This window comes from Schistocerca piceifrons, chromosome 2 (genome assembly GCF_021461385.2).
Source record: "Schistocerca piceifrons isolate TAMUIC-IGC-003096 chromosome 2, iqSchPice1.1, whole genome shotgun sequence".
NCBI classification, from domain to species: Eukaryota; Metazoa; Arthropoda; class Insecta; order Orthoptera; family Acrididae; genus Schistocerca; species Schistocerca piceifrons.
This window is the reverse complement of record NC_060139.1, coordinates 446867690-447156047: the sequence shown is the minus strand read 5'-3', so window position 1 is coordinate 447156047 and position 288358 is coordinate 446867690. Positions and strand designations below refer to the sequence as shown.

Sequence of the window (288358 nt, the reverse complement as noted above, 5' to 3'; positions counted from 1 at the left end):
TATCCTGCTAGTCTCAAAAATGAGTATTACTGTTTAAGATTATGCGGTTCTGGACAATGCTTAATATCTTTTTTTCATTTTGGGTCTGGTAGATCTCCTGAATTTTTGCAGTGTCTTAGTTAATAAAGCTTAATGTTTCTCTCAAGTCTTGGATACTAGTAAAATATCGTCTACATAAATTAAAAGTTCTTGTAGCAATCCTCTTCCCAGAGGTTGATCAAGGGCTCTAACAAATACTGAAACAGAAATATTTAATCGAAACGTAATAGTTTAGATCAATAAAACTTCTAGTTACATAAAAATGCTGTATACTGTTCAGAATCTTAATGTAATCTTACCGGCCAGTATCCAGCCATCAAAACAACCAAACTAAAGTATTTTGTTTGTTCAAACTTCGTCAATAGCTCAATGATACTTATAGGTCTATCACACTCCGTTTCTATGCGTCTATTTAATGTATGTGTGGCCAAAATGAGTTGAACTACACCTGTAGCTTTCTTAACCTTTCGTAATTGATTACTTCAAACAATTCAACTACGTTCTAATACTTGGTTGTCCCTCATTTTGTTGATTTCTTTTTGTACTGCAACTTTTTAACTTATAGGTACTGGATAAGGTTAACAAAAAACAGTTCTCTGTTTTTTATCTTGAAACTACATATGTAGTCACCTATGTCCAAAATTAGTGCTTCATCAGTACATAGAATTCGATATAAATCCTTCTTTCTTTGATCTGTTAATAGGTCCAATTCATGTGCTTTTGATATATATTAGCACAAGATAGTTGATGTAAGGCTTTTTTATTTTCTTCATATAATACATTGACACCAACCACTAAATGTAGCTTAGTTACTAATAGGTTTTTGTAGCTTACTAATGGGCTAGATTTAAAAGGCTCTGAGACATTATAATTACGGTTCTAGGCGCTACAGTCTGGAATCGCGCGACCGCTACGGTCGCAGGTTCGAGTCCTGCCTCAGGCATGGATGTGTGTGATGTCCTTAGGTTAGTTAGGTTTAAGTAGTTCTAAGTTCTAGGGGACTGATGACAGAAGTTAAGTCCCATAGTGTTCAGAGCCATTTGAAGCCATTATAATTATCTAAATTACACTTTAAGGGTGTTGTACAAAAATCCAAAATGATTTTCTACTTAAGTAACCATTCTACACCCAATAGTATTAACATATTTATATTAGGCACTATAATAAAAGAAAATGGAATGTTAATGGTTGTACTGGTTTCCTGTTTGATTAATTTCCTTTTTGTACCTGTAATTCCTACTATATATACACCTCTTACTGGTAAAATAAGAAATAATTCCTTCTTTTTACAAGTTGTCACTAGTTCTTCTCAGATCGAGGAAATAATCTCGCAACTTGAATCAGCATAAATTGCTACTTTTCTATGTCCTGTTTCACTACTCACTATAGTTTTTGGTACAATTTCCTCTAATTCCTTATCTTCTCCAATAACCATTCTCTCATTGGTATCCTGCGATTGTAAGCAACAAATAAATCTATGTATCGCCAAATACCGATAAGTTACATCCTAGATTTTGGGCTGCAACCCAGGATGCTCTCCATTTTCCATAATTATACATGGATAATTGTTCTGAACTACATCCTTACTGGGCTTAGTTGTGTCCCCATTCCTGGAAACAGTGTTTGTGTTAGGTGCATTATGAGGTACAAAAACTTGTTAATGCACGTAGTTTTCATCATGGCTTCTTATCTTATTTCTATTGGTACTTACTCTACAGTAATTAGCTTTTACTTTCTTTACAAATGGGCTCGAGAAAGGTTTCTTAATTTTATTCTTGTTCACTCATTCACTGTCATGAAAACTCTTACTTCTCTCTGTGTTTATCATATCTAAGCCTTCTATGAAGGCGAGTGAATCATTAACATTAGTACATCCTCTATGTCGTATCTCTTTTTGTACATAGTGTGATAGCTGTTGTATTAGTACCTTAGCAAATTTGCTTCATCTAATGCATCATCTAAATACTTGGGCTTCGTAACATGGCACTCAATCTACATTTCTAAAAGGCAATGTTCTGAGTGACTGACTGACTCACTCAGTCACTCTTTTATGACCATCCAACCGAAATCTCTAAGGACAGAAACTTAAAATTTGGAAAGGGTGTTGTATTTATACTGTAGGTGACGTTTAAGAAAAACTTTTCGATATTTCACCCCTAAGGGGGCTAAGTGGTTGGTATATAGTTTCTAGGTCAGAAATAAAGAAATATGTGTTTCAGCAGTTTTGGAAATTTAACCCCTGTGAGGTGAAATAGTGGGTCAAAGCCTGTTTTGAAAGTAATTCATTATTAAAGAACTATTGAATCATTTTTATAGCTGCATTAGTAATTGACTTCTGAGTTACAATAAAAAATACGTGTTTCAGTGTGCTTGGAAATTCAGTCCATAAGGGGGTGAAATATATAGTGACAGGTTTTATGAAACCATTTTACTGGGAAAGCATTTTTAAAGTTAAATCTATAAAAACTGGTATCTACCATCTCCATTAGAAAGTGTCTGTTGTTTTTAGAAATTCGCCCCAAGAGGTGAAATTCTTTATGGAAATATTTCATTATGCAAGCATTTCTGAAGCTGCATATCATTGATTTTGGAAGTTCAAGCCCTAATGTGGTGAAATGTTATATGAAAATACTTCTTTGTGACAGTATTTTTAAAACTAAACCTATGAAAGCTGGTATTTGACTTCTCAATTTGAAATGAAAGAAATACGTGTTTCACTGCTTTCTGAAATTCATTCCTAAGAGAGTGAAATAGAGCCAGACTGATCCAGAGGCTCATCAGTGACCAGTTGAAACTGCTAAGAATAGAAACATGAAATTTGGAGAGGGTGTGGATTTTATACTGTAGGTATCGTTGAGGAAGGGATTGTTCGAAATTCCACTCATAAAGGGGATGAAATAGACGATGAAACGCTTTTTTGAAAATATGTCACTACTAAGACACAAGTAAAAAAATCGGTATTTGGGTATTTGGTTTCTCAGTCAGAAATAAAAAATACTGGTTTCAGCATTTTTGGAAATTCAAACGTTAAGGCTGTAAAATAGTGTGAGAACGTTTTTTGAAAATGATTCATTGTTAAACAACTATTAAAGTACCAGTATTTTTGAGACTGCATCAATAAAAATTGGTCTTTGACTTCTCAGTTAGGAATTTGTAAAAAATGTGTTTCAGTGTTTTTGAAAATTCTAACGCCTTAGGGAGTGAAATTAGGGATGAAAAGTTTTATGAAACTATTTCATTATGAACACATTTTTGAAACTAAATCTATGAAAATTTGTATGTGACTTCTCTATAAGAAACTTAAAAAATACGTGCTTCACTGTTTTGTGAAATTCAACACACAAGACAGTGAACTAGGGGGTGAAAATTGTTAATAAAGTACTTCATTATATTCAAAAATTTGAAAAACTGAATCTATAACAACTGGTATTTCACTTCTCATTTAGATCTAAAGAAGTATGTGACAGGCAATGAAAGTTCCTATGAAAAACGCATCACAAGAATGCAAAAAGTATGATTAACAAAAATCTTGGACTCCAGCTACCAGATTCACTTTCAGGCCAGAAGTATATTCGGTAAACATTCTGCTTCTATGGCCTTAATGAGTGTGAAAAATTTAGAAGGTGCCACAATTTGCTAGCAATATAAAATTTTGATTACAGCAAAACAAAAAACAAAAAAATATGCAGATCATACAAGCTACATGAGCAAAACAGCAGGACCTAAGCTAGTGTACCTATAAGTACTATGAGAACTACTGTAATTTTTAGATCAAAAATAGTTCAAGTTTTAACTTGTACTTTGTGCTTGAAGACCAGTACTTTCACTTTAAACTGACTTGCAAATCTTGCCAAGATTTAAAATCTTCAGAATGAGCATTACCCCATTCAGTTGCATCTCCAGTTAAATAATGAAATGCGAAATCCATTTTCTTGTGATAATCCCACCTGCTTGGTTACGATCATGAAAATGCCCTTAAAAAGTGTATAGGATAAATCTCACCCTCTGGCTTAAATTTGAGAAATTGATTTAACAATTTGTCTTACAATTACTTGGTTGAAATGCGTAATTTTTGTTCAAATATGCTTGTAACCTTACTCCTAAACTAGTTAATGTAGATTGTGGGCTTAAACCCTGTCTTGTTCTGATGACTCTACTCTTTTCTCCATGTTTGAAGTTTTGGTATGTATCAACATAAAGTTTTGAGTTATGTCTTTAAAATATTCTTTGAAATTATGAGAAACTAATGAATGTACTTCAAGTGTTACATTTTCTGTAATACATTAACTTTGCCTTGTACAGGTAATTTTGTTAGTTTACTTTCATGTAATGTGAACATTGACATGAATGTAGTTCTAATTGATTCTTCCAGTAGTCCATTATTCTAATCTAATTAATTATTAATAATATCCTCAATATTATTATTAATAATTTCAAGTTATATTTTATTTCTTTCTACACGTTTTTATTATTATTCTCCAACAGTCACTAATTCCCATCCATCCATTTTCTGTTACTATCTTCTAACATTTTCTTAGTTTCTTCTACAAATTTAGCAATGCATGTTTTTGTATCTACTTTTTTCCGCCTTGGTAGTCTCATAATCAATGACTGCATGACCATCACCCAAACGTTGTTTGCTGGCTGCTGTAATGTTGGGTATCTTGTTTGTGTACTCTCCCATAACATTGTATGCAGCCCAAATCTTCGTGTCTTGTACTTACAATGTAGGTATAGGCCATCGTAACTTGTTGTTAGGAGATTTCTATGCTCGCAAAAGATTATTCTTTTTTATGTGGAAATTGATTCTCATGCATCTAAATAATTTTTTTCGATTGAAATCGGTTAACAATACAGTCGAAAACTTGAGACAGTTTGTTCATTCAGCTGTAGGATCTCTGTTGCTGATGTTTAGTCGCCAAGGGCAACAAATATAATCTTCTGGATATTATGTCAAAATGTTTGAAATTTATCCAATAAATTGCGATCTCCTCAGCATCACTCCTTCGTTTCGCTGATTGGTTGCCACATACGACGAGAAAAAAGGTTTTTTTTGTCGTTTAATGTTATAAATCCAAATAGTGGCATACTTCTGCTGCTTGCGCTTGGTACCTTCCGCCATGTGAGATCTGCCACTCACCTTTATATTATTTTTGACTATGTATGGTCGCCTTTATGAACTGTTCTGGTGGTCCAGATACTCTGTCCCACCACCATGTACGAACATTCTCTTCCTCTGGACTTCGATCCTTTGCAGGGTTATGCTGAAATATGAGATGGCGACGACTACTTCAAGTTACGAAATAAAATTCTAACTCTTAAGTTTCACTTCTTTAAATTTTAATTTTTTTCTGTCTCACAACTACAGATCCACATAATTACAACTCGAAATAGTCTAAATCTTCAACACAACATTATACAGGTGAACCATGGGCCATACATCAAAGTTCCATCTTTTCATATCAAATAAGTGATTCATTTGTTTTGGGTTCCTGTTGACAGTGTCAGTGGCCCTCTTACTCCAAGCCATCCATGGCACTGCCTACTCAAAGTGTCAAGGTATATCTGTATATTTGTGCAGCAAGTAGGTGGCGGTCATCCCCTGACGACTCACTACTGCTCTCGTTGTTACTGCTCACATACCCTCTGTACAAACACAGACTGGGGTACAGTATCTGCTCCTTTTTTCTACACTACTTAACATATGTCAGCTACCACAGTCATCTTTAGCTGGTACGAATATTAATAGGGATATTTGATAAAACGCCCTGTTACACTACAGATGAGTACTCATACAAATAAAGATAAATACCTTAGATAATCGTATATCACAAATATGAGAGCAATCGGCGAACAAGAAATCAATCAGAATGAGATTTTCACTCTGCAGCGGAGTGTGCGCTGATATGAAACTTCCTGGCAGATTAAAACTGTGCGCCCGACCGAGACTCGAACTCGGGACCTTTGCCTTTCGCGGGCAAGTGGTAGAGCACTTGCCCGCGAAAGGCAAAGGTCCCGAGTTCGAGTCTCGGTCGGGCACACAGTTTTAATCTGCCAGGAAGTTTCAAGAAATCGATCGTTTCGCTCCCCCACTAATGGCGAGCATAAACCACCATCTGCAACAGAAAATCATAATCAAATTTTTTGGGCTATACAGTGAAAAGCGAGTGCATTGGAACATGCACAAAACGTTCGCGATATATACCGTCTTCAATGCAAGCTCACTTAACTCACTCTGCATCAGAGAATGATGAAGAAGGACACACTGACTGCGTTTGCCTTATGCGCAAAGTGGTTCTGCTGGCTGTCTGATTTCGATTGGCCTACAGCACCACATAGCGGCCTATTGATAGCGCGCTGGTGGGGGAAGACAGGGGACTAGCGTCTGATCACAGTGATACAGCCTTCCAACCACAGTACCTTCAACTGACCCCGAAATTGTTCAATATTATAAAAACTATTGTGCGGTACTAAGAAAAGTTATTAAAAAGTCCAGAAGCATGTGTATCATGTCTGAGATCAGAAACTCTGATAATAAAATTAAAGCAATTTGGAAGATTATTGAAAGGGAAACAGGGCAACCAAGAGCACAGGAAGACTTTAGTGCCATAAAACTGAATGACAAGTGTCCTAACAAACAATCAGAAATTGAAAATATTTTCAATAATCATTTTTTAAATGTTGTGGAGAAAATAGGATCTAGATCTTCACTAGAAGAGGCAAGGCTTCTAATAGAAGAGGCCATACCTGTGCAGTTTGAAACAACTGTATTTCCACCAACCTCTCCCTCTGAAATCAGTAAAATAATAAACTCACTGAAAAGTAAAAACTCTTACGGAATTGATGGCATTTCCAGCAAGATACTTAAAGCTTGTTCCCCACAGATAAGTAGGATTCTCAGCCACGTATGTAATAGCTCTTTGGAGCAGGGTGTTTTCCCCAATAGACTGAAATATGCCATTGTAAAACCAATGCACAAAAAGGGGGATACGTCAGATGTCAACAACTATCGCCCAATCTCTCTTCTGACAGCTCTATCAAAATTTTTTGAGAAAGTAATGTATTCAAGAGTGGCCTCCCATATTTGTAAAAATAAAGTACTAAAAATGTCAATTTGGTTTTCAGAAAGGCTTTTCAACAGAAAATGCTATATACGCTTTCACTGATCAAATATTAAATGCTCTGAATAACCGGACATCACCCATTGGTATTTTTTGTGATCTCTCAAAAGCCTTTGATTGTGTAAATCATGGAATTCTTTTAGATAAGCTAAATCATTATGGTCTGAGGGGGGCAGTGCACAAATGGTTTAATTCATACTTAACTGGAAGAATGCAGAAAGTTGAAATAAGTGGTTCATGTAATGTTAAAAGAACAGCTGATTCCTAATACTGGGGGGCTATCAAGTACAGGGTCCCACAGGGTTCGGTCTTAGGTCCTTTACTGTTCTTGATATATATTAATGACTTACCATTCCACATTGATGAAGATGCAAAGTTAGTTCTTTTTGCTGATGATACAGGTGTAGTAATAAGATCCAAAAACCAAGAAATAAGTGATTTAATTGTAAATGATGTTTTTCACAAAATTATTAAGTGGTTCTCAGCAAACAGACTCTCTTTAAATTTTGATAAAACACAGTATATGCGGTTCCATACAGTAAATGGCACAGCTCCAGTAATAAATATAGATTTTGAACAGAAGTCTGTAGCTAAGGTAGAATTTTCAAAATTTTTAGGTGTGTCCATTGATGAGAGGCTAAACTGGAAGCAACACATTGATGGTCTGCTGAAACGTCTGAGTTCAGCTACGTATGCTATTAGGGTTATTGCAAATTTTGGTAATAAGAATCTCAGTAAATTAGGTTACTATGCCTACTTTCATTCACTGCTTTCGTATGGTATCATATTCTGGGGTAATTCATCGTTGAATAGAAAAGTATTCATTGCTCAAAAACGTGTAATCAGAATAATTGCTGGAGCCCACCCACAGTCATCCTGCAGACATCTATTTGAGGATCTAGGGATCCTCACAGTAACCTCACAGTATATATATTCACTTATGAAATTTGTTGTTAATAATCCAACCCTGTTCAAAAGTAATAGCAGTGTGCATAGCTATAACACCAGGAGAAAGGATGATCTTCACTACACAGGGTTAAATCTGACTTTGGCACAGAAAGGGGTAAATTATGCTGCCCAAAAGTCTTTGGTCACCTACCAAACAGCATCAAAAGCCTGACAGATAGTCAACCAACATTTAAAAATAAATTAAAAGAATTTCTAGATGACAACTCCTTCTACTCATTGGCTGAATTTTTAGATATAAATTAAGGGGAAAAAAACCACCCAACTTAAACATTTATGTCATGCAATATTTTGTGTAATGTAATATCTTGTACAGACATCTTTTATTAACTTGACACATTCCACATCATTACGAAGTGTCGTATTCATGATCTATGGAACAAGTATTAATCTAATCTAATCTAATCTAATCAGAGACGAGAAACCTGCCGCCGCATTTTCCCCCCACCAATCAGAACACCCTCATCCAGAACAGCATGACACCTGCGTCACAGACAAGCTGGTGTGTGAATATATCTGATGCAGTATGTAAGCCAAACCACCGACTTGACTGGACCTGTTGTCCCGACGAGACTCAAGAGATGACGCAATATACAGTTTCATATAGCAGTTACTGATACGACTCCAGCATGGTTCTGGATGATGTAATTAATTTCTGTACTAGACAAACACTGTCTGTAAGAGCTGATGTAGCAGACCCAGTCACAGTGGACGGACGCTGTTCCACAGTGAAGCCTTGTGCATAATATCATGAATTTTTACAGCAAAATAGTACAGCAGAATTCTGTGTGAAGTTCTGTGCGACATATAGTAAACATTAACGTTTGTTGGAGTGGATGCTGCTGTATATAATAAACATTGACCTGAGTATAGCACCGCAATAAATTTCTGTACCATCTGCTGATATAGAGTCTGGCAAATAAGACAGTGCTCTACAGTTCTGACCACAGGACAGCGTTAGTATTGAGGCAGGCTGAGAAGCACTCTCACTGTCTGAACTCGCTGCATCTTTAGACAAGTACACATCTAGGCCATAAAGAAGCTCTTCACAATTCATGTGATTGTAACAAGTGCACTTGGTACATACTAAGCCCTGCTGTGAGTTTTAAGTCTCTCTCCATCTCTTTAAAGACACGCAGGTGCATCACATCATACAGATAGTAGTATCCAGTACTTCTCTCCAACGTCTTGAAATACATGACACACCACAAACAGATGGTGGACTTCCAGGCCAACCAGCCAGCTGTAGTGTGAGCGCTCTCTAAACCAACACTGCAGTGCCGCTCTACCAGCGCCTGTAGTGACCGCCAGCCACTGTGTAGAGACCACACACAATACCGTGGCTGATGGAGGTGCAGTCGGCAGGGCACGCATGGGGAGAGGACAGTGGTGGGGGCTATAGGCAGATGCTGTGGGGGAAATGCCAAGCACTGGAAGTGAAGTGCCATTCTAAATTGATGCCTACACTCACATTTTTTGTAAACATTAAATGGAGCCCCAAGTTGTGCAGACACAACTGAGAGAGAATTCTGAAACAGTGGTTTATTAAGTTTATTTAGTGAGGAATTGGGGAAAAGTAATCACAGTAGTTTATGAAAAAGCACATTCTCAGTACAAAATAAACATGTAATCTCTTCATTTACGTTGTTTGTTAAAATTTTGGTTATTTGTAAAATGAGAAAACTCATTTTAGAGTGGGAGTATGTTTGGACTCTGCTACTCACTCCAACTGCCATCTAGTGGCAGCTTCAAACTGGGCAGGTGAGACTGTCCAGTATAGTCTGCTCCCTGTTGGAAGAATTTGCAACCTACGTGCGGAAGTGGACGTCCCAGGTCCTTTGTGCGCGCAGGTAGTATTAGCCGTTGTAACGGCCGAGCAGGTAGCTGCGAGACCCCGTAGCGGACGGGCGTGTATGTCTTTCAGCTAAGCCAGGAGCCGCAGTTGGCGCGCTGCCTGTGCAAGTTGTAACCTTTAATGTAATAAACAATTATACCAGACAACTTGTTCCGTCTAGTTATTGTGAGTGGAAACAAGGAGAGGACAGTAAGTTCTCTCGCACTATACATTCACATTCCAATGTGCCACCACAGGAAGAAGAGCCCGCGCGCACATTTTTTGGTCCTCCAGGCCGGATACAGTGACCACGCGGAATTTACGTTCGCGCGGATTTATTTTCCGTTATTTGTGAACTTCTAAAAAACCACGTGTGAGCTGCGCACGTTATCGGTTTCGTTGTTGACTGCTATCGAGTCCCAAGGCCTGTTCGGGACTTCGACAATAACAGCCTTAACAACGGCGATCGGGGACATATTTGTGAACATTTAATGTGTCTCTAATTCAAACGCGAGAGGCGCAGAAACGTGTCGGTGCCAGCATCATCACCTGCTCCCGCCGAAACTTCGCGCCGCCGGAGACTGCAGCGCCTGCCACGCCAGCTGCCAGTGCCCGTGACGCCGCTGCTGTTCCAGTCCGTACTGCCTCCTATTGCCGCTGTAGCCTGGTAAGTGCAACTGTTGGGTTCCTGCTGTCATCTTCCTGGTCTTAAAATGGAGCCCTCAGAGAAAACAAAATTAGTCAAGCAGAGAGGCGTAGCAAAGGCCGCTCTCGCGCGCTTAGCGAGCTTTGTGCAGTCTGCAGACAGTTGGAATAAAAATTAAATCGATTGACTCGGATTCGGACTGATTTTGAGTCGTCTCAAACACGGCTGGAAATTGAAGACGAATCAGCAGATCACAGTAAGGACAGGGCAGAATTCGAGGATTCGTGGGACTTTGTTGAATCTCTCTCAAGGGTTCAATGAAGAGGTGCACCAAGCTTCTGCAGCCTTTGGGCTCGAATGCACCAGGCAGTGTCAGTTCTTTGAAACTACCCGCTATTAACTTGCCAAATTTTGAAGGTGACTACCTTAAGTGGTCATCATACAGGGATATGTTTTTGAGTCTCATCATGAATAACAATTCAATTGATGACGTTCAAAAACTTCACTACCTTAATTCGTCTTTGTGAGGTGAAGCTAAAGACCTTTTGAAACATATACCTGTCACAGCAGGAAATCTAGCGATAGCCTGGGGACTTACTACGCAGAGGTATAATAACCCAAAAATAATTGCAGCCAGACTTTGTTGGCCTTGCCTGCAGTCGGCCATGGCGCAGCGAGCAATTATAGGCAACTAATTAATCACGTATGCAGCCATTTGAAGGCCTTAGAAGCTCTCAAACCTGATGTTCCACTTCATGAAGTTATTCTTTCGGAAGAGATTCTGTCCAGTATGCGACCCACAGATCGTCATGAGTGGGAGGTAAAGATGTCTGGGTCAACATTCACCACATTAAATCAACTAATAGATTTTTTGGAAACAAAATGTCAGGCCCTTGAGTTGATCAGGTTCAGGGATAACACCACAAGGGATTCGCAAGGAAATGCCAACAATTTAAATCAAACAAGACATGTGAGGAGGGCTCATCTCGCTAATGCTGATGCTGAGGAATCATGTAATTTTTGTAGTGAATCTCATACTATCACTAAATGCAAAAGGTTTCAGGCACTAAATGTCGATGAGCGGCGGGCATATGTGACAAAAAATAAGCTTTGTTTTTTGTGCATCCGCTCTGGTCATTTCTCGACTAAATGCAGGATTTCTCCTTGTAAGACCTGTAAAGGAAGGCACAACATACTACTCCACAAGCCTGCTGAACCGAGGAATGGGCAGAAAAGTGAACCAGGAGGCCATTCCTTGGCCCATCAAGCTACGAACGGGAAGGCAAACATCCACTGTAATGTTTTGTTAGCAACAGCTGTTGTCAACATTAAAGACAGCATGGGTAGACAGCAGGTTTGCAGAGTTCTGCTAGATAGTGCGAGTCAGCTATCCTTTATGTCTAAGGGCATGGCAGAGAAATTAAAACTGAAACGAAGTAAACATTCGTTTCCTGTGAAGGGTATAAACAATGCCTTTGCAGCCTCAATGTCTTACACTTGTGATGTTGAACTGTCGTCTAGGCTCAACGACTTTCATATCAGAACCACTTGTGCTATCGTAGATCATGTCACCAGTGACCTACCGACGAGCAAGATAGACACAAGGTCCTGGAGTGTCTCACGTAATCTTCCGCTCGCTGATCCAGAATTCAACAAGCCTGCAACAGTAGATTTAATTCTTGGTGCTGAGGTTTTCTTTGACGTTGTTTGTAAGGAAAGGCTGGTGAAACCAAGTCATCCTTCACTGGTAGAAACAAGATTTGGCTGGATTTTGTCTGGTAGGATGCCTTCAGCAGCATGCAACATGCCTCGTTCTACAGTGACCTCGTGCTTTGTTAGAGGTGACAATTTAGATGCCAAACTGCAAAGGTTTTGGGAGTTAATGTCTACGAAAACGGCGAGTAGGCAGGATAAAATATGTAAGGCTCACTTTCAGCGCCACAGCGCACGAGATGAAGAAGGGAGATTTCTGGTTCGACTACCAGTGAAACCTGACTCTAAATCATTAGGCGAATCACGACAACAAGCATCTCAGAGACTGGCACATCTTGAGAGGAGGTTTAAAAGGCAACCGAATCTGCAGAAGGGATATGCTGCGTTCATGCATGAATATGGTAATGAGATCGCTTTGTTGATGGCCAGTTCCTCTATTCCACATAATAGCAAATTAAGGGATTTGCACCCGTTTGTTGATGCCGAAGGTATTCTACGAGTGGGAGGGAGATTAATGAATGCTAGTGTACCATATAATGAGCGCCATCCTATTATCGTACCACCTATGCATCATTTGACAAAACTCTCATAATAGATGAACATGAAAATCTGTTGCACACTGGGTCACAACTTTTGTTGGCTATGTTGCGTAGGAGGTTTTGGATCCCCAATGGGCGTAACACAGTCAAGGGAGTTATCAGAAAATGTTTAAAATGCTTTAGGCTTAAGTCCAAGACAGCAGTTCATCTCATGGGTCAGCTACCTGCAGCTAGAGTAAACCAGTCTCATCCATTCCAGCACTGTGGAGTAGATTATGCAGGCCCTATTGCTGTAAAGCATGGTGGAAGACGAAGTAAGGTTACCACCAAGGCTTATACTGCTTTATTCATTTGCATGGCAACCAAGGCCATCCACTTAGAATTAGTTAGTGACTTGGTAAGAAGTTCATTTTTGGCCGCCCTCAGGATATTCATTGCAAGAAGAGGGAAACCTTCTCACATGTACAGTGACAATGGCACCACATTTGTAGGTGCAGACAATGAGCTTTAACGTATTCTCTCCAAAGATGTTACTGTTGAAGGTGTGGTGAATTATTCGACCTCAGAGGGAATCAGTTGGAGGTTCACTCCACCTCATGCCCCTCACTTTGGTGGACTCTGGGAGGCAGGAATCAAATGCATGAAGTCGCATCTCAAATGTGTCATCGGCAATGCAGTGCTGACATTTGAAGAACTGACTACTGTGTTAATTCAGATAGAAGCATGCTTGAATTCAAGGCCGTTGTGTTCTCTGATGACCTAGATTCTCCTGCTGCTCTCACTCCTGGTCATTTCCTAATCGGACAGCCCCTTTGTGCTCAACCTGAACCCTCTGTCCTTGAGGTTCCCGCCAACAGGTTGCACAGATGGCAACTTGTGCAGCAGTTGCATCAGTCCTTTTGGAAGAGATGGTCCACAGAATATGTACATGATCTGCAGCAACGCAAAAAATGGACATCGGAAGGAGCATGGCAACCACAGATCGGTGATCATGTGCTGGTCAAGGAGGATAATTTGCCTCCCTTGGTGTGGAGGCTGGGTGTCATTGATCAGCTGTTTCCTGGTCCTGATAAGTGTGTGCGTGTGGTAATGGTAAAAACTGCTAATGGGCATATTAAGAGGCCTGTAGCAAAATTGTGTCCCCTACCTAAGCAGTGAATCGGTTATGTGTTCCCTCAGATCTGTGTAGTGGTATATGATACAGAGCCACTGCCAAATTGCCATTTACTGGAATAACCTCATAATTCATAAAATCAGCTTGGGAGGCTGTGGATGTTTCTTGTGGACTAACTGCTGTTAGTATTTATTTCATGTTTTTATGCAGCATAATATTTATACTTTATTGTTTTGTGTCCTGCATGTTAGTACCCATCGTGTTTCACATGCAGCATGACAGTGGTGTTTGATGATGTGGGGATCCCAAATGTTAGTATATTCATGTTTTATGTGCATTGATATTGTGTCTAGTTATATTTTTATTGTTTACTTGTTTTTGTGTTGTTGTTTGTTAAAATGTTGGTTATTTGTAAAAAATGTTAGTGTATTCATGTTTTATGTGCATTGATCTTGTACCTAGTTATATTTTTTTATTGTTTACTTGTTTTGGTTTTGTTGTTTCTTAAAATTTTGTTATTTGTAAAATGAGAAAACTCATTTTAGAGTGGGAGTATGTTTGGACTCTGCTACTCACTCCAACTGCCATCTAGTGGCAGCTTCAAACTGGGCAGGTCAGACTGTCCAGTATAGTCTGCTCCCTGTTGGAAGAATTTGCAACCTGCATGCGGAAGAGGACCTCCCACGTCCTTTGTGCATGCAGGTAGGATGAGCCGTTGTAACGGCCGAGCAGGTAGCTGCGAGACCCCGTAGCGGACGGGCGTGTATGTCTTCCAGCTAAGCCAGGAGCCGCAGTTGGCGCGCTGCCTGTGCAAGTTGTAACGTTTAATGTAATAAACAATTATACCAGACTACTTGTTCCGTCTAGTTATTGTGTGTGGAAACAAGGGGAGGACAGTAAGTTCTCTCGCACTATACATTCACACTCCAATGTGCCACCACAGGAAGAAGAGCCCGCACACATAGGCGCTAATTCCTTAAACTTCTTTGGCTCAGTATGCATCTAGAGCCATCATCTGACTCATAATGGGATCGACTAAGCTATTAATACATGTCATGTAATAGGCTGTACACTGTATTATTCCAGCTCAGCTGTAAGTTGTCGTATGGGTAGGATTCGCCATTTAGAAAGACCTTCGCAGTTGTCGAATACACTCGAATCATTCTTTAAGTTCACTTTCTGTTTGGTCTGAAACGCCAGTATAATGAAGCACGTATTCCCCACATGAATATTAGTTTTAACTGCTCAAGACTGATACTGAGTGGTTGGAAGAGCTGGGTACTCAAATAATTCCCATGAATAGAAAGATAATGGCAGCACAGCAGTGGAACTCAATACCTCCAGAAATCGCAGATGCTCTTCTTCCGATACTGTAATGTGCTGTATTTTACAGATGATATTCTACAACACTGATTTATTTCCTCCAGATTTGGCTTCCTCTGAACATAACAGACTGCATATTTTTCATTGGGCTTAAGTGAACCGACACACACATGTGGCAAATCGACAAAAACTGCTTAAATCTTGAAATAACTACTTTTAGACATAGTTTTTCACTTTTTTGTGTAATATTCGTGTGTGATTCTTTACAAAAGACTGGATTTCTAATGTAATATAAAAGTAAAGTAATTAATTGTTAAAAGTGGAAAACTGATGCATTTAAAAAAAACACGAAAAAATTCTGAAACCATATGCTCAGTTTTATTCATAGTATCGTTACCTTTAAAGCAAAAAATATAAAATCTACAGTTCCACATTTTGCAATAGCTACACATAATTCTACAAAAACAAAACGACATTTCACAGTCCATTTACTCGTTGTCTTCTTTGTTATTCGTTACAAGCCACTTTAGAATTTTATCATAGAAAGGTGTGTGTTCGTTAGGAGGATACCTTCGCAGTTTTTCCAAGCCTTTTATTGTACTGGACTTAATTGGAACCTTTCCTGATGGGTAAGCTAGTTTATCTGGCGCAGTCAGTGGACCATAATGGAATCCTAGAAGAAAAGTGTGACTAATAACTCCGTTGACCGTTGAAGAAGCTCAAACACAACCCAATCCAGTATGGTGAAAAATAAAATATGGAAAAGTTCTGGTAGAGTAACTTACCTTTCCTTGTCTTCCACTCTTTTGAGTTTTCTTTAGAAATTCTGCTCTTCCTGTAATAAGGCGGCGACCATGACTTGAAGTCTAATACCTCAGTAGCACCAGTTTCTTTAGCAAGATATTTACCTTTCTCCGAACTTGTAAGAATCACCTCTATAACATCACGCACAGTAGACAATCTGTAATGATTTCTTGGTTTCTTTTTTACAACGCCAAAATCCCTGTCACAGGGTAGAAAACTGTGCCCCCTCACTGGAAAGTATTTCTGAATTTCCCAGTATCGATTAGGTACAACAGAAATCTGTTGAAGGTGTGATTCTTATTTTGAGCTGAGCAGTTTTCTGAAAAGAGATCAAGTTCGGTGTATTTTTGTGGTACATCCTTTATTATTTATAAATGATCACACTTCATTTAGACTTTTCTTATCTTCGTCTTCTTGGAGGACATATACTGTGCTCTTGTCAATATTTATATTGTGTATGCAAAACATATTAACAGTAATTTGTCTGAAATGAAATGCATCTTGCACTAGAAGTTTTGGTAGGAAGACATCCTGCATGAAATCAAAAGACAAAGAAAGAACGTGGTCTTCCAATATTCCTGCATCCGATTTCTCATGTTGAAGAGCGGTGGAAAATTTTCTGCTTCTATGCTTATGAAGAAGCAGCTGAATCACAGCTCTGCACTTTGCTGTATCTTTTAGTCGAGGAGATTTCAGTTGAACATTTAGCTCCTCGCACGTGCAACAAGTGTCTATTTGTGGTCTTCCAAATTTATAATTAAAATTGTCCCTGAAGGATGTCCAGTAAAAGCAACAACTTACTTTTTCTTGAGGGTGTTTCTCAATGAATAATTTCCACATCCGTTTGATGCTGAGATCAGCACTTGGGTAATATCATGTTGGCCCCCTACATAATGGCATTCTTTTTGCAGAAAGATTTATATATGATGTCACAATAAATCATGCACTACTTTTGGTAGGCTGTGGGAAATAGGCCTTTCTTTCTCGTTTTCAAGTGTTCTGCGAGCAATTTTCAGTGTACATAGACTTCTTATCCTCTTCACGCTGACGCTGAAAACTCCCGTATGTGTATTGAAACATACTCTCTTTCCTATTGTTCCATTAAGTACGTGTTACTTAAAGCTGGCAGAATTAGTCCTTGGAGTATTGTTCCTTGAGAGTCTCTGTTTCACATCATACACTTCAACTGGCCCTTGAAGATAGATATCTTGATCATTTTTTGATGTAATATCGTGAAATTGTGTAAATATATCCAGGCAGCTTACTTCTTCATTTTTTCCCTGGCAATTTTGTGCACATCTGTAATAAGACAAGTACTTTTATTAATATGAACTTCAGATAGTGTAATATGTACATAATAATACAAATTGTACACCTATTCATATATAAAATGAACGCATTTTATTATCTGAAGGTGTTGTATATTCCTGTGATACAATATTACTGAGATATGTTGGAGTAAATGCTACTGGTTTAAGAATGGTCTGAATTAACAATAGCTCAGAACCAGCACAGAAGCATGGAACTTCAAAATGTATTGTACATTAAACATTCATGTCTTCTAAATAAAAGCTTGGCACACACAAAAATAAAGGAGACATGCTGATAACAAAGAAACATCAAATTATTCACCTTCTCTATACACTGACACTGTTTCAGTGAGCAAACAATCATCACATAATGCTGCTACCTTGTGATTTGGTTACAAAATAAGATTATAGGAAAGCTAGAAGTCATGTCTAGGATCTAGGTGGCATAATATATTATTCATTTACTAAGACAATTAAAAAGTTGCTACTTACTTGCAAGTGAGTGCAGGCTTTTTGCTGCAACACCTTTCCCTCGGTGATCAACATAGACTTCATCTCATATCCAAGTCACACACCGGCATATTTTATTGGACTTATAACATTCCAGATGATTAATTTTTTCGCTTTTTCTAGTTATAGCCTTGCTCTCCAAGAGTAATATCACTATCGTTGTATGATAAAATACTCGCTAGACACTAATGGCAGCGTATACTGCAACTCAAGTTTAACAGCATGGAAAACAAGGACATCAATCAACAGCAGTCCAAACAGTTGCAGCATACTGTTTAATTGTCAACACTGCCAGTAACGACATCTATTGGTGCGATTACAAAGCATTTCAGATATGCCACATCAGTTTGTGCTGTCACCTAAGTTTCATTTTCAAAGGGGCATATGTCAAAACTCGTGGTTGATCTTTTTAAAAGGGCAGGGGTCATCGACTGATGCCATTATAAAAACAATACTGTTTTTCAGTATCTTATAAAATACACACTAACTGTGGACTACAGACTTTTTAATGTCAGTTGGTGCAGCTATATACGAAGTATTTGAAGCAATAGTAAACTGAAAATCACCAAATTGTGACTGATGCCCATTTAAACTTATAAGATTCCCAGTGGTTATCTGTCGCGCTTCTCACTAAAATCAGTTCTCGTTTCGGGTGTAAAATAACACATTTCATACCTTCAAAGAATCCAATAAGCATCTTAAGCAGTAAGCATACACTAAAGCGGTCATATTCGCTTATTGATCTGTCTATTAACCATCCTGCATTCTGCAGACAATTCTCATCAAAACTTGATGCAGAAACGTATATCTTAAGGGTTGATGTGATACCCACATTGCAAGTGCGGCCGATTTCGATTCTGTTCAGTTCATATCTCATTTCCTGAAATAGAAAGGCGAATGTGTTATGCGTGAGTCACGAAGCCGAAGTGAGCTCTCCATCATTCCTTAAATCCGCCCTTTTAGATAAAGGAAACTGCTCCTTGGAAGTGTCAACGAATTCTGGTGTTGAATCAAAATTTTTATTTCGTCGTTACTGTTAAACGTAGCTGAAGCAAACAGTTTATGGGAAAGATAATCCTGACAGGTGATTCGTTCGCCATACTGAAGTGGGGCTGTTGTATCAAACGATATCACTGTGCGGTTTCAAACCTATGGCTTTGAGAAACTTTAAATTATCCTATGTTATCACGCCGTGTTTCTGTTGCAAAGTGATTTACCGGCGACTGTGAGAGTTATGTTTACATCTGATAGCCACATTACTTTAGAAGCAGGTGTACAACTATCTCTTCGCAATGAAAATAAACTAAATTTCTGTCTTGATCTGGAATATTGACTTTGAGGTGGTCTAACGCTGGAAAGCCACAGGAAAACATATCAGGTGGTGTTGGGCCTGTGCAGTCATGTATCCTGGGACTACTTTTGAGTAGAATCCGTGGATACTATGTTTAGCCGGTCATTCAACTATGAATTCGTCGCAATATTACCATTGGCATGGATTGTGTTACCAGTAACATATTCACAAGTTCTATTGAATCGTAAAATTTAATGGAGTTCAACTGTTAAACTTGCCTCCTTCAGAATCCAAGTACTGGCACTATTGAACCTTTCTGGGTAAAATTTGCTGTCTGCTTCGATGTTTTTATTTCTGTTTTAAACGTGCTAATGTTTGTGCATAGCTCGGACTATTTTACAAATCGTTTTATATACGCATTAAGACCGTCAATATCGTATGAACCAGGGGGTATTTTCATATGTTCGCCACCTGCTAAATGAAGCATATTGTTCACCCCTGTGATGTTTGGAATGCTATTGGATGTTTCAAGACTGACCAACCCAGTACCCCATTCTCCCTTGCTAAGCTCAAATGGCGGAAAGTAATTTGTTTTTATTACCGAGGGTCGTTCTTTCAAAGTTAATGTGTATGACATGACATCTGGATATCGACTGACTTACTGATGTAAGTGTAGTTTGTATTTAGGCATTTGTCAGAAGAAACATTAGACAAATGTCCACGAAGCTGGTAGTGTTAGAAATTGTAGAACACATGGTTGCTGTCGGTAAACAGCACAATTCTTCTCGTGGGCGTAAATCACTCTACAAATGAAGCTAATACACATTATTCCTGTTCTCCTTAACATATGCAATCCAGTGAGTTCCAGAACCTCCTGCACACTGAGGCTCACTATGTCGCATTCTCTACTTTTCTATATCTTCTTCTTGAGTCCACCTCTCATAAACACCCCACGAAATCATACATGTGAGATTTTTTGACAAATTCAAGCAGATCTGTATTGTTAAGCAGGCTGTCAGGTAGTATGGCTATGAGCAGTTGGTCTAAGAGACTTCTGGTAAAGTTTGCATTGTTGCCAGATGAATTCAAGATGGCGTATCCAAGATGGCGCCTGTAGATGTGGCAGTATCATACTGACATCATGGTGGAAATTTAAATTTTGAGAGGAAATTAGAGCAACTGGGCTACCTCCACTAACCTAACCCCCCCCCCCCTACACCTCCCCCCACTGCTATGACGTGACCCCTTTCCAGCCCCCTACACCCCTGGAAATGTTGGGGAACTGTCACTCTCTCTCCAGCTGCAGGAGAGGAAGGTTAGGTTAGTGTATTTGTTTATTTTTAGGGGGAATCTGAAGTAAAGATTGGTCCCAATTACGTAATTCATCATAAAGATCGGTCTTAATTACTCATCTACATGCATAGTGCTACACAACATGAGCCTAAAATCGGAACACAGCTCAAAGTTGAGGATGTTATATGTAATTAGTATTATTGCACTGGAAAAAATTCGCAGAACCACACTAAACTAGTAGCAGGCGGACACAAAATAAATAGCAACTCTACATAGAGCCCCCTTCATCTACAACTCGAAATAAATAAATACATATTTCTGTATTTATAAATAGGATGCTCACTTCACCTATTAGTCGAAATAAATGAAGTGCTCAGTGGGCTTAATTTATACTTCCTACTGGAGACAGGGCTGTTAAGGCAGTAATTTTTTATTTTCCTCGCTTTTTGGGAAGCACTGTTCTACAATGGGAAACCCAAACTGGTGTCTAAGTGCAGGTGGGGAAATCAGAACAATTACATATCTAAAAGTTCATGACATATTTCAAAACCCACAACAGATTGCGGATAAAACATAGACACACAGCAGATCGGATGTCTAAAATATTCTCCTAGAATTCAAAGTCGAGAAAATTGGCTGGAATATTCGGTGTATTTTCGATGTTCTACAACTGTTGGTCTGCAGATATCCACAATGGTGATTTGGGGATAGCATCACATCTGTCTGAACCAAAGGATGCTTGCCACCCTGGACTCCTCTCTGGACACTCGAACAAGGAAGACATCACATGACTCTCTGACGTTGTGGAACTTTCTGTAGATGCCTTGTTCTGCCCCCAGTCTTGTTCAAACCAGTTTGTAGAGATACTGTGGTACCCTGTGCCACAGTAGCCTCCCATGTGGAATCTATAAAGGCACGCACGCATATACAGGAAAGTAGCGCCGTTGCGCTAGGTGTTGCAACTGTACTAGATTTACAAATAATTATAGAATACATGGCGAGAAGTAATGTCATGATCACATGAGCAGAAGTGAGATAAAATAGGTTGTTGTTGTTGTGGTCTTCAGTCCTGAGACTGGTTTGATGCAGCTCTCCATGCTACTCTATCCTGTGCAAGCTTCTTCATCTCCCAGTACCTACTGCAACCTACATCCTTCTGAATTTGTTTAGTGTTTTCATCTCTTGGTCTCTATCTACGATTTTTACCCTCCACGCTGCCCTCCAATACTAAACTAGTGATCCCTTGATGCCTCAAAACATGTCCTACCAACTGATCCCTTCTTCTAGTCAAGTTGTGCCACAAACTTCTCTTCTCCCCAATTCTATTCAATACCTCCTCATTAGTTATGTGATCTACCCACCTCATCTTCAGCATTCTTCTGTAGCACCACATTTCGAAAGCTTCTATTCTCTTCTTGTCCAAACTATTTATCGTCCATGTTTCACTTCCATACATGGCTACACTCCATACAAATACTTTCAGAAACGACTTCCTGACACTTGTTAACAACTTTCTCTTCTTCAGAAACGCTTTCCTTGCCATTGCCAGTCTACATTTTATATCCTCTCTACTTCGAGCATCATCAGTTATTTTGCTCCCCAAATAGCAAAACTCCTTTACTACTTTAAGTGTCTCATTTCCTAATCTAACACCCTCAGCATCACCCGACTTAATTCGACTACATTCCATTATCCTCATTTTGCTTTTGTTGATGTTCATCTTATATCCTCCTTTCAAGACACTATCCATTCCGTTCAACTGCACTTCCAAGTCCTTTGCTGTCTCTGATAGAATTACAATGTCATCGGCGAACCTCAAAGTTTTTATTTCTTCTCCATGGATTTTAATACCTACTCCGAATTTTTCTTTTGTTTCCTTCGCTGCTTGCTCAATATACAGATTGAATAACATTGGGGAGAGGATACAACCCTGTCTCACTCCCTTCCCAACCACTGCTTCCCTTTCACACCCCTCGACTCTTATAACTGCCATTTGGTTTCTATACAAATTGTAAATAGCCTTTCGCTCCCGATATTTTACCCCTGCCACCTTCAGAATTTGAAAGAGAGTATTCCAGTCAACATTGTCAAACGCTTTCTCTAAGTCTACAAATGCTAGAAACGTAGGTTTGCCTTTCCTTAATCTAGCTTCTAAGAGAAGTCGTAGGGTCAGTATTGCCTCACGTGTTCCAATATTTCTATGGAATCCAAACTGATCTTCCCCTAGGTCAGCTTCTACTAGTTTTTCTATTCGTCTGTAAAGAATTCGCGTTAGTATTTTGCAGCTGTGACTTATTAAACTGATAGTTCGATAATTTTCACATCTGTCAACACCTGCTTTCTTTGGGATTGGAATTATTATATTCTTCTTGAAGTGAGGGTATTTCGCCTGTCTCATACATCTTGCTCACCAGATGATAAAATAGGTAAAATTACAAAAATTTGGGGGGGGGGGGGGGGAATTGAGGGAGAATGAAGGAGTATTTATATGTCTGCATGGTGCAGGAAAATTCTTGTACATGGAAACGAGTATGCAAAAGGAATACGAGAAAAAGTTGACATGGAAGTATCAGAAACCAGGGAAACAGTTATTTTTCGTGGGAGTGATAAGACAGCTGGAATGTATTGTTTAACATTGATGACAACAAAGTATGGAGTAATAAATAATATATATTGGATCACAAGCTTGGGTGTGATCTCAAAGTTATCAGCAACCATCTTACAGATTTTTGTAAAATTTCCTTAGCTAAAGAGCATTGTATTACCAGCTCGGGAGCTGCAGTATACAACTACAGAATGGATCACATGTTTGACCCTGCTCAAGACTTGTTACGTGTTTTAAACTATAACAAACAGTATTTACAATGTGCACCCAATCACAACCAAGCGATGTCAGCTAACAAATACCTTACATAACAGCTGGTGCATGGATTTTAACATGCTGCTGTATGTCTACTGAGGTAATAGGCAGCTGACTGCAATCTTTGATGCTTTCCTGGAGAAAAGAAGCACTTGCCTCTAAACTGACATGGATCTGTATTAAAGGACGATAGAAAGTAGAGTAATCGGTTGAGAGGGATTGTAGCAAGGTATGATTTGATGGAAGACTGATGACGCATTCTAGAGAGAAGGAGATGTTGCAGTACGTTATTTATCACACATTTAAACATTTTTTCTATTGTTCTCTCAGGGTGAATCAGTTGTGTGGTATATCCTGCATCCGACTTAGAGCGCTATCTACCTGCAATAGTTAACCTCTCCATGCACAGTCAGCAGAGGACTTTGTGTTGAACCACGTCCAGCAAACCTATGGAAAACCTATTTCAGCACCCTCCTCCAGATGAATGAAGAAATATGTAAAATACTCCATTCCCCTGCCACATTTTGAACATAAATCGAGTCCTCAGTTTCATAACTTCAGTGATTCTAAGTTAGTGAGATAGGTTTATGAGGTACTGCAATCTATGTGTACATGTCTGCTTGACAGATGTTATGCATGGAAGAGACCAGGTTCTGTTCACAGAATCTGAGCAGCAAGGTGTGTAATTTCGCGCTTCTGTTTCACCATGAGATGTCGTTGCTTCATCTATTTTCCGTTGCTAACGATAATTTACAGGACTGATGCAAGCATAGTATAATTTATGATCTGGAATCTAGAATTGACATCACAAGTGATTTACGTAAAACTTTTCAAACACCTCCCCTCTGGAGCTTCATTATGCATAAGTCATACGTTTCTTCTTCATCTTAGTCGTCTGTCATAGCACTACAATACTCTTAAATGTGTCAGGCTCGTATCTGCTTTACACCAATAAGCAGTGCTAATCTGTCGGCATGGTAGTATACTATGTGATCAAAAGTATCCGGACACCCCCAAAAACATACGTTTTTCATATTAGGTGCATTGTGCTGCCACCTACTGGCAGGTACTCCATATCAGCGACCTCAGACAGTATGTGATCAAAAGTATCCGGACACCCCCCCAAAAAAACTTTTTCATATTAAGTGCATTGTGCTGCCACCTACTACCAGGTAAACCAGCGACCTCAGTAGTCATTAGACATCGTGGGAGAGCAGCATAGGGCGCTCCATGGAACCCATGGACTTTGAACGTGATCAGGTTATTGGGTGTCACTTGTGTCATACGTCTGTATGTGAGATTTCCACACTTCTAAACATCCCTAGGTCCACTGTTTCCGATGTAATAGTGAACTGGAAACGTGAAGGGACATGTACAGCACAAAAGCATACAGGCCGATCTTGTCTATTGACTGACAGAGACGCCGATTGTTGAAGAGGGTCGTAATGTAAGTAGACGTCTATACAGACCATCACACAGGAATTCCAGTCTGCATCAGGATCCACTGCAAGTACTATGACAGTTAAGCGGGAGATGAGAAAACTTTGATTTCATGGTCGAGCGTCTGCTCATAAGCCACACATCATGCCAGTAAACGCCAAACGACGCCTCGCTTGGTGTAAGGAGCGTAAACATTGGACGATTGAACAGTGTAAAAACGTTTTGAGGAGTGACGAATCACGGTACACAATGTGTCGATCCGATGGCAGGGTGTAGGTATGGCGAATGCCCGGTGAACGTCGCCTGCCAGCGTGTGTAGTGCGAACAGTAAAATTTGGATGTGGTGGTCGTGTTTCTCGCGGAGGGGGCTTGCACTCCTTGTTGTTTTGCGTGGCACTTTCACAGCACAGGCCTACATTGCTGCTTTAAGCTTCCCACTGTTGAAGAGCAATTCAGGGAAGGCGATTGCATCTTTCAACACGATCGAGCACCTGTTCATAATGCACGGCCTGTGGCGGAGTGGTTACATGTAATGGACTGGTCTGCACAGAGTCCTGGCCTGAATCCTATAGAACACCTTTAGGATGTTTTGGAACGCCGACTTCGTGCCAGGTTTCACCAGCTGACATCAATACCTCTCCATGAAGAACAGTCTGCCATGTCCCAAAAAACCTTCCAGCACCTGATTGAACGTATGCCTGCGAGAGTGGAAGCTGTCATCAAGGTTAAGGGTGGGCCAACACCATATTGAATTCCAGCATTACCGATGGAGAGCGCCATGAAATTGTAAGCCATTTTCAACCAGATGTCCGGATACTTTTGATCACTTAGTGTATCCAGAGAGATCGTGTTTCATTGGACTGGTGAAGTGAGTAAGATTTTTCTGGAACAATCTTCGCAGAATGGCAGTTATAGTGTTGGAATGAGAATACTGGTCTATATCACCAGTACCGGTCAGTACAAGTTTGCAGGACATGCTATACTCCTTGTAGAAGCAAAATATCCAAGTGTATTGATTTACATGGAACTCAGCTCGTTCTGTTTCTTCATAAGATATCGAATGTAGTGTGTGTAGTACCCTCCCACTTCCAGTCAGTTCCAAACTAAACTGGAAACAATGTGGCAGGGGTGGTTGGTTAAAGACAGAGGTAGGCCGTCTGAAGTTTTGTTCAGGGTGCACAAATGCAAGAATACTTTGTGACCCCTATCCACACTGGAGGGTGGGGGTGGAGGGGAGGATTACAAATCATAACAAAATCTTACCGAATTTATAAAGTGTTTCAGCTAAGGAATGTACACTCATGCTCATAAATTAAGAATATTGCTGATACATGGTGAAACAACGCTCTGGTGGGCGGTTTGCAGGTCACCCCAGTGTATGACCATCCAGTGCATCTGAGCTGCGATCGTCGCACGGTGGTGCTGGCCTCAGTCCACATACGCAGAGGTGTGCTGGTGCAGCTCAGAGTACAGTGCAGCGAGTAAGAGTGCATACGTTTTCAGACATGCTAATGGTGATTGTGTGTTTAAAATGGCTCAAAGAACACATATTGATGACGTCATGAGGGGCGACTGGAGACTGGTCAAACAAAGCAGGTCGTAGCACGGGCCCTCCGTGTGCCACAGAACGTGATCTCAAGATTATGACAACGATTCCAGCAGACACGAAACGTGTCCTCGCGCTACAGTACAGGACGTCCACAGTGAACAACACGACAAGAAGACAGATATCTCACCATCAGTGCTCGCAGACGGCCATGGAGTACTGCAGATAGCCTTGCTTGGGACCTTACTGCAGCCGTTGGAACGAATGTCTCCAGACACACAGTCTCACCATCAGTGCCCGCAGACGGCCACGGAGTACTGCAGGTAACCTTGCTTGGAACCTTACTGCAGCCACTGGAACAAATGTCTCCAGACACACAGTCTACAGATGACTGAACAGACATGGTTTATTCGCCTGGAGACCTGTAAGGTTCATTCCACTGACCCCTGGTCACAGGAGAGCCCGTAAAGCCTGGTTTCAAAAACACAGTACAGGGTCATTGGAACAGTGGTCCCAGGTTATGTTCATGGACAAGTCCAGGTATAGTCTGCACAGTGACTCTCGCCGGGTTTTTATCTGATGTGAACCAGGAACCAGATAACAAACTCTTAATGTCCTTAAAAGGAACCTGTATGGAGATTGTGGTTTGGTGGTGTGGGGCAGCATTATGATTGCTGCACGTACACCCCTGCATGTCTTTGACAGAGGTACTGTAACAGGTCAGGTGTATCGGGACGATATTTTGCACCAGTATGTCTGCCTTTTCAGGGGTGCAGTGGGTCCCACCGTCCTCCTGATGGATGATAACGCATGGCCCCACTGAGCTGCCATCATGGAGGAGTACCTTGAAACAGAAGATATCAGGTGAATGGTGTGGCCTGCCTGTTCGCCAGACCTAAACCCCATCGAGCATGTCAGGGATGCTTTCGGTCGATGTATTGCTACATGTCTTAAAACCCCTATGACACTTCAGGAGCTCTGACAGGCACAGGTGCAAGAATGGGAACCTATACCCCAGTAGCTGCTCGACCACCTGATCCAGAGTATGCCAACCCATTGTGCAGCCTGTGTACGTCTGCATGGTGATCATATCCCATATTGATGTTGGGGTACATGCGAAGGAAACAGTGGCGTTTTGTAGCACATGTGTTTCGGGACAGTTTTCTCAACTTATCACCAATACCATGGACTTATAGATCTGTGTCGTGTGTGTTCCCTATGTGCCTATGCTATTAGCGCCAGTTTTGTGTAGTGCCACGTTGTGTGGCACCACATTCTGTAATTATCCTTAATTTATTGAGCGTGAGTGTAGTTTTTGTACGATGGCTATTTCCTACACTAAGAAACAATATTTTTGTCATGTGATGTAACAGGGTTCGTGATACATCTTGGAGCAGACAGTGGTTTAGCAGTGATACAGAAATTGAAAATCATGCTGCAGTGTCATTGGCTGAGAGCATGACGAGATATACACGATGAGACTTTTGTTAAAATCGTCGAGAGTGGTGGTTTAGAGCTCGAGTAATTGGCTAAAAACTCATTTTAGTTATAGGGAAACCTGGTAAAATCAAGAAAATTGATGAAAAATTCCTAAAACTGAGGTAAGCACGACAAAAATGTTAATGAATGGGGGTCATAATGACTACCATTTAGGACATCTAAACAGTGATCATATACCTGTTTATTATATGCAAGTAATCAATGCTTTTGGTCTCTTCGGAAATGGAACACTGAGACATCTGTTGACCCATCACTGTGAAACATGAATTTCAATGTAGAGGTCATCACCTTCGGAGAGCTGTTTTGAAATGCTCCACAATGCTGCAAACTCTTCCACTTTATGTTGCGATGTCTTCCACATGTTTGTCAATATGGAAAAACTGCCTCTGTCCTCTATTTCAACCATTTTGTGTTGTGGCAGCAGCTTAATTTACACCATGCAATGTCCAGATTTCTGTGAGAGCTAATAGATCGAAATGTGTTAATCCCAGTTTAGCACTTGACACAGACCTTAAAGTCGTGGTAGAAAAACAAAGTTATGGCGGTGTACAAAGCTGTAGTCATTACAGCTTCGATGTGTTACAGGAGAAAACCAATGTATCAAACTGCTTATGAAAGAACAACACAGGAACCCTCTCTTGTGACGGACAGTCTGTGGGATATGGCTCTCCTACAGTACAGGCGAAAAAACTTTACACAGGTCTGTGCATGTGACTTCAATCGCTGGTCACCTTCTCTGATGGACCAATGTGGGTAGATTTAATAGTATCACCACATATGCTTGACGTCAACACGCAGACAGTATTTGTTTTCGGCATATCAGAAGAGAGAGAGACGTGGTAATATCTTGTCGAGTTCTCTACCAGGTGACGTTAGCAAAGTTTTTATAGTTCAGATAGTTTTACTCCGTTAGATGTTATAAAAATGACGAAGAGAGAGAGAGAGAGAGAACGAGTGCATGCTGTCAACAAAGTCTCTGACACCATTAGTCTGTCATATTTCTAATTTAATAATCATAGGAATACGATAAAGGAGATCGGGACATGTAGATGGTGATATTTGTATACCATCATTCAGTATTGATGAATTTTATGTGTTATGCTTCTAAATTACACTATCATATTTCTAATGTAGTAATCATAGGAATATAGTAAAGGAGATCAGGATATATAGAGGGTTATATTTATATACCATCAGTCAGTAATGATGAATTGTGCGTGTTATGCTTCCAAATTTCTTTGTGCAATTTGTGTATACTCTGCATGGCTGTGAATTTCCTCCTGCAAGTTAGTCTGCTATTTTTCCCTTTGTGATAGCTCTCTACCTAGTAAGTGATGGATGGAGGGCTGGACAGCATTCTAACTATGGAACAGTGGTGTCAGAACGTGATGAGATTTCACGAGAATTGTCAGAGGTCTGTGACTTGGCTGAGTGTATCAGCTCTTCCTGCTCCGGCAAACGCCGGCTATCATGTAAGAACGTGCATAACATAAATAAAAGACGTGAGGGCTTTTTAATTGTAATTACATCCTTTGTTCTTGACAGATATGTGACAAGCGCAATGTAGTGCGAGGGTTTTGCTACTGGGAACTACGAGGGTTGGAACTTAAATAGTGGCAACTATTTATTAACAACTGATACAAAAGAGTTACATGTTTGTACCTGTTACTGTCCTTCAAAGTAGTCACCAGCGTTGTGTAGAACCCGTTGCCAGGGATGTGGAAGCCGTAGTATACCGTTAGCAGAGCTTGTTCTTGTGATTGTGCGAATGGAGCGGTCTAAAGTTATAGTGATTCTCGTGAACGAGTGTGATGGTGTTATCCTAGCGGATTATGTTCCTCCACGGCAGACCGTCAATGTGCAGTATTACTGTTCGTTTTTGGAGCATCACCTGCGACCAGCTTTGCGAAAGAAAGGGCATCACTTTCTGCGCAACCCACCCATCATCTTGCGTGACATTGGTAGGACGCATACAGCACAAGCTGTGGCTGCTCTGTTCGGTTGATGGGCCTGGGAAGTACTGTACCACCCACCATACTCCCCGGACTTAAGTCCTTGTGACTTTTATTTGATTCCAAAGATGAAGGAACCACTTCGTGATATTCGCTTCAGAACTGTTCTAGAAATTCGACAGGCAGTGGACCGCTCTATTCGCACCATCAACAGAACAGGCTCTGCTAATGGTATACTACGCCTTCCACATCGCTGGCAACGGGTTCTACGCAACGCTGGTGACTACCCTGAAGGACAGAACTAGTGCAAACATTTAACTCTTTTGTATCGGTTTTGAATAAATAGTTACCATTATTTAAGTTCCAACCCTCATATGATAGGCTATGCAAAACGACACTCAGCGGGTGTGAGTGTGGACATACCATAATTTTTCGGATGCTGTACCTGTAAATGATAATAACTTGTAAATGATAACTACATATCAGGAATGCTATGCTGGCAGAACATAACCCTACTGTGGTCAGTGTTCAGAAATGTGCAAAGAAAATGGCTATGCCTGGTCGTAGGAGAGGTATGGATTTAACATGGAAAATTGCGATTTCATTGGATAGATAGCCTTAAGAATGATGAGAGATTTTACATGGAAAATTATGTCCAGTAATACGAAGGAACTAGATTTACGTGGCAAATTGATATTTCCTGGGCCACAGTCGTCAGGAGAAGGTGTTTCTGATACTTCACTCATTGTCGAATGTCACCAGATTGGCGCTACGATCGTAATATTTAATTGTAATTACACTGATAAATATGTGACTGGTTTCTTAGGACGACTGTGCCTGGTGTACAAGCGAGTGGCAGAGGTAGCTGGTGATCGGAATTAATAGACATTTCCAGATTAAGCCAGGAGCAGCCACTAGCTCCCAAACTGGACAGGCAGGGTACGAGTGTGCACCTGACTTAATTGTCACACTCTGCTTGGGCGAACAGCGAACTATTAATCAGTATGTGTTGGACAGCCTATGCTGTCGCGTGTGTTGCGAGTATTCCCCGATTATTTTTGTGGAAATTTGAGAATATTCCATATGGCGAGTTTTTGTGCTGGGTAATTATTCCCCCGTCCCACGTGAATTGACTGGTTGATTGCTTGTACTGCCATTATACACATTTATCCGTCTTTATTTGGTTCAGATAATATCGATTATGATGTGTTGTTTGGATTTAAATTTTGAAAAACAGGTGGAAGGGACATTTGCTGGCTCTCTCGATATGAGAAGCACATACGATTATGAGTATTAAGAGCTTAGTTGACTTTGTAAAGTACGAGGATGACTTGGAATCTGTTATATCATTGACATAAGTCTTCATTAAAAAATACAAGTGGAAGTACCAGTCTCCTCTATTTTCGAGTTTTCACGTAAAAATCCTCACAGATGAGATAAGTTTCTAGTTACTCAGCGGTTTGCAACACATCACACATAATAACGTCGCTAAAGTTTCGATTCTCGAGAGGTATAATTTCCGCTCTTTATCTTCAGAATTATGCTGTGCAAGCGAACAGTAGCATATTGCTATGTGGTTGATATCGAGAACAATTGCGTAAATGGTATGACATGCTGGCAAACCACGTGAAAGTACAAGAAATTCTGAAAATTTTCATGTGCTGCTCGACGATTTCTGCATAAAAGTGTAATAAATATCTTTGTCTTTTGGCGTGTAAAATTGGATATGCAGCTGATTCTGGTAAATTAATTCGCGATTGACCAAGTGTTTCTCACCAACAGAGGTTAGAGAGTAAATATTCTCGCAATCCCAGAGTCTGGTGATGGTCGCAGCTCGTTGCAAAAACCACGGTAGCAAGCAGATCCGGCTGAAAATAATACCGTTAGCGGACGCCTTTGTGTCGGAGGAACCAGCCCAGCCTTTGTACACCAGTTCAGAGAGTGGCTGCAGTGGACAACAGATCTTGCAGGGCTATCTACTGCTGCAATTATATGCAGTCCATGCGCTTCTGTTTTTGAGATCTGTGTGTCCTCATGGCATATGTATGAGTGTCTGGTGGTCGATAACTATATTCAGAGTGCAGAAGTGATGATTTCTGTTTGTTGCAAGATATGAATTGTGTGTTTACTATAACGATATGGTAGGGTAGTAGAACTGTTAGTAGTGATATAGTCTGGTTGGAGAATTGTTTCACGCCGAAAAATTCAAGCCTTCCTCAACAGTAGCAGAGCAGTATAATTGACTAAGTGTCCTGGGCGATAGTTTCCAGCTGAGTCTTTTCCCACCATTTCCAGGGGTGGTGCGGTGGTGGGGGTGGATGACGTCATAGGAGTGTGGAAGGGGTGTGGGGAGTTAGGATAGTGGAGGTAGCCCGATTGCCTGTCAAAATCTGATCTTAGTGCCATGACGTCAGTGCACTGTTGCCACATTTATGGCCACCATCTTGGATCCGCTGTCTTGGATACATTTGGCAAAAACGCAAGCTGCGCCATAAGTCTCTTAGCTCCACTACTGCTATGAACGTTTTTTTTCCCATCATGGCTTTAAGCAGAGTCTTTCCCAATAGCAACAGATTCCCATAAGCTTGATTCATCTTTGCAATTCATGAAGTTGTTGTTCTGCACTTTATGCATTCTTCGCTGTCTGTAGTATGGCTGCAGCGCCACCATCCAGAGACCCAGCAGTTGACAAGGCAGAAGGGCTGGAACTGAAAATCGAATGATTCCACCTCTGCCTTAGGTAATGGTAGAATCAGAGGAGGAGATAACACGTCTTCTTCTTCTTATCCCTTTCCACTTCACAACACTTTTAGCCACCGACAGTGATGACTGAATGCAATTTTTTAGACATTGCTCAGGTCTCCTCATGTGAAGTGCCCAAGGAATAGCATTAATGACTTGTTTTAAATTTATCCCAGCATGCAATTTAAGTTTGGCAAGGACTGCATTACCAACTTCAAATGCTGCAATACATTGACCTATGCCTGAGCCCTTCTTCCACGTATTTGTTTAGCTTTAGTAGCTAAAATTCGATCTGCAATGTGACGTGCTGCTAAACCTATATTTGCAGAGTAGGCTAAATTATGTTCCTTACATGCTTTGTCTAGTGGATTAACCCCCTTATCAGAGCACATCAGACTCTTTTATAATTTTGTTCCTGATCCACAATATTGATATACCCTAGTATATATAGTTCAATTGGCAAACTGTCAAGAATTCTACTTTTACTGTGCACGATGTGCATCCTATGACATGCGTTATAATACTGTATTGTTTCATGCCAACCTTGTATAGGGCAGTAATATGCGTAAAATTTTCGAAGTCCCAGAGCGAAGCTGTCTCGCTACATTACAGCAATGTCAACACAAGGCAGTCACAGTGAAAGCATTTCGCCACCGAGACTGAATCATAGCAAAACACAACTCAGCTTTGCTGGCGAACCAGATGGCAGACCTGAGCAGAATGAAGTGGGTCAGAGCAGCCAAACAGGGTCATGTCACCTTCGTTATGTAACGAAAGAAAGGTTAAGGCGAATGCAACAGATGGTACCAAGAGCTTCTACAAACCAGCTCTATATTTTAATAAACTCTGCAGGAGAGAAACAGCTGATACCTTCGAAACAGCAGGCACTATATAGTCACGATGAATGACGTCAGGTAAATATTACCACTACTTCGCTCCGTATATACCCCAGCGATTTAGCTTGTAAGGAAGTCGGTCAGACAAATTCGTGGCATACGCAACATTCGCAATCGATTCCATGATTACAGTGAAGTGACATCTGGCACAAGTCTGTTGTAAATTCCCTGCATGCCACGGACAACAACAGCTGCTACTGGGAGAGATGGCTACGGCGCCATAATCACCAGTCGCAGAGATCAGCACCACAGTCTGCCGCGGTCGCAGATGAGAGGACCTGGAGGTCTTTCCGTCCCATCAGGATGAGGACATCAGCATTCCTGACATTCTGGAGGACTGAACAGGGCCTGCCTGGATGGTAGCCCAATATTGTCGAACGTCACAGCTAAACGGCAATCGTCATCATGGTACGACGAATGAAGAATAAGAGTGGTGTGCAGGAGGCATGTGCAATTTCAGTACATATGCCACCATCATCCACTGCCGTGACGTAACGGTACAGCCGCCGCAGCTGTAATAATTTTCCGAAGTATTTTTAATTATGTCAGAAATCTGATGTAGTGAAACTAAAAAAAAAAAAAAAAAAAAAAAAAAAACGAAACAGAAAATTAGGTTATGTAAACCTGTCCTTTTGGCTATAGTTTCAGTTGATACTATAGATGAACACATTACAGTCCCTAACTCAAGTTTCACAATGGTTATTACGTGTTTTGGGCAAAAATCTGTATCTCAGAGTATTGAAGATATTGATTTGAAAATTTAGCAGTATTATTGTGTCATCCATAGAATTTGATATAGTAAGTATGAAAAAGTTCAATGAATATCTAATAGTACTTCTCCAAGTTCACAGGGAGCATGTGAAACGTATTGCACGCAGCATTAGTCAAGTGTACCGCTCGCCCAGCCCAGTACTCAGCGTGAGAACCAAAATCTGCTCTCCTCCAGCTCCATTTCAAACTACGCTTTCAATGCAAGATGACAACTCGTAATAATTTGCTACGTTACAACAGAAAAAAACTGCACAAATGTGGCACAAATGCGAGCGGCTACGACAACAGACATGGTATCAGGTCTATCAGAACAGGCTAAATTATTAAAAGTACAGAAAGAGCAAATGACACAGTACTTACATAATCAAATGGAAGACACTTCACAATCAGATCTTGTGACGTAAAGCCAATGCTGCTAGTAACTTCCTCACCAGTGGATCCTGTAGCCGGTAACCTTATTGTCCTCTTTTCTGGCAAAACATAGGAGGATGTCACTATTTTGATTCAGGACGCGTTATCCGCAGTCAGCTTCTGCAACTGGTCAGATCAAACATCATTGTAGATGGCTAGATTGCGCTTGTCAGGTGAGGCTAAGATGTACATCATGTACCATGAGGTTTTGAGTTAAGGAACCACATTCACAGAGTTGGCAAATAATTTACAGCAAATAATGCTCGTTTCCGTCGAGAAAAGTTAAATAATTTGAGACAATTGCCAAATGAGACTGTCGAAGCACTCTGGGATAGGATACAAAAGTTTAACGCCCAAACTTATGAGTTGACTAACAAACGGAACATCGATGCTGTGTTATTAAAAGAGGCTGAGGATAGGGCGCTGGATGTGTTCCTCAGAGGAATTTTTCCAGAATTTTCTTGCAGAGGGAGAATGGAAAATTCAAAAGATGTAGTAACATTGCTGCAGGTAGCTAATTATCTGCAAGAGACAGATAGTGCTATCAAGTATCGGAATGAAGAGAAAATGTTTGTGTCGAACAAAGAATATTATCGCTTTGGAAGAAAGGGTCATTTTAAAGTACGGTGTCGTCAACTGGAAGTTTTAATTGTCAACGGATGAGGCATAAGGCACAGGAGTGTAGGTCAAAAAAACAGGATAAGTATTATGAGAGAAAAATAATCGTTAAATGACAATGGGAATCTTCCTTCCATCGAGAAGCATTACCATTAAACAGAAATGCATTCAATGCGCATGCATAGATATATTGTTTGTTGGTAGCTTCGTTGAAAGGGAAACAGTATGAATTTTTGGTAGATACATGGGTAATTGTATCAGTTGTCAGTCTGCGCCTCATGGATAAGAACATACTATAAGAGCCAAGATATAGGTTGCACACAATAAACGATATTGCGGTTGATTCAGTTGGGAAAATACAGGTCTGGTTTGAAATAGGAAACACCAAGTTTCATGAACAAATGGTTGCCAACTGTGGGACAAGGTGTCACTGTCATACTTAGTTCAGATTTTCTGCTTAGACATTGTGCTAGAATCAACTTTTGGCAATGAACAATTGAACTATATGGTAAGTTATTTTCATTGGGTACAAGAGTTGCAAATGTTTCTATATCTCAAGATGCACCCACGGAAAAGGTGGCATCGATTAAATTGTATATGAGTGCATTAAAAGTTGTTTTGCATGACAAGAGTATCAGTAGGTACAGGTAAACTAATCTAGGTACCAGTAGAGGGTAACTTTCCACAGAGTGCAGTGTGTTTGGATGAGCAACATTGTTTTCTACGTAAGAGTATAATGTGTACAAGGGATATTAATGGTCAGCTTATGGTGCCAATAAGTCTGGATAATTTATGGAGAGATGAAGTGAGTCTGTAAACAATATGCACTAACGAATAATGCATCTGGACTGTCTTCTCAAGCCCAGGTTGTTAAACAGACATTCTTGATGAAAAATATTATTTTAAAGGCAAGAAAACTTTGGCAAGATAAAGGCAAGAAAGCTTTGTAATTACACCCTGGATACGAAAAAAAACCACGTTTACTGAAAGAAAACACAGAAGTTACATACAAGCCAAGAATAAAGATATTGACAGCAGAGTCATGGAACAGCACATAAATATAGACGTCAAGGAATTTTTTCTTTTCTTTTAACACTTCCTCCAAAAGAAAAAAATCATGAAATTATTACTTTACTTTCTGCAACTGACCTGTCCATGACACTGCACCACCTGAATACTTAACAAGAATTCCAGTTGTTGAGGGCCTTGTCCAGTTATCACCTGCGAAATCTGCATCAGCATAAATCTTTAATTCTTCTTCGGTTTTGCAATACTTTGGCATTCTTCAGACGGTCAACCAGCACCCAGGTATTGTTTTTCTTTAGAGATTGAGGTTCTTCACTGGTAGCTTGCATCCATTCTTCCTTCCCGTTTGACTGCAATATTTCTGAAAAACAGTGATCAAGTGCATCAACTTTTGTTGCCATACAAAATTCACCACTTTCCATCCAGGTTGGTTGTCTTTTATTCTTCTGTTTCTCTTCATTAGAAGATTCAGCAGCTTCTGCTTTTAGAAATACTGTTAATTCTTTATTTTCATCAGATTCACTCGACTCTTGACTTTCTCTAGAATCGAGAGTGCCAATTTTTTCTTGAGTTTGGCTTCCTCCAGAAGTGTACAGCCTAGGAGATTTACATTGGTCATCTTTAGATGAATTCGGATCATTAAATTCTTCCTGAGGGACTTCAAATTCAACATGACCACTATATTCAACATGATCACTATGTAAATCACAAACAATTTCTTGCTTAAATTTCACATCGTGACTCAAAACCACTTTTCTTTTAGATGGAATCCAAACTCTAAACCCATCTTTGTCGTTAACATATCCAACAAGTCGTCCAAAAACTGCCTTATCATCAAACTTGGAACGGAATTGTTTGTTAATGTGAACATAGCAGCCTGTGCCAAAAATTCTGAGATGATCAAGTCGTCCCACTGGTCGATTAAACCATAGTTCATAAGGGGTTTTATTTTCAACTGAAGATTTTCCAGTACGATTTATTAGGTAGACTACTGTGTTACATGTCTCTGCCCACAACCCTTTAGGTAATTTACTCGGATTTAGCATTGACCGGGCAGCTTCAACAATGGTCCTATTTTCCCATTCAGCCACACCATTTTGCTCAGGAGTGTAAGGAGGAGGAATCAGTACCTCTATTCCCCTGTCTGCAAGCAGTTCACTGACATTCTTATTGTCAAATTCTTTGCCACCAGCACATCTAAATTGTTTGACAACATGTCCATTAGTTCGTGCTTCATTTAAAAACTGCTTAAGCATAGTCCACACTTCACTTTTGTGTCTTAAAAAGAAGATTCGACGAAATTTACTAAAATCGTCTTTGAAACATACATAATAATGCTTACCTCCAAAAGATTTCGTGCTCATTGGTACATTGACATCCGTGTGGATTAATTCACCATTACTAGTAGAGCGTATTGTTCGTGTTTTGAATGGCAGCCTGTGCATCTTTCCAACCGCACAGCTGTCACAAAATTCACTCTTTCGATTCATTTCTGCATTTCTAACAACACGCATGTTCAACACATAAAATCCATTTTTCACATAACCTGTCATAACAATATTGCCACTGACTTGTTCTCGAACACAGACATTATTATAACTAAAATTAGTACTGTAGCCTCTGCAGGCAATGGCTCTCACAGAGAACAGATTAGCACTTGCATCAGGCACGTACAAAACATTGTCCATTCTAGCATTGTACCATTTATTGTTTCGTCGAATTTGGATGTAAACTGTTCCTTGACCGTACGCACACATTTTGACATCTTGTTTTCCCAATGAAATTACTTGAGGAACATCAAATTCACTATACGAAACAAAATACTGTTTGTTGGGAGTAATATGATTTGTAGCGCCACTGTCGCAATACCATTTATTTGGGTCACTGTGATTACTGCTACACACACCCATAGCGTATGAAGTAAATGCAGCGTGTTCACTTTCTCACTTCTTCTCTTTTCTTTTATTGCTGTCACGAGTGTTCTGTGGACACTCTGCTGCCCAGTGACCTAATTGTTTGCATATATTACACGGAAACTTCTGTTTTAATTGTGACTTCGTCATCTTTACTTGCTGATTACTTGTTTGCCGTCTTCTTGCTTTAGAAACGACGAAAGCTTTACTTCCATTAATGTCTTGTTCACGCAGTTCAGTAGTACAGAGTTTTTCAATCAATAAATTCAAGCTTTGCTTTTTTGTTGGTATCGTATCCCAGAGATCCATAAAATTGTCGTAGTCTTTTCCCAGTGTGACAAAATTCGACCATTTAAGATTCTTTCAGATAGCGTATTTTCTTCATGTTTTGCTAATTCATCGTTCAGGTCCAAAAATAACTTTTGCAGTTTGGCCACATGTGCACTAATATCTTCCGTTTCATCACTTTTAACACGGAAAAATGTTTCAATCAACTTATTCAAATGCTGAGTACTGCTACGTTCAAATCGGGCGGGTAATTTGTCCCAGATTTCTTTAGCATTCTTGCACGTTAAGACGAGTTCTGTAACAGGTTTACTTAGCCCACTTGCTATAAGACTTGCTGCCTTTGCGTCGTCCTTGTGCCATTCCACATACGCTTCTTTTTGTTCACTTGTCGCATCTTGCGGCAACTCTACGCGTTCACGTGTACCGTTAACAATATCTTCTAGTCCACATGAACGCAGCACCTTAGAAATATGTCATTTCCATTTGGCCCAGTCCTCAGGTCCTTCAAGCTTATCAATGCTGACCTTATAATCGCCGCTAGCAGTCATGTTTCTTTACAGACATAGGCTCATTTCAAATATTGTTTTAATTGAACTATGTTGTTTGCCTTTACACGTGTACTGGGCCCATAATGATGAAAAATATTATTTTAAAGGCAAGAAAACATTTTATTAGCTTTGTAAGAACACCCTGGATACGAAAAAAAACCACATTTACTGAAAGAAAACACAGAAGTTACACACAAGCCAAGAATAAAGATATTGACAGCAGAGTCATGGGGCAGCACATAAATATAGACATCAAGGAATTTTTTCTTTTCTTTTAACATTCTAACAGACATTCTATATAAAAATGAATGTGGCCCTGTAAGGCAGCTAATATTAGGTATGGATCATAACAAATTAATTATAAATGCTACTGTCACATAACTAGAATGCATGAATTAATAAAAGTGAAAGTTGGGGATCTATTCTAGAAAGACAAAACAGCTGTTCTCTTTTTCATTCTAAGTATACTTTATCAACTGTGCTTTCAGGGGTCAAGTGATACACAACAATCGTGTTCAATTAATTTCAACACTCAATAACAAAACATTTAACTCTTGGACATATTGAACTGACAATTATTAAATCGATATCTCTACAAATGAAATGTCATCACAGGGAAGAATGATCGGAAATTTACATGCATTAAATTTACTTCTATGATATTGTAGCTGGCCGATGATCTAAGTTGGTGGAGAATAAATTTAGCTTTTAAACCAATGAAAAACCCTCATATACTCAATGTGAGGGTAGGTTAGTATCCTAGCTTTTCATATTCAATGGTCAAAGCGTATGCAGGTTGGAGTGAGCAAAATCTCGACTCAACATTTACTGTGGCCTTATGCACGATGGTACTTTATCAACCGGGATGTGCAATGGCGTTGTGTCCATACTGGATCTGAAATGCTAATTCCCTACTCTGGCCTTGACTGAATTCACTCAGTGTCAACTTTCCTGCGTTCTGTAGAACGTTGATGTTTCCCTAGTCGAAATAATGGCTGTTGAACACTTACTAAGGGTTGGAGCGATGTGCGCAATTTTATTGCCCACAAAAATTCTAGCAGGAATAATTAACTACTTCTTTGCCATCTGTTGCCATGATATGTCAAGCATATTGTCCAGACTTCGCAGATGCAAAGCTCTCAATGCCCTCGCTATTTTCCACACACTTGTGTGGTCCTCCATGAGATGAGAGAGATCTAGAAATTTTTAGTTCTCAAATGCTTTTATATAATGGAGATCTCCCTATCATGTCGCGTTTGCATCATCCAGTAAGGCTTCAGCCAACTGCTGTCCCGTTAGAGGTGAATTTTTATTTTTCTTGCCGAGTCGCCACTAGCCCTGTTAAAGCCAAGCAGCTACTTACCCTCAGTCCTCGCCTTATTTACACTAAAAGGAATAATGTAGTGTTCTGGCCTTGTCCCTTTCTGCGCTGAAGCTTAGCATTCTTTTGTTAAGTGTGGTTTTCCAATGCCATTAACCACCTTCTCGGTTTACCTCCAAAATGCGATTCACTTTAACTTATTTATGCATGCCCCTGTCCTTATAGTGGCAGCTATTGTTTCGTTAGTTTTCGGTATATGAGGTTACTGCAATTGCTTTTTGTTGGTAATATAGTTTTCTGAGGATCTCTTCTCATCGACTTTCCACTTAGATCATCAGCTTGTCTTTCTTCCCCAGACGATTGTAGTGGCGTGGCTATGTGTGTGTTCTCTACTCCACCTACCACTACTTACAAGTTTCTTTGTCTAAATTTACAATGAATTTTACATCAAGTAATTACATGAATAATACAATTAATATTTATATATGTGTGTCTCAGTACTTAACACAAAATTTATCATTTACAACTTAATATATTTTATTTTATAACGGTTCCTTTACTTTGTGAATGAGCATGGATTGATGATATATAAATTAGTTAGTACATACTTCATGCAATTAGTTTTCTTTTATTTTTTGACCCACTTTAACGATTTAAATGATTAGTATTAGTGTACTTATTTTTGAATAATTACGTTTTTGTCGCTCGTCCTGTCTGCCTCTAGAGATTTGGTGTTATCTGAAACATATCTACATTTTTTTGTATTATCTATGATCCATTTATATTTCTGTTTTCATGGCTAACTGCTGTATGACCACCGCAAGAATTATCATTCATTATAAGCCTGAAGGTGGCTGTCGTGATGTAGACCTATATTTTTTCCCGTTCTTCGGATCCCCAATTCTACTGCATTTGCTTGAACCACTTTACTATTTAATGTGGGTCCCTTATAAATGGGATAAAATTTATGACAAACCTATTTTACTTTATTAGATAACAAGTGAGTTCTAACAAGAACCAATTGTCCCTCTGTGAATACCTGTGTGGATGCATCTCTGTCTGCTCTGAGCTTCCTTTTCACAGATGCTCGTTTGATATTTTCAAGTGCTAATTTTATGATCTGCTGGTGTGATGGTCTTCTGGATGGGAGGGAACTGTACAACTACTCTTACTCTATCCACTGGTCTTTTCTTTTTAGCACTGTGACTGGCGGTAAGCGTTTCGTATTGTGCAGCATTTCGTTAATAATAGTCTGTAAATGATATAAATTGGCATCCCATGTGGTATGTCGTGAACTACAGTAGAGATGACACCATGTCCCAATATCCTTCATCGTTTGTTGTGCAAAAGTGGCGCTTGGTTTCTACCAGAATATGAAGATGGGTTTAATTTTATGTCTTTTTAAAGTTGCCAACCAAGGTTTAGATATATATTGGGGCCCATTATCTGAAATCAATCTTTCTACATGCCCTACTTGAGAAAATCACGTTGTACTGCCTGACTGATCATAATACCAGTTGCACGTTTCAAAGGGGTCAAAGTGATACACTTTGATGTTAACTCTAAAACTACAAAGATAAATGTGTTCCCATTCCTTGTCCTTGGTGATGGTCCCATCAAATCTGTTGCTGCTAGATGTTTTAGTTTTTTCGGTATTATAAGGGTGGTCTAGTCTGAAATGTAACACGTTTGGCTCGTTGGCAATTCTAACATTTTTTGAGTACTTCCCGAATACGTCTTCCCATGTTGGGGAAATATGCGATTTCTTTAAGTATCATAAAACATTTCGTCGCCCCAAAGTGCCCATGACTTAAGTTAGTGTACCATATACACTTGCTTTCAAGTTCATCAGGAACACAAATTGTCCATAAACTTGTACTTGGGTCTCGTCTGTAGAACAGCACACCATTCTTCAGCAAATAATACTGATGAATGTCAACCGAGTTCTTGTCCTTCCACTTATGTTTGACCCTTAACACTTCTGGAACTCTGTTCTGTTCATTTGAAATGTTTGAGAAAGCTGTTGTTATACAGTTTTCAAACAGAACTCCAGTTATTTAATATGTACCAATTTGGTATTCATCTGCTCTGAACTTTGTGTTGCTTGGGGAGTATTGGAACAAGGGGGTTTTGGCGCAAAGTACTGTTATCCAAGATGGCGGCGATGACGTTATCCAAGATGGCGGCCGTGACGTCATTCAAAATGGCGGATTTTGGTGGGAAGTTTGCATTTTGGCGATTAAGTGCCACTCCCCCTCACATGGAAAAATGGAGCGAATTTCAAATTCCAACATGATAATGCATCAGACTCCAGTTATCTCTACTAAGCAAAGAAAATGGCGGGAAAAAAGGACTTGTATTTATTATTGAACCAGTTTCAAGTATGTGTGTTTGCCATGGGGTCTGGACTCCAACTGGCTTAGTTCATGTCATCACCACCAGAGAGTGCCACTGCGATGTCATTCAAGATGGTGGATTTTGGAGGGAAGGTACGACACTTGGGCTACCACCACTAACCCAACCCACCTCCCCCCAGAAAATGGCGGAAAGTTCAAATTCCAAAAAGATAATGCGTCACAACTAGGAAAATGGCGGGAAAAAGGACTTGTCTTTATTATTTAACCAGTTGCAAGCATGTGCGTTATCCACTGGGTCTGGACTCCAACTGGCTTAGTTTGTATTGGTGCCACCAGAGGGCGCTTTCCTGACATAAGATCATGACGCAAGTACCGTTATTCTAGATGGCTGTACCCAATGTATCCACCACGAGCTCCAGAGCTCAAGTTGTGTAGTTCATATCGTCAACACCAGAGGATGCCACTACGACGTCGGGTGATGACGCAAGATCGTCTGTGTATGTTATAACCGGACACGTGCAGCGCCACTAGCCCACGGGCATTTGACTGCTTACGTCACACACCCCCAGTCGCCACCTCCACACACACGTCAGACATAGTCTGCTGTAAATATGCTAACTAAAGTAACACCCACATTGTGCATCTAACCTATCAATTACCTAAGTAATTAATACCATTTCAATTTTAATCATATTCAATAATTCAAATTACAGTTTCAATATTCAATGATCAAATGAGAAGTTCCACATTTGCCACTATCAGTGCAGTGTTCATTCATGACCTAGCACCCCCTACCCTTAGAATGCCGCACTTCTATTGCCTAACACATTAGTCACTTAATTCGACTTCATATAGGTATGAAAAGGTGTTCACTATACAGGGTTATTACAAATGATTGAAGCGATTTCACAGCTCTACAATAACTTTATTATTTGAGATATTTTCACAATGCTTTGCACACACATACAAAAACTCAAAAAGTTTTTTTAGGCATTCACAAATGTTCGATATGTGCCCCTTTAGTGATTCAGCAGACATCAATCCGATAATCAAGTTCCTCCCACACTCGGCACAGCATGTCCCCATCAATGAGTTCGAAAGCATCGTTGATGCGAGCTCGCAGTTCTGGCACGTTTCTTGGTACAGGAGATTTAAACACTGAATCTTTCACATAATCCCACAGAAAGAAATCGCATGGGGTTATGTCGGGAGAGCGTGGAGGGCATGACATGAATTGCTGATCATGATCTCCACCACGACCGATCCATCGGTTTTCCAATCTCCTGTTTAAGAAATGCTGAACATCATGATGGAAGTGCGGTGGAGCACCAGCCTGTTGAAAGATGAAGTCGGTGCTGTCGGTCTCCAGTTGTGGCATGAGCCAATTTTCCAGCATGTCCTGATACACGTGTCCTGTAACGTTTTTTTCACAGAAGAAAAAGGGGCCGTAAACTTTAAACCGTGAGATTGCACAAAACACGTTAACTTTTGGTGAATTGCGAATTTGCTGCACGAATGCGTGAGGATTCTCTACTGCCCAGATTCGCACATTGTGTCTGTTCACTTCACCATTAGGAAAAAATGTTGCTTCATCACTGAAAACAAGTTTCGCACTGAACGCATCCTCTTCCATGAGCTGTTGCAACCGCGCCGAAAATTCAAAGCGTTTGACTTTGTCATCGGGTGTCAGGGCTTGTAGCAATTGTAAACGGTAAGGCTTCTGCTTTAGCCTTTTCCGTAATATTTTACAAACCGTCGGCTGTGCTACGTTTAGCTCCCTGCTTGCTTTATTCGTCGACTTCCGCGGGCTACGCGTGAAACTTGCCCGCACGCGTTCAACCGTTTCTTCGCTCACTGCAGGCCGACCCGTTGATTTCCCCCTTACAGAGGCATTCAGAAGCTGTAAACTGCGCATACCATCGCCGAATGGAGTTAGCAGTTGGTGGATCTTTGTTGAACTTCGTCCTGAAGTGTCGTTGCACTGTTATGACTGACTGATGTGAGTGTATTTCAAGCACGACATCCGCTTTCTCGGCTCCTGTCGCCATTTTGTCTCACTGCGCTCTCGAGCGCTCTGGCGGCAGAAACCTGAAGTGCGGCTTCAGCTGAACAAAACTTTATGAGTTTTTCTACGTATCTGTAGTGTGTCGTGACCATATGTCAATGAATGGAGCTACAGTGAATTTATGAAATCGCTTCAATCATTTGTAATAGCCCTGTGCTTTGAACTATCTAGTTTCAACTAGTTTTCAAGGTCCAGACCACCACCTCCTCCTAGTTACCGGCGACGAGTTCGAATTCTGGCAGTAAGGAAAGGTCACTGGCGCTTTCGCTATCAACCTAAGAAAATTGGGGGAAGGAAAGGACACTTATACTAACCTCAGCCACCCCACCGCCACTTCCTCCTAGGAACCGGCGTCAAGTTTGAATTCTGTCAGTAAACAAAGCTCACTTGCGTTTTCGCTACCAACGTAAGAAAACTGCTGCAAATGAAGCTCATCACCACCACTAACCTAAGTCGCCAGACCGCCACCTCTTCCTAGGGGTGGGTGGTAAAAGGACTCAGCCCGCAGTACGCTGATGGAGAGAGGAAGCAGTGTACTTTATTTATTTGGGAGCAATTTATTTAGGAATAGAGTATATGTATCACAGAACACACACTCTGACATGCCCCACAGCATACAGACCTGCAAGCTACTCCTACATAACTCATGTTTAAGGTTCTACACACACTCTTGCTAATTGGTTCAAATGGCTCTGAGCACTATGGGACTTAACTTCTGAGGTCATCAGTCCCCTAGAACTTAGAACTACTTCAACCTAACTAACCTAAGGACATCACACACATCCATGCCCAAGGCAGGATTCGAACCTGCGACCGCAGCTGTCGCGCGGTTCCGACTGTAGCGCCTAGAACCGCTCGTCCACTCTGGTCGGCTACTCTTGCTAATTGTAAACCGTGAAAAATAACACATTGCACAACCTACAGACATGAGAACCACTCACAAATAATGCAATACATTTACGACCATAGAGCCAAACAACTCTTAAGCAACAGTAATAATAATAATCAATCCAAAAGACTCTGCTTGTCAATTGTCAACTGTCGAAATCACACAGCAGCCTTTATTTAAACAATTAGAGGCACCATCACTACCAAATGTATTCGTCACTGAGCCCATAGCCCAAATGACTTGGTTCATATCGATGCCACTAGAGGACGCTGTAGTGACGTCAGGTGATGATGCAAGTACCGTAATCTAAGATGGCGCCACCTAGTGCGTTCACTACGAGCTCCAGACCCAACTGTCTTAGTACATTTCGTCGCCCCCAGAGAACGCCTCCATGACACCAGCTGATGACGCAAGTACAGTTATCCCTGATGGCGTCAAACAGTGTGTTCTCCACGACGTCTAGTACTGTCCCACTAGCGGAGGACGCTGTCGTCCTTTTCGTGACGTAAACCAAGATGGTGAGGGAAAATGGTGGCAAAACGACTCAGCCTGCTCTGGGCTGCTGGGGAGAGTAAGGATCGACTGCACTCTATTTATTGTCTAACAACTTATTTAACTATAGAGTATATCTATCACACTGATGCTGTTCAAGTGAGATCGCGATCGTAACATTTAATGATTAATGATAAACATAAATGTGACCGGTTTTCCGGAATGAATCCGTGTATGGAAAGTCAGTGGTGGTAATGATTCATGTTCCCATGTTAATGGTAGCAATGTTCCGAATGCAGAGACCTGTTGGAGTGTAGGAATGTATCACAGTTAACTTTACCATCTCCTAGGCGACCGAATAGCGAACTAATACTTATTATGTGCTTGGCGGCTTTCGTGATCAAGTGTAACTTTGAGAAGATGGTACGTTTGCGGTGCAGCGATATTGCCTCCCATGTAAATTGTTTGGTCGTCTGCTACTGCACATTTGGTACCTTTATTTAGTTGAGGGAAGATCGATTCTTGTGTGTTGGACACACGTTTGCCTGCTCTCGAGACCTGGGAAAGACCCTAGTTGGTTTGTAAAGAATATTGATCATCTGTAATCTGTTACATCATCGACTTCGGTATTCTAGAGTGCAAGTATCAGTTCACTCTACTTGTTTCTAGTTAGTCAATGGTTCACAGAACTCTGCACTTCGCTAAAGTTTGATGTGTGTGGAGAAATAATTTACAGTCTATATCTTGTGCATTATGTTGCGTTATTGACCAGGAGGCTACTGCTGTGTACTTGATATGGAGATATACGACGAAAATTGTATAATATTGTGGCGAAAATACGGGTGTTCTTGTAATCGACGAGTCTGGAGATGTCTGTAGAAATGCGAGCAAGAAAGCGGAAACGGTAACGCATTTGTGCCAGGCTGAAACGAGCCTGTCATTGCACTTCAGTTCTGAAAGTGACTTCGGTTCGCTGACGTAAACGATGTGATTTGGAATGGTGGGGGATGTGAATTGCGTGTTTACTAGATCGAGAGGGTACTCGGTGACATATGCCCTGGTTGGAGATCGGTTTGACGCTCCAATATTCTTGCGAGTATCGTTTATATTTGATGACCTGTAGGCAACAATGCGACGTTTAGTTGTCGGTGCAAAAGGTGATCAGTGTAAAATAGTTTATTGCCACTGTGTGTAGCATCTGTAGAATGAAAGAACAGGTTGGGGGTGTATAGATTGAGGGAACTGTCGGTACAATTTAGCAATCTTTGCAAAATAACGACAAAAATCCGCAGAAAGAAAATGATCGGTGGATATAGGAGTGTTGAGAACATTTCCGTATGTTGAGAGCAGGAAGGCTATCACGTTTATCTGGGAGGAAGACTGGATTCGGCGATATTTTGGTGAACAGGTTTTGTTAGGGCAGGAATTTTGGTGCAAACAAGCTGAGACAACAAGAAAGCAGCCGTTAACTATTTCTGTGGCACTATAAAATTACGGAGAGCTGGACTTGGCTGATTTTTTTTTCCTTCACAAAGCCATGTGACGTAAGAATTGAGAGTGTTTTAGATGGTGATGCTTCAGTCCAGCTGGGGCGGGTATGTGTGGTTGAATGCGTGTGTCAATACGCTCTGTGCTATTCTGCCTTCAATGGTAAAGACAAGTGGCGCCTGGAGATGCCTCGAATTTGAGACTGGCGTGAACGCGCATTGGAATGCTATGACAGTATAAGGGTGACTGTATACAGGCATGCAACTTTCACCAGTATTCGACGACGCCAGCTCGGGATCTGTGACGGAGAGCGTGGGACCTGAGCTGCGGCTGCCTCACTTTGCGGGTAAATGGAGGTCTGTGAGTGCAATGACAGCTGACGGCCGCATCGACCGTACATGCGATCGCGTCATCATCGGCGTCTAGCGGATAGGAATTTCTCAGGTGTTACGTATGAATGCAGGTGCTGCCACCTCATGCTTGCAGATGCCAAGCAGGGGCCTGAGCGCGATTTGACATCAGACTGATCCATCAGTTATCGCTACCTCCTGTGTACTCTACTGGACAGGGGATAGTGGACTGTGCTTGCTTGCGTTGATTGCACTATTTCGTGTGCGGCTTTGTTGGCCCTGCTATGCGCTATTTGGACAGTTTACGAGTATTGACTGTGTCTACACATCAGTGTGAAGAATTATTTAGGAGCAGTATGCGTATATTGTGTAATGAAATTACGAGTTGGTTGCGTGTCTGCGGGCTGTGCAACATGGCCCCAAAAAAAATATTATATCGTACATACTTTGGGGTACCCGATGTCTATACGAATGTTATAATGGTATAAGGTAATTAAAAGTCTAATGCTAGCCCACAATATTTAAGACTACCCCAATCAAAATCATAAAATATAATTATAAAAATAAAAATATAATTATCCTGTGATAAAGTGCACACCCACACATACATCCATATACACTTATACCGTGATATCTGTCATCCCAAAAAGCATCAAATACGGTAGTCGACTCACGTGTATCACTGATACCTCAGTAGTGTACAGTATAATGCTGCCTCAATGGGAAAAAAATTGACTGCCTCCCTTATTCCCTTCGTTTCAATGTTTACGTTTTCCCGCATTTCTCCAGTTGACGCATACTTGGCCCCATACACAAATTGTACGGCGCGAACAGGAAGATAGCAAATTACTTCCTTAATTTCACCGCATTTGGGTCTATATTCGGTCAATTTTGCCTATTCCCTCATCATTTTTCGCAATTCTATCGATTTTAGTTAAGATGTATCCATGCGATCATGACATAACATCTCGTTCTGTGTTCTAAAGTTCATTGTAAATGTAGCATAGCTGCCAACACCTAGCCCAAATGCACTGATCCAGAGGTGCAGTATAGCACTGCGCTTGACTGTATCAAGTCACCTAAACATTCGGAGAGTGTTTACTCTTCTTTCTGTATGTCTGTGTACATGCACGTCACTGCCAAACTCTTCTAGTTTCCTTATGTTGTAAGTGTTTTTTAGTTAAAAATCATCCAATGTTATGCTATCCACTGTAAAAATATTATTTACACCCTGCTATGTCTAGTTCTCTGTGAGAGGTCGTGGATCAGAGCGTCTTAATGTCAGTTTAGAATCCGACACAGACCTCATAGTCGTGGCAGAAAACGAAATGTTTGACAATGTACAAAAGAGTGTTAGAAAACAGTGTTATAATCAGGACCACAGGGAGCGTTTCATACGATAATTTGCTTAGAGTATAGGTGATGAAAGTTTAAGTGGTCTCTGCAGTGTTTGTATATTTAAAATGATCGTGTACACGTAGGCAGCTACAGTTTGAGGTGTCGGACTTGGTGAACCGTAAGGGATGCCTGGATGGCTGCACGCTACACTATTACGGGGAAGTATTACGAAATCTCTTTCGTCGCGCTGGAGGCCCACTGTAGCTATACGTCACTGCACCTGCTGGGGCGGGTACGTGTGGTTGAATGCATGTGTCAACACGCTCTGTGCTATTCTGCCTTCAATGGTAAAGACAAGTGGCGCCTGGAGATGCCTCGAATTTGAGACTGGCGTGAACGCGCTTTGGAATGCTATGACAGTATAAGGATGACTGTATAGAGCCATGCAATTTTCACCAGTGATCGACGACGCCAGATTGGGGTCTGTGACGGAGCGCATGGGACCTGAGCTGCGGCTGCCTCACTTCACGGGTGTTGTGATGTGCAGCCCTAAATGGAGGTCTGTGAGTGCTATGACAGCTGATGGCCGCATCGACCGTACGAGCGATCACATCATCATTGGTGTATAGCGGATAGTAATTTCTCAGGTGATACATATAAATGGGGGTGTCGCCACCTCATGCTTGCGTAAGCTAAGCAGGGGCTGTGCGCTGTTTGACATCTAACGAATGCGTCACTTATTGCTACCTCCTGTGTACTCTACTGGACAGGGGGTGGTGGACTGTGCTTGCATGCGTTGATTGCACTATTTCGTGTGCGGCTTTGTTGGCCCTGCTGTGCGCTATTTGGTTAGTTTATGAGTACTGAGTGTGCCTACACATCAGTTTGAAGAATTATTTAGGAGCAGTATGCGATTGTGTACTGTAATTACGAGTTGGTTATTATTATTATTATTTAAGAGTTTTTTGGTTCTATGGTCTGAAATGTATTGCATTATTTATCAGTGGTTCACATGTCTGTAGGCTGTGCAGTGTGTTATTTTTGACGGTTTACAATTAGGAAGCATGTCTATGGACCTTATACATGAGTTATGTAGGAGTAGTTTGCGGGTCTGTATGCTGTGGGGCATGTCAGAGCGTGTGTTCTGTGATACATATACTCCACCCCTAAATAAATTGCTCCCAAATAAATAAAGCACACTCCTTCCTCTCTCCATCAGTCTAGTGCACGCTGAGTCATTTTACCACCCACCCCCAGCAAGAGGTGGCAGCCTGGTGACATAGGTTAGTGGTGGTGGTGAGCTTCATTTGCAACAATTTTCTCACATTGTTAGCGAAAGCCCAAGTGAGCCTTGTTTAATGGCAGAATCCAAACTTGGCGCTGGTTCTTAAACAGAAGTGGCAGTCGGGTGGCTGAGGGTAGTACAAGTGTCCTTTCTTTCCCCCAATTTTCTTAGGTTGATAGCGAAAGCACAAGTGACCATCTTCCCAAAATTTTCTTAGGTGTGACGCATTATCATGTTGGAATTTGAACTTTCCGCGATTTCTTGGGGGGGGGGGGGGGTGGGGGGTTCGGTTAGTGGAGATAGCCCAAGTGTCGTATCTTCTCACCAAAATCCACCATCTTGGATGACATCACGGTGGCGCTCTCTGATGGCGATGATATGAACTAAGCCAATTGGAGTCCAGATCCTGTGGCGAATACATGTGCTTGAAACTGGTTAAATAATAAAGACAAGTCCTTTTATCCTGCCATTTTCTTTGCTTAGTAGAGATAACTGAGATGTGATGCATTATCATGTTGGAATTTGAAATTCGCTCCATTTTTCTGGGCGAGGGGTGCGTGGCACTTTCCTGCCAAAATTCAAACTTCCCGCCAAAATTCGCCATCTTGAATGAAGTCACGGCCACCATCTTGGATGACGTCATCGCCGCCATCTTGGATAACGGTACTTTGCTCCAATATCTCCTTGTTCCAATACTTTGGGGTAGTACCATGTGGACACCAGTAAAGAAAATCTTCTAAGGTGTTTGCCAGTCCTGGGATATGTTTGAAATCTAACATATGTTTCAATGGCCAATATGCCAATATTCCTATTTCAAATTGTTCAATTAATGTGCGCGGATAGAGAATATTTGCTTCTTCCTTATAGTGCTGGTATTTCCACACTGTAAGAAAGTGGTTGTCATCAAAACCTCTTGCTTCTCTCTGTGATGTACCTTCTGGGTTTTGAAGACAGGAATTCTGTCCTAGGTTTGCATCTAAGCTACGCAAACGTGTGTAGCTTGGTTCATTTTGTGTCATTTGTGTCGTAGAATCACTTACAGATTGCGCAACATGCGTGCATACTGCATGCTACTGGCTCTATATCTTGAAGTGTAAGTAATTCTGGCTCGTTAGACGCCATACTGTAACCCGTCGATATTCGTCCTACAGGTTTTGGCATTGCGTAACGCGTCTCTATGGTTTGATCAGCGTATGTCACGCTTTGGCCTTGACGTATTCAACCTTGCTGCAAATCACACTCTTGTATTCCAGATTGACCTGTTATTTTTTCTTGAACAAGTGGTCGCAATCCACACTGTTCCCTACAGTTATCGTGATGTTCTGTCATACGCTGGTTTTGGACTGACATCTACATGTGCCTTTCCGTCTTACGTCACACATAATTTCGCGTACCCTTTCAGTAGAATTAACTACAACTGCTGATTCTGCAGTATTCACAGTAGTATCTACCGCCACTAAAGTGGATTCTGTCGTCGTCTGCGACTCCTCACTAACGCATTCTACGTCACCTCGACTTTCGATCGAACGTAAAACTTCTGATCTCAGCCACTGAAATTGATGTTCGTTTTTCTCCTGTATTTTTAAAATATGAGCATTTCTTCACTGCTGCTTCTGTCGTTATTTTGTGAGACGTCGTCTCAGCAATAACATGTTTCGCTTTCGTCGTCGCTTTGATGGCAAAAGCTTCGACCTGTTGTTTAAACTTTTTAACACTTTGTTGCGTAACATCACGTAACGTAATCATGTCTGTTTGGACAGTGTCAATGTCTGTTCTCAGTTGTTTGTGCCCTGCAACGAGCGTTTGAAGCGTGATTTGTGCTTCCTTAGCTTCAGTTCGTATTTGATCTAATTTGCCTTGAATATTTTCACGCGTTTTTTTTTGTATTTCCTTGTTAGTTTCATTCAGCCCCAATGTTATGCGCCTGTCTTAATCTTTTTGCCCTTGTGTTTGCGCCCTTCTAATTTTTTTGGCCTGTGTTATGCGCCCTTCGACACACCTTTCTGATTCCTGAGATTGTTGTAATAGACGCTGAAACAGTCCATATATGTTGGCGTTTTCATCTACACCATTTACCTCTGTTGCCATCTGATGTAACCGTTCCCTAACTCATTTTTTGTGAACAATTTCCTTCATTTCCGAGCATAGTGTGGGAGCACTAAAACTCGTTGTTTCATGCAACTGACTGATTCAATATGATTCCGTTTGGTTCAATATGCTGTGGTTCACTATCTATAGACTCAGCGACTGATTCATTAGCAATCCCGTTCTCATGACCATTCTTTCGACCATATTGAACATCATGTGTTGCTTTTTCGGCCTCATTCGGTATTTCTACGTATTCTGCCTCGTGTTGTTCACTCTGATCTACCAGTTGCATGTCCAACTCCATCCTATCAGGATTTTCCGTGACTTCTATTTATTTTAATCTATTATTTTCTGCCGTTTTTGAGCGTTCCTCTATGCGTTGCTGTTCGCGAATTTTTCGAGTCTGACTATGCGTTAACATCTGATCATAAGACTTAATTCTACCCCAAAATATCATCCACGGTCCTATATTCAATCTGTTTCATCGTCTTTTATAGCCTTTTGGTTACTGGAGTTGAGACAGAACTCAACACAACCAAATTCAACGATGTGATGCACGAGCAAATAAGAAATACATGAATACAATTCTATCTACGATTCCTACACAGTTGAGTCACATTTACATTTACATGTTTTTTCTCCAATTTGCGTCGGCCTATTATTTGGGAGGATTATGTATTTTGTACTTATCAAAAGCAAACTCTCAATCTATCACAATACTGTAATTCTGCATCCTGGCAGGGTCGCCATTTGCAAGCTATATGCGCTAATGGATAATGCATCTGGACTGTCTTCTCAAGCCCACGATGTTAAACAGATTTTCTAACAAACATTCTATATAAATATGAATCTGGCCCTGTAAGGGCATTAGAAATGCTGCTGTCATGTAACTAGAATGCATGAATTAATAAAAGTGAAAGTTTGGGATCTATTCTAGAAAGACAAAACAGCTGTTCCCTTTTTCATTCTAAGTATAATTTATCAACTGTGCTTTCAGGGGTCAAGTGATACACAACAATCATGTTCAGTTAATTTCAACACTCAATAACAAAATATTTAACTCTTAGACATATTGAATTGGCGATTATTAAATCGCTATCTCTACAAATGAAAATGTTATCATAGGTAAGAATGATCAAAAATCTTCATCTATGAAATTTACTTCTGCGATATTGTAGCTGCTCAATGAACTAAATTGGTGGAGAATAAATTTAGCTTTTAAACCAATCAAAAAACTCTCATGTACTCATTGTGAGGGTAGGTTAGAATCCTAGCTTTTCACATTCAATGGTCAAAGCGTGTGCAGGTTGTAGTGAGCAAAATCTTGACTCAACATTTACTGTGGCCTAATGCGCGTGGGGCTTTCCAATGCCATTAGCCACCTGCTCGGTTCGTCTCCAAAATGCATTTCACTTAAACTTATTTATGCATGCCCCTGTCCTTATATTGGTAGCTATTGTTTTGTTAGTTTTTGGTACATGAGATTACTGCAATTGCTTTTTGTTGATAATATATTTTTCAGAGGATCTCATACTGTATCATACTGTTGTTATGGACTGGATGTAAGGTCCATAAAATCAAGACACCTTACAAATCTTCGAAAGGGATTACTGATAGCCACTTTAGAGGTTCTCAAAGAGAAAGATATTGAGGATTCTAGAGTACAAGGCAGAACAGAGTGAACTGTTGACATACCTACATGGTGAGAAAAAGTTTCACACTTTCAGGGTGAAGATAGGTCGTTAATGGAATCAATGTTAATATGGTATAAGGATTTGTTCAGTTCACTAGGAGTGTTACCTGCAACACCAATCACACAATATAGAATACCAACAGGCAATCATCTGTCAGTATTCAGATAACAGTATCGACTACCTAAGCATTTACAGCGTTTAGTAGAGGAAATGGTTAATCAGCAGTTTTCATATGGGATTATAGTACATAGTGACAGTCCATGGTCAGCGAGTATCGTGATTGTGGGTAAGAAGTCATCAGCTGTAACAAAGAAAGATCAGTTTTGTTGCGACTACATGTTCTTAAATGAAAAAAAGTAACAGATGCATATCCGATCCCTAATATTACTCACACATTAGGTAATCTGGGTCAGTTCATGTTCTTTTCCAGGCTAGATTTAAGAAGTGGGTATCATCAGATTGAGGTACACCCTGAGGATACACCTAAAACAGCATTTTCCATGCTTTTGGTAACTACCAGTATTGTAGGTTGCCTTTTGAGCTCAAAAACGCACCAGCTACATTTCAACACTTATTACATGGAGTCCTCAGAGGTTTAAAACCAAACAAATGCTTGGAGTATCTCGATAATACAATTACATTCACAAAAAGCCTGTTAGACGACGTTCCATCATATGGAGATGGTATTTGTCAGGTTGGGAGAGGCTCGAGTTACACTTAACATAGATAAGTGTCTCTTTGCACAATCACAAGTAAACTATCTGGGGCATATAATCGGCCAAGATGGACTAAGGACAGATCCACACCTTACATCAGTAGTACATGACGTCCCAGTCTCTCAGATAATTAAGCAATTACAATCTTTCCTCGTATTAGCAAAGCACTATAGAAAATTCGTGAACAGGTTCACTTAAGTGGCACAACCACTAATAAAATTATTGCAAAAAGGTATTATGTTTAGCTGGACACCTCTGTGTAAGACAATATTTCAAAATTTCAAGGATATATTAATTTCAGATACAGTTTTAATTTTTCCATATTTCACAAAAGAATTCATATTATCATGTGATACAAGTGGTACCGCTTTAGGAGCGTATCTAGGCAGATCACTGAAGGCAGCGAACACCTAGTTCCCTATGCATCTTGTCAGCTTAAGGGGGATGTTGTTGATATTGGTCCAAAAAATCGATTTTTCAAAAATATTATCTTCTTGATCTACACAGTTTAATCTACAGTTGTGTATGAATTTTATCGTGATAGCAGCTTTAGAAATGCCTTTTATTGTTAAACTGTTTAACTCTGCACTGATGGCCACTCCCACCTTTTCCAACATTTTGGAAACTGCTTGCTTCAGCGGAATTTTTGTCAGTGTGAAGGCTATTTTCTTTCGATATCTTTGGCTGAGATCTATATCTTTGCCTGAAAACTTTTTTGCATGTGGTTTATTCGCGTTTTGACAATACTCACACATATTAGTAAGTGGAAGGCTGAATTCGCAGACCTTTATGTGGAAGTCAAAATTTATGTATAATGGGTGAAGGAAAACCTGTGTTTAGGAAACGGAGGTTACATGGAAATCGATCTACCAACAAAAAAGAGGAAGCAACTCGAAATGAAGAACAGAAGCTCTCAGCTTCAGCATCGAATCTTGGGACAGGAAAATTGTACAGGTGTGCGAATGATGTTGATATGGATTCCACTGGATTCAGGCTTATTGATTTAAAGCTTCTCTGCCAGGCTATAAAGTTTTCATGTCCATGTGTTAGCTGTAAAAATACAGAATTCATGATTGTTGTTGAAGGAATAGCTTGTGATTTTAAATTAATTTTTAATTCGTGTGGCTATGAATTTTCATTTTCCTCCTCCAAAAAAACTGACACTGGTACCTATGAAAGCAATTTTAGCTTAGGATATGCTCTGAGATGCCTTGGACAGGGCAGGGAAGGCGGTAATTTATTGTGTGGTTTTCTGAACATGCCTCCACCTTGTCCAACGTTTGAAAAAATAAATAAAGAAATGTCTGATGCTGTATGTGATAGTGACAAAGTTTCTATGAAGAAAGCAATGGAAGAATTGGTGGAAATAAACCAAAAAAATAAATCCTTGGGTAGATATTCATGACAGTGAATCTCCTGCAAATGTTACTGACCTGTGTGTATCTGTAGATGGGATCTGGATGAAAAGGGGTCACACATCTCTGTATGGAGTTGCATCTGTTATTGGTATTGACTCAGATAAAGTTTTAAATGTAGAAATTGTGTCTAAATACTGCCACCAGTGTGCAACAAGGAAAATGTCCAACAATGAAGACAGTGAGAAACTGTGGCAAGAAAAGCATGCGGTAACATGCTCTAAAAATTATAGTGGCTCAAGTGGGGGCATAGAGGCTGCTGCAATTGTGAGGATGTTCTCCATATCTGAAGACCAGTATGGTGTTAGATAATCTAAATACCTTGGTGTTGAGGACTCCTCTTCGTTCAAAGCTGTAATACATAAAAATTCATACAATACAACAACAGAAAATTTGGAATGTGTTGGTCACATCCAAAAGACGCTTGGTTGTAGTCTTCGTCACTTGCTGAAAGAGAAATAAGGTGTCGTACTTGAGGATGGAAAACGATTAGGAGGAAAAGGTAGACTTACTCTGAAAGAAATTGGTTTTCTTCAGTTATTTTATGGGAGAGCTATCAGGAAAAACACAAATTATTTAGAGGCAAAGAGGTGTGCTGTGTCGGCAATTTTTTTCCACAAACTATCCGCTGACTAAACGCCAATGCACAATCTGTGTCCGAAAGACGACTGGCGTAAGTTCAACAACAAAAATGAGACGAACTCACATAAACACTCATTACCAGGACCTGTTATGAATGCAATTAAGCCCACATTCAGGTTTCTTGCAAACCCTGATTTACTGAGGAAGTGTCTTCACGGAAAGACACAAAATGCAAACGAAAGTCTCAGTAATTTAATTTGGATAGGATGCTCAAAATGGACATTCTGTGGGCTTGAAGTACTCAAAATAGCTGTCTATGTTGCAGTTTTATGTTACAGTAACGGAAATAATGGCAGAATTGAAGTGCTGAAGAGAGTTGGTATAGATCCTGGTGTGTTTGCAACAAAAGCATTTTACACCATCGACGAGAGGAGGGTCAAGAAAGCTAACAGATCAGTGTCTTATCTGCAAATATAGGCCAGGCAGAGTCGAAGAGGAGAGAAGAGAATCCTTGAGGATGAGGAGTACCAGTATGACGGATTTTAAAATTGAGGTAAGCTTATAACATGTAGAAGTATGAGAAGAAAATCTTTGAACCTCATTGTCTCTGTTTTACATTTTTTATGTTATTAGAAGCCTTTTCTCAATAAGTGTATGCACAAATGCTATGAAATTATTAGGAACTGTTCGCAACTTGTTGATACCTTCCTTGAACTAAAAAATACGAAATCCTGTACTTACATTCTGATTTTTAAATGACTGTATACAGAAAAAAAGTTAATTTTGGATATACAACATTAAAACATCTGTTAATGTTACAATCTGTACCATAAATTCATAACTATAATTCAGTGGTCTTATAATCTTCTCAGGACACTACAATAAAATTTTCAGATTAATTGCATGATAAGAATGTGTGTTATTGCTTTTTATGAAAATGGCAATAAAAATTAAAAATTCAATTTTCTAGAAAAATATTAATCCTGCATATTTTGCTATATTTTTCCTTTAAAATAAAGATCTTTTGCTTTACACATGCAAAATATTAGATTTGTACATCAATAAATACGGTTTTAATGATTTTTTAAAAAAATGTTTACATTATCCATTACATCCCCCTTAATAAGGCCGAACAAAATTATTCAACGACTGAAAAGGAAATGTTAGCATTAATATACAATGTTTCTTATTTTAGATATTATCTGTATGGATGTAAGTTCGTGGTGATTACTGATTATGCAACTTTAAAATGGCTACTAGGGCTAAAAGATCCTTCACGTCATCTAACGAAGTGGACTTGGAAACTAAGTGAATTTCAGTATGATATGATTCACAAACCGGAAGTTAAACACGCAAATGCAGACACATTTAGTGGGAAGGTTGGGGAATTGCAAGTCTCTGGATTTGATCTAAAAGATCTGAATAAAATATGATCAAATTATAAAGAGTGTCAGGAGTATTGAAAACAGCCACAGTTTGTCACAGAAGATGGGGTTTAGTGTAGATCAAGCAAGTGTTTACTATGTTGTAGTTCCAGCAGCTTTTTGAACAGAAGTGCTACAGAAATTACATAATTATTTATTATTGGGTCTTCGAGATAAGAGAACACCAGGTAAAAGAGTAACAGAAATATTCTTGTAGAGAACAAGATATGCTGATGTCCTACAATATCTCAAGAACTGTACTCCATGTGAACAACATGCTGATTTATGCCATCAAAAGCTACAATTACAAAGACTACCATAGTCAATTGGGCAACAACCATGTATCAACCATCACCCATCACTTCTCAAGATGTTTAGTAATGGTAGCAACAACAGATCAACAAAGCAAGTACAGTAGCTCACACTATGGTAAATCATAGTATACTTAAATCTGGGAAACCGCAAATGATTATTGCACACCAAGGGATAAACTAAATTTCTGATCTCGTTAAGTAGTTGTCACTTATTGTAACTTAAGAAATTACATATGAGTTCATTTCGTACACAGGTCATATGGAAATAGTTCATGGGGTTATATCAAAGATGCTAATCCATTACGCGAATTCTCAACATCTAAACAGGGATGTATGTTTAGGTTTTGTAGTTAATGCCAATAATTTGAAAACTCATACAGGAACAGGGTTATCATCTTACAATGTTGCATATGGATGCAAAATTCCATCTCTGTTTGGTGTGTTTCAACCAAAGTTGGGAAAAGGTATTAGCAAAAACCTTAAAGGAAGTCTGAAAAGGCAAAACAGGCCAAAATGAATGCATGAGGTAATCAAGAGAATGTGGGGGTAAGAAAGAGAAATTTACCACAGTATCAGATAAGTAAATAGGTATTACTTGTGAGCACGTACGCTCCAAAAGGTAAGACAAAAAAGGTTTTTACGAAGTTCTAGGGTCCTTACCAAGTGTTTGATGTAAAGTCACCTGTAAACTTAAAGTTACAATTACCAGGAGAAACTTAAGCAGTTCATGTCAGTGGAATTGAACCTTTTCAGGAGCCATAGATTCCTTTCCCCAAGTACCAGTTGAATTGCCACAGAACAAGCCATGCAGGTTGAGAGCAATAATACATAGTCTGAGATTAGAATACATGAGTAATAGAACGATTCTTTTGTTTGTTTTTTATTTATTCGTGTAATGCATTTAGGAGTATGGATATTTTTTGTTTTATTCTCACTTTTGTCTAAGGAAGTAGGTAGCACATATAAATTATTTTCTCTAGGTGATAGCTAGGATGATGCTTAGATGAAGTTTAACGAGTGTTATGCTGTTGCTCTTTCTCCAGAGGGGAAGGAATAGTCAACCAGCCTTTGCGGAATGGGATTTTGTGCATTCAGTAGCCAGAGGCAGACCTCACATATTGCAGACGGTCACTGAGACTGACCTTCTACATATGGGAGGTAAGGAACGAAGTGAGAAGGTTGCAGATTATGTCCTTAGAAGTGCTAAACGAAGCAAAACGGAGCAATACTACAGGGGATACATGGAGTGAGTATTATGAACTTAAATTTTCCTATGATAAGCTGAGAGAGCAGTTGCAGCAAGTAACAGGGACAATCACATATTCTCTAGTATGGAGGAAGAGAGGATGGCTGAATGTAGGTTGCACACTACTAAAAACCGTGTTTGGCACAGCAGATAATGATGGTATTTCAAGTTTGAATCATACAATAGGTCTATCTCGAAGGCAGGTCAATGTTCTCAAACTTCACAGCTAAACGCCAACCGTCGCAGTACAATGGACGACGAAGAAGGGCGGTTATTGGGAGCGGACAGAGCACCTGCCAAGACAGCGTGTGTAAGTTCAATACACATACCATCACTCACTGCCGTGGGATCATAGTGCAGTCGAAGCCAGGGTCTCCGAAAGTGCAGAGCCACCATTGCAGCAGCCAGCTGGAATGGAGTGTGCAGAATCAGGAGCCTTGAGCGAGCTGAAGGCCGCTTATGACGCGATTCTTCAGCAGGCATTGACAGACAATGCCAACCGCGATTCAAAACACTACCTGTGTTTTTATGGAAGTAAGTAACTAATTCTGAAACTTCTTCCATTGGGCCTACTGGCGACCATAGGTCACTAACATCCTTCTGACGAAAACTAGCAAGGAGCGTACAGGGAGACTGCCTCCTGACGCAGAGCCATCTCTACTTACAACCTCCCAATAGTCGACTCTTGCAGTACGCTCGGAAGGTTTGCGCACATTTTTATATATCGTGTCTTTTGCAACAACCCAGCTGTTATGTTTTGAAGGGTATCCCACCATTTCAGTATTGCTATGCCCCCTCTTGAGCAACACATTGGGTTTAGAGCTAATCTGTAATTCCTCTGTGTAGAAATAATTATCTGAAATTTCTTCACCTTCACAGTGTTTTAAGATGTAAGTCCTTGGGTTTATACGCCGCACTTTGGAAACAGTAAATATTTCCGTTGATCAGTTTGGTAGGTATGATTCCTCAAACACTGTCTTGTATTCTGAAACACACAGTAAATCGCCTATGTTAAATTTCCGTCTCTGTGGATCCAGCATGTTAATGCGATTATATACTGTATATAGAAGCTCATTAGCGTGGAATCTAGTATAGAGCGCATTTTAATGGCGTTATGTCTAGAACAATTATACTGTGCAGTTACTTGTGGGAGAACATCGAGCCACTGATGTTATCCTCAAAGTTTCAACTGAATCTACATAAGGCTTTTTATACCAGTTTATCTCTGAGCTAAGAGGAATACACATTATTGAATGATTATGGAAATGCCACACAATACTCGCTTTCATGTGAGTGATCTATTCTCTAACGATCCATTACTACATTGAAACAGTGACTGTAGAATTCATCTCAATGATCAGTTTGAAGATTGTCAGGGCATCCATGGATTCGCCCCTGTCTGGGGCAGTTGTTAAAAGGCATCCATTGCTTGCTTACCAGCCCTCACCTTCATAGATAGGGCCAAATCTCGCATATTGATTGGCGACTCCATGGAGTGCTGTGTGCACAACGACCATATATGTTAAATTAAAAGGAAGGTCAGCATTGGTTGTAATCTTGATGCTTTATTTATGTTTTATTGATAGCAGAATCGATTTTCGATCACATAATGATAATCTTAAGTGCTGTGGTGTACAAATTAAACTCGGACACTGGTATCAAGTTATCAATAACCAAAACTGAGAAGCGATCCCAATAAAACATCAATATTACGGCCAATGCTGACCTTCCTTTTAAATCAAATCTCGAATATGTATGTATAGCCATTAAAATATACTTAAAACTTCTGTTTTCACTTTAATATTGTCTCATATCCACGAGGTCTGACTGCTATAAATCATCTAAATCAAGTATAATAACACATCTGCTTTCAAATGTCTTTCTCGCTGGCTTTTAGAGCTGTCGGGCAACAGTTTCCATAATCATTCAATAATATGTCGGAGATAAACTGGTATAATTTCATGCTTGTGCTCTGTATTTCCCATGACGGACGATGCTGTGAGCAGGCGTAATCGTTCCATGATTCTGTCACTGTCGTCATAGTACATGTAATGTATTCCATAGTTTGTTTGTTCATTCTGTTATGCTCCATGTCTATACTTTTATCTGCACCATGTACAGCTTTTAATGCATGTCCAATAGTAATCACATATTTCTTAGGTTTTATTCGTCTATGTGGCGTGACGTTTAGCCTGTGTGCGTAAATCACAAGTAATATTTCAGCATACGATCTTATCTCTTTGGGAAAATACGCTCCAGGCTTCGAAGTTTTGAAGAATATCTGATTCACTAAACCAAGTGTTCACTCAAACTCCTCCTCTCCAACGTGTATTAAGTATCTGGTTAAGCGTATTGGATGCTTTTCCAACATATAAGGTTTATCGCTGGTGACCCTGTATGTCCTATCTATTTTGCCAGCGCTGTGAAACTAATGTAGTCGGTAACAGTATATCCCTGTTCTTCTTCTTAATCCTTTCTTCTGTCTCCATCCTGCGTGTGTGAGCGTCGATGACTGTGAGTTTTACCGACATACTGCTGCGTACTAAACTGACTTCAGGGTGGTATGCAACATTTATACATAAACTGAATTCATATCTCCATACCTGTACACGTCCATCCATTGAAATTTGAAACGAGACTCGTCCGACCAGGCAATATGTTTCCTGTTTCCAGGCACTAACAGTCCAGTGTCTGTGTTGACAGACCCAGGCGAGGCGTAAAGCTTTGTGCCATGCAGTCATCAAGGGTACACAAGTGGGCCTTCAGCTCTGAAAACCAGTATCAATGATGTTTTGCTGAATGGTTACCAAGCTGACACTTTTTGATGGTCCAGCAATGATATCTGCAGCTTGTATAAGGGTTCCACTTCTGTCTCGAAGAACGATTCTCTTCAGTCATCGTAGATACCGTTCATGCAGGATCTTTTTCCTATCTCTGCAATGTCCAAGATTTGATGTTTTACTGGATTCCTGATATTCACAGTGCACTCATGAAATGGTCATACGGTAAAAAACCAACTTCATCGCCACTTCAGAGATGCTGTGTCCCATCGCTCATGCGCCGACTATAACACCACGTTTAAACTCGCTTAAATCTTGATAATCTGCAGTTGTCGCAGCAGTAACCGATCTACCAACTGTGCCAGACACTTGTCCTACACAGGCGCCATATTCTGCCTGTTTTCATATCTCTCTATTTGAATATGCATGCTATACCAGTTTCTTTGGCACTTCAGTTTATATGCCAATCATACAGTTCCAAAACAATATTTAAAAAATGAGTTAAACGATTTTGTTACCAAGGCGGAATAGAGAAGTATTCTAACACAAGTCAGTAACTATGTTACTAAAAAATATTTAGAAAAAGAATTAAAAACTGAATCTACAAGTATTCTCTTACAGTTCGACACAAGAAATGCAATTTGCGATGGTGCCATAGAAGAATACCACAAAATGATAATTAATGCATCCACAGCCATTAATAATCAACTATACAGGTTTAATTTGCTAGAGATGACGGCATATGGTAGAAAAGTGCTTGAATTTACATGTATGAAAGGAAATGAACAAAATTATTTATTTTAAGTAGCTTGTTATCCTTCAAAAGTCGTTTTTATTGGCAGAAATATAGATAAAGACCTGTCACTAAATTATGTTGATTTCTCAATAAGTGTCTGTGTTAATCTTTGCTAGATAATGCCTGACATCCAGTCGACAAAATTAGTGCAAAAATAAATGTTATGCCCATAAAATTAAAAGATGCAGTTAAAACTGTATTGGTAGATTTAAAAATAATTTTATTTTATTAAATTTTATCTTTGTAAATGGATAATAATCATTTCTGGTGCTTGAAATGCAAAAAAAAAATTACAGAAATTCGTCTTCCTCACAGGCTAATAATTAAAACTGGAAGACAGAGGGTTGAAAGTATTTGTACAATTTGCAAAACTAAAAAAAGCAAATTTGTTAAAAAGTTGGTAAATGTTCATGAAAAAGTTATTACCAAATAACATAGACCAATGAGAAAAAATTTTAAAAGAAGAAATGTCGTTTCCCTTTGTGTAGATAATTTATGCCAAGCAGATTTTGTAGAAATGAATTCAGGCAACTTGAAAGGAATTTCAGAAATAAAGAAATGCTGTAAATATTTATTAAATGTAATTGATGATTTCCAAAATTCACTTTGACAAAAGCAAAACAGGTAAAAATGTTTTGGATAGTTTTGAAAAAATTTTGGTCACAAGAACTCCAAGAAATCTGCAAATGGAAAAAACACTATCATAAAGGATTCGAATAGTTTTCAAAGAAATACTGCATTATTAATTACTCAGCTTAGTTACAGAATTAAAAGCATCTGTTGGAAGATTTAACAGAACATTGAAGGAATAAATAGGTACCTTTGCTCTTCAAGGAAATGATAAATGCAGTGATGTCCTTGAAAACTACATTAATGAATGCAATAATACAAAGCTTTTGACAATAAAATTGAAGTTAAAGGATGTGAGTAAGGATAATGGAAAAGAACTGCAGGTGAAGACAGTTTATGTGAGTGATGTCAAGCCCAAATATAAAGTTAGGCTCAGCAAGTTGAAAGGAATTTCCAGAAAAGGACTCTCAGCCAACTGGACAATAGAAATTTTTATTATTATTCATGTTGTCCATTCTAATCCAATTACATATAAGTTGAAGACATTGGATGGAGAAGAAGTAAAAGGAACTTTCATGACCATGAGTTACAGAAAACTTATTATCGAGATATATACCTTTTTAAAAAGTTTTGGGGAACAAAGCTGATAAAGGGTATGTGAAGGGGATAAGTTTTGATGAATCCTGTAATAGTTGGGTAAATAAATAAAATATTAAACCTTTAAAATTTTTTGTACATAAATTGAATTCATTATTGAATATTTAAAGTTGTTTGGTATTGATTATAGTATAATTTTTGCTGATTATGGTATTAAAGAAGGAGAGTGTATTGTGATATTATTCTAAAAGTTAATAAGAATGGCATAAGGTGAGAATTACTTGACAATTTTAAACTTCAGATGCTTGATCGATTTAGTACATACATTTTATTAACTGTTTGCAAAAATCGTTCTGCATGTTATATAAACTTAAATTATGAAAAAATTAATTGGATCCTCCTTTTATTGAAAAATGGTTTAGTTTTTATATTAATTCAATCTAATTAAGACTAATGGTATCATTAATTAAGTGTTCTTTTGTGTAGTTATCTAAGAGATTAAAATAATTGTGCCAACAAATAATATTCAAATTTTCTTTCAATCTCTGCTACATATTTATTAAGTTAGGATCACAGTTAACATTTCTTCACAAATTGGATGTGTGTGTCCTTAATTCTATATAACAGTCTTTGTAAATTTCTCCTTTGCGTTAGTTGTAGTGATCGCCAAATAATTTTTAAAAAACGGAAGTTTGCCTTAAATTCTGATCGACTGCTTCAGGTACAACATGAGGCAACAATCTATTTATTTCTCTGTTCATTTCACTTTATTGTTCATTTGCTAGACTAAGCCTTCTTTCTTTTTCTTTTTTTTTTTTTTTTTGAGGCTAGATTGCTTCCTACTTTGCTTTCGATTTTAGGTTGGGTTTATAAAATGGTTCAAAAGACTCTGAGCACTATGGGGCTTAACATCTGAAGTCATCAGTCCCCTTGAACTTAGAACTACGTAAACCTCACTAACCTAAGGACATCACACACATCCATGCCCAAGGTAGGATTCGAACCTGTGACCATAGTGGTCGCGTGGTTCCAGACAGAAGCGCCTAGAACCGCTCAGCCACACCGGCTGTCTTGGGGTTATCAACTAGAGCATTTGCAGGCTGGTGTTTATCGAATTTTTTATACTTTGGTTGCTAGATTGCCTTTGTTGTTAGTTTTATTTAGGGTTTATGATTTTGTAATATTTTATATTTTCCTTTATTGGTTGATTTTGGTTCTTATAATTTTATATTTTTAGTTTCTGTGATTTTGGTCTTTTTAGCTAAGATTCCAATATTTTTGGTTCATATATGAATTCCTAAGGCCAATGTAGAGGCTCCTATTTCTGGTAGAATAATTCTTGCTGGTGTTTTATTGAAGCTAGGTGGTTATGGAATTTTTCGTGTAATAAAAGTTATTTCTTATTTGGGGTTGAAGTTTAATTATTTCTGGTTGTCTAAAGATTTAAAATCTTTAATTGCTTATTCTTCTGTCGCTTTTGGGGAGGACGACGGTTCAATCCCACATCTGATTTAGGTTTTCTGTGATTTCCCTAAATCGCTCCAGTCAAATGCCAGGATGGTTCCTTTGAAAGGCCATGGCTGACGTCCTTCCCCATCCTTCTCTAAATCCGATGAGACTGATGACCTCACTGTCTGGTCTCCTCCCCCAAACAATCCAACCCAACCTCTTCTGTTGCTCATATAAGAATGGTTTTTGTTGGATTAATGATGGGGTTGTATAGGTTCACTTTCTATAATAGTTGGCCATGGTTTATGTTGTTCTGGTTTATTTTGTTTGTCTAATATTATTTATGAATGTCTAGGTAGACAAAGATTATTAATTAATAAGGGTATGATTAATTTGATGCCTAGAATGGCATTGTGGTGATTTCTTCTGAGATCATCAAATGTAGCTGCTCCTCCAACATTAAATTTGGTGGGTGAACTTAGATTATTATTTAGAATTATTTCTTGGTCTTCTTTTAGAGTTTTTGCTCTAATTTTTTATCTTTTTTTTTTGGAGCTGTTTACACTTTATATATGCATTCATATTCTCAGCTTGGAACTATTATTCTGGGGTTTATACTTGTTCCCTTGGTTATTTTTAGGGGCACCATCTTTTACTTTTGCATTAATTGCCATTAAATATTCTTTGTTTAAAGGGTGAATATTTCTTTGTTTAAATTGTTTAAGTATTTTAACTGAAAATATTGTTTTGTGGGATCAATGATGCGAAGATTTTCATCTTAGGCTGTGAATTTATTTTCTATTTGTTCTTTCAGTTTTTTCTTTGTTTATTTCAAGAACTATGACCTTTATTTTAGGTATCTATTATTTAATAATTTATTATAGAGTTTTTGTTGAATGAGAATTTCTGAATTTGAATGGTTCTATGGTTGTTATGACTTAAATTTCTTCTTTGGTAATTTACTATAGAGAGGATAGACAGATGCTAGTAATTCGCCACTTAGCTATTACAATAACAGACAATCTGCAAAATAGGAGAAGTTGACAAAGAGAAATGTTTTCAGTTTATTTTCAAATTTAATGTTGCTTTCTGTCAGGCATTTTATGTCAATGGGTAAGTGAACAAAAATTTTCGTTGCAGCATTGTGAATCTCTGTTTGTGCTACAGACAAGTTTAATGTGATGTATTGAGTGTCATTTTTTCTTTTGGTGTTGTCATTATGTACATCATTCATTCTTCCTGTTGGAGTGCAGTGGATTATTTACAACAAATTTCATGAGGAAATAATTATATTGTTAAATGGATAGAGTGTTACTCACACACCAAACAGCAGACAGGTATGATGAAAAGAGTGTTCACAGAAGTTTTCAGCCAAAGCCTTCTTGAGAAAGGAAGTAAAGCATGCACACATGACCGCTGTCTCCAGCTGTTTTAGCTAGAATCTTTTTCAATGAGGGAGGAAATATAAACAATAAATCATTATGGTGGGAGGAATTTAGGGCATGAGATTCCACCCCAACAGTTATCGTGGTTACATAGCCACGTGTTGTGCAGGGACGAGACCGTCGATACCTGGATGTCAGAGCATTTGCGATTTGGAAGGCAATGAAAAACACAGGAAATAAGAAAAAGGACGGATACTGAGTAAAGAAAAGTGAATCTAACGTTCAATGACAGAAATAGAACCACTACAATGAATGCAAACAGCACAACCATAATTCATGAATACAAAAGAAAATATTGCTTGAACAGCTGCACTTATGAATGAAATGAGATTCCTTTAAAGTTTGGAATACAATCGGAATGATTAGTACACCCGTAAACAATGCAAGCTGGCATTTTGATGAGACGATTACGTCTCCACGTAATCAAAGCGCCCAACACAACCAAAACTGGTCATAGGCATTGCAAAATGACGTCATGGGGAAGTATCACCACTGTGAACCATGGGGGTATGAATGCTGTGAACCTAATGTTCTGGGCTACTTAAAATGGCGTACGTTGGCTTCAAGTCTGTGACATAATGACACCCCTCTTCTATTTCTACCTCCATGCACAGCACGGTTCCTTAACCTCGAAAAGACGACACAGCAAAGTGCATGAGAGGCACAACACACATACAAACAGCACACAAAATGTCTACATAAATATTAGCACTTGACAGTCTCGACATGCTCAGTGCTAAGAATGAGAAAAACATGTACGAGTTGCACTGTTTTATTATTTAAGTCAGGAACATTTGAGCAATGGGAAGAGAACAGAGGTGTCAACTAGCATTGCAGGTTGTCAGACAACGAAACATATGAAACATCTGTCCAAATAAACCCAAAGGGTTCTGACAGCTGAAACTATCACAAAGCTGCACATGCACAGTAGAGACAGTTTGAAAACTGTTTGACTCAGTTGTGACAGCTTTACTCGAGTGAACCTATAGACTGATAATTTATGGAAAGTTCTGATTGAGAATTACGAATTATTTAGGAATAACAGAGACATCTCATTGAAAGACGGAAGTGCTGCCTCGTTGATAGGCACATAAACAAAAGGTATAGAGATTGACTGGCTTTTGGAATACGCTTTCTTTTTCGCGCTTGTGGGGGAAACATGCACAAAAACGCACACACTAACTCACATCGACACACGTCTCCCTGGTCCACAGTGAGTGTACTAGGTTGAGGTGGGTGTGTGGGATGGGATGCAGTGAGGGATGGAGAGAGGTGGGAGGCAGGAAGAGGGTTGGGTGAAGTACTAGTGGCTCATGGAAGAATGGGGAGTCGTCTGTGGGTTGGGTAGGGGTGCAGGTAGAGGGGGTAAGTGGTAGATGGCTGGGCACGCGATTTCAAAGACTATGGGGTGAGATAACAGCACAAAACTAGGTAATGTCAGGACACAACTAGGTGGGGGGGGGGGGTACTGGGACTAGTGATGGTGTGGACACACACACACACACACACACACACACACACACACACACACACACACAATTGAGTGGGGGGAGCAATGAGTTACTTTAGGTTTAGGCCAGGAAGGTTAGGGGAGTGAAAGATGTGCTGTTATGATAACTCCCATCTGTTCAGCTCGGAAAAGCTGGTAGTGATGGGAAGGGTCCAGATGCCAGGGATTGTGCTCTGCTGCATGTTGTGCCACTGGGTGGTCCACACTGTTATTGGAAACAGTTTGGTGGTCGCCTTTCATTCTAGTTGACAGCCGGTTGTTTTGCATACTAACGTAAAATGCTGTGTATTGGTTACAGCACAACTTGTATATATCGTTGCTGCTTTCACGGTGGCTTGGCCTCTGATGGGGTAGGATAAGGTTCTAATAGGACTGGATTTTATAGTGTTGGGTGGGTGAATTGGGCAAGGATTGCATCTGGGTGTCCCACAGGGGTGTGATTCCTTTGGCAGGGGACTGAGGGAGGGAGTGGCATAGGGATGGACTAAGAACTTGTGGAGGTTGGGTGAGTAGCGTAACACTACTTTGAGATGGGTCAGAAGCATCGGTGGCATTGGGTGACAAGGAGAGCTCTTCTTTGTGGTTAGTTCTTTAGTTGGATATGAGTATCAGGCATGTGTGAGAATATGGCATGAGAGGTCTGTTTGTGACTTAGGTCTGTAAGGTATTGCCTGTCTGTGAAGACCTTTGTGAGGCCTTCAGCATACTGGGCGTGGGAGTTCTCATCACTGAGGAAACGTCCGTCATGTGTGGCCAGGCTATATAGGTGAGATTTGTTGGTGTGGAAGAGGTGGGTTTGGAATTTGCATGGCGCTGGGAGATGTAGTGTTTAATTGTGGCGAGGCCATGGGCATGAGGGATATTGGTATAGTCGACAAACCAGAATAACCGGAAAAATAAGCTTCACACAAAAAAAAACCGTGTAGAATCCAAAGTTCATTATTTTCGAGGGGGACATGTGCTGGTGCTAAAATTAGCCCGCCACCCCAGCCCCCTGGGGGTGGGGCAGGAAGCAGTTTTAAAATTTCAAATGGGAATCCGCATTTTTTATTGAAGAATCTGATTCTACATAAAAAGCTACGTACATTTTGTCTCAGACATTTTTTTTTATTCTTGTTAGTTGGTGTTGTAATTCAAGAAAATCCATATTCTAATTTTTGCGTGGAAAATGGTTAAGGATAAATGAAAAATACTTATTTATTTCGTAAATTTTGATTCGCTAAAACCAAAACTCTCTCACTCTCTCTCCCTACAGGGTGGTTTTGAGAGAGAGTAATTAGAGTTTTACAAATTTTAAATTTTTCCTCATAACGGATAAGTTTTGTTTGTTTTGTGGTCATGAGGCCACACAACTTTTAATTATCAAACAAATAATCTGACTAGCTAACTAACTAACCAAACATCCTACTTACTAACGAGTGTACTCATTAACTAACAGAGTAAAGAAAGTAAAAGACTAACTGAAGAAAAGACTAACCCTTTCGCTAACTAAAGATGGACGCATTCCTGTTTAAGATTTGGTGGTCCTGACAAGAAACGATTGGTTTCGTTTTATTGTTCATTATTTGCAAATACTTGCAAGTAAATGAATTTCTGGATGCTTGTTTCCAGTGAGTCCAATCACCTCTCACTTTCGGCCTACTTGTTGTCTGTAACTCCCTTGCATCTCACCGTTTTATGAAATCAAATGTTCAAAGTGATGACCTCCAACTTCGACACATTTATTGACATGTGCTGTAAATTAATGCACACATCTTGATAACATGTCTGATTTAATTGCAGCGCAAGCATCTCTTATCCTTTGTATTATGTTTTCTCGAGTGGTAGGCTTTTGCTGATGAACGATATCTGGTGAGGTAAGGTCAGTCGATCGGGCTGGCCAATTCACAGGACCTGCCCTGCTGATTGAGCGACCATGGTAAAGTTAATCTAGTTCATCGCACGCTACTAATGAATAATGCGCTGGACAGCCACCATGACGAAACCACATGTTTTGTCGAAGTTCGATGTTCAGGTCTTCAAGTAGATCTGGCAGTTCATTTTCAAGTAGGTTTCGATATTTGTTGCCATTAAAATCACCATCGATAAAATATGGACCGATCAGTTTACTGCCAATTATACCACATCAAACATTAACTGACCAAGGTCGCTGATGGTTGACTTCTCGAATCCAGTGTGGGTTCTATTCACTCCAGTAATGCATGTTATGTCGATTAACTTCGTGGTGGTTTGTGAATGTTGCCTCATCGGAGAAAAGTACTTTGGCAAAAAAGTTTTGGTTTGTTTGCATCTGCTGAACTGCCCAGTGACAAAACGTTAGACGGTTTTGGAAGTCATCGCCATGTAGTTCCTGATGCATGGATACATGGTATGGACGAAATTTGTGGAACTTCAGGATTTTCCAAACACTCATGTGTGAAATTCGTGATTGCCTAGATATTTCTCTTGTGCTCGCATGTGGATTATGAGCCACAGCAGCTAGGACTGCCGCATGATTGTTTTCTCCACAAACAGTCGCTGCATGGGTTTTTTTCTGGTTAATACTACCTTCCACAGTAAACTGCTTAACAACTCGAACAAAAGAGGACCGTGATCGTACTTGGCCAGGAAAACGCTGTGCATAATGCGAGATTGCATCGTCAAAACTTCTCCCTCTTTCTCCACAAATGTACACCATCTGAATTTTTTCTTCCAGTCCAACTATCTCGGTCTCAGTGGACAAGTGAGAGGAGACTCAAAGCAACGGCTAAATAACAGCCGAGCATAGCGCTTTGAAGGTGTGGCGGTGGAACTTCTAAGTTCCGTGCCATCCTTCGACGGTGGAAGTACATCTCGGCGTAATGCCGCCTAGAAATACTAACTCCACGTCAAACGCGACTGGTAGCGAGCAAAAGCCGCGAACTTATTCACACAAGGTAATCAAACATAAGCCGCCCAAAAGACAATCGTTATAAACGATGTATTGTTGTATGAATGCTCAGACGGGTAAAAGATACAGTGTGTTTATTACCTTAATACTTATAATTTCTGAAACCCTGTCTTATAACGAGAAAGGGCGAATTTCCCGTCCCTGCGCTACCTGTCGGCGGCACTCCGAAACATTACGCCGCTCATCAGCGAGGGCTGGATAAGAGCAACGATTATCGATCAGGGCTGAGTGAGTTTCGTTGTCTGACTACCTGCAATGCTAGTTGACACCTCTGTTCTCTTCCCATTGCTCAAATGTTCCTGACTTAAATAATAAAACAGTGCAACTCGTACATGTTTTTCTCATTCTTAGCACTGAGCATGTCGAGACTGTCAAGTGCTAATATTTATGTAGACATTTTGTGTGCTGTTTGTATGTGTGTTGTGCCTCTCATGCACTTTGCTGTGTCGTCTTTTTGAGGTTAAGGAACCGTGCTGTGCATGGAGGTAGAAATAGAAGAGGGGTGTCATTATGTCACAGACTTGAAGCCAACGTACGCCATTTTAAGTAGCCCAGAACATTAGGCTCACAGCATTCATACCCCCATGGTTCACAGTGGTGATACTTCCCCATGACGTCATTTTGCAATGCCTATGACCAGTTTTGGTTGTGTTGGGCGCTTTGATTACGTGGAGACGTAATCGTCTCATCAAAATGCCAGCTTGCATTGTTTACGGGTGTACTAATCATTCCGATTGTATTCCAAACTTTAAAGGAATCTCATTTCATTCATAAGTGCAGCTGTTCAAGCAATATTTTCTTTTGTATTCATGAATTATGGTTGTGCTGTTTGCATTCATTGTAGTGGTTCTATTTCTGTCATTGAACGTTAGATTCACTTTTCTTTACTCAGTATCCGTCCTTTTTCTTATTTCCTGTGTTTTTCATTGCCTTCCAAATCGCAAATGCTCTGACATCCAGGTATCGACGGTCTCGTCCCTGCACAACACGTGGCTATGTAACCACGATAACTGTTGGGGTGGAATCTCATGCCCTAAATTCCTCCCACCATAATGATTTATTGTTTATATTTCCTCCCTCATTGAAAAAGATTCTAGCTAAAACAACTGGAGACAGCGGTCATGTGTGCATGCTTTACTTCCTTTCTCAAGAAGGCTTTGGCTGAAAACTTCTGTGAACACTCTTTTCATCATACCTGTCTGCTGTTTGGTGTGTGAGTAACACTCTATCCATTTAACAATATAATTATTTCCTCATGAAATTTGTTGTAAATAATCCACTGCACTCCAACAGGAAGAATGAATGATGTACATAATGACAACGCCAAAAGAAAAAATGACACTCATTACATCACATTAAACTTGTCTGTAGCACAAACGGAGATTCACAATGCTGCAACGAAAATTTTTGTTCACTTACCCATTGACATAAAATGCCTGACAGAAAGTAACGTAAAATTTGAAAATAAACTGAAAATATTTCCCTTTGACAATTCCTCCTATTCTGCCGATTGTCTGTTACCTTAATAGTTAAATGGTTTAAAATTTTTGTTCACTTACCCATTGATATACAATGCCTGACAGAAAGTAACGTAAAATTTGATAATAAACTGAAAACAATTCTCTTCGACAACTCCTCCTATTCTGCCCATTGTCTGTTACTTTAATAGTTAAATGGTGAATTACTAACATCTGTCTGTGTTTTATTATAAACCATAAAACTAATAAATGATCAGAATGGAGGCAAATATACAAAAATATGATGTCAATATATAATACGATTTATCATGCAAATGATGTGTGGTATGCGAATTTAACTAACTAACTATTGGTGTATCACAAATTATGGTAGAGGGTTATAAGCTTTGAAATCCTCTAATGAAATTCAGAAGTAAAACGAAGCTGATGATCAAAGTAAATGTACATTCCAGTTGTGCTGTTTTTGGTTATTCCTGAAAAACTGACAGAGTTACTCGAAAGAAATATGCCAGGAAAAGAAGCAAATCGACTACTGTTGGAAAGGTAAGCCTACATATTACCTATTACTAAAAACTTAGGTATATACATGTTAAAGCAAAATATTCATTTTATGGGATCTTAAGGGTTTGAGACCATTCCCTTAATCATATTTATAACATTCACAATGCTAGAAGGTGTTTTAAAAATTATATCTTTTTTTACCCTCTAAGTTGCTATTATTGGCCACACTATGAATCACATGAGATATGTAAGATTTCAAAGTGAGAAGATGATTACCCTACAGTGAAACCAGTGTACGGGCTATCTAATAAAGCAAGAACTCTGTTGTACTTTGAAGTATATCTCTATGCAGTTCAGTTTCTTTGAAATTTCACTAATCATTTACTTCGTTGCCATGCGCAAGATACGATAGCATGCCTTGCTTCTTTCCTCACTGCACACGTTTATGGGCTATCAAAGAACACATAGGTTAGTTTTTTGCAAATGTGAACGCTATAACTGTGGTACATACTAGTTGAAAGTTGAAAACGTAACGAAGAAGACGCAGTACCAATACCAGTAGGCAAACAAGCATTTGTTTTCGAGTTCCAGTTTCATTTGCTATCGATGCATATACAGCAAAAGTGGAATTAAATGGATTGCGAAAGCATGCTATTCATGTCACTTCCTTCTGTTTCTGGTTATCCGAAATATAGCAGCAAGAAACAAGTTACGTTATTGAGCCCAAATGTGTGGTATTACTAGAGCAAATCTGCATTCAAGAAGAGAAACACGTTCGAAACTGCCTTCCTGATTCTATGTCATTCACGTAAGCTCTATAATTTTTAGTGTTTAATCAAACAGCTGTTGCATGCACACAACAGAAATAATGAACCAGCAGCAATCGCAAACAATACTCTGGTAACGCTTTGGGCTACTTAAAATGGCGGCAGGCCCCACCTACTCTGGCTTTAAAACGGCGTAAATCTCCCTTCTTATTTCACAAACAGTGTGGGTGATGGTTTGTGTGCGTGTGGTTTGCTGCATAACGGAAGAGGCACAGTATCTAACAACTTCAAAACGACAACTACAGTGCAAGACAGGCAGCACAACACAAAATCATTGTAAATATTTGATCGTGACAATGAGAAATGCGTCGCTGTAAGCATGAAAAGCTACGTAAGTGGTGCAGTGTTTCATTATTTGATGAATGAATGACAGTTGTGTGCTTTCCAAAAACATCGATTATGGTTGATGAAATTGAGTTAAACGTTTCAACTTTCCGATTTATGGCTGTCGCTTCTGGGCAAAACAGTGATACAAAATGTTAATTGAAGACATTCTTAATTATTCCTGGCGTCACTTTCCTCGTTAACATCCATTTTTTTACTTATTTCGATTAAATATGTATGATAAAAAATGATAAACTTGTCTCATTGGTTTTGGTAACACAAATTTTGTAGCTGATTGACAATACATTGCACATAATTAGCACCAATGTTAATAAGCTACAATGTAGTAAATGCCCAAGCGTTATAAATGCTAGAAATTATCTAATTTGAAGAAAAATTATCGTTGGTTTAGTTGGCAAGGAGTGGCTGCAGTATTTCGCTGGCTATGTAACTGGTATGCAGTCTAGTTTGACTAATGTATGTCTAACAGCATAGCATGCTTATTTCTGCCTATGCCACCTGCACTCTAAAGTGAAGCAACTTCATGTGCAATGTCAGTTCTAGCAATGAGAGTAGTATGTGACACCCAATTATCGGATCCTATGGTTGGATCCTTGTATGGAAGAGAAAGTGATGTTGACAGAAGATAGTGAGATTCTGTTTATTTTAATAGATCACACTTTATATATGCAACACATTTCTACAGAAAAATAGCTCAAGGTAAAATTACACTAGAATGTCCTAAATTTTCACAAGGTTTGTTTATATACAGTTCCTTTATAAGGCTAGAAGAAACCTAGTATTTGTTTTCTTCAATGAGAATGCTACGAGACTGAACACAAAAAGCAATAGCATGCTTGTGTTGATCTATTTGGAGCAGGCTTATTAAGGATTTTGGAGCCAGTCAGAAAAGATTCCTCTGATCAGTTGAAATTAGTTTCAACCGTCCAATGGCCGTTACTCAAACAGCTGACACCCAGTTACAAATCACAGGAACTGGGAGAACGCCAGTGTCGAACGCATTCGCGTGCTCCAACAGTTGCAACTGTATCCCAAACGAACCTTATGTGACACTACTTATCACTTGAAGATGCTGTTTAATGCAGTGAAACCAGTTATGTGAATAATCGTCGATTAACAGCTTTTGCAGTTTTACTGAAGTTCAAGTAACCTTCCAGAATATAAGTCGGTTCTCCAGTATCTCACGTTTTAGATACACTTCAGTGATAAATTTCCAGAAACTGTAATTCACTGTATCATTCAACTTTTCAAAACTAAAGAGTGTTTCTTTTCCTTCTACCATCTTACGCTTACACTCAATAGTTCTACAAATAACTCTTGAAATTTTCTTTAAAAAACATGGGTAAACAAAACACAGTACCAGTATGTTGAACACGCAAGTCATGGTGTACACAGTTTACATCGTATGTGTGCTATCGATCTCTATTTTCGATTTCTGAACAAATTGTACTTTATGGACGTGGAAATTTACATAATCTATTTTTGTAATGTCTTCCAGAGTAAATAACCTGTTGAATATTTACTCCAATCATTACTTCAAAGAATGGAAGGTGAATTTTATACTTAAATTAATTCATGCTCCCATGATATAGCGACGTTTGTTGGTTCTATCTACACACAGTTCTCCCCCCCTGTAATTTATTCCCGTTACAGAGTGAATGAGGCTACACAGTGATCAGCACACTAGACAGGAGGATGATAGTTCCAATCCACCTCTGGCCATCCAGATTTAGGTTTTCTGTGATTCCCCTAAACTACTGCAGGCAAATGATAAGATGGTTCCTTTGAAACGCCCTCCACTTTCCTTCCATATCCTTAACAAAAGAATCTGAGATTGTGCTTCGACTCTAATGACCTCAGTGTCGAAGGAATGTTAAACCCTGATCTTCTTTCATGTTTTCCTCCGTAATTACAGTTTATTTAATCTGATTTATTTTGTTTCCTAAGCATTTAATTTCTAACTATTTTTATCCTTATTTCACGTGATGCATTCGGTCTTGATTTTAAGGTGACTAAAAGCTGTTAATTTTTTACCTGTTTGTTCTAGTACATGATCAAGAAACAAAATTCTCATTTGCAACCTTTTTCGTAAGTCATCTCTAATAACAAAATAGAAGTGGTTTCTTCCTAAGTTGAGTTCAGAGACACGTAATATACACTCCAGGAAATTGAAATAAGAACACCGTGAATTCATTGTCCCAGGATGGGGAGACTTTATTGACACATTCCTGGGGTCAGATACACCACATGATCACACTGACAGAACCACAGGCACGTAGACACAGGCAACAGAGCATGCACAATGTCGGCACTAGTACAGTGTATATCCACCTTTCGCAGCAATGCAGGCTGCTTTTCTCCCATGGAGACGATCGTAGAGATGCTGGATGTAGTCCTGTGGAACGGCTTGCCATGCCATTTCCACCTGGCGCCTGAGTTGGACCAGCGTTCGTGCTGGACGTGCAGACCGCGTGAGACGACGCTTCATCCAGTCCCAAACATGCTCAATGAGGGACAGATCCGGAGATCTTACTGGCCAGGGTAGTTGACTTACACCTTCTAGAGCACGTTGGGTGGTACGGGATACATGCGGACGTGCATTGTCCTGTTGGAACAGCAAGTTCCCTTGCCGGTCTAGGAATGGTAGAACGATGGGTTCGATGACGGTTTGGATGTACCGTGCACTATTCAGTGTCCCCTCGACGATCACCAGTGGTGTACGGCCAGTGTAGGAGATCGCTCCCCACACCATGATGCCGGGTGTTGGCCCTGTGTGCCTCGGTCGTATGCAGTCCTGATTGTGGCGCTCACCTGCACGGCGCCAAACACGCATACGACCATCATTGGCACCAAGGCAGAAGCGACTCTCATCGCTGAAGACGACACGTCTCCATTCGTCCCTCCATTCACGCCTGTCGCGACACCACTGGAGGCGGGCTGCACGATGTTGGGGCGTGAGCGGAAGACGGCCTAACGGTGTTCGGGACCGTAGCCCAGCTTCATGGAGACGGTTGCGAATGGTCCTCGCCGATACCCCAGGAGCAACAGTGTCCCTAATTTGCTGGGAAGTGGCGGTGCGGTCCCCTACGGCACTGCGTAGGATCCTACGGTCTTGGCGTGCATCCGTGCATCGCTGCGGTCCGGTCCCAGGTCGACGGGCACGTGCACATTCCGCCGACCACTGGCGACAACATCGATGTACTGTGGAGACTTCACGCCCCACGTGTTGAGCAATTCGGCGGTAGGTCCACCCGGCCTCCCGCATGCCCACTATACGCCCTCGCTCAAAGTCCGTCAACTGCACATACGGTTCACGTCCACGCTGTCGCGGCATGTTACCAGTGTTGAAGACTGCGTAGGAGCTCCGTATGCCACGGCAAACTGGCTGACACTGACGGCGGCGGTGCACAAATGCTGCGCAGCTAGCGCCATTCGACGGCCAACACCGCGGTTCCTGGTGTGTCCGCTGTGCCGTGCGTGTGATCATTGCTTGTACAGCCCTCTCGCAGTGTCCGGAGCAAGTATGGTGGGTCTGACACACCGGTGTCAATGTGTTCTTTTTTCCATTTCCAGGAGTGTATTTCGAGGAACGTTTGACTGATAGTTTTGTTAAAAATCACCACAAATGTTGCAATATTACTGTTGTTAGTATCAGAAGTGTTTTTTTACCATAGATCACATACTATGATGATGTTGGACAGGCCATAGTTACATAATTTGAAACAAAATATATAATTTTACCATTTCTCATAAAGAATGAAATTTTTTGACATGTACTTAAGCAAGAAATATGCCCTCTGAAAAAGCTACTGCAATTGTAACTGTAAAAACATTGTCCTTTAAATGAAATACATTAGAGTAGCATTAGAAACTTCAGGGTAAAACAATTAACGAACTACCATGAAGCACTTCTGGTGTACTCTTTCAATAAGAAACATATAAATTGTCACACATCTATTGGATGAATATTTTTGTGCATAACTATTCAGTAACAAAAATGAAGGTCTTAAAATCAGACTGAAACACGATTATCGACATGACCTATGCCTATCGTATTTAACTTCTTTGTCTGTTTTTGCTTAATGTGACTTCTGTATCACCAAGCTCTTTGATATAATATCTGTGTGAATGTTTTATTCATTATTTATGACTATTTATGTAATTGTAATTAGTCTATGGATGATTAGATTAGATTAGGTACGAATTAAACCATTTGTGCACTGTCCCACTCATGCCACAATACTTGAGCTTGTCTAGGAGAATTTCAAAAGTAACATAGTGTAAAAGAATGGAAATGTTAAAACTTTACTTGTAATACCGGTTCATGCATTGTGAAAGTAGGTTTGTAATCATGTAAGACTTGGACAGAACTGGCTAGATGGGAATAGAGAAGATGGATCTGGTGGTCAAACTGTAAGGTTCCTAAGTGGCATGAGCCAATGGGTGGCTAGAAGGCATAATGCACACATCTTGTGAACCGGACGATGCAAGAGGGACTGCAAGATTATATAATATAGCCTCAGATGTGAATATATTAGGCTTATTATTCATGGCATACTTTGATTGGCTCTGCACTACGAAAATCCAACGCTAAGAAGAGGATTTTCAAGCTAGTTACACAGCAAGAGCTATGGATCCTTTAATCCAACTTTTCCGAACAGCACAGCTCCCCTGGTAAAATTAAATCAAATCAAACACAATAACAAGCGTCTGACTGAACACTCTGTCTTCACTTAGAAGTAAATGCCCTGTTGCCACATCATCATAATCATATATGCAGGCAGTTGTAGAGTACTTAACTACGTATGCAGCGGTAAATGGTAGGCAAAATGGTAAAACTTTTGTTAGTAGAAATCAGAGTGTGCTTTCTTTTACACCACATCAGATTTGCAACGAGCAGTGTTTTATGGTAGTTTGGCGAAAATTTAGTGGCAGGGCTGAGTTATGATCACTACATATGACTTGATTCATAGATAACACAGCAGGTTAGGTCCTAATTTCGTTGTCTGTGTGTAGCTGGATTTCTACAACCTGTTGAACAAGATTATGCCTCAAATTTTTAACTGGATCACAAGAAGCACTATGAAATGTTACTTTCTGATTAAATAGTAGAATATGCTCCAAATGTTAATTAAGGAAGAATAAATTTTCTCTGTGTAAATAAATCTGTAAAGTAAGCAGAAAAGGTCATGATTTAATGTAGAGAATGTATTTTTGTTCTGTTCTGATAAAGAATGTTCCAGAAAAATGTTTACATATTGCTCTGTAAAACAAGTTGAAAGGAGTCGCTGTAATTTGTTTTTGACTATATAAAAGCAGGAGCTTATGAGCTGTCTCTCTCTCTCTCTCTCTCTCTCTCTCTCTCTCTGTTTCTCGTTGTTTTCGATGGCTGTTTCATAAAATGTAAGTATCCCTCTCATAACTGTAACTTATGCTTAAATAATTACGTTAATTTTATTACAAAAGCCTGTTTGAATTAAGAACCTTCTTTTCTCTTCGATTAATGCAATTTCTCAATTTATTACGTCGCATTTTAGGACTCTTTCAGGCTGCAGCAAGGGAGGGTTGCCGACGAATTGTTTGGTGGCGCAGCTGAACGCTAGTAATGTTCAATAGGCATTTACTTTTCTCTTCGATTAATGCCATTTCTCAATTTATTATGTCGCATTTTAGGACTTTTTCAGGCTGCAGCCAGGGAGGGTTGCCGACGAATTGTTTGGTGGCGCAGCTGAACGCTAGTAATGTTCAATAGGCATTTACTTTATCAAACTTTTATTTCAGCATCCCTGAGATCTCTTTTATCAATCTTTTCTATCAGTATCTGGGCAAGGTTATTATGCAAAGTGGGTGATTTTCAGATCGGTCACTGGCCTCTAAACAATGCAGTTAGTCAACTTTCTCATGGGTCTGATGGGAATCTGATGCTGGATGGCGGAATGATAATTAATTACTAAGGAAGTTAAAACTTTCCATGCTGCATTGCAGCAGAACTGATTTAAAAGTTTAATAACACTATTTTTTTAAATATCAGTAAAATTATAACTAGTAATTCTGAGATGTTTCAGAAACAAGCTAATGTAGCAGCAACACACTATCTTTGTTCATATACGTGAGTAAGCATTGCAGAGGTGCTTCTTCAACCAATTTGTGACATGGTTTTTGCAACTGCCACTCTACTATCTCTAGCTACTCCCTTGCTAAAGACTAGATTTAAAAAAGCCAACAATTCGATATTTTTGTTCATCACGAATGTCAGATAAAGCGTACCACGAGATTTACTGTATGGTCGAAACAAGACAAATGCTGAATGCCTTCGATGCCGTGGTGGCAGCTTTCATGTTTCCAGCATTGTCAGTTACTGTATTTGTCACTCTACCATTTAGATTACTTTCATTTGTGGTTTCCAAAAATGATATTGCGATTTGAGAGGATGTGTTAGCATCCGCGAAACGTACAGTATTCAACGACAGGCTTTGTAAGGTCAAGTATCATCTATGAAATGACACATCACTACTATGTACAGTTCAGTGGTCAAAGACGTCCACATGTCTGTTGTCAACGATATGTGCTGAGCAGCAGATATCTTGGCCATGACATCGTTTTGTTGTGCTCATATGCTTCATCAATCATTTGATGGAGCCTCTTCCTCATCAGAATATTGTACTAAGTATCCAACAGATGTACGAAATTTTAGAAACAGGTTACCTCAATTTCTGACAAAGCCTGGTAATCGTTAATCACCATCTTGAGAAATGCGTTGTCAACTTTGATCTGCCTTGGATCATTAATTAGGACAAGAAATGGCTAAAAGAGCAGAGGAGACACGATAGTTTTCAATAGAATTCTGACTGATGGCTCTTAGCACTATAGGACTTAACATCTGAGGTCATCAGTCCTCTAGAACTTAGAACTGCTTAAACTAAACTAACCTAAGGACATCACACACATCCATGCCCGAGGCAGGATTCGAACTTGCTACCGTAGCAGTGGCGCGGTTCCAGACTGAAGCGCCTAGAACCGCTCGGCCACAGCGGCCGGGAATTATGACTGAAATCGACAAAAAATGAAAATTGCTCTTTTGGTCATCACCTTAATGCAAATTATCTGTTACGATAATAGCGCCAATAAACACATATATGGCTGCCCCAAAAAAAAAAACTATATTATAAGCTGGAGGCGATGTGGGCAGAGCCATAAGGAACACTGAACTAGCTAGAGCCCTATGCAAACAGCCATGAGGAAAAGTACACTGTCCGTGGAGTCCGAAAATCCAGCGGGACGGTGCTAGAGAAAGTGTGACTGTACCGAATTCATCATAAGAATAAACCTAATGCAAACATTACTCCACGTATTGTTCCACGTTTGCCTAAATCTCACTGGATTTCGTTTCACGTGGACCAGAAGCCAAACTGTGTCTGGTAGTCAAGTACGATGATAAAGATACGTTTTATGCTGTATTACACGCACATGAACTGAGCGATAATGCAGGACAACAGCTTTACTCACGCATTTAACTTGGACAGCATTGGCCAGCTAGCTGGTCCAGTTAATCTGAAATGATGTGAGCAGTTGCAATTCAGATGAAAAAAGAGATGAGCAGAGAAACAATATACCTTCCAAGATCATTTAATTTTTAAAGAGAATGGAATAATATTCGGCAAAACCCAGCACTACTGCATGCTTCTTGAGTGACCAGACGGAAAGCATATAATTCTCTCTTTCTCACTTAGCGTAGTATTCTAAATACAAACAAGAATGATGAAAATTCCTGTTTTAAACACAGGGTAAGTTTTCTGTGCGAGCTATGTGTGATGCAAATCATACTGCAGGGATTTCAACCTACTGATTACTGAAGCCACTGAAGGTATTAATTACAGTCGGTCGCCTGGAAATTTCCTAGGTCTTATCCTATCCGAATCCGAGAAATACATTTCAGCTGTGGAACTATCACCCGCTATGTAGATAAGGAGTAGATCAACAACAGAGACCACGTAGCCACCCATGCGCCGCATTTTCTCCTCTTCTTTTATGGCATGCCGTTCTACGAGCATATCCTGCCAGTGTACAGCAGTGAAATGTGAAAAAGCTGTGTGCATTAGTTCCATTACGTCTGGCAGCTTAAAGGGGCTTGTTAATTTTGGCGCCAAATACCTCAACTTGGCTGCAGATCAGTTCTGTTGGATTCATATTGTACTGATACAGTGGCAAATGTAAAAAATGCAACGTCTGCATGGTGAGCTCGATGACATGAAAACGATTGTTTTTCATGTTCCTACTACTTTTATGGCTCTGGTTCTTGTGAGACTATATCTGTGGTATAAAACAATGGACATAATCCAAATAAAGAGTATTTGGTTTTTCATTTTTATGCTAAAAATTAAATTGTTATATTTTCTTAGTTTAAGTAACCTTTATTAACAATCTTTCATAAAATATCGCTATTAAGAATTTATATTTGAAATAAACACAGGAATTTCGCGTGCAATATTTAATTAGATAGAAGAAGACATGCATTATTGACAAAAAACAGTGATGAATTTCACAGTTACGAGATGTAGGTATTTCGCATCGAGTGAAAGGAAAAGGATGACCAAGGCAAGACTTGAACCAGCAATCCACGAACTCCTCCAGATTATTAGTCTACTAGGCTGTCCGCCCCCGGTAGCTGCATGGTCAGTGCGACAGACTGTCAATCCTAAGGTCCCAGGTTCGATTCCCGACTGGGTCGGAGATTTTCTCCGCTCAGGGACTGGGTGTTGTGTTGTCCTAATCATCATCATTTCATCGCCATCGACGCGCAAGTCGCCGAAGTGGCGTCAAATCGAAAGACTTGCACCAGGCGAGCGGGCTACCCGACGGGAGGCCCTCATCACACGACATCATCATCATCAGTCTACTAGGCTACTGATTCCGCTATGCATCAAACGAGCATTTGTATGTCAACTCTATCATACACAGTCTTTTAAAAAACTTCAAATCCGATTTTTTTTATAAATTTATGAAAAACATTAAGAGCAACCCATATCTTGGCAATTTGTAACTAGGTTCAACATGTGTGTTTCACTATGGAGCAGGAAGCAGACTCAACCATTTTCATACTGCCTATTAACAGCGCGACAATCAAATTACAACAATACAGAGACAGTGACTGTACACGATGTTTGAAATAAAAACTACATAATTAAACTGTGATTAAGACAAGCGTAGATGGCTGTTAATACATTAGAATATCTTAAAGTTTCATTTAACGCAACTTAGTAATAAGACATCCAATATATAAGTAGGACCTACTTCCTAGAACATAACAACACCAGTCTACTGCTTCTACCAATCATTGCATTTGTGTTTGTTTACATCACATTTATTCTTATGATGAACAGAGCATAGTGCACCAAGTGGTGAAGTGTGAAAGAGGGAGAGGCGTTGTACATAAAAACAGATTACAGTTCAAATCAGCAGGTGATATAAAATATGGATGGTGCATGGATGTAAAACTAATACAGTATATTCTGTATGATGCAGAGTATTTAATTTTTATAATGAATATTATTCTATGCAATTTGAAAACCAGTGGAGAATTTATAAGTATATAACGATTTTACATGCAGCAAAGTTCGCTGTCGAAAGCTATGAAAATGTGCTATATGATTAGGTGGTCTACATTTCCTGAAATATTACTATGTTTCAGTTCTGTCTGCACATGTAAGGTGAGCTCAGGAGATTTTTGCAAGGTTCTGAAAATCGCTTCTAAAATATTAAGTTGTTGCACTTATTCTCCAAATATATAATTTGCATACTTCTGTGTATGTGTGTCATCTGTTATGTAAATGTGGACTTAGTGCTGGTCCTGAATTCACGAAATTTGTTTGCTCTTTAAACCGAATTGAAAAGCTTCTGCTGGTTTTGACTGTATGTTAGTTGACCACAGTATTATTGCACATGGGAATGAGGCACTTCAATTGGCTTATCATGAGATTTATCACTGTATTTCACGAGCACATGATGATACACTTAATAGTATACTCACAACAATGCTGAAATCATTCACAGTATAATGCGTTTTCGTTAGTCACCACTGTACTAGTTTATTGTAATATCACTGTATGTTTCAGACAATGGTCACAGGAGACCAAGTGTGATAATCTCATATCAGGTAACACATGGCATCACATTGTTAACAAGGGATGCAGTAGACACCTGATAACTTAAACCTATCACAAAGCATACATTCCTTGTGTCTAAATTTTTGGCTGTAGTTCTTAGGAATATAATAAACCAGTGTTATGTTTCTTGAAACCAAGCATTTGTAGGGCTATAAAAATATTTAAAAAAAACAGAATCCTATGAGACTTTTTTCTAGTGAAAGCTTTAGATTAGATTAGTACTTGTTCCATAGACCATGAATACGATACTTTGTAATGATGTGGAACGTGTCATGTTAATAAAAGGTGTTAATACAAGATATTACATTACACAAAATATTACGTGACACTTAATATTTTTAATTTTTTTGTGTGGGGGTGGGGAAATTACTCACTTATTATATCCAAAAATTCATCTAATGAGTGGAAGGAGTTCCCATTCAGAAATTCTTTTAATTTCCTTTTAAATGCTATATGTCTGTCTGTCAGACTTTTAATGCTATTAGGTAAATAATCAAAGACTTTTGTGGCAGCATAATTTACCCCCTTCTGAGCTAAAGTTAGATTTAACTTTGAGTAGTGAAGATCATCCTTTGTCCCAGTGTTGTAGCCAAGTACACTGCTATTACTTTTGAATTAGTTCGGATTGTTAATAACAAATTTCATAAGTGAATTTATATATTGTGAGGCTACAGTGAAGATCGCTAGCTCTTTAAATAAGTGTCTGCAGGATGATCTTGAATGAGCTCCTGTGTTGACTATTGTGGCAAGAGAGTTGATGGTCTTTGGTTGGGATGAAAATTGTGCAACTAGCAAGCTGAAGTTCACTCTAAAATTTTTTATTACAACTGTGGATGAATCTGGTTGGCTATAGGAGGACCGAGTTATAAGTTTATGTCTGCCCTTGACACTGAGCTTTGCACAGATGATTTCACACGCAACTTCAGTATCTATCTCTGTGGATTAGAAATTTTATTGTCTACAGCTAGGAATGCGCCATTTCCATTTTCCATTAGTGTAGTTGGCCCAAATATAGCAAACTGATGACACTTTATTGTAAATTCAGGCAACACAAATAGTTTATGATAGGTAGTTATATCTGTTAGTTAACGCTTTAAGTCGTTATGCAGCTTCAAAGATTCTATTTTGTAATGTATATACAGTGCTTAATGAACAAAACCCTGTAACACAAGTATCTATTTTACAAACTAGCCAATCTGGTTCATCGTTCATGATTCACAGTCTCAGTTGCAATTTGCCTATCTAACGCCTTCCAGGGGCAAACGCAATTTGATTTTCAATATTTCATATAATTATTTACTGAACTTAAAAGTCTGTCATAAATTACTCATAAAGAGATATAATTGTGTGTTAAAGGTTTAACACAGTCAAGTCTTACAGTTAGCAAAGTCGATATGACAATTACTCAAATTACATTCATCCAGTATTTGGGAATGAGAGCACTTAGCGACTTCGTACAAATTTTATACATATTTTAAAACCTTTAGCAAACTTTTCCTCGCTGAAATCCCCTAACCAAAAAAAAGATGAAAGGAAAAAGTTCATTGCTTACTACATGTTGGATCCTCTTGCAGTAAAACTCCGGCATAAGGCTTGACGTTTTAAATTATAACTTAATTCCTAACCACATCTATCACATCTAGATCTATACTCTGCTTACCACCACGAAGTACATCACAGAGGGTATGTCCCATTGTACAAGTTTCAGGGTTTCTTCCTGTTCCATTCACGTACAGAGTGTGGGAAGAATGATTGTTTAAATGCCTCTGTCCATGCAGTAATTATTCTAATCTCATGTTCCTGATCCTTATATGAGTGATATGTAGGGGTTTGTAGTATATTCCTGTAGTAATCACTTAAAGCCGGTTCTGGTAACTTTGTTAATGGACTTTCTAAGGATAGTTTACATTTATCTTCAAGAATTTTTCCAGTTCACTTCCTTCAGCATCTCTGTGACACTCTCCCATGTCTGAAACAGACCTGTGACCATTCGTGTTGCCCTCTTCTGTATATGTTCAATATCCCCCATTAGTCCTATGTGGTAAATGTTTCAAACACTTGAGCAATATACTAGAACCGATCACACAAGTGATTTGTAAGCTATCTTCTTTGAAGATTGACTGCACTTCCCCAGTATTTCACCAATAAATGGAAGTCTACCACCTGCTTTACCCACAACTTAACCTATGCGAACATTCCATTTCATATCCCGATAAACTGTTACACCCAGGTATTTGTATGTGATGCCCGATTCCAGCACTGACTCATTGATGTTATAGTCGTAGGAAACTACGTTTCTTTCGTTTTTGTGAAATGCAAAAATGTACTTCTCTGAACATTTAGAGTAAGTTTCCAGTTTCTGTACCACGTTGAAGTCTTATGAAGATCTGACTGAATACTTATGCAGCTTCTTTCAGGTAATATGTCATTATAGATAAATGCATCATCTACAAGAAGCCTGATTTTACTATTAATCTTGTCTGCAATATACAACATGAACAGCAAGGGTCCCAACATACTTCCCTGGGGCACACTGGAAGTTTCTTCTACATCTGACCGTGACCCTCTATACAACATAACATGCTGTGTTCTCCCAATCTAACTGTCCTCAATCCAGTCACAAATTTCACTTGACACCCTCTATGATCATACATTTGAAAATGACTGTAGGTGTGGTGCTGTGTCAAATACTTTCCAGAAGCAAGAAATACTGTGTACACCTGATTGCCTTGATCCAAAGATTTCAGTATGTCATGCAAGAAGTAAGTGAGTTGGGTTCCACATGATCAATGTTTTCGAAATTAAAGCTGGTTGGCATTGATTAGGTATTTCTGTTCGAGATACCTCATTATGTTTGAGCTCAAATATGTTCTACGATTCTACAACAAATCAGTATCATGGATACTCAACAGTGGTTTTGTGGATCACTTCTACTACACTCCTTGTAGACTGACATGATATGTGTCTCTTTCTAAGAAATGGGCACAGTCTTTTGTTCAAGGGATCTACGATAGATTATTGTTAGAAGTGGGACTAACTCAACCGCAAATTAAATATAGAATTTGACAGGGATTCGATGGGGCCCTGGAACATTATTCAGTCTTAACGATTTCAGCTGTTTCTCAGCGCCACTGCCACTAATACTTATTTCATGTATCTTTTCAGTGCTACCAGAATTAAACTGGGGCAGTTATTTTCGATTTTCGTTTGTAAATGGAGTTCGTTTGAAAATGGAGTTAAGTATTTCAGGTTTTGCTTTCCTACCCTCAATTTCCTGTCTCGTTTGCTAGGGACTGGACACCTAACTTTGGTGCCACTAATAGTCTTTATATACGACCACAATTTCTTCGGGTTCTGTGAAAGATAACTTGACAATATTCGGCTACAGCAGTCATTGAAGGCATTGTGCATTGCTCTCTTGACAGCCAAGCGCATTTCATTCAGCATATCTCTATCTATAGCCCTAGCTTTGTTTTCCACTTATTGTGGATTTATCTTTGTTTCTTTAGAAGTTTCTTTACAGTGACTGTATACCATGGAGGTTTCCTCCCATTATGAACTGTTCAACTGGGTACATATCTATCCAGTGCATTGTCAACTATTCTTTTAAACCTGAGCCAGAGTTCCTCTACATGCCCTGCCCAGTGCTGAAAATTTCAAGTACCTCATTGAGATTTGAGACTGCTGATTTTTTATTTAGTTTACGGTTTTCCTTTGTACTTTGGTAATCATTGTTGCCACAACCACATCATGGTCACTGATACCAGTTGCGATGTGAACATTCACAGAGAGGTCAGGTCTGTTTGTTGCCACTAGATCCAGTATATTTGCAGCATGGGTATGGTTCCTAACTATCTGTTCTAGGTAGTTTTCAGATGTCTTATCATGCCCACCAGTAACAAAACTGTAATTTTCCCAATTAATTGTTGGATGGTTAAAGTCTTCACTGATGATTACAGTATGATTGGCGAACTTATGTATAAGCGAACTGAGGCTTTCTCTAATGTTTTCTAATACATCAAGCGATGACTCTGGTGGGTGACAGAAGGATCCAATTATCATTTTATGCCCACCCCTGATACTGAGTCTTGCTCAAACAATCTCACATGCAGCTTCAGTTTCTATCTTGGTGGATCTTGTCTACAGGAACAAATACACCGCTTCTATTTCCCTTTTGCCTATCCTTCTGATGTACACTTAAATTTCCCACAAAAATTTCACTTTTGTCAATTTTAGGTTTCAACCAACTTTCTGTACCTAGTATTATGTGAACTTCACCGCTCTTCACGAACACTTCAAACTCTGGCACTATGTTGCAAATGCTTCGGTAGATTATCTTTAGAATTGTAATACTCTCACTTGTGGTACTTCTTGGTTTCCTACACTTGTGTTCATCCCACACACAGTCAGCCAACTGAATAGCAACCTCTGATGTCTAGTGCACCCTACAGTTCTCAACCCTATGGTGCAAGTCCACGAAGTCGCAGCCTAGCTTCTCACAGGATGGACAAAATCTGTGGTTCAGTCACTCTACTCGACACACAACCAAAGGGCCACAATCACACTTTGTTGCTTCCTGTTCCCTCAATGGCTGCTGGAACAGCCTCTTCAACATGTTGAATGGGACCCTAAGGCAAACATACAGAGTGCACCTGGTGTCCTTTCCTGCAATTGCTGCCATTTTAATAAGAGGTACCATCAATTGCTGAATGTTTGAACTCCTGGCAATTAATAGACCCATACTGTTTTGCGTTTGCCTCCTCCTTACACTGGACAAAACAGGTTTCCCCAATATAGGTACAGCGAGTCTCATTGGCACATTTTCAGTTTCAGTGAAAGACAGCACCTCAAACTTGTTGGTTAGGGGGATCAGTACAAAACCCTGAGTCCTCCCTGGTCCCCATCCACATTGTTCAGGACGCCTAGATCTACCACCGACATGCCACTTGGAGTCAAATGGATGAGTAATGATAGATCCTGTGCTTTATGCAGGGGAAACAGTATCCACTGGAGAGGATAGTACATGAAGTATCTCTGGTATAGATACCTGAGGTATATGACTCTCAGGAGCTCTTTCAACACGCTGATTTGCAGCAGCTGCCAGTCGTTTGACGGTAGCAAGAGTGATTTCCAGCTGCTTGCAAACGTCACCCATGTCATTCTGTGTTTGAGTACGGGATTTACATTGCGACTGCATTTTGGCTGATGCGATGTATTAAAAGACAGTGAACAATTAACTTTAAATAAATCCCGCTGCTTATATTTTAATCTGCTGAGATAAAAGTTACTAATTCCCTGTAAGAATTGAAGCAGATACATAAAACGAGATTTCTATTAAGGCAACACAAAAACGTGTATTAAAAATGACTAGTTTCCAAAAACGTTTTGATGTTAATTATAGTTGTTGGCAAACTCGAAGACAGAGTTAATTTACGATAAATGCAGATAGTATATAGGTCTACTCCTGCTTAAGGGAAAACTAGATGTAACGCAATATGTTAGTTAGAATATCTGCTGCAGTAACTAAATCACAAATGGTGATTTGCTACAAGTTATGCATAGATTATGCAAAGGAGAATGGTGGCTTCTCAGAATTCTAAAAACACAAATTTGTTTGCGTTGATATACAATGAAATTCTTGGGTGGTGTATTCTTTGTCTGAACTGCTGATTTGCTACGAAACAAATTACATATCTAAAACACTCATACCAGTAACTTACGAAAATAGTTTTGTAAGCGTCCGAAAATTCTCAAGTTAACTTGTTTCTCACATAATTGTACAATGAAATTTTCTTTTGAATGAGGAAAGGCCTACTGTACCTAAATAATTTAAAAGAGCACCATTTAGTTTAAGAATAAGATTGACGATAATAGTCCTCGTTTATTGCGGCACTCGTGAATGTGCGAAATTTCACAGTAAATCACAATACATGCGGGTATGCAAATTTAGAATTTTAAATCGGCACACCATTTTGTACACGCGGGCTCGCGCAAGGGAAAATTCCTAAGTTATGTTTTATATATAAATAAACGTGCTTATTTCACGTGTTTTTAAATTAGGTGATTCTGTACACACTTGTACACTAGCGTGCCGACGAGGAACGCTGCAGCGAAAGTTTATGCCGATCAAAATCGCTAAAATGTGCAGCGCCAACAAAGCACATCTTCTGCTTGTTGCAGCTACCAATGCACTTCACAACACTTTTTAAATATTGTATCCACATATACCTCTGAATGTACTTGGAAATTTATATCATTGTACGATACACAGACAAGACTCTTGGGACAGCAAGTTCAGAGGATGGGACGTCATAATACTCAAATGCGTGAAAAAATATCCTTTGCTTAAAATGGATCGCAAATTACACTCATTCTGGTCATCCAGTGTTTCATAGTGAGAATAGTTAGCGACTTCCAACAAACTTTAAACATAATTTCAAACCTTTTATAAACGTGAGACTTCGACTCTTTAAAGAGTCGCCGGCTTACTGGTGTTGGTAACTAATAATGAACTGAGACTCGATGAGTACGATAACTGCGGTACCGAACTGTGGACAGTATTTATTTCCTGTTCTACTGCGTGCGAACGGGGTGGAAAATGTGAACATCTATGAGTTAAGATCACCTTTGGCTATGCATTTGGAGCGTCTATGGAGTCAACTATGTTTGGAGAAATCTGTGCCGTGGTCTGATTTGATAAGGTTATGGCAGAAAAGTAGAGGAAAATACCGTCGTCATAAAAATATATATATTCTCATGTATCCCTAATGGAGTAGATGGTCACGATCTGTATCGCGAGAATGACGAATGTATGACTGTCAAGTCGTACTTCGAAACAAAAAACAGTTAACTTTGACCTCGTAAGGAAACAGATGTTACAACAAAATGTCGGTTGTCGATGTCATTCGACATTACCAACGCAGCATAGAAAAATGCCAGGAAGATGAGGAAAGGGTGAGAATAACACATATTAAGAACTGCAGGACGCAAACTTTGTATATCATATCTCCTGTTGAAAAAACATTTCGGAAATTATGTTCCTTTCACGTTTAATACGCGTTGGTAACAGACACTGCTTGCAGTACGAGTTTCTCGTAGTAGGCCCCCCAATGATTTCCTTGACACCATTTACTCAAGATCCGTGACTTGTTTTTCGTTGTTACATGAATGAACCAGCACAATGTTAAAATAAGACACGTCCGGAATCGTGCAGTGTCAAATCATTTGTAGCCGTGGAATAATGTACACTTTACTAACACAAAAATTAAATCATAGCCTCAAACCTATTTCCTGAAATTATGTTCACCATCTTTACCTCACAGAAAAAATAAAAAAACATAAACACTGTCATGTAGGAGGATTGTTTTTCTAGTATAGTGTATCGCACATGGTGGTGTATTTGAATTTAATTTTGTGTACATTTTATTTTGCCCATCTGTACTACTCTTTAAAGTTTTTCACGTAATTGTTTCATTTAGGTTGGTAATGCGAAAAGAATATAAACGCTTCAATTTAAAAGAAAATTATTTGCCATTGCATGCATGTTACACAGAATTTCAAGTAATAAAAATGCGCACTTTGTTACCTCACCATCCTCCCAGTATTCCTGTAGTTGTTGACTGTAGTGTAGCAGAAATGATAAACAAAGCCAACACCACAACCACGACCAGTAGCCCCATTACATGTTAGTTTTGGATAAAGATCTCCTGTACGCATTACCGTATGTTATGGACTGCTTCTATACATTTCCCTGTTACTCCTGTGTTATTTTTAATGTCTTTTTCACCATCTTTGGGTAAGTAGAATGATGGCCATCAACAAAACATAGATGGATCAACATGCTTCATTAAGACACATTTGGGGACTAGTGTAGCAGGGGATACAACCCGTCGGCTTTGGACATTGACGTCACAAGTCGCCAATCGAGAAGCGATTCTTCTTAGTGTTGTAGCTCCCTTTAGTGGCTGATAAGTGTTTTTTGGCTTTTTAAAAAAAAATCTCACGAGATAGAATAAACAGATCCACTTTATTAAGCAATCAGTAAAAAAACGAAACTGAAACATAACGGCAAAAGCGAAAATGGTAAACTGCTATCTGGCGACTTGTGACGTCATTGTCCAAAGCCGACGGGTTGTATCCCCTGCTACACTAGACCCCACATTTGCTGCTCATTTACCCAGTTTCAGAATCTGTAAACTTCCCTTAGAAAGTAGTTCTGATGATCTGAAATCTATTTGCCGGTCTCTTTCAGTCCTGCACATCTTATTAACCTAATAAAGTATAACGGAAGTTGTATCATTCACATGTAAAATCTTTACAATAATGACTTCGGTTCAACCAGTGCCTTGTTTATGAAGTACTATTACTAGATTTTGTTGAAATGTAGTACATGAAGTTCAACAAGCATTTAATTGACGTTCATTACTTCATTTCATAATTTTAGTGTGGCTTGCAAGTGATCCATTGTGTTGTATTCATTTTTAAATTATATATTTTCTTCAGTTGAATAAAATCCAATGCTGTTTTTTATGCAGTTGGTGGTGAGTTGAGCAAATATTTTGTACACTGTGGAAAGAAGGCTGATGGATGTTTTTTACTTTTATGTCTGGCAATTCCCCTTTCTTGTGAAGTAGAACAGGTACACCGGATTTCCATTTTGGGAAATTGTCTCCTTTCCCTGCCATTCTGTGAGGTACTTTACAAGCTCATTTAATATTACTTATCTTCCAGCATATCTATTGAAACAATACCTTAGGTGCTTTTCCATTCTTCTTACTTGTGTTGGCTTTATGCGCGTCATCTGCTGTTGCTCTCACTATTCACTGTTTGTTGTCATAATGCATCTCTTGAACTGTTCAGACTTTAAAGAATTCTTTGGTTGATTACATACAGTGCATAGGTGCATAATAAGTCGTATATTTTTAACATCATATTGGATAAGTTTAGTAATCATTGAGTATAAATGTGTCATGCTGAATGACAAAAAGAGAAACAGTATGTATAACACAGTATACATAATGAGAAACATTTTAACAAATATAAATGAGATATGCTTGATATATGTTAATCAGTGAATATAAATGTATTGTGAAAATAAAGCAAAACAGTACAATACAATAACATTTTTGAAAAGCTAAAGTGATATAGTTGTCATATCATACAGCACCTTTAGAAGTGTACATCTTTTTTATTATGTATTTTAAATTATTCTATTGTGTAGAAGGATTTTTGTTCAAGTCACCTTTCCGTAATATTTCTGAAGATGTTCAGTGATACACTGTGCTGTAAATGGTAACATTTTAAATAACTGTATCCCTATGCATGTGTAACTATTTTTTTTAAAGTTTAGTAATTGGTATGTCCATCATCTGCTTTTGACATGTTATGTATAGACTCTTGAAGTTTATGGCTATCTTTGTTTTCTGTCATATGCACCAAGCAGCTGAGAATAAACAGCGATGCAGCTGTCAGTATTTTGAGCTCTTCAATGTATTATCTACATGATACATGGTTTCTTACTCCAGCAGTGCCTGTAATGACCTTTATTTACAAAATAAAAATTCTTTTTACTCCAGAGGAATTGTGCTATAACAGTACTGCTTATGTGAGAGTGCTGTGAAAAAAGTCATAATAGGAGTTCAGCAGTATCTGGTCTGTCACTCAAGTCCTAAGTTTAATTAATTAGCATATAGGTAACTCTGGCTAACTTTTTGCATACACATTTAGTGTCAGTTTCTCAAATTAATTTTTGATCAATATGAATGCCAAGAACCTTAGTTGAGGCACTACAGTTGTTATGTAGGCTGAAAAGAATATTTATAGTTTTAGAGTGGTTAGTTTGTAATTCATTTGCTCGAAACCATATACAGGATATTCAGCATTGTTCTGCACTTTTTTTTCTGTTGGAGTGTGTCCAAGGCCCTATCAACTGTAACAAAGGCGGTGTCATCTGCATTTGATATGGAACTACAGTACTTGTCATCATATTGGACAAATCATTTATATAAATGATTGTACAGTTTTTTCTTTGTGGTTGTTTACTATGCTGTTTGCTGTCTTAACTGATGAAGTGTGGTGTTTGCCCATTGCAGGTTACTTTCTTATTTTCTTTGTACCTCTTTTGTTTTTGCTGTTTCTGTTACCTATTTTTTTAATTTTATTCCTCATATGCTCTTGAAGTCACTTGGATCACATTAATTCAGTGTATTCTATTGTTTTCCTATTTTCATGGCCCATTCTTTAATCTATTTCAGATTTTCTTTTCTGTTTGCTTTCTTCATACCTGCAAAGTATTTTACTGTCAATGTAAGTAGTTTTGTTAAATAATATCCCACCCCCGCTTCCCCCATGCCTCTTCCATCTCATATTTCAAAGAATTTGAACTCTTTTCTTAATTTAATCTAGCAAACCGTTCTGTTAAATAATTGTCATAATCCACATTTCTGCCAGCCTGTCTGTGGTATGGTTTATTTCTAGCTTAGTATCCATTTTTACTGTGCATCTTGTGAGTCTATGACTGATTACAGCTCAAAAGTGGTTTAGGAATGCTACATCCTGTATAATTTAGCTGTTGTTTAATGAGATGTGAATAATTTTAATTTAGGTATTTTGCCTTTGCCAAGCTCATTTTTGATTTCTTTTTTTACTGAAAAACTGTGTTACAGGCAAACATATTCCACTAATGTAAGAGCTCTTGTTGTTTTTTATATCAAAACTGAAGTTTCACATCAAAGCATCATTTTGTAGTTTTTGTCTTACTTTCATATTAGCATCTCTGACTGTTATCTTATAGTGGTACTTACTTCCATTTATCAGTAACTCCAACACACAAATATGTTGTTGGATGTATATGATGGGAAGTCTTATAGAGGTGTGTGTGAATTGGATATGTGGGCTTATGTACAGGGTGTTTCAAAAATGACCGGTATATTTGAAACGGCAATAAAAACTAAACGAGCAGCGATAGAAATACACCGTTTGTCGCTATATGCTTGGGACAACAGTACATTTTCAGGCAGACAAACTTTCGAAATTACTGTAGTTACAATTTTCAACAACAGATGGCGCTGCGGTCTGGGAAACACTATAGTACGATATTTTCCACATATCCACCATGCGTAGCAATAATATGGCGTAGTCTCTGAATGAAATTACCCGAAACCTTTGACAACGTGTCTGGCGGAATGGCTTCACATGCAGATGAGATGTACTGCTTCAGCTGTTCAATTGTTTCTGGATTCTGGCGATACACCTGGTCTTTCAAGTGTCCCCACAGAAAGAAGTCACAGGGGTTCATGTCTGGCGAATAGGGAGGCCAATCCACGCCGCCGCCTGTATGTTTCGGATAGCCCAAAGCAATCACACGATCATCGCAATATTCATTCAGGAAATTAAAGACGTCGGCCGTGCGATGTCACAGTGTCGTCTAAGGCAGTTTGTACCGCCACAAATTCACAAAGAATGTCCAGATAGCGTGATGCAGTAATCGTTTCGGTTCTGAAAAATGGGCCAATGATTCCTTTGGAAGAAATGGCGGCCCAGACCAGTACTTTTTGAGGGTGCAGGGATGATGGGACTGCAACATGGGGCTTTTTGGTTCCCCATATGCGCCAGTTCTGTTTATTGACGAAGCCGTCCAGGTAAAAATAAGCTTCGTCAGTAAACCAAATGCTGCCCACATGCATATCGCTGTCATCAATCCTGTGCACTATATCGTTAGCGAATGTCTCTCGTGCAGCAATGGTAGCGGCGCTGAGGGGTTGCCGCGTTTGAATTTTGTATGGATAGAGGTGTAAACTCTGGCGCATGAGACGATACGTGGACATTGGCGTCATTTGGACCGCAGCTGCAACACGGCGAACGGAAACCCGAGGCCGCTGTTGGATCACCTGCTGCACTAGCTGCGCGTTGCCCTCTGTGGTTGCCGTACGCGGTCGCCCTACCTTTCCAGCACGTTCATCCGTCACGTTCCCAGTCCGTTGAAATTTTTCAAACAGATCCTTCATTGTATCGCTTTTCGGTCCTTTGGTGACATTAAACCTCCGTTGAAAACTTCGTCTTATTGCAACAACACTGTGTTCTAGGCGGTGGAATTCCAACACCAGAAAAATCCTCTGTTCTAAGGAATAAACCATGTTGTCTACAGCACACTTGCACGTTGTGAACAGCACACGCTTACAGCAGAAAGACGACGTACAGAACGGCGCACCCACAGACTGCATTGTCTTCTATATCTTTCACATCACTTGCAGCGCCATCTGTTGTTGGAAATTGTAACTACTGTAATTTCGAAAGTTTGTCCGCCTGAAAATGTACTGTTGTCCCAAGCATATTGCAACAAACGGTGTATTTCTATCGCTGCTCGTTTAGTTTTTATTGCCGTTTCAAATATACCGGTCATTTTTGAAACACCCTGTATATAATGTCTATAAATCATTACGGGAATACTGAAGTGTCAGATTCCACCCATCTGCTGTGATCCATGATGTCATCAGTATGGCGGAAATGGCTATTCTAAGCACCTACAATATGACGTCTGTGATATCACTACATACACACAGCAACAAACGCGAAAATACATATAAATAAGACAATAACATCTCCCTCCAAAAATACAATCAAACTAACGGGACAACCGTGGGAAATTGGGGGTTTTAGGGAGGGGACAAACTAAATATAACAATAAAAAAAGAACCACAATCCCAAAACACACAAGATGACAAACAAAAAAGATAATTACAAAATCTACAGGAATCAGACACTTCCTTTGACCTATATAGGTCAACTATAACTGCTCATACGAAAAAACCAACATCTAAAACTATGAAAAACAAAATCCAAAGCGCACACACACACACACACACACACACACACACACACACACACACACACACACACACACTTATGTCATGGGTAAAAAAAAAGCAGATGTGTGGAATCGGACACTTCCGTTGACCCATCAGTACAAATGTTTACCAAATGGTTTCTGTCAAATAGGCCTCTACCAGTTGCCTTTCTCATCTTTGTTCTATGCACGAAGTGTTCCTTATGTAATGACCACATCCTCATTGGGAAATTAACTCATTAACTTTTTTAAATCCCAAAATTCAGTTAAAGATATGAGTTGCAGAGATGCCTTTTGAGATGTATGACTTTCCCTAAGTTATTTTTAACCATTTGTTTCTGATTACTGTTACATGTGATTCTTTCAGCTTTATGGAAATATAAAGTTTAAAACACACACACGTGTAGCATTTTACTTTACACATATATTTTCTTGAAGTGTAATCTTATCATTCAACTTCTGTTTAAAAGTATTTTATGCAATATATGTTTTGTTACAGATGTTGCACTGCATCAATAAACTATGTCGCCTACCAATAACGGTTCAGCTTCTTAAGGAAACTGGTGTTGGCCGTACTGTAAATGCATTAAGGAAATATGAGGGGCAAGTTGGAGAAGCCGCAAAGTATACTGTGATGAAATGGAAGCAGATGGTTGCTGAAGAAGAGTCCAGTGATGATGATGGAGAAGAAGCTGGAGATGAAACTGGAACTGAGATGCACACTGAACAAATTGATGAAACAAATGCTATAGATGAAGAAGAAGAAGAAGAAGAAGAAGAAGAAGAAGAAGAAGAAGAAGAAGAAGAAGAAGAGGAGGATGGTGGTGATAGTGGAGGTTACACTGTTTTGGTAAAGGAGAACAGTAGACATAGTCACAAAGAGATTCACAGTAAAAGCAGGAAGGATGAGAACCACAAGACAGAAAGTAGTAGACATGAATATAAGTCACTCAAGGACAAAACACACAGGGATGTAAACAGCAGCGAAAAAAAACATAAGGACAGTCATAAAACTCAAGATTCAAACAACACAAGAGAGAGACATTCACACAAGAGGAAGAGAGACTCAAGCAAAAATCACAGACGTGATGAAAAAAGAAAAAAGTATGATAGTGAGAATGAAAACCTTTCGAATGAAGGCTCAGAATCACAAGAAATGCTCATTGACGAGCGAGTGACTGAAGCAATTAATGCAGAACGTTATACAGATGAAGAACAGGAGGAGGAAGAAGGTGGTGGTGATAATGATGACGACGATGACAGTAATGATGTCAGCGACCGTGACAGCACGTTATTGGCTCCAGAGCATGGATCACATTCAAAGCAGCACAGCAGCAGTTCAAGTAGTAGCCACCATCACAAACATCACAAAGAGTCACACCGAAAACATGATAAACATAAAGAAAAGAAGGTCCACAGTAGTGATAAACATAGTAGAAAGAGTGATAGTGACAAGGTAAATGAAAGGACAGGTGCTAGTGACAGCAAAGAAAAACATTCAAAGCATAAAGATCATAAACATGAACATAAAAATAATAAACATAAAGTCAGTAATAATACAGGTGAACTGAGGAAGGAAAAAAGTGAAAATGTGAAACAAAAAACTGATAGTGTTTTAAAGGACAGCAATTCATCAAAAACAGATTCCAAAAAAAAGACAAAGGAGAAAACAGATAGTGCATCAAAAACCAACACTTCACACAAGCACCATAAATCGTCTGATTCTAAACCAAAGGAAGTGAAAGAGAAAAAGATAAAAAAATCTGAACATGTCAATGATGAGGATGATGATGTTGGTGGTATTAGTTCCATGTCAGGTAGGAAACTTGTATATTTTTCAGCTCTAGTAGAGACAGTGAAAGAAGATCCCTGACAGCAGACAGCACTGTCACCAGCTTTCAACTGCAAAGTGCAAATAGCTGCAAGCAAAAACAATAAAGCTGTGACAATACTGAGACGTTGTCACAGACAGATATACAAAATCACGTGACATGACTGAGGTAGACGCAAGAAGCAGCTGCACCATGTCCTCTGCAATTATCAGGGATCTTCGTTTGCTGACTGTGCTGTAGAGGAGTGGGAGTGGTGTGTGTTTTAGTTATTTATTTTACAAGGGTTGCCCAGAAAGTAATGCACCATATTTTTGTTATTCAACAGTTCTTTATGGAACATAATGAGAATTACAAACATGAAAAAATGTAACAATACCAGAGAAGGGAAGTTGCTACTCAGTATGTAGCGGAGATGCTGAGTCGCGATAGGCACAACAAAAATATTCACACAATTATAGCTTTCGGCCATTGAGGCCTTTGTCAGCAGTAGACAAACACACACACACACACACACACACACACACACACACACACACACAAAATTTGCACACACGTCTGCAGTCTCAGATCTGAAACCACACTGATTGTAGTGTGTGTGTGTGTGTGTGTGTGTGTGTGTGTGTTTGTCACTGCTGACAAAGGCCTCAATGGCCGAAAGCTATAATTGTGTGAATCTTTTTGATGTGTCTATCGCGACTCAGCATCTCCTCTATATGGTGAGTAGCAACTTTCCTTCTCTGGTATTGTTACATTCCATCCTGGATTTTCCTTTCTTTGACACACGAAAAAATGATGTTTTATCTAGACACCCCATTTTTTTCACGTTATCTCCATTCTGTTCTGGTGCATTCTTCCAGCGCAAAACAAAGGCGTGTATGCCCTGTTGGTACCAGTACTTGTTCTGGTGGCGGAGCCCGTGTTTCACTGTTTGAATCACCTCCTCATTGTTCTCAAAATGTCATCCACAAATGGCGACCTTTAATGCCCGAAACAGGTGGAAGTCTGAGGGGGCTAGGTCAGGGCTGTCAGGTGTGACAGCTATGACAGCTATGGATGGTCTCCTTGACTGCTGCAAATTGTGGAGTTCTGCCAGACTGCTCTCTGATGACCTTACCCTCCGTGCCCAGTGACTGACTGTACTTCTGTTGACAGCAGATGCTCCACAGACTTTACACAAGCGTTTGTGAATATTCACCACAGTTTCTTTCTCTGCAGTGATAAATTCAGTGACAGCATGTTGCTTGTAACGTACATCATCTACAGATGCCATTTTGAAACTGTTCTGGTGGTACGCTATTTGTCGGAAGTGACGGAAACTTGGCGCGCTCTCTCAGGAGACTTCAAATAATACATATGTAATGTTGTACATTGTTTTCAGCTGAGAAAAAAAATGCGGTGCGTTACTTTGTGGGCAACCAACATAATATCATCATCAACAAACTCTGTGTCTACTCAGTAGGACACTAAGCAGGTGGGAAGGTGAAAACGCCACAAAATATGCAATATTATGAATCAACAATGCCCATACCACTGCGTTCTAATTTACATAGTTTTTTGATGTTCCAATGTTCTTTATTGTGCTAGTATAGGTTTGTCTGACTTAAAAAATTGGAAATATTTGCCTCAATCCTTTTTAATCGTCATCTTTGATGCTAAGTGATATAAAAAGGTGAAACACATTATGAGGATTGTGGCATGGCCCCCAGAAATGTCTCAAAATTCATTCTCCTTCTGCCTTCATAAACTATTCACATGATCAACGACTTTGTGAAAGCCTTTTATCCTTGAAATGTAAACAGAAATTAAGGTACCAAAGCACGGATCTGCTGCAATTGTAACCAGACTCTCCTGTCTTAATGCTTACAGCATATCCCTTGAGGTAGGTGGTTAAACATACTCACTCGGATGTGGGAGGTAAACATGATTATATGCTCATGAATCACCAGCTTAAGTTGTGAATCATTGATGCTAGTGTTGTCTTAAAGACTATCTCTGCTTTAAAAAAATTGTTTCCCTAACACATATGTACAAGAGTAATATGATCTCGTATACTACTACTTCCCCACATTGCTGGAGGAGGAGGAGGAGGAGGAGGAGGAGGAGGATGATGAGGATGATGATGATGATGATGATGAAGATGAAAGGAAATAAAAGAAATTTAAGACTCTCTGCACTGATGGATCTTGGCTAGGAGATTCTTTAGTCTTCCGTCTTTGTTTCTCTGTCGATGATATGAGGGTATGTATACCTTTACCTGGATCAGAATAACGACAGTTGAGCATTGATGAGGGATGGTTGTTTTGTTGTTAAACGAAAGGACTACCTGGCTCTGGTAGCAACAACTCTGTGGTTCTGTACTGTGTATGTTCCCCATTAACATGCAGTATTGAGTTCACTTTGCTGGGTCATAACAGCCTTATCACTTTCCGAAGGGATTTCACAGTTGGCTACCAAATACCCCAGGAGAAATGCGCCACTTGAGAAATAAATCATGGAAGAATAGAGATAGCAGAGTGATATAATAGTTGGGCGCAAGGCAGATGGTATGATCAAACTCGTGCTCTGGCTGTTGTTGCTGGGGTAGCTGACCTTATAAACAACTGTCAGGAGCATTGTTGTTCTGATCAAAGTATAACAAAAGCATTGTGTACAACCCAGTATTCGGAAGGCAGTGGAGCAGATGAGATGTGAAAAGGGCCTTGAGAAACTGTGACATATCTTGGTCTATCCACAGAGGCTAGTTAAAGTTGCTTTGATCTGCCTTCATATAAGACACTATCCTTTAACTTAACACTTTCTTCTCAGATGAGAAGGCCAAACTCTCACTTACTATTTTTAGTATTTTGCTCTTTATTAACAAAGTCATCTTTGATTTGATAGAGGGCTTGCCTTCTATTTTTAATTGATTATGAGAGTATTGTCCTATTCGTCTCCTGCACCACCACCTTGAGAATTGCAATGTATGGCTTATTCCTACAGGGATTTATTATTTTTTTATGGCTAGCAAGACTTACATAAATTTACTAAGTTTGGTTGAAACTGTTCCAGTTGTTTGAGTTCAGCTGATTTTTTATTTATCATCATCTTCCCATCCTCTGCTCAAAAATTGCAATGTGAGCCTTACTCCCCAGTTATATTTGTTTTCAGACAATAAAATGTGTGTGCTCGCGCATGCGCAAGATCGTGCCGCCCCCCCCCCCCCCCCCCCCCCACACACACACAAAGTGACATCATATCACACAGACTGAGGTGTATGTAATTTACTTGTGAGCACTCACTGCTTTTTCTCCTCAGCATGATCATCCACTTTGATTTCCATTTTTAGTCCTCTTACTGTGTGGAATAACTCTGTAAAGAAAGTACCCAGAATGGATGTGCAACATATTTGACAATGTGCTGTATATCTACTGTTTTAATGTTGGTTTCGCATCCAGGGCTGAGTTAAATTACAATGTACATCCATCTCTTTAGTAAGTCTGGAAACTGACATGCCAGTTGTAACATATTTGCTTTAAGAAGCATTTTGTTCCAAAATAATTATACTTTTATTCTTATTTATGCTTACATATAATTTTTGTTCAGGGATAGGAAAGAAGGGATGCAGAGAGAGAGAGAGAGAGAGAGAGAGAGAGAGAGAGAGAGAGAGAGATGGCATGAGAATATGTACTGTTTATTTTCACATGTATCCTGATATATTTTGTGTTCCTTGGCCACACTTGCCAGGGAAATTATGTATGGATTCTAATAACTTAATCATTGAGAGCCATAATCCTATTCTCAACCAGCTGAAGCAAACGTGAATGAAGCAATTGATTGGAAAATGGTTTCTGAACCAGCTAACAGTGAAATATCAAAAGATTCTAAAGGTAGTGACTTTATCATGTAAATTAAAGTATTCCTAATTAACTGACTCAGCAGTCTCGTTGGTGTTCCCCTCTCCATCCCCTGCCCATTACAATGTCTTTGTTCTCTTGGCTGTTGAACGGTAGGTAATGTCTCACTACAAAAGGTCAAATAAGGCAAAGAATCACAAAGAATCCAGGACGTATGGAAGATTTTGAAGTATTGTCAGAGGGTAGACTTGTGTTTATTTTTTGGGTATACAAATTATTACTTCACAGATGTCCTCAGGCTAAAGGATATTAAAACTTCAAAAGGAAAGTTACTAAAGGTGTCCCCTCCATGGTGTACACCTAGGCTGAAGCTTTCCCTGGACCTTTCACATGGTCCTAAGGATTTGGTTAACCCCGCAGCTCTCTGCTGTCACTTCCTCTCGATTCTTGACATGTATCGGGACCATGAAGTGGTTTACACTGAAAGTTTGATGGCTGATGGTCACGTTGGCTTCCCGTATAATCGTAGAGGACATATTGAACAGCACTCCTTGCCAGTGTTTTCACTTCAGAGCTGGCGGCCATTTCTCATGCTCTTGAGTGCATCAACTCATGCCCTGGCGAGTAGTTTCTTCTCTGTACTGACTTCTTGAGCAGTCTACAAGCTGTTGACCAGTGCTACCCCCACCATCCTTTGGTAGCGACCATCCAGGAGTCCTTCTATGCCCTGGAACAGTCCAGTCGTTCCATGGTGTTTGTGTGGACGCCAGCCCATGTCGGAATCCTGGGAGATGAACTTGCCAACATGCTGGCCAAACAGGCTACACTGACACCACTTCTGGAGATCGGCATCCCTGTCACTGACCTGCGATCATTATTATGCTGCAAGGTTTTTCAGCATTAGGAGATGGAATGGCATAATCTCAGTATGTACAACAAACTGCGTGCCCTTAAGGAGACTGCGAATGTGTGGAAGACCTCCATGCGCGCCTCTTGCCGGGGCTCTGTGGTTCTCTGCCGGCTCCGCATTGGCCTTACGTGGCTAACACATAGCAACCTCCTCCGTCACGAGGACCCACCTTGGTGTCACTGTGGCTCACGTATGACTGTCATTTGCATCTTGCTGGACTGCCCACTTTTAGCTGCTCTGCGGCGGACTTTTAACTGTCCCAGCACCCTACCTTTGGTGTTGGGCGACAATGCCTCAACAGCAGATTTAGTTTTACGTTTTATTCGTGATGTTTTTTTTTATCGTACCATCTAAGGGTGGGCATTTAGCCTTCTCTCTGAGGTCGCCACCCTCCCTCCATTTTAACTCCGTTGCACTTTCTTTGCATTTGTTTGTCTTGGTGGTCGTCTTTTCCCTATATGTTGTTCATCTCACCTTGTGTCTTTGGGGTGGAGATTTTAACGTGTTGCAGGGTGGCTGGCTCATCCAGTTTTATTTTTGTGATCAGCCAACCTAGACCATATGCTCTATGGTTTTAATACCTTCTTCTGCTCTTCCTTGTGGTGTATGTTTTCCCTGTTTTTTGTTCGTTCCATTCATTTTCTTTATATGTGTGTTATTGGGTGTTTTTGTACCTTGAGCCTTGCAAAAAAAAAAAGAGAGAGAGAGAGAGAGAGAGAGAGAGAGAGAGAGAGAGACTAATGACCCTGTAATTTGGTCCCTTTGTACCCCAAACCAACCATCCAGCCAATCAACTAAAGGTGTCCTTCCATGGAATGTGAATGAGTGTGGTCTAAGAGCTGTCAAGTTTAGTTACGTCACAGCTTGGAATTTCACATTCTCCCACATTGTGAAGTATGAAAGGAAGAATCTCCCAGGTCAGATTTTTGCATTAGGAAGAGAAATGTGGCCAGTAAGATGTAACATTGCTAATCTATCACACATGATGTTTTACACAGAATTATTAAGTGGTTCTCTGGAAGTAGACTATCCCTAAATTTTGAGAAAAAACACTATAATCAGTTATGTTCCATAAATAAAAGTTATACCAACAGTTGATGTAATATATGAACAGTAGTCAATAAATAGTGTGGAATGATCCAAATTTTTTAGTGTACATAGTGATGAAAACTGGAACTGGAAGAAGCATATTACTAAGCTTCTCAAACAAGTAAGCTCATCTACTTTGCTCTTGTATAATTGCTGGTCTTGAAAACAAATGAATTAATTTCCTGACATATTTTCCATATTTCCACACATTAATGCCTTATGGAATAATTTTCAGGGATAACTCATCACATAAAAAGAATCATTGATTGCACGAAACTGAGCTGTAAGAATAATATTTGGTGGTCGTATGGGTAGGTCTTGGACATTTAAACTGCACCATCACAGTACAAATATTCGCCAATGGAATTCGTTATAAATAATCCATCACAATTTGAGAAGAGAAGTGATATCCAAACTGACAACAGTAGTGGAAAAAATGACCTTATTACCCATTATTAAAGCTATCAGTGGCTCAGAAAGAAGTTCAATATGCAGCAACAAAAAGTTTTAATCTTTTGTCCAACACCATAGAAGTATGACACATAGCAAAGCAAGTTTTAAATCTGACCTAAAATCATTTCTCCTGGACAACTTGTTCTATTCCATGGATGAATTTCTATTTAAAAATTGTTAGCTTGAAAGAAACCTAGTCTTTAAGTGTACTGGCAAGGACTACAAAATAATGTCTTCATTAATGTTAACACTGATCATATATACCTGTAAACTGACTCATTCCAAATCATTTTGACAGAAGAATCATTCAAATGATCTATGGAATGTGGTACTAACTAGCAGACTTCAGGAGACACAATAATGTATTAAATCAAGGGGGGTATTCTGTGGGTTTTATATTATAACATGCATGGTATGAATACAAGCTGTTTCAGAGTACTGACAAATTGAAGATTATCAAAAATGTATCCCTTTTTTGTACAGTTTTCTGTAATAAAAGAATGGGAAACAACTTATTGGTAGTTAAAGGTTCCATGTATTTGATGCTTTTTGTATTATAACCTGCATATCATGAAAGTATTCCATTTCTATGCTATGGCGCATTGATGATTTATCAAAAGCATGTGATTTTTGGTGTAACTGTTTCTGATAGCTGTACCATAGGTGCAACCACAATGGAGAGGTATCTGTTGATAGGCCAGACAAATGTGTGGTTCCTGAAGAGGATCAGCAGCCTTTTCAGTAGTTATAGGGGCAAGTCTGGATGATTGACTGAACTGGCCTTGAAACATCAACCAAAACAGCATTGCTGTACTGGTACTGTGAATGGCTGAAAGCAAGGGGAAACAGCAACCATAATTTTTCCTGAGGGCATGCACCTTTACTGTATGGGTAAAATGATGATGGCGTCCTCTTGGGTAAAATACTCTGGTGGTAAAATAATCTCCCATTTGGAACTGCAGGTTGGGAGCACTCAGGAGGACATAATCTTCCGAAGAAACAAAAAGCGCATTCTACAGATTGGAACGTGGAATGCCAGATCCCTTTATCGTGCTGGTGGCTTAGAAAATTTAAATAGGGAAATGGGTAGGCTAACGATAGATATATTGGGAATTAGTGAAGTTTGGTGCCAGGAGGAACAAGACTTCTGGTCAGATGAATACGGGGTTATAAATACTATATCAAATGTTGATAATGCAGGAGTTGGTTTAATAATGAATTAAAAAAAATATTTAGATAGTTAAGGGAGATGACAATTTAATAGTCATGGGGGACTGGAATTCGATAGTAGGAAAAGCAATAGTAGGAAAACCTCTAGGTGAATATGGGCTGGGGGTAAGGAATGCAAGAGGAAGCCACCTGGCAGAATTTTGCACAGAACATAACTTAATCATAGTTAACACCTGGTTTAAGAACCATAAAAGAAGGTTGTACACGTGGAAGAGGCCTGTAGACACCAGTAGGTTTTACACTGTAAGACATTTCCAGGGGCAGATATGGTCTCTAACCACAATTTATTGGTTATGAATTGTTGGTTAAAACTGAAGAAACTACAAAAAGGTAGAAATTTAAGGATATGGGATCTGGATAAACTGAAAGAACAAGAGGTTGTAGAGAGTTTTAGAGGGAACAATTAGCAATGAAAGGGGAAATGAAAATGGTAGAAGAGGAATGGGTAGCTTTGAGAGATGAAATAGTGAAGGCAGCAGTGGATCAAGTAGGTAAAAAGTTGAGGGCTGGTAGAAATCCTTGGGTAACATAAGAGATATTGAATTTAATTGATGAAAGGAGAAAATATAAAAATGTGGACATGAAACAGGCGAAAAGGTACACAAATGTGTCAGAAATGAGATCGACAGGAAGTGCAAAATAGCTAAGCAGGAGTGGCTAGAGGACGGTGTAAGGATGTAGAAGCACATATCACTAGGCGTAAGACAGATACCGCCTACAGAAAAATTAAAGAGACCTTTGGAGGAAAGAGAACCACATGTATGAATATCAAAAACTCAGATGGAAAACCAGTCCTAAGCAAAGAAGGGAAAGCAGAAAAGTGGAAGGAATTTATAGAGGCTCTATAAAAGGGGGATGTACTTGAGGGCAATATTATGGAAATGGAAGAGGACGTAGATGAAGATGAGATAGGAGATATTATTTTGCATGAAGAATTTGACAGAGCACTGAAAATTTACCAAACTGTCAGTTTAATAAGTCACAGCTGCAAAGTACTAATTTGAATTCCATACAGATGAATGGAAAAACTGATGTAAGCCGACCTTGGGGAATGTCAGTTTGGGTTCCGTTGAAATGTAGGAATATCTTAGAAGATATGTTAAGGAAAGGCAAACCTACATTTATAGCATTTGTAGACTTAGAGAGAGCTTTTGATGATGTTGACTGGAATACTCTCTTTCAAATACTGAAGGTGGCAGGGCTAAGATACAGGGAGTGAAAGGCTATTTACAATTTGTACAGAAGCCAGATGGCAGTTATAAGAGCCCAGGGGCACAAAAGGGAAGTAGTGGTTGAGAAGGGAGTGAGACAGGGCTGTAGCCTATCCTCAATGTTATTTAGTCTGTACATTGAGCAAGCAGTAAAGGTAACAAAAGAATACTTTGAAGTAGGAATTAAAGTTCAGGAAGAAAAAATAAAAATTTGGAGGTTTGCTGTTGACATTGTAATTCTGTGAGCAACAGTAAATGGCTTGGAAGAGCAGCTGAACATAATTGACAGTGTCTCAAAAGGAAGGTATAAGATGAACATCATCAAAAGCAAAATGAGGATAATGGAATGTAGTCGAACCAAAGCAGTTATGCTGAGGGAATTAGGTTAGGAAATGAGACACTTGCTATTTGGGCAACAAATTAACTGATGCTGGTCAAAGTAGAGAGGATATAAAATGTAGACTGGCGACGGTAAGAAGAGCTTTTCTGAAAAAGATAAATTTGTTAACATTGAGTATAGATTTAAGTGTCAGCAAGTCTCTTCTGAAAGTAATTGTATGCAGTGTAACCATGTATGGAAGTGAAATATGGACGATAAAGTTTAGACATGAAGAGAATAGAAGCTTTTGAAATGTGGTGCTACAGAAAAATGCTGAAGATTAGAAGGTAGACCATGTAACTAATGGGAGACACTGAATAGAATTGGGGAGAAGAGGAATTAGTGGCACAACTTGACTAGAAGACAGGATCGGTTGGTAGGACACATTTGGAGGCATCAAGGGAACACCAATTTAGTATTGGAGGGAAGCATGGAGGATAAAAATCATAGATGGAGATAAAGAGATGAGTACAGTGAGTGGATTCATAAGGATCTAGGGTGCAGTAGTTTCTTGGAGATGATGAGGCTTGCACAGGACAGAGTAGCAGGGAGAGGTGCATCAAACTAGTCTTTAGACTGAAGACCACAACAACAACATTTGCAGCCTTTAGACATTCGTATAAATTGTGTACCTCATAACTTGGAGACTGTTGTTACTTTAAACTGTACTGTAGTTGATACTCATGAACTGTGAATTGAAGGTAGTTGGTTTGCGTTTGAGTTCCTTCCACCCCCCCCCCCCCTCCCCCCCCACCCCCTTGTTTTCTTTGAATTTTGTAAAAGATTTGGAGACTTTCTTATTAATTTAATAGAAGTATGATCAGCAATACTATATGTTATTTGTTATAAAGAAGAGTGCTCTCCATCCAGCAGAGAATTTCTTCAGTTTTGTGAATCTGTTAGTGAACACGGGCCAACGAATTGCACGTCTGCTGTCTATGTCACTGGATGATTCCCTCATCCATCGACAATTGCTAGCAGCTGTTTTATGTGCATCCTTTTTTGTAAACAAACTGACTGATCTGCACACCAGTTGTAGCTGGCAGGTGTGAGTGAAGAGCTCTGCAGTCACAAATCAGAATGAGTAGCATGCTACATGAGATGCAGCAAGTCATTCCAGAGCACACAGCAACAACAATGGATACTGTGTCTGGTGTGCTTTGCAAGTAGAAACAGGTCCATTACGAGGATGGCTTAAAGCTGGAATGTCAGTCTCTCAGATAATGTAGTAGATGGCAATAAAGTGTGTATAATATTTGTGGCAACAGAATGTTTTCCTTTTTTAACTTTTACAGGAATTCACAAAAAAACTTTCACTTATCTCAGAATGCCATTGCCCTATTTATTTCACCTCCTTGAATGTGATGTGTAATGGTGTAACATGTGATGAAAGTCTACATCAACCCACCACAAGGACAGTTTTTCAAGAAACGTATGGAGTCAGATACACCGGGGAAATGTGGTAGAGGTCTTCTCAACTGATTGATTTCTTCCAGTACATTGACCACATAGGATAATTCCCAGAAGGAAACAACCAGAATGGACATCCAATAGAACATGCAGGGTAATAAAGAAATGTGTGTGAATATTTGGGTCTTTTTTCAGTACTGCATTGCATTACCACTTGCATCAGGTCTTAACCAGGAAACGTGTCTGATAAAGACAAAATTCCTTCCAGGCCTTTAAGACGGAATCTTGATTATCAGTCACTCAAAACATGTATGGGTGATTTCCTTCCTCGAACCAGGGAAGGATCATCTTCCCCCAGTAAGTGTTACACTGTACTCCTGTAAATCTAGGAAAACTCTTGGATTTGGTGACTAACAACTGGATTTAAAATTATAAGGAAACCAAATAATACCTTGTAGCCTTGCAGCGTGTGTTGGGAGATATCATTCTACATTGATAGTTCAACTCTGCTGGATCTGTGAAACAGCATATCTTTGTGTGAGCAGCATCGGAGATCCTTAAGAAAGCTATCAATGTTACTTGGACACACAGTTTCCCATACCAATCTGCAAATGAGGCTTCAGGAAGTACAATATTATTTTCCTTCCATTCTAAGTGTTTTAGCTATTTACTTAGCAATGTCCAGTTGCATTCTTCAGAGCAATGTTATGTTTCATGTGTCACAGTGTTACTGTAGCTAGTAATAGTATTGGTTTGCGAAAATATTTGTTCATTTATTCAAATGAATTGAAAAAGATTATATAATATACAAAACAAATGATAATATAATAGTTATTGGCTGGTACTTGTCTTCAAGAGACAAAATATTTAGTACTGCTGAAAACACACACACACACACACACACACACACACACACACACACACACACACACACACACACACAGAGGGGGAGGGGGGGGGAGAGACTGACAAAAAAGTGAAACACCAGGAGAGGAGGAGGAAATGAAATGAAACTTCATGGGTTGAGTGGGTATAAAATATTGTTTCAGTGATTACAAAATTGACTCAAATTTACAAAGAACTTCACAGTATGAGCCCAGTTGTCAATATGATGTTGCACCCTCTCTGGTCTAGATGCAAGTATTAATTTGGTGGGGAAGAGTGTCATGGAGCCATTGAATCCTCCCTTGAGGCAAGCTGGCTCACATCTGTTGTAACTGGTCCTTGATATACAGGATGATGATGATGATTGTGATGATGATGATGCTCCCTTATGGGTACTGGTACTAAAATGGAGTTGACATCCAAACTGGACCCACATATGTTCTATCAGAGCAGATCAGGAGATCTTACTGGCCATCATCAAGTAGACAGCTCATAGGGTCATGGGCCATACGTGGACGAGCATTGCCCTTTTGGAAAAAGGGCACTATGACACTGTCACGAGTGTAAAACTAGAGGGTTCAGGATGTCCATGGCATACCATTGCGTTATGAGTGTTTCCTCTGTCACTACCAGCCATGATATGATTTGATTTCATTTACACAGGGAGCAAAACAACAGCCTTAGCCTGCTGTTACATGTACCAGAACTGTGTTTATTGTGTGGTTTCTCTCTCTGTCTTTCTAGTAGAGTCAGCCAGCACACTTAATTGTCCAGTCAACAAAGGAAAATTAGAGGAGAAAATCGTGTTGTCGCAATTTTTTTCACAGTGATAGGGGGGAGTGTCATGAACGACATACTAAATATCCTGACTGGTGGGGTGTGAGTGTTGGGGTGGTTGTGAGATTAAAGGACACTTTTCTTTGTTTTTCTTATATGACCTGAAATCTGTGGCTTGTAGCAGAAATGTTCACAGTGCAAAATTAAACTGCATGAAATGTCATAAAGAAAAACATCTTATTCAATTTTTCTCTATTCACACTGGTGGTGCAGTGCACAGACTTGCTGAGGGAGTGTTTATTTCGCACAAAATGTGTTCACACTAAATTTAAAAGAGCCTGTGCTCAGAGTAACATGCTGTCAGTATATATCCGACAATGTCACTGGCTGGGAAACATTTTACAGCATGTGGGGTGACAAGCCTCCGCTTTCCTTACATCTGAAAAGGCCCATAGGATTAAACTGCCTCCTCCTGCAACAGAAGTAGGTCTCCTAGATTTTATGGAACTTCATATATGTATTTCAACATGCTCAAGCAATGCCTTATAGGAGATACTGCTTTAGAATTGATCATGATCAGTCCCATTCCATCAGGCACATTCTCATCCACTTGGAAGGTATACTGTGGCTCCACTCAGTACAGCCTACTGTGCAACTGTGAGCAATTCCTGAATGAAAAAGTTTGTGCGGACTACAACTGATGCAAGGAATGGTGGGAGAAGTGCAGTTACTTTCTTATCATTCATTAATTCACCACCACTGAGTACCAACAGAATTACAACACACTGTTACTGATAGATACCAGCTAGGTGCCACATTTACCAATCCAATTTGTTTCCCACCAACTCTACAAAGGTCACTGACGATGTCACATTTACAAGTAATACACATCCTAGCCATTTCTTTTAGAAACACATTTTATATAAAAGCTCACTTTGCAGCTGCAAGTAAGTACTCACTTAATACACTGAAAATAACTCTACTCTACAAACACCAGCTTAATGAAATTATTTTGTCTACTCACATGAGAAAAATGAACAGGAACTGAAAAGTGAGCAGCGCTAATGAGGGGGCAAGTTGCCTTCCCCAGAAGAACACTACAGCTGTCGTACATGACGACTAAAAATCCATTTCTCATCTAGTAATGTAGAACACTGCACAGAGATTTACAAAGATTCTGTCCATATGTATTGTCTGCATTAGTGTTATTAATAACTCATATCTGCATTCTATGTAGTGTGTACGCATTGTGTGCGAAATAAACACACCCTGTGCATGTCTGCGCACTGTCTTGCCAGTGATTCGTAAGGCGCGTTGTGGAGGGCCTGTATGACTTAGTGAAATGCCCTGTAGTTGCTTCATGCGATGTAATGGGCTGGATAGAGTGGCAAATCACCTACTTGATGTTCACTTTGCTGACCTATGATGGAGGGAGGTGCGTGAAGATGATCTGGCAACTTACCTTCCCTCATGCTTTTACCACACACATCTCCCACCTCCTCTGTTTTAAACTACCAAAACAAAATTTATCCCTTAATATGACTCTACTGCTCTTAGATGTGATACACACATTTAATGTTTGCTTTTTTTTAACCCACTATATTTAAAGATAAACATTAATTTTATACTGTTAGAATATTATTTTTAATAGTCTGCTATTTTTCCATTCCCTGAACATGGAAAATATTAGTCCTAGAGAAAATTTGAAAAGGTAGTTTTTGTTGGAAATTTAAAGTAGTTTAATATTGTACTGGGAACATTTTTGATAGAAGTCATAGTTTTCAAGTGACCTGAAAAAAAAGCATACAAAAGTGACTTGTTAATCTTCCCCACCTCACTGCTCAGGATTTTTAGTTTGTTGTTTCAGACAGTCTCCTAGCATTGTGCAAGAATTTGTGAGTACATGATTTTCCTCCTTGCAGTAGGTCCTTATTAAACACAATTTCTTCAGGAATTAATGACTCAAATATTCTGTCTCTTTTTGACCTCCAGGGCTTTGCATTCAAAGATTTAACTGTGGTGCAGTTTCAGCCCCCTCAACTAAGTCTGTGCTTAGTAAAAACTTTCTCTATACCCATCATGTGCAGATGTTTCCTGAAGTTCCCATGGCCAGTCATTAGTCTTACCATGAGCTTAATCTGTCTCTTGTTTCACAGGCGTGTGAAACTTCTCTTTAAACTTGGCTTCAGCATCATTAGCATCCATGCTTTTGTTTCTAGATCTCAGTTCCATATTCTGCGAGCTGCCCCCTGATCCAACTACGTAGTTTTGATTTTTACCATCACTGTAGAGACAGTGAAGACAGGTTCCACTCCTGAGCAGCCTATCAGCTTGCTCATTACCACCAATTCCTTGAGTGACCAGGGACCCACAGCAGGTTTAACCTGTTGCTTTTCTCGAGCCTCACAAGGGATTCAAGTCATTCTTCAGTGATCTTTGATCTCGTTGCAAGGGCAGATAGAGATTTCAGAGCTGCTTGGTCGTCTAAATGGGTCTACAATTCTTGTAGCATCTACGCATCTTTTCCTCTCTGCATACTCTGATGATAAATATTTTCGCCTGGAATGTCATGGTCAGCTTTCTTAAGGATGTGGCACTCTCTAGTCTAGGCTATTCTGTGGTCCCATCACCTTTATCTGTTTCCAACCCAGCAGTGAATCAGGCTATGTCTCGTGAATGGCAAATTTGCCAAGAATTACTATGGTTAAACTATATGCATAGCCTTCGCAAATGTTACCTCAATGTCAGATCACTCAGGTCGTGTCACCCGGCATCTTAGATTTTCATGAAACTTTATACATTTGGTTATACTTGTAACATAAGACATCCGCAACATTTTTTTGGTTGCAGTCTGAAACTTCTTTTTATATTTAATTTTCAGTGTGGTGATCTTTTGATGATTTCGCCCTACGAGAATGACCGTGCAGAGTGGTACTAAATGTACAGAAATACTCATAACTCAAGTCTGTATGAGGCTTCCGATTTGGATTTTTTTTTTTTTTTCTTCGAAGTTAAGAGAGGCTTGTAGTTAACAGAAGTGCAATTATTTAAGCAGTAAAGTCACAAAGCAAATTACAAAAAAATATTAATGTGTGTCATTTTCAAATTTCTGGAAAAGCTACAAGGGCATTAAAAAACACTTGTATCACATTTCTCCAACCTTCTGGAAATCTAGCTTTGGTCTTAAATAATTCCCATGATAGTAAGGCTTCTATTAAAATTAAAATGTTAATGGATTTTCCATGAATGAACATACAGTTAAAACTGAAATCAAAATCCTTTTTGCTGTGATTAAAAAAGGGTCATTCCAAGTAAGTTCATACAAGCCTTACACTACTTACAAGCGTGACAACACAGCCATAGATTTCATGAAATGTTTTGTATTTGTTGCTTTCTCCATGGTATTAGCCAGTGTAAATTTTTTCCGCATATTTCATGTAGTTTATGAGGGGGGACAAATGATGAAGTTTTCAAAAAGCTGTAACTTAGCTTATTTTCAACACATCACTTTCATATTTTTCCAGAAAGTAGAAATAGGATGTATCTTAATGAGAAAAAAGTTTTTAATAATTCTGCCCAGCTCCTGGGAATATAGAAAATTGATGTAAGCTGTTGTGGCCCAAAAATGATTTCTTAAATAGGCAAAATACTTTCAGGCAGAGCTGTTATCTGGCCCCCATCCCTTTTTTTGAGACTCAAACATGATTTGATTCAAAAAAAAAAAAAAAAAAAAAATACCATATATTTTGACAGACTTGGGATTTCCATGTATATATTAAAGTATTCCATACCATTGTCCAGGAGATCATTTAAAACACATTATGTAGACTGATAAGTTTTAGTACACATGTCTCATGTTCTGTTAAACTAATAAAAGTACAGAGCCAAAAGTTATAATTTTGACTGAAATATTTTCATTACTAATATTAACTTTATTTAGGGGAAACAAATGAGCACATTTCAATAATGGTTACTGCAGGTAGACAAATGTTTAAATTTAAAGTGTACATGTTCAGCAGTGAAGATCCTTGAGTTCTCGAGTGAAAGTTTTAATAGTGCCTCTGTTTTTAATTCCTTGTGACAAATTATATTCTGTTAACTTGATATTATTTTCTTTAAAATAATACATTCTTCCTAATGTGCTTAATTTGAGTACACCAACAGTACGTAAAATGTTTTACAGAGACAAAAGAGTCTTCCTTCTCAGGCCAAAGGACTGACATTGCTGGCCAGATGCGTGGTGAAAATGTAGTTCAACATCTCCTTCATCACATATATTCTTGATGAAGGTAAAGTAGCACTTGTCATATACAGCTGCCACAAAAGAGTTTTGTTGAGGACAGATGTGTGTCCATTGCAAGGCATTTTCATTGAGTCAGAAAACCAAGGAAGGCTTTTCAGAATGAGTTAATCTTCTAATTTCTAATTAAACACAAGAAAGTGGTTTGCATAAGTGAAAATTCCTAGTACCAGGTATTGTGCAGGTTATCAGAAACCTCTTCTGGAGGTCCTTGTGTGAGAAATCAGTATTGATTTTCTCTAAGAAGTGGCAAAAACATTTGTCAGTATTTGCCTTGTAGAAAGTGTAATCACCAGTTGCATTTGTTATTTGCACATCATTGTCCAGTTGAAGACTAGCTTTTCTCAGTACACATTTTATAGTTTCTCCCAATCTATCACAAACAGATTTACTGCAGCAAGTGGCAGAAAAGGAATGTTCAGCATCAACAGGAAAATCATTTTCATGTTCACGCAAGTTTAGCTTTTTCTAATTTTTTATTGCTTTGCACATCCATCTGTGAAATAATGTAGTTCAGCCAACCATTTCTTTCACGCTCCATATCATCGCTTATAACCCAGTGTTCACTATCATCAGTTTATTTTCCTCATATATCACATACACACAAACAGGATGGACTGAACACCTACTTCTTGTCCAGCAAAACTCTCAATTTCATTCTGAATTACAAAACTGTTGTTCTCAGCTAAGTCCATTCGCAGAATTTATTTTTCATAGGTTAGATTTTCTTTCAAATTTATTAGGGATCTTGCATTACGCTTGGGTATAAAGGAGTACTGTTTAAGTGCCTGTAGTTTTGTTACCAACAAGTCAGTATATTCATCAACAGTTGCAGACTGCTTCACCAGCTCTGTCTGTGTTAATCCACTTGCTGTACTCAATTTCATCACCAAAATGTTTTCAAGCCAATTTTTCTTTAAAAAATTCTGACATTGTGTCATCACAGGGACATTATCACAGTGATTAAGCATGCAATCATAGTTTTCTGAGTACATACAAGAAATTGGGTAAGTGTTTTATGTGTTTCCTCAGCATGTTCATCATCCAAAAGTAGTTTTAAATTTTGGTGGAAACCGCAGGCCCATGCCAAATGAGCTTGTTAAAACACACCACTTCGGTGTTAGTGAAAAGTATTTAGAAAAACCAATGTTAATTTCTGTGTTCTTACATTTAAAACAAGAGTATAGTTCCCTTAGGTTCCAGAGATTAAACAATGTCTAGAAAAACCAATGTTAATGTTTGGTTTCTCCCACTTAAAACAAAAGTATATTTGGCTCAAATGGCTCTGAGGACTATGGGACTCAACTTCTGAGGTCATTAGTCCCCTAGAACTTAGAACTACTTAAACCTAACTAACCTAAGGACATCACACACATCCATGCCTGAGGCAGGATTCGAACCTGCGACCGTAGCGGTCTCGTGGCTCCAGACTGGAGCGCCTAGAACCGCACGGCCACTTCGGCCGGAAAGAGTATATTTCACTTAAGTTGCAGAGGATAGTGTTTCTCTGCATATGTATGTAGTTCTGAATGCTAACGTGTCTTTTACTCTGAGTAACATTCGAGTGTATCCATGATTTTGGCAAAACTTACAAGGTTGTATTTTCCTGATATTTTGCCATTTGTCCTTTCCTCTTTGCAAAGTTCTACAGTCTCCTTGCTCACTTCCTTTGCAAATCCTGATTAGTGTTCCACTAAGATATGTTTCTGTTTGTGCATTTCTTGTGGAAAATCAGTTTTCCAAGTATGGGGTCATAATGGCAGATGTCACTTCATCTGTGAAAGTTGTACTGGATTTCTTATCAAAGTTTTTATGACAGATGAGCATGAGTTTAGATGTTTTGGAATGTGAGTCTGTTTGCCTAGGTTTCCTATAGGCCAGCTCTGTTAAACACCCATTTCAACTGCAAACTTGATACACTTGGGGGTCATGTAAGAGTGGCTCCATTGCCATATGTCATTGTGCCATTGTTTGACGTAACTATCCATTAAGGTGGACCCAAAAGTAATAACTGTTCACCTTCTTCTATTCCTGAAGGTAGGTTCCCTATAGTGAACTGATAGTGATAACCAAGATGGGTGATCGAAGGAAATGGAAAACTGTAAACACAGAAGAAGGGAAGCGCAACTACAGGATGGTAAATAATGAAGTAAGAAGGGAGGCAGTAGAAGCAAAGGAGAAATGGATGACAGAAAAGTGTGACAGGATAGAGAAATTAGAGAAAGAAGGAAACTATGGTTTGATGTACAAAGAAGGAATGGATTTGACATTGAGGGAAAAGAGAAACAACAATGGACTAAAGGAAGTAGAGGCAGCAGATGGTAAAGTGGTGAGTGAACCCCAAGAAATAATGAGAAGATAAGAATATATAGAATGGGTATACGCTGCAGATAACTGACCAAGTGAAGAAGACCTTGGGATAGAAGAAGAAGAAGAAGAAGAAGAAGATAAAGTTGCAGATGATGACAAAGGAAATGCAATACTAACTAGTGAGATAGAAGCTTCTATAAAGGAGATGAAAAATGGGAATTGATGAGATTCCAGCAGAACTGTTAGTCATTGGAGAAAGAAGGGAAAAGGGAGTTGATTGAATTGTGTAACCAAATATACGTGACAGTAACATGGTCAAAGGATGATATGTATTGCTCAACAGAAGTTAGGAAAAGAATTGCAGTGGCAAAAGAAGGATTCAAAAGGAAACAGAAATTACTTTGTGGACCACTAAACAAAAATCTGAGGAAAAGACTTGCCAAATGGTACATCTGGAGTGTTGCACTGTATGGTGTGGAGACCTGAACATTGAGGAAGGACAATGAAAGAAGATTGGTGGCACTAGAGATGTGGATATGGAGAAGAATGGAAAAAGTGAAATGGGAAGACTGAGTAAGGAATGAAGAAGTATTAAGAAGAGTTGGAGAAGAAAAAACATGCTGAATGTCTTCAGAAAGAGAGAATGGAACTGGATTGGACATTGTTTGAGGAGGGATTGTTTATTGAAGGAAGGAATAGAAGGAATGGTGGAGGGAAAAAGTAGAAGAGGAAAAAGAAGATATCAAATGCTGGACAATATCAAAGGAGACAAATATTCAGAAATGAAAAGACTGGCTGTGGACAGACAAAAGTGGAAGAGGCTTAACCCATAACAAGACCTGCTGTAAGGCAGAGTACCATACTACTACTAGGTTCCCTACCTATATGCAAATGCAAGATAAAGGATGTGTGAAAAGTTCTCGGCCTCCCATAGATTACACCACCACTCGTGTCCCCCCCCCCCCCCCCCCCCCCCCCCCCCCCCCCCCCCCCGGATGTTAGTACATGTCTCGTAAAATTGCAAATCGCTCCAGACAGCAATTGACTGTAGAAAGGCATTTGAAGAAGCATGGTGTTGAAAATGGAAGAAATTGATTTTCTTGCAGTGATTAAATTCTTCATGAAAGAAGCTTTACTACCAACCGAAATTCATTTGCATCTTGTAAATGTGTATGGCAGCTCTTCACCTTTAGTTTGTACCATAAAAAATGGGAGTTTAAATGTAGTGGCCGTGAAAACGTACAAGGTGGTGCAACTGAAGGATGTCCAAAACATGCAAGCACACCGAAAATCATTGACAAAGTGATTTATATGATTTAGGAAGATAGGTGCATAAAGGTGAGTGAGATTGCTAATGCTCCATGGATATCAAAGGACACATCTTGCTCCAGGAATTGAACATGAGAAAGCTTTGCGCAAAATTGCTTCCGAATGTGCTCGCTACAGCTCATAAATGCATTCAAATGACACTCCGAAAAGTGCTTGATACATTTTAAGAAAATCAGAAGTGACTTTTTCATTGATACATGACAATGGATGAAACGTGGATTCACCACTACACACACAAATCCAAATAGCAGTCTGTGCAGTGAATAGAAGCTGGTTCTTCAGCTCCAAAGAAGGCAAGGGCAAGTCAATCTGTGGGAAAGATCATGGCATTGGTCTTTTTTTATGCAAAAGTAATTTCGTTGATTGACTGTCTTGAAAAAGGTGAAACCATAACTGGAGAATGCTACGAGCATCATCTAATGAAACTGGATGCAAGTATCCGTAAAAACATACCTGGCTTAAAGAAGAAAAAAATCATCTCCCATCAGGACAACGCATCTGCCCACAAAAGTGTATTGACAGTGGGGAAATTGAGGGACTTGCATAAGTGCTGGAATATCCACCCTTTCATCCAGATTTGGCTGTCTCTGACTTCCATTTGTTTTTAAAACTGAAGAAATTCCTCGATGGTCCTCCAAACGAGAAGCCATTGTGGCTGTAGATGGGTAATTTGCAGCACTTCTGGGAGAACACCCCAGATAGAGGATAATGGTTTTGGGACTTTGCTGGCTGAAACGTATTGATATTAGAGTAGATTATGTTGAAAAATAAAACTTCTTTGAAAGCATAAATTGTCTTTTTTACTATCAGGCTGAAGACTTTTCAGACTGTTGTCAGAAATTACTCTCCAATAGGTAATCCAGGTGGTACTCACCTCAGCTATTGGTGTCGCTGCTTCCCTACAACAGATTGTGGGCATTGACATCACAGCCAATGAACAGTTTTTCAGCTGCAATCAGCTATCGACCTGTCACATCACTTCCTTGGGGGGAGGAGCACTTTCCTCGTAAGGAAAATAAACTGAGGTCAAAACATATTCCCTCGTGCTTCCTTCCTTATGCTCTTTCATTCTGATGGTCATTGAGTCCCTGGAGCAGAAGTTCACTGTTGGTGTGAATGAAATCCCGTTCTTTACATAAATGCATGTTTTGGTTTTTTGTGTAAATCAGTTTATGTCCAGTTCCTCCAGTGCCTGATGTGTGCCTTTTATATAAGAAGGGTTCCTGGCTCAGTGCCATGTCCACTTCCTGTCCTAGAAGGGGCCAGTTGCCTCCGTACTGTGTTGATTACCCCGACAGCAACCTATAAAAACCTTCTGTACAGTTTCAGATCCCACTCTCCCATTGCCTTCAGGAATTCCTCCCCAACTTCGACACATTTATTACGTGACCTAAGTGGTTCAGTTTTCCCTGGAAGAAGGAGCACTTTTCTTTGCATTTTAAGCCAGCTGCAGAAGGAACTTGAAACAAATAGTCCAAATTTGCTAAATGTTCGGCAGGTGTATGACATCGACGACATTATCATCCAAATAGTTAGTACAAGAGGGGACTTTTGCTATTAACTATTCCGGGAACCACTGAAAAATTGCAGGAGCTGAAGCTCTTCGAAACAGTAGTTTCTGAATCTGGAACAAACCTAAGTGAGTGTTTATCACAAATTATTGTGTCGACTGTTTGTCCAGCAGTAACTGTATGTGTGTCTCTCACAAACTTGATTTAGAGAAGTATTTGCTTTTTCCCGGTCTGTCTGTCAGTTTCTCTGGATGTGGAAGGGGAAAATACTCCACTACCGTTTGTGGGTTTACCGTTGCCTTAAAGTCCATACGCAAATGTAAATCACCTGAAAGCTGCTTCAGAATGACCAAGGGTGATGCCCCTTGGCTTGCAGAAATGGGTTGAATAACCCCACTGTCTAGCCACATTTGCAATTCCTGAGCAAATTGCTCATGTAATGCATGGGGGACTGGTCTCACGCGAAAAACTTGTGGCTGTGTGTAGTCTTTCACAGTGACATGAGCTTCAAAGTCTTCAGCCATTCCTATTCCTTAGTCAAATAGTTCCTTGAGCTTACTACACTATCAGAAACGTTATTGTGAGGAACGGAAACACTAATTTGTAACAGACTGCTCTGAATGCACAGATTGAACAAATCAAATGAATCTAACCCAAATATGTTTGCGCTGTTTTTCGAATTGAGTACATGATAAGACACCATGTCACTCTCTGTAAAGTTGCTGGCAAACTATGTGCACCGGGAAGTGGAAGTTCTTGTCCACTGTAGGCAGACGAAATAGAAGTTGGCTTCTGTAGTAGTAGTGGACTACCAGTTCTGGCACAACTATCTCTATTTATTAGGGAAACAACAGCACCAGTGAGCAACTGCAACTTAATCGTCTTATGTTCCAGTTTGAAATGAACAAAAAGTTTGTTCACCTGCCGATGTATTGCAGCGGAAGCTTTCTGCGGTGCGGAAGTACTTGGTTTGCTTTATACCCAAGTGAGTTGCATCACTTGCACCATGAACACTTGCTGACAGCGAAGCTGTTGCTGCCACATGCTAGCACAATGGTGGCTGTTGCCTTTAGCCTGCCTGCCACATAAGTGCACAATTTGAATGTGGCCTTCTGTTCCACATTGGAAGCAGCTAGCATTACAGCAAGGACAGTCTTTTTGATCGTGCCTTAAAAACCCTGAGGACAGGATTTTCTCCCAAAGTTTTGTAACACACCCCATGTGCTTTGAAACTGAAGTTTTTACTTGTACTGTTCTTACTGTTTGAGCTCTTTTCTGAACTACTTGAACACAATTCTGTATCTACACAGTTGTTTGAGAATCCACTATAGACAGAACTGTTTTTTTAAATCAGTTTAAGAATTTCAGAGAAAATGTGTGGGTCTCATATATTCTGAGTAGTGGCATTATATAACATGATGTCACGCTAGTGAATTCCCATGCGAACATACAGACTTGCAGTGCTTGATAAGACCTCTGAGTTCAGCTATTCAATGTGGCCAGGCTGCTGCTTCTGAAGAAAAAATTTTAAACCATGCTGCTGCTACATGGGGTTGACTGTCATAATTTTCACCTAGCAGTTTCACAAGATGGACGTACATGACTTTCTCAGGAACAGTTTCAGCACACTGTTTCATTGCAGAACCAGTGGTGGACAAAAATTAAGCATTGTGCTCAATACCTGTTATTTTGTGGGTGGTGAAGTGTACCTGTAGTTGCACCCTGTTGTCTGACCATTCATTGTTTTGGCTGTGGTATGGGTGAAATTGTGGAGCAGATACTGGCAGTGCTGCTGATGCTTGTTCAGTAAAGAGATCAGTTGGCTGACAGTGAGCAGCAGGCGTTCAGTCTGCTGCATATGGAACTTTGCAGTTTCTGTTAGAGATGTTTCCTGTGTCAGCTCAGACATAGTGAAAGTTAGTAGAGCACACTATTACAGCAGAACAAAAATGGGTCAATAGTAAGAAAAACATGTGCAACTTGTGCACAGATAGGTAGCCGGTGTGAAAGGTAAGTAGGTTAAGCCTCAATCATCGTCGGCGTTCGTTGTGACCATATGAAACTACTTTCGTCTGGTGATAACTGTGGGTTCTTTGATAACAACTAGAACACATGAAATATTGATTAACTTATTACATAAATGAGTAAAAGATGTACTTAACTTGGACATACTTCTTTGCCACAGGATTACTGGATAACTTACTATTGTCATTGACTTTTAAAGCATCACTTGATGCATGATTAACAAACTGTTCTCTTGAGGTACAATGTTCGTAATTTACAACAGTACAAGTTCATCTGAAACTTTATGAGTCACTGTCCTACATTATGATATTGATTGCTGTAACTGAAGTCTCAAACTGGGCTGAGCTCTTGTATGCTCAGTACTATATTGGACTCAGAGTGAGCGCGCTGCTATGCTGAGAGGGAGAATGTGTCTTCTGGAGCATCTCTCATTGGTTGTTGCAGCTTGCAGCGAGCCGTCGCAAATGTCTGTGGCATAATTCGCATTGCCGACTTCTGTGTGCCACTGCAGTTTCTGGGTATATCACACCCTCTTTGGTACTTTCCATCATCATAGGAATTATATGATAAAGTTTTGTGTAAAGTTGGTGAAAATATGATCTCAAATTTTTAATATGGCAAATGTTGATTGTAGAGTCTTCAGGGTATATTGGTACTGAATTTGAATTGGAGGAAGTTCATCTCTTTGTAAATTTCATGACCTGTCACAAATACACAGAGTCCAAATATAAGTAAGTCTTTTAAAATGTCCAGCAGTGAATTTCATTTAACCTTGCAACAGTGCATGATATTATAATTCAAGAGTTGGGAATGCAGAAGATACTTGTGAAGGTGGTGTCCAAGTATGGGACATCAAGGAAAGAAGAATGCTAAAAATGTGTGTGTGTGTGTGTGTGTGTGTGTGTGTGTGTATGTGTGTGTGTGTGTGTGTGTGTGTGTGTGTGTGTGTGTGAGAGAGAGAGAGAGAGAGAGAGAGAGGGTGAGTGAGTGAGTGTGTTTGCATCCTCTTTCAAGAGTGGATCGTTGGGAGGGAGGAAGTAGAGGTGGTTCTGTGTCGGGAGTATTCTCCCATTTCTCTCATTGGCAATTTTCTATGGAAGGATGGTGGTGACCTGTTATTGCTGGTAGGTGCAGTGAAAGAAGATTCAGAATTAATTAAATTTCCGTAAGTTAGAATCAATGCCTGGACTCACTGTTGACATCAATGCCTGTTGAGGATGAATGTCTTAAGTGGCCTTAACCTGTTGGAGATAGCTGACACAGCACTCACTGTTCCTGACAAGCTACTGCTGTGATATGTCACTGCCTGTGGTGACTCTGGTACTGGCCATACCATGATGCCGTGGCAGTGAGTTAAGGTGGCGTACGTCTGTTGGACTTGAACGCACTGATTTGGGATGTACTCCATTCCATCACACACATTACCGTTCTTCTTCATCTGTTGAACCGCGATGACAGTTGCTGTGTAGTACGACAATCTTGCCTGGGCATTGAGGTAGGCTATGGTCAGTCCCCTGAAGTATCAGGGACATTGGTGTCCTGACGTAGGACGATAGGGTAGACAGCAGGGTCCACCCATCTGCGACAGCAGCTGGATGTGGTGTTGAACTGTGCAGTTGGTGACTATGATGAGGTAGGTCTCTCTCTCCCAGTAGTGTGCAGGATATCCACAACAGACTTGGACAAGATGTCAATTTACTATAATCAGAGAATCGAATGTGAACATTATGTATGCCAGCAATCTGTCTGGCTGACTGCCTTACGAGCTAAAATACTTGGTATTTATGGAGTGAAGTAGTGGCTAATATTTACCCAATGTCACTTGTCATGACCAGATAGGTCTTGCTGTTATGAGGTCGTCAACGGTTCTCTCTTTACCACACTTACTTAACGAATTTGTTATAGTATAGGATTGGTTCTTAAAAGTTCTTAGTGCTCAATGTTGTCCAGCTGCTCTGCCCTGCTACATTTTTGCTGAGGCCTACTGTGTGGCTCACCAGAAGCACCGATGTTGTGATTTCCCCTGCACCACTCTTGGTGGAGAAATGTTATTCTTTGTGCCTATCCGTGGTCGATACGGCTGCCATAATGTAAGTGAGATAGTTTCACTCTGGGATCTGGAAAATTTTAACTGTTTGCTGCCTTGCACAAGGTTGGCATGTGACATACCCCTGTCCTCTAAAAAAATTGTCCCAAATTTTAGGAAAATCAAAAAAGATCTTATCCTTTTCCATAAAAATCTTGCTTTACCTACAGAATTTTTTACCAGCTTAACCTTTGTTACAATTTCTATTTTTCTTTTTGGTACAACCAATTCCAGTGGGATATCATGTGGTTTTTAATTCCTAGTAGTTACACTAATGGTAATCGAGTTCTGCTTTCATTCATGGTAATATTCCTGAATGTGTTTTAACATTTGTTCAACAGCAATTTGCCCATTTTCTACGTTATTTAATATGGATTTTCCCTGTGGTACAGTAGCATCTAGTGTATAATTTAGAAAGGAAGTATTCTGCATAGGTAAAATGCTGAAGGGATTTTCTAGCCAATAAACTGTCGGTTGTACACTAGAAATTACTGTAGTATCTGTGGTGGTTGTGTTAGATGAAAGTCTACTCCCATTATATCACATTCTGTTGTGCTGATTAATGTACCACTAAGCTCCAGTTCCTGTCATTTGTGTAAAATTTTTGTTTTTGTAATAGTCCACTATTGCCATTTGTGGCTTGTATACAGAATAAATATAATGATTTTCAGCTCACGGGAAATCTGTTCATTGCTTCATAACTACCTTCTTAAACTCTGGTGCAACCATATAGCTGTACTTCACTTGGTCAGTTATCATTTTGGACTACTCGTGCAGGACAAATAGTAATAATTTTATGAATGCACTTCCCAAGATATGCTACTGTTAGAACTGTGTGCATCTCCCATCATTTAGGTACACGTACAAGTGCAATACAAAAAGCACAGCAAACTGCCAGTATTAAATGCAGCTAACTCGTCAGACATTTGAAACTCATGGGAAGTGGAGATGCATGCTTTGAGGAAGTTCTAGCATATGCCAACAGATGGCATGACAAGCTGAATAAGAAAGGCAGGTGAGGTCCCTAACTGTGTACACTATAAACAGCAGTAAGCAATAATATGATTTTTGCGCTCAGAGGGCATAAATCGTCGACAAATCCACACAAGGATGTTGGAAAGGTGTGGAGATAGCTGCACGAGTGGGTTGATGCATTTAAAAGTGGATATACCTCAGTTACAGATGAGCAATATTCCGGTCATCCCAGCACAGCCATTACTAAAGAGAATGTGGGATGCGATCATGCCATGATTTGTGAGAACCAAAATATTTCTGTAGAAGCTTTAGGCAGGGAATTGAGTATCAATGTTGGATGCCCTCATATTATTGTTAGTGAGGTTCTCAAGTACTGTTTTTTGTGAGCATGATTGCTGCCTAGGGTGCTCACTGGTGGGCAGAAGACGATGCGTGTTCAGGCTGTCACAACATTTCTGGTGCAATATAATGCTGAAGGACACAACCTTCTGACATGAAATGCCACAGGAGACAAAACCGACGTGGGTGCATCACTATGAACCAGAAAGCAAAAGACAGTCTTCAGAATGGCAACACACATCTTCTTCAGCCAAGAAGAGATTCAAGTCTCAGCCCTCTGCCTGACATGTCCTCTTCACCATCGTCTGAGGTATGAATAGGCCGATTTTTGGAGCGCTATCAGCAAAGAGATGAAACAACTAACAGTGTCCGGTACAGCGCTATGTTGGGGAATGAGCTGAAGTCAGCTATACGGAGCCATTGCAGAGGACTTCTGTCTAGAGGCATTCTTATCCTTCACACCAATGTGTACCCCCACACCACTGCAACAACTCTTGCCATCATTCGGAGAGTGATCTTGCTCCTTCAGATTACCATGTATTTGAACCCCTGAAGGATGCTCTGAGGACAGTGATTTGAAAGTGATGTTAAGGTTAAAGAAGCAGTACTCTCTTGGTTGCAAGCACAACTGAAAATCTTTTATTTGGATGGAATAGAAAACTTGATGCAATGGTATGAGAAGTGTATCAAAAAATAGGGTAGTTAAGTATGTTGAAAAATGACTACTTGTTTGTGTCTGTAAGTAAAATATATGCTTTATGAAAAATAGTTTTCTGTTACTTTTTAAATCACCCTCGTAATACTTCATTAACCAATAATTTAATCCTTCCTTCAGTAAGACTCTATCCAATTTGATATGCATGAATCCTATATCATTCAAATTGTCACTCAAAGTTAGTTACTGAGAATTGTACTTTAATAAAGTGCGTTATCAGAGGAACCTTTAACTATCAAAGCATGTTAATAAATTGCTGTGTCGCTCTCATTTATGGAAACTACATGCTGCAGGTCTGTGGGAGATTCCTTTTCTGCTTGCAGTAATCCTTGCAAAAATCCTTGTGGTGTTAACAGCATGGTGCTTAATTGTTTGTGCGTAGCATGGTGAGCATATTGTACTATTCAAACTTGAAATACCATCATTATCTGCTGTGCCAAACGGTTTTTGGTAATTTACCACCCACATTCAGCCATCCTCTTGTCCTCCTGACTAGAGAATATGGAATTGTCCCTGTTACTTGCTGCAACAGCTATCTCAGCTTATCATAAGAAAATTTAAGTTCATAATATTCACTCCATGTATGCCCTATCATGTTGCCCCATTTTGCATCCTTTAGCACTTCTAATAACATGACCTGCAATCTTCTCACTTCATTCCTTATCTACGAGATGTTGAAGGTCAGTCTCAATGACTGACTGTGATATGTGAGGACTACTTGTGGTTTCTGAATGAACAAAAGTCCGTTCTGCAAAGGCTGATTGACTATTCCTTCTGCTCTGGAGATGATCAGCATCATGACACTCACTAACCTCCATCTGATCATCATCCTTGCCGTCACCTAGAGAAAATAATTTATATGTATTACCTCCTTCCTTAGCAGAAGGTGAGAATACAACAAAAAATACCTATGCTTGTAAGTACATTACATGAATCAATGAAAACAAACAAAAAAAGTCATACTATTACTCATGTATCTTCACATCTCAGTCTACGTATTCCTTGGTCTCAATTTGTATGGCTTGTTCTGTGGCATTTCTTTGCTGTTTTGCTTCTTAGTTCTAGTGCTTGGAAATTCCATTGGTACTTGAGAAAAGGAATCTATAGTCCTTGAAAAGATTTAATTGTAGTGATATGAACTGCTTATGTTCCTACTGGTAACTGTAACTTCATGTTTACAGGAGACTTTATATCAACCACTTGGTAAGGACCCTAAATCCTCATCAGATCCTTGTTTTCTTGCCATTTGGAGTGTAAGAGTTCACAAGTAATACCCATTGACTTAACTAATACTGAGATAAATTCCTCTTACTTAAACCCCGATGCTCTTGATGTCCAAGTGCATTCATGTTGGCCTGTTTTGCCTTTTGTTAGACTTCCTTTAAAGGTTTTGCAGGTACCTTTTCTCAACTTCAGTTGAAACACATCAAACAGAGATGGAATTTTGTGTCCATGTACGACATCATAAGGTGATAACCCTGTTCTCGTATGAGTTTTCAAATTGTAGGTACTAACAGCAAAATCTAAATATAGATCCCAGCCTATATGCTGAGAATTCACATAATGGCTTAGCATCTTTGATACAGTTCTAAAAATTTTTTCTGTATGACCATTTGCTTCTGAGTGGAATGGACTCATGTGTAATTTCGCAACTTTCAGTAAGCAATGACTGCTTAATGAGATCAGACATGAAAATTGACCCTTGGTCTGTAATAATCATATAAGTATCCTGTGATTTACCATAGTTTGAGCTACTGTACTAACTTTCTTGATCCATTATTGCTACCATTACTAAATACCTTGAGAAGTGATGGATAATTGTTAATACACACCTGTTACCTGATTGACTATGGTAGTCTTTGTAATTGTATCTTTTGATGGCATAAATCAGCTTGTTGTTTACATGTAATACAGTTCTTAAGATACTGCTGAACATCAGCACATCTTGTTTTCCAGCAGAATCTTTCTGCTACTCTTCCATCTGTTGTTCTCTTACCCCCATGACATAATAATATATGATCATGTCCTTGCCATAATGCTTCTGTTCACAAAACTGCTGGAACTACAAAACATGGTCCACACTTGGTTGACCTACACAATATGCCATCTTGTACGACAAACTATGACTGTCTGTAATACACCTGATACGTTTTATCACCAGCTTGCACTTTCTGCAGAGCTTTGAGATCAAACCCAGAGACTTGCAATGCCCAAATCTTCGTACTAATTGTATCAGCATTTGTGTGTTTATGACCCGGTTTGTGGATTACATCTTAATGAAATTCATACAGTTTGCCGGCTGCTGTGGCTGAGCGATTCTAGGCGCTTCAGTCCGGAACAACGCTGCTGCTAAGGTCACAGGCTCGAATCCTGCCTTGGGCATGGATGTGTGTGATATCCTTAGATTAGTTAGGTTTAAGTAGTTCTAAGTCTAGGGGACTGATGACCCCAGATGTTAAGTCCCACAGTGCTTAGAGCCATTTGAACCTTTTGAAATTCACACAGTTTCAAACCCCACTTAGTTAGACAACTTGAAGGATCTTTTAGCTCCAGTAGCTATTTTAAAGGTGCACGATCAATAATCACTGTGAACTTATGTCCGTATGGATAACATCTGAAATAACATATCACACACATGACCACTAACTCCAGCATCTCGGGCCGGAATTCAACATCATGTGGGATGCAAACAGCAATCTGGAAGGGGTGGGGAAGGAGAAGGAGAAGGGATGGTAGTGTACGGGTGGGGAAAGAGATGAACACTCTCTTGTGGAGTGTGCAGAGACTGAACTCCAACAGGCACAGTGCCAGGAGGTTGTGGGGCAGAGAGGTGGGAAAAAAAAAAAAAAAAAAAAAAAAAAAAAAAAAAAAAAAAAAAAATTAGAAGAGCAAGGAAAGAGGGGGAAGGGGGGGGGGGGGAGGATGCATCAGCAGAGGGCTGCAAATAAACATGGTGGGAGACTAAAATGGGAAGCAGATGATAGGACGTATGGGGTGGAAACTGTTGGGTGGAGGGTGTGGGGACAGTATTTTACCGTAGATTGAGGCCAGGATAATAATGGGAGCAGAGAATGTGTCATAAGTTGCACCTCAGAAAAGCCAGTGGTGCAGGGAAGGATCCAGATGGCTTGGATAGTGAAGCAGCCATTGAAATCAAGTGTGTTATGTTCCGCTACATGTTGTGCCACAGGGTGGTCTCCTTTGGCCACAGTTTGGCGGGGACCTTTCATCCTGGTGGACATAGCTGGTTGGTAGTCATACCAATATAAAAAGCTGTGGAATGATTGCAGCAGAGCTGGTAAATGACATGGATGCTTTCACACGTGGCCCTGCCCCTGATAGGTTAGGACTGGAATAGCAAGTGCTCGGTGGGTGGATTGGGCAGGTTTGCACCTGGGTCTTCCACAGGGACATGATCCTTGTGGCAATGGGTTGGGTTTGGGAGTGAAACTGTAATGGATATTACTGCCACATGATTGAACTACATCACCTTATTTCCTCCTCTTCTGCAATTTGCATTGTATGCATGAAATACACACTTATGGTCATTCCCCAATCCTCCTTGGTTATCATGCATTCTGTTGGAATCATGCTGTCCCTCGGAGGACGTCTGGACACATAGGTGGTCAGTGAGTGGGTTCTCCTTTGTATCACATTGGAAGCAATAGGAGTGGTAGTGCAGATGACCTCAGCAATCACTATTTGCAAAATTTACATTCTGACTATCGAATTCCAACATCTTCCCCTCCCTTTTCTCCTAGTTGGGGCTTTCAATACTCATCACACTCTGTGATGCAGTACTTCTTTATCTGGTTGGGGCCTTCTACTTGCCCACCTTCTTACCGACCATGATCTTTGCCTCCTCAATGATGCTATTCTTACCCCCATTGATCTAATAACCTCTTCTTGTGGCTTCACTGCGTTGATCACTACATGACAGTCTTTGTGATAGGGACCACTTTCCAGTGATCCTGTTGCTTTGTTCGAACTACCAGATGGACCAACTACCACATTGGGTGCTTCAAGGAGCCAACTGACAATTGTGTGCCTTAGCTGTCATATCCCGACTGGAATATGGTTGCCAGCTTTATGGCTTAGCAGCACCTTAGCCTCCGAAATTGTGGAGTTTGTCTGGCAACTGTACCTTTGGGATTAGCCCTTTGGTGAAGCAGGTATATTACCTCTTCAGTAGCAACTCTTGGCCTTGTATGTGGGTGCCATTCAACAATTCCCTCATCATCCAGTGCGTCTCATTCTTTTTGCGTATGAGGTGTGTCAAACCTCCTGATACCCACTCTCAGGTGGGATTACCAGTTGAAATGCACCTCCCAGCCCTCTGCCAGGATCTCTGCATTTCCTCCCTGTACTGTGCTCCCATTATTATTATTATTATTATTACTTTTTTTTGTGCACCTGCACCCTCCTCACAGGTAGTCCGCCGCTTGTAGTCTTGCGGTAGCATTCTCACTTCCCGAGCACAGGGTCCCGGGTTCGATTCCCGATGGTGTCAGGGATTTTCACCTGCCCCCAGATGACTGGGTGTTGTGTGTTGTCATCATCATCATCATCATCATTCATCCTCATTACAATTTGAGGAAGACAACGGCAAACCACCTTGCCTAGTATTGTGGTGCGGGTCTACCACGTCGTTCCCCTACGCTCTGTCAAGTAGCATGGGACTTCATCATCATCCTCAAAGGTTGGTGCCCAGGCCACAAATTAGGACAGATCTGTTTTAAGGTACTAAAATCTGTCACCCCCTTGATCTTTCAGTATCTGTTACATTAAGTTCTTCAGGAGTTTCAAGGTGCTACCGTCCTTTACACTGATGGCTCTAAAACTGGATAAGATGGGCTATGCTTTTATTACCCTACCAGTCAGGAACACCATTCATTGCCAAGAATATGTAGTGCTTTTACAGTGGAGCTGATAGGCATTAATGGAGGCCTCCATTTCATTAAACAGGTCTCCCTTGACCATGTTTTAATATGTAGCAACTCAACGAATAATCTCCAGCCCATTGACTGATGTTACTCCTGTCAGCTTTCAATCTCTGCTATTGATGACCTTCTCGCCGAACTTAGTTGTACTGACTACTTGGTTGACTTTCTCTGATTACTAAGTCATGTGGTTATCCCAAGGAATGAATTGGTTGACCATTTGTCTAGAGGAGCGATTACTGACCCCCCCCCCCCTCCCCCACTGCCCCGTGCCCCATCCCCTGTCCCCCTCCCATTCCACTGATTTTACCGACATCAGATGTGGATTCCTGGTGCAAAATAAGACATTTGCTCACACGGAGGTGGAATGACATGTGGTTGGCTGTTACCCCCTCTAATAAACTCTGCATATCAAGAAGACTACTCCTGCCTGGTGCTTTTCTACTGTTTCTCTCAGAAGGAATTCACTATCCCATGTTGCCTCCACATTGGTTATACCAAGGACACACATAGTTTCATTTTATATAATGCACACCCTCACACTGTATTTGAGGAGGCTTACAGACAGTAGCTGATATCCTGGTGGAATGCCCCGTTCTTCTGGCCCTCCGTGCTAAACAAGGCCTTCTGAATTCCTTACTTCATATATTGACAGATGATTCATGGACCATTGAACTGGTTTCCATTTTCTCCATGAGATATATAAAGTTTTAAGTTACCTTTGGTGCGGGGATGAAGTGACTGGGCTTATTAGTGTCACCACCTGCCAAGTGGGTTTGGGGGGAACCTGACCCTACCTCCTTGACCAGATCACTCTTTCAACCCTCCCTTACTTTGTTTTAATTATTTTTAGATGCAGTTGCTCATATTTTATGCCCCTTGTTTTCATGGTCGAGGTAATATCCATTACAATTTTAGCCGTCTTACTTTTACTGTTCTGCATCTACAGAATAGAAGACATTCTTTGCTATCTAATTGTCTTTGCCTTTCATGGGGATGGTAGGTGTCTCATGGGGGTGGGGCTTTTTTTTGCCATTGGATGAGCCTGTGAGACTCCTCATCTACTCTGAACTACGTACCGGTCCGATCCTTATGCTTCTCCGTAAATTCTTTCTCCGCTGTGGCACCAGTATTGCCTTCAATGCCTTGGTATTACCTCTCCTTCATACTTTGATCTTTAGAGCATGTACTTTGCGGACGATACTAATTCTGGATGAACTATACCTTGATTTAGGAATTGATAACCTTGCTGTTTAGTTCCTCAACCCATCACGTGTACTGTTCACTGTATAAACGTTCTTAGGCATTGATATGTGTGGAAAGTCAATGTGTAGTAGAACTACGCTTCACCATTTAGACAGTGTGTTGCTGTTGCTGTGTAGGTTGTTGAACTACACATTCAGAAAGAAAATCAAACTTGGAAGAATAGCTTTTAAAGCAGTGTGCTAAAAATTCTGCTAAACACTACAATCATATGTTCAGCGTGTTGGACAGTGCTGAAAGTATTCTTTGACAACAGCAGAACCACTACTATCACAGAAGCTGTAAACATACACCATAAATGCATATTCCTCATTAGTGTAGATGTGCGGCATTTTACCAACACCTGTATAAACACTGTTAACCAATGTTCCTCTCTGAGACAATCTCAGTCCCCCACAGTACTTCACTCACAACCTACCATGGACAAGTGCGCGTTCAGTCAGTTCAATGGGAGAAAGACATCCCAAGCAAAGAAGTTGAAAGTAGTGACGTAGGTTGAGTTAGAAGAAACTGTCAAAGAGCGTGGGTGGGTAAGACACATACATGCATGCTACCAGCTCTAGAACAAGTGTACATTAAATGTTTTCTATCTCAGAAAACGTTCAGAATAAGCATATGTCCGTATGATATTTTGTGCTTCAATCCTGTCATATCCCTGAATATTGACCATTCCTCCAGGGACAATGTATGTGTTAATGGTATTAGTTTAATTTTAATGTTTAGTTTAGTTTTTGCTTCCTTTACACTCCATGAGGTCAATGAGAAATTGGTATGCATACAACAGCATGCATACCTAATATGTTCCAAATACCACACATAAAAATGAGATTTTCCAGTGCTCATACCTTTGGTTCTGTTGGTAATAAAAAGGTAGGGTCAAATGTTTTAAATAGCCCTTGGGTTAGGGACAATATGTATACCCAACAGAAGGATCATCTTACTGTCACTACCTTGTTGTATGGGGTCAAAGTATGAATATTGCACACTTCGTACTGATAAGGCAAATGGAGGAAATTGGTTGGTTCTTTTTTTTACATTTGATGTGGTCTACAGTGGGCTGTATGGGCCTTAAGGAGGCTCCATTAGTTCAAGGGTGGTTCCTCAGAAAACCCCCAAAAAAGGGCTTTTTTTTTACTGTATTTTCACCCTCACCAATGGGCCAAAACCCAGCTGAGGACTCCAAGATGGCTATGCACAGTAAATGGCTGAATTTTTTATGATATATTCCTTATATCCTGGTCTCAAAAAACGGTGAAAAATTTCTTGATATCTCTATCCATTCTGAAGATAAAGAGATTCAGAGTTACCGTCTTGTACACATAAAACACTCTCATAAAATCCAGTGCAAGGCAAAAACGTAGTTTATAGAGTGAAAGTGACTTAGCACAAATAAGTTTGCTGCAAAGTATCCCCATTATTATTTGGGAACCCCATGTTCTTGTACTGAAGCACATGCAGAATTTTTTTTCTTGTAAAATCCGGTCAGAGGTTTAAAATTAGGTTTGCATTATTTCAATTTTGCATAAGTAAACTGTCTAAATTTTACTAATCAATGCATTTCTTTTCATATGAGTGGCATGTCTCCTGCTGAGGGAGGGAACCAGTTTTTTGTTTTTTATAATGAAACATATAATGAGGAAAAATTTTGCTATTATATGTGTAAAATGCAAATGAACTATAGCAAGACCTGATTGAAAAGAAGGCAGTGCTTGTGTGGCACAAATAACCATTATTGATTTAACATGTACTGCTGGATAATGGCTTCTTGTATACTTTTTCATGTATTATGGTAATCAGCTACACACTTCCTTATTGTTCCTGAATGTTTCCTAATGTCATCTACACATCTTCCATTAGGTCACTTTCTTGGTCTTCTCTTATTTCTTGGAATCCAGCAAAAAGCTTGCCGATCTCTCAGCCATCCACTCAGCTTCCTACATGTCCTGTCCGCCTTTTCTCCCATTTCATTTTCGTCAATCAAAATTAAGTCGTAGACTGGAAGTCCATTCCCAGATGCGTATGCTAGTTTTCCCGTCTCTCCTACTAAGTACCAATATACATCTCTCAGTTGCTTGCCGAATAACTCTCAGTTATGAAGTTTTTACATTTAAAGCCCATTTCTCACAATTATAAGTCAAAACAGGCGATACACACTGTTTGCGTATTGTCTTCTCAGAAACATTAAATGCTCAGTTCAGGAAAACCTATTTAGCTCATTAAAACACACCAAAGCCATTTTTAGTCTTCTACTTATTTCTTTTGCAGTCCATCCTGTTGCTGCATTAAAACTGTTCTACATATAAAAGCTTATCAACGGGTTTTATGACTTTATTGTTAACTTGCAACACTTTCTTTTTGATATGTTCATTCTACATTATTTTAGTCTTATTATAATCTTTTTCAGGTCTGGTTTTTAACTTACTATATTAAGTTCTTCATTTTGTTATTTCAGATTATCTGTACTAGAGGAAAAATTAAGGAAAGTCTTTGTTTTGTTGTTTGAAATTTCTCAGTATTGCTACTAGTGCTGCTGAGAACAATTTTGGTGGTGTGCAATCTCCCTGTTACTCTGTTCTTTCAACTTTAAACCAATGAAAAATTGCTCCTATTTGAGCCCAAAAAATTAAAAGATGTTCCTTTTTATTTAAAATAATCTGAAAACTCAGTTACCAGCTGCCTCATTTTAGCTGGCTCAGCACCTTTAAAAATTTTCCAAAAAGTTTTGGCTGGCAAACATAGTCATGTGTTTTATGCTGAGAGAGAAGAAGGCTTTGGCAGTGGCAAAGAGATGGAAAAGTAATAAATTCTGGAAGATAGTAGAACTTGGTTTTGGTATATAATGAGCAAAGGATACAATGGCAGTGTGGAGAGAAAGTGATAGACACAGTGACACTGAAACACTACTAGGAAAGGACTGAAGGAGAAAGTGCCGGGGGGAGGGGGGATAAAGAGAAAGGAGAAGTGGGCAAGAGGCAGAGTGTATGACAGTGACAACAAGTAAGAGTGAGATATTGTTGGTGAAAAGAGACAGCAGCAATAGGAAGGAAGGAAAGATATATTAATAGTAAGCAAGAGGGAGACAGTGACAGTGAGAGAAGATTGTATTAGTCGGACAGAATGAAGGGGATTGTAGCTGTGTCACAGAAGACAATGATATGAGAGACACGAAGAGGTAATAACAATGAGTTGTGCTGGGCAACAGGGAGTGGGTGGATATTAGTGACTTGCAGCAGTAGACCAGGTGGTGTGAGTGAGCTACAGTTAGGGAATCGTGTGAAAGTTTGAGGTGAGTTGCATGTTAAAAAAAGCGTAAATATGTTCGCACCCAAAATTTTTGGGAAACGGTGCTGAGGTATGTAGAATGAGGCAGCTGGTGCCTGACTTTCCAAAGTCTCCTAAATAAAAAGGAACATATTTTAATTTTTTGTGAAAGAAGAATCTGACAGGGAGATTCCACACCGCTAAAACTGTTCTCAGCAGTACTAGTAGTAACACTGAGAAATTTCAACTAACAAAGCAAAGACTTTTCTTAGTTTTTCCCCTAGTACAAAGAATCTAAAATAATAAAATGAAGAACATAGTACAGCAAGTTAAAAACAGGACCAGAAAATAAACTATAATAAGACTAAAATAATTACAATGAACATATCAATTAAGAAAGTATTGCAAATTAACAATAAAGTCATAAAACCAGTTGATAAACTTTTGTATGTGGTACAGTCTTAACACAGCGAGAGGATGGGCAGCAAAAGAAGTAGGTAGAAGAGTAAAATGGCTTGGATGGGTTTTGGTAAACTAAATAGGGTTTTCAAAACTGAGCATTTAATGTTTCTAAGAAGAAAATATGTAAACAGCATGTATTGCCTGTTTTGACTAATAACTGTGAGTTATGGACTTTAACTGTAAAAACATTCATAACTGAGTGTTATACAGCAAGGAACAGAGAGATGAATGTTGGTAATGATATTGTGTACAACTTTGCTTCTGCCATTTCTTCCCCCAACATTTGAGGCTTTAATGAGACAAATTGGTTACACATGTATCATTCAAAGTATTTTCCATTCTCCCATCTTTCGGGCAGTGTATGAATCCCATGTTGAAAAAATTGTTCGTCTTTTGAAGCGGTCCACAAATCGATCCAATTTGTGACTTCTTCAACAGATTGGAAGTGTTGGTCAACCAGGCCATGCGCCATTGATCTAAACAGGTGATAGAGGGAGCAATGTCTGGAGAATACGGCGGGTGGGGTAGGACTTCGCATTTTAACGTTTCCAAGTATGTTTTGACCTCTTTTGCAACGTGTGGTCGAGCGTTGTCATGCTGCAAAATCACTTTATTGTGCCTCTTGCTGTATTTCGGCTGTTTGTCTTTAATAGTGCTCTGCTCAAACACATTAATTGTGTTTAATAATGAGCACCTGTTATTGTTTCACTTGGTTTTAACACCTCATAGTACACGACACCGAGCTAGTCCCACCAAATTTAGAGCATGATCTTGGAGCCATGAATATTCGGTTTGGCCTTTGATGTGGAAGCTTGGCTGGGATATCCCCATGATTTTTTGCATTTAGGGTTATTGTATTGAACCCATTTTTCATCCTGGTCACAATGCGATGCAGAAATCCCTTCCGTTTTTGCCTCTGAAGCTACTGTTCACAAACACCATTCAATGTCTCTTGGTTTCCGCTCACACGGTACCCAAGTTCCTTCTCTCTGAATCATGCCCATAGCCTTGAGACATTTTGAAATGGCTTGCTGTGTCACTCCCACTAATTGTGCTACTTCTTCTTGAGTTTGACGCAAGTCGTCACTCAGCAATGTCTCCAATTCTGCATCTTTGAAAACATTCTCTCTTCCACCACTATGCTGGTTTACGATGTTAAAATCACCGTTCTTTAAGCGTTGAAACCACTCACGACATGTTCTTTCACTAATAGCGTCCTTACCATACATACTTGAGAGCATTCGATGAGACTCAGCCACTGTTTTCTTCATATTGGAACAAAACAGTAACACCTCTCGCAAATGAGGAGAATTAGGTTTGTAAACTGACATTTTCAATCAAGAACAAGTTTATGATGCAGACACAAATCGACTAATGTTTGAATGAGGTCCAAGCTAACTGCCGGACGTCTGTGATCTGTTTCTTTCTACCACTACTTACCGTTGTCGCTATCTATCGGCAAACGGCGGAACCAAAATTGTCAACCTTGTAGCAGGAGAGACAGGAAAACTAATATATGCATCAGGGAGTGGACTTGAGTGGAAGATTTAATTTTGACTGATGAAGATGAAACGGAGGTGGACAGGATTTGTAGTAAGCTGAATGGATGGCCGAGAGACCAGGGAAGGTTTTTGCTGGATTCCAATAGATAAGAGAAGACCAAGAAAGTGACCTAATTGAAGATCTGTAAGTGATATTAGGAAACACTTGGGAACAGTATATAAGTTTGTAGCTGATTACCAAATTACATGAAAAAGTAGATACGAAGCCATTATCAAGCAGTGGGTGTTACATCAGTAACTATTATTTGTTGCAAGTAATCATTGCCTTCTTTTCAGAAGGATATTGTGTAAATATTTTGCTGTAGTTCATTTGTATTTCACACCCATCATGGCAAGTTCCTTTCATATTATATGTTTCATCATAAAAAACAAAATATTGGTGCCAAAAGCTACTTCCTCTTTCACTTCATGCAGTGAAAAACTGCTTTGAATTGTACACCATATGAAAAACTTCATATTCCAAGTTACTCTAATTCAAGGACTGTCATTGTAGCCTAGGACTAGGTGGTTGTTTATGCTATTTCTTTTTTGTAGTTGATCTGCTTGGTATGTTATGTTTATTATTGTCTGCAATAATCTTATTATATTCTGAATGTCTCTGTGCTATTTAGATGGGAAAATGGGCATTTTCAGAGTCTGAAAATATTGTGTAGTAAAGTATTTATCAGGAAGCATATTACGTTGAAGTTTGTCTTCTTTCTTATTTTATATTTGAGAGCAAACGAGAGAGAGCAGAGCAGAAATTTCTGGTAACTTTTAATTGTTTAGCTGACTGTAATGTCAGTCACACACGCTATATATGATTATTTAGTAGTTGAAGTGAGTGTATTGTGATATTACAATTAGATTTTTATTTATTTGTTTATTTTTACTGTAGTAAATTTTCGTAGGTGTGCCATTTGGAGCTCTTTGTCTGTTGAATGATGTTTTTCTCAGTTTAGCCACCTTCAAGAACAATATATTGTATACCTGTGTTCACACTTATAACGGTGTGATGATTTTTACAGGAGCAAGCTTTGCAGAAGCCCTAGGTATGGTTGACCCCATGATTAAGAAGAAGTCGACAAACTCTTCTGGATCTAGCTCAAATTCAAAAACAGCACGAAGCTCTAGCAGTAAGACATCTGCAGTAGTAGAGAAAAGCAGCTCTAAGAGCAAAGAAATGAAGCCACCCAAAGTTATTCCATCTGCCAAAGATGAGGTAATTTGAATGTAAATTTTTCTTTTTTCTTTTTTCTTTCCTGATGAAGCAACCGTTGGTTGCGAAAGCTAGAATTTTGTGTGTATGTTTGTGTTTGTTTGTGTGTCTATCGATGTGCGAGTGCTTTCGTTTGGTAAGTCACATCATCTTTGTTTTTAGATATATTTTTCCCACGTGGAATGTTTCCCTCTATTATATTCATATTTTTATTGTATTAGTGATTTAATGCTGTGTGGACCATAAAGTTAAGTGAAGTAGTGGCTTTCATATTCATTGGATGTCACTGTTTAAATAAGTGTTTACAGTGCAATTGCATAAGTAGTTCAGGTGTGTTCAGATGAAGCTGCGACTTGGATTTTACATGCCAGTGCTGGACTTTACTGTGTGGCTGTGGACTTTACTGTGTATAATAATAATAATAATAATAATAATAATAATAATAATAATATTAATAACAGTAGTGTCATGCGGGCAAGTTTTTATGAAATATAAAAGATGAAATGATTGCTTTCATCTCTATTTGTGTCGATGAAAGTTCATACATAATGAAGTTGAGCAAAAGAGTATGGCTAAGATATAATAAAGCAACAGAAGACGCATATTTAGATTATTAGGAAAAAAAAACTTCCTTTAGTAGGTGTGGTTGGAGAAACAAATGGAGTTGAAATTTAGTAAAATAGTAGTCGTTTTTAGATGAGGTGAAAGTGTATTGCTCGGAATATATGTTCAGCATGAGAGCCATTGAGCAGTAATGATGATTATTTATAGCTGTGGCAGTTTGAGATTCACAAAAAAATTAAATCCTTGTATACAAATTATGAAAAACATTGTAAGAGAGCAACTAATAAGTTTTTACTTGGATTATGGTTCATTACTCATTCCTTTAAATATTAAATGGTGCTACTATTTAGCTGTAGATGTTCCATCCTTTGTCTAATTGCATTCCGCTTAATAGTTTTTGTGCAAAGGGTTTCTTCTCTCAATTGATTTTTGTAACATTTCATCACACTTAAGGGCACAGGAGACCCCTTATTATAATATATCTTGCACATTATGATAACTCAGAATGACAAAGTGAGTCAGCACAGGTCTAATTCCATTTGTTAGAATGATAAATAATAGCTTGGAATATGTATTGATGTCTTCTTAGGTAATATTTCCCACCAGTTTAATTATTTCTGCATCAGTTACTAGTGGTAGAAACAGAAAATACAAAATAAAGCTGATATTGAACACAAGAAGATACCATTCTTTCACTTACTATAATTTAGAATAAATTAGTTTACATTTACACTGTAGTTGGTGAAGGTGGATTGGTATAGATCTGGCAAGCTGGCATTAAATGGGTTAGGAAGGAATCTACGCAGCTGGTATGGAAAGGATCAGATTAGATGAGTAAAAATACACATTTTGATGTATAAAAAAAAATTTTTTTAGATGTCCAGGACAATGTCAAAACAAGCTGTGTTCTACTTGAGGAGTCTTTGGAATATGTATGAGAAGTTTCCACAATGAGAAGTTTCTTAGGGTCACTTTCCTAGTAGTTGATGGTTGCTTTTTGAGCATCAGTAATTTCCACTTCAAAGGCTTCTTCAGTTTTTATGAAAATAGTCGTCAGTGTCAAACTGGATTAGTGTTTAGTTAATGTGAGATTTATCACTAAATTTTTTGGTAGAAACTGACTGACGAGCTACGAGGTGTGCACTGGAGCATCATCGAGCTGTGAAACCGCTCTTGCTTTGCTAAAGGTTGGTTAGCATCCATTTGACTCTTTTGAGGTGGTCTTTTTAGTACTTGCCAATAATGGACTATCCTTACAGCATAATTTTTCTGTAAATTTTTGTATGACAGGCAAAGAATGCCATGATCATGATGTCTTGGTTGATTTTACAGCACTCACCTTTGTTGACTTTTATTTGTGCAGAATTTGTTCACTGGTTTTGTGTTTTGTGGATGGATTGGACACAAAGCACTATGTTTCATAAACAGTGATGTTACCCTTTAGCAACATGGATTATCCTCTTTCACACAGTGAAATTTACATATGTATTAAGCCACAGTTTTTTATGTTCATGCGAGAGGGATGCAGTACATATTTTTCACACAATTTTCACTTCCTCAGAAGTGTCATACAAAATAGTGTCAACAGTTTTGCTGGTCCTCAGCTCCCATTCTACCATTTCACTTGTCAGATATTGGCTCTGCACAAAAAGATCCTGCAGCACTTGATTGCCCACACTACTATTGAAGTGTTATCAATTTCTTTGGTCTCCATCCAACAACTTTCATCCCTCGTAAATAGGTATTGCATGTGTCCTCTGTATAACTTCACATTTTCGATCTGGTGTTTGCACACTGGAAGTAATTCTCTATTGGCTGATCAGTTCTCTGACTGTGACAGACGTGACATCCAGCAATAGCAAGTGTCCTTTACCTCTCTCAACAAACTCAGACTCCAGAAAAGATAAGTGGTATTCTGCAAGACCTCCATTATCTAGTACTTACAAGCACTTATCTATGCTACTCAAGACAAGATGACATTTACCAAAAACCTCGAAGAATTTGTGACTGATTAGCTTTGTTTGTATTTGACATGATAAGCTAATAAATATTCTGATGAACATCAGCTATGTGTCTTTTTGATACATACAGTATTAAAATATGTAATATATAAAGGGGAAATGATGTCAACAAAAATCTCAAATTTCTGTGCTGATTTACCTCAGATTTTTACATGATATTCTAATTTTTTTAAGTATATATAGGATGAATTACCTAAAACTTGAACCACAAATATTGTGTATGGAAAGTGCTATTGACGTATAGTTTTCACAGACTGCATTTGTAGTCAGGGACTTGTATTGTTAGCCAATAAACAGATTGTAATAATACTTAGATGGTATATTTTTTTGTGCAGACATACTTTTTTTTTTTAAATGGACCAATGTCTTCTGACATTAACTAACTAAAAGTAGGCTAAATTAGTGTTGCAGGATTCTAGTGTGAGTTGTTTAGAAGATATTGTATTTTAAAAAGTACCCATATTGACACCTGTATGATACCAGTGGTAGCACAAGCTAAAGAACAGCATATGTGCATACACTAGTTTTGTGGACCCTGACCGCTAACAAGACGGTTGACCATCTTAGGTTGTGTTCAAAATGACCACGCTTCCAGTCTGGTGTGGAACGACTGCTGCACACATGTTAGCATTTCAGTGATGTCCAAGCACGCTGCAATAATACATTATTGCATATTATCAGGTATAGTTGTTATGTGCTTGTAGACATCATCTTTCAGCTTTTCCCACAGACAAAAGTCCACAGGTGTCAAATATGGGGAATGGGACAGCCATGGTACAGGTCCTCTGTGTCCAATCCAACAGTTTGGAAACAGAAGGAAATTTTCACTCTGCAGCGGAGTGTGTGCAGATAAGAAACTTCCTGCCAGATTAAAACTTTGTGACAGACCGAGACTCAAACTCGGGACCTTTTGCAGGCAAGTGCTGTACCGTCTGAGCTACCCAAGCATGGCTCACGCCTGTCCTCACAGCTTCACTTCTGCCAGTACCTTGTCTCCTACCTTTCAAACTTCACAGACGCTCTCCTGCGAACCTTGCAGAAATTGCATCCCTGGAAGAAAGGCTATCACAGAGACATGGCTTAGCCACAGCCTGCGGGATGTTTCCAGAAGGAGTGTGGAGTGTGGGCTGGTATGAAACTTCCTGGTGGATTAAAACTGTGTTCTGGACTGAGACTCGAACTCGGTACCTTTGTCTTTTAAGGGCAAGTTTGGAAACTGTTCATGTAGTACTTCGTGCACTATGAGCTGGAGAGCCATGCTATTGGTACCATAGGTTCTTCCTAGTCTGCAAATGAATGTCTTATAGCATCCATAGAAGATGGTCTGCTAGGAGACTTCGATACTTGTGTGTTCTATGTTCAGTCTATGAAAAATGGGCCTGTGAGCTGATGGTTCATTATCCCACACTACATGTTTACACTCCATTGATGCTGGTGTTCCACCTGATGAAGCCAACATAAACTGTCAACAGACCAGTAGTGCACATTTTGGCAGTTTACCTGGCCATGATTGGTAAATGTGGCTTCATCACTAAGCAAGATACATGGTACTTCTGGATTATCCTATCCTTATACAGAAGTTAATATAATTTCCATAATCATTTCCATATAGCTCTTGATGGAGAGAGATGTGATAGGTATGGATCTATGTCGATGGAGAATACATAGAACACTTGCCTGAATCATGCCAGTTCCTCAAGTGATTGCGTGGGAGCATACATGCGGATCAATTGTAAAAGCAGCAAGAACATTAATTTTCTCCACTTCTGTTGTCACTTGTTTCCTTCTGTTATGTTGTCTAAGGCTACACTACCACTTCCGCATAACTGGTTGAAGAGGTTGAGAAATAATTACTGAAATGATTGACATCTGTGTGAATATCTTGCCACATACCGTATACAAGAATGACCCGCATTCTTTCTACACCCTCCATACACCATGAACATGTCGGCTTTTTACGCATCGGTAAATCCAATCATCCCCCCACAATCTACTGCTTGGACTGTCTCACATTAACTGACTAGTAAGTCGGAGTGCACTCAAGGAAGACACAAGCACACTTTTAGCAAACATAACATCATACCTAGCAACTATGCGGGTTGAATGGCACTAACAAGTATCGGTGTGGAAACTTTTCAAAATATATCATAACCTTACGACTTATCTTAGAAGAAAGATTAAGAAAAGGCAAACCTACGTTTCTAGCATTTGTAGACTTAGAGAAAGCTTTTGACAACGTTAACTGGAATACTCTCTTTCAAATTCTGAAGGTGGCAGGGGTAAAATACAGGGAGCGAAAGGCTATTTACAATTTGTACAGAAACCAGATGGCAGTTATAAGAGTCGAGGGGCATGAAAGGGAAGCAGTGGTTGGGAAAGGAGTGAGACAGGGTTGTAGCCTCTCCCCGATGTTATTCAATCTGTATATTGAGCAAGCAGTGAAGGAAACAAAAGAAAAATTCGGAGTAGGTATTAAAATTCATGGAGAAGAAGTAAAAACTTTGAGGTTCGCCGATGACATTGTAATTCTGTCAGAGACAGCAAAGGACTTGGAAGAGCAGTTGAACGGAATGGACAGTGTCTTGAAAGGAGGATATAAGATGAACATCAACAAAAGCAAAACGAGGATAATGGAATGTAGTCAAATTAAATCGGGTGATGCTGAGGGGATTAGATTAGGAAATGAGACACTTAAAGTAGTAAAGGAGTTTTGCTATTTAGGGAGTAAAATAACTGATGATGGTCGAAGCAGAGAGGATATAAAATGTAGACTGGCAATGGCAAGGAAATCGTTTCTGAAGAAGAGAAATTTGTTAACATCGAGTATAGATTTAAGTGTCAGGAAGTCGTTTCTAAAAGTATTTGTATGGAGTGTAGCCATGTATGGAAGTGAAACATGGACGATAACCAGTTTGGACAAGAAGAGAATAGAAGCTTTCAAAATGTGGTGCTACAGAAGAATGCTGAAGATAAGGTGGGTAGATCACGTAACTAATGAGGAGGTATTGAATAGGATTGGGGAGAAGAGAAGTTTGTGGCACAACTTGACTAGAAGAAGGGATCGGTTGGTAGGACATGTTTTGAGGCATCAAGGGATCACAAATTTAGCATTGGAGGGCAGCGTGGAGGGTAAAAATCGTAGAGGGAGACCAAGAGATGAATACACTAAGCAGATTCAGAAGGATGTAGGTTGCAGTAGGTACTGGGAGATGAAGAAGCTTGCACAGGATAGAGTAGCATGGAGAGCTGCATCAAACCAGTCTCAGGACTGAAGACCACAACAACAACAACATCATCTTGTAAACAACTTACACTAGAATTCGCCAAACAATGCCACAGACATTCTAATTTAACCTGCTTTTAGTTTGTTAGTGTCAGTAGGCACTGTTTCATATAAAAAGTGTATGTTTGCACAAAAAATACATTTTCCAAGTATTATTACAATCTGTTTATTGGCTAACAATATGAGCGCCTGACTACCATTCCATTCTGTGAAAACCACAAATCAATAGCATTTTCCATTTCTGCAATTTTTAGGAGATTCACTCTGCTAACTATGTTTTCATATATTTGAATATAATATACAAACATCTAAAGTTCTTGACTGGTTTACTTCAAATTTTTACATGTTACTCTAATAACTGTTTAGACTGAGATAGGCTACATATTTTTAATATATCTATGGTATATTTATACAGATATATAAAGGGGAAACATTGTTAGCAAAAATATTGAATATACATGATACTCTAATAAACATTTGGACAGACATAAGCTATAACTTTTTTAAAATATATATTACATATAACAGGTAAAAATTGTGAAAAGTTCTTAATCAATATACTTCAAACTTTCCCGCAACACTGTAATAAATATTCAGGGAAATATAGGCTATACATTTTGCTAAACAACAGTGTGCATGTTTTCTGTTAAAACCAATTGCGAGAAAAAAATGCTTCACTGTGCTGAGAAGTGAAAATATGCAGTTCTGTTTTCTTTCTCACAGCCAATTTTAACTACAATACCAAGGCAGTGAAACCATTAGACTGACTGTTTTTCTCAAATATAATCTTTCTTCTCATATGTAATTTTCAACAAAAATGTATGCATAACAATGTGCTGTTTTGCTTTCTTCCTCACAGTCAGTTTTAATAGGAAGCAGTTAAGTAGTATTTATGACATATGATTAGAAAACTACTACGGAATGTAAATCGTCCAAAACTTTGTAGTCCTGCCTATTCACAGATTAAAACTGCGAAATCTCTCATTGAAACTTCTATGCTCACATGTACAGCAGCTGGATATCTCTCTCTCATGCCCTATATACCAATAATCCGAGCCGGTTTACCCACTCACTTAAGCGACTTCAGTTCCCAATCAGAGTTTCATTTGCTATACCATTAAACAAGGCTCAAGGTCAGAGAGTGGGGGGAAGAGGAGGTGTACAAAGGGGCGGGGTGGGGGGAAGAAATGGACATAAAGAGGGGAAGTAGGAGATGGGCAAAGAGAGATGGGGAAGAGGAGGAGGATGATAGGGACAGGGGGAGATAAGAGAATGAGATTACAACATACATCCAATTCCTATACATATTTAACAGTTGTGAAGCATTGCTGGGTTTGTTAGTATTGGTATATGCACTATGAAAAAAAATCGATCTATGTACTTTGTAGGTAGACTGTATATTACTCAACATTATGAGAGCAGGAAAATGAACTTTATAAAATATACCACAAGTGTACTGATGTGCTTGCAGTAGAATTTTATTTAAAACATAGAATTTCCTAGAAATCTAATTCTTTGAACAGACCTCGTATGCTGTCCTGTTTTCTTCCACAAGTTGAAATCTGGCAACAGCATGTTCCACAACAGATGGGAGTGTCTCAGGGGTAATGTTCAGAATGCATTGTGCACAGCTGATAATTCTAGAATTTTCAAAATGCCTATACAGCAGCTACTTTGTTGGCTTTGCAATGTGTGGAGGCACCATCTTACATAAAAAAAGACGCCACCCACACATCCATGCTCTTGAAGGGTTGGAATTACATTGGTACACAAAAGACTCTAATAGTGTTTATGGCAGTGATGGTACAGGTAACAGGACGTGCAGGATCCATCTCCTCAAAAAATATGGCACTATGATAAACGATGTTGTCAGATGGCACCACACAGTTACCTTTGCAGAACAAAGCTGTACTGGTTGATGTGCAATGGGATTTTCCTTTGCTTGTATTCTGCAATTCAGTGTATTGACATGTCCTTGGAGTTGGAAATGAGCTTCGCCTGTCCCACAGACCATTTCATTGTCCACTTGCATGTGAGCCAGAAATTCTAGAGCAAATTCTTGTCTTACTGGAACCATGGACCTTGCCGCTGGTGGGGTGGCTTGCGTGCTTCAGCGATACAGATAGCCGTACCCTAGGTGCAACCACAACGGAGGGGTATCTGTTGAGAGGCCAGACAAACGTGTGGTTCCTGAAGAGGGGCAGCAGCCTTTTCAGTAGTTGCAGGGGCAACAGTCTGGATGATTGACTGATCTGGTCTTGTAACACTCACCAAAACAGCCTTGCTGTGCTGATACTGTGAACGGTTGAAAGCAAGGGGCAACTACAGCCGTAATTTTTCCCGAGGGCATGCAGCTTTACTGTATGCTTAATGATGATGGCGTCCTCTTGGGTAAAATATTCTGGAGCTATAATAGCCCCTTTTCAGATATCCGGGCGGGGACTACTCAAGAGGATGTCGTTATCAGGAGAAAGAAAACTGGCGTTCTACGGATCGGAGCGTGGAATGTCAGATCCCTTAATCGGGCAGGTAGGTTAGAAAATTTAAAAAGGGAAATGGATAGGTTAAAGTTAGATATAGTGGGAATTAGTGAAGTTCGGTTGCAGGAGGAACAAGACTTTTGGTCAAGTGAATACAGGGTTATAAATACAAAGTCAAATAGGGGTAATGCAGGAGTAGGTTTAATAATGAATAAAAAAATAGGAATGCAGGTAAGCTACTACAAACAGCATAGTGAACGCATTATTGTGGCCAAGATAGACACGAAGCCCATGCCTACTACAGTAGTACAAGTTTATATGCCAACTAGTTCTGCAGATGACGAAAAAATCGAAGAAATGTATGATGAAATAAAAGAAATTATTCAGATAGTGAAGGGAGATGAAAATTTAATAGTCATGGGTGACTGGAATTCGGTAGTATGAAAAGGGAGAGAAGGAAAAGTAGTAGGTGAATATGGATTGGGGATAAGAAATGAAAGAGGAAGCTGCCTGATAGAATTTTGCACAGAGCATAACTTAATCATAGCTAACACTTGGTTCAAGAATCATAAAAGAAGGCTGTATACATAGAAGAAGCCTGGAGATACTGACAGGTTTCAGATAGATTATATAATGGTAAGACAGAGATTTAGGAACCAGGTTTTAAATTGTAAGACATTTCCAGGGGCAGATGTGGACTCTGACCACAATCTATTGGTTATGAACTGTAGATTAAAACTGAAGAAACTGCAAAAAGGTGGGAATTTAAGGAGATGGGACCTGAATAAACTGACTAAACCAGAGGTTGTACAGAGTTTCAGGGAGAGCATAAGGGAACAATTGACAGGAATGGGGGAAAGAAATACAGTAGAAGAAGAATGGGTAGCTTTGAGGGATGAAGTAGTGAAGGCAGCAGGGGATCAAGTAGGCAAAAATACGAGGGCTAGTAGAAATCCTTGGGTAACAGAAGAAATATTGAATTTAATTGATGAAAGGAGAAAATCTCAAAAATGAGATCGACAGGAAGTGCAAAATGGCCAAGCAGGGATGGCAAGGGGACAAATGTAAGGATGTAGAGGCTTATCTCACTAGGGGTAAGATAGATACTGCCTACAGGAAAATTAAAGAGACCTTTGGAGAAAAGAGAACCACTTGTATGAATATCAAGAGCACAAGCGGAAACCCAGTTCTAAGCAAAGAAGTGAAAGCAGAAAGGTGGAAGGAGTATATAGAGGGTCTATACAAGGGCGATGTACTTGAGGACAATATTTTGGGAATGGAAGAGGAGGTAGATGAAGATGAAATGGGAGATATGATATTGCATGAAGAGTTTGACAGAGCACTGAAAGACCTGAGTCGAAACAAGGCCCCGGGAGTAGATAACATTCTATTAGAACTACTGACAGCCTTGGGAGAGCCAGTCCTGACAAAACTCTACCATCTGGTGAGCAAGATGTATGAGACAGGCGAAATACCCTCAGACTTCAAGAAGAATATAATAATTCCAATGCCAAAGAAAGCAGGTGTTGCCAGATGTGAAAATTACCAAACTATCAGTTTAGTAAGTCACAGTTGCAAAATACTAACACGAATTCTTTACAGACGAATGGAAAAACTAGTAGAAGCCGACCTTGGGGAAGATCAGTTTGGATTCCGTAGAAATATTGGAACACGTGAGTCAATACTGACCCTACGACTTATCTTAGAAGAGAGATTAAGGAAAGGCAAAAGTACGTTTCTAGCATTTGTAGACTTAGAGAAAGCTTTTGACAATGTTGACTGGAATACTCTCTTTCAAATTCTGAAGGTGGCAGGGGTAAAATACAGGGAGCGAAAGGCTATTTACAATTTGTACAGAAACCAAATGGCAGTTGAGTCGAGTGGCATGAAAGGGAAGCAGTGGTTGGAAAGGGAGTGAGACAGGGTTGTAGCCTCTCCCTGATGTTATTCAATCTGTATGAGCAAGCAGTGAAGGAAACAAAAGAAAAATTCGGAGTAGATATCAAAATCCATAGAGAAGAAATAAAAACCTTGAGGTTCGCCGATGACATTGTAATTCTGTCAGAGACAGCGAAGGACTTGGAAGAGCAGTTGAACGGAATGGATAGTGTCTTGAAAGGAGGATATAAGATGAACATCAACAAAAGCAAAACGAGGATAATGGAATGCAGTCGAATTAAGTGGGGAGATGCAGAGGGTATTAGATTAGGAAATGAGACACTTAAAGTAGTAAAGGAGTTTTGCTATTTGGGGAGCAAAATAACTGATGATGGTCGAAGTAGAGAGGATATAAAATGTAGACTGCCAATGGCAAGGAAAGCGTTTCTGAAGAAGAGAAATTTGTTAACATCGAGTATAGATTTAAGTGTCAGGAAGTCGTTTCTGAAAGTATTTGTATGGTGTGTAGCTATGTATGGAAGTGAAACATGGACGATAAATAGTTTCAACAGGAAGAGAATAGAAGCTTTCGAAATGTGGTGCTACAGAAGAATGCTGAAGATTAGATGGGTAGATCACATAACTAATGAGGAGGTATTGAATAGGATTGGGGAGAAGAGAAGTTTGTGGCACAACTCGACTAGAAGAAGGGATTGGTTGGTAGGACATGTTCTGAGGCATCAAGGGATCACCAATTTAGTACTGGAGGGCAGCGTGGAGGGTAAAAATGGTAGAGGGAGACCAAGAGATGAATACACCATGCAGATTCAGAAGGATGTAGGTTGCAGTAGGTACTGGGAGATGAAGAAGCTTGCACAGGATAGAGTAGCATGGAGAGCTGCATCAAACCAGTCTCAGGACTGAGGACCACAACAACAACAACAATGGAAGGTTAGGATGAAGCAACTCCTGAACATTGGTAATTTTGAATGGATAACAATACCGAAAGTTTCCTAGAATTTTATGCACCATGCTCACAGTCGTGTACAACAATTGCACAATGCTCTGTGCATTGCATATTTGCACAGCATCACTCGAGTTGTCCTCCAGTTCTGTGGTGACATGTTTTGCTGACATCAGATCAGTTGTTTTACTCTCTCTGCCACAGTGCATCTCAAAAGAAAACCTGTCTTTTCAAATTTCGTAACCATTTTCTCCAGATCCTTGGCAGACATCAGACCAATGCCCTTTTTTTTCATACTCTTGAATGTCCGGAACTATTGCAGAGCTATTGGCACACAGCCACTGTTCTTGTAAAAGAGCATTACCAGCAGTGTGCAATTCTACATTGAGGCAGTCATGCCAAGTATCTCAGACTCAACCTGAAAAACAGCCTTGGTACCTGTGTTTTTTATTTTGCATATTCTAGTAGAAAAAAATTTTGTTAATTTTTTTGTTTCCATAATGTTTTTCCCCTTCTTCAATAATATTCCATTCAGATGTGAAGTCTCTCGGAACAGTGGTTCGGTGTTTACAACATTTGGAAACTGGAACTTTAATTATAATCACCCAGTATTAGTTGTATAGTGAATGTGTAGCAAACCAATGGAGGCAGTGACAAGAGTACACTGCATCATGCAGCTCTAGAATTCAATAATTTACACGTGGAATATTCAAGTTCAGAAACCATGTAAAAAATAATGTTACAGTATTCAGAATTCTTTTGGAGTAACTCCTAGTTCATGTTGACAGTTAAAATTCTGCATAAATATTTTCAGTAAAATTAACCAACAGTGGGGAAAAAAAATCAAAACTGGTTTCTACATGACCATTATCTTGTGAGAATAGATCAAGGTTTAATATGCTTTCAGGATCTGATTTCTATTTCCATTGAACATATTTTGGATGTCTGTGCTTCTCAGGTTATGCTTTTTTTTTTTAAAAAAAAGAAAACAGATTTATTTATTTATTTATGTATCGTACGAGAACAGGAGAAATGTGTTTCTACACAGGTACATGCAATTTCAAGTTCATGACAGGTTCATAGCTCTAAGTAAGTCCAGGCTTGAGATCCAGTAAGGAGCTCTTACAGACAACTCATGAAGGTTCCCTGTTGTATCTTTGAATGCTCTTAGGGAACATTCAAGTATTATACAAAGTACTGTTTGCTGCTCCTCGCCAGTCACATTCAGAAGAGGAGTGCCATCGTCACTGGTGCAGCAGTGCTCTATGTGTGTCCTGATCAGTTTTTATCTGATTCAGTATGCACTTTTGCCACCTGGGTAGATGAAACATACTGGTCACTCCCAGGGAGTTTTCATAAGTTGGTGATGGCTTCAGGGAAGATTGCTCCTGCCATTGATCATCCCAGGCTTCTTGCATGTTGGAGTTACTGTCCTGCAGGCTGTTTGTTGTGCACCACGATGGTTATCCATACCTCAGTCATTGGGGTTCTAATGATGAAATTTCTGAATGAATTGGTAATTGTGGGTCATTTAATATTCTTGTCCATATGTTCAACAGTGATTGTGGTAATCTTATGCATGGTGGTGGAATGTTTCTAAGGAGCAGTAGCAAGTGCTTGTTTGTGGGTCGAATACACCCTGTGATGAGAGAGATTGATTTATTGATTGATTGAGATGTGTGTCAATTATTTTAGTGTGAGCACTGTTTAGCCAGGTGGAACAGCATTCTACGACTGAGTATGAAAGAGCAAAAGCTGATGTTCTGAGGACTGTTGCAGTGGCAACCCAAATAGTTCCTGTTAACTTCTGGAGCATATTGTTTTGAGTTTTGATCTTCGTTACCACATTCTGGAGATAGATCTTACATGTCAAAGACCTGTCTAGGGTCACACCTAAGTATTTTGGAGAAAAACAGATCTTATTCATTCAAACAGTCACTTGAGCTTAATAATGTCTTTTTTTTAAAGGCAGTTTTACAACAGGTTTGCAAAATCCACTTAGATTGCACCTACTTTTGAATTAGCAGCACAGTATTACTAGAAACTCGCCTCGGAGATATTGCCTGACTTTTACGTTGCTTGTATGAGTAGTAGTCATAAAGTTTAAATTTTTGCTTTGAAAAATCAAACAGCGATCATGAAACTTAATGGTGTTATAAACTTATTGGTGTTATTCCTTCTCTTCATATTCATCCTTCAATGGAACACATTTTTTCCCAATGACGGGTTGCTTAGTGGAGACATTTATTGTAGAACCCTGCATTTTGCCTCTGCAGGAAATGTTCCACCTCAAAAATCACAACCTCATTCTGCCCATGTTCTTCACACAATGGTTTTTCATCCAAAGAAAGAGGATGAAGTTGCTGGGTACTATGAGAGGCGAATAGCAGCCTGTATCACTGTGTCCTGTGCTAAATGAGCTGGGTCATTGTGGTGGAGCAAATCACCCTCTTGGACAGCTTCCTATGTGGCATGGTCCTAACAGCCTTTCCAGTTGTTCCTGCAGAGTGATGTATTTTTCTGTTTATGGTGCAAATTATTCACTCTAACAGCAGAATGAAAGGAACAAAAGAAAAACTAGCATGGCAGTAACTATCCAAATTCACTATTTTGAATTTGTCACCCAAGGATTTATAGGTATCTATTCTTGTGTAATATGTGGACACTACATTTCATTTGTCTGCCTAAACGTTGTTATAGTTCTGTGTACCAACACATACTTTTGAAAAGAAAAACGGGAAATTTCAATTGTAGTTGCAGAAAGTAATTAATGTGATGATGAACATGCCAGAACACGCATATAACTGTGGAAAAATTTGTGATCTTTTCTACCTTTCTTACAGCCAGTGCCACTCCTTTCATCATCAGTGAAGCTGGAGCCGCTCAAGGTGGATTTGGATGCAACTCTACCAGAAATTAGTCCAAACTATAGGCCATTGCCTCATCCAACTCTTGATGCAATGCCACATAAAAAAATAAAAGTCTTGTCAGAAGAAGAAGAACTTGCTCAATTAATGTCCCAAAAGAACCAGAGGTATTGCTTTCAGTTTTCATTTAGAATTTGTAAAGCTGATATGGATATACAGGGCTATTATAAGGAACAGATTTCAGACATTTACTGCTTCCAAACTACTAAAGATAGAAACACAATTAAAATGTTTCTGGAAAGAGAAAAGTTAAATTTTTATGCATTCAGTGTGAGCTCCTTGTGTTAACAACAAATATCAAAACAGTGGCTCATTTCCTGCCGCACACGATGGAGATGGTCTCTTGTTGTCGAATTCACAGCTTCAACAATGTGATGTTGCAGACTTTCAGGAGGGGGAGGGGGAGGGGAGGGAGGGGCGATAAAAATTGTCTTTTACATAACCTCACGGATAATTTACAAGGTGTGAGGTCTGGAGACCTGGGAGGCCAGCGCTGATGAAGCTCATCTTCTGCCCCTCCTCTTCTAATCCATCGCCCCGTAATAGTGTCATTCAGGTAACATCAGATGTGCTTAGAGATTAGAGAATTTCTGTAACATGTGGTAACATGGTAGTGCTCACATTGAATGCATAAAAATTTGAACTTTTCTCTTTCCAGGAACATTTTAATTATGTTTTTATCTTTAGTAGTTTGGAAGCAGTAAATGTTGGATATCTGTTCCTCTATCTATATTTACGACATTATATTAGTACAGTGAAATAGGGTTACAGAGATTTATAAATTATAGGTGTACTGATGACTAACTTACATTCTGTTAAAATGTCAGTGTCTTCCTCAAGTTGAAATCCAAAGAGGTTTATTTAATTTTGGATAGAACATTGTATTTATGACATTACATTTTGTGTGTGCTGCTGGCCATTCAAATTGCAACTCCAGGATGGTCTGCAAATAATGAAATTTTACTTACTGTGTGAATACAATGTAGTAGCAACAATACGTCATTAGATTTGTAAATAATTTGGGGGACTACAGAGTGCAGACCTGCCACCACTAACAGCAGTAATAGCTTTAATCTTGTGGAGCATCAAGTTGAACTGAGCATGGATGACAGATATAGGTATCTCATTCCACACTTCTTCAATTCTGTGGCAGAGTTCATCAGTCCTAATGACTGGCGAGTGAGTAGTGGTGTGCCAGTAACCTACGACAAAATATTTTCAGTGGACGAGAGATCTGGAGAACATGTTGGCAGGGCTACAATTGAACAATAAGGTGTACCTGCATGGTCAAACGAACAATATGTTTGTTCGGTTGGGTGCTAGTCGTGAAGGCTCACAGAGAACCTGCATGGTATCGACCATGGCCCTCCTGAACCCATCAGTTCCATATTTGCAGGACAAGTGTGGGATCTTGATTAATACGAGCAGCAGTTTTGCAGAAAGGAAAATCATAGTTTCTATTAGACCAAGATCCTGCTGATGTAGGCCAAGATCCTGCTGCTATCAAGTTCTGAAGTCCTGGTAGATGTTTCTGCTTCTTACAGAGACATAACACAAACAAACAACATTGAAATGCAATTTCTGATTAAGAAACCTGCTACATAATCTTCCCTTTTATATGCAGAATGTACATGGTGTTAATTTTACACACTTCATGCGGCTGCTCTGAAATTCTATGATTTGCATACCCAAGCATGTAATGCAATTCTACATCTACATTTACATGATTGCTAATTCACAATTAAGTACCTGGCAGAGGGTTCATTGAACCACCTTCGAGCTATTTCTCTGCTGTTCCCCTTTCAAACAGTGCATAGGAAAAAACCGAGCACTTAAATCTTTCTGTGTGAGCTCTGATTTCTCATCTTGTATTACAAGATCGTTTAGTATGACACCAACAAAATATTTTCACACTCTGAGGAGAAAGTTGGTGATCGAAATTTTCATGAGAAGAACTTGCCGAAATGAAAAATGCCTTTGTTTTAATGATTGCCAACCCATTTCACATATCATATCCATGATGCTCTCTCCCCTGTTTCGCAGTAGTACAAAATGAGCTGCCCATCTTTGAATTTTATCAGTGCCTTCCATCAGTTCCATCTGATGCGGGTTCCACATCACACAGTGGTACTCCAGAAGAGGATGGGCAGGTGTAGTGTAAGCAGTCTCTTCAACAGACCTGTTGACTTTGTAAGTGTTTGTGCCAATAAATCACTGTCTTTGGTTTGCTTTACCCATGCCAGTGTGATTTAATGTTGCATACTGTATTCATGGTGTTGCAAATTTAACAGCCAGCAGTGTATTAATTGTGCAGCAGTTTCTCTGGTAGTGAACAATTGTTTACTTTAGGGGATTATAGTAAGGAAGCCTGTAATTGATTACTTACTGCTAGTAGTGGGTTGATAAGCATGAAAGAGTTCAAATAAAGGAAAAAGGTATCATTTTAAGTACAGCTGTTATTTAAGAGAAGTGTGTTATCAAAGACCAAAATAAAATATTAATAACAAACAAAAATTTTTAAAAGAATTTGATGAGAAATGATAATCATCCCATAGAATTGTGTAGGAATTATGTGTGTTAATGGGATTTGTGAAGTAGAGGAAGAGTTTGAAATGCAAAATTTTGGATATTGGAGCATTCAGAGAATTCCATGATGCCTGTCTACACTGTGTTGTTGGGAGGGCATAACATTTCAACTGGATGGTAAGATTTTGTAAATTACCATTCTATGCTCAATCTTATAACATTGTTGTTCTTTTGTTGATTAAAAGCTAAAACTAATTCTCTTGTTTTGACAGATGTTCCTCTTTTGCCAGATAACAGTTTCATTTGTGGCAATGATGCATTAAAATTATCTACGAGTCATGTGAAGCAGATAAGACTTGAGAATAGAGGAATGAATTGTAAAGTCTGAATGTGAAATTAACAGATTGGAACTATGAAGTAAATTCTGTGTCTACTATAGTTATAACTTCAAAGATGTAAGATTCAGAGGGGGCAATGCTTAAGATTTATATAAAACAATTGATCGTGTAGTGTGGGCAAAATATATAATAAGAAAAAGAAAAGTGATCAGAGATCAGAGATGTATTGGAAAATCTGTCAAATCCTTCACATTCCAAGAAGCACAAAACTCACAGAATTGGACATAATTGTGGAATTATTGAACTTTGACATGATTAAAATTATTGGCTGGATTATAGTGTACATTTCACTATGGAATAGAAGTTCTGTATATAAAAAGTAGAGGAGAGGAACTGGCAGACTACAGTTTTGAGTCTGGCTGTGAAGCTGTTCAAACAGCTCAGTTGGTTCAAAGTTGTGCCTGAAATGCAAAAATTGGGGCCCAATTTGATATGGCATACACTTTTTTCTCTTTCAGGAAATTTAATTACTGAAACTGCCTGGCAGATTAAAACTGTGTGCCAGGCAAGGACTCAAACCTGGGACCTTTGCCTTTAATATTTTCAACATTTCGCAGCGCTGTCAGCAACTGTATAAATGTTAATTTTAATTTTAAAAACCAACAGCCTCAGTCTCAAGTCAGCATGTACTCCTCTGCAGTGTGGAAATTCATTGTGGAGTTTCATTATTATTACGCCCTTCTCTAGACACACTTTACATCATCATACACAGGCTTTGACGACCAGTATTTGCATACCAGGTAATTTTTGTTTTTTGGGCTTTAGAGTGTGGTGCAAGCTCAGTTTCTCTGCCTAAATTTACATCTCTCATACTCAGACCTCCAGATGTCAGACACAGGGAAGTTGGTAAAGTGCTAGATCCTGATACTATGGGGCATGGGGTCAAACACCAATGATGACAAATTTGCTTCTGTATTATGCATGAATGTGTTGCATGGGACGATGTGTTTATGACATTTAAAAGGACTGTTTTAGAGTTGTACAGCAATCTGCTCTTGGCAGTCTGATTTTGCTTCTTTTGTTTGAAAGTAGTAAGCGTATAGAGTACATTTGTAATTTCACAAAATATACAAATAAAGAAACAGTTGCATCACATGTATGAAAGTAATTGTAATAATAATAATAATAATAATAATAATAAATAATAATAATAATAATAATAATAATAATAATAATAATTATTATTATTATTATTATAATTAACGAAATAATAAGATCAATAATAAGCGGATAACATTCAACTAACAAGGCTAAAGCAGGCTGCCAAATGAACATTGATACAAACTGCATAAAGTCCTTTGCATCTCAGGAAAATGTTCTCCAATATAACAGTTTCATGTGAAAACACAAAAAAAATTGTCAACAGGGGGATTTGAGCACTCTATCACCTCACCCACATGAGATCAACAATATAATCACTCACACATATGCTTTTCCTGTGCTCCATAGCTTTGGTGATACTCTTAATTGCCGTTTATACATGTTCTACTGTACGACAGCACACAGCATGAACTAAATCAGTGTTTTGGTTAATACTCTATCGACTTACAATATTTGGTAATGATCTGAGTGTCTGACATCTGCAGGTTTGGGTGTCAGTGCAAGAGACATCATCAGAGGCGATAAAGACACAGAAAGCAGGGGAAAGCAGTATCAGACTTAAACAAACTCAGCAAGCTGATTTGTATAAGGTAAACGTATCTACACAACTCTTTCCTACCACAAGCTCATGTTTGTGTGACTCTGTGATCATAGGCAACAGTCCTATCATGTCACGAGCCAACTGCTGCATGGCTATGTATCAACAGTTCAGCTTGTTGAGCTTGAACTGCTTTCTGAGTCTTCTGATGATGTGTCTGGCACTGAGAGATGAAGCATTAAGTAGGAAAATATACCTTGGACAGTGGCTTAAAGCCCATAAAATAAAATTCATCAAGGACACACGCTGTATCAATTGCCAATTGTGTATTAATTTTCTCCCCCCACCATTGACTCCCAATCAAGAAACTTAAATTTCTAGAAGCTTGAGGCTTCTTGCCATAGTTTCTGTCTCTCTACCCCAACTTCATTGGTGTTTTCTAAGTATGATATTTAATTTGATATTATAACCATAATTAAGTAAGTTTTTGTACATTTTAATGGAATCTTGGAAAGTTATTCTTTGATGCTTGGTCATGTACTCTGATCTATGACTCTGAATACCTTCTACAGCATTGTACTTTATTTTTCGTGCCACACAGTGAGATGCTTGTGTGGAGCGGACTTTGTTTCCAAGGGAAACCTTCATCAACATCCACATCTAGGTATATACTCCGCAAGGCACCGTACAGTATGTGGTGGAGGGTACCTTGTACTGCTACCAGTCACATCCTTTCCTGTTCCACTCACAAATAGTGCGAGGGAAAAACAACTGTCTATATTCCTCCATATGAGTCCTAATTTCTCTTATTTTATCTTTGTGGTCCTTATGCGAAGTATGCACTGGCAGCAGTAGAATTGTTCTGCAGTCAACTTCAAATGCCAGTTCTCAAAATGTTTTCAATAGTGTTCTGCGAAAAGAACATTGTTTTGTGTACAGTGATTCCCAATTGAGTTCTTGAAGCATGTCCATAATACTTATGAGTGGATTGATGTTACTAGTAACAAATCTAGTAGCCTACCTCTGAATTGCTATGATATCTTCTTATAATCCAACCTGATGGGGATCCAAAACATAAGACCGGTACTCAAGAATCGGTTGCACTAGTGTTCTAAACTGAGGTGACAAGAGAGCGTAGTGCAGCATGTTGACGTGCCATGGACTCAACAAGTCTGTGGAAGTCTCCTGCAGAAATATTGAGCCATGCTGCCTCTATAGCCATCCATAATTCCGAAAGTGTTGCAAGCGCAGGATGTTGTGCAGCAACTGATTTCTCGATTATGTCCCATAAATGTTCGATGGGTTGCATGTCTGGCGATCTGGGTGGCCAAATCATTCACTCAAACCCTGTCCAGAATTTTCAAATCAATCATGGACAATTGTGCCCCGGTGACATGACACTAGTGTTTGGAAACATGAAGGCCACGAATGACTGCAAATGGTCTCCGAGTAGATCAACGTAAGCATTTCCACTCCATGACCGGTTCAGTTGGAGCACAGGACACCCAGTCCATTCCTTGTAAACACAGTCCACAGCATTATGGAGCCATCACCATCTTGCACAGTGCATTGTTGACAACTTGGGTCCACAGCTTCATGGAATCCGTGCCACACGTGAACTGTACCATCAGCTGTTACCAACTGAAATCAGAACTCATCTGACTAGCGTTATAACATCAAGTTTAACACATATATTTCAGAACGACACAACTCATATAAGTCACAGAGTAAGTTGACAAGCAAGACATGTGTACACGTTAGCATTCGAATGATCACTGAGTCCCAGTCTAGCGGCTGCTGCTCGGCTGGCCGCTTAGGTGGCGCAGCTGCTGCATGGCTGGCAGACAGCGCCGCACGTAGAGGACGCGCGTAATTGCATGGCAGCACTTTGAATGATCGGTGAGTCACAACACTTTTCCCCCCTTTGAAATTGTTGCACTGGTCTTGATGGAGGTGTCCTGGAGATGGCTAACGTCCATAGGCGTTGTTTGACTCGCCGTAAAGTCTTGAGGAGGAGGCTTCCCGTACAGACGGAAGGGTCCCCGATGATAACGGGTCGAGATGACAGGAGACGTAGGGGTCGAATCTGCTGGGGCCCCATGCACCAATCTGCCCATTGCGGCAAGTCCAGTTGATACGACAAGAGACATGGGCGATGTGTCGGCATCTGTTGGAGGAGGAGGAGGCGAGTAGATTTGCTCTGACAGAGGGTGGTCATCCGGTTCCTGCAGGGGCACGACTCCTAGTGGCGTCCGTTCTTGTGCTGGCATTGTAATGACGGTGAGAGGGCTGCGTTGGGAGTATTGAGAGATACCAAGATCCCGAGCGTCAGGTAGAACTGAAGGTGGTGTAGCGGCATTCGGAACAGGCATTGCCAGCACACGAGGCCGAAGCTGGTCCAAATGACGCACCGCAACACCCGTGTCCGTCTGGATTTCATACAGGGATCTGCCACGGTGCCGTAAGATGTGGCCCGGGCTCCATTTTGGCCGCCTGCCATATCCCCGTACCCAGACAAGGTCGTCGTCGGTGAACCGGCCAAGTGAAGGCACCTGCGGCCGTGAGGTGGAAGGCCGCAGAAGATGAAGTAGCGTGCGGGGCTGTCGGCCATGTAAGAGCTCAGCCGGGCTGTGGTCGCCCATGGGGGTGAAACGGTAAGATGCCAGAAACTGGAGAAGCGCATCATCAGCAGCTGAAGAAGTCAGAAGTTTCCGCATCTGAGCCTTAAATGTGCGGACCAGTCGTTCAGCCTCACCGTTGGATTGTGGATGGAACGGCGGGGCCGTGACATGCATAACGCCGTGACGAGCACAAAAATCCACAAATTCGGAAGAGGCAAATTGCAGACTATTATCAATAACATGAGTAGAGGGGAGGCCTTCCAAAGAAAAAATGCGGGTGAGAGCACTGGTGGTTGCCGCGGTGGTAGGCGACGTGCAACGGACAATGAAAGGAAAGTTAGAGTAAGCGTCAATTACGAGGAGCCCATAAGTACCTAAAAAGGGTCCCGCAAAGTCAGCATGAATTTGCTCCCAGGGCTTCTCAGGCGAAAGCCACGGTGACAAAGATGACTTCGGGGCAGCGGCCTGTGACGCACAAGGGCCGCAGGCAGCGACCATGTGTGCTATTTCAGAGTCGATGCCAGGCCAGTACACATGATGGCGCGTCAGAGATTTTGTGCGAGACACACCCCAGTGCCCTTGGTGAAGGAGGCGCAAGACCGAAGCTTGCAAAGACGCAGGTACCACAACACATGGCGAAGCATTGTCAGTGGAAAGGAGGATAACACCATAACCTAGCCGTGAGGCGGTAGCGCAAAGCGTAGTAGTTACGCAACAGATCAGAAGTCTTAGCGGATGGGCAATCTGGCCAACCCTTCTGAATACAGCGTAGAACCCGGGAGAGGGTAGGGTCAGAACCTGTAGCAGCCGCCAGCCTGTCCCCAGTGATGGGTAACCCGTCCACAACCCGCTGCTCGGCAACATCCAGGTGGAAACACAAAAGTTCGTCCCTATCGAATGCCTGATCAGGACCCATGGGAAGACGAGACAGAGTATCAGCATTTGCATGTTATGCTGTTGGCCGGAAATGAATCTCATAATTGAAACGAGACAAGTAAAGAGCCCAACACTGGAGGCGGTGTGCAGCCTTGTCGGGAAGTGACGTTGATGGATGAAAGAAGGAAACAAGTTGTTTGTGATCCGTAACAAGATGAAATTTTGAGCCACAGAGAAAAACACCAAACTTATGAAGAGCATAAATAATGGCCAAAGCTTCTTTCTCAATATGAGAATACTTTTGTTGGGCATCCGTGAGCGTTTTGGAGGCATAAGCAATGGGTTGTTCTGAAACGTCAGAAAAACGGTGCGCAAGGACTGCACTGATCCCGTATTGAGAAGCGTCTGTGGCAAGAACAAGATGTTGGCCAGGTCGATAAGTAGCCAGGCACGGGGCCTGTTTCAGCATAGTCTTCAATTTCTGGAAAGCCACATCGCATGACGCGGACCAGTGAAAAGGCATGTTTTTATGAAACAGGTGATGCAACGGCTGAGCCACCGAAGCCGCAGATGGTAAAAACTTGTGATAGTATGCTATTTTCCCCAAGAAGGCCTGCAGTTCCTTAACAGATGTAGGGCGAGGAAGGGCATCGATCGCAGTGACTGTTTGCTGAAGCGGACGAATACCATCCCGAGAGAGTTGAAACCCCAAGTACGTGATAGATGCCTGAAAAAATTGTGCTTTCTGAAGATTACACTTAAGACCGGCAGTCTGTAAGACATGAAAAAGTGTGCGGAGATTTTGAAGATGTTCTTCAGTGGTGGAGCCAGTGACAACAATGTCGACCATGTAATTGATACACCCAGGGACAGGGAGCAGTAATTGTTCCAAGAATCACTGAAAGAGAGCAGGGGCGCTAGCAACCCCGAATGGCAAGCGTTGGTATTGATAGAGGCCGAAAGGCATGTTAAGGACCAGAAACTGCCGGGAAGCAGCGTCAAGAGGAAGTTGATGATAAGCTTCTGACAGGTCAATTTTAGAAAAATACTGGCCTGCAGCAAGTTTAGTGAACAGTTCTTCAGGACGGGGCATAGGGTAAGTGTCGATGAGGCATTGAGCATTTACAGTTGCTTTGAAATCGCCACAGAGACGAATATCACCATTTGGCTTAGCAACGACAACGACAGGAGAGGACCACTCACTGGAAGTGACAGGAAGCAAGACCCCTGAAGTAGTGAGACGATCCAACTCCCGTTTTACCCGATAACGAAGGGCCACAGGAATGGGCCGGCCCGAAAAAACTTAGGCCGAGCAGTGGGTTTGAGCGCGATATGAGCTTCAAAGTCTTTCGCACGGTCTAACCCAGGAGAAAAAAGGGACGAAAATGTCGTCGACAAGGAATCCAGTTGAGCATAAGGAATAGCATCAGAGACAATATTGACAGAGTCATCTATGGAGAACCCAAAAACACGAAAGGCATCGAAACCAAAAAGATTTTCTGCGTTTCTCTGGTCGACCACAAATATGGGAACAGTGCGAACGATTGATTTGTAAGATACCTCAGCATTAAACTGTCCCAAGAGAGAAATCTTCTGTTTATTGTACGTCCGTAATTGCCGAGTGACAGGTGACAGGAGTGGAGAACCCAACTGAAGATACGTCTGAGAATTAATTATAGTGGCAGCAGAACCGGTATCCACTTGCATGCGAACATCTCGACCAAGGATTTGGACAGTGAGGAATAACTCCCTGAAAGGGAAGAAGTGCAACTGACAGATAACACAGAATCAGAATCAGCGTCATGTTCATGAACATCATGTATGCGGTTGGATTTGCAAACAGAAGACACATGACCTTTCTTTTTGCAATTGTGACACACAGCCCAATGTTAGGGACAATCCTCACGTGAATGTTTCGTAAAACACCGCGGACATGAAGGAAGTTGCCGGGGGTTTTGCTGCAGTTTCTTAGCGGATTGTTTACAGCTAGGCCAAGGCTGTGCGTGGGAGTGCACTGCGGCCATGTCGGCCGCCGGGGACGCGCCGCACACATCATCAACAGCGCACAGAGGTTGTATTTCCCCGACATCACCCCACGCCTCTGTTTGTGCCCCAGCGGCGCGAAAAATTTCAAAAGACTGTGCAATAGCGAGAACTTCATCTAGAGTCGGATTTGCCAACTGAAGAGCCCGTTGCCGAACTTCTTTGTCGGGCGCCGACTGGATAATAGCATCCCGTACCATGGAATCGGCATAGGATTCTTTGTGAATGTCAGTAACAAATTGACACTTTCGACTGAGGCTGTGAAGTTCAGCAGCCCAAGCGCGATAGGATTGATGTGGCTGTTTTTGACAACGATAAAAGGCAACACGAGAGGCTACCACATGCGTTTGCTTTTGAAAATAGACAGAAGTGAGCACATTTCAGCAAAGGACAAAGACGCAGGATCCTTCAAAGGAGCCAATTGCGACAACAACCGATACATTTGAGGTGAAATCCAGGAAAGGAACTGAGACTTACATGGTTGTTCGTCTGTGACATGAAATGCCAAGAAGTGCTGTCGAAGACGTTTTTCATAATCAGACCAGTCTTCCGCTGTCTCGTCTTAAGGAGGAAAAGGAGGTAAAGCCAACGACGAGAAACGCCCCGCATTTGACACTGCGAAGAAATCGCGAATCGCCGCTGTTAGAAGCGTTTGCTGTTCAAGGAGATTTTGCAATAGTTGCTCTACAGTAGCCATGGAAACCTGTGGGTCAACGGTGAAAAGGAAAAATCCACTACCTCGTCGCCAATTGTTATAACGTCAAGTTTAACACATATATTTCAGAACGACACAACACATATAAGTCACAGAGTAAGTTGACAAGCAAGACGTGTACACGTTAGCATTCGAATGAGCACTGAGTCCCAGTCTAGCGGCCGCTGCTCGGCTGGCTGCTTAGGTGGCGCAGCTGCTGCATGGCTGGCAGACAGCGCCGCACGTAGAGGACGCGAGTAATTGCGCGGCGGTGCTTTGAATGATCGGCGAGTCACAACAACTAGACCACAGTTTCCCAGTCATCAGAGATCCAACCAATATGGTAACAAGCCCAGGAGGGGCAGTGCAGATGATGATGTGCTGTTAACAAAGGAATTCACTTCTGTCGTCTGCTACCATTAATGCCAGATTTCATCACACTGTTGTATGTCCCATCTTGATTTCAGTGGTTATTTCATGCAGTGTTGATTGACAGCTCTATGCAAATGTTGCTAGTGTCATTCGTTACGTGAAGGCCATCAGCTACTGTGTTGTTACTGGTGACAGGTAATTCCTGAAATCTGATAGTCATTCCATACTCAACACTGTGGATCTTGAAATATTGAATTCCCTAACAGTTTCTAAAATGGAATGTACTCTGCATCTGGCTCCAACTACCATTCCTTGTTCAAAGTCTGTTAATTCTGTTGTGCAGTCATAATTATGTCAGACACATTTTCGCATGACTCACATGAATACAAACGTCAGCTCTGCCAATGCACTGCCCTTTTGTACCTTGTTGTGTATGCGATACTGTCACCATCCATATATGTGTATATAGCTGTCCTATGATTTTGTCACCTCTGTGGATGTGTGGCCTTCTTTACAGATGAACTACATGTTCCTAAAATTCTCCAAATGAATCCGAGTTTACCATTTGCCTTCCCTACTACGACCCTTATGTGCCTGTTCCATATCATATTACTTTGCAACATTACCCCTAGATATTTAATTGACTTGACTGTGTCAAGCAGTACACTACTAATGCTGTATTCTGGTCAGCTAGGTGCTTAAATAACTAGATGACTATGGATGTGGTCCTGGATGATGATAGATATATGTACAGTTTCTATTGTTTTCTAGTAACATTCAAATTTTCTTTATCTTCACCTTGCGTTACAAATATACAAAGCATATAAACATGAGGAGCCAAGAGTAGAGCGTATCAGGCAGACGATCTGCAGCTGCGTGATGTACATGTTATCAACATTTCGGAATATGTTTTTAATGTGGCTCTTTAAGTGCATTTCTTACATTGCGGCTTCATGCTTTGAAGGTTAAGTAATTCATCTGTTTTCTTTTGGGAAGATTTGTACTTATAAAAATAGTGACAATGACGAGAATGTCCTGACACAACATGTGCCTTGTTTGCAGTTTACTTGGTAGCTTTTCTTCATTTATGACAGTATGATATTGAATCAGAAAACAATCAATTTGTCTAACAGTGTAAACTGTACAAAAACTTATTTTATTTTCACAGGACAAAGGTGTACTCTGGGCTGAAGAGTGGCAAAAGTTGGACTAAAGTGCCAACGCTCTTCGATATTTGTGTTAGAGTTCTGCAGGAAAATATAGAGGGTAAGTGCAATTTTTAATAGTATGAAAAATTATAGGTAGTGACCTGAGAAACCACTTCAGAGCCAAGCTGTTAAGTAAAGTACTGTTGCTGCTGCTGTGAGAAAAAAGGAAGTGTTCTTTTTGTGCACAATGTGAACAGTAATGGAAGATGTTCAAGTCTGCATATGACCATCCAGGTGTAGGTTTTCATGGTTTCTATAAATCAGTTAAGGTGAATGGCAAGGTGGTGCCTTTGAATAGGATGCTGTCAGCTGATCTCTCTAAAGACATCAAAAGTGGAATGTTAAACCATTATCCCACTTCTTTTTCCATTTATTTCAACAGTTTTGGTATTCTGAACTATTTGTTCCTATCCACAATTACTGTTCTGTCTTTCTGAGAGAGAGAGAGAGAGAGAGAGAGAGAGAGAGAGAGAAGAGAGAGAGTGTGAGTGTGAGAGTGAGAGTGAGAGTGAGTGCGTTTGCGTGCATGCACATACCTGCATACACTGAAAAAATTGCTCACCGTTTTCTGCCAGACTTCTTGTTCTCTTTACTTTTTTTGTATGGGCATAATCAGGAAGATCTAGACACATGATTCATACCTTATTTATGTGTAGAATAGTTGCAACTACAATTTTCTCACCAATTATTTTCTTGAACATGAAACATGTTTTATTTGCAGTGGTTACTGATCCATTTATATAGGTAGATACATTCCTTCCAATGAGCTACAGTGAGGATGTTCTCAGCAATAAAGAACATATATAAAAAAAATTAAAAAAACAAATGAATGCATGATTTTTCTAAAGTGCCGGGAATTTCTACGCCCGTGTATAAAAACATAACCATTCAAAGGATTGATAAGTTTTATAGTTCTGAGGGAAGATATACAGTCATTTAATAACACGGAAAAAGTGTGTTTTCATCTGGGAGAAAGTGTATTTTTAACCGGGAAAAATCCGGGAATTTTTTTTTTTTTCCTTGTCCATGTATACATCCTGTGTTACATGGACTAATAGTTTCTGGGACAGTGCCATGAAGGAAATGATTGAAATAAAAATTTGTAAAACCACCCTCAATAAAGATAGTGGCCTGCAGCTGAGCACAGTTTGAGACCCAGTCATTGGAAGGTTGAAGTGGGCACACAACAAAAGCATTACATTATGCACCAGTGATGTCACAGAAGTCAGCACACCTATCTAAGGATGACAGCAGCAACCATGAGACAGTCCTCACTTAACAATGGCTGAAGAGTACTCGGTTGTAAGCATGTGGATTTTAAACCACTTGATGTGGTTGGAAGAGCGAGAGAATCTTATCAACATATCTACAAAAGAAAAGATATGCGGATATTCCTATCTCAGATCCTAAATGAATGCTTCTCATATAAATCACAAATGTGAAAATATATTATCTTTTAAAACTTTTTTCCCCTTGGTCCTGTGTACAAAGATATTATCAGTGGGTGCTTTGGAATAATTAGCTTCCCTAGTTGAAAAGTTCACTGTATGAATTAAGTTGGATTATAATGCAGCATATTTGTAGTTGAAGAATTTTTAAGAAAATATGTATTAAAATCACCGGCGACCAATGTTTTTAGCTTTTTTGTGTCTTTTTAAATAGGTCAGTAGAGCTTTGAGTTGATTTACAAATGTATTAAAGTTTTCTGTAGGTGCCTAATATACACTAACCATTACAAAGGATTTATTGTGAAATTCTGCTTCAGTAGCACATGCTTCCAGGTGCTATTCCTAGAAAAATTTTGTTAGCATCTATGTTCTTAAATGCATGACTACTCTTGATGAATGTGGCAGCTCTTCAGTTCTCCATTTCCATTCTACAGAAATGAGATACTAACCTAAATCCTGTGACATTTAATATATCTGTACAATGGTGGTTAGATGTTCAAGAGGTGGATTATGTCAGATGGGTTTGATGACTCAGCTTAATTAGTGCATATAAGTTGTTGATTAATTTTACTTCTCAGTGCTCAAGGATTCTGATGCTGTAACAATACTATACAGTGAATGAAATATAAGTGGAAAAATATTCTGGTGATTTTTCTACAAACACAGATGTTAAAATTATTCTGTTTGGTTACTACTTCAGACTTCAAGGTCGTCAGCACTGATGTCCGACTGAAGCTGTGTTTGTGTTGCTGGTTAAAAATAGTCCATTTTCATAGAGTAAAGTGATTCGTGAAGCATATTTTGTACATAAATTCATTCCTTTATATCTCCTTCATATAGGCAACTGAAGATTTCATGATCTGAGGCTTTGTTTTTATACTGTCACACAAACCCACATCATGCATAGCAGACCATGTACTGTCAGTAGTAAACATTGTCTAATTTCAAGTAATACTCAGGATAAGTGGATATTAAAGTTACATTTTTTTGTGAACAAGTTAATTAACAGTTAAGTGGGTACTGAGTTCATTCTTTAAGTGAAAATAATTACCGTTTTATGTTACAACACACAACTGGATTTTTGTACCTGTAGGCCCAATTTTTGAGGCTCATAAATTACAAAAACTTGTGTAATATAAAGTACTTTAAGTGATTTATTTTTAAGTGTTTCATCAGTGTTGCAATGCTCAATGAGTGTGGATGTTGCCATAGGGTATGCAAGCAAGGAGTGGTATGTGTAGATTGAGGGCTGGAAATCCACTGGGATGGCAGTAGTTTGCAATTAAATGGGGAACTCAAGGATGCTCCTCCCATGGAAACAAAACTTTGTGCCCTTCGGGCTGAATTAGTTACACAAAATTTGAACTACATGGGTTAAAGGGGACAAAGATCCTGGTAAATGGGTAACAGTAACAAGTAATGGGCAAAATGGGAACAGCTCTTCAACTTAATCTACATTTGATGTTACAGTATGTAATATGTTTGACTTGTTACGTGAAGTAGGAGGGGAAGTGTCTCATCCAGCTGTAGGTCACAGTAAGGTACATCAGACTTCTAGAAAAGAAACTCAGTGTAGACCAGTACCAAAAGAGAGTAGAAGAAAAGATTCTTGCTGCTTGGCAGTAGCCATGGGAGGGGTGTAGGCCACATGGTACAGGACAAATAAGGAACAGTGTACCAGGTCATAAGTGCTATGAAGCCAAGTGCTAGTGTTTGTCAGGTGACCGAGGTCATAGGGAATTTGTGAAAAGGTTTTGAAAAAGAGGATTAGTTTATTGTAGAAAGTGGAGCAGGGAACAACCTGGCCAAAGACAGAGATTGTAAATTTAAGGGTGACCTGGATGAAATAGGAGTAGCAACTACACACACCTGTGCGAGTTTTGTGGAGATCCTACAGCACCATAATGAGCCTGAGTTAACACTGCTGTGAGCCATGTGATAGAGCAGGCTGCTCCTGACTGAAATGAAAAAGCACATGAGTGCAGTGCTTTTTGCTGCAATTGGAAGATGGGAATATCCTAGAAATGAAATACATCTGAATAGGAGAGGGAAATGTAGGTTGGCTGAGCTTCTTGCACATAATATACAGAGGGCCACCATCACACAAAGCAGGATGCCTGTTGTTATGGTGTCAGAGAGAAACCTTTTTTTCCTTAGAATCTGGATTCAGGTACCATGTTTGAAAGAAGTCAAAATAACAGAAGAGCTCAACAAAATGATTAAGAATGCACAGAAAAGTAAGGTTAATTATTTCATCAAAATGTTAGAAGATTGAGTAATAAGGTGGAAGAGGTTCTTGTGTGTTTGGAAAAATTAGACAATGATCTGAGCACCACATAACCACAGCAGTTGGAAAGTTATATAAAAGGTTACACTCTAGCACTGGGATGTTCAATCTGTGTGCCGCATGTAGCTCAAAGTCAGCTTCAATGTGACCCAAGAAGTGAGCATTTAACACCCAATTGGTAAGAAAAGAAAATCTTTCCATAAAATTCTGTTAGCCACATGCAGCACAAAGCAAGTATCAGTGCGGCCCAAGAAGTGAGCATCGAACACATGATTGGTAAGAAAAGAAAGAACTTTCCATGAAATTCTGTTAATGTAAAATTATGATAAATTGAATACGTTCAATCTGAAACTCTGAATTCTATTAAGTACAGTCCAAAAATACATGTCTTCTTCCAGTGTGACCCAGGTAGGCAAAAAGGTTGGGTCCCCCTGCTCTAGCAGCTTACTCCTAATATTGAAAAAGGGGACTTGTTACATGTATTAAGACACAAGTTCAAGAACATTGAGACAAGTAGATTTTGTAGTGATCAGCAGATAGAAGTGTGTGCTTCTGAATTAATACTGAAAACATTTCACTTTCAATTGTAACTGTATATTGGTCCCCAAAGGGAAATTTTGAACTTTTTTTGGGGATTCCAAATTCTTTACTGTGCTATCTGTCAGAAAGCAGCAAGATTCATTGTAGATTTTCAGAAGGAATATGGTAAGAAAACTGATCTGGAAACATTACTTGGATCCTACAGTTTGATCTTGGTATTCAGCTTTCCAACACAGGCGGGTAAAGAGAGTAGGACACTAATTGATAATATTTCCTTTGGTGAAGCTCAAAGCATGAAAGTAACTGTTAACCAAGCAGCAAATGCTCTCTCTCATCATGATGGACAGTTAGCTAGGATAAATAACGTAGTACCTTACAGCATGGATACTCCTCAGTGGAAATTTATTAGAATAATTAATAACCCCAGGACAATTTTTTAAAGAATGGTTTACAAGAAATGACCTGGAATTAAATTTATAAGGAACCAAATGGTAATATAAAATTTAATCTATTCTGTGATAAATTCGTGTAATTTTCGAAAATAGCTTTGTGCATGAGCTAAAAAGCTAGGGATCACTAGAGGGATTAAAGTATTTTCTGAAGGGAGAAGAAAAGTGTATCTGTTGGAAAGAACAAGCATAGATTCTGCATGTACATTATGTCAGGAATCAGTTATTTCAGCAACCGACATAAGGCCATATGGAATGTTTTCAAACAAGAGACAGGATTTCTGGCCAAGAACAGGGTAACATCTCTGCTGAATTAAATGGAAGGGTACAAGTAATCACTCATAGGTAGCAAATGTGTTTACTAACCATTTCTTAAATATAGTAGTAAATATGGTGACAAAAAGTTGAAGAGAGAAATCAAAGGATTCTGTTGAAAAAGCAACTCTCATAAAATTTGATCATATGAAGGTATCACACACTTCTCCCTCTGAAATTAAGAAAATTATATATTCTCTCAAAAGTAAAGGCTCATCTGCATTTGATGATTTTTCTGAAGATTTGTTCGCATATAATAAGCCCTGTCTTACCTGAATTATGTTGTGCACCACTAACTTAAGGCATTCTCCAGCGAGGTTGATATACACCATTGTTAAACCCCTTTATAAGAAAGGTGATAAAAGAAGAGATGTCAATAACTACTGACATGTTTCACTGCTGAGAACATTTTCCAACATTTTTGATAGAGTGATGCATTCTAGAATAGTATTCCACTTGACCAACAATAATATCCTCAGTAATTCACAGTTGGATTTCAGAAGAGTTGCTCAACTGTGAATACCGTTTACACATTCATTCAGAAAATTTTGCAAGCCTTAGGTAACAAAATAGAACCTTTGGTATTTTTTGGTGACCTGTCTAACGCGTTTGACTGTGAATCACAATAGTCTTATAGATAAACTGAGGTTTTGTGGAATTAATTGATGGTATAGCCAACCAATGGATTATGTTGTTTCTAACCAAAAGGGCACTCAGTAATTCAACAAATGTAATTGAGAGGGATACTTCTCACTGAGTGAAATTACATATGTGGCTTCCCCAAGGCTCATTGTTAGGTCCACCGTTGTTCCTCATATTATACAGCCAGCAGAATTAGTTCTTTTTATGGATGACACTAGTGCTGTAATCAATCCAAACATACATACAGCATCAGAAGAAATGATAAACAATACTCTTAAAAGTGCCACTGATTGGTTTTCTGTAAATGGTCTCATTCTCAATTTTAAAAAGGCACAACATATTCAATTCTGCACATTTAGAGGTACTACACCAGTGATAAGTGTAACACATGGTGAGGAAATAATACATAGGATGGAAACTTCATAATGTTCAGGCGTCCATATTGATGAGAATTTAAACTGCAGAAAGCACATTTCGGAGCACCCAAAAATAAAAAAATAAAAATAAAAAAGTTAGTTCAGTCATATTTGCTCTTAGAATCATTGCAGATTGTGGAGAGAGTTAAATAAGTAAGTTGGCATCCTTTGCATATTTTCATTCAATAACCCAATTCTTTTGCTTCTGAAACAGCTCTGCCATCCAAAGAAAGAGAGCATACAAGATGTAGGAAAAAGTGAAAACATAATACATATATAAACATAAGAAATTATACCTTGAAATGAATTATAATTAGTTATGATTTTCATTCTCTTTCTAAATTATTAAAAATATTTTTATGAAATGCTCCTGGTGTTTAAAGTCACATGTACAAACTAGAGGTTGCAGAAATTTGCACATTATTCATTGTCCGGCAGATGAAATTGGTACTGATAAATTAAGTTTGAGTCTCTATTCGAATGTGGTGTGAACTGAACAAAGGCAGTTTTGTATAGGGATATGCTGCCATCTTCTTCTTCTTCTTCTTATTCTTATTTATTAAACTAAGAAGTAGTAAAGAAATTTATGTAAAAATAGAACCAGTATCAGACACAATGAACAATAGAAGACTTGTATTCTAAGGGCACCTAAAAAGGCCTGATCAGAAGAGGATAACAAAAGAATTTTTTAGTGTTCTTGACAGAAACCTAAAAATATCAATCACATGAATGAAAGAAATTAAAGCAGACCAGAGAGAAATGGAAATAAAGAAGGAAGAAATAGGAGGAAAAGTTCAGAGGAAAAGTAAAAACTTTCAAGGGCTTCCAACAGAAAACAAAGAGAAGGACAGGTGCAGTATGGACAGAAGAAAGAAGACAAAAACACTGACGAAGAATGAAAAACTACTGAAAAGAAAGAAAGGACAAAATAAAGAAAACATAAATTATTTCATGTGGTCTGTAGTAGGCCTAACCAATAAAAAAATAACACCACCACATAGAAACATTTTTACATTCGTATATCATTGAGCCATGCTTTTGTAGCAGACTGTTCATATTAGTTATTGTGACGTTAGCTGCTTTTATACATTTGATAATCTCACACTAATTTTTAAAATGTTTATTGTTCTTGATTTCAGCAATTGAGTACACAGGAGGTGTACCATATGACTTGCTTAAACCAGTCCTCATTATTGCTACACCAGATCAGTTATTCATGCTAGAACATTACAACCCCTACCTTATTGAAGAAACTGATGAACTGTGGGAATTCCATTGTAAGAAATCATTCCGCACAAAAGAGCGGGAAGAGATGGAGACGTGGCGAGAAATGTATATGGTGAGTTCATATAATGGTGATAAAAGTAATGTAAAGTGGATATCTCTACATATAAGTGGGAAATAAATAATTGTGCCCATCACTTTTTTCATGGAATTCTCCCCCTTTTTTAATTTTTTTTTTAAACCTATAAAGAAATGAACATCCATGTTATTTCATTCATAAAAACATATGTGACCCATTGATTTTAAATATAAAATTGATGATGTGATGGGCATTATTGATGCCAGTGTTGAAACTATACCCAGAAACATTCCAACAGCTTTTGAAGTGATTGCGGGTGGAACAACTGTCTTTATTATCATTTTGTTTCTGCTGACTGTTTGGTGTTTCCAGGATGATGTGCATAGGACTTACAGAAATCCTCAGAGGAAAAAATATTGGTCACAATCAAATTAGGTGAGCAGGTGGTCCAACTGGGTTATCACACAAATACATCCATTAAGTGGGAGTTTTACTTTCAAACCTGAGTGTTTGGAAGACTAGTGTTACTTCGACGGCAGTTTTGGCTAAAATACTTCTCATTAACAAGGAGATGTCCCCAGTGGTGCTATTGACGTTTAAAACTATCTGTACAGTGATGTAGGTTAAGATCCCATGTATCACACACTGCAGCCATTCACCTTTGTGGGTCCTCATTTACGAGTAATTGATGAAAAAAAAATTCGGAATTTCTATGTCTCTCAATAGCGTTAAAAAAGTCCCATTACGTAGTCTGGTTGTGTGGTGTAATGCAGTTTCACGTGCAGGACGTTATGGGTTTGAATCTTGGAAGGTGGTCTAAAGAGAGAGAGAGAGAGAGAGAGAGAGAGAGTGAGTGAGTGAGTGAGTGAGTGAGTGTGTGTGGGGGGGGGGGGGGGGGGGCGCACGCACCTGCACGCTTTTTCAAAGTGATTTAAATGTAATTTTTTAATTCCATTCTTCTGTCACATACTTATAATTACAATATCAACTTCTTCATTTGCTCTCATTTTTCTTCCTGTCATTCTTTCTCCACTTGAAATCTTTTTCATGTGTTTTTAATTACTTTTATGTATTAATTTCAATTTAATTAATTAATTTTTTTTGTCCACATTATTGCATTCATTATTTGTTTCAAATGTTGCCTGAATTTCATTTTACTTATAACCCCATTTTCCATTGAAGTTTTCATGTGTGTCATTTTGCTCATAGTGCAATAGGTATTTAGGTTATGTTTTACATGTTTGTATGACTATTACCTTGCAAAAAACATTGCACATCTGGTAACAAAAATGCATTCTTGACAACACGGCACAAACATAAATACATTATTTTGTCTTTTAACTGATAGATTGGTATTTTCAAATAATTGAATATTATAATAGATAAATATAATGAAATTCATAGACATAAAAATTCTGATTGGAAAAAGAATGATATAAAGAAAAAATGAAACAAATGAAGAAGTTCATATGGTGATTAAAATGACATGACAGAGAAATAGGAATAAAAAATTATATTTAAACCAATCAATTGAATAAAAATAGTGATCAAAGTAATTTTCATAAAGATTTAAAAATAAAAAAAATTATGCATCTGATGGGATTTGAACCCCTAACGTTGTACTTGTGAAGTTGTTATCCAATCCATTATACCATGCAACCAGGCTATATAATGCAACTCTTTTAATGCTTTTGAATATCACACAAAATTCTGAATTTTTTTTCCTTCAATTACTTGCAAAAAAGGCCCCACTAGGGTGAATGGTTGCAGCGTATGATACCTGGGATCTTAACCCACATCACCATATAGATAGTTTCAAAAAGTTGATCGCATGGCTGGGAACCTCTCCTTGTAGGAGAGATTCATCATAGTATGAGAGTGGTGTAATTTTTGCAGTGGTATACTTAGCTTCAAATCATCCAGTCTCCTCCACCAGTAAAGTCCATTACGGTATGTATATTGCAAATTTGCCTGGATTTTGAATGTGATGAAAACTTGGATGTAAAAATAATATTTTCCAAAACACTGATGAATCCTTGTAACAGCATATGTAATTTCCGTAAGCATTTACAAAGATGTTCATACACAGATTGTTTTCTACCAACATGACTGACAAAACGGCAATTGTTACAGACCTTCTGTCATTATTTTGACCAAACTGCGATTGACTTCAAGTCCTTTGCACCACTCAATATGTACCCTACCTTAACAATGTACGTTCTTTGGCCTATTGTCAAAAAAATTACATTTACTATTTATACTGAAAAGGTAATGATTTATAGCAGACTGTTAGTACAGTTTTTAAGGCAATAAATGATGATTCATTCTGTCAATACATTTTTAAATATTGTTCTGTTGACTTTTGTATGGAAATTTGGTTATGAAGTTACAGTAACACTACCTACTGTAAAACCATTAATTACATTTTGATTTCATGTTGGATTTTATTCTTGACATTAATTGAGGTACGGTACAAAATTCCACAATGGAATTTCATGTTAAAGTTCGGGATGATAATTCATTGTATCAAAATGACTGAAAATCAATAGTGTTTACATCAGAATGTTGGAGAATTGTTAATGAAAAAGTTAATTACAACTGATTTAATTGATTTTTCATTAGTGTAATGATACATAATGTGCACAAGTCACATTAAATACGTCAGATGACTGATAAATGTTCCAAAAGTCTGTTTTTAGGTAAGTTGAAATTTATTAATTCTCCTAACATTTCTAGGGGAGTATAATAATGCAATTATGAGAATGAAACTATAAATTTTGCTGAAATTTATAACACTATGTTAATTCACATTATCAGGTTTTATAAATAATTATAACTTCCTGTTAATTACAATTATGTGATCTGAAATAATGTTAGAGGTTGATCCAGTATATAAGTAAACCATACAGTTTAATTTGCTGATAGAAACTAAGAAAAACCAGGCTTTTGTAACTTTGGTCCATTACATATTGTGGATTGGGTTATATACAATCTGGTAAATTTTTATTGGTATCGAAGTATTCATTAACTACCCTGTAACTTGTACTACTACAGACTGGGGATCATGGCTACAGTCAGACTCACACATTCCCTTAAAGTTTTTAGCCCAAAAGCAAGCCATCTGGATCATTCATCATGTTAATTCACCTAGCCCCTGTAATCATATATTTAACGAGTTTGGAGTTTTTTTACTGACAGTACAGTACATCTACTGGTTTCAGGGTTTGTAGTTATCAACATGAACAGCTTTAAAAGTACATCATTTTCCTTTCACTGAATATCAGTCAAAGAAAAAGTTTTAATGTTGTGGACACATCCTTATCTACAATTTAAAAAAGTATCCAGTACTCTTTTAAAACGCGTTTTCACTTGACGTTTACAAGAGTCGAGAGGTATCGTTGATAACTGACCATGGGTTTTCAAATAGAATTCAAAGGCTTTACTACTACCAATCTCATTCTGTTGCACATAAGAATGGTTTAGTTTCTGTTAATTATGTTTTGGGATGCAACTCAATAAAATGAATTTAATAGAGACAGTACTGTTTATTTAAATCTGCTTGATTAAGTTTTTGGAATTGGTAACCACTTAAATTCGTAGAAAGTTTAAAAAGTTCATGTAAAAAGGCTTCAGATTTTTTTTAACGTACATGAGCATTTTATATAATTTGCTAAATTTTTCCAGGTAAATTTCAGCATACCTGTTACTAATAAGAGATGAGAAATAATGACCCCATTTATTGTTGTTGTCATTCCTGTTTTCTTTATGGATTTTCGTAGTTCCATGTTTAATTAATCTGCAGGGCGTCCAGGCTAGAGCTATACATTAACAAATGTTTCTAATGAAAGAACTCAACATTTTATGTTGTTGGGTAAATATGCAGACACACTCTCCAAGATGTGATCCTCGCCATTTCATGAACAGTGCTGAGTCGTATGGTGCATGTGCACAAATGTTTACTGTGCAATTGGCAGACGTACTCACGACAGCCAACATGTGAATGCCACTATGAAAGGTGCAGTATGTGCTGTAGTTAGCAGAGATAAATCCTTAACAGAGTTAAATCCTTAGCATATGTCCAGCAGCGTGCAAAAAGAGTGGAATGTGGATTCTCTTACATGTAAATCCATTTATCTGTGGGCTTGATTACTTTGTGAAAGGGAAGTTTGATTTCAAATTCTGGAAAAATCTTAAAATGCATATGTGTTACGAGACTGTGGACACAAAGCATTCACTAGAAGCCCATGTAAATTCATTAGACAAATTAGTAGAGAACTAGCCATACCTCATTCCCTTGCTCCATGGTACGAAAGAGACACACCAAAAGTTGTTTTTTTTTAATTATTATTTTAATTTTTTAATTATCTCAACATCTTGACAATTGACAAACTATGCCATTCCAACAGGATGGTGTCCCACCCCACTATCATGGGGGCATTACCACATTCTCCCATGAAATGTTTCCTGAGTGTTGGATCAGAAGGGAGGGTGCCATAGCCTGGCCCCTTCCATCTCCCAATCTAATTCCACTGGATTTCAGTGCATGGAGATTGATCAAGGACATTATTTACAGCACAAAGGTTCAAGATCTGGTAAATTCAAGAAATGGATCTACGCCACAGTAGAGGCCATAACATGTGTCATGCTTATGAACATGTGGCAAGAAGTAGAGCTACAAGCAGTGCCAACATTAAACTATGCCAACATGCACAAAAATGGTTGAGCCCCCATGTACAGTGTTGGACAAATAGTTATAGTAAACCGGAATAGGCAATGAAACACAAACAAATGTTTTTCTGTACCTCTAGCCCAGACATCCTGCATTTTGTTTCTTTTAATACATTCAGGTCATGGTATAATATAATCTGTGATGTTGATCATTGACATGGATATGCAGTTCAATAAAAGTAAGACAGTAAAATGTGTGTTGATTCAGGGCCGTAATGAATGCCATATTTTCTTTCTGGAATGTATACAGACCTCACATCCAAATTAGGGTACAGTGCACCAACTATTCACCAGTTATTACCAGTACACAATATACATTGAATCTCAAGAGCGTTATTCCCCCTGTAATCAGTGATAAGTTTCTGCTAGCACACAGCTTAAAATGAAAACACTGGACAAGTGATCCAATGCTTCCCGCGAAGTTATCAATGAAAGGTATAAAGCCAGTAAATGAGTCTGCAGTCAGTTTAACAGACTTTATTTATAATAATTTAGACTGAAAGTTACAAATAAAATACCTGAGAAATGTGAGCCATGTTCCCCTTTATCTCGAATTCTGTTCTTGGCGTATTATCATAAGTAGTTTGCATTTAAAGGTCCTTATTCTTCTCATACTTTTGTCAGAAGACCCAGAGAAATTAATGTGTAACTAAGAGGTTGTCCAGAAATTGCAATCACCAACTGAATTTAAAATTGTTGGAATGTATGGGTCAGCTGCTTAGTTTTTGTTTTAGTTCTCATTATTGATGTGTATCACACAGTTGCTTTTCAGTTGGGAATAAAAGCACACTGAATTTTATGTAGGTATGAATGTTTGCTGCCATCATCACAAAATAATTATTGTTGTAAAACATTCAATCTATGAAATTGTAGAGGTAGACTGCCCAGTTAGTGATAGTAACTGACATTAAATGGGAGCACCACAGGTAACCCAGAAGAGTCTTCCTAATATTGTACCACCTCCACAGCCTAAAGAGTTATCCTTCCATTTGTATGTTGTTGCTTCCTGTGTTTGCAAATGCAGACATTGGGAGACCGTAAATTGCAAATAATAGTGTTGCTTGTTACAAAATCTATTCAGGAAACAACTGAACATACATAAAAATATTTTTATTTAACTTACAGATGTTGTAGTCTTTGTCTCTTCAAACTACACACTGCCTGTATTCAAATGCTTGTCCCAGCAGTTTTCCATTTTGCCCAGAAATCCTGGAAAAGTCCCTTTTGGGATATACTGTAGTATGTATGACAAATTCTTCTTAATGTCATCAGTAGTGTCAAAATGGTATGTTTTCAGTATGTATTTTAATTTTTGGAACAAGTTAAACTTCATGGAAAGAAGCCTGAGAAGTATACTGGCTGAAGACAGTCATTTGTTTTTTGGCACAAAATTCCTCACTTGGCAAAGGCAAGTGTGCAGGAGCATTTTTATATAACCTAAGAATCACAGGTTGTTTTTCTGAAACAGTGCTCTCTTTTTGTTATTGCATTTTACACAATAAATCGTAATGATGTGGAATGAATAATTTTGCATTCAAATCACAAATTAATTCATATGTATGGTTACATGCTGAACATTTCTAGATAGAAGAAAGAAAAAAGATTTATAGATGTGTGTTAGTAGTTCCTACCACCACCTTTTTCAATTACAATAATAGAAATTCTTCTACGGAATTAGAGAAGTTGTCAAGGAGAAACTTTCTCAGTTTGTTGTCAAATTTTACTATGCTGACTGTCACACATTTTGTATCAGTGGGAAAGCGATCAAAAATTTTTGTTGCAGCAGTGTACACCCATTTTTGTCCAAAAGACAACCGTAGTGTGGAGTAATGAATGTCATTTTTCCTTGTGGTATTGTACAAGGGTGGTTTGAAAAGTTCTCAGAATCACCACGAGAGGTCAGTGCTAGCGCAACGAGTTGTTCGTGTGATATTCATTGGACTGTTGCCTGTAAACACATGCCACATCAGTGCTCTTGGAAGGGAGTTGTTGCGGTGATGTGACTCTGTTATTGTTCCCATGTAGTGATTTGCGAAGATGGAAAAAATAGAGATTCGAGCAGGGTTTAAGTACTTTGTAAGGAAAGTATGAAAGCAAAGGACATTCATGCTGATTCCAGAATACGCTGGGGGACACTGTTCCTTCATATTCAAGTGTTGCCAAGTGGACAAATGAATTTAAATTTGATGATCCGCGCAGTGGTCGGCCAAGACATGTCTCTACTCCAGAAATCATTACAAAAGTGCACAAAATAGTCGTGGAGGATTGCTGATTGAAAGTGTGTCAAACTGCTTACTCTTGCCAGATGGCATCAGGAAGGGTACATCACATTTTAACTGAAGAATTAGAAATGAAAAAAATTATCTCCAAGATGGGTGCTGCGACTCTTGACGCTGGATCAAAAACACATGAGAATGGACAAATTGGAACAATGTTTGGATTGTTTTAGGAGAAACGAACAAGATTTTTTGTGCCAGTTTGTGACCACAGGTGAAACTTGGGTGCACTACTATACACCAGAGACAAAACAGCAGTCAGAGCAGTGGAAACATGCTGATCTGACAGGAAAGGTCATGGCATCAGTTCTCTGGGAGCCGAAGGCGATTCTGTTTGTAGATTATCTCCCCACTGGGCAAACAATTACTGGAGAATATTATGCTAACCTCCTGGACCAATTTCAACAAAAGATACATGAAAAAAGGCCGGGTTTAGCTAGGAAGAAAGTCATGTTCCATCAAGACAATGCGTGCCCGCACTCGTGCTGTCACTATGGAAAAATTACGTGAACTAAGGTATGAATTTTTGCCACACCCACCTTATTCACCTGATATGGCTGTAAGACTTCCATCTCGACCAAAACTGAAAATTTTTTGTGGTGGACGAAGGTTCACTTCGAACAAAGAATTGATAGCCGGACTTGAACATGTTTTTGAGCAACAAAGACTTTCTTTCTTAAAGATGAGTTACCCCTGAACATTGTTCCATATGACGTTACTGAATTAAAATATGCCATCTTACTGATTTGTCTCTCCCCAAGATTTCCAATGATTCTAAGTGCAAATGTGGCTGAACTAAGTTGTTTTAGGAGTTCCAGAATATGTTTTCTCCAGTTTAAATTCTCATCAATAGGGTCACCTAAGAATTTTGAAGTCTCCACGCTTTTTATTATTTCCTTACCACGTGTTACACTTATCATTAGTGTAGTACACCTGGATTTGCAGGATTGAATATGTTGTGTCTTTTTAAAATTTGCAGAAAACCAATTAATGATACATTTATGAACTTTGTATACCATTTTTTCTGTTTCTGTATGTATGGCTGGATTGATTACAATACTACTGTTGTCTGCAAGAAGAACTAAATCTGCTTGTTGTCTATTCATTTCCATATATGAAGAGGAGTGGTGGATCTAAGATTGAGCCTTTGGGAACCCGTTTTGATTTCTCCCCAGTCAGAATTATGTCCCCTGACTATATTGTTTGAATTACTAAGTACAAGTTTCTGCATTTGTTGTGTTAGATATGACATTATCAAATGGTTGGCTATACCATAAATCCCATAAAAGGTCTGTTTATCTAGGAGGGTAATGTGAATCACACAGTCAAGTGCCTGAGATATTTCACAGAAAATACCAGCTGACACTATTTTATTATTTAATGGTTGTAAAACCTGGTTAGTGAATGTGTAAATGGCATTCTCAGTAGAGTAACTCTCCTGAACTTTTTCTCTTTATGCATTCTAATGTATTTAAGCAATTATTATTAAATTCATTTGCTACCTGTGACTCTACATTTATTACCTGTCCATGCAATTCAGTTGTGATGTTATTCTGTTTTGTGACCGGCTGTCCTGTGTCTCGTTTCACTACATTCCACATAGCCTCATGTCTGTTGCAAGAATTACACATTTCTGACATTGTGTGTATGATCCTTGATTTTTTAATAACCTTTCTTAGTAATTTTGAGTATTTTTTGTAGTGTGCAACTCCAGAAGAATCTTTACTTGTTCTTTACAACATACACATTTTTCTTTTCCCTTCACAAGATACCCCAGTAGTAATCCATGGATTTTTAGGTCATGCACAAAGCTATTTTCAAACAGTTATATGAATTTATCATAGAATAGATTAAATTTTCTGTTACCATTTGGTTCCTTATAAATTTCATTTCAGTTCATTTCTTGTAAACTATTCTTAAAAAAAAACATTTGTCCTGGAGTTATTAATCGTTCTAACAAATTTCCTCTGAGGAGTATCCATACTGTAAGGCACTAAGTTATTTATCTTGGCTAACTGTCCATCATGATGTGAGAGAGCATTTGCTGCTTGGTTAACAGTTACTTTCTTGCTTTGAGCTTCACCAAAGAAAACATTATCGATTAGTGCTCTTCTGTCTCTACCCACCCATGTTAGAAAGCTGAATACCAGAATCAAACTTTAGGATTCAAGTAAGGTTTCCAGATCATTTTTCCTGTCAGACTGCTTCAGAAAATCTACATTGAAGTCACCACAGACAAAACTGCATGCTACTTTCTGACAGATAGCACAGTAAAGAATTCGGAATCCTCATAAAAAGTTCAAAATTTCCCAGTGGAGACAACATAAAGTTACAGTTAAAAGTGAAATATTTTCAGTAATAAATCACAAGCACACATTTTCTGTGTGCTGATCAGTACAAAATCTACTTGTCTTAATGTTTTTGAACTTGTATTCTGTCTTAATACATGTGAAAACTCCTCCTTTTTCTTTATTAGTTCTGCTTAATTAACCTACTAAGAGATTAATCTTTTACATGTAACTTATCTAACGCTGTGGTTATGCGGTGCTCAGGCGTACAGAGGATGTCTGTCTTTTTGGAGCTTTCTAAAGTTTCCACCAGACAGACAAAAAACTCTTCTACCTTATTACTCAGTCCTACAACATTTTAGAGAAATAAGCTAACCTTACTTTTCTGTGCCTTCTTAAGTATTTTGTGGGGCTTGTTTCAAAACAGGGTACCTGAATCCCAATTTTAACGTAAAAAAGGTTTCTCTCTGACACCATAACTACAGACATCCTGCTTTTTGTGATGGTGGCCCCTGTTATATTATGTGTGAGAACCTTAGCCAACCTATCTGTTCCTCTCCTATTCAGGTGTAGGCCATGTCTATTATATCCCCATCTCCCAGTTGTAGCAACAGCACTTATATGAAATATAATTTCTACTTTTCAGTTGGGCCTGCAGCATAGGTTATATCGTAGTAAGACATACATTACATTACAATATGATACAAAATGAGCTTACAATACTCCAATATATAGTCCAACAAAATAATTTCTGTCTGAGTATAATGCACTAACTGTACGGAGGAAAAAACACACGAAACCTAAAACACAAATCATTCACAGAGACATAACATTAATAAGAGAAAAAACTAAACAGAATGCAAATGATTTACTCAGTACTAATACTGTAATAAAATAAACCAAATCTTAAACAATAAAAGCATAAAATAAACTGTCTGAACAAACTACAATCTAAAAAAGAAAATTCAATCTGGAAAAAACAAAATCCCAGCTTTTGCCATCCCAGGCATACACAAAATTTCGTATAATAACTGCATAACCCTCACCCCCATGAACCATAGACCTTGTCTTTGGTGGGGAGGCATGCGCCTCAGTGATAAGATAGCCATACCGTAGGAGCAGCCACAGTGGAGGGGTATCTGTTGAGAGGCCAGACAAATGTGTGATTCCTTTTCAGTGTGGATGATTGACTGATCTGGCCTTGTAACATTAACCAAGACAGCCTTGCTGTGCTGGTACTGCAAATGGCTGAAGCAAGGGGAAACAACTGCTGTAATTTTTGCTGATAGCATGCAGTTTTACTGTATGGTTAAATGATCATGGCGTCCTCTTGGTTAAAATATTGTGGAGGTAAAATAGTCCCCCATTTGGATCTCCGGGTGCGGACTACTCAGGAGTATGTCGTTATCAGGAGAAACAAAACTGGTGTTCTATGAATCGGAGCATGAAGTGTCAGATCACTTAATAGGTAAGGTAGGTTAGAAAATTTAAAAAGGTAAATAAATAGGTTAACATCAGGTATAGTGAGAATTAGCGAAGTTCGGTGATGGGAGGAACAAGACTTCTGGTTAGGTGAATACAGGGTTATAATTACAAAATCAAATAGGGGTAGTGCAGGAGTAGGTTTAATAATGAATGAAAAAATAGGAGCATGGATACGCCACTACCAACAGCATAGTGAATGCATAATTGTAGGCAAGATAAACACGCAGTCCACACCTACCACAATAGTACAAGTTTATATGCCAACTGATTCCAGCCGGCCGCGGTGGTCTCGCGCTTCTAGGCGCGCAGTCCAGAACCGTGCGACTGCTACGGTCGCAGGTTCGAATCCTGCCTCGGGCAGGGATGTGTGTGATGTTCTTAGGTTAGTTAGGTTTAAGTAGTTCTAAGTTCTAGGGGACTGATGACCACAGCTGTTAAGTCCCATAGTGCTCAGAGCCATTTTTGAACTGATTCCACAGATGATGAAGGGCTGAAGAAATGTATGATGCAATAAAAGAAATTATTCAGACAGTTAATGGAGACAAAAATTTAATTTTCATAGGGTACTGAAATTCGATAGTAGGAAAAGTAAGAGAAGGAAAAGTGGTAGGTGAATATGGAATGGTGGTAAGGAATGAAAGAGGAAGCCACCTGGTAGAATTTTGCACAGAGCATAACTTAATCATAGCTAACACTTGATTCAAGAATCGTGAAAGAACGTTGTATACATGGAAGAGGCCTGGAGGCACTGGAAGGTTTCAGATAGATTATAGAATGGTAAGACAGAGATTTAGGAACCAGGTTTTAAATTATAAGACATTTCCAGGGTCAGATGTGGATTCTGACCACAATTTATTGGTTATGAACTGTAGATTAAAGTTGAAGAAACTGCAGAAAGGTAGGAATTTAAGGAGAAGGGACCTGGATAAACTGAAAGAACTAAAGGCTGTAGGATGTTTCAGTGAGAGCGTTAGTGAACGATTGACAAGAATAGGGGAAAGAAATACAGCAGAAGATAGAAGAAGAATGGGTAGCTATGAGAGATGATATTGAAGGCAGCAGAGGATCAAGTAGATAAAAAGATGAGGGCTAGTAGAAATCCTTGCATAATAGAAGATACATTGACTGTAATTGATGAAAGGAGAAAATATAAAAATGCAGTGAATGAAGCAGGCAAAAAGGAGTACAAATGTCTCAAAAAATGAGAGTGGAAGCAAGTGCAAAATGGCTAAGCAGGGATGGCTAGAGGACAAATGTAAGGATGTAGAGGCGTGTATCACTAGTGGTAAGATAGATACTGCCTACAGGATAATTAAAGAGACCTTTGGAGAAAGGAGAACCACCTGTATGAATATCAAGAGCTCAGATGGAAAACCAGTCCTAAGCAAAGAAGGGAAAGCAGAAAGGTGGAAGGAGCATATAGAGGATTCTACGAGGGGGGACTCAAAAGAAACCGGATTGTTGTCATAAAAAATAATTTTTACAAAATTACTTCAGTCACCTTCAGAATACTCTCCATTACATGCGATGCACTTGTCAAGTCTCTTTTCCCACTGTTGGAAGCATGTTTGGAACTCTTCAAGTTTGATATTGTCCAGTGCCCTTTGCGAAGCTGTTTTTACCGCCTCCACATCATCATAACGCTCCCCTTTTAGCGTTTTTTTCATTCGTGGAAATAGGAAAAAGTCGCACGGGGTTAGGTCCGGTGAATATGGAGCGTGGGGAACGACAGACCACCTCTGAGATGCCAAACAGTGGGTCACTCTTAAGGCCATGTGTGCTGGAGTTTTGTCGTGATGCAAAAACCAGTCACGTGATTGCCAAAGTTCCAGGCGTTTCCTCCTCACATCCTCTCGCAGACGCCTTAAAACATTCAAGTAAAAGTGCTGCTTGGTTTCTGGGTCATACCCGTAACACCAACTCTTATCCCCTGTAATGACTGTTCAAGAAGTTTGGATCACATGCAATCTTTGTTTTCAAGTCCTGACACACATTCATGCGGATAGTTTTTTGCTCCTGTGTGAGAAGGTGCGGAACAAATTCAGCAGCAACACGGCTCATGTGCAAATCCTCACTCAAAATCCGCTGGCACAAGCTCCAACTGATTCCTGTCTCTGCTGAAATTTGGTCGATCATTTGGCGACGATTCTCATTGATCTTTTGGTGGACCTTTTCAATGTTCTCTTCATTTTGCGATGTAGAAGGGTGTCCAGAACGAGCTTGGTCTTCAGCACACATCTCACCACGTTTAAAGTGCCCAAATCACTTGAAAACCTGTGTGCGGCTCATAACATCCTCCTGGAAAGCTTCCAGAAGCATTTGGTGTGTTTCCGTTGCAGTTTTTTTAAGCAGGAAACAAAATTTCACACTCTCTCTTTGTTCTTTAAAAGTTGCCATAACGACTTCGCAGAGGTAACCCGCCAACAGTCAGAGAAACACAATACCACACTTGCACATTCAGCTCTATACTGACGCCGTCTGCACAGCTGTTTCATGAAGGTCTCTACTAACACCATCTAGTGTGAGAACCCTGCACTACGTCTACAAGTGGCAGCGCCCTCGGAGGGCGCCCTTGAGGGCTACAGTGTGGAAATGGAAGAGGATGTAGATGAAGATGAAATGGGAGATGTGATACTGCATGAAGAATTTGACAGAGCACCGAAAGACCTAAGTCGAAATAAGGCCCTGGGAGTAGACAACATTCCGTTAGAACTACTAATAGCCTTGGGAGAGCTAGTCACGACAAAACTCTTCCATCTGGTGAGCAAGATGTATGAGACAGGCGAAATACCCTCATACTTCAAGAAGAATATAGTAATTCAAATCCCAAAGAAAGCAGATGTTGACAGGTATGAAAATTACCAAAATATCAGTTTAATAAGTCATGGATGCAAAATACTAACATGAATTCTTTACAGACGAATGGAAAAACTGGTAGAAGCTGACCTCGGGGAAGATCAGTTTGGGTACCATAGAAATATTGGAACATGCGATGCAATAATGCCCCTACATCTTATCTTAGAAGATAGATTAAGGAAAGGCAAACCTACGTTTATCGCATTTGTAGACTTGAAAAAAGCTTTTGACGATGTTGACTTGAATACTCTCTTTCAAATTCTGATGGTGACAGGGGTAAAATACAGGGAGTGAAAGGCTATTTACAACTTGTACAGAAACGAGATAGCAGTTATAAGAGCCTAGGGGCATGGAAGGGAAGCAGTGGCTGAGAAGGGAGGGAGACAGGGTTGCAACCTATCTCTGATGTTATTCAGTCTGTATATTGAGCAAGCAGTGAAGAAAACAAAAGAAAAATTTGGAGGCAGAATTAAAATCCACAGAGAAGAAATAAAAACATTGAGGTTTGCCGACGACATTGTAATTCTGTCAGAGACAGCAATGGAGCTAGAAGAGCAGTTGAACAGAGTGGACAGTGTCTTGAAAAGAGGATATAAGATGAGATAAAAGCAAAACAAGAATAATGGAGTGTAGTCAAATTATATCAGGTAATGGTAAGGGAATTAGATTAGGAACTGAGACACTAGATTAGGAACTGAGACACTTAAACTGGCAGATGAGTTTTGCTGTTTGGGCAGCAAAATAACTGATGATGGCCGAAGTAGAGAGGATATAAAATGTTGACTGGCTATGGCAATGAAAGTGTTTCTGAAGGAGAGAAATTTGTTAACATTAAGTATAGAGTGGACGATAAATAGTTTGGACAAGAAGAGAATAGAAGCTTTTGAAATGTGGTGCTATAGAAGAATGCTGAAGATTAGATGGGTAAATCACATAACTAATGAGGAGGTACTGAACAGAATTGGGGAGAGGAGAAATTTGTGGCACAACTTGACTAGATGAACGGATTGGTTGGTAGGATACGTTCTGGGCATTAAGGGATAACCAATTTAGCATTGGGAGGGGGGGGGGGGGGGGGGGGAAGCATGGGAGGTAAAAATCATTGAGGGAGACCAAGAGATGAGTACACTAAGCAGATTCAGAAGGATGTAGGTTGCAGTAGTTACTCACAGATGAATAAGGTTGTACAGGATAGGGTAGCATGGAGAGCTGCATAAAACCAGTCTCTGGACTGAAGACAACAACAACAACAACTACTACTACTACTACTACTACTACTACTGTGCAAAATTCTGTATCTGTCAAAGAGGAAGAAATTTTAACATCGGTTTCAAAGAACACACAAAAAATTCCAACAGCAGTCTATGAAGCTTTTTCCAGCTTCTCAGAAACCAAATCCACAAAGCAGAACATATCAAAAATGCATAACAGGTTCTACACAGAATATCAAATGGACATACCATGGGCAGCTTGGAAGAATTGGAAATAAATACCCGCACAAAAAATTATCCAAATGATCTCCTTAATGAACAGATCAACCTCAAACATAAAAATTATCTAAAAATTTTACTGACATTTTGAAACACAAGAATTAATAAAAATCATAGTAAACAGAAAACCAAAGATTGTTGTAGTTACCAATGATAACAAAATTATAATATTAATGAAACACTACTAACATCACTGACTAGCAAAGATTGCACTGTGTAGATACAGCATCAACAAGAATAAGCTGCCATCCCAAATGTCAAATGTATTTTGTGAAAATATTCTATACAGACAAAACTTACGCTCTAGCAACATATAAACAGTCATCGGTTTAATCATTGATGCAGTATGGGCATCTATTCCAACTATATGTAAGTATGTTTGCAATGTTAGCTTTCTGTGCAACATTTATAAATGTAAGTATATTCACCAAATGTGACATCTACAGGTTTTCTTGAGTGTGGTGCTGTAGCCGAAACAAGCTTGTGGTAAAGGACGACGATTACTAATTAAATCATTTACAGCTTACCCTGAATTATTCACTACAAAATGTCAGGTTTCATTTCAGTCAGTGGCAGCCTTTTCAACTCAGTGTTGACAAGGCTCACAACAGTGTCAACTCAGGGCTGGTCATGGCACTGCAGGACCTTCACAGAACTCACATTTGTGTGTGTAGTTGCTACTATTGCTTCATACGGATCACCCCTAATGTGGTAATTAATTTTCTTACTCTGGCTGTTTCCTGCTTCACCTACAACAATGACCTAATCCTCTTTTTCAAAATCTTTTCACAAATTCCCTACATCTGATGTCACCTGGCTGAGGCTAGCATTTGCCTTCACAATACTTGTGACCTGTTACCCTGTTCCTAATTTATCCTTTACCATCTAGCAGCAACAATCTTTTACGAGGGTAATCCTAAAAAGAAGGTCTCTTATTTTTTTATAGGTAAATATACCTGTTTATTTCTGCAATGGTTTACATCAGTTTACAGCTTGAACATTTAGCTATTTTTTTGGCATATTCACCATTTCTGCCGATGCATTTTTGTAGACACTGTGGCAGTTTTTGTACGTCCATGTCATACGAGCTCACCGGCATGCTGTTCAGAAAGTTATGAAACTCTTCTTTCACCTCGTTGTCAGAGCTGAATCGCTTTCCGGTCAAATGTTCTTTTAACCTAGGGAACAGGTGATAGTCACTGGGCACCAAGTTAGGACAATAGGGTGGGTGGGTGATTATGTTCCACTGAAACTGTTGCAGGAGAGCAACGGTTCGCTGAGTGATGTGTGGGCAAGCATTGTCATGGAGAACGTGTACGCCCTTGCTCAACATTCCTCTTCCCCAGTTCTGAATTCCCCGTTCGAGTTTTTTCGGAGTCTCACAGTACCTGTCAGCGTTAATTGTGGTCCCAGCGATTCAGCTCCAACGATGAGGTGAAAGAAGAGGTTCATAACTTTCTGAACAGCATGGGAGCAAGCTTGTATGACATGGGCATACAAAAACTGCCACAGCGTATACAAAAATGCATAGACAGAAATGGTGATTATGCCGAAAAATAGCTAAATGTTCAAGCTGTAAACTGATGTAAACCATTGCAGAAATAAACAGGTCTATGTTCTTATAAAAAAAAATAGGAGACCTTACTTTTGGGATTACCCTCGTATTCCTACTCCCTTTTGGTGCCAACCTACAATCAGTTTCTTTGCTAGAAGTCTGATGTACCCTCCTGTGACATTCAGCTGGATGGGATTTTTCCTCTCCTCCTTCAGGTTACAAGTCAAACTTGTTAGATACTGTAAGCTCACATGTGGACCATCCTGACTATCCTATAAATGTTTTCTCAATTATCAGGTAAAATTTCACATTGCATTTTGCTCCCATAAATCAGGCATTGCAAAAATTACCATGAATGCTGTACCACATTTCACTCAAATAACAGTTTTTGATGAACTGAACAAGATATCAGTGTGACACAATGGGATGTTTTTTGAGCCCTTGTCATAGACACAGTGTTACCAGTGGCACATTGTTAGGATGCTTTGTTGTTGCGTTAATTTCATTATCTTTGAACATTTACAGGCAAACAGTTGTGCAGAATTGTGTCTTGTAGAAGTAAGGCATTAATGTAAATTGTTGTCATTTACTTGCATGTCATGGGGAAAAGAAGTGAGAAAAGATGAAGACAGGAACTGAACATGGTTTGGCTGAAAAACGAAAGTAATACATTTCCAGTTATAAAGCATAAATAATTTGGTGTTTCATTATGCACCAACTTCTTGCAGGGGGGACTCTGTTTGGTTAAAAGTAAAAATTGAAACCATGCAAATAATGTGCACATACATGTCTATTGCTGTAGTAGATAAAGGTTTTAAATAGACAAATAAATTCAGCCACAAAGGTCTAATTGTAGTGAACGTAGTTGTCCAGGAAGAAAGAAATGCTTGAGCATGTCATCTCACAGATAGAGCATTACAATGATTAGAGGAAAGAACAAATAAATATTTTTCTTAGCAACTATGCTGGAACTCCATATATAATTGGTGCGAACTGGGTGCCAAAATGTCTTGCAGGTGAACAGAAATGTCACAGTATGTTACTGTATAACGTAATCACTTTCAAATCTCCTGCTTAATGGTACACACACAGCAGAGACAATGAGATCTGATCTGACCTGTATGCTGTAGGAGCACACGGCATGTGCAATGTTTTGAGTACATGTTCTCAGGTCCTCTTCTGTGTGACAACGGATGTCCTCTTCAAGGTCTACAGTGCAGCATGTCCACAGAGCATGATACCCAACCCTCATAGTTTCAAATGTACCATTTTCTTGCAGCTGTTATTGTGGTAGGATGAAGGTGTTATGTGATGTCATAATTAAAACAGTGGCTGACAACAATGTCCTCTTCTCAGCTTGTGTCTGTACTGTGAACTGGGAGATTTGAAACTGATATGCTTTTCAAACCCATTTTATATCCAAACGATACATTTCTGGACGTGGGTTCCTTATCAGAACTTCATCTGCTATAACCTCTAAAGCCTCCAGAAGCCCATAATAGGAATTTTGAATTGCTCTATAAAGAGGTGCTGTAATTGAGCAAACTTATTTATCAAATTCTCTGTTTTCTATGTATGGCATTGTCAAACAAACACGTAGACCTATCAGCAAAGTTGGCCAAAATTAACCTCACTTTTGAAGCAGCTGTCATGAAATTGCAACAAATACTGGTAGAGGTCAGACCTAAACTATTCATTTACAGCATTTTCAACATCAGCTAGTAATTGCCTTATAGCCATTGCCCATTGATTTAGGTTGCTCATTAATCATTGTTTTTGTATTTTGAAGTGAGTGAAGAGACTAATCCTCAACCATGCGAGTTTTCTATGTCCAGTAATAAAAATAGGTTATCGGTACACACACAGGTGGACCGATACCATTTCTGTTCCTTGAACTATGTGGGCATGGTAGAATGTGGGATTCATATTTCTTTTTACCTCTGGGAAGTGAATGGAGGAAGCTATGCAGGTGAAAGCATTATTTAGATTGGCTCCAACTACATGGATACACTCACCTGTGTGGGAACTTTTGTGTAGTTAGTACATACATCAGGACGTTTTGTGACTGAATATATGCAGCATTACACATTATTAAAAATGTCTGCTAGGAGATACACTTCTAACTATGTTGCAAATATTCTGTTTTGCAGCAACTGAAAAGTTAATAAGGATCTTGAATACAGCTGTACATATTTTATCATGTAAAATAAGAACAGCCTCATACTGCTTGTAAATTTTAACCTTCAACAACAATAGAGGGAGATGCAGGGCATGCACAAGTGACGTGTTCTTAATATCTAGACTACAAGGTGAAAATAGAATGCAGATGGAAGAGGCCCAGCATTGCTCATGCTGTGTAGTTGCTATACCTATGCTTTATGCCTCATGTCAAGTGTCTACCTTCGAGGGGTTGTGAGATTACTTTTGCAAGAAACCGGCCAGACATAGTACAATGCGTTTAGCAGTGGTCACTATAGTGTTATTACACGTGTTATTGTTGTACTGTGAAAGCTGACTGTGGGTACAAAACACCTGTAATGTGTCATGTCTTTCAACCCCAGCCAAGTTCAAATGAGAGTGCAGAGTACCGTAGCAAAAGTTTACAGACAGTAGTTTGATGTAACATATTTTATTATGTTATTAAATATCTGTATTCCTTATTTTCTCTTTACAGCGCTGTGTAGAGGAACAAGAGGCTAAACTGAAGGCATTGACATCCAACATACAACAGTCTATTGCAAAATCAACACCAATTCGACAAACAAAGTTGGCATATGTTGACAGTATTGCCAAACCGCCACGGAATGTGGCAAAGCAACAGGTAAGAATATTACTGTTTTTTATTTGCTTTTTATCTATGGTGAAATAAGTTAATAAATAGTGGGTTATTTGGTAAAACTATTCAGCATAGGTGAGTGCGGTCATATATTGTATAGATCAATCTTTTGGCCATGGTTGCATGTGGCTGAAACGTAGTTCTGTACAAGAACAGAATGTCATGGTTGTATACTCAAAATAGTTTTATTGAAATAGCCATTGAAACCTCAGCTCACACATAAGTAGTGGATTGTTTTGAGAGACATCACTGTGCACTGCTGTACATCATCATTATGCTAATATGTTATTTGTTAATAAACAGTACACTTGGTGAAAAGGGTTTATATCTGTATTTCATATGGAACTTAACACCACTTGGGGAGCGATTGGTGTAATAAGTAGATAGGGAGTAATGGGAATAAGACCTTGTGACACTGGAAATCAGCCATCTGTTTTATAAGACAGTAGGGATTATATGACATGTGTGACTGTAACAGCCACATATAATGATTGTTATTGAAATTTTAGAAAAGCTTTAAGACTTTCTTTTATAAAAGAGTGTGAAGGTTTGACATGTTGATTTTGTAACTCGTGAGAAAGTGAGCATTATCATCTCAGAAAACTTTAATTCTCTTGCCAATATTCAGAAACTTTTTCACGTGTCTTCTAATAAAACTATGTGTAAACTTCAGAAAGTAAGTTACACACATCGTCCCACATTAAGACCATTGTGCAACAAGAGTGGCACATTGTCAGAAAAGAGTACATGTTCCAGGCTTCCAGCAGACACATTTTTGCTACAGTACAAATAATAGGTGCATTATAGTGTCCGAGTCAGAGGACATGGCGACAGAAAACTTACTCCAAAGTTGATGTACGCAGGACAGTATTATCCTCATGGGAATAAGATCTAAATTGTACACTGAGTCACTCTTAAATTGAGGCGATATATGAATCAGATGCAATGTCATGTCCAGCCATAGTGAAATGGTGCCAACAGTTTGATGAAGTCTACACAGACATGGGTGATGCTGATAGGGAAGTGCGTATCTTGCATCAAGTGACTTCTGTCTTTCCTGCAAGCTGCGAGAAAATCTGAGGGATAAGAATTTTTTTAACAATGAGGAAGTTCAAACAACAGTTCATGAGTGGTTCTGTCACTAAGGATTTCTGTTGTTAAGGAACTGAATTATTGGTAGAACATTCTGATGGATGTTTACAAAGACTTGCTGATTATGTTGAAAAGTAGTGTCACACATCTGAGTCACTCTGTAGTGTACTGCAGCTTTCAATAAAAGTCACTTTGCCTGCTACAATAATGTGTGACTTGTTGAAGTCTCCTCGTGTAATAAGACTATAATAGCATCATACAATGAGTCAAATTTTTGAATTTAGAAGAATTAAAGACAAATATGGGATGGACAGGAAAAGAAATAAACAGAAAAGTAAAAACAAACTGCTATGCCTTTGGTAAAGAAAGTAGGGTGTCCTAAACTAAGCATCCAGTGGGTTTGAAAAGGAAATTTTACATCTGTGTGTTCTTCTAATTTAGCTGTATGGTAATGAGACAAGGAGTTTTGAAGTAAAAACCATTCAAAAACAGAGGTTGCTCTGTGAGCTGTGAAGAGGCTCATTGGGAATAAGTAGGGACCTAAAAATTAGCATATACTCTTACCAAAAAAAGTTACGTTCATTGCTTTTTTTTTCCTTGTGGCTCTGTCTAAGCTTTCAACAAATGATTGTTTCTGGAGCCAGCAGCATTTTTCCCCAGTGATCAGAGTGCGTCTCTGATTTAAAGTATTTCTTGACATTATTTTTCTTGTCCCATCCAGTTTGATAACTACAATATCTGTGTAATATTGATTTCAAAATTCTATGAGCATTCATAGCCATTTGACCAAATACTTCACAGCCCAATAGAGAGAACTGACAAGGAATTTAGCATGGAAGTAGAACTGAAAATAACTCTATTTGCATGTTAGAGGAAGACTTTTGGTGTAGTAGAAATACGTTCTCTGGTTTTGTTTTTCGTTTTCCAACCAATTTCTGTAGCTGCTAGTTGGCCACGAGCATAAATAAACTAAAATTGTGACTGACAGAGGACATAGGAGTGGTGCCGCCTCCTCTCAGGGCAACGATTCTACACCGGTGTTCTATGTTCCTGTGAAAGCAGAACTTGTGCATGGTCATGGGGATTACCAATACCTCCTGGTGTTGTGAGCTTCATAATTGAACTTCATGATTGACGAGCATTAGTCTCTTCACTTGTTTCAAAATGCAGGAATGATGATTAACATGCAACCCAAATGATTGGGCAATGACTATAAGGCAGATGTTGCTGATCTTGGCAATGTTGTAAATGAGATAGTTTAGGCCTGACCTCTACCAGTATTTGACGAATCACAATTCAAACCACCTGCAACCTAAAACTGTCATGTTAAAAGTACCTGCATTAGATCAACTTTTCAACTTTAGCTACCAGACAAATGTATGCATTTCTTTGTCCTATGTTACTAGGTTCCATGACTAAGTCATATGTTGCATTACGTGGGGTTTATCTTGGACACAACATTTGATTGTCCGCTGTTGGCATGGCACCAGAGCATTGAACACACTAACACATTATTGCAGTCATCCACTTTTTGTTTTTCAAACACACTCTTATACACATTATCTTTCCAAATTGGGTTTTGCCAGTTGACACACAATACAGGTAACCAAAAATGGATTACGTTTGTATGCAGAAAATAAAGCTATTGATAAAACAGTTCATCCAGATACAATTGCGCTATGAAAATGCGCTAGCTTTGGTAGGTAATTTCACATTTTGAAGGCAGAATTTGCATCTATATTTGCATTTATTGTAAAAGAGAGACAGTAAAACAAATAAATCAGGGAGTAGATAGGAGTAGAAGACAAGATTGTGAATGTAAACAAAAGCACAGTGGTTTTTTACTGTGGAACCAAGTGCACCTAAGTATTAGATGATCACACTTCTATTGTATGTGGGAGTGAGGGTGCTTTGTGTGATTTATCATGAGTTTTTATTGTGATATTCCATGGGGACACACTGAACCACTTGATAGTATATGCATAACTATCTTGACATAATTGACAGTGCGATACAATTTTTTTAGTCATCACTGTACATGCTTATTGTAAGGTCACCATGTGTTTCTGGTAATATCTGTGGGAGGCCAAGTGCAATAATATTGAGTCCAGATAGTACTGTGTGTGTGTGTGTGTGTGTGTGTGTGTGTGTGTGTAAGCTGGGTGAAATATCATATTGGGATTATTTTGTAGTCAATACCATAAGATAGTAGTTACACACGGTCCTGAAAATAATTATGCTTGAACACCTCCGTCTGATGAATGAGCCTGCAGTGGCTTGAAAATTATGTTATCTTAAATGGTGCAATAAATCATATCAAATTCAAAAACAAATGGTTGCATATAATCTACATAATCCACTATTTACAGTCACAGTTCAATATCTGCAATGGATATAATTACATAGGTAGTCACTTAGTTTATCTTCATTCAATACATCTCAATTACATTACAATTTGCATGTGCAGAATCTCTATTGAAGTTACTTTCTGGACAATTTCATTAGCAAATACTCTTCCTTAATCTTTCACATATGCTGTTACCTGGTGCCCTTATAAAATGTTCACGCTGACATAACAGGGTCAGCCACTGTGTAAATTATGTGCATGACAATGTTATAAACTATTTCCAAGTGAATGTCTAAATGTTTTGTACAAAGTCTCAATAGATAAAACACCATTGATTCATCAACTGAGAGAGTGTAGAATAAAGTACAGTTCAAACACAAGAACAAGCAAGAGACTAAAACTTTGTTTAAGAAAGTCACCAAATAGAGGAACTAATGAACAGTGCATATTGAAGTGTTATACACTGTAGTCTGTGAGAAATCTGTGTGTCCAGATTGGGAGGATTGTTACTTTTAAAGGGTCAATCAAATATAAACCATAATTTCCGTTTATGTGCCCTTTTGTAAATGGAGAGCAGTTTAATACTTGCTAATTGTTTCTTTCGTTTCCAGTGATTGTTCTTGATAGCTAGAATGTTATTGTACTGTTTCTTTAGTCATAATCGCAATGTCAGAGCAATAGGAATCATCATTGTTGCACAGAGCATTATAATCAAGTTTCTCACAATAGAGGGCATGAAACTATTCAGAATTGTGAAAATACTTGTGCTACGTATGGCACAATCAATTTTTATAAGGACAGGAAACAGGTAAGAACGTAGCTATCTGATGTCGCTCGAGGACAAGCGTGACTGATTTTTTATTTTAAAGGAGTTCCTCTCATTCATTTTCTTCATAAACATTGTATAGTGAGAACACCGCATACTATTGCCAGCTTTTAGGTCAAACAAAATATGCATATCATCAGAAAAGGTGTGCAATCCAGGATGTGACAGTCCTTCATGATAGCACACAGATCCACACAGCTTCCTGAGCTCAACAGAAAATTCAGGACTTGTTCCGGACCACACTAGAACATCCTCCCTACAGTTCAGATGTATCGTCCTGCAATTTTCACTTGTTCGAACTACTAAAGGAAGCACTCCAAGGACATAGATTTGATGATGATGGTGCTTTCATCCTCCCTACAGTTCGGACGTATCGCCATACAATTTTCACTTGTTTGAACTACTAAAGGAAGCAGTCCGAGGACATAGATTTGATGATGATGATGATGGTGCTTTCAAAGGTGTTTGTGGAAAACTGGCTGCTGCCACAGCCACACTCATTTTATGGAAACAGATCAAGAAACAGCTTATCTGCTGGGAAAAATGTATTTCCTGTTCAAGAGACTATATAGAAAATTAGTTCCTATGTATGAATTTTTCTGGAGCTTAATTAAAAAAAATGGTTTATATTTGCTTCACCCTTGTAAATAAGATTGCATGGAGATGCCCTGTGTCTGCATTATGGAGAGTAAAGGGTTAACCTGGACTGCTTCACTGTTGCAATAGGAAACTGGAATCTGGGAGCTTTCATAAATTTTCAACTTCATACTAAAGAATAGAAAGTACTTCTTCTAAAATTCTGTTATATTGCTCCCTCCATTACAGTTGGAATATGTAAGTTAACACTTCATATTCTGTTAATGTTCGTACATGTGATATGACACTGCATTAATTCTGTTTGGCATTAACAAATGACAGCTAACTAAGCACCATCTGTCTTCTGTGATATCAGCACCATTGTCATGCACACCCTTTTATTTGATAGTGTGCCCTGTTTATCCAAGACAGGGTATCGTAGCATGGAATAACTGCCAAGCCAACAGGCACTGTGAAGTGTAGTAAAATTGTCCTCATCATCCCACCTTGAAGGCACTTGAGAGCCATCCGTACCCATTTACATGCGTAAACAGTAACAAAACTTCCAGGCAGTTTATGATTCTAATTTACTTAACTAATAAAATAGTTTTAACTGTCGCAATCATCGTTTGTCACTTAGGCAGACGTTGGGTAACACATCACTTTACACCATGTATCTCCACCATTAGACAAATGATCTTGCCACTATAATATAGTGTACATGGATAGTATTTGTAAGTATGAAATCCCATTCGTATTGTAAAAAATTGCAGAGAAACTAGTTGTTTTTACATTTTCAAATTTTAAACTACGTTAAGTGGAATCTCTCCACCAAGTATCAACTCATATAATTAAACTTTGAATCACTAAATATTTCACAGTTCTAACTTGGCTCATCCATAATCATTACCACAACAAGATCTGGCAAGCCAGTTTATACCTCTAGCTTACTCTGTAGTTTCATATTTAACTAAGAATAAGCATTTCTTGCATAATTATTCTAAGGAACATCGAGTAATGATCATTTCCTGCCCTGAATGTGCACTGCTTTACTTCTTCTGGAAGTTACCTATTTATTGTTTCATTTTGTCCACACATGGGGACTATGCTACAGAGAGAGCAGATTAGTCAGGTGCACCTCTCTCTTAATTGTAAATCCTTTTGGCAAATCAGAGTAAGCTATTAGCTTGATTACTGACACTAATTTAAACCAAGCTATCGTAAAATAATCCGTGGTATACTTGCAAATTATGCCACCATAATGATTACAACACATACTTATTCGTTGTCATAATTTAGCAAGAGGAATTACATTCTTAAGGCCAAGGATGACTTTTTGTAGCATACTATACTTTCTTATTATTGCATACAATAAAATGTAAATATCATGTGACTACAATAAAATGTAAATATCATGTGACTAGGGCCTCCCGTAGGGTAGACCGTTTGCTGGGTACAAGTCTTTCGATTTGACGCCACTTCGTCGACTTGCGCGTCGATGGGGATGAAATAATGATGATTAGGACAACACAACACCCAGTCCCTGAGCGAAGAAAATCTCCGACCCAGCCGGGAATCAAACTCGGGCCCTTTGGATTGACAGTCTGTCGCGCTAACCACTCAGCTGCCGGGGTCGGACATTGCCTACATTAAAAACAGCAAACAAAGCTCAGACAGCTGCTTTCTTGTTATTCACTTATTAACCTGGTATATTAACTGGACCACTACAACTTGTGGAGGTTCCTCTACTTAGCAACCTCGGAGTAAACCTCAAAACCAACCCTATTCTGTTTCGTTAGAAGTTATCAATTAAACCTCCTGTCTCTGAAGGGTGTTGTTGTTGTGGTCTTCAAGTTGTTGTTGTGGTCTTCAGTCCGAAGATAGGTTTGATGCAGTTCTCGATGCTCCTCTATCCTGTGCAAGCGTCTTCATCTCTGAATAACTACTGTAAGCTCCATCCTTCTGAATCTGCTTACTGCATTTATCTCTTGGTCTGCCTCTATGATTTTTACCCCCCACACTTCCCTCCAGTACTAAATTGGAGTTCCCTTGATGCCTCAGAATGTGTCCTGTCAACTGGTCTCTTCTTCTAGTCAGGCTGTACCACAAAGTTCTCTTCTCCCCAATTCTGTTCAGTACCTCCCCATTAGTTACGTGATCTACCCATCTAATCTTCAGCATTCTGCATTCTTCTGTGGCACCACATCTCAAAAGCTTCTATTCTCTTCTTGTCTAAGCTGTTTATCGATAATTTTTCATTTTCATATATGGCTACACTCCATACAGATACATTCAAATACATTCAGAAATAATTTCCTAACACTTAAATCTATATTTGATGTTAACAAATTTCTCTCCTTCAGAAACACTTTTCTTGCCATTGCCAGTCTACATTTTATATCCTCTCTACTTTGGCCATCATTATTTATTTTTCTGCCCAAATAGTAGAACTCACCTACCACTTTAAGCATCTCATTTCCTAATCTAATTCCCTCAGTATCATGTGATGTAACTCAATTACATTCCATTATCCTTGTTTATCTTTTACTGATGTTCATCTTTTCCTTCATCAGAAGAATACTACGTAGCAACTACTCAGATTTTCATAGTACTATTTTCTTCCATTTAGGTGCAGGTCTGTCCTTGGTACACCTACTCTACACCTACATTTTCAATAAGGATGACCATGCCATATTTTTGGTTATTTAAAGCTAATTGTGTTGCTGTGGATTTTAATGACCCTATGTGGATCTCACTTAGGTGTCAGCATGTCAGTCAGCTTCTGTGTAAGGGTGCCTTTCATTCTTTCTGGTCTTCCCCTCTTTGGCCTGAAGACACTAACATCCAGCATCCATATATGGGAATTTGGACAAAAAAGATAGCTTATGTAATGTACATTTCCTCTGATTTCATAGTAGCATTACCTGCCCATACATTTCAGCCCTTTCATCCAAATGCTTATTGTAAACATAAGCATTCTGCAACTGTTTATGCTAAGATTAATTATGAGAATGTCCAAAAGGAATGAGTAGTCTCTCAGTTGTAAGTGAAATACTGTATCATATGGCTACTTAAGTATAGCTAGTGAGATGATATGCAGAAAATTGTTACCTGTGAGTATTACATAGTTAAGTTGATAGTAAAGACACAACAGCATCCTTTATTTACATATATGTCTTTCATATAAGTATGGTTCTCTTATAAGAGGGAAAACAAGCCACTTTGTGGTTGAGTTTCTTTCAAAATTTCCTATGCTGAAGGTTACAAGGGAATCACAACTATATAACATTTAACACATTGTATGCGCATTATGTTAAAGAAGTACTATAACAGACAACTGAGATCTTGTAGTTGTCATCCTGCAAAATTGACGCAGGCAGTGAACTCTCCTGAGATGAAATCACACAACTATCATATGTGCATACATGTAGTGTCAAAAAATGTATCACAAGATATACTTCTGAATACATCCATCAACCCACACACCTCAGTTTGCTTAATATAGGCACAAGGATGTCTCAATTCCACCTGAAATCTCCCTTTTTTTAATTCTCCTAAAATACTTAGTTTCACTATTTAACATCACATAAGCTTCAAACTTAAATGAATACTGAACTTCACTTTGAACTATTCATAAGTAAGTCACTTGTACTTAATCTTATAAAATATCTTGCACATCATGTACATGAACACCAAAAGCTAATTGCTGATTCAAATCTGCAATTATTTCATAATTGTTGACTAAGATCGGTCAGATACCATAAGTGTTCCATCAGTTTAATTGTGACCATGCATTAAAATCAATTAATCTTTCCCAAATAGTTTGATTAGTTACCATACCTGGTGAGTGTTAATAGTGAACACAGCATGCTCTTGACACTGTAGTTCAAATAAATCAAGTACTACACTACTACAAAGTTGCCAAAGTGGAAAAGAAAATGTCTACTGTGCTTAAATCTGTATCTTGTTTTGGAATATCAACACTGGCATTACTGTCTGAATTTTGTTAATGTACATTTGTAAATTCCTGTTCAATTAAATCTCTAATCTATTTTATATCTGTATTTCCATCTCTAATTTTTTTATAAACTGTATTTGTCACTAAGTCATATTTTTTAATAATCTCAGAATGTAACTCCATGATCAAAGGTGACACAGCCAATTGTAACTTACAAGGAGAGGTCCCCAGCAGTAGGATCAACTTTCTGAAACTATCTGTACAGTGATGTAGGTTTAGGATCCCAGTTATCACACCTTGCAGCCATTCACCCTGGTGTGCCTTCATGTGTGAGTAATCAATGAAAAAAGTTTCAAAATTTTGTGTGATACTTGAAAAGAGATGTGTTACAGATTGCTCATTCAGTGTAACGGTTAAGGTACATGCCTTACACGCAAAAGGTTGTGTGTTCAGATCTCATCAGTTTCTTCAAATTTTTATATTTTTAAATCTTTATTGAAGTAACTGTGGTTATTATTTTTATTCAGTTACTTGGGTTAAATGTAATATTTTTAGAATTAGATTTTCACTCTTCAGAGGAGTGTGCGCTGATATGAAACTTTGTGGCAGACTAAAACTGTATGCTGAACCGAGACTCGAACTCAGGACCTTTGCCTTTCACAGGCAAGTGCTCTACCAACTGAGCTACCCAAGCACGACTCACGACCCATCCTCACAGCTTTAATTCTGCCAGTACTTCATCTTCCACCTTCCAAACTTCACAGAAGCTCTTCTGTGAACCTTGCAGAACTCACACTCATGGAAGAAAGGATATTGCGGAAACATGGCTTAGCGACAGCCTGGGGGATGTTTCCAGAATGAGATTTTCACTCTGCAGTCGAGTGTGCGCTGATATGAAACTTCCTAGCAAATTAAAACTGTGTGCCGAACCAAGACTTGAACTCGGGACTTTTGCCTTTCGCGGGCAAGTGCTCTACCAACTGAGCTACCCAAGCATTACTCACAACCTGTCCTCACAGCTTTAATTCCGCCAGTACATCGTCTCCTACCTTCCAAACTTCACAGAAGCTCTTCTCAAACCTTCCAGAACTAGCACTCCTGGTAGTTCTGAGTTCGAGTCTCAGTCCGGCACACAGTTTTAATCTGCCAGGAAGTTTCATATCAGCGCACACTCTACTGCAAAGCGAAAAATCTCATTCTGGAAACTCCCCCAGGCTGTGGCTAAGCCATGTCTCCACAATATCCTTTCTTCCAGGAGTGCTAGTTCTGCAAGGTTCACAGAAGAGCTTCTGTGAACTTTGGAAGGTAGGAGAATGAGGCACTGGTGGAATTAAAGCTGTGAGGAAGGGTCGTGAGTCATGCTTGGGTAGCTCAGTTGGTAGAGTACTTGCCCGCGAAAGGCAAAGGTCCCAAGTTTGAGGCTCGGTCTGGCACACAGTTTTAATCTGCCAGGAAGTGTAATTTTTTTGTTTCTGTTCCTTTGTCACATCATTTCAATTATGGGCACTGATGACTGCAGAGTTGAGCACGCCACAAACCGAACTCATCATCGACATCATCATTTTAATAACTTTAATAACTTTCTCTCTCATTTCTTCTTCCTGTCATTCCCTTTTCACTTGGAATATTTGTGCATGTGAGTTTAATTCTTTTTATTTGTCTATTGTAATATGTTAACATTTAAATGATAATGTGTGGATTAAAAAACAAAATACAAAATCTATTTATACTGTCTGTGCAGTGGTGTCAAAAATGTATTTTTCATTGCAAGCTGTCCATTGTTTTGGATGGTAATCATCATACAAAACTTTAAAACATAAACTCTTATTGCACAATGGGCAAAGTAACACAAATGAACATTTAAATGAAAGAAGTGATTATAAATAAAATGACATTCAAGCAATATGAGGTATGGAAATAATGAATGCAGTAATATGGACAAAAATGTAGGATGATAAAATGAAAGAAGTTAAATCGAAGTTAATAAATAAAATGAATTGAAATCGCATGAACAAAGATTGCACATGGAAAAGGAATAATAGGAAGAGAAATGATAAGAAATGAAAAATTAACATGGTGATTAAAATAATATGACAAAGCAATAGAAATAAAGAACACATTTAAATCAATTAACTGAATAAAAGTAATGACCAGTGTTACTTTGATAAAGATTTAAAAAATAAAAATAAAAATAAAGTCCCTGAAGAAGTTTGAACCCACAACCTTTTGCATCATAGGCAGTAATATGCTGGTTGCGAAGACAGAGAGTTGGCAATTTGAAGTCTTTGGAGGTCCAGTAGAATCTGTTAAGTTTGCAGGAGGATTCAACACACATCCTCTATCAAGTCAGACTGGCAGCCAAGGCATTACATATCAGAAATGAAACTGTAGAGGATATGATTTCAGTCTGGTAAAGCAGGGGAAAACAGAATGGAAAAAAGAGAGGAGGATTGCATGGTAGAATGAGGAAGTAGAGAAACTTGTGAAGATGAAAGGGGAGGCCTATAATAAATGGTTGAGCACTCAGGTGGATGAAAACCATAGCATATGGATCTAAACAGAAAGCAGCACAAAGGGTCATTACTAGAGTTAAATATGAGGTGTAACAAAAAGTCTGATTAATAAATAGAAAAAAACTTTGCTAGTACTAGTGTAAGGAGAGTTTAGATTAGATTAGATTAGTACTTGTCCCATAGATCATAAATATGACACTTCGTAATGATGTGGAACATGTCAGGTTAATAAAAGGTGTCTATACAAGATATTACATTAGACAACATATTACATGACACTCATTAATTTTTTTTTGTGGAGGTTGGGAAATTACCCACTTACTATATTCAAAAATTCATCTAATGAGTAGAAGGAGTTGGCATTAAGAAATTCTTTTAATTTCCTTTTAAATACTATATGGCTATCTGTCAGACTTTTGATGCTATTAGGTAAGTGACCAAAGACTTTTGTGGCAGCATAATTTACCCCCTTCTGCGCCAAAGTTAGATTTAACCTTGATTAGTGAAGATCATCCATTCTCCTAGTGTTGTAGCCATGTACACTGCTATTACTTTTGAATTCATTCGGATTGTTAATAACAAATTTCATAAGTGAATATACATATTGTGAGGCTACAGTGAAGATTTCTAGCTCTTTTAATAAGTGTTTGCAGGGTGATTGGATGAGCTCCAGCAATTTTTCTGATTACACGCTTTTGTGCAATGAACACTCTTTTACTCAATGATGAGTTACCCCAGAATATGATGCCATATGAAACCAGAGAATGAAAATAGGCATGGTAAACTACACTCCTGGAAATGGAAAAAAGAACACATTGACACCGGTGTGTCAGACCCACCATACTTGCTCTGGACACTGCGAGAGGGCTGTACAAGCAATGATCACATGCACGGCACAGCGGACACACCAGGAACCGCGGTGTTGGCCGTCGAATGGCGCTAGCTGCGCAGCATTTGTGCACCGCCGCCGTCAGTGTCAGCCAGTTTGCCGTGGCATACGGAGCTCCATCGCAGTCTTTAACACTGGTAGCATGCCGCGACAGCGTGGACGTGAACCGTATGTGCAGTTGACGGACTTTGAGCGAGGGCGTATAGTGGGCATGCGGGAGGCCGGGTGGACATACCGCTGAATTGCTCAACACGTGGGGCGTGAGGTCTCCACAGTACATCGATGTTGTCGCCAGTGGTCGGCGGTAGGTGCACGTGCCCGTCGACCTGGGACCGGACCGCAGCGACGCACGGATGCACGCCAAGACCGTAGGATCCTACGCAGTGCCGTAGGGGACCGCACCGCCACTTCCCAGCAAATTAGGGACACTGTTGCTCCTGGGGTATCGGCGAGGACCATTCGCAACCGTCTCCATGAAGCTGGGCTACGGTCTCTCACACCGTTAGGCCGTCTTCCGCTCACGCCCCAACATCGTGCAGCCCGCCTCCAGTGGTGTCGCGACAGGCGTGAATGGAGGGACGAATGGAGACGTGTCGTCTTCAGCGATGAGAGTCGCTTCTGCCTTGGTGCCAATGATGGTCGTTTTCGTGTTTGGCGCCGTGCAGGTGAGCGCCACAATCAGGACTGCATACGACCGAGGCACACAGGGCCAACACCCGGCATCATGGTGTGGGGAGCGATCTCCTACACTGGCCGTACACCACTGGTGATCGTCGAGGGGACACTGAATAGTGCACGGTACATCCAAACCGTCATCGAACCCATCGTTCTACCATTCCTAGACCGGCAAGGGAACTTGCTGTTCCAACAGGACAATGCACGTCCGCATGTATCCCGTGCCACCCAACGTGCTCTAGAAGGTGTAAGTCAACTACCCTGGCCAGCAAGATCTCCGGATCTGTCCCCCATTGAGCATGTTTGGGACTGGATGAAGCGTCGTCTCACGCGGTCTGCACGTCCAGCACGAACGCTGGTCCAACTGAGGCGCCAGGTGGAAATGGCATGGCAAGCCGTTCCACAGGACTACATCCAGCATCTCTACGATCGTCTCCATGGGAGAATAGCAGCCTGCATTGCTGCGAAAGGTGGATATACACTGTACTAGTGCCGACATTGTGCATGCTCTGTTGCCTGTGTCTATGTGCCTGTGGTTCTGTCAGTGTGATCATGTGATGTATCTGACCCCAGGAATGTGTCAATAAAGTTTCCCCTTCCTGGGACAATGAATTCACGGAGTTCTTATTTCAATTTCCAGGAGTGTAATTTACTCAGATGTATATCGCCAAAATTTGCAAAGACCCTAATAGCATAAGTAGCTGAACTCAAACGTTTCAGCAGATCCTCAGTGTGTTTTTTCCAGTTCAACCCCTCATCAATGCATACACCTAGAAATTTTGAATATTCTACCTTAGCTACCGATTTATGATTGAAGTCTATATTTATTAATGGGGTCATTCCATTTACTGTGTGGAACTGTAGATACTGTGTTTTGTCAAAGTTTAATGAGAGCCCATTTGCAGAGAACCACTTAATGATTTTCTGAAAAACATCGTTTACAATTTCACCAGTTAATTCTTGTCTGTTGGGTGTGATAGCTATACTTGTATCATCAGCAAAAAGCAACAGCTTTGCATCTTCGTGAATATAGAATGGCAAGTCATTAATATATATTAAGAACAGCAGAGGACCCAAGACCGGACCTTGCAGCACCCCATTCATGATTGTTCCCCAGTTTGAGAAATCACCAGTTTTTTGCATATTATGTGAACTGCTGGTTTCAACTTTCTGCACTCTTCCAGTTAGGTATGATTTAAACCATTTGAGCACTGTCCCATTCATACCACAGTACTTGAGCTTGTCTAGAAGTATTCCATGATTTACACAATCAAAAGCCTTTAATAGATCACAAAAAATCCCAACGGGTGACTTCTGGTTACTCAGAGCATTTAATATTTCATTAGTGAAAGTATATATAGCATTTTCCGTTGAAAAACCCTTCTGGAAACCAAACTGACATTTTGTTAAAACTTTATTTTTACAAAAGTGTGAAGCTACTCTACAATACATTACTTTTTCAAGAATTTTGAATAAGGCAGTCAAAGAGAGATTGGGCAGTAGTTGTTGACATCAGACATATCCCCTTTTTTATGCAGTGGTATAACGATGGCATACTTCAGTCTACCTGGGAAAATGCCCTGCTTCAGAGAGCTATTACATATGTGGCTAAGAATCCCACTTACTTCTTGGGAACAAGCTTTTATTATCCTGCTGGAAATGCCATCAATCCCATGTGAGCTTTTATTCTCGAGAGAGTTTATTATCTTCCTAATTTCAGATGGAGAGGTGGCTGGAATTTCAATTGTATCAATGGTGTGGGTAAGGCCTCTTCCATTAACTGCCTTGCTTCTTCTAATGAACATTTAGATCCTATTTTCTCTACAACATTTAAAACATGATTATTCAAAATGTTTTCGACTTCCGGCTTGTTGTTTATCTAGTTTCCATTTGCTTTGATGGTGATGCCGTCATCCTGTACTCTTGGTTGTTCTGTCTCCCTTGTAATAATATTCCAAATTGTTTTGATTTTGTTATCAGAGGTATTAATCTCAGACATGATGCACACGCTTCTGGACTTTTTAATAACCTTTCTTAATGTAGCACAGTAGTTTTTATAATATTTGTCTGTTTCTGACTCATTACTCTTTCTTGTTGTTAGATACAGTTTCCTTTTGTGGTTACAAGAGTGTGTGGAAAATACTTATGACGATGAGAACTGAAAACAAAGATAGTGCTGCGATTACTCTAATAAGCATGGAGTAGTGGGTAAAGTATTACCGAGCCCTACTCACTGAGAAGAGAAAGATATGTATAAAAGGAATGTTAAATTTGATGGAAGAAGATAAACATCCATGTGCATGACCCACAACCTCGTGAGAAATTTGTAAAGCTGTGAAGCATATGAAAAATGATAAATCACTGGGTCTGGGTGAAATAAACATAAAGGAAGCTTCTGTGGTCATATATGATATCTTGGCATACTTGTATAATAAGTGTTTGGAAGGGGACCAGATACCCCTAGGAATGGGAGAAGTCAGTTATACTTCAGTGTATCAGAAGGGAAACAAAAAGGGCTGTGGAAATTAATGAGGCATAAGTGTGATGCCTCACTAGTGCAATTATGCAGTTGAATCTCAAAAGAAAGAATGGAGATGTAGGCCATTATATCTGAAGAACAGAATGGTTCTAGACCAGGGGGCTCGTGCATCAATGGAATATTCACATCACGGAATCTAATAGGGAAGAGAACTGTCAGGGGGATACAGATCTGGGGATAGAGACCCATTTAGTCTTCATGGATTTGTGAAAGGCCTATGATACAGCGCCACAAAACAATCTGTGAACAAATATAAAGAATAGTGGCGTGTCAACTACACTGACAGAAAAAAAATCACAATACCAAGCAAGAGTTGTGGGACATAAACGAAAGTTGGTAGGAATTTCTACATCTGAAAGATGATGCCTATTCAGATTTTGCACCAATCACATAAGAATGATGGTAGTAGCACCACTATGAGGAATCAAATCAAGTTTACTTCAAGTACACACTGTAACAATTGTGAGTGTTAGTTACCTTTGATACTGGCTGTGATGAATTGATGTTAGTCAAGAGTGCCTTTAATTTGACAAACATGCCATTATCAACAATTCACTGTGTTTTAATGAGGTCATTTAGTAGAGCTATGAAATGCTGGGTGTTCCTTTTGCGATACTGCAGAAAGACTTGGCTGGAATGTAGCCACTGCACATGATTGCTGGCACAGGTGGTCATGAGAATATACTGTCACAAGAAGACTGGGCTCTGGACAGTCACATGCCACTACCGAGAGGAAAGACCATCATGTTTAGCATGTGGTACGGTATGTACTGCATCTGCAGCAGCAATTTGAGTGACAGTTGGAACCACAGTGACATGACAAACTGTTGCAAATTGGTTAGTTGAAGGACAGCTCTGAGCCAGACACCCTGTAGCATGCAGTCCACTGACCGCAAACCACCACCATTTGCGACCTCAGTGGTGTCAAGCGAGAGCTCATTGGAGGGCAAGTTGGAGGACTATTGGTTTTTCTGATGAAAGGTGGTTCTGCCTCAATGTCAGTGACTACTGTATGTTGGTTAGGAGGGGGCCAGTTCAGGGTCTGCAACCAACTTGTCTGCATGGGAGACATACTGGATCTACCCCTGGAGCTATGGTCTAGGGTACAATTACATATGACAGCAGGAGCACTCTCGTTGTTATCTCATGCACACTGACTACAAATTTGTTTGTCAATCTGATGAATCGACCTGTTGTGCTGCCTTTCATGAACAGCATACCAAGGAGTGCATAGGATAACTCCCACCCACATATTGCTATTACAATGTAACATGCTCTACAGTATTTGGACATGTTGCCTTGGCCTACTTGATCAACAGATCTGCCTCCAGTCATCAGATGACAACTCCAGCATCATCCACAGCCAGCATTAACCACCCTGTATTGACTGAACAAGTGTAACAGATATGGAACTCCATCCCACAAACTGACATTTGGCACTTGTGCAACACAATGCATGCACTTTTACATCCTTGCATTCAACATTCTGGTGATTACATGGGTTATTAATGTACCAGCATTTCACATTCGCAGTGGCTTGCCTTGCACTTAACTGTAATGTTGCAATGTTAATCAAGGTTACCTAGACAAATGTATTCCTAAAATTTCATGGTTCTACATTAATTATTTTTTTGGTGTTGCAATTTTCGTTTCCATCAGTGTATTTTCTGTGCTTCATTTTAGCCATGTTATGAAACAGCATGTTAATAATGAAGAAGGAACTACTGGATTGATGCCTCATTACTACTATTGCAGGATCAGCCGTGTTTGAGTTAATTTTTTGTTTCTATTATTTTGAAGCAAAGAGCCATTGGATAGTCAAATCTGGATTTGGGGGAGCGGAATAGGGGGAAGAAATTTTTATGGAAGGGCAAGGATTCCAGATGCAGCAAGGGCATGATGAGGCATTCATGGAAGGTTATGAGGAGTTTATTGGGCAGGAATTGAGCAGAAAGCAAGGTCAGGAAGATTGAAAGTGAGGAAATGCTGGAAAGTTACTAGGGGGTAGTTGGGCAGGAGATGCTAGGATTGAAGCTGGAAATTGACTGTGAGGGAATCTTTTACTACATGAGGAGTTTATTTTGAGATTACATTTATAAAAGAAGGAAAGTTTCTTACCAACAGTTGCTGAGTAAAATGTTTGTCAAAGTAAGAAAAATGTTTATTGTACTGTACTTATCTGCGCATGCAGGTTACATTACAAGAATTTCTGCATTTGTTTTCTTACATTATACTAATTCAGCAGGATCTGTATAAAGATCTTGTAACAGGAGAGAATGGGAAGAGTGGACTGCTGGGAAAAGTGAAAGGACTAAGGAATAAGTTAATGAAACAGAATCTTTACCCATGGAATTGTGGGTATACTTCCATGTAACCTATTGTTTCTTTTATATTTTAGAGGAAAGGCATTTTAATTCAACATTTTGGTCTGTCTGCTATTGGTTCATTCACAGAGTTAAACGTCATCTTATGTAGTCACATATTCCTCAATTTTTATTTCATTTCATACTAATTTTTATACTGGTATTGAACCTGAAAATTTGAACATGTATCATATTCAGTTATTGATCAAAATTTTGTTGACACAAACATTTTCTTGGGACCAATATTTTTCACCCCTAGTCTTCCAAATTTATTGCAGAACCAAATTCAACAAATTATAAATGTGTGTGTATATCTCTTCCTTTTTTTTCTTCTTATTTTATGTTTTCTTATGGTGTGAAACATTTTTTTTGTCTTGTATTATTTATGAAATTAAGAGTGCTCAACTAAAAGTACTGTTCATAAATAAGAGTACATCACTGTTCTTGTACAGAGACGACGTAGGAGACGTGCAAGGTTAGCAGCTGAGCGAGGTGCCAAGCTGGGAACTGCTACTTTGTGGCTTTAGCAGCCTGTTAGTAATGGTATGACGTAAGATACTAAGTGTGTGAGAAGTGACATAATCATCACGTCTCTCACACTCAGTGTTGCATAATTTTTGGAATTATGACACTTAAATAAGAGCACAGTTCCACATTTCTATTGGTGTCCACCAAAACTTATTTCATTTTCAGATCATGTGATTTGATGCTCATTGAATATATTGAAATATGTCTGCTTGTGTCTGTATGTGTGGATGGATATGTGCGTGTGTGCGAGTGTATACCTGTCCTTTTTTCCCCCTAAGGTAAGTCTTTCCGCTCCCGGGATTGGAATGACTCCTTACCCTCTCCCTTAAAACCCACTTCCTTTCGTCTTCCCCTCTCCTTCCCTCTTTCCTGATGAGGCAACAGTTTGTTGCGAAAGCTTGAATTTTGTGTGTGTGTTTGTGTTTGTTTGTGTGTCTATCGACCTGCCAGCGCTTTTGTTCGGTAAGTCACCTCATCTTTGTTTTTATATATAATTTTTCCCACGTGGAATGTTTCCTTCCATTATATTGAATATATAATTAGTTTGAATGGTTAGTCTCACTACCAAAAACAAGAGTTGTATTCTTATTTCAGTATGGTCCTGTTATATGGGAATAAATGAGGGTACTATAGAGCTTCACACTATCAAAATTGAGTCATAAAATATGTCACTGGGCCGTGACTCAGTCTGCACCCCAAAATTCATATTTACGATATCCTAAACTCCCTGAATAGTTTATTCTTGTACATATGCTATTCTCATAATTGTCATTACTTTACCTACTATATAATTTCCTTGGCTGCTAATTGTACAACAGACACATGAAATAGACAACAAAAGTACACCATGGACAATTTTTATGGTTATAATGCAAGTGATTTCTAAACAGTGAAAGTTCAGTTTGGAAGTGCTTCTATCAGAACTCAATTTTCCCTGCTTGATTTAAAGTAAATTTTGTTATTAGGTCTAGAATCTAATTAAGTGATACTTGATTTAGTTTTGTAACTTAGTCCAAACATTGTTATCTATGGAAGGCTTAGGCAAAAAATCTCATACATGACAGTTTGGACTGCAGTGGTGAGGGGAATGTCGGTCCTCTCTACCTCCAATTCTCACATGTGTTGCTGCTCTGTGTGTGTGTGTGTGTGTGTGTGTGTGTGTGTGTGTGTGTGTGTGGTTTTTTAGTAGAATAAGGGATGAAAGTAGTGTGTTTTGACTCAAATTATCTGTACTCTTATTGAACATATTTAGTAAGATTAAGCTCATACTGTAGAACATGTGACTGTCTATTAATTGAATAAAAAATACAGGCATCTGTAGCTGGTTGCAGTTATTTGTATTTATATTCTTCAGTAAGCATACAAATTTATAACTTCATTCTGGTTTCTTTTGTGTCATACCTCGTACAGGACTTTTTTCAGTGAAGTATAATAACTCATTTGTAGAAAACTGCTCATGCACTGACATTTTGGTAATTGATTTGAATGAAAATCACACAGTCGTGTACCCCTAGCTTACTTATTTGTTACATAGTTTAATTCTTAATTTCTTTGCGTGTTTTTGGTACCTGCATTGTTTAATTCATAAATTTCGGACGTAATATAGTATTTAAGAGTTGGAGCATCGCATTTTAGTACCTGAATAGTGTAAATTCGCGTAGTCATCTGTCTTCTCTTTTTGTTTTGAACGGCCAGTGTCGGTTGGCCACAGCCAGTGTGCTCCCTGCTGCCGTTGGATAAGCAGCTGCCAGCAGCAAGTCATATACCCCTAGCTTACTTATTTGTTACATAGTTTAATTCTTAATATCATTGCGTGTTTTTGGTAGTTGCATTGTTTAATTCATAAATTTCGGGCGTATTATAGTATTTGAGAGTTGTAGCATCGCGTTTTAGTACCTGAATAGTGTAAAATCGCGTAGTCTCCTTCCGCCGCTGAGCAGTGTGTCAGCAGTGCGCAAGTAGCAGCATTACTGCATTTACTAGGCAGTCTTGTATTTTAATAACCGTTTAAATTTTGTGTCGAATTGTTTGTGCTCTCTGTAGATTAGTTCAGACGTTCTTTGCACAACAGTTTTTAGCATGGATAGAGACTGCAACTGCTGTGTTCGGATGCAGGCTGAGTTGGCATCCCTTCGCTCCCAGCTTCAGGCAGTGTTGGCTTCAGTCACACAGCTTGAGGCTGTTGCCAATGGGCATCACTGTGGGGGTCCGGATGGGGGTTTGTCGGGGACGGCCAGCTCGTCCCACGCATCCCCCGATCGGACTACGACTGTGGCTGCCCGGGATACTGCCCACATTGAGGCTGATCCCTCACCTGTGGTAGAGTGGGAGGTCGTCTTGAGGTGTGGCAAGGGGCGAAAGACATTCCGGAGGGCTGAACAGAAGGCCTCTCCAGTTTGTCTGACGAACCGGTTTCAGGCTCTGTCTCCGGCTGATACTGATCTTCGGCCGGACATGGCTGCTTGTCCTGTTCCAGAGGTTGCCCCTCAGTCTGCAAGATCCAGGCGGTCGCAGAGGGTGGGCTTACTGGTAGTTGGGAGCTCCAACGTCAGGCATGTAATGGGGCCCCTTAGGGATATGGCAGCAAGAGAGGGGAAGAAAAACAATGTGCACTCCGTGTGCATACCAGGGGGAGTCATTCCAGATGTGGAAAGGGTCCTTCCGGATGCCATGAAGGGTACAGGGTGCACCCATCTGCAGGTGGTCGCTCATGTCGGCACCAATGATGTGTGTCGCTATGGATTGGAGGAAATCCTCTCTGGCTTCCGACGGCTATCTGATCTGGTGAAGACTGCCAGTCTTGCTAGCGGGATGAAAGCAGAGCTCACCATCTGCAGCATCGGCGACAGGACTGACTGCAGACCTTTGGTACAGAGCTGAGTGGAAAGTCTGAATCAGAGGCTGAGACGGTTCTACGACCTTGTGGGCTGCAGATTCCTCGACTTGCGCCATAGGGTGGTGGGGTTTCGGGTTCCGCTGGATAGGTCAGGAGTCAACTACACGCAGCAAGTGGCTACCTGGGTAGCAGGGGCTGTAGGGCGTGGACTGGGCGGTTTTTTAGGTTAGATGGCCTCGGGCAAGTGCAGAAAGGGCAACAGCCTCAAAGGGTGCGGAGCTAAGTCAGGCATGCGGGGACCAAGCAGCAATCGGTATTGTAATTGTAAACTGTTGAAGCTGCATTGGTAAAGTACCGGAACTCCAAGCGCTGATAGAAAGCACCGAAGCTGAAATCGTGACAGGTACAGAAAGCTGGCTGAAGCCAGAGATAAATTCTGCCAAAATTTTTACAAAGGCACAGAAGGTGTTTAGAAAGGATAGATCGCATGCAACCAGTGGTGGCGCGTTTGTCGCTGTTAGTAGTAGTTTATCCTGTAGTGAAGTAGAATTGGATAGTTCCTGTGAATTATTATGGGTGGAGGTTACACTCAACAACCGAGCTAAGTTAATAATTGGCTCCTTTTACCGACCTCCTGACTCAGCAGCATTAGTGGCAGAACAACTGAGAGAAAATTTGGAATACATTTCACATAAATTTTCTCAGCATGTTATAGTCTTAAGGGAAGATTTCAATTTACCAGATATAGACTGGGACACTCAGATGTTTAGGACAGGTGGTAGGGACAGAGCATCGAGTGACATTATACTGAGTGCACTATCCCAAAATTACCTCGAGCAATTAAACAGAGAACCGACTCTTGGACCTACTGATAACAAACAGACCCGAACTTTTCGACTCTGTAAGTGCAGAACAGGGAATCAGTGATCATAAGGCCATTGCAGCATCCCTGAATATGGAAGTTAATAGGAATATAAAAAAAGGGAGGAAAGTTTATCTGTTTAGCAAGAGTAATAGAAGGCAGATTTCAGACTACCTAACAGATCAAAATGAAAATTTCTGTTCCGACACTGACAATGTTGAGTGTTTATGGAAAAAGTTCAAGGCAATTGTAAAATGCGTTTTAGACAGGTACGTGCCGAGTAAATCTGTGAGGGATGGGAAAACCCACCATGGTTCAACAACAAAGTTAGGAAACTACTGCGAAAGCAGAGGGAGCTTCACTCCAAGTTTAAACGCAGCCAAAACCTCTCAGACAAACAGAAGCTATGCGTGAAGCGTTCAGTGAATTCGAAAGTAAAATTCTATGTACCGACTTGACAGAAAATCCTAGGAAGTTCTGGTCTTACGTTAAATCAGTAAGTGGCTCAAAACAGCATATCCAGACACTCCGGGATGGTGATGGCATTGAAACAGAGGATGACACGCGTAAAGCTGAAATACTAAATACATTTTTCCAAAGCTGTTTCACAGAGGAAGACCGCACTGCAGTTCCTTCTCTAAATCCTCGCACAAACGAAAAAATGGCTGACATCGAAATAAGTGTCCAAGGAATAGAAAAGCAACTGGAATCACTCAACAGAGGAAAGTCCACTGGACCTGACGGGATACCAATTCGATTCTACACAGAGTACGTGAAAGAACTTGCCTCCCTTCTAACAGCCGTGTACCGCAAGTCTCTAGAGGAACGGAAGGTTCCAAATGATTGGAAAAGAGCACAGGTAGTCCCAGTCTTCAAGAAGGGTCGTTGAGCAGATGCGCAAAACTATAGACCTATATCTCTGACGTCGATCTGTTGCAGAATTTTAGAACATGTTTTTTGCTCGGGTATCATGTCGTTTTTGGAAACCCAGAATCTACTCAGTAGGAATCAACATGGATTCCGGAAACAGCGATCGTGTGAGACCCAACTCGCTTTATTTGTTCATGAGACCCAGAAAATATTAGATACAGGCTCCCAGGTAGATGCTATTTTCCTTGACTTCTGGAAGGTGTTCGATACAGTTCCGCACTGTCACCTGATAAACAGAGTAAGAGCCTACGGAATATCGGACTAGCTGTGTGGCTGGATTGAAGAGTTTTTAGCAAACAGAACACAACATGTTGTTATCAATGGAGAGACATCTACAGACATTAGAGTTACCTCTGGCGTGCCACAGGGGAGTATTATGGGACCATTGCTTTTCACAATATATATAAATGACCTAGTAGATAGTGTCGGAAGTTCCATGCGGCTTTTCGTGGATGATGCTGTAGTATACAGAGAAGTTGCAGCATTAGAAAATTGTAGCGAAATGCAGGAAGATTTGCAGCGGATAGGCACTTGGTGCAGGGAGTGGCAACTGACATAGACAAATGTAATGTATTGCGAATACATAGAAAGAAGGATCCTTTATTGTATGATTATATGATAGTGGAACAAACACTGGTAGCAGTTACTTCTGTAAAATATCTGGGAGTATGCGTGCGGAACGATTTGAAGTGGAATGATCATATAAAATTAATTGTTGGTAAGGCGGGTACCAGGTTGAGATTCATTGGGAGAGTCCTTAGAAAATGTAGTCCATCAACAAAGGAGGTGGCTTACAAAACACTCGTTCGACCTATACTTGAGTATTGCTCATCAGTGTGGGATCAGTACCAGATCGGGTTGACGGAGGAGATAGAGAAGATCCAAAGAAGAGTGGCGCGTTTCGTCACAGGGTTATTTGGTAAGCGTGATAGCGTTCCGGAGATGTTTAGCCAACTTAGGTGGCAGACTCTGCAAGAGAGGCGCTCTGCATCGCGGTGTAGCTTGCTCGCCAGGTTTCGAGAGGGTGCGTTTCTGGATGAGGTTTCGAATATATTGCTTCCTCCTACTTATACCTCCCAAGGAGATCACGAATGTAAAATTAGAGAGATTCGGCCGCGCACGGAGGCTTTCAGACAGTCGTTCTTCCCGCGAACCATACGCGACGGGAACAGAAAAGGGAGGTAATGGCAGTGGCACGTAAAGTGCCCTCTGCCACACACCTTTGGGTGGCTTGCGGAGTATAAATGTAGATGTAGATTAGGAAGGACATAACAAGGTAAAGAGAGAGAGAAAGAGAGAGGAGAGGAGAAGAAGAAGAAGAAGAAGAAGAAGAAGAAGAAGTTGGGTCAGTCCAAATGGAATGGTCCAACAAAAATTAAGTTGGTTGCTTGACCATTTTTAAATATTTTAATTTTTTATATGTGATTACCCTATATTAAGAAGTTCAAAACAGTTTTTTTTAAATAATTTTACCTTTCACCTTCACTGAATGGCGGCAATCTTTGTTTGTAAGCCACAACAGTGTTTCAGTTTAGAGACATTAGCAAAAATATGAATATCTCTTCACTGGGTTTAGTGACAACATTGAAACTGACATGATTGTTTTTAGAAAAATTTCCTCTACAACATTGTCTATTACACAAAATACCCTAAATTCAAAAATAATGAGTAAAAATGACCTCCCAAGTTTGGTATCCAGATTTTCTAAAATCCACTTTGTAGGCCCAAAAATAACAAATAAGGAGTGATTTATGAGAGTCTATTTTTTTCCTATAGTTACATATCATACACTACTAGCCTCACATAGAGCAAGAACACTTAATTTTGTATGAATTTTTGAAGTTTGAAATTTTCATTTTTTGTTAAGTTTGGGGTTAGTTATCTCAGGTGGGGCTGACTATAAAAATATGATTTTTGCACAGTTTGTACACCTGTATGGTAGCAACATACTGTAAATATTTCATATTTAAAAATTGTCAAGCAACTATCACTGGACCACTTCATATGAATTGACCCAGCTGTGATCAGTTTTTTATATGTTGGTAATATATTATGTATCTTAAAGCTAATTGTGATGCTTATGCTAATTGTTCCTAAATAATTGTTGTTATTGTAATGAAGCCTGAAAACCTGAGAGAGTTTGGATTAAAGGCAACAATTCAATTTAAAATTAGTTTTCCTTCTACATAACAGATATTGTTGGGATTATTTCAGTACTTCCTTAAGATTTTTAAAAAGATTACATGGTAAGATAAAAACACTAACAATAAACATGACTATATGGTCTGTCAATGTGATTAGTAACATCTTTGTAATGACTTGTTTCTCATAGTAGGATCCTCTCATTTACATGTCCTATGATTCGACAATATACAGTTTCTTGCTACATTCAGTATTCCTTGAATTAAACACTGAATTTTGGAAGAGGTTGGTTATGTATGCATGGCCTGATTAATTACAAAACTGGCACCAGATTGGGTGTAAATACTCTTACCTACAGCTACCTCAGTACTAAGACAGGTCGGAAGGCTCTTGTGGCTTATAGAATATCACTTTCAAGTTACCATGCAGATCGTTTCAACTCCACATGGCCCCAAAACAAAAGGAAACAGGCAACAAAATTGGTCACACAATGCACCACATGCTGATAGATGCCAATAGCTGCTGATGCACAGGTGTGGCTCACCAATAGTGGTGAAAAGCCAACATCGGCACATTAGGTGCCCAACATGGAGGAATGCAAGTTCTGCTGGCACCACACAGCATTTCAGAACAACTCTTTAATGTGAATGTAATGTGTCAGAACCACTGGTGACACTAATGTTACATGTTAGCTCCACTGTTTGACACCAATATTATGATCCGAACCAGGGTCATGTTGTTATCAGGACGTCAGGCAAAGTGTGTGGGTGAGTGATCCTGTGGAGTGCTGGGGCACTACTGAAACCTCATTTAATGAACAATCATTTATTGGTGAGAGTTTTGCAGTCACTCTGTCTTCTTCTCGGAGCTGTGCTGAGTCCTCTCTGCTTGAAAGCGCGAGGTGGCATTCAGTGTCACGGCCCATAGGATAGTATGGCAGCCACGCATTGCTGTAACCCAGCGTGGCTGTGGACATCTGTCGGAGCCTCAGCCCTCTCATTGAGTGAAGCTGTGTGTAGGCTTGATCCCAGAATACTGCGTACCCCTGTAATCAGTTGCTGAGATGGCATGAAGGCGGAAGACTCAGCAGTAACATGAAGGACAGCATGAGCGGCAGTCCCAACATACTGCCGGTAACATGATACTTATACTGCCCCTCTAATCGTGGAACGGGTGCCCAGTGTTGAAGATGGAACAGCTTATAGGTGGGCAGATTGGTTCTTCATCCATGGAAGATGCCCGGCCCCCATCCTCAGTCAGTCACCATTGCAATCGGCAGGACTCCAGCTTGCATGAGATAAGTTCCCTCCAATTCTGGATGGGTGTAGACTTGTAGCAATGAACTCCAAATTGGTGGGAGCATGAAGACACTTGTTGAATTCGCTAGAGCATCCTGCAGCTTCATAGAGCTTCATAGAGCTGGTCTTTCATTGGCATCCGTGATTAAGATGGAATGGCCTCACTCTGAGAATGAGTTTGAGGAATGCAGAGGTTTTATAGCAGGCGATAATGTGATCACCTCCTGTTGGTATTGGCGTGCTCTCATTTGGGCCTGTCAGCTCTCTCAGCTGCTCTGATGTTTAAGTTCAGCTTTTCGGAACATTTCTTAATGTGAAGTTTGCATCCTGGTTCAGCTTGTTTGTACTTCGGGTGTCCTGTGTTAGCATTACGTTAATACACTGTTGTGTAGCTGGCAGACATGCCCCACTTAGCAGCAATGACATCTCAGTTGGTTTCTAACAAAATTTTATTGCTGCATTTATTTACTATTCTACTGTGCAACAAGAGAATGAGTCCTTCAATCCTGTGTGTGTGTGTGTGTGTGTGTGTGTGTGTGTGTGTGTGTGTGTGTATGCAGATATGGGTGTGTACACTATAGCTCCAAAAAAGGATTTGTCCAAAAGCTAGAAAAGTTCACAGTTTTGCTTAAGTGTCTTTCAGTGACTCAGAGCCCCTAATGTTTGGTGAGTATGTACATTTACTGGTTAAAGTTTGTTTGCTTGATTTTCACTTAAATATGATAATAATAGTACATTAAAATAAAATATCAGTGCGACCAAACAAAACAAAAGTAAGCGATAGTAATTAAGCAAAACAGATGGAATAATCTAATCACTTATGTAGAACATTTTTTGCCAAGCAAATAAATTATTACAATTTCAGGACTACATGTAATTAAAAGTGAGTGGGGCACCTTGAAAAGAGGATTTCTTCCACAAAACACAATAACAACTTTTCGAGTACGTAACATGCGTAACTTGTAGATGATTTGGCTATGAAGCACAGCAGTGCCCCGAGTCCCACTGGCCTATGATATAGAGAAAAGATTAGTATAGTTATTTCTGTTTAATATTGTGTTAGTGTAAAGGAAGTCCATTTGTTCTGAAGTGAAGTTCAAAATGGAGGTTACACTGTGACAAGAAATGCATTCGGTAACTTTAAGTGAAACTGTTGAAGTTTTGAAAAAGCAGGTAGCCACATTGCTCCAGGATGAAACAAAATGGAGCCAGGCTAGCAAAGAAATGCAAAGCAACTAAAAGCATTACATGCAGCAACTGAGCTGATGCAAGAACAAGGAGGGGCTACTAATGCGATGGTTAATGTACTTGTTATATCTGTTGGTACTATGCCAGCTAGTCTCATGACAACTTTTCATGGGAAAACATATTAGGATGTGTCAGCTTTTCTGGATGATGTTAATGAAGCAGCCTGGTTAGGGAACTCACCCGATGCAGTATGTCATTCTGTGGTTAAGTTATGGTTAACAAGTGACACTAAAATGTGTAACATACGATGAAACACTTGGTGAGGCACAGATGTGTAAGCAGCTAGCTGAAGAACTAATCCAATACTATTTTAAGCACAATAGTGTTAGATTTTTCAGAGAAAAGCTCATGGGTTTAATGCAGAAACATAGTGAATTAGAAGAGGCATTCTCTGATAGGATTTGTAAGCTGAACCTACAGAATTAACGCACAAGGCAGAGGCAGACAGAAAGTTCTTGTGGAAAGCAGAGAATAGGCCCTTGGTCGTATTCATGAGAGCTACTTCAGTGGAACTGTCATGAAGGGTAAGAATGGAGAATCTTAGTTATTTGTCCTGTGCTATGAGAATTGCCATACAGAATGCCAAGGTGTCTTCTCCTCTGATATTAATGTTATAGATATGGACAAATGGGCCACATGAAGAGGCAATGTTGCCAGCCACAATGATTTGAATGTGGTGGGGTTGTACATTAGGTGTTGGCTGCAGAAATAGTAACCAGGAAAAGAGCAATAATAAGTAGTGTTTGTTAATTGCAAGCAGAGGTTCCTTGGCCATAGGAAGTCATTCCCAATATAACAGTAAACAGCAATTACAAGTGCAGAGACAGCTTGTTGCTTGTTTGGCACAGTAGGGAACAAGGAGCCTAAATTCTTGGTGGATATTGGAGGCACATGTGTCAGTTGTTAGTCTGGAACTCTTAAGCAAGAGGATACTTCAGTCTCCACAGAACAGGTTACATTGTTAGGGTAACAATTAGACAGAATCGTTGAGGACAATGCTGCTCACTGTTAGAGTTGGGCCTGAAAATTTTAAGCAGTACATGTAGGTGTTGCCACACATTAGTGAAGGATACTGTGCAGTTATGGAACTTGATTTTCTGACTAACATTGTGCACTAATTGATCTTGCACAGTGTATAATCAAACTTGATGCAACTTTGTATCCATTATGGGAGAGAGCGGCTAGTGAAACAATATCGCAAGGTGTGCCTGTCATGAAATGTGTGCACATACATTAATGGTTAATTTGTAGGCTAATGTACCAGCAGATACAGGAAAACTGATCTGGGTTAGTGTAGGTATAGACTTACTGAGAGAATTGTTATGCATGGTAGAACCACCGACATGCCGCAGAGAATTAGATAAGTTGCTTTGTGTGGTGCACAGGAGTGTAGTATGCATTGCAGATGTAGACGGAGAATTTGTGGTTCCCATGAATTTAGACAATTTGGCATGGATGAGATGAGTTTGGCAAAGGACGTAATGGTAGCCAGTTTGAGTGTATTGGAGGAAGACAGTATTGACAGGTCAGGTGACGACCACAGCCACGAGTACACCATTAACAGTTCTGCATTACATGATAAAGTTCAGCACCTGCTAGGGAAAGATAGGGAAGTAATGAAAGCTTTATTGGTTAGGTTTGCCGATTTGTTCAGTTTAGTGGATCCGTTACTAGTGACACTACTACTACTACTACTACTACTGCTACTGCTGTCGTGTGACTAGGGCCTCCCGTCAGGGGTAGACCATTCGCCAGATGCAAGTCTTTAAATTTGATGCCACTTCGACGACTTGCGCTTCGATGGGGATGAAATGATGATTAGGACAACAGAACACCCAGACCCTGAGCAGAAAAAATCTCTGACCCAGCTGGCAATCGAACCCAGGCCCTCAGGATTGACATTCTGTTGCGCTGACCACTCAGCTACCCGGGACGGACACCAGTGACACTGATTATACAGTAGAAAATACTAACAGGTAATAATGCTCCAATGTATAAGAAACCATACCGAGTCCCAAAGCAATTACAAGAGCTAATAGATGAATTCATTGACCAGCAGCTGGCTGATTGAATCATTGAGGATATTTATAGTCCTTAGAGGGAGTGCGAACATTCCATTGTGCCCAAAAATTCATCAAATCTTAACTGAAAAATATAGGTTCTGTTGCAATTATCGCTTTTGAAATGCAAAAACTGTCACCGATGTGTATCCCATCCTGAACATCACACACACACTACAGTCTGTGTCAGTGTAAATACTTTTTGTCTATGAATTTGAAGAGTGTTTACCACCAGCTTTAAGTAGTTCCAGAAGACCAGCCAGAGACAGCTTTTTTCACACCAAGGGGACATAACCAGTATTTTACAATGCTGTTTGGACTAAAAAACATACTTTCTACTTTTCAGAGACTTAAATGGAGTGCTTCACAGATTGAAACCTAATAAATGCATGGTTTATCTTGATGACATAATTCAATTTGCAAAGGATACAGAACAATACGTGAAATGATTGGAAGATGTCTTTAAATGACTATGGACAGTACACTTAACACTCAGTGCCAATAAATGCCATTATGCTCAAACAGAAGTAAACTGTTTGGGACCTCATAATTAGCCAGGAAGGAGTAAAGATTGATCCACGTTTAATATCAACAGTTCATGATTTGTACCACCACAGGTGGCAATACACAATTTGCTTTAGGTTTCTGTAATTATTATAGGAAGTACATAATTGTTTTTGCACAAATTGGTGAGCCCTTGAATTGCCTTTTAAGAAAAGGAGTAAAATATGAGCGGTCAGTAGTGTGTCAAGCCACATTCAAGAAACTGAAGCATGCTTTAGCATCCAGTCCTGTGTTGGTAACTCCAAACTTTAGAGCTCATCCTATCCTGCAACACAAGCAGGATCACAATTGGTTGTGTTTTGAGCCGAATCATAGGTGATAAGGAACATTCAGTGGCTTATGCACTGAGACAGTTAAGTAGAGGGGGATGCAATTATTCACCAAAAGTACAAAGGATGTTAACTGTTATTTATTGTGTTACATACTTTTGATGTTGTTTTTTAAGGCAGTGGCTTTTGCTTCTCTTAAGCGGCTGTTGGGATCGAAAGATCCATCTAGTAGATTAATATGGCGGGCACTTAAATTAAATGAGTTTAATTATGAGGTAGTGCATCAACCTGAGAAAGCACATACTAATGCAGACATGCCAAGTAGAAAAATTGAGAGCTCTGCAAGCACTAGGCAAAAGCTGTCAGAAAGACAGAAAGTGCAGACAACGGACTTGTTGTGCTTCTAGGTCAAAGCCACAGTTGGTATCACATCGTGTTTTGCTGTACAGAAATTTGAAGTATGGACCACTCATGGTGGTTTGTGCAATATTTAGAAGTGAAGTGTTGCAACAGCCTCATGATCACTTCTTGGTTGGTCATGGAGGATGTAGAATGACAGATAGACACATAGCACAAAAGTTTTGGTGGAGAAACAGAAAGGAAGATGTTGACCAAGACATGAAAGACTGTGTGACGTGTGCAGATTTGAGTGACTGATGTGTGCCATTGTAAAGATTATCAGAAGTGACAAAACTTTTTGAAATGTTTGGTTGAGATATTCTTGGACCTTTTCATTGGACAGCAGCTGGTAACAAGTATATTCTAATGATAATGGTTCATTTTTCCTGGTTCATAGCAATGATAGCAATTCCGGACCAGTGAGTAAGCACAGTCATGAATGCTAACATTTGGTGTTCCTCATACTATAACAACAAATCAGGGTACAAATTTTATGTCTGACAGTTTTGAAGCAGTTGTGTTGGCTGCTTGTGTCCGGAAACTTCGCACTAGTCCTTTCTGCTCACAAGCCAACGGTCATACTGGATGGATTCACCATACAATTTTGAAGATGTTAAGCCATTATAATAACTGGGCTATATATGTACAATATTTGTCTTAGTATATAATTAAAAAATACACAGATTACATGTCTTTCACTATGCAATGTCGTATATGGTGGAAATGTTCCACTTCCTTTCGAGGTTCTGAAATTAATGAAGAGTCGATGAAAAAGTTCGTGGTACTGATAAGAAAAGTTTGGTGGAAGGTCAAACGAACAAATACAAAAGCACTTGAACTCCAAGAAAAGAAGGGTTAGTGTATGGGATAATTGCTGCAATATCGAGTAGGTTTGTGAGTCTAGATAACTAACCCATACACACCAACACAAAAAACTAACAACTCTTTTAACTACGTATCAGGATCCATATCAGGTGAAAGATGTGACATTGCCAGTGAAGGTGAAGGTATAGTTTCCAATGAAAACATCAGTTATTCATGCAAGCTTAGTTAGAAATATCACTAGAGTGGTGGACATTTTGCTGCATATTCCAACAACAGAGGTGGTACAGAATAAAAACTCTAGAAAGACGAAGAAGCCAGTAGTTAGAATTTTTTCGCAATTCACGTAGCATACCCTACACATTAAAAACAAGTGTTTAGTTTCCTTTTGTTAATTATGTACTTTTTTCCTACTCAACCATTAGGGTTTATTTGTTTTGTTTTGGGGATTTAGTTCTGGGTGGCTAAATGAGTTTGTATTTCATAGTATTCAGTAGTGCACACATCAAAAAAAATTTTGCATCACCTTGGTTCCAAGAGTTCCGGATCCTGTACCGAAAACTGTAATAAAGATCAACATAAACATCATTTCCACCCTTTTTATTGCTCATGAAAACCACACATTGCATGTTGTACCATCGTACAGCGAGGCCTTAAGAGGTGGTGGTCCAGATTGCTGTACACACCGGTACCTCTTATACCCAGTAGCACATCCTCTTGCATTGATACATGCCTGTATTCATTGTGGCATACTATCCACAAGTTCACCAATGCACTGTTGGTCCAGATTGTCCCACTCCTCAATGGCGATTCAGCGTAGATTGATTCCTCAGAGTGGTTGGCGGGTCACGTCGTCCATAAACAGCCCTTTTCAATGCTGTTTGGACATGGAGGAGATACAGAGAGACAGGAACTGTCCATGACATGCTTCGCTCAGACTGCCCAAGGGCTACTACTGCAGTGGATGACCACTACTTATGGATTATGGCTTGGAGGAACCCTGACAGCTTAAGATCTTCGAAATTGTACAGTGAATCCATCCAGTATGAGCGTTGGCTTGTGAGCAGAAAGGACTAATGTGAAGTTTCCAGACACAAGCAGCCGACACAACTGCTTCAAAAATGTCTAACATAAAATTTGTACCCTGATTTGTTGTTATAGTATGAGGAACACCAACAACATTTTCAAAATTCAGGCATGTTCTTTAGGGTTCATGTCTGAAGATCATGGCTGGCCACTCTAGTCGAGCGATGTCGTTATCTTGAAGGAAGTCATTCACAAGATGTGCACAATGGGTCATGAATGGTCGTCCATGAAGACAAATGTCTCGCCAATATGCTGCCGATATGGTTGCACTATCGGGCGGAAGATGGCATTCACATATCGTACAGCCATTACGGCGCCTTCCATGACCAACAGCAGCATACGTCAGCCCCACATAATGCCACCCCAAACCAGAAGGGGACCTCCACCTTACTACACTCGCTGGACAATGTGCCTAAGTTGTTCAGCCTGACTGAGTTACCTCCAAACATGTCTCTGACGATTGTCTGGTTGTATCCATATGCAACACTCATCAGTGATGAGAACGTGATGCCAGTACTGAGCGGTCCATTCGGCATGTTATTGGGCCCATTTATACCGCACTGCATGATGTCATGGTTGCAAAGGTGCACCTCGCCATGGACGTCGGGAGTGAAGTTGCGCATCATGCAGCCTATTGTGGACAGTTTGATTTGTAACACGACGTCCTGTGGCTACACGAAAAGCATTATTCAACATTATGGCGTTGCTGTCAGGGTTCCTTCGAGCCATAATCCATAGGTAGTGGTCATCCACTGCAGTAGTAGCCCTTGGGTGGTCTGAGTGAGGCATGTCTTCGACAGTTCCTTTCTCTCTGTATCTCCTCCATGTCCAAACAACATCACTTTGGTTCACTCCGAGATGCCTGGACACTTCCCTTGTTGAGAACCCTTCCTGGCACAAAGTAATAATGCGGACACAATCGAACTGCGGTATTGACCGTCCAGGCATGGTTGAACTACAGAAACACTGGCTGTGTATCTCCTTCTTGGTGGAACAACTGGAACTGATCGGCTGTCGGACCCCTCCGCCTAATAGGCGCTGCTCATGCATGGATGTTTACATCTTTGGGTGGGTTTAGTGACATCTCTGAAAAATCAAAGGGACTTTCTCTGTAATACAATATCCACAGTCAACGTCTATCTTCAGGAGTTGTGGAAACCAAGGTGATGCAAAACTTTTTTTGATTTGTGTATTTTGTTGTGCATTGAAGCTTTTCCGGAGGGAAAATGATGAGAAATTCCTTTCTCTCAGGAAGCATGCCAATATGGGCAGCCAGAAAGAATACTGTAATTTTGCTGCTGCCTCGTACATAAGCGAATTATGGCATCAGCCTCTTGAATCTAACCAGTCATCGGTGGACACTTGATGTAACGCTGAATGTTTGGAAGATAAGAAATGAGGTGCATGGTTAGAAGTTACCTTTGGGGAATTGCAGGAAGAAGCAGGAAAAGAGGGAATTCCAGTAGAATAGAGGGAAATACGTGGATTGCAACACTCTTACAAGAACATTCAATAGAACATTTGAAGCAGGTAATCAACCTGCTGCCAAAGACATTGATTCAGAGAAGAGAGGATGGATAAACACAGGTGCAAAATTTTGAAGACATTGTTTGGAAAAGCAGATGATGAAGATCTCAAAATATAAATAACATTCAAGGTCAGGTACAAGCAGTAGCAGAGTTTATGAGGTGTAAGGCGGAATGGCATACCAGCCAGATGATGAAAATGGAACGTGCTGTACTAAATAACACAAAAGTGGTATGGGAACTGGCAATGGACTTGATGCAGTACACTAAAAGCAATAAGTAGATTATAAATGAAGATCTTAAAAGGGTCCAGAAACAACTACATGAAATACTGTATTTTATAGACTATAAGATGCTGTGGACTGTAAGATGCACCTTAATTTTTAAGCATTTTTAATGATATTTTTACCATTTTTATTATTAGATTGCAAAGCCAGTTTATAAAACTGAACTGACCTTAAAATCCCTGAAAAATGTCATCTTCTAGTTGGCCATTTTGCATTCATTCCTGTATTTGCCCATTCAGTCTTCCTGACTTTTTTCAGTTCATCATTACTAGCCTGCCAATCGTGAATGGTTTTTTCTGTTGGTGGAGTGCTGAAAAGCTATTCAGCTTCTCTGTTTCCATGTTGTTATAAATTTGCTATTACTTTCCATTTACAGCGTGCATCATATGAATACCTTTTATTTATTTATTTATTTTTTCACTAGAAAAATAGCTACTAACAAGAATATTGTACTGTTACCGAAACACAAATCGCTTTCATTTCAAGTTCACCAGCACTGTTGAGTGCAGTGACGCATCGTAGTCTGGGTTTGTGATGGTGGGGCAGGAGGCAAGCAGTGTTAGCAAGCTTATGAATACTCACAACTTACATTCATGACATCAATGCACTGTTGCTACCAGTTAAATCTGGTGTTGTCAGATAGAGATAGGTTTCCCGCAACATCGAATGTATGGTCATTTTTAAGATTGGCATGAATTTTAAATCAAACGCTGGACTTTTTATATTGATTTCAAATATAAGACACACCTGAATTTTGGAGGCAATTTTTCAAAGAAAAAAGTGCGTCTTATAGTCCGTAAAACACAGTAGATGGGCAAATAGCTGTAGCCAGACTTACGGATTTTGACAGATAGTGTCAGTGACGTGAGACTGGAGGCAGTAACATTGGAGGAATCTATTTTTTCATGCCATACTTGGGCAGCTAAGTGCTACACTGTTGCCACTTCAGCAGTTCGTAGCAGGAATATGAAAACCGCAAAACGATTTTATAACTGAGTTGCGGCATATAGTGTAACCAACTCAGGACAACTTAGCATTATTTTTCCACATGTCAGTAGTTGTGAGAACAGATGGAGCGCAACTACATGTGTCAATACTTTTCTTGTAGTAGGTTTAAACAGCCAATATCAGTGTTATATTATACATGCTTATTCTGTGAAATGGAACACAGTAGGAAAATGGCCACGAGTACACACTAGTGAAGTACTGATAATTTCAGAAAACAGGGAAACATATGTGCTTATGATGAGGAAGAAGTTATGGGATTCCCAGTTGGAGAGTAATACGCTGTGTCCAACCAGAGTGGTCCGAACTGACATGCATGCCTGTAAGTAACAATTGTTCCTGGTGAAATATGAAGAAACAGAGTTTTGGAGGGAAGTATTAATGCCTTATCTGCATTTCCAAAGAATGGCCGCACTGTGGATATATTTGTTATGTACTCCAGAAAACATAAAAAAGAATTGTTGCAAAAAAGGAAAGCACCGGGTATGTCCAAAATGGAGGTAAAAAACAGTGGAATCTTAAGAACTGGAACAGTTTGTGATACACCTGGAACAACTTTTTGCTTACCAGCAAGTGTTACAAATACAACAGACTTGAAACACCCATTGCTGTTTTGGCCAGAGAAGTCATTAGAGACACTGCCAAAACTTACTGTTTTTAAATGATACCCTGAACTCAGATATCTTTGCTCAGCAGCTAATAACATTGCAGAAGAGACAGATTTCCACAGAACAGATGTTACAACACATCCAACAGTACTGTGAGAGGCAGCATAATTAGGTTAGGAACATAAGTACTATAGGGATTCTAGTTGTCATTTGTGTAATTTACACTTTCTACTAGGAAAAACTATAGAACACCCAGAATTATCTGTGCATGGATTACCCATTGCTTGGTTTGACAATGTGGCAGAAAATACTACAGAGTAGTTAGAGTGAATCGTAAATCTAATCATCAGGAAGTAGGAGTAAGGAAGTGATTATGAAATAGTGCTGTATTTCAAGAGCATTAAGATTTGTGAGATTTACTTTGATTTTCGTAACAGGGATATTCCATGAAGGACAGATTAATAAGACATACAGAATAGTAGAAAGGGGTGAAAATTTGGGACGTATCTGATAAAGGATTGGGGAATGTTGCTCAGTAGAATAATAAGTAAGTGCAGAAGTAAAATTTTATTGGAAACCAACTGAGATGTTGTTAAGTGAGGCACATCTGCCAGCTACACAGCAGTTTTGTAACCAAATACTAACATGAGGGGAACAAAGTACAAACAAGCTGGCAGCTTCTTTTATCAGACTATGAAACTGTGTGTGCGAGAAGCCAAGAACAGTTGAGTCAGCACTTTTACAACAGTGCAGGGCAGACAGAATGCTCTACTGTAACGAGGCTAAATGTATTAACTTCATCTTGCGATGTCACAAGAATGCCTGTTGGGATGCAAACATTAAGGACAAACATAAAGGAACACTCTGAAACCCTGAAGTTAAAGCAGTCAAGAGTGCTGACAGGCTCAGAAGTGAGAACACATTCAGTCACTAGTGGATGGGGGGAATCATGTCATGGCCAGCTGTAAAACCTCCACACCCTCCACCTCCCCCTCCTATTCATTCTCAGAGTGAGACTGTTCCAGCTGCATCACGGATACCAATGTCAGACCAGCTCTATTAAGTTGCAGGATGCTCTGGTGAATTAAATAATTGACTACAAGATCTGCTGTCAATTTGGAGCCCACGGCTTTAAGTCCATCCAACTGTGGATGGGACTTATGATCTGCAAGGCACAGTACTGCCAGTCATAATGATGATGGACTGAGGATGGAAGCGGGGTGATCTTCTGCAGATGACAAATTGATCTGTCCATCTGCAAGCTGTTCAGCTTGGGTGCTGGGTGTCTGTGTTGTGACTACTGGTGCATTACAAATACAACCTTACCAGGTATATGCTGGGACCACCACTCTGGCTGACTTTCATGTTGCTGCTGAGTCTTCTGTCTTCACGCCATGTCAATAACCAACTACAGGGATAAGCAGTAGTCTGGGATCAAGTGTAAGCACAGCTTCATGCATCGAGAGTGCTGAGGCTCCGACAGGCATTCACAGTCACGCTAGGCTGTGAAGATGAGTGACACTGCACCCTCTTACTAGCCACAGCAATGACTACAGACACTGTCAGGACCTGTGCTCAGCAAGTTCCTCACACTTTCAAGCAACATAGTTGCTGCTAAGCATTGCTGGGAAGAAGACAGTGTGATTTTAAAATGTTTGCCAATTAAGGATTGTTAATTGAATGATGTTTCATTAGCATTCCATGCTCCACTGAATCATTCATCTCTGCTCTTTGTTACCTCCTGATAACAACACGACCATGGCTCAGGTCGTAACACTCTGCTAGCTCCGTGCCTCACACACAGCTCAACGACTGCCCCAGGACCTCAGTTTCACTCATACTGCAACCTACCTGGAGCCAGAATGAATCACCATTCCCAGTGCTGCATTTATCTCCTGTGCAGTTATTCTCTCTTCCTCCCACATTCCTGTCCCAACTGTCAACAGTCCTACAACAACTTTCCCTCCCACTACCTACCTATTCTTCCCTAACCCACTATAAACAGCATAACCCGTCACCCCTGTTGAGCTGCTGTGCCAGAATGATATAAGCAGGGGGCACAATGTAGCTGTGTGTGTGTGTGTGTGTGTGTGTGTGTGTGTGTGTGTGTGTGTGTGTGTGTTCTCTATAGCTAGGGAAAAAAAAAGGCATCCAAAAGTTAGCAAAGTTCTCAGTTTGGTTTACATGCCTCTCAATTGCTCAGCATTTACAGTATTCAGTGAGCTCTTACCTTTACTCCTTCAGTTATTTACATTCCACCAAGTCTTTCCATTAAAAGATTTAAGATACGTAAGAATTTGCAAACTTTGCTAAAACTGTTTTGAACTGTTATCTTTCCTTTCAGGCAAAATATGGCACTGCTGGACCTGTTGTCATTAGCAAAGGAAGCCCAGTTAAAGGAGCAAAGACAGGCATGGGAAGACAGAATTCTGGTCCTAGCACATCAGCGGCTCCTGTACCTGTTCCCCCACCAAGGAGTGTGCAATCAGGTTGAGTATCATAGCCATATAAAACAAATCACTTGTTTCAAAATAGCTACTCATTTGGAGGGAACACAGATGATATAAGTATAACTCTAGCTATTGATTGGTTGAAGCAAGTTAGTCACAGTCTGTGAATAAAAGCATCTACACATTAACTGAGAGGGATGTTGCAGATGCAATGATAAAGCCAGTACCTAGGAAAATTTGGAAACATTTACACTGTGAAGGGGACAATATAAAGTTCTTGTTCTGGCATAGAAAGAATATTGATATCAGTTATCATAAAGTTGTACTGTAATGTATTCAGGTGTAAAACTGATATATGGAGCAGCTTTTATTTGTGCAGCTTTTTAAAGGAATAGTGTTGTTCATTTTGTGTTCAAATAGACGCAAATGAATAATATCATGTTGAAAAACTGTCATTTATGGTTTATTGCCAACTAGAATTCATGCAAAGTTGATGGAGACTCATAAGGTATCCTGTATATTTTCAGTAGTTAAAAATGGATGATTGAGTTCAAGTTTAGTGTTACTTGTCCCAAAGATGATCCGTATGAATAACAGCCTAGAGTTGCAACCACTTTTGAAAATATTGATTAAGTACGAGGGGCGTATGAAAAGTCCGTGCAAAGTCCGAGAGATGGCTCCACCGGCACGTATCGATGTCATGTTTAGTTTGTAGCATCTTTGGAAAGAACGCACACCAATTTCAGCCATATAGATCTATTTCTTTGCGTTTGGCTTTTGTGTGAATCAAGGAAGTAGAGTGATTGTCAAAAAATGAACAAAAAAGAATTTCATGTGATAATTACACTTTATTTTATGAAAGGCAAAACGCCTCAGGAGACTAAAGAGAAGCTTGATAAACATTACGGTGGCTCTGCACCTTCAATTAGAACAGTTTATAAGTGGTTTCAAAATTTTCGGAGTGACCATATGGGCACAAGTGATGCTGAACGTTCTGGACACCCTGTGGAGGTTACGACTCCAAAAATCATTGATAAAATCCATGATATGGTGATGGATGACAGAAGAGTTAAAGTGCGTGAGATTGCTAGTGCTGTGGGCATCTCAAATGAACGGGTACATAATATTTTGCATAAACATTTCGACATGAGAAAAAATTATTTCTGCACTGTGGATGAAACATGGATACATTACTATACTCCTGAGACTAAAGAACAATCTTAATAATGGGTTACCAAGGGAGAATCTGCACCAAAAAAGGTGAAGGCCATTCCTTCGGCCGGAATGGTTATGGCAACTGTCTTTTTGGGATTTGCAGGGGATAATCCTCATCTACTATCTGGAAAAGGGTAAAACTATTACAAGCGCATGTTATTCATCGTTATTGGACCATTTGAAAACCGAGCTGCAAGAAAAACGCCAACGATTGGACCGCAAAAAGTCCTTTTCCACCAAGACAATGCACCAGCACACACCTCAGCAGTTGTCATAGCAAAATTAATGGAAATAGGATTACAACTCGTTTCACATTCCCCCCATTCCCTAGACTTGGCTCCCTTGGACTCCTACTTGTTCCCCAATTTGAAGAAATGGCTGGTGGGATAAAGACGAGGAGGTGATTGCAGCAACTAATAGCTATTTTGCAGGCTTGGACAATTCCTATTATTCGGAAGGGATCAACAAATTAGAACAGCGTTGGACGAAGTTTATAAGTCCAAAAGGAGACTAAATCAAAAAATGAAAAGGTTTACCCCAAAGACGTAAGTAGTTTTTATTTTTGCATGGATTTTTTAAACGCCCCTCGTATACCGTATGGCATTGCTGGTAGGGTGAATGCCATAGATATATCAGGAGAAAGAGTATCAGACATTTTATGTAAAGAATTATCTGCAAGAAAGTTGTGTGTAATATGGGTGCTGTATCTGTTGAAGTCTGACAAAAAAAAGAAGTGAAAACAACATTTCTCAGAAATGTTGCAACTATTTTATAAAGAATCCAAACAGTCTCCTGTGCTAGTATGTAGAACAAAGTGGGAATTACGAGGTGCGACAATAAAACAATGAGACTGATGTGAAAGAATATGTTGCTTACCGTTTTAGTCAAGTTTAGTGTTGTCTCCTTCAAAGTAGTTCTCTTCTGATTGTACACACTTTTTCCAGTGCTTCTGCCATTGGTGGTAACATTTCTGGAACTCATCTTCGGTAATATCCTCCAAGACCCTTGTCACAGCTTTTTGGACATCTTGTGTTGTTTGAAAATGGTGTCCCTTGACCACCGTTTTTACTCTTGGAAATAGAAAAAAGTTGCACAGAGCAATATCTGGTGAATAAAGTGGCTGTGGTAGTACTGAAATTTGTTTTGAGGTTAAAAATTGCTGTACTGGCAGAGCAGTATGTGATGGCGCATTATCGTGATTTTTGCACTATTCTTTCTCATACCAAGATCTCCAGCTATTATTAGACAAACTGTTTCTCGATTGATGTTCAGTTCTTCTGCAATCATTTTCACAGATTATCTTTGATCAGATTGTACGAGATCACACACCCTGGCCAAATTGACATCCGTCCGTGAGGTTGATGGTCGTCCACTGTGGTCTTCATCTTCAACATTCATTCTGCCTTCACTAAACATTTTATGCCAACGAAAAACTTGAGCTCTTGACATAACCTCCTCTCCAAAAGCCTTCTGAAGCTTACCTTAAGCTGTCGTCGCAGTTCCACCCAGTTTAACACAAAAAGAAATGGCATACGGTTGCGCAGTATTATGCAGTTCCATTTCTGTAACGAGAGACACAAACACGTGTTAACTTATTACAGCACAACTCATGACTGAGGAGTTGCATCAATGTGCCGCTTGGACTAGAAGCAGCTTATAGGCCAAGGTCAAAGGTATTGTGCCTACGCAAGCCTGCAGGGTTGCCACATCTTGCAATGAAAATCAGTCTCATTACTTTATTGTGCACCTCGTATATCAAAATGTTAGAAGTAGTCACAGTCAAGCTACAAGCCCATTACAAGCAGTACTGTAAGATGCTTAAAAATGTTACTAGGAAGGGCCGGCCGAAGTGGCCGTGCGGTTAAAGGCGCTGCAGTCTGGAACCGCAAGACCGCTACGGTCGCAGGTTCGAATCCTGCCTCGGGCATGGATGTTTGTGATGTCCTTAGGTTAGTTAGGTTTAACTAGTTCTAAGTTCTAGGGGACTAATGACCTCAGCAGTTGAGTCCCATAGTGCTCAGAGCCATTTGAACCATTTTTTGTTACTAGGAAGACAAAAAGCATGTGGTATGCAAATGGAATAGCTAATGCACAGGATAAAATTAAAACCATATTGTCAGTTGTGAAGGAAGTGTCTGGTCAGCAGCACAAAGCCGACAATATAAAGTCAGTTCATAGTAAAAATATTTTTGTTACTGTTAAATCAGATATATGAACAGTATTTAACAATCGTTTTCTGAGCATTTCTGGTGAATAAAATAAAAATTTAGTTTCTACAGGGAATCATATAACTCTCTTGGGAAAATGCCTTTCTGAGGTTGATGTCTGAAATACTCATCTGTGATACAGACAAGGGGGAGATTTAGTCAATAATTAAATCATTGAAGACTAAGGATTTTTATGGGTATGATGGAGTGCCTAGCAGAATATTTAAGTGCTGTGCTGCACATGTTAGCCCAGTATTTAACCATATTTGTAATTTTTCCTTTAGGAATGGTCAATTTCCTGAATGAGTAAAGTACTCAGTAGAAAAGCCGCTTTATAAAAAGGGAGAAAGGGATAATGTAGACAATTTTAGACCTATTTCTATGCCATCAGTGTTTGCTAAAGTTGTTGAAATGGCTGTATATGTAAAGATAATTGATCATTTTATATCACACGATTTGCTATCAAATGTACAGTTTGGCTTTAGAAGTCATTTAACAACTGAAAATGCTATATTCTCTTTCCTCTGTGAGGTACTGGATGGGTTAAACAAAAGGTTTTGAAAGCTGGGCATATGCTTTTATTTAACTAAGGCATTTGATTGTGTTGATCACAAAATATTGCTCCAGAAGTTGAACCATTACGGAATATGGGGAGTAGCTCACAATTGGTCCACCTCTTACTTTAGCAACAGACAGCGAAAGGTCATTATTCACGGTATTGAGAATGGCTGTGATGTGGGGTCTGAATGGAGTATGGTCAGGGGTGCCCCAGGGACCAGTGTTTGGACCACTCCTGTTCCTTATTTACGTAAATGGTATACCCTCTGGTATTAGAGGTAACTCTAAGATATTTCTGTTTGCTGATGACATTAGTGTGGTAGTAAAGGATGTTGTGTGCAACATTGGCTCAGTTTCAAATAGTGCAGTTCATGACATAAGTTCATGGCTAGTAGAAAATAAACTAACGCTGAATCACAGTAAGACTCAGTTTGTACAGTGTCTATCATACAATTCAACAAAACCTGACATTTCAGTTTCACAGAATAGGCATTTGATTAGTGTAGCTGAACAGTTCAAATTTCTAAGTATTCAGATAGGAAATAAACTGTCGTCGAAAGCCCATGTTCAGGATCTTGTTCAAAGACTTAATGCTGCCATTTTGACTATTCAAACAGTATCCGAAGTGAGTGATCATTTGACATAAAAATTGGTCTACTTTGCTTATGTCATATGGTATTGTATTTTGGGATAACTCTTCCCATTCTAAAAGGATATTTTTGGCTTGGAAATGGGCAGTTTGGGCAATAAGTGGTGTAAATTCACGAACCTCTTGTTGACCCCTGTTCACAAGTCTGGGTATTTTGACATTGGCCTCTCAATATATTTACATATATTTTCCTTACTGTCATTTCTAGTTAACAATATTAGCTTATGCCCAAGAATAAGCAGCTTTTACTCAGTTAATACTCGGCAAAATCAAACCTGCATTTGGATCGGACTTCCTTAACTCTTGTGCAGAAACATGTGCAGTATACTGCTGCAACCATTTTCAATAAGCTAACACTAGAATTAAAAAATCTTAGCAGTAATCCACACACTTTCAAATCAAAACTGAAGAGTTTCCTCATGGGTCGCTCCTTCTATTCTGTTGAGGAGTTTCTTGAAAAATTAAAGCTGTGGCCTGTGATTTCTGGGAAGATTGCTATTGATTACCTTGGAAAGGGCAAAGCTTTAACTGATGAATAATACGTAAGTCGTCTTGACTGTATGGGTGAAAAAGAGGGTCCTGCCTATTTCCTAGAGTTGAACCCTCTGACTTCTACCTATTCCCACATGGAAAGTAATTTCATGCTGATAAATATGTTGAATCCATTGAAGAGATTATGACATCCTTTGCTGGGTATTTTGCAGACTTTCCAGAATCACATTTCAGGTATGGATTCTCCGCAGTGGGAAAACATTTGAAAAGGCACATATTGTCTTTCACTGCCCCCACAAGAATTTCCATCTTGTCCCCCACAGGAGGAGCATGGTGCAAGCACCCAGAAAGAAACATTTTGTAGAGTTCTCAGATGTCCAGCGTTTGTTACAGGAGGCCTGTGGTATGGAAAGGAAGTGTCTGTATTTAATACATAGACCATCTGTTTATAATTTAATAGTGAAATGGAAATGTGACTAACTGTCCACAAACCTTAGAATGTTGATAACTTGCTTGAACAAGATGACAAACTTTACTATAACCATCACCAAAAAACTTCACCATCTGCCATAGTGAGGACTCAGTACTTTGACACTCAATATGCCGATTTGATGCCATCACCCTTTTCTTAAGATTTTTAAATACTACTGTGAAAAAATTGCTTGAGCGCAAAAAACAGCCCTCTCTGTCAGGAAGCCACCTTAACACTTCCATTGAATAATGCAAAACCCTGGATGAAATTGAGCTGTAGTTTTGGCAGATATTTGAATACATTAATCTGCTTCATGTAGTTTACTTCAGGCCAGATACCAATGATGAGACTTACACTGGAAAAATTGTACCTTCACTAAAAATGGATGATACAGTGAAGACAAAATGAAATAGAGAGTGTGCTCCCTTCCACCTTTAATCCCTCTGCATATTTAGTGTACTGATAATCTTCAGATCTCACATACATTACTGAAAACTTGTGACACATGTCATACTTAGGCAGTCCCAACCTGCTGTACAGTGAAATATGCAGACTTTTTTGAGGGGTTTCATTTTCAAATACTGATAGGTTTTAGTAGGGCCACTCTCATCATTATTGATACAGTCATGATTTTATTTTACTTCAGTGACTACATACTACAGTAGTGTAATTACAGGGTGTATGTGACCCGGGACAACTGGGAGATCCTGGAAAAACCCAGGAATTTTTTCATCCAGGAGAAAACTGGGAAAAACCCGGGAATCTTTTGGAATTCCGGGAATTTTTCATTATTTTAGTTTTCAGTTAAATTTTTGTGAATTTTACTGCTAAGAACCAATACTCAAACAATGGATGTTACTGTATCTCACTACTAGAGAATAATACTGCAGCAATAAAACACAAACAAGAGGAAAAAACCAAAATAAAACTTAAGTTGCAAAGGAAATGTGCCATATACAATGACAAAATACAGTGCTTATACAAGTGTCTGCCAACAGCAAAACGTGTCAAAGGTTTTAGAAAGACTATGCAATGCTTCATAACAACAAATTGCCTCTGATGAGCATGACGTCACAACTGTTTACATTAGATTCATTTAAGCAGTTGTGAGCGAGCTCATGCGCATGCGCAGTAGGGTCACATATGGGGTGTATCTTCTGCCGTTTATGGCTACAAAAGTTAGGCTGTTAGCTGTATAAGCAGCAAACAGCCAGATGCTACCCAGAAAAATTTTACTGTCATGCCCAAGCTGCCAGATTTAGGCGTGTGCAACAGTTCCGGATCTAGGGGTTGGGGGGCAAACTGGTATATCTACCCAGGGCGGCAATGTCAGGGGGGAGGGGAGGGGGGGGGGGCACGTGCCAAATTCATATTCTTGAGGAAAAAGCCTTGTTTCACAAAGCGCCTAGCATCCAGCGCACGTTGGTTTATCGATTATTCATGTGATATTGAAATGCATCCTTGTTGGTTTTAGAACATTTTTAACACATTCTGAGTTGATTTGTGAATGAATCGTAAGTTGATTATTGGATTCGTACATAGTGTACGTGATGTCTCTGCAAGGGAAATGCCGTCGCATCTAGAATTAAACTTTTCTGCAGACAAAACGGGACGGTGCTATACGAGCTGAGTGGAATAAAGCCGAATGGGTGAATGCCAATTGCTGTTTATATGGTTGACTGGTTTTGTGAATGATCATTGTTGTTATAATTACTAGTGAAATCCATAGATTCAGGCTACTAGAGTGGAAATTAACGAGTAACAGGAATAACAGGTAAGAAAGATTACATGTTATATTCTCAGTGTATCCAAGAAAGTGCAATTTTGACAGAAAATTTTTGCCTGATTGCTACACTATTGAGGGCCAGTTGTACAGTCCCTGATTAGCTGCCACTTAAGTTCTATTCTCAGAATAGTGCGGAAAAGGAGCTGTACGAACTCTTAATAAAGCCTAACCGGAGAATAAACGAGGGACAACTAAACTGGTGATTGTGGCAGGGTTAGTGAAGTTAATCAGAGAATAACTTTTGACACTGGCAGGAATAATTACAGAATTGGTGATGACAAGATTGTTTATTAGAATGAGGAAGGGGAAGAAATGGAGACATCACAAAAACTATGGAAGAATATGAGATCCAAAATTGTATAAAAATTCCGTACTGAGAAGTTGACGTGCATGGATGAAATGTGAAACTATTTCCTAACATAAAGCTTTTTGCTTATAGTAGGCTAATAGGCATTTGATATTGGTACTTCGTGAATTACATTCCGTCATGTTTAAAAATGTCCATTTGTGCTAAAACAGTCTCATTTATTTGGCTTGTGTTACAATTGCTGCAATATTAGGCAGGCCTATTTCATTTTATCTAGCAGACAGTGACAAAATACACGTAATAAGATCGAGAAACCACACCAGTCTTGGGTACTATTTTTATTAACAGCTGTTTTAGTATTAGACAATGACATTTTGTTTTTTCATGTAGCAAAATGTTTGATGAACTTGGATGAGGTAATAGATTCCTTTACAGAAAGGAAAGCATGTCATGTAAAGCTGTAGCAACATTAGAGAGAAAAAAAATTCCAAGACTGAAGGATTGAAGAAATGTGTACTGTCGTGCTTGTCTCTTGTCTTTACTGGTTTTATGTATCCTATATTTAATTTTATGTCACACAAAACAGAAGTTATTAGCTAATCGACAATAAAGAGTGCAAATTTTCGGAAGAGTTCTTGTTCTCTCGGTTACAAAAATTCCCATTCAGTATTAATTGCAAGTTTTTCTTAAGAGATGTCAAACTAGCCGACTGGGAGCAGGAGAGGCACTACAGGTCAGTTTAAATGCCACTGTCCTGAACATAGTTTGATGGCATCCATCACAAAATATTACACGTTTGAATTCCACAGAGAGAAATACAGTGACGTGTGATAGATGAAAGCTGTGTGAAGAGGAGTGGCACACTTAAGACCAAATAACATGTCTTACATTTCCTCAAACATGTATGTTTTATGTATGAGACTCTTCAGAAAGATGTGTGCTACAAAATGAACATCTTTTTGAAAATTTGGTTTTTTAATTTTTTTGCATTCTACGTATATTGGTGGGGAGGCTTGCGTGCCTCAATGACACAGGTAGCCACAACGGAGGGGTATCTGTTGAGAGGCCAGACAAACGTGTGGTTCCTGAAGAGGGGCAGCAGCCTTTTCAGTAGTTGCAGGGGCAACAGTCTGGATGGTTGACTGATCTCGCCCTGTAACACTAACCAAAACGGCCTTGCTGTTGTGGTACTGCGAATGGCTGAAAGCAAGGGGAAACTACAGCCGTAATTTTTCCCGAGGGTATGCAGCTTTACTGTATGATGAAATGATGATGGCGTCCTCTTGCGTAAAATATTCCGGAGGTAAAATAGTCCCCATTTGGATCTCCAGGCGGGGACTAATCAAGAGGACGTCGTTATCAAGAGAAAGAAAACTGGCGTTCTACGGATCAGAGCGTGGAATGTCAGATACCTTAATCGGGCAGGTAGGTTAGAAAATTTAAAAAGGGAAATGGATAGGTTAAAGTTAAATATAGTGGGAATTAGTGAAGTTCGGTGGCAGGAGGAACAAGACTTTTGGTCAGGAGAATACAGGGTTATAAATCCAAAATCAGATAGGGGTAATGCAGGAGTAGGTTTAATAATGAATAAAAAATAGGAGTGTGGGTAAGCTACTACAAACAGCATAGTGAACGCATTATTGTGGCCAAGATAGATACGAAGTCCACACCTACTACAGTAGTGCAAGTTTATATGCCAACTAGCTCTGCAGATGATGAAGAAATTGATGAAATGTATGATGAGATAAAAGAAATTATTCAGGTAGTGAAGGGAGATGAAAATTTAATAGTCATGGGTGACTGGAATTCGGCAGTAGGAAAAGGAAGAGAAGGAAACGTAGTAGGTGAATATGGATTGGGGCTAAGAAATGAAAGAGGAAGCCGCCTGGTAGAATTTTGCACAGAGCATAACTTAATCATAGCTAACACTAAGTTCAAGAATCATGAAAGAAGGTTGCATACATGGAAGAACCCTGGAGATACTAAAACGTTTCAGATAGATTATATAATGGTAAGACAGAGATTTAGGAACCAGATTTTAAATTGTAAGACATTTCCAGGGGCATATGTGGACTCTGACCACAATCTATTGGTTATGAACTGTAGAATAAAACTGAAGAAACTGCAAAAAGGTGGTAATTTAAGGAGATGGAACCTGGATAAACTGACTAAACCAGAGGTTGTACAGAGCTTCAGGGAGAGCATAAGGGAACAATTGACAGGAATGGGGGAAAGAAATACAGTAGAAGAAGAATGGGTAGCTTTGAGGGATGAAGTAGTGAAGGCAGCAGAGGATCAAGTAGGTAAAAAGACGAGGGCTAGTAGAAATCCTTGGGTAACAGAACACATACTGAATTTAATTGATGACAGGAGTAAATACAAAAATGCAGTTAGTGAAGCAGGAAAAAAGGAATACAAACATCTCAAAAATGAGATCGATAGGAGATAGGAAGTGCAAAATGGCTAAGCAGGGATGGCTAGAGGACAAATGTAAGGGTGTAGAGGCTTATCTTACGAGGAGTAAGATAGATACTGCCTACAGGAAAATTAAAAAGACCTTTGGAGAAAAAAGAACCACTTGTATGAATATCAAGAGCTCAGATGGAAACCCAGTTCTAAGTAAAGAAGGGAAAGCAGAAAGGTGGAAGGAGTATATAGAGGGTCTATACATGGGCGATGTACTTGAGGACAATATTATGGAAATGGAAGAGGAGGTAGATGAAGATGAAATGGGAGATATGATACTGCGTGAAGAGTTTGACAGAGCACTGAAAGACCTGAGTCGAAACAAGGCCCCGGGAGTAGACAACATTCCATTAGAACTACTGACAGCCTTGGGAGAGCCAGTCCTGACAAAACTCTACCATCTGGTGAGCAAGATGTATGAGACAGGCGAAGTTCCCTCAGACTTCAAGCAGAATATAGTAATTCCAATCCCAAAGAAAGCAGGTGTTGACAGATGTGAAAATTACCGAACTATCAGTTTAATAAGTCACAGCTGCAAAATACTAATGCGAATTCTTTACAGACGAGTTGAGGCACATGAAAGGGAAGCAGTGGTTGGGAAGGGAGTGAGACAGGGTTGTAGCCTCTCCCCGATGCTGTTCAATCCGTATATTGAGCAAGCAGTAAAGGAAACAAAAGAAAAGTTCGGAGTAGGTATTAAAATCCATGGAGAAGAAATAAAAACTTTGAGGTTTGCCGATGACATTGTATTTCTGTCAGAGTCAGCAAAGGAATTGGAAGAGCAGTTGAATGGAATGGACAGTGTCTTGAAAGGAGGGTATAAGATGAACATCAACAAAAGCAAATCGAGGATAATGGAATGTAGTCGAATTAAATCGGGTGATGCTGAGGGAATTAGATTAGGAAATGAGACACTTAAAGTAGTAAAGGAGTTTTGCTATTTGGGGAGCAAAATAACTTATGGTGGTCGAAGTAGAGAGGATATAAAATATAGACTGGCAATGGCAAGGAAATCGTTTCTGAAGAAGAGAAATTTGTTAACATCGAGTATTGATTTAAGTGTCTGGAAGTCGTTTCTGAAGGTATTTGTATGGAGTGTAGCCATGTATGGAAGTGAAAACATGGACAATAAATAGTTTGGACAGGAAGAGAATAGCAGCTTTCGAAATGTGGTGCTACAGAAGACTGCTGAAGATTAGATGGGTAGATCACATAACTAATGAGGAGGTATTGAGTAGAATTGGGGAGAAGAGGAGTTTGTGGCACAACTTGACTAGAAGAAGGCATCGGTTGGTAGGACATGTTCTGAGGCATCAAGGGATCACCAATTTGGTACTGGAGGGCAGCATGGAGGGTAAAAATCATAGAGGGAGACCAAGAGATGAATACACTAAGCAGATTCAGAAGGATGTAGGCTGCAGTAGGTACTGGGAGATGCAGAAGCTTGCACAGGATACAAGAGTAGCATGGAGAGCTGCATCAAACCAGTCTCAGGACTGAAGACCACAACAACAACAACGTCAAATGCTTTGGGGCGAAATGGTGGCGGAGGGGTGTCTATCTAGAATTGCTCAAATTCGGAAATATCATAGATCCAAGGCTGGTGCACAGAGCAGTCTGAGTTTTAGTAGGGAGGTGGGTAGCCTCCGCCGGATCCCATGTTTACGTTTAGTGATTTTTCATTTTCCTTTTTGTTTATTGCTCTCACATCAGATGAAAACAAAACTGATGTCTGTGGCCAGGAGCTATCAAGTGAATTAAAATACATTCACATAATTAGGGAAGGCTAAAATATGTTGTTAGTTTCAGATTTTATTTTATTTCCGCCTTTCTGACAGTCAGTCATTAATTGCCTTGCAGAACAATGAAGGTATTTTTGTCGGTTTGCTAAAGAAATTTGGCTTTTATTATTCTTTCTACTGAAGCAATCAATTTATTTGAAATTTTAATTCCACACTATTGGCTACTTTCAACTGTTCACTGCGTTTAAAGTGCATGTTTTCATCTTCTAGCAGGTATGGCATTATGCCATAATAAAGATCCATACATGAGATAATACAGTACTGGTACTCCAAGAAAATTTGTCGGAATCTGGACACACAAATGTGCACTTTACACCGAATTATGCATTTTAGTATGGTTCACAAAATTTTGATGCTCTTTGACTATCCTCCAATGTCTTGTTTCTTTGATGACATAATGTAAGGTCTTTTAATGTTTTACACGTACGAACATACGGACTTCCTGTGTCATCATAGCTGCACAAGTGCGGAGACATCTGTTACCTAGCTCTCTCTGGCAAGTGCTGAAACGAATCTATTTCTAACATTTTGCGGGAAAATATTGCGAATGGTTGTTTGAAAAGTGTTACCTTCAAAGTAAATTTCCTCTTACGCAAGAGGAACTATTGCAAAAATTTATGATGAATTTCTTAAGTCACAGAGGGTGTGACTCTCATTTAAAAATCAACTCTTTTGGGGAAGACCATTTAGAATAATTTTGAACCCAGAAGATCAGACATTTATGATGTTGCTAGAAAATTTTACTGGCACATTTGTGTGATGTATCTTACAGTGTAACACACACAAAGATCAACATTATTTGTGAAAGTTTAGCTTCTCTTGCAGCTTATTAGTCTTAGAGACCAATATTATATGTGAAAGTTTTTTTTTTTCTTGTAGCAACACTATGTATATTAATTTAAACCATTAACTTTTCCTGTTTTTGTGTTCACACTGCTTAACAGTGATGTTGCTATTGGCTGACTACATCACGTGTTCTATGCTCTGAATATCTGCTGTCATTGGCTGGCAAGATCACGTGACATGAGCTATGACTGGCTTACAAAAGCACATCGCAGTCTCGATTTCAATGTCTCGGAAAGTAACATGCGGTGTTTGGTGGAATTTGAATTTATACTTTTGTAATACGAAAATAGGCAGTGTAGATGTTGCTGCACATTGTAGATCGTTTGAAAACATATTTTTTTCCCTGAGTTTCGTTTTCTAAAGTGCTGGGAAATTCTACGCAGATGCATAAAACCATAACCATTCAAAGGATTGATAAGTTTTACAGTTCTGAGGAAAAGTATACTGTCACTTAACACAGAAAAGGTGTATTTTCACCCAGGAGAAAGTGCATTTTTAACCAGGAAATCCAGGAATTTTTTTCCTTGTCCGCATGTACACCCTGAATTAAGAAGGAAAAGTATTGTTTGCCATGTAAGCATGTTTCCAATTATCAGGGAACGTCAGCAGCATTGAAAGTATTGAGGAATGAAATAATCAGAAACCTACCCCCTCATGTTTGAATTTTTATGGTTAGTCAAAAAAATATGTAGTAGTTCATCACATAAGCTTGCCTACATTTCTTTGACTCATTTCCACCTGTTGTTATAATTTTTGAGGGCATGGCAACAGAAAATAATAACCTATGTATTTTACATGTACAGGTATGATTTTAAAGTGTCTTAGTATCAAGCCATTTCTTCCTTCATTTTTTCTGACTCACTGTTGCAAATATCATGTGTGTTTGCTTGCGCTGCATCCTCGTTAAAAATACATTGTCTCTTGTATAAGCAGCTCTTCAGGTTGTTTTCATCTATTAGTCTGGCTATTCTCAAGATTCAGTTTATATTTAATGTTCCTTTGTTATTCAGTAATAGTGTTTGTGTGTTTTGTAGGATTCTAAGGCCCTCTGATTGCTCAGTTGCACTTTGACACTTCTCTTCCATATTAAAGTGCCCAGCTTTCTTGACAGTGTGATCATGAGGACTGGAACTTCCAAATCTGGTAGTTGTTTAAACCAAATCCAGAAGCATTCATTTCTACCCTATGAAATTTAGACCACTATCTTAAGAAAGTTCCTTAATTCATGCCGCTCTTCTGGAATACGGATTACTTTTGCAGCTTTCTAAATGAAGTATAGATGCTGCTGGATGACAATAGTTGCTCCACCTTATCTATCCTCTTCTACTTTCAGAACTGTATCCCATTTTGAGTGCAACCCCAGGGCCACCACTACCACTACCACTACCACTACCACTACCTCTACCTCTACCTCTACCTCCTTGCTGCAACTGTCTTTGTCGTATCTTGTCAAGATAATTACTGAAATAAAATAATAAGTAAACAATATCTATACTCACATTCCATTATTTTCCCCAGTTCAAAACTGAATTATGTATTCTGATACCAAAATCATTAACAAGGTGCCTAGAAATATAAGAGAGAAATTGAGGAATCCCCAGATATTTAAACAAATGTCCGCCTTAGAGATGGGCCAACTTGTTCATCTTTGGGAATTAATTCAATGGTGATCGTTCCTTTTGGGAACCGTTCATTTTTACACATTCATTTTGTATCTAATTCAGCAAGCTACGTGTATTTTAGATCAATTTCCAGAAAAAATATCAAGTATGCACAAAGTATTACTTCTACATGTTAAGTTCATTGACCCTACCAGGAATGGGTGGACCACATCACACAAGTAATCCATCATGCCGCTGACTTATCTATCTAATAGTCTACAGGTCATCTTAGGAGGCAACCTCTACCTTGGTGGTCTGAGGAGTGCTTTTTAATGATCCAGGATAGGCATGCAGCTCTTTGACGATTTAAATACCACCCAACTCCAGACAGCCTCACAGCCAAGGCTTGAAGCATAATTAAGGAGAGTAGGAAAGGTCGTGGAAAACGTTCCTAGACTCTGTCAACCATTCCACTTGTTCTACATACGTATGGGAAACCATCTGGAGGATTTCCAGTAAACACAGGCGTTTACCATTAGCAGCAGTCTCCAAACGATGCTCAGAGACATTGCTGAGATGCTGGCAGAGCATTTTGCAAAGCTACTACCCATTCCAACCAGTATCTGGCGTTCCATCACTACTATGCATTTGTAGCAAGGGGCAAGTTAGACTTTGGAGCCAACAGTTATCTGGGCTCTACAACTCCCTTTTCTCCATGTGGAAGCTGGAATTGGTCCTGTCTGAGATGTGTAACACTGCACCCAGTCATGATCAAATCAAGTACTGCATGCTTCGACATTTGCCACCAGCATCAAAGAAAATCCTCGTCAACTCTTTTAATCTTAAATGGCACACAGGCAACTTCCTCAACTTGTGGAGGGAGGCAATTCTGATATCTCTCCTCAAACCATGAAAGTTACATGAATATCACCTTAATGAACTGTGTAGGAAAGACCTTGGAGCGAATTGTTATCCGTCATCTGGTTGTTACAGATCAGACAACTCCTTAGCCACCTTCAGTGTGGATTCCAGAGATTTAGGTCAACTGTCAACAACCTGACCCTGCTAGAGGCAACTATTCAGCAGGCTTTCCTCTGTAAACATCACTGTATCAGCATATTCTTCAATATCAGTAAGGCATACGATACTACTTGGAGACATAGTATTCTCATACAACTCCATCAATGGGGCTTTTGTGGCCACCTTCCAATCTTCATAAGGTCTTTCCTGTCTCAGCAGTTTTTTAGGACCCAAGCTGGTGACAGGCTGTCAGATTGTTTTGAGCAGGATAATGGTGTCCCTCAGGGCTGTGTTTTAATTGTTACTCGTTTGACATAGCCGTAAAGAGTATCACATCTACGGGAGGAGTCCTGTACAGTGCTTTTTATTTGTGGATGATTTTGTTGTTCTCTGTTCCTCCTCCAGTGTTGCAACAGCGACCTGTCGGTTGCAGCTTACAGTGTGGAGGTTTGAGGAGTGTACAGCAAATATGGGTTTTCAGTTTCCTGCACATAAGTGTGTGTGCACACATGCGCGTGGGCATGCATGCATTTTAATCAATCTCATCGTATTTTTAATCTGCCCGACTTGTATATGAGGACACCATCTTACAGTTTAGAGACTCATTGAGGTTTTGGGCCTCATTTTTTACTCCAGATTGTCGTGGCTGCCCTACCCGAGAGACCTGAAAGCCAGAACCCTCAAGGCACTTAACATCAAAAAGTGCCTTAGTCACAGGTCGCGGGGAGCGAGGCAGGGCACGTCTGCTCCAGTTTTATAGGGCTTTCATGCTATCGCAGCTGGACTATAGTTTCATGGTGTATGGATCTGTGAAGCCTTCATAATTGATCATTGATGCTGTCCACCATGAGGAGATTTGGCTGGCCCTGAGTGCTTATAAGACCAGTCCCATACCCAGTCTCTGTGCTGAGGCCAGGGAACTACTGCTCACCACCCGGCAGCAGCTCCTCATGGTGTGTCAGCCATGCAAGTTCTTTGCAGCCCCAACTTCGCCCGCATACCATACTGTTGCTCGTCCACCACTGGAACGTCTTTCTCCAACCGTCAATAAGCTACGATGCCGTTTGGAATCCGTGTGCAGTGTGTGCTGAAGTCATTTGGTGTGGAGGAAGTACAATCTCAACTCCAGGGTTTTAACCATCTGCTGCTGTGGTTACTGAAGAGGTCGTGGTTAATTTTAGATTTGGTGTAGTAAAGAAGAGATTATACACCTGCTTCTGTTTTTGATGTGATGTTTTCTGACATTTTGTTTGAGCACCACAACTATGTAGCAGTCTTTACAGATGAGTCCAAACAGGGGTCTTAGTTGGTTGCTCTTTTGATTTCCCATATCATGTCCTATAGGTCTGACTGCCTGAAGACATTACTGTGCTCAATTCAGAATTACATGTGACCTTGCGGGCACTGAAGAAGATTGACTTTCTTCTAGTGCTAAATGTCTTGTCTCTTCTTATTCTCTGAGTGCCTTTTGCTGTATACAGTGTTTGTAGACAGCTGATAAAGTAGTCTAGAATATCCAGGGTGCTCTCTTCAAGGTGCAATGACTAGATAAGGAGGTGTATTTTCCCTGGATGCAAGTGCACGCGAGTATCGCAGGGAATGAAAGGGTAGATCTAGAAGCCAAGGAGGCATGTTGTGATCCTTAGTTATTTCCGTGTGCCATCCCCGTGCATGCTATAGCCTTGCTCTTGAGATCTAAAGTCTTGCATCAGTGGGAGGATGCATGGCTGGAAGTGATGGACAATAAGCTCCATCTAGTAAATCCCACAGTGCAGCCGTGACGTACCTCTCCCAGCCATGTCAGCAGGTTGAGGTCCTCCTTACTCATCTTCACATAGGCCACAGCCCTCTAATGCAGGACTTCTTGCTCCGGCGAGAGGACCCTCCATTGTTTGGAGCTTTTCGCGTACAGATCACTGAGTGCCATATTTTATTGGACTATGTTTTATTTTCTGACCAGCAGGCCACGGCTTATTTTTCAATGAATCTGCCCTGTATTTTAAGTATAGTTTAAATGAATGTGATCCAAGTTTTAAAGGTTTGTGAATTTTCCAATATTTTTCCCAAGATTTTAGGGGAATGTTGACAGTGTGACTGGCTCACCCATGCTTTTTGTAAGTGGTCAGCCAGTCATATTGTCATGTAGAAGAAGGTGTAATTAGATGAATGACGAACACTAACTTCACTTAACGAAAGTTTATTCAGCACTTGCACATACAAGAGCGTGGAGCGAACTGCCTCTGGCCAGAACACATACAGTATATATACAGCTACAGAACATTTCAGCACAATGATTAATGATATTTGTGGATACTTCTAGAATGTACTTGAACCGAATATAGAAATTAAAATTGTACAGTCCAGGTGAGTTTTGAACTCACGACCCTCCATGCAACAGTTTAGCATCATAACCACTACACCACGGTGCTACTCAGCTTCTTCTGCGACAATATTTCCTTTGTCTTTCTTTTAGCTCCTCTGTCAATTTACTTGTGTTTTAATCTGCTGTATAGCACATTTTAGGGTTTCTTAGTTGTCTTAGTGCATAAGTTAACATTTTTGATCTTTTATCTACATTTGTTTTTTTTTTTAATTTGTGTAAGGGTGCTGGTGACCTCGCCATTGAGCGTGCGCTTGCGCGCATGCATGTATGCACACACACACACACACACACACACACACACACACACACACACATACATACATTCATTCATTGATTACTGTATGTAGACACAATGTTTACTTTTAGTTTCTTAGCTGAATGCATCCTTAGAAAACATCAAATTTTTGGCTAATGTGACAGACAGTGACAGGCTGAACAGAAGTATGGATTACAGAACGTGTTTACAACCTGGCACAGACCACTGATGTTGCTATTCACTTTCAAGGGAAGCTCATAGTCACAGCAAGTACGATGTCTTCATTTTCAGTTGATTTACAGGAAATAATATATATTTGCATTTGAATAATTAGCATGAAACAGCTGGAAGTGAACTGTCATATGTCAAAGCAACATTAATAGTTTCTTTTAAAATGTGTATTATGTAAATTAACCAGACATCAAGGTGCCATACTACCACTATTAGTCTGGCAAGTCAAGATTTCTTTGAGGAGGAGGGGGGGGGGGGCAGGGGAGGGGGGACGAACCATGATTTTCGACAAGGCAGCTGAGAAATTGCTTACTAATATCAGAAACTTTGTATCAGCAATGGGGGCAGCTACATAAAAATGCTGAGAGATCATCTGATCTTCTTAACTGAAAAGAAACAAGTTGTTTTCAAAACCTCGATGATATAGCACACGTCATTGCTTTGAATAGCCTTATAGTCGAAAAAGAATACCAATTTTTCATCAGTCATAAACAGAAAGAGCCCCCAAGGTTCATGCATGGAGTCAATCATCTGTTAGCTGTGAAGAGAACTGAGCTGGCACAGGTAGCCATTACCAGATGACAGTGAAATGAATAAGAAATTCAGCAATTGAATAAATTTGTACTAATGTACTTAAAATATAAATTTCACACTCGAAAGTGTTTGAAAACGAAAGAGAGATTCACTGCTAGTTCAGGGCTGATAATTTTATGCCTTTTTCGGTCATTGAACTTAATACGGAATAGGGTAGGAAAAAGTTGCCCATGAAACTCTCACTGAATGGCTTTTTAGTTAAATCATTCTTTTCCATCACAACTGCATAAAATATGACTATTTTTAGGCAGGCATGTGTTTTGATTGAAAACATTTTGGAAAAAGATCTCTTATATTTATGTTGCAGATTATATTGATAGTTTCTGAATGAACTGCAAATTCTTATCTCAAAGAACCATCTCATGGATGCATCTTGAAAGGTGGATGGAGAAAGCCATTTATGTATTGAAAAAGTTTGTTCCATAATGAAGTTACATTATGACCACAACGAGGTACTGCAATTTGTTCTGTTTGTAGTTTCCTTTCCAGTATATAGGTTGAAATATGATCCTGTGCAACTTTAGAAGCCAAACCACTGTATTGCAATTTCAGAATTCTTTCAAAACTTAGCAGGTTGTTGAGAGTGATACCCTGCGTATCCCCTTACAAAAACAGAAAAATAATTCCTGGTTCCTCTCACCTGTTCTGTTGCCTTAATCTTTTGGAAAATATATATATTGAATAAAAAATGACAATAGTCACTGCGCTGTATTGTGAAGCAGAACCAGTGGACCAAAATATATGATTCAAGTAGGAACCAGTCAAATTCCAGACGGATTCATCATAGTGGCATGCATATGAAAATGTCATGACAACTGAATTGCTGTTCATTCACTTCATTTGTAAGCAGTCCTAGTAAATGATAATATTATATGTTGATAACATTCAGTCACGCTGAGGGTATTTCACTGTTGCATGATGACTTACTTTTAGTTCTAACTGTTGTATGAGAGTAGAAAACCATTTATTATATGAAAATAGTATGGAGTTCCAGATATGTGTGTAAAAAGGATGTTGAAAGCTTTAGCTCAGCTTTCAAACACACATTCTTTTTTAACCAGACTGAGATACAGTTCCAACACTTAATTGATCTGTGTATTTCCTACTTGGCACTTCTGTACCGTGAGTAGTTTCCTTTTCTCATATGATTATACATATTCTAGTTAAGACATGTTGTTCTCGTATAATGTTGGCTGATGCTACTACTAGTTACCATATCGTTCATCTTCGGTAACTAGTTTTTTGAATGTAAGTGAAGAAAAAAGTTACCATCTGTAGGATTACAACAGTTGTGTAACCTAGGAAGAAGCAACTCATTTACAGAAACATTTGAGTCCCGATAAAGCATAAAACTAAAAATACAAGGGACAAGTCTTGAAACTGTTTCATCATGTTTTGAAATCAAATGTTTAAGTCCTTTTGAAAAGACTTACTCTCCCAAAAGTTCTGAGCACCCCAGCAACCATTCAGATAACTTGCTAAAGACTTCTCCTAAGGAGTTCTGTAGGTATGCTTCATCCACGGAGAGGGTTTCTAGAGACAGTTCAGCTGATGCGACAGAATGAAAAATACTAGGGGGCCACTCAGTAGCACCAGCAAGCTGAAACTAGTGTGAATTATAGTAGTCAAAGTCGCAACTCACCGTATTTCTTGGAAATGACAGCAGCAGCTCAGAAAGCCTTTAATTTTTCACGATAGTTGTGTTATGGCATTTACAAGTTAAAGTAGTTTGCTTTCTAAACAGTTAGCATAGTGCCAGCTTACAGAAAGAAAAATAGAGGGTGGAAGTGAAGTTAATATAACAATAACAGGTTTTGAGTCTTATATTTCTCTAAAAAAGCATAGAATTTTCATTATTTCATTCTTAAGAAAACAGCAGATAACCTTTGCCATTTGCAAAGTACTGGAAACCTTAGAATTTAGCAGTAATTCATTCTGCCAAAAATTCAACAAGATGGTAACCATATTTTGTAACTTTAAATTTATATTTTTTGTTACAGAAGTACGTTAATATTACCATTATTAGTGGTATAGCACAAATTTTTACACTGTACTATCTTGCCAATCTTTTTGTACCTTGTTTTGTTTGCAGCTGCCAAAGTCAAACCTCGGATGGCACCTTTGATGCAGAAGACAATGAAACTTGTGAAGAGCTTCAAAAGATGATGATTCTTGTATTTAGAGAATATTTCATGGATGGCTGGTCATTGTTATTTTCGTTTAGCATCTGTGAGTTTTATCGATGATTCTAATTGAGTTTTACAAAGAAAATATTCTAAATACGTTGAACCAGTGTGGAAGAGTAATGTGCTTCTGTGATGTGTTATACAAAGAAATTATGACCTCTTTCCTTTACATCTCCACTCTTTTGACAGCGGGATGCAATCTGATCCGGACTCCAATGATGTGCATATAATTTTAATCTTTTTAAATGTGAAATAATCAAAAGTAAATGACTTATGGAGGATGATATATATATATTAGATATATATTTATAGGAGGAAGAAGTATGTGACCTACTGTGTTTGTGAAGCATCTGGAAAAAGCTGTGTATTGTATAGCAGGACTATTTTTCAGTTGAGTAGGTGAACTGAACTCTTAAGAACAATGAATTTTGCATTTTTAGCAAGTTATTTAGTTCCTATAAAAAATAGATAGCCTGCACAATTGGTATCAAGTTGTGATGTGTTCTTATTGTTAAAATTTTATTATTTTAATTTATAAAGCACCCAGATGTATTCTGTTGCTAATGGATTTATCAGTTATCTCTTTTGCTGAAACAAAAGAGTCATTGGGTTTGTTGTTGATGACTTCTGTCAGTATCTTGCTTATGCTAAGCTATCTTTATTTGACCAATGAAATAAATATAACCATTATGTAATTTTAGTGTTGTTTAAAATAAAGATACTTTTGTGATGTGAGTACTCACAATCATCTCATGCATTGATGAAAGTCAGGAAATGAACAGAATGGACATCTAAAAATATTACCTTGTTTTCTTCTAATGCGTACTTGTTGGATAATTTATTTTTAATAGTCACTTCTAGGAGAGACTACCGTTGTGATTCCTATTGTGTTGATAAATGCAAAGAAAAAAATGTGTGAGAAAAATAAAAGCCTCAGCCAACTGTAATTTTTAATGGTAATATCCTGTGTGTGTACTCAAAAGAATGATGGCTTTCACTGGCCCCTTTAATATTGTCATATGTATACATTCTGAAATTTTCTAATGTTACAGTTGTTAACAAAAGTAAACAGAAAAAAGTAATTTTAATTGTTGGTTAATGTAATGACCAGGAGGATAAAAACTGAGGAGACATGGCATGTCAGAACTTATTCGTTTCTCAATCAATTCATATCTTCAGATCTCCATGACCATTGGATTGCTTATTGACTGGTAAACTAAGTAAGAATGGTCAATTGGAACACCACGTTTAAGGAAAAAACTCATTTTTCATATACCAGCTTGTATCCTGCTGTCCACTATCCTAATATATTTTAACATTGTTAATTGTAATAGTCACTCTAGCTGTTATAGACATTTTATTATAGTTGGAGTCTTAGTTTATGTAAAAAAAAAAGTGTACAGTAGCATTACATTTAAATTTCTGACGAAGACTGATTTCCAGTCCACTGTTCACTTTAAAGAATCATTCATGATGATAACATGTAATCAGGCAGTTGTTGCAAGTTTCAACAATACATCTGTTAGCTGTGTGGAAGGATCTTTATAGCGCTCTGTACAGTAATCAATCAGCTAACAATCAAGCTGAAACACCAACATTTGTGTGTAATAATTTTACATAATTTCAGATTTAATTTGTGTGAGAATCGGTGCCTTTTGGGAATATATTGGTGTCTGGTGGTTAGCCCTCTTCTGTGGTCTCACACACAAAAATGGAACTCGGTTCTTTTACTGAAGAAGATATTTTGTGCTCACAAAATGATTGAAAAAGATGCTTAGTGCACCTTTAAGTGCATTAAATTTACTCTAGATTTTTTTCATTGTCTTGTATAATTGCTTACCTCATAAAAGAATGGTTTCCAGGCTGTGAATACCAACCCAATAATTGAGTAGCATATCTGGTAATTTATTAATATTTTTTTTTACAACAGGTCAGAAGCAGTATTCAATACTGTAACTAATACTAACCACAAAACATGGCAGAACTAATTTTATCCTAGTTTGAGGTAATGCATTTGAACGAATGATGAATGATAGTATTATTTCAGTGCACAATACTGAGGCCTTTAGTACTCATGCTGATCATGTGTTTGAATATTTTCCAGTTGTGTTTGACTGAAAGAGACCAAGAAAGCAAGAACCATGGACATATTGTCATGTTAACGTAGGAAGCACCTTGCTCCATCGTGACAACACTCTTACTCACTAGGTGATAAATCAAAAATATTTTGTGAAGAATCCTCATTTCATACACTTTTGCATGTACAGTATATTCAGTTTTGGCCCCATGCTTTAAAAAAAAAAAAAAAAAAGGAGTCTTTGCATGTGACTGCCTCCACCTTCAAAGGGATCCCAAACAAATTTACAAAGCTTTCATTTTACAGAACTTCCATTCTCCATGTAGTGATTTGAGGGTATGCACTTCAACTAGGAGGAAGAGTTCCTTGAGATACAAATATAACTTTAAAACTCTGCTGTATTAGACACCTATCTAGTATCATATTTACCCGATTATAAAATGACCCTAATTATAAAATGATCCCTCTTTTTCCCCCCACCCCTTCCTCCCCCCCTCCCTCCAAGAGACTTACTGAGATAAATTTGTTTTTAATATATTCGGACTAATCAGAATAACAACCTGATTTATTGACATAAAGTATCTGCATAAAAGTTAGCATTATACCTATTGTAAATTTATGGTTGTCCACATTTTGATAAAACGAGCAGGAATAAAATAAATGAAAAGAAATGGTTTGCATTAATTTGCAGGCTGTTTTCTTTTCTACTTCTGCACTTAGCCCTGTCATCTGTGGTGTCACAATTTTTAATAATAATAGTAATAATTGTCATCATCATAATCATAATGGCACAGCTGTGAAATTTATGTCTTTGTTGTCACAATATTTGGCTGTTTCTTCTGAATATGTTGCAATTTCTAAAGTTGTGGTTACTTGGGAACCTAAGAACACAACTATTTGTATCTGAATTCATATCGGATTTTTTTGTCTGTACTGACGTGAGAATATTAGAAAGTCACTTCCTCCCAAACATATCATCTGCCTGCCGCTCTCTCATTGGCTGCGTAAAACTAGTAGCTGACACACCTCCTTTCATTCCAGTCATACATCACAGCGAGTGTCAACGACATTGTAGCACGGAAAACCTAAGTAAGCCACTGGCCCCTACCTAGACTTTTACTGTTTATGCAGAAAAGCCAAAGTATGCAGTATACTTTCACATTGTTAACAACATAACATAATTTGCTGTGCGCTCACTGTTCCGCGCCTAGCACTGATCTAGTTCTTTCTGTAGTGCCGTGTTTGTGCAACTATGAAACATGTGTATGTGCGTGGATCTTATGGGTGCCCAATGGCGATGTCATCAGTGCCCTTACACTTAACAATACAAACGAATGTGGGGAGAAACTGAAATCAATGTACACTCATGCATTCGAAATGATCACAAAGTCACTCTCTCTCATGTGCCCTGAAACCAATTAGTAGCTATACATGAAATTAAAGCACAGAGAAAACAAAACACTGAAGAGCTAAAAGAAAAGTGCAAGGAAATGTGATGGCTGACCACTTACAAAAAACCTGGATGATCCAGCCACCATGTTGACACATTAAAAACATCTCCCTAAAAATCATGTTAAAAATGTTGGGCGATTCACAAAACTTTAGAACTTGAACGATATTCGTTTGAACGTTGCTTAAAATAGATGGGAGATCTGCCACAGTCTGCTGGTTGGAAAATAAAGCACAGTCCAGCAAAATGTCACACAAAGTGATCTGTACACCACAAGCGCGACACTTTAGTGGGTCCTCTTACTGGAGTAAGAATCCATGTGTCACGGAGCTGTGGCCTCTTTGAAGACGTTGCACCATCGATGTGGCTGGAAAGAAGTATGCCATGGCTTAGTTGTGGGCTTTACTACATGGAGCTTGTTGTCAGTCACTTCCAGTCACTCGTTTTCCCATTGACGCAGGACTTTGTACCTCAACAGTGAGGCGCGATAGTGTGAAGGGGATGACACACTGAAATACCAAAGGGCCACGACATGTCTCCTTGGCTTCTCGATCCACCCTTTCAGTCCCCACCATTCCTATGTGCCCAGGTACCCAGCAGAAAGACACCTCCTTCCCTAGTCGTCGTACTTGGAGGAGGACATCCTGGATTACTGTCTGCTGGGTACAAACGTTGGACAGAGTAAATAGCACTCAGAGAATCTGAACAGACAAGATCACATACAATTCTGTGTTGAAGATAGTAAATTCTTGAGGCAATTGGACCTTGATGACAGGCAATTGCACCTTGAGGACAGGCAATTGGACCTTGAGGACAAGATCCGGAAAAATGACAGAGCAACCAGTGAAGCCCCCTGCTTAGACCCGTCCGTAAAGACAGCAACATACACTCCTGGAAATGGAAAAAAGAACACATTGACACCGGTGTGTCAGACCCACCATACTTGCTCCGGACACTGCGAGAGGGCTGTACAAGCAATGATCACACGCACGGCACAGCGGACACACCAGGAACCGCGGTGATGGCCGTCGAATGGCGCTAGCTGCGCAGCATTTGTGCACCGCCGCCGTCAGTGTCAGCCAGTTTGCCGTGGCATACGGAGCTCCATCGCAGTCTTTAATACTGGTAGCATGCCGTGACAGCGTGGACGTGAACCGTATGTGCAGTTGACGGACTTTGAGCGAGGGCGTATAGTGGGCATGCGGGAGGCCGGGTGGACGTACCGCCGAATTGCTCAACACGTGGGGCGTGAGGTCTCCACAGTACATCGATGTTGTCGCCAGTGGTCGGCGGAAGGTGCACGTGCCCGTCGACCTGGGACCGGACCGCAGCGAAGCACGGATGCACGCCAAGACCGTAGGATCCTACACAGTGCCGTAGGGGACCGCACCGCCACTTCCCAGCAAATTAGGGACACTGTTGCTCCTGGGGTATCGGCGAGGACCATTCGCAACCGTCTCCATGAAGCTGGGCTACGGTCCCGCACACCGTTAGGCCGTCTTCCGCTCACGCCCCAACATCGTGCAGCCCGCCTCCAGTGGTGTCGCGACAGGCGTGAATGGAGGGACGAATGGAGACGTGTCGTCTTCAGCGATGAGAGTCGCTTCTGCCTTGGTGCCAGTGATGGTCGTATGCGTGTTTGGCGCCGTGCTGGTGAGCGCCACAATCAGGACTGCATACGACCAAGGCACACAGGGCCAACACCCGGCATCATGGTGTGGGGAGCGATCTCCTACACTGGCCGTACACCACTGGTGATCGTCGAGGGGACACTGAATAGTGCACGGTACATCCAAACCGTCATCGAACCCATCGTTCTACCATTCCTAGACCGGCAAGGGAACTTGCTGTTCCAACAGGACAATGCACGTCCGCATGTATCCCGTGCCACCCAACATGCTCTAGAAGGTGTAAGTCAACTACCCTGGCCAGCAAGATCTCCGGATCTGTCCCCCATTGAGCATGTTTGGGACTGGATGAAGCGTCGTCTCACGCGGTCTGCACGTCCAGCACGAACGCTGGTCCAACTGAGGCGCCAGGTGGAAATGGCACGGCAAGCCGTTCCACAGGACTACATCCAGCATCTCTACGATCGTCTCCATGGGAGAATAGCAGCCTGCATTGCTGCAAAAGGTGGATATACACTGTACTAGTGCCGACATTGTGCATGCTCTGTTGCCTGTGTCTATGTGCCTGTGGCTCTGTCAGTGTGATCATGTGATGTATCTGACCCCAGGAACGTGTCAATAAAGTTTCCCCTTCCTGGGACAATGAATTCACGGTGTTCTTATTTCAATTTCCAGGAGTGTAAATCTGCTGCTGATACAAAATGTCTGAAAATGTGGCACTAAAAACAGAAGCAGGCGGACAACTTCTCCCGTACTGCACTAAATCTAAAATGGCGCTGGGCCTCTGCAGTAACAAGGGTGGCAGATGGTTAGATCCCTGGATCTGGGGTTGTACTTGCTCAACACCAAGAGACACCAGCATATGCTGCATGCGGATCCCATACAGCATTGTGGCTCGTAGATGGTTGGAGAAGAGGTGTTCTGGAAGCAGACAAGCAACAGTATGCTGTGCGGATGAAGTCGGAGCTGCAAGGATCCTACATGCCTCATGCACCATGAGGAGCTGCTGCCAGATGGTAAGTGGCAGTTTACTGGCCTCAGCGCAGAGGCTGGGTATGGGAATTGGTCTTGTAAGCACCCATGATCAGCTGAATCCCCTTATGGTGGACAGTGTCAGTGATCTTCAAATAAGAAGGCCTCACTGATCCATATACTGTTCAACCATAGTCCAGTCGAAAACACACAAAATCCATATAAAACTGGAGGAGACATGTCCTGTCTGCTCCCCAAGACTTGGGCTAAGGTACTTTAAGAGTTGGAGTGTCTTTATGATTCAGCCTTTCTGGTCTCTCAGGTTGGCAACCACAGCATTTTTGAGACAAAAATGAGGCCCACAAACTGCTCTAAGTTTCTGAAATGTAGGATGGTGTCCCCCATAGACAAACCAGGAAAAATAAAAATACAACAAGAACGATTAAAATGAAGACAGACACACACTCATCTGCAGAAAACTGAAAACTCGTCATTGCAGCCCACTCCAACCTCCACATTGTAAGTTGCAATTGACGGCTTGCTGTTGCAACACTGGAGGAGGAACAGAAAACAGCAAAATCATCCACAAATAAGGAGCACTTTAAGAGACTCCTTGCCATAGAAGTGATACAGTTTATGGTTATCGCAAAGAGGGTAACACTTAAAACACTACCCTGCTCAAAATGAGCTGACAGCGTGTCACCAACTCAGGCCTGAAAAAACTGTTAAGACAGGAAAGACTGTATGAAGATGGGGAGGTGGTCACAAAAGCCCCATTGATGCAGTTGTGCAAGAATACATAGTCTCCAAGTAGTATCATATGCCTTACTGATATCGAAGAATATACCAATACAGTGATGGTTGCATAGAAAAGACTGCTGAATAGCTGCCTCTAGCAGGGTCAGGTTGTTGACAGTGGCCTGAAATCTCCATAATCCACACTGAGAGTGGCTAAGCAGTTGTCTGGCCTATCACAACTAGAACAGATGACAGTTAACCATTCGCTCGTGGGTCTTTCCTACAAAGCTCATTAAGGCAATACTCCTGCAACTACTGGGAGATGTGTGGTACTTTCCCGGTTTCAGGAAAGGTATCAGAGCTGCCTCCCTCCATGAGTGATGAAGTTGCCTGTCTGCCATATAAAACATTGAAGGAGGATTTATGTTGATGCGCTGTGAAATATCTAAGCATGCAGGGGGTCATGACCCGGTGTAGTATCACAAGTCTCAGACAGAGCTGATTCCAGCTCCCACATGTAGAAAGGATAGTTGTATGTTTCAGAATCATTGGGTCTAAAGTCCAACTTTCTTCTCTCTGCTTTTGCACAGTAGCAACGAAATGCCGGGCCCTGGCTTGCATCAGCTGTAGTTTTGGCAAAACTTTCGGCCATTTGGCCATCATCTGAGCAATGTCTCTGGGCATTGTTTAAGAGACATCCCTGTTTCAGCACTGATCGAGCAAGGTGGGACAGTGGTTAGCACACTATACTCACATTCGAGAGGACGACAGTTCAAACCCGCATCCGCCATCCAGATTTAAGTTTTCCATGATTTACCTAAATCGCTTCAGGCAAATGCCAAGATCGTTCCTTTGAAAAGACATGGCCAATTTATTTCCCTAATCTGAACTTGTGCTCCATCTCTAATGACCTCGTTGTCGATGGGGCGTTAAATGCTAATCTCCTCCTCCTTTTCCTCCTCTGTTTCAGCACTGTTGCTCTATCGGTAAATGACATTACCATAAATACTCCAGATAGCTTCCCATACTTTTGTCGAACTGATGGAATGGTTTATGGAGTCTAGGAATGCTTGCTATGACCATTTTCTTGCTCTCCTTGGCTCTTGCAACTCAAAAAGCTGTGAGGTTGTCCAGTGACAAGTGGTAGTCTTCTGTCCATCGTGATACAGGTCACCTCCTGAGAGGACTGTGGTAGGGATAGGTCTGTGGCATGATGGATCTCACACATTATGTGGTCCACCCATTCCTGGGGGCTGCCATGGTTTTCCAACACAACCAACTGGCTGAGCTGCACCCAGTTAGCCCTGCCAATTATCCATGTTGGTGAAACAAGGACTGCTATATATTCTACAGTGTAAGTCATGTAGGAAGAGCAACTAATACATAAATAAAAGATCGCAGTTCAATTCTTGAACTTTCACCCCTCCCATGATACTGACATCTGTTGGTACTATTTCGACAATGGATCTTTCCGCTTTAATTTATTCTCACAGCAATTATAGTCATTTTAATACGAGGGATGTTGTTTGTTAGACATTTCTGTCTGGATCAATTTTCCTTCTTGTTTCATCTGAATGTCATCATCATGTTCTAAAGCTCATTAAAAGCTAGTAACATTTTTATCTGATATTCTAATATGTGAACAGTGACTGAGTTTCTCATTTGCAATCCACGTAGTAAGTCATTACAGTCTCTAATAATCAGTAAAATATTGATCTGGATTCAGGATCAAGTAATGTTTTTTGAAGGACAATGTTTCCATTTTTGAATGTTACCTTTACATAAAAAGGAACATTAATTTTTGTACTCGGTATCCATAGATGTATGAGAACCTTTGCCGGCCAGGTTGGTTCTAGGCGCTACAGTCTGGAACCGTGCGACCGCTGCGGTCACAGGTTCGAATCCTGCCTCGGGCATGGCTGTGTGTGATATCCTTAGGTTAGTCAGATTTAAGTAGTTTTAAGTTCTAGGGGACTGATGACCTTAGAAGTTAAGTCCCATAGTGCTCAGAACCATTTTTTTGAGAACTTTTATTGCAAGGCTCTTCAAATACAACAACGTTTTGTATGTTTCACAAAATTGTCAAATTTTAAGCAGAGCATTAGATTGTTGTATTGGGTAGTTCATAATTTTTTTGCATATCCCTTGCTCTAGGGCCACCCAAGTCAGAGATCACATGATAGTTTGAGCAATGTTGATTCTGTATCGAGCACTCCAGTGTTTCAAGAAACCATAAACCTGTCCGAACGAGTATCATTTGCCTAGTACTGCCATTCTGAATTATTCAAAATAAACCTGCATGTGACACCGATATCCGAAGTTTCATCTGTAAAGGAAAGATGACCACTAAGTAATCCATTAAACAATGTAAAAATTTTAACCTCAGCAGAAATAGTTTAATCTGCAAATACAAGATGACCGTATTTTTCAAATGAAGATTTTGGGAAAAACCTCGTCTTACGATCGGTAGTTTGCAATACTGCGCATCACCATAATGACAGACACACATCATAGCATGATGCCTCAGGCGTAAAAGTAACATCAAACATACCCAAATGGAGTGTGATAGGACCACTACTTTTGACAATATATGTAAAGGACATGCCCATCCTCTGTTGGTGGCTTGCCAGGAGGGTTGCAAGTCACATATTTAGCTACTGTTGTATGTTTACAGAGTTTAATTTTTAAATTCCTGGCATGTTTTTGTTTGCTTGTATAGTTTAATTCTTAAATTCGTTGTGTGTTTTTGTATTTGAGAAGGTAGTCTCGTGACTTAGCATCTGTATAGTGTACATTTGGGCAATCTGTAGTGCATTTGTCATTTGTTTTGAAGGGTAAGTGACCATTGATCACAGCATTCAGCCACCAACCTCTGCTGGTGACACACCAGGAGAGTAGCAAGTTACATATTTAGTTTTTTCCTTTTTGTTTTCATATTTTAATTATTAAGTTAGTATCCGTAGGAGGGATAGGGCGTGTGCATGCTGTGTGTAGATGCAGAAGGAATTGGCTGCATGCCACAAGCAACTGAAGACAATTACGGCCATGGTCAGCTGTCTGCAGGGTGTAACGATGGCAAAGTATCTAGCGCTTCTCACGGGGCACTTCAGGTGTCGCTTGTTGCACCCATGGGCTCAGCTGCTGTGGCACCTTGCCGTGTACCTGTTGCAGGGAATTCGCACTTACCACAGGGTGAATGTCAGGTTGTGACATATGCTCGCAACACTCTGGCAGAAAGTCAAACTGCGGGCTGGACATCTGACCTCGCCCATTCACCTTGAGTGTACCGGTGGCTGCTTCTTCAGCAGGGTCTGACCAGGCACATGGGATGGAGAAGTTTACTAGTTATCGTGAGCCCCAATACTGGGCATGTTAAAGAGCCCCTTAGGGAAATTGCATTCGTTGATGGAAAGAAAACTCGGTATGTCTGTTTGGGGGGGGGGGGGGGGGGGGGCAGTGCTTACATGCGGCTGTTGAGTGTGCAGGCTGCTGTCATCAGCAAGTTATGGCTCATGTTGGCACCAATGATGTCTGTATGTGGATTCTGATGCTCTCCTCAATTCGTATGATTTACTGGCAGGTGTGGTGAAGACTGTTGGCCTCACATGTGGGGTTCAAGCAGAGCTCACAATTTGCAGCAACATTGCTAGAATTGATCGGGGACCTTTCATTTGGAGCCGAGTGAAGGGTCTTAACCAAAGGCTCCGTTGATCCTGTGATAGTCTTGGCTGCAAATTTCTAGAGTTGGGTTTTGGGGTGGAGAATTGTAGGACTCCCCTTGATAGGTCATGGATGCACTAAACATAGAAAGCAGCTACTTGGGTAACAGAGTACTTCTAAAGTGTACATTGGCTTTTTTTTAGACTAGGTGGCAGTTTGAGATACTCTGGGGAGTGCTTGGCAATCAATATCCATAGAGCCAAATCCAATTGCAATTGGAGTAAAGACACATCGATTGTCAAAATAGTAACAGTTAATTGTTGAAGTATCTATAACAAAGTTACTGCCCTCCAGGAAAGTGGTCATGTCATGCTCAAATTATTCTCTGAATCGAGAGCTGACTGAAACCCAAAGTAGAAAGCTCTTCTTCTGTCATTGTATCTCTAAATCAGTACAAAAACAACAACCACCATATATAAAACCTTTCAGTCTTTTTTGGTTACACACAGCCAATCTCGCATCCTTGACAAATTTAAAACATTCTTTAAACTTAATTATTCTTTCGAAACTGACCATGAGTGAGAAATGTGGGAGCTGTTATAGGATAGTGAGTAGAAGGATTTGTTGCCAATGTTGTAGGAAATATTTTCACTGGAGAGGATGCAGTGGGGAGAATGTTGGGAGAACAGAAGAGGCTTTCTCCAGGAACTGCAGAGTATGCAGTAGGAACATTTTGATTGGGGCACAGTTGGAGGAAGCAAGGAAGGAACTCGTAACGATCAAGGGAGATAGGGGGAGGAAGGTGGTTGGGAACTGGCAGCTGGTAGGAGGATAGGAAGAAAGAGAACACAATCTGACAGTTTTATCATCATCACCAAAAACAGGTATCTACCACTGCCAGAGTTAAGTGGAGAAGAGCCTCAGGTAGAATGAGGAACAGGACATGTGCACAGCACTCTTCAACCAAGACCAAGAAGCCTAGGAATGTACAAAGTCTTAGGTAGAAGAAAGTGCTGCTGCTAGGTAGTAGACATGGGCGAGGTGTAGGCCCTCAGTTACAGGAAAGTTTAGGGGCAGTGTACCAGGCCACCAGTATCTTCAAGCCAAATGCAGGGCCAAGTCATGTGTGAGAGGACCTAGGGTCTTTATGTAAGGACTTTACAAAAGAGGACCATGTAGTGATAGCTGGTGTGGCAACAACAGTTTGGACAGGGATGAGGCAGATGACATAGGTGATGACCTGGACAAGATAGCTTCCCGACTCATAACACCAACGTACACTTTGTTGATCTGTTCCGGCATCATGATTGACCACACCTTGATGGAGCTGTGAGGCAAATCAATGTGGGGTTATGGATGGCTCTGAGGAAGTCAACTTTGCTCATGTTTCTCTGGTGTCCGTCGGGACTGTCAACAGATGGGGTTTCACTAGGCATGGCCTACACCTAAGCAGGACTGAGAAGGGAAGATTGGTACAGCTGATTCATGAAAGTATATGGGGTGGATCTTGGGTCACACATGGTCAAATACCTGTTGTCATAGGTAGGAAAAGTAGATCTTTTTTTAGGATAAATCAAGACAACAGGTTCCCCTGCCTAAACAGTATCTCCAGCACTTTAAAAAATACTGAAATAATCACTCACAAGACAGATTTAAACACCTCAAGTGTCACAAAGAAAAACAAACCATGGGAAGGAGTAACATGGGGCATTTCACAGACTTAACAATCCTCCATCAAAACATGCAATCAATAAAAAATAAAATACAACTACACTCCTGGAAATTGAAATAAGAACACCGTGAATTCATTGTCCCAGGAAGGGGAAACTTTATTGACACATTCCTGGGGTCAGATACATCACATGATCACACTGACAGAACCACAGGCACATAGACACAGGCAACAGAGCATGCACAATGTCGGCACTAGTACAGTGTATATCCACCTTTCGCAGCAATGCAGGCTGCTATTCTCCCATGGAGACGATCGTAGAGATGCTGGATGTAGTCCTGTGGAACGGCTTGCCATGCCATTTCCACCTGGTGCCTCAGTTGGACCAGCGTTCGTGCTGGACGTGCAGACCGCGTGAGACGACGCTTCATCCAGTCCCAAACATGCTCAATGGGGGACAGATCCGGAGATCTTGCTGGCCAGGGTAGTTGACTTACACCTTCTAGAGCATGTTGGGTGGCACGGGATACATGCGGACGTGCATTGTCCTGTTGGAACAGCAAGTTCCCTTGCCGGTCTAGGAATGGTAGAACGATGGGTTCGATGACGGTTTGGATGTACCGTGCACTATTCAGTGTCCCCTCGACGATCACCAGTGGTGTATGGCCAGTGTAGGAGATCGCTCCCCACACAATGATGCCGGGTGTTGGCCCTGTGTGCCTCGGTCGTATGCAGTCCTGATTGTGGCGCTCACCTGCACGGCGCCAAACACGCATACGACCATCATTGGCACCAAGGCAGAAGCGACTCTCATCGCTGAAGACGACACGTCTCCATTCGTCCCTCCATTCACGCCTGTCGCGACACCACTGGAGGCGGGCTGCACGATGTTGGGGCGTGAGCGGAAGACGGCCTAACGGTGTGTGGGACCGTAGCCCAGCTTCATGGAGACGGTTGCGAATGGTCCTCGCCGATACCCCAGGAGCAACAGTGTCCCTAATTTGCTGGGAAGTGGCGGTGCGGTCCCCTACGGCACTGCGTAGGATCCTACGGTCTTGGCGTGCATCCGTGCGTCGCTGCGGTCCGGTCCCAGGTCGACGGGCACGTGCACCTTCCGCCGACCACTGGCGACAACATCGATGTACTGTGGAGACCTCACGCCCCACGTGTTGAGCAATTCGGCGGTACGTCCACCCGGCCTCCCGCATGCCCACTATACGCCCTCGCTCAAAGTCCGTCAACTGCACATACGGTTCACGTCCACGCTGTCGCGGCATGCTACCAGTGTTAAAGACTGCGATGGAGCTCCGTATGCCACGGCAAACTGGCTGACACTGACGGCGGCGGTGCACAAATGCTGCGCAGCTAGCGCCATTCGACAGCCAACACCGCGGTTCCTGGTGTGTCCGCTGTGCCGTGCGTGTGATCATTGCTTGTACAGCCCTCTCGCAGTGTCCGGAGCAAGTATGGTGGGTCTGACACACCGGTGTCAATGTGTTCTTTTTTCCATTTCCAGGAGTGTATTAGAAGTTAAGCTCTAATCTCTGAATTGCACATTAGTATTATCATTGTATGAAAAGGCAAACTCTTACTGCAGAACTACTTCTAGGGGTGGAGAATCATGCATTTATATCAGAAAAGGAACACAGTTCAAATCAAGACATGACCTCTAAGTGAAGACAAACACTTTGAAATATCAGCTATTGAATTAACAGGGCTTGATATCACCACTTAATCATTTTGTATGTATAGAGATCCTAGTGGTAGTGTGGACACTTTTTTCAATAAGTTAACAGAAGTTGTAGATAAAGTCTCAAATACAAAGGTCAACATAATTCTGTGTGGGGACATTAAAATCCACACTAATATCATAAATGAATCCAGCAGCACCTTTATGTCCCTATTGGTCAATAGTGCAACTAGGGTTACTATGACGACTTCATCAGTAATTGACCATATGGCCAGAAATATGGACAGGAAAAAATGAGATGTAGCTGTAAAAGATCTTGGACTATTAGACCATCTCAGTCAAATAACAACAGTAAAATCAGGCATTGAATCCTTCCCTAAACTACAAGCCCACAAATGACATCTGTCAGAAATCGAAATAAAAGATTTTTAAAAAGAACTAGAAAAACAAAACTGGGACGAAGGGTGTAAGGAAATCAAAGTGAATACGAAATTCTCCACATTGTTTAAATTGTACTATGGAAAGGCATTTCCAAAAGTATGCATGTCTGTGTCAACATCTCACAAAAACAGATGGATAACAGCAGGTATTAAAAAGTCCTCTCAAACACTTAAAACACCTCAGTTCCATGAAAAAGATTCACACTGATCCAGAATTCTTAAATTTCTATCATAGACACAAAAAGATCTATAGGAAGGTGCTGATTGCTGCAAAAAGTCATTTAATGCCAAAATAATATATAATGCAGAGAATAAAAGCAAAGCAGTCTGGGATGTTATAAAGAAGGAAATGGGGAGAGGCAAACAAATGCAGAATAACATACTGCTAAGAGAGGGGGATAAGGTAATAAATGATCCACAACACTTAGCAAACTATGTAAACAAGTATTTTTCAAGTATTGCAGAGAAGTTACAACAAAAATTCCCCCAAACAAATATAACACCTGTAAATAATGTTGCACTAAATACAATGATGTTACTTCCAACCAGTCTGCCCGATAGCTGAGTGGTCAGCATGACAGATTGCTCTCCTATGGGCCCGAGTTCGATTCCCGGCTGCGCCAGAAATTTTCTCTGCTCAGGGGCTGGGTGTTGTGCTGTCTTCATCATCATTTCACCCCTCTGGCGCACAGGTTGCCCAATGTGGCATCAAATGTAATAAGACCTGCACCAAGGTGCCCGGACGTGCCCCGCAAGGAGCCTCCCAGCCAATGACGCCAAACGCCCATTTCCTCTTCCAACCACAGAGAATGAAGCCAATAAAACTGTTCAAAAAATAAAAAGTCAGTAGGCTTAGATTAAGTACCAATGTGTGTACTGAAACAATGCATAGGAATTATAAAAGGCCCCTTAACAAATATAATAAATGAATCCTTCACATCAGGGACATTTCCAGAGCAGTTAAAACAGGCAAGAGTTGTACCTTTGCTTAAGAAAGGTAATGCAGAAGACATAGAAAATTACTGGCCTATTTCCCTGCTGTCGCCATTCTCAAAAATAATAGAAGCAATTACGAAAGACAGATTGATGAATTACCTGAATAAACACAATCTTTTAAGCGAATCACAGTTTGTTTTCCAAAATGGCAAAAATACGGAGTCAGCCATAGTAGAATTCACAAAAGTTGTACTTGATGCCCTTGATAAAATGAGTGTGTCGCAGGCACAGTTTTGGACCTTTCTAAGGTGTTTAAGACAGTCGACCACAAGATTCTATTAAATAAATTAGAAGCATTAGGAATAAGAGGGGTAGGTAATGACTGGTTTCGATCATACCTAACAGATAGGGTACAAAGAGTAGAGATAACACATACTTAAAATAGATCCAAACATTTAGTAAAACAATAAACTGGTAGCCAAGATCGCAGGAATTCTTTTTATTCCATGATTACCGGTTTTGGCAAAACTAAAGCTGCCATCATCGGATGTTAGGACATAATGTCATCTCTCTTGGGTGCCTATGTGCTACTTATGACAATTTTGTAAGACCTGCATGTTATAGGCAACTATTAATATCACCATTGTTTACCTTGATGTTGTAACCTGTATGTGTCCTAAGATCTCATGATGATGGCTTTAGTTTCCCGGAAACCGGTAATCATGGAATAAAAAGAATTCCTGCGATCTTGGCTACCAGTTTATTGTTTTACAAGGATCTAGATCACTCCCACATGAGCACAATGTGCTCCCTACAAATTTAGTAAAACACTTATCAGAACCAAAATACATTAATATAGGAGTTCTGCAAGGTAGCATATTAGAAACAATATTGTTCCTGATATGCACCAATGACTTTCCCAGTAGTGTCACTCATGGTGAAAAAATTCTCTACGCTGATGACAGCAATATTATAGTCACTGAGAAAACAAGAGAATTCCTTGCCGAGAAAGCAAATGAAACTCTCAAGGACGTTTATGATTGGTCAATAAGCAATAAAGTGACATTGAACATAAACAAAACTAAATGCCATGAATTTCAGTTTGAAGAGGAAAAATTACAATGTTAAATTAAATGTAGATGGCACCTCTATAGTCTATGTAACAAATGGAAAATTTCTAGGAATGAATATTGATTCTCAGTTGAAATGGTGTGAACACACAACGGTACTTGCAAACAGAATGTCATCAGCATGTTAGGCCCTTATAATCGTATCATTAGTGTGTGACATGCAGTGTCTTTTAGTTACATATTATTCATATGTATGTACACTCAATTCTTAGCTATGGCATTCTTTTTTGGGGAACAAATGCACAAAATATGAACACAATTTTCAAACTCCAGAAAAGAGCCATAAGAATAATAACCAAAAATACTAGTTGAGCTCATTGTAAAGATTTGTTCAAAACACTGGGGATTTTAACTGCTCTATGTGAATACATTTACCAGTCAGTTGTACACATCAAAAATGACATTGGTAATTACTGCACAAACAGCTCTGTCCATGACCATGCAACAAGGGATAGACTCAGCTTACATTTACCAAGAAAAAATAAAGAAAAACTCAAAACAGCATTTTCTACCAAGGAATAAAACTGTCCAATAAATTACCAAAAGAGATTAAAGAAATAGCAAAAATACACTTATTAAAAAAGGCAGCTAAAAAGTACCTGTTATGCAATGCATGTAATACATTGAAGGATTACTTAGCTAAAACAGAGTAGGGGTTTGATAAAAAATGTTATACAAATAAATAATAATGAGTATAAAATATCCAACGCTCCACATAACACCTTCGCTTTATGTTTCTTTTTTTTCCTTTCTAGAAATACTTACCCCCAAGCTATGCATATCACAATACTAACACCTTCCTCTCTCTGAGCGCAACAATTGCACTCATTATGGAGAATGGTGACTCAGTTTTTTAGGATAGCAAATGGGAAGTTGTGGTTCAGAAAATGGCCCAGAGATCACCAGTGTGTGTGTGTGTGTGTGTGTGTGTGTGTGTGTAGTGAGTGAAGTGTTATGAAACAATGTGTGTATAGTGTGTGCAGTGAGTGATAGTGAGATATGAGTGAACAGTATGGCATTACGTTATTTAATAAGTTATTTGTAAAGAAAGTATTGTATACCAGGAGAAAATCTAATGATTGTCTCTAACTGGAAGTCTGTAAATAAATGTGTATACGAATTAGCTTATTTTAAATTGATCTAACTTAGTAAATTCTTTGACATGTCCTATATCCTTGTAAAAAGAGATCTATAGATGAATAAAGCTACTACTACTACTACTACTACTACTACTACTACTGCTACTGAAATATTTAGCGAGACATGGAAGATTTATCGAAAGGACAGATTGGATGCCACAGGAAGGCATTCATTGCTGTTGACAAAAATATTGTGTGTACTGAGGTCAAAATTGAGTCTGACTGCAAAGTTATGGAAGCGAGTAGCAGGCATAGATGTACTGAAGGTAATTATCAGAACTTTTGACTGGCTACCCAATGCTCCCATAACAGATGTAGAATCATTCAAAGAGAGTCTACAGTCAGTAGCACAAAAATACTCACTACTTATTGGGCTGTCTATAGCAGGTACAGGCAGAGAGCTGTGTGGAAGTTCTTTTGAACAGATTTTTCTGAAAACTACCTTGAACAGCTAGTTATACAACCTACTTGCAATTGATTTATTTTAGACCTTGTAGCTACAAACTGGTCTGAGCTTATTGACAGTATAAAGACAGGAATTAGTGGTAATGATACCATTGTAGTGACAATGGTTGCTAAAGTTAAGTAATTCATCAGAAAGGACAGGAGAGTAATTTTACTAGGAAGAGCAGATAAGCAGTTGTTTGCATCCCACTTAGAAAACAAATCGCCATCACTTAGTTCCAGTACGATGGATGTAGGTGAATTATGGGAAAAATTTAAACTGATTATAAATTGTGCCATGGACTTATTGTGCTGAGTAAGTGGATTAAGGATGGTAAATACCCACTGTGGTTAAAAATAAAATTTGAAAACTGCTGAGGAAGCAGCGGCTGTTACATTCTCACTTAAAAAAAAAGAACACGCTAATTTCAACAGGCAAAAGTTAGCAAAAATATGTGCGTCTAAGAAGATCAATGCGTGAAGCATACAACTACTTCCATTGTCATACGTTAGTGAAAGATCTTGCCAGGAACCCAAGAAAATTCTGGTCATACATAAAATTGCTCAGCAGATTGAAGGCTTTTATCCAGTTACTCATAAACCAATCTGATGTGTTAGTAGAAGACAACAAAAAAGAAAGTTTAAGTTTTAAATTTCATGTTTAAGAAAGAATTCACACAGGAGGGCTGAATAAACTTACCGTTGCACAGATTCCCATATGGAGGACATAACAGTAGGCATCCCTGCTGTAGAGAAGCAACTGAAGGAATTGAAAACAAATAAGTTGTGAGGTCCAGATGGAATACCAGTTCCATTTTACAGAGTATATGCTGTAGCATTGGCCCCTTATTTAGCTTGCATTTATCACAAATTAGTGCAAAGTCATGAATGATTGGAAAAAGCACGATAGACTCCCAGGTATAAGAAGGATAAAAGAATGGACAGGTGTCATTAACATCAGTTTACTGCAGAGTTTTTTTACATATTTTAAATTCAAATATCATAAATTTCCTCGAGACAGAGAAGCTTCTGTTCACATATCAGCATGGATTTAGGAAGCATTGCTCATGCAAAACTCAACTTGTCCTTTTCTCGCATGACATCCTACAAACCATTGATGAAGGGCAACAGTCATATTCCATATTCCTTGATTTCCAGAAAGCATTTGACTTGGTGTCCCATTGCAGATTGTTAACAAAGGTATGAGCATATGGAATAGGCTCCTAGATATGAGATTGGCTCAAAGAATTCTTATGTAATAGAACTCAGTATGTTTTCCTTGATGGCAAGTATTCATCAGAGACAAGGATATCGTCAGGAGTGCCCCAGGGAAGTGTTACAGGACTGCTCTTATTCTCTATATACATAAATGATCTCAATATAATGGAAGGAAACATTCCACGTGGGAAAAATTATATATAAATACAAAGATGAGGTGACTTACCGAACAAAAACGCTGGCAGGTCGATAGACCACAAACAAACACAAACATACACACAAAATTCAAGCTTTCGCAACAAATTGTTGCCTCATCAGGAAAGAGGGAAGGAGAGGGGAAGACGAAAGGAAGTGGGTTTTAAAGGAGAGGGTAAGGAGTCATTCCAATCCCGGGAGCGGAAAGACTTACCTTAGGGGGAAAAAAGGACAGGTATACACTCGCACACACGCACATATCCATCCACACATACAGACACAAGCAGACATATTTAAAGACAAAGAGTTTGGGCAGAGATGTCAGTCGAGGCAGAAGTGTAGAGGCAAAGAAGTTGTTGAAAGACAGGTGAGGTATGAGTGGCGGCAACTTGAAATTAGCGGAGATTGAGGCCTGGCGGATGACGAGAAGAGAGGATATACTGAAGGGCAAGTTCCCATCTCCGGAGTTCGGATAGGTTGGTGTTGGTGGGAAGTATCCAGATAACCCGGACGGTGTAACACTGTGCCAAGATGTGCTGGCCGTGCACCAAGGCATGTTTAGCCACAGGGTGATCCTCATTACCAACAAACACTGTCTGCCTGTGTCCATTCATGCGAATGGACAGTTTGTTGCTGGTCATTCCCACATAGAATGCGTCACAGTGTAGACAGGTCAGTTGGTAAATCACGTGGGTGCTTTCACACGTGGCTCTGCCTTTGATCGTGTACACCTTCCGGGTTACAGGACTGGAGTAGGTAGTGGTGGGAGGGTGCATGGGACAGGTTTTGCATCGGGGGCGGTTACAAGGATAGGAGCCAGAGGGTAGGGAAGGTGGTTTGGGGATTTCATAGGGATGAACTAACAGGTTACGAAGGTTAGGTGGACGGCGGAAAGACACTCTTGGCGGAGTGGGGAGGATTTCATGAAGGATGGATCTCATTTCAGGGCAGGATTTGAGGAAGTCGTATCCCTGCTGGAGAGCCACATTCAGAGTCTGGTCCAGTCCCGGAAAGTATCCTGTCACAAGTGGGGCACTTTTGTGGTTCTTCTGTGGGGGATTCTGGGTTTGAGGGGACGAGGAAGTGGCTCTGGTTATTTGCTTCTGTACCAGGTCGGGAGGGTAGTTGCGGGATGCGAAAGCTGTTTTCAGGTTGTTGGTGTAATGATTCAGGGATTCCGGACTGGAGCAGATTCGTTTGCCACGAAGACCTAGGCTGTAGGGAAGGGACCGTTTGATGTGGAATGGGTGGCAGCTGTCATAATGGAGGTACTGTTGCTTGTTGGTGGGTTTGATGTGGACAGACGTGTGAAGTTGGCCATTGGACAGGTGGAGGTCAACGTCAAGGAAAGTGGCATGGGATTTGGAGTAGGACCAGGTGAAACTGATGGAACCAAAGGAGTTGAGGTTGGAGAGGAAATTCTGGAGTTCTTCTTCACTGTGAGTCCAGATCATGAAGATGTCATCAATAAATCTGTACCAAACTTTGGGTTGGCAGACTTGGGTAACCAAGAAGGCTTCCTCTAAGCGACCCATGAATAGGTTGGCGTACGAGGGGGCCATCCTGGTACCCATGGCTGTTCCCTTTAATTGTTGGTATGTCTGGCCTTCAAAAGTGAAGAAGTTGTGGGTCAGGATGAAGCTGGCTAAGGTGATGAGGAAAGAGGTTTTAGGTAGGGTGGCAGGTGATCGGCGTGAAAGGAAATGCTCCATCGCAGCGAGGCCCTGGACGTGCGGAATATTTGTGTATAAGGACGTGGCATCAATGGTTACAAGGATGGTTTCCGGGGGTAACAGATTGGGTAAGGATTCCAGGCGTTCAAGGAAGTGGTTGGTGTCCTTGATGAAGGATGGGAGACTGCATGTAATGGGTTGAAGGTGTTGATCTACGTAGGCAGAGATACGTTCTGTGGGGGCTTGGTAACCAGCTACAATGGGGCGGCCGGGATGATTGGGTTTGTGGATTTTAGGAAGAAGGTAGAAGGTAGGGGTGCGGGGTGTCGGTGGGGTCAGGAGGTTGATGGAGTCAGGTGAAAGGTTTTGCAGGGGGCCTAAGGTTCTGAGGATTCCTTGAAGCTCCGCCTGGACATCGGGAATGGGGTTACCTTGGCAAACTTTGTATGTGGTGTTGTCTGAAAGCTGACGCAGTCCCTCAGCCACATACTCCCAACGATCAAGTACCACGGTCGTGGAACCCTTGTCTGCCGGAAGAATGATGATGGATCGGTCAGCCTTCAGATCACGGATAGCCTGGGCTTCAGCAGTGGTGATGTTGGGTGTAGGATTAAGGTTTTTTAAGAAGGATTGAGATGCAAGGCTGCAAGTCAGATATTCCTGGAAGGTTTGGAGAGGGTGATTTTGAGGAAGAGGAGGTGGGTCCCGCTGTGACGGAGGACGGAACTGTTCCAGGCAGGGTTCAATTTGGATGGTGTCTTGAGGAGTCGGATCATTAGGAGTAGGATTAGGATCATTTTTCTTCGTGGCAAAGTGATACTTCCAGCAGAGAGTACGAGTGTAGGACAGTAAATCTTTGACGAGGGCTGTTTGGTTGAATCTGGGAGTGGGGCTGAAGGTGAGGCCTTTGGATAGGACAGAGGTTTCGGATTGGGAGAGAGGTTTGGAGGAAAGGTTAACTACTGAATTAGGGTGTTGTGGTTCCAGATTGTGTTGATCGGAATTTTGAGGTTTTGGAGGGAGTGGAGCTGGAAGTGGGAGATTGAGTAGATGGGAGAGACTGGGTTTGTGTGCAATGAGAGGAGGTTGAGGTTTGCTGGAAAGGTCGTGAAGGGTGAGTGAGTTGCCTTTCCGGAGGTGGGAAACCAGGAGATTGGATAGTTTTTTGAGGTGGAGGGTGGCATGCTGTTCTAATTTACGGTTGGCCTGTAGGAGGATGCTCTGGACAGCCGGTGTGGATGTGGGAGAGGAAAGATTAAGGACTTTTATTAAGGATAGGAGTTGACGGGTGTGTTCATTGGCTGAGTTGATGTGTAGGTGAAGGATTAGGTGGGTGAGGGCAATGGATTGTTCAGTTTGGAACTGGTATAGGGACTGATGGAAGGAAGGGTTGCAGCCAGAGATGGGAACTTTAAGTGTAAGGCCTTTGGGGGTGATGCCAAATGTCAGACATTTGGCATCACCCCCAAAGGCCTTACACTTAAAGTTCCCATCTCTGGCTGCAACCCTTCCTTCCATCAGTCCCTATACCAGTTCCAAACTGAACAATCCATTGTCCTCACCCACCTAATCCTTCACCTACACATCAACTCAGCCAATGAACACACCCGTCAACTCCTATCCTTAATAAAAGTCCTTAATCTTTCCTCTCCCACATCCACACCGGCTGTCCAGAGCATCCTCCTACAGGCCAACCGTAAATTAGAACAGCATGCCACCCTCCACCTCAAAAAACTATCCAATCTCCTGGTTTCCCACCTCCGGAAAGGCAACTCACTCACCCTTCACGACCTTTCCAGCAAACCTCAACCTCCTCTCATTGCACACAAACCCAGTCTCTCCCATCTACTCAATCTCCCACTTCCAGCTCCACTCCCTCCAAAACCTCAAAATTCCGATCAACACAATCTGGAACCACAACACCCTAATTCAGTAGTTAACCTTTCCTCCAAACCTCTCTCCCAATCCGAAACCTCTGTCCTATCCAAAGGCCTCACCTTCAGCCCCACTCCCAGATTCAACCAAACAGCCCTCGTCAAAGATTTACTGTCCTACACTCGTACTCTCTGCTGGAAGTATCACTTTGCCACGAAGAAAAATGATCCTAATCCTACTCCTAATGATCCGACTCCTCAAGACACCATCCAAATTGAACCCTGCCTGGAACAGTTCCGTCCTCCGTCACAGCGGGACCCACCTCCTCTTCCTCAAAATCACCCTCTCCAAACCTTCCAGGAATATCTGACTTGCAGCCTTGCATCTCAATCCTTCTTAAAAAACCTTAATCCTACACCCAACATCACCACTGCTGAAGCCCAGGCTATCCGTGATCTGAAGGCTGACCGATCCATCATCATTCTTCCGGCAGACAAGGGTTCCACGACCGTGGTACTTGATCGTCGGGAGTATGTGGCTGAGGGACTGCGTCAGCTTTCAGACAACACCACATACAAAGTTTGCCAAGGTAACCCCATTCCCGATGTCCAGGCGGAGCTTCAAGGAATCCTCAGAACCTTAGGCCCCCTGCAAAACCTTTCACCTGACTCCATCAACCTCCTGACCCCACCGACACCCCGCACCCCTACCTTCTATCTTCTTCCTAAAATCCACAAACCCAATCATCCCGGCCGCCCCATTGTAGCTGGTTACCAAGCCCCCACAGAACGTATCTCTGCCTACGTAGATCAACACCTTCAACCCATTACATGCAGTCTCCCATCCTTCATCAAGGACACCAACCACTTCCTTGAACGCCTGGAATCCTTACCCAATCTGTTACCCCCGGAAACCATCCTTGTAACCATTGATGCCACGTCCTTATACACAAATATTCCGCACGTCCAGGGCCTCGCTGCGATGGAGCATTTCCTTTCACGCCGATCACCTGCCACCCTACCTAAAACCTCTTTCCTCATCACCTTAGCCAGCTTCATCCTGACCCACAACTTCTTCACTTTTGAAGGCCAGACATACCAACAATTAAAGGGAACAGCCATGGGTACCAGGATGGCCCCCTCGTACGCCAACCTATTCATGGGTCGCTTAGAGGAAGCCTTCTTGGTTACCCAAGTCTGCCAACCCAAAGTTTGGTACAGATTTATTGATGACATCTTCATGATCTGGACTCACAGTGAAGAAGAACTCCAGAATTTCCTCTCCAACCTCAACTCCTTTGGTTCCATCAGTTTCACCTGGTCCTACTCCAAATCCCATGCCACTTTCCTTGACGTTGACCTCCACCTGTCCAATGGCCAACTTCACACGTCTGTCCACATCAAACCCACCAACAAGCAACAGTACCTCCATTATGACAGCTGCCACCCATTCCACATCAAACGGTCCCTTCCCTACAGCCTAGGTCTTCGTGGCAAACGAATCTGCTCCAGTCCGGAATCCCTGAATCATTACACCAACAACCTGAAAACAGCTTTCGCATCCCGCAACTACCCTCCCGACCTGGTACAGAAGCAAATAACCAGAGCCACTTCCTCGTCCCCTCAAACCCAGAATCCCCCACAGAAGAACCACAAAAGTGCCCCACTTGTGACAGGATACTTTCCGGGACTGGACCAGACTCTGAATGTGGCTCTCCAGCAGGGATACGACTTCCTCAAATCCTGCCCTGAAATGAGATCCATCCTTCATGAAATCCTCCCCACTCCGCCAAGAGTGTCTTTCCGCCGTCCACCTAACCTTCGTAACCTGTTAGTTCATCCCTATGAAATCCCCAAACCACCTTCCCTACCCTCTGGCTCCTATCCTTGTAACCGCCCCCGATGCAAAACCTGTCCCATGCACCCTCCCACCACTACCTACTCCAGTCCTGTAACCCGGAAGGTGTACACGATCAAAGGCAGAGCCACGTGTGAAAGCACCCACGTGATTTACCAACTGACCTGTCTACACTGTGACGCATTCTATGTGGGAATGACCAGCAACAAACTGTCCATTCGCATGAATGGACACAGGCAGACAGTGTTTGTTGGTAATGAGGATCACCCTGTGGCTAAACATGCCTTGGTGCACGGCCAGCACATCTTGGCACAGTGTTACACCGTCCGGGTTATCTGGATACTTCCCACCAACACCAACCTATCCGAACTCCGGAGATGGGAACTTGCCCTTCAGTATATCCTCTCTTCTCGTCATCCGCCAGGCCTCAATCTCCGCTAATTTCAAGTTGCCGCCACTCATACCTCACCTGTCTTTCAACAACTTCTTTGCCTCTACACTTCTGCCTCGACTGACATCTCTGCCCAAACTCTTTGTCTTTAAATATGTCTGCTTGTGTCTGTATGTGTGGATGGATATGTGCGTGTGTGCGAGTGTATACCTGTCCTTTTTTCCCCCTAAGGTAAGTCTTTCCGCTCCCGGGATTGGAATGACTCCTTACCCTCTCCTTTAAAACCCACTTCCTTTCGTCTTCCCCTCTCCTTCCCTCTTTCCTGATGAGGCAACAATTTGTTGCGAAAGCTTGAATTTTGTGTGTATGTTTGTGTTTGTTTGTGGTCTATCGACCTGCCAGCGTTTTTGTTCGGTAAGTCACCTCATCTTTGTATTTATATATAATACATAAATGATCTGATGGACAGGACTAGTAGCAATCTGTGCTGTTTGCTAATGATTCTGTGGTGTACAGGAAGGGATCATTGTTGAGTGTCTGTAGGAGGATACAAGATCACGTAGACAAAATTTCTAGTTGGTGTTATGAGTGCAGCTTGTTCTAAATATAGAAAAATTTAAGTTAATGCAGGTGCATAGGAAAAAAATCCCTTGATATTCAAATACATCATGAGTAGAATGCTGCATAATTAAATACTAGGCATAACTTTGGAGCACAACATTAAATGGAACATGCATGTAAGGACGGTAGTTGGAAAGGTGAATGGTAGACTTCATTTTATTGGGAGAATTTTAGGGAAATGTGGTTCATCTATAAAGGAGGCAGTGTACAGAACACTAGTGGGACCCATTCTTGAGTACTGCTCAAGTTTGTGGAATTCCCACCAGGCCGGATTAACTGAAGACATTGAAGCAATTCAAAGGCTTGCTGCTAGATTTGTTATCAGTAGGTTTGATCAACATGCAGCAAGTATTACAGATATAGTTTGTGAACTCAAATGGGAATCCTGGAGGAAAACAATTTTCTTTTCATGAGGCACTATTGAGAAAATTTAGAGAACTGGTAATTGAGGCTGACTGCAGAATGATTTTACTGCCACAAATGTACATTTCGTACATGGACCACAAAGATAACATAAGAGGAATTAGGGCTTGCACAGAAGCATGGTCATTTTTCCCTTGCTCCAGTTGGGAGTGGAAGAGGTAAGGAAATCGCTAGTAGTGGTATAATGTATCCTCCACCATGCACCACACAGTGGCTAGTGGAGTACATATGAAGATGTATATTAATAATATTGGAAGTTCAATGAGACTTTTTGTTGATTATGATGCTGTATACAGAGAAGTTCCAGCAGTAGAAACTGTAACAAAATGCAATAGGAAGTTCACTGAAACTTCTTGCTCACTGTGATGTTGGATACATAAAAGTTGCAACACTAGAAAACTGTACCAAAGTGCTGAAGACATGCAGAGGATAGAAGCTTGTTGGGGGATTAGTATTTGAATCTAAACATAAACAGTTGTAAGATATTGTGCATTAATAAGCAGAAAGGCCAATTATTGTATATTGTGACTTCAGAACAATCACTGGATGCAGTCACTTCCATAAAATATGTAGAAGTGTGCATTCAGAACAACATACAGCGGAATAACCACATAAAACTAATTGCAGGCAAGGCAGATGCCAGACCGAGATTCAGTGGAAGAATCCTCAGGAAGTGTAGTCCATTCACAAAAGGACCAAAGGCTAGAAACTTGAAATTTGGAGAGTATATTGATCTTGTACTGTAGGCTTCATTTAAGAAGGGGTTTCTCAATATTCCACCCCTAAGGTTGGTGAGTAGCAACGACCCTAGGATCCACATGAATCATACTACACTCAGCAATGTTCATATGATTTTCTTGCAGGTATGCACCCTTCTGTGAATGAGTGACCTCTGGGTTGGATGAGGTCGTTTGCTCCCTATATAAGTGGGCAGTGTATAAACTTGGTGTAAATGGAACAGCCCAAACAATTATATTAAATGGACCTATAGTAATATGCCAATTACATTGTATATATGCTCCTATAGAAAAGTTAGTAATGACGAAAAAATACATGTATGGATGAAAGGACTTGGTGTACTTGCTGAAAATGTAACTGTAACTGAAGATATTACTTTGTACTACAATTATTAATAAAGTGAGCACCTAGCGAGTCAGTGATGCAACCCGCACGACTTGGCACAGCGCACCAGGGTACGCGTGCTACGAGTGTTACTACAGCACCTGTATGGAATAACTCTTTCCTGTGGGCGCCTGCAGAGTCTTGTAGACAAGCATGCGGTGGCGGCGTTGATGATACACACGTCGATGGGGCATAGTGCTTCAATGCTGTTGCAGATAGAGCTCACAGTGGAATGGTTCCGCTGGCGTGCACTGCCCGCTTATATAGGGAGCGAACGACCTTTGTTACGTAACGCAGCTTGCTGTAAATGGAACAGCCCAAACAATTATATTAAATGGACCTATATTTTTCAGTGGCTCCAGGGTTAATTTTATGCTTGACGTCAATACTGGTAATTCTGGTAGTGGATGGTTTACCCTAGCCATTGTTCAATGTGAAAATGCCTCACTTCCAGGACTTGAATCCTTTGCCGATCGAGATGTCATCGCCTACAAGACCTGGCATTTGGATATCGACCCGACGATGCAAAGTAGACCAAGCTATGTTTATAGTAATATGCCATTTACATTGTATACACGCTCCTGTAGAAAAGTTGGTACCAGCGTCGCTACTGGTAATTCTGGTAGTGGGTGGTTTACCCTAGCCATTGTTTGATGTGAAAATGCCTCACTTCCAGGACTTGAATCCTTTGCCGATTGAGATGTCATCGCCTACAAGACCTGGCATTGTGGTATCAAATGAGAGGTGGTTTTCTTTTTTTTTTTTAATTATGTCACTATTATGGCAATTTTGAAGGTGGACCTACAAACACTGGCGTTTGTTTCCTGAGTCAGAAATAAAGACATATTTTTCGGCACTTTTGGAAATTTACCCCCTATGGGGATGAAATAGTGGGTGACAGTTTTCTTTAATACTTGTTAAAGAACTACTTAAGTATTTTTAAAGCTACATCTATGAAAACTGGTATTTGATGTATTGGTTAAAAAAAAAAATAATACATGTTTCCATGATTTTGGAAATTCAACCCTCAAGGAGCTGGAATGGGAGATCAAATATTTTATGAAATATTTCATTATGAAAGCATTTTTATAACTAAATCTATGAAAATTTCAGTTTGGCTTCTCAGTTGGAAATTTAAAAAAATACACGTTTCCCTGTCTTTGGAATTCAGTTCCTAAGGGGAGCAATTAGGGCCAGCCCAAACAGTTACAGATAGAAATTTGGAGAGGGTGTAGAGCTTATACTGTATGCATCGTTTAAGTAGAGATTGTTAGAAGTTCCATTCCTAGAGGAGTGAAATAGGGGATGGAATGCTTTTTAAAAACATGTTGCTATTATGCAAATTTGACTCTAGATGTACAAAAATTGGTACTTGGTTTCTCAGTCAGATATAAATTCATGTGTCAGCATTTTTGGAAATTCAGCCACTCCTTAGGTGATAAGATATAAGGTGAAAGTTTGGTTTGAAAATAAAGTCATTATTAAGCAACTACTAAGCATTTTTACAGCTACATCTGTTACAAAAGGGTATAAATAGTTTTATGAAATAATTTCATTATGAAAGCATTTTAAAAGCGAAATCTATGAAATTTGTATTTGGCTTCTCTGTTAGAAATAAAAAAATTTGTGTTTCATTATTTTTGGAAACTCAACCACTAACGAGGAGAAACAGTGGACAAAAATCTTTAAGAAAATATTTTGATAAATTAAAAAAATTTTTTTTAAGGCTTAATCTCACTTTTAGCTTAGATATAAAGAAATGTATGTTATGGGATGAAAGTTTCCACTGAATATCAACACAAAAAGTGTAATTAACGAAAACCTTTGACTCCAGCTGCCAGAATCACTTTTTTGGTCAAAATACATTTAGAAAAGACCAGACATCTATAGCCTTAATTTACATGAAAAGTTTCAAATGTATTTCAATTTGTGAACAGTGTAAAAATTTGATTAAAGAATAACAAGGGAAATCTGTGCAGGTTGCACAGTCTACGTGAGCAAGGCAATGGGTGCTAAACTAATTTATATATAAAAGCCCACGTCCTGACACATTGAACTCGTTATCGCCCAACCCAAACCACTAAGCACAGCAACTTCATACTTGGAGAGGGTGTTGATATTGTGCTACAGGTGTCATTTAAGAAATGAACTTTTTGAAATTCCCTCCTGAGACGGAGGGAGGTGGGAGTGTGTAGGGGATAAAAAGTTTTTTCAAAATATGTCACTATTAATGCAATTTAGAAACTAGACCTACAAAAATTGGTATTTGGTTTCTCCATCAGAAATGAAGAATTGTGTGTTTCTGCATTTTTTTTTTTTTTTTTTAATTTAAAACCTATGGGGATGAAATAGTGAGTGAATGTTTCTCTTAAAAAGAATCATTATTAAAGAACTACTATGAAAATTGGCGTTTGACTTCTTGTCTACAAATAAATAAGTAAACAACAACTTATTTCAGGGTTGTTGCAAGTTCAAGCCCCAAGAGGGTGAAATAGGGAATTAAATGTTTTATGAAATATTTAATTATGAAAGCATTTTTAAAGCTAATCTATCAAAATTTGAATTTGGATTCTCTATTAGAAATAAAAAAAAAATGTGATCACTGTTTTTGAAAATTCAGCCCTTAAGGTGGGTGAAATAAGGGATGAAAATTTTTAAAAAACTATTTCATTATATTAAAAAAATTGTAAAGCTAAATCTATGGAAATGGTATTTCACTTCTCAGTTAAATATAAAAAAGTATGTGTTAGGGGATGAAACTATCTATGGAAATATTACCGTAAGAGTGCTAAAGGCATGATTAACAAAAACGGACTCCCGTTACCAGAATCATTTTTTGGTCAGAAGTAAGTTCAGAAAAGACCATGCTTCTACAGCCTTAATCAGTGTGAAAAGTTTAGACGATGCTGCAATTATAAACAACATAAAAATTCGATTAATTTTTTTTTTTTTTTTTTTTAATCCATCCAGACCATACAGTCTTTTATGTGAGTGAAGTAGCGGGCACTATTCTAGTATTTGAACATTGATCGTCAGTGTGGGATCTGTATCAGATAGGACTGACAGAGAAAATAAAGAAGATCCAAAGTAAAGCAGTGTATTTCCTTACAGATTCATTTAGTAAGCATGACAGTGTCACAAAGATGCTTATCAAACTCCAGTGGCAGATGCTGCAAGAGATGCTTTCTGCATCATGGTGTTGGTTAATGTTAAAGTTTTGAGAGCATTCATTTCTAGAAGAGTCAAGCAATATATTGCTTCCTTTTATTTATATCTTGTGAAAAGCCCATGAAGGTAAATCAGAGAGATTAAAGATCAGATAGAGGTTTATCGGCAATCATTCTTCCTGGGAACCATCCTTGACTGGAACAGGGAAATGGGGAAGTGACAGTGGTACACAAAGAACACTGCACGACATGCAGTAAGGTGGCTTGTGGTGTATAGATGAAGTATTCCATAAGTCTTTGCAAATGCTGGGTAGCCATCTGCTCAGTTGACTGCCATTCACAATACAAAGAGTTTGGTCAGAGTGGCTTTGATTCGTGTGCATCTATAGAGTTATAGTTGGAAGGGGTAGTGGGAGTGTGGGCTACCCAAGTACCCTCATGTCTGTGAACCTCTTATCATTTGGCAACACTGAGGACAACACAAAGCTTGCCTGGCAATGGTCATTGGTAGACATGCGGAGAGGTTTACAAATGAAGTGGTGGCACCCATATAAACCTGACAGAGCACTTTTTATCCAACTGTCCACAAGCCACGATGCCATTTGGGATCCATGTGCAGCATATGCTGGAGTCACTTGGTGTGGTGTCAGTGCGACCCCAAGTCCAGGGTTTTAACCATCTGCCACCCTGGTTACAGGAGCGGCCAAGAGTGATTTTAGATTTGGTGCGGTACAGGAGAGAGAGACCACTCCTGCTTCTGTTTTTAATGCGGTCCTTTCTGCCATTTTATCTGAGCACCACAACCATGTAGTTGTTTTTATGGATGGGTCTAAGCAGGGTGATTCTATTGGTTGCTCTGTCGTCTTCCCGGATCGTGTCCTCAAGGTCAGACTGCCTCTCGAATTTACCATCTTTGACGCAGAATTATATGCAATCTTGTGGGGACTGGCACAGATGAGACATATCTCCCAATGTGAGATTTCTCATCTGTACAGATTCCTTGAGTGCCTTTTACTCTCTTCAGCGTTTGTATGCAGCAGATAAAGTAACCCAGACTATCCAGGACACCCTACTCCAACTACAGTAACTGGGGAAGGGGATGTCTTTCTGCTAGGTACCAGGGCATATGGGAATTGTGGGGAATGAAAGGGCTGACCAGGGAGGCATGGCATGACCACCAGGTCTTTTAGTGTGCTATCCCCCTGCATGCCCTCACCTTGCTGTTGTGGTATGAAGTCCTGTGTCGCTAGAAGTGACAAGCTCTGTGTCATCAAGAGCCCACAACTTGGCCGTGGCATACTTCCTTCCAGCCACATTGGTGGGATGAGGTTCCATTCTCGTCTTCGCATCGGACCCAGCCCTATGACGCACGGATTTTTACTTCGGTGAGAGGACCCTCCAATGTGTGGTGCTTGTGGCGTGCAGATCATGGTGCAGCACATTTTATTGGACCACATTTTATTTTCTGACCAGCAAACTGCAGCGGATTTGCCAGTGGACCCGCAGTCTATTTTATGCAATGATCAAACAAATGTGGTTCACATTTTAAAGTTTTGTGAATTGTCCCACATTTTTAACAAGATTTTGGGGAGATGTTTTTAATGTGTTAACAGGGTGGCTGGCTCACCCAAGTTTTTTGTAAGTGGTCAGCCAGTCACATTTCCCTGTGCTATTCCTTTAGCTCTTCTGTGTCTTGTGTACCCTCTGTTTTAATTTCTTGCTTAGCTATCTTGTCTCCTCATTGGTTTTAGTGCATGTGAGAGTGCCTGTCTGATAGAGTAACTGTGTGTTCATTTCGTGTGCATGTGTGTATGACAGTTTTCATTCTTATCCACATTTGTTTATTTTAATCATTGTTAGGGCACTGATAACCTCGCCATTGGGCACCCATAAGATCGTTAAACCACACACACACTTACTCTTTCACTGAATACAGAGAAATGTGAACGTGTAGCTTGAAGCTGAAAAACAGTGTTTATGTCATCAACCATATTCATCACAGTTGGTTTGATGTTTTTGACCAACCCTGCCTGTGCTGTTTCCTTATGCTGACACACAACTAGTGCTCTCTATGGCACAAAATATATAAAATGCCTTCCAATATAAGCAGTCATAGTGACTGTGAATGAATAATAGTTGCAACATGAGTTAACACTGTTCTTGTATTTAATCCCACTGCGGACACCTACAGGGTGTTCTGGGCTCTGCTAACGATTTCTGCTTGTAAAAAACTGCTATTTCTTTGTTTTTTGCTGCTGCTACTTCCAAGATCAATTCAGTTTTATGTCAGCCTGGATGGTAGGTTTGAATATGTTTCTTGCTGCCAGCACCTCCTACAGTAACAGGTTAGCAAGTATTAGCGCTCTCATGTGGACAGCTTCATTTGGGAAGTGCTGAATATTATTCTATGCTGAGTTATGCTATTTGCATATGTCGTTTTGTAGTCCACTGTTCTGATTTGATCCGGTACTGGTACTGCTTGCCTAGGCTATACAATTCTGTGAATCACTGTATATACGATTAGGTGACCATATGGTTCCTGACAGAAAAGTAATGTTCCTTGAAAAATACTGAGACAACTTCAGCTGATCTGCACTAAATAACATGGACTTACATAACTTTCAGGCCAGAATTTCACTGGGAAGCATATGCCCAGTTAGTGAGTGTGGCTATGGCCAGTAAGAAGCTGTTCATTATCCTGCTGGTCCTGGTTTGAGTGTAGCTTGGTGCAGAGGCAGACATCTTACAAAAAAAACATCCTCATCCCATTTCTCCAAATAAACTGACCTTAAATTTATATCTAAAAACAAAAATGATGTGACTTACCAAACGAAAGCGCTGGCAGGTCGATAGACACACAAACAAACACAAACATACACACAAAATTCAAGCTTTCGCAACAAACTGTTGCCTCATCAGGAAAGAGGGAAGGAGAGGGAAAGACAAAAGGATGTGGGTTTTAAGGGAGAGGGTAAGGAGTCATCCCAATCCCGGGAGCGGAAAGACTTACCTTAGGGGGAAAAAGGACGGGTATACACTCGCACACACACACATATCCATCCACACATATACAGACACAAGCAGACATAAATAACATGGACTTACATAACTTTCAGGCCTCTGCTTGTGTCTGTATATGTGTGGATGGATATGTGTGTGTGTGTATACCCATCCTTTTTCCCCCCTAAGGTAAGTCTTTCTGCTCCCGGGATTGGGATGACTCCTTACCCTCTCCCTTAAAACCCACATCCTTTCGTCTTTCCCTCTCCTTCCCTCTTTCCTGATGAGGCAACAGTTTGTTGCAAAAGCTTGAATTTTGTGTGTATGTTTGTGTTTGTTTGTGTGTCTATCGACCTGCCAGCGCTTTCATTTGGTAAGTCACATCATCTTTGTTTTTAGATATATTTTTCCCACGTGGAATGTTTCCCTCCATTATATTGACCTTAAATTTAGTAATACATTATCATTTTTTATTATGATTGCTGTTTTGGTGCTATATGTGACTTTCTGTGTAATATTATTATTGTTTGGAAGTTAATGTAAGTGTTGGAATAATGTTTGTATTATGTGTGTCATACATTTGTTTTATCTGTGTCCACCATTAAAACTGATGTTATTTTATTATTATTATTATTATTATTATTATTATTATTATTATTATTATTGATTGGAAATACAACACGATGCAGAAAATCTGGTTCCATCTCTGAATTCAGCATCCCAGAATTACATAAATCTTCCGATCTAGAAATCAACTGCAGAAAAAAATTTCAATTTGTTGACCAGTGTAATTACAGCAAAGATGTTGTTATGAATTGTTTGGCTGCTTATCAGTTGTTGCTCTCCAGGACTGAATTAGTAAGTGATTTGCTACACTGTAGCTCTGTCTATCCGTCAGTGGAAGTTTTGATAATCAATGGTAATGCCAGAAATCAACAGACCATTGTGCACATCAATTTTCTTTAGTAACACAGTTTCCTCCAAATAGAGGCTCACATTACCTTCTTGATATGCATATAAAAGTCTTGAATGATCTCAAATTTCAGAGATGGAGAGTCCAAATCTA

General features: G+C 39.8%; 3 protein-coding genes across 6 annotated transcripts; 2 read left to right on the top strand and 1 right to left on the bottom strand.

Annotated features, from left to right (window-relative positions):
• The first annotated feature begins 10923 nt into the window (after positions 1–10923).
• LOC124775465 lies at positions 10924–12911 on the top strand. The gene is made up of 2 exons (XM_047250297.1): positions 10924–11129; positions 11240–12911. Exons 1-2 carry the CDS (start codon positions 10924–10926, stop codon positions 12909–12911), a joined length of 1878 nt encoding a protein of 625 aa, XP_047106253.1.
• A 25297-nt stretch (positions 12912–38208) lies between these two features.
• LOC124775464 lies at positions 38209–39014 on the bottom strand. Its single transcript, XM_047250296.1, has 3 exons — positions 38991–39014; positions 38645–38927; positions 38209–38501 (listed from the first exon to the last, which is right to left on the bottom strand). Exons 1-3 carry the CDS (start codon positions 39012–39014, stop codon positions 38209–38211), a joined length of 600 nt encoding a protein of 199 aa, XP_047106252.1.
• A 53112-nt stretch (positions 39015–92126) lies between these two features.
• LOC124776250 (transcription elongation factor B polypeptide 3) lies at positions 92127–254527 on the top strand. Of its 4 annotated transcripts, none has more exons than XM_047251119.1 (10): positions 92127–92422; positions 98812–99066; positions 99100–100129; positions 140407–140600; positions 154631–154821; positions 167052–167149; positions 174328–174527; positions 193844–193990; positions 232598–232742; positions 253681–254527. In XM_047251119.1, the coding sequence occupies exons 1-10, from the start codon at positions 92354–92356 to the stop codon at positions 253752–253754; spliced, it is 2403 nt and encodes an 800-aa protein (XP_047107075.1). In that variant the 5' UTR covers positions 92127–92353; the 3' UTR covers positions 253755–254527. The 4 variants fall into 4 exon arrangements, with proteins under 4 accessions (XP_047107075.1, XP_047107074.1, XP_047107073.1 ...); XM_047251118.1 differs by having other exon boundaries at positions 99097–100129; XM_047251117.1 differs by having other exon boundaries at positions 98812–100129.
• Positions 254528–288358: the final 33831 nt, after the last annotated feature.

Bases quoted from the DNA above. Each gene is read 5' to 3' on its own strand.
- LOC124775465 (XM_047250297.1), top strand. From the start codon at position 10,924: ATGAAGAGGTGCACCAAGCTTCTGCAGCCTTTGGGCTCGAATGCACCA. The intron at 11,130-11,239 runs GTGAGGTGAAGC...AAATAATTGCAG, and splicing joins CACTACCTTAATTCGTCTTT to CCAGACTTTGTTGGCCTTGC.
- LOC124775464 (XM_047250296.1), bottom strand. From the start codon at position 39,014: ATGACTGCTAGCGGCGATTATAAG. The intron at 38,928-38,990 runs GTCAGCATTGAT...CATATTTCTAAG, and splicing joins CTGCTAGCGGCGATTATAAG to GTGCTGCGTTCATGTGGACT. The intron at 38,502-38,644 runs GTGATGAAACGG...CACTGGGAAAAG, and splicing joins AACATTTTTCCGTGTTAAAA to ACTACGACAATTTTATGGAT.
- LOC124776250 (XM_047251117.1), top strand. From the start codon at position 92,354: ATGTCGGTTGTCGATGTCATTCGACATTACCAACGCAGCATAGAAAAA. The intron at 174,528-193,843 runs GTGAGTTCATAT...TTCTCTTTACAG, and splicing joins CGTGGCGAGAAATGTATATG to CGCTGTGTAGAGGAACAAGA. The intron at 193,991-232,597 runs GTAAGAATATTA...CTTTCCTTTCAG, and splicing joins GGAATGTGGCAAAGCAACAG to GCAAAATATGGCACTGCTGG.